Source organism: Amphibalanus amphitrite, unplaced genomic scaffold, assembly GCF_019059575.1.
Source record: "Amphibalanus amphitrite isolate SeventyFive unplaced genomic scaffold, NRLGWU_Aamphi_draft 000125F_arrow, whole genome shotgun sequence".
Classification (NCBI taxonomy): domain Eukaryota; kingdom Metazoa; phylum Arthropoda; class Thecostraca; order Balanomorpha; family Balanidae; genus Amphibalanus; species Amphibalanus amphitrite.
Genome location: NW_024881620.1, coordinates 554,670 through 805,354, shown reverse-complemented (window position 1 = coordinate 805,354; position 250,685 = coordinate 554,670). Strand labels below are relative to the sequence as shown.

Sequence of the window (250,685 nt, the reverse complement as noted above, 5' to 3'; positions counted from 1 at the left end):
ATCCTACGTTCACTGAAGGAGACCCTGGCTTGACTTTGGATTACTTTCACCTGCGTTACTCGCGCCAACCGGTCAGCGACATCTTTGAGCAACGAGGACACAATGTTCAGTGATGCTGAGCAGCTGACTTGAGTAGGAGTAGGTCAAGAGGCGCTGGTTATTGTGAAGTGGAAGAGAAAAAGAGAGCCGTGTTACGCTGCCAACCAGACATTTGAGTGAGCCCAGTCTCAGAGGCAATATAGTGACAAAACGGCCATTAACTATATTTAACCCACGCCATGTTGGGGAAGGGGTGAGCACCCCACACCCACCGCCCCCTGCGGTTTTACGCAAATATCTCAAAAACTGCGGGGCGGAGCGCCACCATTTTTGACAACGCTTATCATACATCTTTTTAACACATGTTGTTAAAATTTCAGGCAAAGCTCTCTCAAGGTCAGCTCACTAGGTCAGGTCAAGTAACCTCACCTCAAACAAGATCCAATGCATGTCATAGCTCTACAGCAGGAGGCGGATCGCTTTAAAACAATCAGCAGTTCATAAGGGCAACAGTAGGTATGTACAAAATTTTATCACAGCATTTTGAAATCGGTGACTTAAGGTCGGGTCAGTTTTGCGAACCTCTTCATTAGGTATATAAGTCAATTGAAGAAAATTGAAAGGCGCCTTTTTAACGAGCGCCATTCTAAACACTCACTCTCAAATACCGATTTCCAAGTACAAATGACATACTTAACCGGAAAGAAGCACACGTGTCCCCTCCTTAAGTCCCTGAGGTCATCTCAGGTCACGAAAGGTATGCAACAGTTTTCGCTAATAGCTTTTGATAGAGGCATATTAGAGCGGTGAAAACACCTTAGATGTGTTCAGCTCGACGATACGGGTCGATTAATGTGCAACACGACCTTTTCCAGTCAGGTCATGACTTTGACCTGATATAACATTTACAAGTTGACCTTTCAATGTCAATTTAGAGTTCATTCTATGCGTCTCGACGAGAGGAGCACGATGCTGGTAAGAGTAAGCTCATTCTACTTTTGAGTCAAAAGTTATTGCAGAAACAACTTCTATTTTGCCGTTTTTTGCCCCCACCTGCACCCGGCCTTCGTGGTGCCGTCTGCGTGGCGCCGGGCGACCATCAGAGGTAAACTTCGATTGTGAATACGGCCACAAAAATAACCCCGTTACTCCTACCCCTATACCCATAACGGCCGTGATTGTGAATACGGCCACTGCAGGCTAAACCGTTAACCAATATAGGTCAAATCTGACGACACGATAGCGAACGGACGTTAAGAGAGCTATCGAATGCGCTTTTCCGCGGCGCTGTAGCTCTATCCGTTTGGGCTATGCGGCGCGCGGTTTGTCGAGTATGACCTGAAAATTGGCGAAATTTTTCCTTCGATGACCTCTGGTAGCCCGGCGTTTGATCTGACCTAAAGTGCTCAAAGTAATTGCTTCGTTATTTTTTTTAGCTCTTTCGAGCGCTGCCTAAAAGATGGCCTGCCTAAGTGGCCCAGCCCCAGGAGCCAAGTTAGAAGCGTGGATGTTCAATCCCCCCCCCCCCCCCAGCAGGGCGTGGAAGTCCAGGAGCCCCAGTGGGGTACGGGCTCATAAGCAATTTACCGAATGCTCTTGTGATTAAGAATATGTAAGTACGTTGCCTATAAGCTATTTGACGGCACGTTTAGCGGTACTGTTGACCTAAAGAGGTCAACAAAGGTCACTGCATATCAGATTGTGGCCCACCCAGTGGAGCCATATATGGCTCCTCTGAGTGCACTAGAGCGCACTACAGCACACTACACTGAAAACAATTTTACCCGGAGCTGGCGAATTTAGCCTTGCACTGCGGGTGGTATATGCGTATTAACTATCCATGTCCAGATAGAGGGTAAGAGGGTAAGCAGACTACCCCGCGTTATTACTCAAAAATATGCAACGTACCTGCAGTCCGAAGATAGGTAAGGTAGCTACCCAGCACCGGATATTGTCCCCGCGGGTGTCGAGTCATTGGCATAGCCCTCACCGAAAGAGTTGGAACTACTCGAGCCTATCGCATACGCGTATCCGTGGATGGCGAACCTTAGCATAACCTTTTCTGAAGGAGTTGGCTCAACCACCACAACTAGATGGCGCTGTCTTATTACAGTTTTGAATTACAACAATTCTTTAACTTTTTTTGCACCAATGATATATTGGCACATTGTTTGGCGGTTTCCAAGTGGGGGCGAAAGTGCAATTGTTCGGGTGCATCTTTAAAACCTCTGCAATATTCATCACGGGACGATTGGCAGCGCTTTTTCTTCCGAAACTATCAATAAAGACCATTTTAATTCTTATAAAGGTCACGAAAGCGGTGGCGTCAAGTCTTCATGTTTTCGGGCGGTCCGCATGACTGATGGTGATAGGGTCATGTCGAATTTCCTATGGGAATTCGATTTGATCTTTCCCACCGATGTGAAACTTTCTCACCGATGTTTTCTGGGTGTGAGATTGTCATTTTATAGATATCTTCTCTAAAAAATGGACAAGCGTGGGAGTTTTTTGGGCCCTCGTGACTTGGTCGGCGAAGGGTAGGCATGGAGGGTAATCCCTCTCTTGGGGGTTTGTGGGGCGCGTCTGCCAGGTAGGCGTCAATGAATACCTTTCCATGGAGGGGTCGCGAGCCACTGGTGCGCGAATAGTCGTGGAGGGTTACTACTTTCCAGGGTGAATTGCGAAGTGTAATGCCCTAAATTGACTCCTGGGAGGGTGGTTAAAAATGGTTGCGGATAGGGGTACTTACCCGCGAAACACCGGTTTACTCGCCGGCCTTGGGTTAAATTGTTTTCAGTGTAGGGCGCTGAAAATGGCACCAAACCACTTGCCAATGCCCCTAAAGTTTCTTTCCCACGATCCTCAAAAGGCCACGCGATGATCTAAGGTCATTTGCGGGCCAAGTCAGAAAAACGTCTGCACAGAAGCTCTTGAATCTTGAATACCATAGGCTCGAGTAAAAGGAATAATTGCGATCGAAAGCACATCATTCGACATTCGAGCTAGGCAGGGTAACTTTTAAAGGGGGGAAAGGGGGAATTTCCCCCCTTCGAAAATTCCGCTCCCCCTTTCAAATTGTGCGTGAACGGCTAGGGAGGGAAGGGGGAATTTCCACCTTTCAAATTTATTTTTGAGCCCATTTTCAATCAATTCGCTACTCAGATTCTATAATCATCGTTGATCAGACTCTTGTCATCAATCAACGTTGCTGGTGCTAAGATAATTTTCAATTTGAGGTTCCATCCAACCATTTTACGTTCAGTGCAGCGGGAACTCCAGATTTGACCCGATACCGATCGGATGGTCGGTGGGACCGTCTCTTGTTTTGTCTCTTCCGTCTCTTCGCAATCACTGACATATCGCTACAGGCGTAGAAACCGGCGGGGGACGGGGGTCATGACCTCTTCGAACCAAGGGTCTTCCTTCGAACCAGGGTCCTTCAATCGGTCTTGGCCTAGCAAAAATAGTCACGTGCTAACCTCTCTCTATTTAGAAAGGCGCTACTTGATGTTTAGCCAGAGTAATAGGTTGATACTACTGATTGACTTTTGCAAGGGCGCAGTCAAGTTGGGACCTCCCCCGCCCCTTACCGCCAAGGTAGGTACCTACGTATATTTTTTAGCTAATTTATTTTTTTTGGCAACCTAACAATATAAAGTGGCCAGAATCCGGGGAGAGAGTAGGATTTGGGGGTAGGTAAGGTTCTGCACGCGCCATCCTAACAAAAACCTAATGGCATTGGGCCCCCTTTCAGATGCCCCTGGATCCGCCCTTGCCCCGAGCTTTATTCCCCCTCTCGACTTTTCCTGTAAAAGTAACCCGGGAGCTAGGTACCTAGTCCGTAGCCATTTGATGCCCGACTCTCAGCACTCTATAGCTCTGGCCTCTGCTGGGTGGATTCCAATCTTCTGTGCAAAATTGGGGATCGTTTGACGATCTTTGTTGATCTCAATAGGCCTGAAACCGCTTCATTTTTCAACTGTCGATCCCAAGCGTCACGAATCTGGACTGGGTAAGGTTTGTTTGTTCCCAGGGGCTTCACCGACCACCACCAAGGGGTCGGGGGAGGGGAGGGGGGGGGGGGGGTCTGGACTCTAGACCCCAATAATTTTACTTTCATGATGCAACCTTGTATAAGAGTGTGCACTTTTTGGTCGGACCATCCAATCCTGAAACCGTTGTGAAGCCCCTGTTTGTTCCTCATCTCTTTTGTTTGAGGTCCAACTGCACGCCGTGCACCCTTTCTTCCTCCACACAATTTACAATATTTGTTGACGAGAGTTTTAATTTTCTCGTTTCTCAGGACATTCGTCTCGAAGGCTAAGAGTGGTTGCAGAATACAGTGCCTGCAACCTGCATAATGTGGATAGGATAGGCGCTGCCACGCTTACCACGGTTCAAAGGCAATGATCCGCCTTCAAAGACACCGGAAAAACTTGATCTGGTAGCGCAGTGCTACCATATAATCATTGAGTGAAAGCAGCGCGAAGCATTCAGTTACTGCGCAGACACGTGCTGTTCTGTCGACATCATTTACAGGTATTATTTGATGTTGATGACGAAAATCTTTCGCTTACTGGCTTAGAGTTCTGCTAAAAGAAACTAAATGGGTAATGAAAGTATCATTTGAACAGTGTCTCTTATAACCGGTATAATTGCCTACGTGTGCTGTAATTTGATTTCAATTTATCTGTTGATGCATGGTTTTGAATTTTTGGTATCGTCTTGATGTGGTTGGATTTCTATTTTGATTTTTGAACGAGGTATAAAAACGGTTGAAATGTTAATGTCATGCATGTCTGTGCTGTGAGGATAATTAAGGAGTAATCCAATGCTGGCGTTACTCTAGAGTCGCCAACCCAGGCAAGACAAGTCCTAGAGCCGCCGAAAGGACGGTGGCCTCGCAATCTCTTACCTCATTCTCTTACCTCATTGGGTTCCATCAAGTCTGTAAGTAGGCAGGGAAGGATAGGCTAGAGGATAGACAGAACCCTACACATATAAGGCGCGCCAGCCAAAAATTAAAGGGACCCTCCCACCTTCAAAAAAGTTAATGAATTGGCATGAAAGTGATGTCGCTCGGTTCAGAAGGAGCAAAAACGAATATCTACCAAATTTCACCGAAAAATATTCACCGGTTTTCAAGATATTAGACTTTTACTTTTGTTTACTTTTTGGGATCTCCGCTGTTCCTAGCGACTTTATTTGAAAGTGCGGCATTTGTTGCGCGCAAATCAGCATATACCACCGCGTGCTACAAAACGTTTTAGTCAAACTTAATGACGGACGTTCGAAAGCCTGATGACGTCATCAGATTCCCGTAATGGTTAAGAGATAGGGACCACGCTGGTCCCACCCTGCAAGTAAAGGGAAGAAATTTCTTGAACACCATAAAGCTGCGGGGGTTGCGACCAGGATAAATGGTGGTTTCTGAGCCTGGCCGCAAACTTGGCTATCTCAACTCAAAACTAATGTTAAGGTGGGAGGGTCCCTTTAAGCCAGTCATATCGGGTGCAGTTATTTTTTTACATCTTAGTTTTTGTTTACGCGTTTTTAGACGTTTTTCGGCGCACTGTTGTTGAAGTTACACAGGTCTATTTTACAGCTATTTTTTATTCACAAAACTGCTGCAATTTTTAGAACTTTTTTTTGCATATCGACATTTTGATGGAATTGGAATGCATCAAAAGATGTTTATTCTTAAATCTTGAATGCCAATATAATAACAATGTGAATCGAGCCACGCTCGTAGCGAAATATTACGAATCAATGATAATAACAGTAACCGGCAGAAAATATGTAGTTACCGCCATTGTATAGATAATACTATATATTCCGCGTTAAATTGACAGGAGATACCACAATAATAATAGCCTAAACAAATATTGAAATAACTGAAAGCTCATAATACCCGCCTAGCACTGCTAACGCTGACCATTTTCTTCGGACATTAAATGCTTACCATACCATAACATCTGAAGATAATGAACCTGAACCTCGAAAAGCGAGTTGTCCAGTTTCAGTCTCAGTTTGTGCGGTACTGGGATACATTCATTATCAGTGAATCAAATAAAAATGGTCCGGGGCATCATGCTGTGATTATATGAACCAGTTAATATGTATAAAATCTAGTTATTGGCCAAACGTAACGGCCATGGACCGTAGGTTGACGACCCCGAAATTTAGCGAAATGAAGTATAGGTTCAAGCACTTTAAATAATGCTGGTGCGTGGAGTTGAATAGTGATGTAAATGTGGCCACAGTCTACAAACACGATAACAAATATCGATTGCGCTTCCGCTTCGCTCAACGAGAGCCATGCTCGTTCTTGCTCATGAAACAGTGCATCCCCATAAAATGAAAAGTCTGAACGAATGCATTCAGGTTCCTACCTCTGAATCACCTTATATTGAGATCCGTTTCTTAACAGGAACACAAACGCGGCCCATCAATTTGTCAGTACTAAGGCAACAGCGTCTGACAAGTGACAACGCATCAAATGGCCAACTTCTGACACTATCTACCAATACGGTTACGGCAATAAAATTGCATTGCAAAATGCAAATAATATTGCACCATTTCCAAGCACAGCTTGAAACCAAGTGCGACCAGCTAGTGTCATTTTCACAACCAAGTGCGACCAGTTAGTGTCTCGAGAATCGAGATACATTCCAACTGCATAGGTACCGCAGTAACCCATTAGGGGCGAAAGGAAACACATGACTTGTGTACGACCAGCGTTCTGTCAGCGTACGACGCATAAAGCATACTGCTCAAACAACTGCGATCCCGAACAACACAACACAGAGCTCCGAAACGAATGGTTTACAAAAGTCTACGACTGACGACATCGAAACAGTACGTTCATCGGGACTAGTCACATGACACGGTCAACCCAGCTGGGTTATGGGTACTAATTGCGCTTCAAATTGACCTCTGACAGCCATTTACTTACGCTAGTTTGATGCATAAAACTGTACATTGAAACTCAAGCGGCAGCACATAGGTCTCCATCAAGGTGGTTATATACAACAGAGCACCTCGCTAAAACGAGCGCGAGCCGCACTGTCACACTGACAGTTAACACTGAGCCGCGGGTCGTGACAGTCGCACTGCGTCATATGCACGCAGATGTCGCACTCACGGCACCGTTGCTGGCACTGCACTGCGGGTGGACACGCGCGGTGCAGTAGCTCCACGGTGTGCGGCTCACCTGAGGGATTATCAGTCTCCGACCGGACAGTCCAGGCGGGAAATGCGGTGTCTTCAATCATGACCGCCGTCCCCGTCTCCGCGGAGTGCCGCACGGCGGCGACGCGGCGGCGTCGGATCTTGAGCTGGTGGACACTGGACTCCTGCCAGAGCTACCAGCTTCAGCCCTTCAGCATCCTGTCATCAGCAAACTCCAGCAGAGCTCCAATGCAACTGGGAAAATAAAATTTATGCTGTTAAGCTAAATCATGCAAAACATTTCCTTGCACAGGATTCTCTTGCGCAGTTCAGCAAAATCTTCTGTGATATCCATGGCCGTGACAAGAGGACTTGATGCCATTGTAAAAAATATAGGTTCATTGGTTCTCATTTACCCACATCGAGCCTCTATAGGTACCATTCATTTGTATATCATGAAGTATGTTAACTACACCATATTTATGCAACAGACTGACATGAAATATGTAGGAATGGCAAGGGAGATGGGTAAATAAGCTAAATAGGTTGCAGGATTTATTGGCACCAAACAGGTCAGAAAGTAGAAGTTCAAACAATCTTACAAACTACACCAGAGAAAGTCTTTGAATTAGGCACAAAATTATACCACAGAAATAAAAACAATGTAGTTTTGTAGAGCATTTCCCAAAAGATAATTGTCATTCAGCCTTGCTCCCATCTGAGATTGAATAAATACAAATTATGAGGTGAAAGTTACTGAAAAGCAGTTTTTTTTTTAGAAAACAGCTTCAATCCATGTTTGCCTGATTTCAAACTCAAGGCAACATCTCATAACTTTGACAGCATGAAATTTCATTATTGAGGTTACAATTTCCATAATCTTGTCGTTGTCACATTTCACAAACAGTGCACTTAATATGGATAACTAACACCAAATCAGCCAACCTTGTATCTTTATCTGGTGAAACTCAAGAAACCAATAAAGCAAACAATTTCTGAGCAAAACATTTAGGTATTTGACAAGCTCGACTACTGCCATGCAGCCTAATGCTCGTTGTTACAGATTAAATACCTACTTTTCAAATATAAATTTGGTAGTTCAATATATAATGAAACACCCAGCTCAATAGAGGCAATTATGATAATGACAGCAGGTAAGCAAAGCAAAAACAAAATCAAATATTTCTTCTACAGAAAAAAGCACTTGTACCCACTCAACTTAATTTTACTAAATCACTGATTTGAATTATCAGTCATCACCAGACTTGCAAAAAACTTTCTAGATATTATGCCACAAAAAACAAAGTATCTGAAATTGCACAATATAAGCACCAGCCACTGGAGCGGTATGATGGGGTCTCGTAACTTGAATGTTCGGTCTGTAAGAGCATGCCTGACTTGACTTAACGGCTTTGAGACATCACCTTTGCAGCAGCTCCTCCTATTCTTTTTTAACATTAACTTAAACTATCATTACCATGCTATGATGATGAGGTGGCTGGTTTCGGGCGCATGAAAAGTAGCAGTCCTTCTTTCATTCTATTTCCTTGTTTTCACATGCTGCACAAAATGTTTTTTCTTCCACGTTCCTTCTGTCATTATAAAAAATAATAGGTATCATAATTGCTTCACTTCTTTATATTCCAAGTATTGCTGCTGCAATTCATCACATCTCCCGTTAGTAAACCATTGCCCTATGGCCGCTAAAGTAAATAAGTGGAATGCGCCAGAAATTGTCAAAATCGCGCCAAAATAGCAAACTAAGATGAGAAAAAATAACCGCACCCGTCATATCAGTCGGGCGCACTATGGTATCGGCAGTCCATTTATAGAAACGTTTCTATTTTTGGAAGAAAGTTTCAAAAATGGAAATGCTAAAAACCATCTGTTCCAATAATGGAAACGCTCCGTTTCTATTTTCGGAAACGCAAGGAGCACATAAACCTGTTCGGTAGTTTCCGCAACAAACCATAGATCTCCGCATCAAACAAAGGCCACCAATCAAAAGACCTCATTTCGCTTCATAATTCCAACGTTGAACAGAAAAATCGGCTGTTGAACAGGCTTGCACGGTCCACTTCCTTTTGTAAACAATAGAATTTTTCATGATAGGTGAACTTTTATGTGTCATTAATGAAATATACTTCATTTTTTTGTGGAAAAATTTGATTTTCACAAGAATGGCAATTTTTTAATTGACAGACTTGCTGTCTGGTATTCATTAATATCCTACATTGCTGTAAAGCAAGCCCTGAATGGCGTGTTGGTGACCACGTGCGGAGATAGTCTCTCCGGCTTTGGAAGGCGGGAAGTTGGAAAATATTTCGTACAGATGCTTCTAAGTGGGCAAACTGAACTTCTTAGCACCCATTTCAGTCGGGGAAACTATGGTAAAATCTGCTATTTTTAGCAGTCTGCTATTTTTAGCAGAAATCTGCTAAAAATGGGTACGCATGTGACGTCATCGTACCCAAATATAGCAGATTTGGGTACGGCCCCATACAAAAGCAGATCTGCACCCTAATTGAAGCAAATGCGCATCAAATGCCTGGCAGATTCATGATGAGAATAGTGCTGAGAGTGTTCTCTGCTGTTTTTGTTCAGATCCGACTATTTTGAAATTCATTATTTAAAAATAGTCGGATCTGAACAAAAATATCAGAGGACATTCTCAGCACTATGCTAATCATGAATCTGCCCGGCATTTGATGCGCATTTGATTCAATTAGGGTGCAGATCTGCTTTTGTCGGGGGCCGTACCCAAATCTGCTATATTTGGGTACGATGACGTCACATGCGTACCCATTTTTAGCAGATTTCTGCTAAAAATAGCAGACTGCTAAAAATAGCAGATTTTACCATAGTTTCCCCGACTGATTTAACTTACGAATGTGTGAAAGTTGTTAGAATGTATGTAACTAATTGCATTAAAGGTCTGATATGTTACTGCTTGTTTGAAGCGATCCAAACTGTCGTCCAGTTTTTAACGATTCAATTATAAGAAAAAGCGATGACAAGGTGTTATAAACAATGTCTATGGATAGGGAAATGCTCAAACTGCACTAATTGCCCACTTTGCACCATATTAGTTCAGTAGGCCTTCAGTTTGTGCCTGTATAAGGCCCATTGAATAATGCTTTATGAAGCACAGTTTCCATTTTTGGAACAAATGACAAATTTTAACTCAAGCTGTACATACAGCTCACAGATGCAGTAGGTTATATGTATTTCAACTCTTATTTGCATTTAATGTTTTTACAAACACTTTCTGCCTTCCTCATTTCTAATAATCTACGGGAAGGTTGGAAAAGGTGCATGCTCCGACAGCATGAAATGCGAACCGGAGCTTCTGAACCGGCCTGATTAGACCAAAGTTTAACTCCAGCCTTACTTATAAAGCCTTGCTTTTCTTGGGAAGCCAGAGTCTGTTGACTACAATTCAGGGCACATCGCGACGCTTACTGCAGTCACGCATGTATGCTTGCAACAGTTAAAATATGTTATAATGTGGGTTTCGTAAGCAGTTGCAGCTTAGTAGGCAAGACGGTTGGACAGTTCTGGGGTTTATGTAGGTGCCTAGAAATTGGGGACTTTCCCCAGAAGACACATTTTCGTAAGCATTATTGTACCAACATCGGCTTTCGGGCCCTATGCCCAAGCAATAGGAGGACCATTCATACGAAATTTAGATGTAAAGGGAAATCACACATATCGGAACATGTACCGGCATCAATAGCTTGGCAATTACTTAGAGGGCGTGGGGTAGACAGGCCCACATATGGTACTTATGCCTTTTCCTGTGTTGGCTCATAGTTTCCATTTTTGGAAACTTCCGTTTCCAAAAATGGAACGTTTACAAGGGTTTGCGTCAGGGAATCAGATTCGCCATTTGCGTACGAAAATATTGTTGGATTTTACTGTTTTGGGAGAAAACATATAGACGAAAAGACACGCCAGCTGAAAAGATGACGATTAACTTTAGAAATACAGAAATATACCTGCTTAAAAATTGGCGTTTCTAATTTTGGAACTAGCGTTTCCATAAATGGAACGAAGTGCCTTCCAAATTTGGAAACGTTTCCTTTAATGGATACGTATCCATAAATGGACTGCCGATACCATAGTGCGCCCGACTGATATGGTAATGTCATGCAAGACTTGACTGGAATCATGCGCCTAACAGGTTACACAGTGCTAACAAGTTTTGCTAGAATCGATAAGAATTTCCGATAAGTATATATAAGATAATACAGTGTACACCTATTTCTATGCTCATAGAGCTCATTCTGTGAAAGTCTACTGCACGTTTGAGCGCTGTGAGATAATACACGGATAATACAGTGATAATCACAGGAACAAGTGTAATTGCATTGCAAAAATAATAGAAATTGCAAAAATTAATAGCCTACAATGTCTCAAACTCAACAAGCTACAAGATTTAAGACTAAAAAGTATCAAAAAGTCCCACAATTTGTGTTCCCAATCCCATCTTCAAATATGCGCCCTCAGGCTACCTCTCTCGTCTCACTAACAACCATCAAAAGGCCGAAAGTCTGGTGCAAGGCAGTATACTGTATACCATATACTGTCTGGTGGTTGTGAGGTGATGTGATGAAGGTACCTACCTATTGCTTGGAATTCGGCACCTCCTAATTTCATTATATTTTTTTTTTTTACTTTTGCTTAACTTAACTTTGGGTTGCATTTTATTCGACGGCTTTTTGAAGTGATGGTCGCTTTATGATGTGTGGTCTAGTGCAAATTTTGACATTGCTTTGGGGTGTGTCCTGCCACTGCTGCCTGCATCAATATCAATATCAATTATCAACTACTGAGATGCTTTTCAAGTCTGGTTAGACTTGAGACCTGTATGACCCCACACTCAAAAGGAATGTATATTGCAGCACAAAATTTTAAAGATCACACTTTGTGCTGAAATGAGGTGAAGCTGTTTTCAGAGAAGATGTGAGACTGCAGTCTGTGTTTTGATTTGCTAGATTGTAAAGCATTAAAACATGGTTGACAAGATGCACCAGCTAGGGTGATGAATTTGCATTAGTTCTTACCATCTAGGTAGGAAATCTGCACCAGTCAAAACAAAGAAGACCTATAATTTTTTCAGCAAAATTTATAAACCTGTACTCACCCTTTATTATGTAGGGGCAGTTTTGCATTATAATTAGGGATTGTGTTGTTCAGCATGTTATTACTTATTCCTGCACTGTTATGTGCAAACTTTGCACTGCACAGTGCACCATGGGCACCATTTCTGGATGTCTACACTGTGCTGCAGGAAATCTTCAGACTTCAATAGTTGCTTTTCCAAAGTGTGATTGCTGAGTTTTGTGATGGTTGACTTAAATGAATATAAGAATTGTAGCCAGTGCATCTTTTCCTACTGATATGTGTATTTCTGCTCTTTAGTGCAGGTGAATTCTGAGAGAAAAAGTCATTGGAATCAGCCAACAAGAAGAAAATACTGTCATGAATATTCCACTGATCATTTTCCTGGTGATGCTGGGATGCTGCTCCAATGTTGTATTTTTGGAGTGTTTGACCAAGTGAGTACTACCTATTCATTTAAGTGTTAATAGTTATCCATTAGTGGTTTGAATGTAAGAAATGCCTATTAGCCTGTTATCTTCCCATCATTTTCTGATTTTTTAGCAAATATTTGTTATATTTATAGATTAACATCAAATAGCTCATAATCTACAATAGAACTTGCATAAGGGCTGCATAAATGCTTTCGCATAATGCCCTGTTTAGAAGCAAATACGAAGTTAGAATTAAGCTTTCTTTGACATGATGTATGCCTTTAATGTGTTGTGTTGTCTTCATTTGCAGGGTTCATCCAGGCTGTGGAAATTTGGTCACATTTTCTCAGTTTCTTTTTATTGCCTTGCATGGTTTTATCTTCACCATGAGGTGTGGCAAAGAGCAGTCCAAAATCCCTTTAAGGTGAGTTTTTTTTCTTTGTTCAAAATAATATTACACCAAATTTAGACTCAGCACCATATGGCCTAATATGTGTATTTGAATTCAACATTTGTCTGATATAATGCATGCTAACATTGTAGACTTTATGGTGAATATCCAAAGTCAAAAGTGTCTAAAAGTATTTTACACTCATTACTCAACTATATTCATATGATCCTGTAAATCCTCATTCTACTAAGTTATGAATACCCACAAGGTAAATTATCACAATCATTATTGTATGAATGATTTTTTTTCAGAGAGTACATCATTATGGTCTGCTTGTTCTTTGGCTCCAGCGTTCTCAACAACTATGCATTGAACTTTGGGATTCCAATGCCTCTGCACATGATCTTCAAATCGGTAAGCATTTTTTTTTTAAATCATTTTCTACCTTATTTGTTTAGATGCTCTGTCTGTGTGACGAGACTGTTTATTGTACGTGTTCGGCTCCTACTCGTTTATTGTTTTCGTTTCGCATTGTCGGCCTTCTCATCGGGGACTGTCTGCCTGTTTCAGGGCTCGCTGGTGGCCAACCTGTTCATGGGAATGGTGGTGCTACGCCGCTTCTACCCGCGTCACAAGTACGCCGCCGTGGCGCTGGTCACCGTCGGAATCATACTGAGCACCATAGCCTCCCAGGTGGGTGATGGGCACCACGATAGCCTCTAAGGTGGGTGATGAGTGACCAATGACCATAGCCTCGCAGATCGGTGATTGACTGGACCACCCACCTTGACCTGACCATGACGAACCAGCTGCGCCTCACAGGGCGCTTAAAGTAGGTACTTTAAAATAGTCCATGTATTTACATGAAAACAAATTCATCACGTCAGTATTTATGACACCCTGTCTGGATATATCCAGTCTGACCTACCGTGTTTGTGCCCCACAGTCGGTGAAATCTGCCGAGAAGCCGGCGGCGGAGGGTCCGACCAAAGCGCCCCCTTCCGGTCTGGACCGGAGCAGCCCGGCCACCCTGGCGCTCGGCGTGGCCATCCTGACGGCAGCGCTACTGCTCGCCGCCCGGCTGGGTATCTTTCAGGAGGTGCTGTACCGCGACTACGGCCGACACTCGCAGCAGGCTCTCTTCATCACGGTCAGTGAAGCGAGGGTGTGCACTGTTCTGTATGTGTGGGTGGAAGGGTGGAAGCTCTACCAGCGCTCTGTGTAACTTATGGCTAACACGTTCACATGCTCGCGAACGCGTTTCATGCGTGTTTCGAACTTTTATCGGCAAATCTGATATACCAATCTGATGGCTACTGCATTCGCTAGTACCGTTTGTCTCTTTGCAACACGTTAGGTTTTAGTTTCGTAGCCTCTCATCTTAGAAGTCAACTCATCTTGATCTTAAAGGCCTCTGTGTTTTTTTTTCTGCTAGACTGGTGAAAACAGTGCGATGTTCAGGTGCTGTTAATTGAAAACCCTCAACCGTTGCTTTCTCGAGAGCACCCGCTGCCACTAATACCGCGGTTTCCCGTATTTTCTCTGGAACACAATTGTCTGCTAACACCTTCCTTCGTCATAATTTGTCCGTAGCTCACGCTGCCATTAACTCCGTGCTTAATCCATAGCTTACGCTACGTTTGATAACGTTCGTCCCTCTTCTCCCCGCAGCTGACACTCCCCTGCCGCTGTTAATGCCGCTGTTACCTGCAGTATACGCCGCCTATAGTAACGTTATTCTCTCCGCAGCACACTCTCCCCTTGCCGCTGTTCGTGCCGCTGCTGCCGGACATCTACCACCACGCCCAGCTGTTCAGCCAGTCGGAGCCCGTCCTGCTCGCACCGTTCGGGGCCGTCCCCAAGCTGTGGCTGCTGCTCGGATGCAACGTCGTCACTCAGTATCCTTTCATGGTGACAGCAGGACATGTGTGTTGCGCACTGAACAATGGTCGAGTGAAAAAAATGCGTTACGTCATCCGTGATATCGCTGATTGAAAGTCCTGCTTCTATCATCTGCTATCAGCTTGTGGATTGTCATTTGTGATATCCTTTTTGTCTGTTGTCGTGATCAGTAGTCTGCTGTTGCTTTTTCGCACATCTGTTTGTCTGTTGTGTGCGTCAATAATTCTGTGTATGTGTCTATTATGGTCTGCTTGTGTCTGTCTTTGTTTTTCTGTATTTGCTCTTATGTCTGTGGCCTGTGTCAATTTGAGTTTTTACGAGCGAGCGAGCGCAGCGAGCGAAGCGAAGTCTTTTCAATATAACGGAAAAATCTCAGTATGAGCGGCCCGGCCCGGCCCGGCCTGTAACGCTTTTGAGAGGCTTATATCTCAGCAACCGCTGGACCGATTGGCCTGCGGTCTTTTTTGCTGGGTAGCCCCATCCCTTCTACCCCGTAATTGACTACTTTTGACACATCTCAGTGACCGGCGTGGCACGTGCCACGTGAAAAGTCAAGGGTGTTCAGGCTGTTTTGCAAAAGTAGTGATTTTGAGAGGCTCATATCTCAGCAGCCGCTTGGGTGATTGTCTTGCGGTAATTTTTGTAGGGTAGCTGCATCCCTTCTACCAAAGGTCGGATACTCTTGATCTATGTGAGTGACCCCCAATGCACGTGCAAAATAAAAAAAAAAGAAGAGGTGCCAAATGTGTTCCCATTTCAATAACTCGGTAATTACTGGGGCGATTTCGCTGAAACTTGGCATACAGGTCGGCACCCACCAGGCAATGCATTCCCATGTGTTGCGGTTAGGGTGCTACTGCACGTGCGCACGTGCAGGGGGCGCTTCCAGATCTCGAGAACGGCTGGGCCGATTGCGCTCAAATTTGGTACACGGTTGGGGACCGGTTAGTAGCGTGCCGTGCAAAAGTCAGTTTGGACCCCGTTTGCACGTGCGCACGTGCAGAATGCCGCTTCCAGATCTCAGGAGCGGCTGGGCCGATTGTGTTCAAATTTGGCACACCGCTAGCGACCGTTTAGAAGGGTGCTTTGCACAAGCCCCGTTGGAAGTACCCTCTCGCCCTTCCGCACGTGCAGGGCTCACTATCTCGCTCGCTCGTTCTTCGCCGAAAAGGCGTTTTACTGGTGTCTATGAATGCGTGAGTGGATGGGTTCATTTCTGTTTTACGTGCGTACCACGTACCATAAGTTATTAAATCGTTCATCTGTATTTTACCATGCGCACCTGCATTCAGTCTCGTTTCTTTCTTTGACCTGCCTTTCGCCCAGATACCTCTGCATCAGCATGGTGTTTCGGCTGACGGAGCAGTGCACCTCTCTTGTCGTCACGCTGGTCGTCACACTCCGTAAGTTTGCCAGTCTGCTCTTCTCCATCTGGTACTTTTCGAACCCGTTCGTGGCGCAGCACTGGCTGGGCGCTGCGCTCGTACTCGCCGGGACACTGCTGTTCACTGATCCGTGTGGGATGTTCGCCGTACAGACAATTATCTAGACGACAACGCGACAACTAGCTAGATAGCTACCCCGTAAACTAGCTATACTGCCACACCAGTAAGTAGTTAGATGGCTGCCGTGGTAACTAAATAGAAGGTTACCCCGACAACTAGCTATATAGCCATCCTGCCATCTAGCTAGCCGCGATACGACCCCTAGCTAGCCACAATGTGGCTTTTAGCTACCCACCGCGGCCCCAGCTAGCCACGGTAAGGTCTCCAGCTAGCCAAAGCAGCTCCCAGCTAGCCAACGCCTTAAAAACGAAGCTAAAAACGAAACGGTCTCAAACTAGCCACCATGGTCCCCAGTTAGCTGCGCTGCAGCCAGGCGACGGCCCTCGACCAGTGCAGTGTGTATACGAGACTTGTTGGTGACGGTGTGTTTGTCTCGAGACGGGTGTATTTATGTTAATATTTGCGCGTATTTTGCGGCATTTTTTACATGTTGTTTATACTCTGTGCCATGCGCCAGTTTGTGTGCCAGTGTGCTTTCTAAATGTAGTGTGTGGTGTTGGCATGGGCATTGCAAGCGCAAAAGTGCATGTATGCGTTTTTTCAGCTAAGGGCTTTATCTTGTATGATCAGCCAGTGGGATGGTTTCTAGCGGCTCCTGCTGGCTAGTTCTGAACGGGGAGAGGTTTTCTGTGTGAGACCATTCCGTGGGTAGGCGCGTTCGACCAGGTCCGGTTGTGATGGCTAGGAGGTCCAGGCTGTTGTTCCGTCCGGTTTGGGTTGTCATACGCTGTGTGCTCGTGGGATGTGAAGGTGGACACTCCGCCTTGCTCCGCCATCTGTGCGGTGCGGCGGAACGGGTTACCGTTGACTGGCCAGTGTAACGCCGGGTATGTGGCCGTGGGATCGGTCCCCGCTCAGTCCCGCAGCGACTCTGACGACCCAATGCCACGCCGTCGGTTGTCGGTAATCGTTCCCGGTGCCGGTTATCATACAGGGTGCTCAATCGCGAGCTTGTTGCGGGTGCGACCGTGTCACCGTGGTCTATTTTTCTGTACAGGGTGACGCCATAACTGCTTTCATAATGCTGTGCTGTTTTTGTAACATAGGGTTAGTCTAGCTGCCATTCAGTAGGATGATTAACAGCCACAGAACATTTTAACTAGGCTAGTGTGCATGTATTCATGCACTGATTTCCGTGTATCATGCCAGTTTAGTTCAAATACTTCCAAGTGTACAAATGCTTCCTTTTTTAGCCTTTGTAGATATACTGCAAGTTATACCAGCGGGAACACTTGTATCTTGGTACATTTGCTGTGCGTGGTTTTTCTCTATTTATGATTTTATCATGATCTTAATACACGATTTCCCCTCAGACCTTATATATAAGAATAACGAGTGCTTGACTTAAAAGAGGTTTAGATTCAGCTTAGCCTGCGAGTTGTTTCGCTCGCGAGCTGCAGGATAGTTTTAAGGGTCATGTCTAAAAGTGTTCAAGCTTTAAGCTCGTCGTTAAGCGTCGTGTGACTGGCTTGTGCCAGCCTTTCGTCCCTCAAACAATATGAACATTAGCTCTCGGTGTCCTACCTAGTTGGTATCTAATAACACGTTATTTTGTATAGGACTAGAGCTAGACCTCACAGTTACAAACCACGAGTGTTCATCACCAAGGCTATAGCATGAACTCCTTTCCGGTACTGAAATAACTATCGATCCCGGCCTGACCGGTTTTCTTGCCGCTGTCACACAAAATATTGCTTTTTACCTCGAAAGCCTGGAGCCCGCATTTCCATACTGAAGATATTCTTCAACAATGTCATCTGGCATAACAATTAACGTGCATCTTTGCTGTGCATGTGTTTGTGTGCTTTATCTGCGAATGTTATATACAAGTGTTATAGCTGCAAGATATGTGCCTGTGGTCAGTGGTGATGTACTGCCGTCAGTCTACATACTGAGCAGCAGGACCTCGCCCCTCTCAGTGGGAACCGCTGTCTCCACGGGCGGGGTCGGTGGCGGCGGCGAGACGCGTCCGGCCCCCACCTTCCTCGCACCGAACTCAGCCAGAAACGACAGCAGACTGAGCACCCAGCCGAGCAGCAGCAGCAGGAACACACCCTGCATATGCTCCAGACTCAGACTGCGCCGGAGAGAGTCGGAGCTCGAGCCGCGCGCGATGTCCACCAGCTCCGTCTTGACGGCGTCCAGCGACCAGCTGAACCAGATTGGAATCAGACCGGCCTCTCGCACCCTGAGAATCGTCCGGCTGAATAGATCTGTCAGCATCGAGTACTTGGGGAGCATGACGCTGATCATGAAGTTCTGGAAGCACTCGTCCATGATATGCAGCTGCTTTTGGCCAGTCTTGGTGGTGTAGTACTTCTGGATGTAGTAGATGAGCGTGTTTCGGTTCTCGATGTAGCCGTACTCCTGTGCGAACACTCGGCGCAGCGCGTTGTCGAAGTCGTAGTTGGGGATGTAGCGGGTGGCCAGCTGACGGTCCCAGGGGTTGGTCGAGGCGGCCATCAGCTCTCCGAGGGTGCCGCCCCAGCTGCCGACCTCGACGCCGGTCTCTGCCAGCTCGCGGTGCGAGTCGATCGGCTCCGGCACCGTGGGGAACGTCAGGAACGAGATCAGCTTGGCGCAGTAGGCGAACCCCAGCACCATGGCCGCCAGCCGCCAGCCGATATCGAAGCTGCGACTGGGCGCGCGGCGCGGCTCTATGAGGTGGGTGCGCGCCAGCAGCACGCCGAAGTTGTACATGGCGGCGCGCGGCAGAGAGGTGAATGCGGCCCGCTCGCCGCCGGCCAGTCGCGCCAGCACCACCATCACGGCCACACTTAGCGTTAGGCTGGTCAGGATCGTCAGCCAGGCCGGCCACGAGAACGGCCGCACCACGGCCAGCCAGTGCGGCAGCGGCGGCTTGTTCCACACCGCGAAACAGGCGTGCTCGTGGTCGTACGGCCGCGTGTAGTCGACGTGCTTCCACCGGCTGAGCGTCAGGAAAATGTTGGCGATGCCGAAGTGCGCCCGCCGCTCCTTGACGTCGCCCACGAGGCCGATCCAGGTGCCGTTTGGTAGCGCCTCGCCCCACTTGCCGCCGTCGGTCGGCTCCCGCATGTCCAAGGTGAAGTTATACACGTCGGCCAACGCGCGTGCCAACCAGTAATCCATCCCCACGTGGTCGCCGCCCAACTTGTGATCCAGGTAGATGTTGCTCGGTTCGTGCTCAAAGCTGACGAATTTCAATCGTCTGCCTACAAAGTTAGCTGGAGGTGGAGACAGGCTAGGCGCTTTTCGGTTTGGTTTCCACCCTTGAACGTATCTCATGGAGAGGTCGAAGCCTGAGTAGAGCCATAGCGCCACTCGTCGCACAGGGTCTCCAATCGGGTGTGCCACGTGAAAGTAGGGGAGGTTTTCCAGCACGCCGCTAGAGGCGGTGGCGGCTGCGTCTCCGGGTGACGCTGGGGTCAGTAGGATGTAGTGGCCGCGGTGGTCCCATACGCTGCCCACTAGGTAGGTGACTGTGTGAAGGCGGTCCAGGGAGGAGAGGGACGACAGCAGCAGCACGAACAGTCGACACGCGCCGGCCTGCACTGCCGCCGTGTGGTGGGTGTTGTTCACGTAGCTGTCCACCGAAGAGTACTGAAACATAACGAAGGTGTACAGGGTGTCCCATAAGTTCGTTCTCACATTATGTTTGCATGTGAAACAGAGTACATTGCGTTTTGGTATATTTATGACCCCTCAATGTGCTCCCCATTCAATAGGCAAACACATGAATGCATGCTGCGGCATGCCAACCGGCATGTTTGGCTGCATAGCAGGCTTAAAGTTAACCCAGACTGACTTGACATGCGCCGTGAGCTCCTCGAGGCTGGAACAGCGCTGCGCTTCGACGAGCCTCAACTTCAGCATAACCAACAAATTTTTTATGAAATTTTGATCCGATGAGGTGCCTGGCATGTGATCTTGCCACAAACGCCTGTCACAGTCTCCTTGCACCGCTTTTAAGCTTTGCTTGACCTGTGCACTGATGCACTGTCTTGCCTGAAGATGGGCCTACGACCTCCCGGATGCCATTTTCTCCTCTATAAATGTGTTCATACTCGCGGTTCGAGTTCAGCTTGAGGGCTGAAATTCCTCCTAGATGTTCTTGGAAAAGCATTCTGCTTCCCAAAACTGTTTCTGGGTTGCCACTTGTAACTTGATCAACTCCAGAACGCCTATAACCCCACAACACAGTGACCCTGGCCTTTTGCATAGGAACATAACGGGACGAAATGAAGGCCTCCTCCTTCGCCCTTATGGGGTTGTTTTCGGGTTTGGACGGGTGTTTCATCTCGAACGTGGACTAGTTAGTCCAGATGACCTGGTTGATGTCATCAGCCCTCTAGTTTTGTTTAGCCTCAGGCATAACGAAACTCATGTTTGGCCATTTTAAGACGTTTTTGACTGTTTTGTGCCCTCCGGTAAGCAAAGCTTAAGTCACCTTGAGTTATGTACCCCGAAAGAACACTCTTAGACAGCTGGTAATCCATCCTGAAAAGTCTGTTTACCAACTTTCTAACCCTTTGACCTTTTTGATGGCCACTTTGGCGCCACACAGTTTTGGCCACTTGGCTCATTCCTGAGGGCTGGCTAGAAAGAGGATAAACTTGCAGTGATTAACTCCCAACAAATCATCGGCGTCACTTGCTGACTGTGCGTCCAGTTAGCGATGGATATTGGCTACAGACTGGTAGGCCTCAATCACCCTCAATCGTCGCGAATTGTCACGTGCTGACTAAATACTGAGACGTACCCGTATCGGAGACCTCTATGTTGCGGCGTTAGCCGTGTCTGTAGGAAGCGGGCTCTCTAGCAAAAACTATTTTGTCTACAGAAATTAGCTACTGTGGAGCATATTTCTACCACCCATGGCAACCATGTAAGCTCAGTTACGAACCAATTTCAGCGTGCCTTTAAGCAAGAAAGCCTAAAAACGTAAAATTTAGGTGAGAACGAACTTATGGGACACCCTGTAAGTGTGATTGAGATATCGCCCGTCCCGTCGAATTCTCATGACTAGCTCATTCGCAGTAGTTTTTTTAAGATCCTAGTCCTTTGATCAATTACTTTCGCCGGGCTGGTAAACTTACCGAGACAACAAGTAATACAGTTACATCCCTCCGGCCTCCAAGTTGGCTTTTTGAGGTGGCTACTTCTCCCACCCTTAGAATCGCTACCCAATGCCCAACGGATTTGGACACCGAGTTTCTACTCCGAGTGCCCGGAGGGACGGATATGTTCTCGCTACCACCTCACCGATTTGACCTTCAGTGCGATACCTTTGTTTCTAGCTACGACTACTTACCTGCACACTATAGCCTCTTCTTTCAGCCGAGACGTGTTGGGGCATTCCACGACAGATCGACCAAAAAAATCTCGAAATAACACCCTACCTCTCAGATTTTGATTTAACTTTGTCTAAGGGGTTATCTTGGGCGGCGATTCGTGCTGTGACATTTTCAGCCTTGTCCGACTAATACTTTTGGAGATACAGCCCCAAACAAGTAAAAGACGGCCTCAAAAACTTTAATATTCATCAACCAATGTTTCGTTGATTTCTTGTTCAAACTATATAAAATTGCATGTCTTCGAAATCACAATAAACTGAAGGTTGTGGTGGTACCATTTATTTTTGGAAAATATAATTTCTAACTTTTTAAAATTCAAAATTATTTCTAAAATTCAAATTTTGAAAGTGTGGCCACCTTTTTTTGAAAGTTTTTTTTGAAGCAAAAGTTACCTTCCTGCATTCAATTTCACTTGTGAAAATATTGAACACATGTTTTTTCGAAAAAGACCATTATAGCGCTTTGAAATATATCGTACAGTGAAAAAAATAGCAATATCTCTCATCCGATTTGAATGAAGTTCGGCTAAATGCAAGCCACAGCTATCTGCAAATGTGATGTGCATCTTTCAAAACGCCTTTAAGGCAGCTACGCCATAAATTTACAACCACCAGACATGATGACGTCACAATGACGTAGCATTATTGTGACGAAGCTTTCACTATTGTCCAATACGGTTTTTTGTGCAGGTGATCACGTTAATAAATGAAAAGTGGGTAAGCTAGCACGTGGTATACACAAACTTGCGACCACTTTCCAAGTTAGGGTCAGGTCAGGTTACCTAGATACGCATTAATTCATGCCTGAAACTCACGTCATTGCAAGAAAAGCGATTATCCGAAACGCCATGACGATGTTTGCTCTCCGGAGAAATGTTCATATGTAAAACGAAATAGGTACACGTTTCAAACACAAAAAGAGATACGATCCATGTATTTCTGTATGATACAAATAACTGACACAACTCGAAGTTGATGCAGGCGTATGAACTTTTATCTGCTAACCCGTGCATATGTGCCCACGCGGGATGACGACATTTCAAAAGCCATGAGAGAGACTTCATCTACGGGTACGAACTTGTGAAGTCCCAGTGTTCCCCTCACAGTCACCGCCTTTGAAAATCGGTCTGTCAGCGACTCTGACACGCTTGCTACCGTCTCACTACTGACAAACACAAATTCAATGCCCGAGACGAATTTTTGTGACAGGAAATCGTACATGTCCCGGGCTGTCAATATTTGTTGCTGGTGTGTGCGAGTGAGACTCTCGCGTGCCGTGGCCCTCTTCACAGTTCCACCTATTCCGTCACACGAGTTCTTTCCATGAGACGTACCAAAAAAGTGCCATTCGCACGCCACTTGAAAGTCTTGCTGATGGCGACATACGTTCACGAAGTTGAATCGGTTTTTGTATTGCGCGGCACATCCGTCTGAAAAATACAGAATTTTTCTCAAACCGGGGATGCGCGTCTTCAGCGCAACGACGAGCTCCTGCAAAAAGCTGTATACCATCGCGGCATTGTGCTTCAGGCCGTCAGAAATGAAACAAAAGCTTTGATGTCTGACCTCATTTTCTTCCCTGAAGTAAGCGACAAATGGATGCACAGTCGCCTGGCGAGTATCCCAGTGCCATCCTTGAACAGCGTCTTGTATCACGAACGAATAATTTTCTGAAAAGTCCCCTACCACCACCGCCTCTCCCTCACGGACATTGTTCTTCATGTCATTAAAAGAGCGACTTTGAGACTTGGATATCATGTGGTGGGTTGCTAGTCTAACAATGCAGTCGCTCAGCTTCATCATGAACACGTCCCGCTGATCAATGTGGTCGAGCAGGTTGCAGCGATCTGTGTTGACCCATTGCTTGTATGAAATGGTTTCTTCCATGTTTATTTCATCCTGGAACTCTTCTTCAAGGACCTCCAAGAAGGAAAGCACGCCGTCAGCTCCCGGACATTTGGAGCACTTTCCTAGCATGCAATCCTCGTTATCAGTGTCACAGACAGCGAAGTCTAGCAGATCGTAATACTGCAATCCTGTCACGCCCAACGCCTCCACCATAAGCTTGGCGTTTTGGTGGCGCACGCAAACGCACACCGTGTGCGTTCCACTTGCACCGGGCAAAATGCAGTGTTTGGGTCGCAGAGCCGCAAAAGTGGAAAATCCCAAAGCTCGCTCCTTCATAGAATCCTTGTATGCGGCATATATCTCCTTCAGATTTCCTAGAATCAACCGCTTCTGTCTTTTCTCCTTCACACCGTCCTCATTTCTTACAACGACAAAGTCTTTTGCTCCCGGGCAAATCCTGCTTATCTCATCAGACTCATAAAAATCAATTACCAGACGGCGCTGTTCGTCACTGACATGCTTTCCCTTGCTGAGTGTAGGTAGATCCGGGAGTAAGCCTCTCTCATCTCTCAATTTCCGGCTCTTCTTAACCATATACTTGCTTGTTTCAAATATCTTTGCCGTTCTATTGATCCCAAAGGGTGATAATGTGAGAATTTGGAGACGTCGCCGATAGTTCTTTGTTGATTGAAACTCTTTTTTCAGCTTCTCCATGAGTGCAGAATATCTGAAAAATGAGGCCCCATATAAGCAACTTCGTTAACACATGAAACATCTATTTGCTTATAATCTATCGTAATAATGTCCAGAAAACACATGATATCAGACGCAAAATTATAAAACAGTTCTGGTGTGTCAACAAATTCAAAATGTAAATGTTAAAAAATCGTGCATAGGCATTGGCATTGCACTGGAAATATGGATGAAAACATATGTGAAAAGGTCATGAATTGAACTGTTATCTACTAGTAGGATGGAAAATTGTTGTTAATCGTACAACATTAAGCTTGTCCACTGGGAATCTGGGTGATAACTGCAGTGATCTTGGATAGTTTGTGATAAACCACGGAACATCTAATCACCGGAAGTGACACCGGAATGGACCTAGACTTTGATCATTTATTGAAAATACAAGACATATCAGTTATAGCCACTGACGGCAGCATTATTTTCAGTGATAATATATCTTCTACTTTGCATGCTCTGGAAAGCTTATTAATACGAATACATGTAGGTATTCGCCTCAACGTCCGTGTGCGGGTTAACAGCATTGAAATGTAACACACTATAAATAGCCGTTTTCACGACGGGTTATCTGGTTAATGCACCAAACTTGACCAACTTTGCACTTAATCTACACCAAGTCATTTTTTACAACACATACCTATCTTTATATCGTGAACTTATTTCAGTGTTTTACTAAAAAAATATTGTCCGATAATTTAAAAATTCAAGTATATAAGCAACTAGTGCAACCTTAGCTTAACTACAAACATAACCTGTTTTCACAACGGTTATCTGGTACACATTTGGTACACATTTGGTGCAGATTTGGTGGAGATTATTATGTTCATTACGTTTCTTAGAAGTTATGAGTTTGGGTTGCAAAGCTGCTTAAATGCCTGATTTTTTAAAGTTATCAGATATTATTTTCGATTAAAATGCCGAAATAAACTCATGATAAAAAGACATTTGTTGTAAAAGGGTTACGGTGCAGATTTGGTCAAGTTTGGGGCATTCGTCGGATTACTCGTCATAAAACGACTATAATAAACCTAATTTGACCAGATTCGTACCAACTCTGCACCAAATATGAACCAAATGTGTTTCAGATAGCCGTCGTGAAAACGGCTACTATCTTGCTTTAAGATCTCAGATCTGTAGCGATCTTGATATTCAATTTTACTTACTTCACTAAGTCGTCATCCTTGGTGTTCCTTTGGGTTTCCGGTGAGTTTTCACTTTCAGGTGCTGAAATATCAACCAGAAGCGACTGCGACATCTTCTTCTTAAGTTCATTTGAGGCTCTCTTCAGTTTGCTCTTGCCCAGTTTCCGCCGTTGAGATGCAGACATGCCCTCTGGAAAAGTAGATAAGTGTCAGGGCTTTATAAAAAATAAATGTAGCAATGACTTCAGGTCTGCGTCAACAGAGATTGATGCGTCTCGTATTTTGTCATCCGTCATCAATTACTTTATTTGAATGATATGTTTCTTCCTGGGGGGAGGGGGCACCCGCCCCTGTGCCCCAGTGATGGTCAAAATATCATTTGGTGCAGTAAGTTAGAAATAATCACGATATAATTTGATCTCATGTAATTATCCACTTACTTGTCCGCATCGGTGATTGTTGAAGCGTTGTAAGAACATCGTCGACCTTTTCTGCGGCTTCAGCTCCGAGGACGTCCTCATCCAGGCTAGTACTGACACTCGTCGGACTCGACGCTATTTCTGATGAGTTTGGCTCAGTTTGACCCAAGTTCGTTTCTCCAATATCCTCAATGTCAGTGGGTGTAGTCATATGGGATAGTAGGCTTGGATCCCTCATTAATGTCTTGCGACAATTCAAGCACAGGAGGGTTTCCTCCGTAATGATAGGGCTGTTCACAAGATTCACTAATATTTTAGGAACCCGTTGTACTAACTTTAATTCACTTCGTTTGTGCTTCTTCAATGGGTCTGCACAAAGCAAGCGTTCTTTCCTCGGCATTTTCAACAGACGTTTAGTGATCAACCTCAATCACAGCGGGACGTTTAAACCCCCCGCCTACTGAGAGCACAATGCACCCGCCCCCCCGCAGCCGACACATCGCCCGAGGCGCTTAGCAACAGCACTGACGGTCATGTCTTGCTCGACGCTGATTGGCTAATCGATAACCATACCAATGACTATGGAGAGTAATTCGATTACGCAGCTCATGGCTAGGTAAGCGGTGCCTTTCTTTAGCTAACTCGCTGTTTTTAACCTGGAGCTGTTAACTAAAGAAGTTAATGACCTAAAATAACTACGACTGGCCATAACTCCGAAAAAGACGTTTCGACGGCGCATGTCTAAATGGCGCATTTCTAAATGGCTCTGAATACGGAAATGAAATCTTTCTAAAATGATGCTTCGTTCAGATCCCACAACAGCAAATGCGGAGCAAAGAATACTGAATGGGGCATTATGTCAGTTTAGTCATAAGTTCATTTTTGAATAGTAGATTTCATTTCATACATTTATGCTTCATAAAAATGATCAGCTGGTTCGACAACATTATCGAAACAAAAAACACAGTAGAAAAAAACGGCATCCCACCAACCGCCGCTGCCTTCCTTCCCTTTGGGCCCTGGCACCACCCATGATATGAAAGTGCAGGCAACAACATTCTAGTGAAATTTCTTTAAAAGCAGTGAGATTTATAGTTCAACTAAAACGATTCCAGAGATACCACGGCAAATCTTTGGGTCGCACAAAACGAATGTGAGCTTGACGCAGAGCTTCCGGCCGACATTGCGAAAATGTCCGGAACTTAAGTGAAAGCAAAAGGAAAATGATCTGAAAAGAAGCACGTCAGTGGAAGCAGCATAAATATGATACTTATATGTATAAACGTTTTTACCAGACGGTTCCTTCATATGTCGGGTTGTGGAGTGATTCGATTGGGGAGCTTTATCAAATGGACCTAATTCTTACAAAGACCATTGTGGATATAAATTCATATAAAATATTTAAGGCAAAACATGTCTCCCAATTTTTGGTCGCTACATCTTCATACCCTGAGGAAACTTTTGACATATTTTTTTGGTCAAATTTTAAATGGCCACATTTTCAAAATTTGAAATAAAAAAATCAAGTCACTAAAAAAATATTTAAAATTCAAAATTTTCACAATTTTGGGTCACAATATTTTCCTACGGTACATGGCGATTCCAATGGTATGCATATGTATGCATGTTGTATGACCGACAATGATATATTTCGAGTTGAAAAGAGGGCTTCTCTTCGTATTTTGAAAAATGCCTGAGGCTTTAACTCGAAAACCATTTGTAACACACCGCTGAAAATCGGAGATTGTGAATCTAAGGCACAGATAACCCCTTAGACGCAATTTCATCGAAATCTGAGGGGTAGGGTGTTATGGCTTGGTCGATCTGTCGTGGAATGCCCCAAATTAGCTACTGTGGAGCATATTTCTACCACCCATGGCAACCATGTAAGCTCAGTTACGAACCAATTTCAGCGTGCCTTTAAGCAAGAAAGCCTAAAAACGTAAAATTTAGGTGAGAACGAACTTATGGGACACCCTGTAAGTGTGATTGAGATATCGCCCGTCCCGTCGAATTCTCATGACTAGCTCATTCGCAGTAGTTTTTTTAAGATCCTAGTCCTTTGATCAATTACTTTCGCCGGGCTGGTAAACTTACCGAGACAACAAGTAATACAGTTACATCCCTCCGGCCTCCAAGTTGGCTTTTTGAGGTGGCTACTTCTCCCACCCTTAGAATCGCTACCCAATGCCCAACGGATTTGGACACCGAGTTTCTACTCCGAGTGCCCGGAGGGACGGATATGTTCTCGCTACCACCTCACCGATTTGACCTTCAGTGCGATACCTTTGTTTCTAGCTACGACTACTTACCTGCACACTATAGCCTCTTCTTTCAGCCGAGACGTGTTGCGCTATCTTCTCCACCATGGTCGCATATCCCTCGTCAAAGATGATGCTGGCAGCGCAGTTATCCTCGACCTCCAATGCGGCCGCCACAAATCCAACCGTTATATGATCGTCCAGCGTATTGTTCCGTAACGTCTGGTATGTTTGGAATGGATCAATATTCATTGAAGCTTCGGTGTCCATTTTTGGATGGCTAATCTCGACTGAAATAGACCCATTGGTTGCTCCTTTTGTTTCCGAGTCCAGTCGTCGGATAACATTATCCTCTGCCCGAGTTGAGTTCACGAGTGAATCGGCCGGGGTGGCAATCTCTTGTGGCAAGTCTTCGAGTCCCACTCCGGGCTGGGGGAGCAGCGGGGTCGTCTGTAGGCCGCCCTCCGAGATCAGGTCAGGTGTTGTCACCTGCTGGAGACTGAGATGTGCTCCATTCAGCACTAGGACGCTGACCAGAATGGTGGCCATCCTGTGGCTAAACCTGTGGAACACGACGGGACACAGACAGGTGTCAGAACATGTTTTTGAAGTAATCTGGTCTGAGTCAACTTTCAGACCACGACATGGATGTCACGGGGCATCATAATTCATATGTAGCGAAGAGAAGATCACAATTCTGACGCAATGCAGATACGATGGAGCAACGTTATGATAAAAAATGGGTATGATATGCTACCCGGCGCGTTTAATCGTACACTGGGGATGGAAAGGGAGAGGAGGTGTCACCCCTGACCATTTTCTTGTGATTGCTAGGGAAGCGTTACCGATAGAAAGCAGAAAAAGCATGCTCAACTTTTGATTCGAGCTTGATCTTTTGACACCAACCGCATTTTAAGGCCAGGGTTTGACCTGACCTCAGAGATCACCGGCTGACTTGAGACTTTGTAGTTCGAGCCAGTGCTGTCTCGTGACGGTGCATGCACACGCTCGTATTTTTGCGAGTTTCTAGCTCGGTTGGGGGTTAAAGGGCGAAACGGTTGTTCCCCCACTTCCCTTGGGCGATACTTGTGTAGAAAACCGATAGGAATGACCGTCGGCGAGGGTTTATCTGATTTTAAAAAGGTTACACAGCTGATTCAGAGCCGAGCAACATAGCTAAGTAGGTCGTGTACAAGGTAAAAAGTGCGTGATTCTTTTATTTTTTTTACGGTTGATTGCACAATGCACATCATACTTACCGACTGAAGTGTTCCGGTTGCCGACGGTATCCTCCCGTGTGTTGATGCCGCTCGCCGATTGTCGACTCCCCTGGGACCGGGCTCTCTCGTCCCCACGCCAGCGATCCGCCGTCTGCACGGAGAATGTGCACGCCGCGCAACCGTACCCTTGTTTGGACAAAGAATCCATACATATCAGTGGGGAAATCTCCTATCACTACTGACCAACTCCGCCCCCACTAATTGGTATGCTAATCGAATGCAAATGTCAGACGTTTCTTCTAATTAGGGTAATCAGGTGGAAGCCTTTTGCCTATACCAAGGGTGATAAGCCAGGCTATCAAATGAAACATTAGGCAGTGATTTGGCATGGAGTCACAAAGTCCAAAGTAGCATGCATAAAACGGCAATGAGCTTGCGGAGCTGCCTATAGCAGTGGTACTGAACCTGGATACTATATGTAGTTACCTGGTGAGCCGGCGAAGTGCTCTAACTCCGAGCTGAGCACCCGACGGTCGGAATCTGTGACCGTAACCGGTAGCGCACCAGCCTTTATCGAGATCGTTTTAATTAACTGCTGAGCTGCGGCGGCCAATCAAGCAAGCTTCCACCGTTTTTCGGATGTCACCTATTGAACTCTTGTCGACCTTTTCAAATCGAGCACTGGAATTTTTATGACACCTCTGTTCGCCCGAACAGTGGAGTGGAAATGTGTGGTCGATTTCTCCTTCTGAAGGCTCCACATTGGTGTCTGAAGGTCTCACAGGCTCCCGATAGCCTACGAGGTTTACTTAGAGCCCACGCTGGCTTTAGAGATCCGATCGTTCCTAAAAATTTTGTAGATACCTATCACTGGCTTCATGAATAAAGTAGGTACAGAAAAAGCGCAGTGGACACTGCGTGTGTCACTGGTTATGTTTTTTTTTGTGATGAGAATATGTATGATAGAACTCAATAATTACCCGACTGTTTGCAAGAATGACGTGAAACTTAACCTTCGCCCCAGTAGGGGGGGGGGGGGAATATGTTACCACCCTGTCGCGTTTTTTGCGTGTGAATAAAAAACCGCGGCGCGTAGCGCCGCGCCGCTTGGGGTAGCTTTTGGTACATCAATTTTGGACAATGTGTGAAATTTTTTACCCCAGGTCATGTCAGGTCAGGTCACCAGGTCAAGTTAAGTGACCAAGCCTAAAAAAGTTTGCAATCATGTCCAGCCTGCAGTGTTTGTCACAGAGGTTTTAAACTTGGTGGATTTCATGATGTTATGGGCGCCTATAATTTGTATATCTCGGATTTTTTTATATCCGTGACCTAAGGTCAGGCCAGCGGCGTGACGTTTCCATTACAAGTCAATGGAGAAAAATGAAAATGCCTCTAGATCCGTGTAAAAGGAACAGAAAAAATCGAGGAACAGTCCAAATATTTCAGAATCACAATGATTTGGACCACCCGTGATGACCAAAGTGTCATTTTTGCTGATAGCCTCTAGAAAGGTCATCCGAGGTCATTTGAGGCTACAAACAGTTTTTTGCCAATAACTCGCGATTGGAAAGAGATAGAACGCTGGGGATGGCATCATTGTGCTTATCTTGTTGAGACGCATCGACTGATATGCAACATGACCTTTTCCGATCTGTTCATGACCTTGACCTGAGGTCAAATTTTCAAGTTGACCTTTCAAGGTCAAATTTTCAAGTTGACCTTTCAAGGTCAAATTATAGTTCATTCGACGCGTCTCGGCGAGAGGAACACGATTCTGGCAATAGAAATGTCGTGGTTTTTTTAGTCGAAAGTTATTGTCGAAAAACACTTTTCATAAAAACAGCTATTTTTGGAGTTTTTGCTCGTTCAAAAGCTATCGATTGCTTTTCCACGCGTTTTCCTAGCTATCATAGTTCCTGAGATAACGGTATGTTTTCTGAAAAATATAATGACAATTGGCAAATTTTGACCTTTGATGACCTCTGGTGACCCCAATATTGCTCTAAGATAAAAAATGACTGAAACACTTTCAAACGTACGCATTACGAGCTATCGACTGCTTTTTACCGCGTCTTTCTAGCCCTCTTAGTTTTTGAGTTAGAGGTGGGTGGTAACATATGCCCCCCCCCCCACTAGGGCGAAGTTGGCTGAGACCGCCACTAGGGCGCGGGTTAATTGTCAAACAGCCAACAGGACTATTTTAACTGCCGTTTTTATTTTCGTGAATGCCATGCCATACATTTGGTTTGTATTCGTTCACGCAGTGATAAGATCACTGACGAATAGGTAGTAGCCGCTAGCTCAGTGGCTAATGTTCAGCACTGAGACACCTCACGCCGTCTGTGAGGGGTGGCCACCAACGCTCCACTGCCCTGCTGGCCTTTACTGCTGCTGCTGCTGGTGCTGCTGCCGCTGCTTCCGCTGCTGCTGATAGTCGCGACTCCACCGTCGAGACCCAGCCCGTGAGTGCCGACTCTGCTGTCCCTCCACAATCCACCCAGCTGAACTCTGGACGGTCAAACAGTGATTCCCGTCTAAAAGTAGGTAGGGCAAACCGTTTGCGTTCACTCTCTGCCATTTGCACTAACCCTCAAGGCTCAATTGACGGGGGAGGTGTACGATACGATATATAGGTAGATAGTTTCCGCAACTTACTGGATTTTGTTCGGGCTAATATGACTGAAATTTTATTTCTGCTCGGGGCTCGTGAATGAGTCGGGCTGAAATCGGTATGGGGTTTAGGTACCTATCTTATCCAATTCATATGAAGAGGGCAGTAGGTACTTATTTCACCGCCCATAGCTTACTTCTTACCTTACTTTTGGCGCCCTGGACCGTTTTGCTATGCCGAAAGAAAACATCAAGCGTCTAGTCGAAAAGCTCAAATTTTGAAATAGAAAGTGGGCGAAAAATGCATCTGTCAGGTGCACTTTGGGCTCAGGAAACCTGGCGCCAGTCGTCTCAGCACAGAAAATCGGCTGAAGACGGTACGGTTGACACGGAGACGGTCATTTAAAAGGCAGGCCCCGGGCTACAACCATAGGCGGCAGAACGGGGGGGGGGCACCGTGCCCCCCTTTGATTTTGGCATTTTAACATTAGCCTACGGGCGTTGCATGGAAAAAATGGGACCAAAAGTCGCAGTAAGCATAAGCACTAAGCAGTAAGCACGCAGTATAGCGACCGAAGATGGTTGCTACTGTGGCGCGTGCAGCTGCCGTCTCCGTGCGGACAAGTTCTTTGCCACGGCCCACGGGCATCCCCGTCGTAAAGTAATCTTGTCTCCGTCCACGCACCGGCCCATGACAATGTCGTCGGAGTCGACACTCGCCATGCGCAGGAAGGCAAGCGCCAGGCTGATGCCACTGCCACTATTTGGGAAGATTTATTTCTATTATATCCGTGGAAACTGGATGCCGATGCACGGCTGATGTCTATGTCCGTCATCCTTTATTATGCTTTCCCCGAAATAATTAATCTCGCTTTCGATGTATATAATTTGGCAGCATTTCTCCCTTTACACTGCCTCTAGCCATATCGTGCTGCCATATTCAAAAATCGGCGCAACGTAGACGTGCATAAAGTTGCATTATATTCACATTCAGATTCGCGTGCACATTCGCGGACCCCTCAGATTTTGCTCAAAATTACACAGCTTATAGATTTTGAGCTCCTGATTGCGAAAATCATGTTTTTATTTCACGCCGTCAAGTGGTTCTCGAAATATTCACATTTGTTTTACTGCTAACATATTCAGGACCGTAACCCTTATTGGAAAAATGGACCCCACCAAACTTCTCAAAAACTCCTGAGATGATGTAAACATAAGCACTGATCCCAAAAACTAAGTTGTACTTAACGCCGTCCCATAGTTTTCTCAGGATGAGCATCTAAAGTTCAAGGTCGTTCAAGGTCATGTACTTTTTCTCACCTTTTGGCGCTATTTCACACGTGACAGCTTTATATTTATGATGGACATTCGCACTACCTCCTACAAAAACAATATACTGAAATCCAAGGGGCGTTGCTGTACCAAAATGTAAAAAAAGCGTCAAAACCTCTTTCATACAGCTAACAGTTAAATACAAGGGATATTCGAATTTGCCACACATAAAGCAAATTTGTCGGACCTGGTCGGACCCCTCCGATATCGTTCAAAATCTCAGGAATGATGCTCCTTGACCTCCTGAACATGAAAATGGTACTCCCTTTGAACGCCGTCAAGAACTTTTCCAGATATACGCATCCATGCACATTCAAATTGCCTAGGTGTTGCATATGCACGTTCGGCGGACCCCTCCGATTTCGTTCAAAATCTCAGGAATGATGCTGCTTGACCTCCTGAACATGAAAATGGTACTCCCTTTGAACGCCGTCAAGAACTTTTCCAGATATACGCATCCATTCACATTCAAATTGCCTAGGTGTTGCATATGCTTGTTCGGCGGACCCCTCCGATTTCGTTCAAAATCTCAGGAATGATGCTCCTTGACCTCCTGAACATGAAAATGGTACTCCCTTTGAACGCCGTCAAGAACTTTTCCAGATATACGCATCAATGCACATTCAAATTGCCTAGGTGTTGCATATGCACGTTCGGCGGACCCCTCCGATTTCGTTTAAAATCTCAGGAATGATGCTCCTTGACCTCCTGAACATGAAAATGGTACTCCCTTTGAACGCCGTCAAGAACTTTTCCAGATATACGCATCCATGCACATTCAAATTGCCTAGGTGTTGCATATGCTTGTTCGGCGGACCCCTCTGATTTCGTTCAAAATCTCAGGAATGATGCTCCTTGACCTCCTGAACATGAAAATGGTACTCCCTTTGAACGCCGTCAATAACTTTTCCAGATATACGCATCCATGCACATTCAAATTGCCTAGGTGTTGCATATGCACGTTCGGCGGACCCCTCCGATTTCGTTCAAAATCTCAGGAATGATGCTCCTTGACCTCCTGAACATGAAAATGGTACTCCCTTTGAACGCCATCAAGAACTTTTCCAGATATACGCATCCATGCACATTCAAATTGCCTAGGTGTTGCATATGCACGTTCGGCGGACCCCTCCGATTTCGTTCAAAATCTCAGGAATGATGCTCCTTGACCTCCTGAACATGAAAATGGTACTCCCTTTGAACGCCGTCAAGAACTTTTCCAGATATAAGCATCCATGCACATTTAAATTGCCTAGGTGTTGCATATGCACGTTCGGCGGACCCCTCTGATTTCGTTCAAAATCTCAGGAATGATGCTCCTTGACCTCCTGAACATGAAAATGGTACTCCCTTTGAACGCCGTCAAGAACTTTTCCAGATATACGCATCCATGCACATTCAAATAGCCTAGGTGTTGCATATGCACGTTCGGCGGACCCCTCCGATTTCGTTAAAAATCTCAGGAATGATGCTCCTTGACCTCCTGAACATAAAAATGGTACTCTCTTTGAACGCCGTCAAGAACTTTTCCAGATATACGCATCCATGCACATTCAAATTGCCTAGGTGTTGCATATGCACGTTCGGCGGACCCCTCCGATTTCGTTCAAAATCTCAGGAATGATGCTCCTTGACCTCATGAACATGAAAATGGTACTCCCTTTGAACGCCGTCAAGAACTTTTCCAGATATACGCATCCATGCACATTCAAATTGCCTAGGTGTTGCATATGCACGTTCGGCGGACCCCTCCGATTTCGTTCAAAATCTCAGGAATGATGCTCCTTGACCTCCTGAACATGAAAATGGTACTCCCTTTGAACGCCGTCAAGAACTTTTCCAGATATACGCATCCATGCACATTCAAATTGCCTAGGTGTTGCATATGCTTGTTCGGCGGACCCCTCTGATTTCGTTCAAAATCTCAGGAATGATGCTCCTTGACCTCCTGAACATGAAAATGGTACTCCCTTTGAACGCCATCAAGAACTTTTCCAGATATACGCATCCATGCACATTCAAATTGCCTAGGTGTTGCATATGCACGTTCGGCGGACCCCTCCGATTTCGTTCAAAATCTCAGGAATGATGCTCCTTGACCTCCTGAACATGAAAATGGTACTCCCTTTGAACGCCGTCAAGAACTTTTCCAGATATAAGCATCCATGCACATTTAAATTGCCTAGGTGTTGCATATGCACGTTCGGCGGACCCCTCTGATTTCGTTCAAAATCTCAGGAATGATGCTCCTTGACCTCCTGAACATGAAAATGGTACTCCCTTTGAACGCCGTCAAGAACTTTTCCAGATATACGCATCCATGCACATTCAAATAGCCTAGGTGTTGCATATGCACGTTCGGCGGACCCCTCCGATTTCGTTCAAAATCTCAGGAATGATGCTCCTTGACCTCCTGAACATGAAAATGGTACTCTCTTTGAACGCCGTCAAGAACTTTTCCAGATATACGCATCCATGCACATTCAAATTGCCTAGGTGTTGCATATGCACGTTCGGCGGACCCCTCCGATTTCGTTCAAAATCTCTGGAATGATGCTCCTTGACCTCATGAACATGAAAATGGTACTCCCTTTGAACGCCGTCAAGAACTTTTCCAGATATACGCATCCATGCACATTCAAATTGCCTAGGTGTTGCATATGCACGTTCGGCGGACCCCTCCGATTTCGTTCAAAATCTCAGGAATGATGCTCCTTGACCTCCTGAACATGAAAATGGTACTCCGTTTGAACGCCGTCAAGAACTTTTCCAGATATACGCATCCATGCACATTCAAATTGCCTAGGTGTTGCATATGCACGTTCGGCGGACCCCTCCGATTTCGTTCAAAATCTCAGGAATGATGCTCCTTGACCTCCTGAACATGAAAATGGTACTCCCTTTGAACGCCGTCAAGAACTTTTCCAGATATACGCATCCATGCACCTTCAAATTGCCTAGTTGTTGCATATGCACGTTCGGCGGACCCCTCCGATTTCGTTCAAAATCTCAGGAATGATGCTCCTTGACCTCCTGAACATGAAAATGGTACTCCCTTTGAACGCCGTCAAGAACTTTTCCAGATATACGCATCCATGCACATTCAAATTGCATAGGTGTTGCATATGCACGTTCGGCGGACCCCTCCGATTTCGTTCAAAATCACAGGAATGCATCCGCCGAACGTGCATATGCAACACCTAGGCAATATAAATGTGCATGGATGCGTATATCTGGAAAAGTTCTTGACGGCGTTCAAAGGGAGTACCATTTTCATGTTCAGGAGGTCAAGGAGCATCATTCCTGAGATTTTGAACGAAATCGGAGGGGTCCGCCGAACGTGCATATGCAACACCTAGGCAATTTGAATGTGCATGGATGCGTATATCTGGAAAAGTTCTTGACGGCGTTCAAAGAGAGTACCATTTTCATGTTCAGGAGGTCAAGGAACATCATTCCTGAGATTTTGAACGAAATCGGAGGGGTCCGCCGAACGTGCATATGCAACAACTAGGCAATTTGAATGTGCATGGATGCGTATATCTGGAAAAGTTCTTGACGGCGTTCAAAGGGAGTACCATTTTCATGTTCAGGGGGTCAAGGAGCATCATTCCTGAGATTTTGAACAAATCGGAGGGGTCCGCCGAACGTGCATATGCAACACCTAGGCAATTTGAATGTGCATGGATGCGTATATCTGGAAAAGTTCTTGACGGCGTTCAAAGGGAGTACCATTTTCATGTTCAGGAGGTCAAGGAGCATCATTCCTGAGATTTTGAACGAAATCGGAGGGGTCCGCCGAACGTGCATATGCAACACCTAGGCAATTTTAATGTGCATGGATGCGTATATCTGGAAAAGTTCTTGACGGCGTTCAAAGGGATTACCATTTTCATGTTCAGGAGGTCAGGGAGCATAATTCCTGAGATTTTGAACGAAATCGGAGGGGTCCGCCGAACGTGCATATGCAACACCTAGGCAATTTGAATGTGCATGGATGCGTATATCTGGAAAAGTTCTTGACGGCGTTCAAAGGGAGTACCATTTTCATGTTCAGGAGGTCAAGGAGCATCATTCCTGAGATTTTGAACGAAATCGGAGGGGTCCACCGAACGTGCATATGCAACACCTAGGCAATTTGAATGTGCATGGATGCGTATATCTGGAAAAGTTCTTGACGGCGTTCAAAGAGAGTACCATTTTCATGTTCAGGAGGTAGAGGAACATCATTCCTGAGATTTTGAACGAAATCGGAGGGGTCCGCCGAACGTGCATATGCAACAACTAGGCAATTTGAATGTGCATGGATGCGTATATCTGGAAAAGTTCTTGACGGCGTTCAAAGGGAGTACCATTTTCATGTTCAGGAGGTCAAGGAGCATCATTCCTGAGATTTTGAACGAAATCGGAGGGGTCCGCCGAACGTGCATATGCAACACCTAGGCAATTTGAATGTGCATGGATGCGTATATCTGGAAAAGTTCTTGACGGCGTTCAAAGGGAGTACCATTTTCATGTTCAGGAGGTCAAGGAGCATCATTCCTGAGATTTTGAACGAAATCGGAGGGGTCCGCCGAACGTGCATATGCAACACCTAGGCTATTTGAATGTGCATGGATGCGTATATCTGGAAAAGTTCTTGACGGCGTTCAAAGAGAGTACCATTTTCATGTTCAGGTCAAGGAACATCATTCCTGAGATTTTGAACGAAATCGGAGGGGTCCGCCGAACGTGCATATGCAACAAGTAGGCAATTTGAATGTGCATGGATGCGTATATCTGGAAAAGTTCTTGACGGCGTTCAAAGGGAGTACCATTTTCATGTTCAGGAGGTCAAGGAGCATCATTCCTGAGATTTTGAAACAAATCGGAGGGGTCCGCCGAACGTGCATATGCAACACCTAGGCAATTTGAATGTGCATGGATGCGTATATCTGGAAAAGTTCTTGACGGCGTTCAAAGGGAGTACCATTTTCATGTTCAGGAGGTCAAGGAGCATCATTCCTGAGATTTTGAACGAAATCGGAGGGGTCCGCCGAACGTGCATATGCAACACCTAGGCAATTTGAATGTGCATGGATGCGTATATCTGGAAAAGTTCTTGACGGCGTTCAAAGGGAGTACCATTTTCATGTTCAGGAGGTCAGGGAGCATCATTCCTGAGATTTTGAACGAAATCGGTGGGGTCCGCCGAACGTGCATATGTAACACCTAGGCAATTTGAATGTGCATGGATGCGTATATCTGGAAAAGTTCTTGACGGCGTTCAAAGGGAGTACCATTTTCATGTTCAGGAGGTCAAGGAGCATCATTCCTGAGATTTTGAACGAAATCGGAGGGGTCCGCCGAACGTGCATATGCAACACCTAGGCAATTTGAATGTGCATGGATGCGTATATCTGGAAAAGTTCTTGACGGCGTTCAAAGGGAGTACCATTTTCATGTTCAGGAGGTCAAGGAGCATCATTCCTGAGATTTTGAACGAAATCGGAGGGGTCCGCCGAACGTGCATATGCAACACCTAGGCAATTTGAATGTGCATGGATGCGTATATCTGGAAAAGTTCTTGACGGCGTTCAAAGGGAATACCATTTTCATGTTCAGGAGGTCAAGGAGCATCATTCCTGAGATTTTGAACGAAATCGGAGGGGTCCGCCGAACGTGCATATGCAACACCTAGGCAATTTGAATGTGCATGGATGCGTATATCTGGAAAAGTTCTTGACGGCGTTCAAAGGGAGTACCATTTTCATGTTCAGGAGGTCAAGGAGCATCATTCCTGAGATTTTGAACGAAATCGGAGGGGTCCGCCGAACGTGCATATGCAACACCTAGGCAATTTGAATGTGCATGGATGCGTATATCTGGAAAAGTTCTTGACGGCGTTCAAAGGGAGTACCATTTTCATGTTCAGGAGGTCAGGGAGCATCATTCCTGAGATTTTGAACGAAATCGGTGGGGTCCGCCGAACGTGCATATGTAACACCTAGGCAATTTGAATGTGCATGGATGCGTATATCTGGAAAAGTTCTTGACGGCGTTCAAAGGGAGTACCATTTTCATGTTCAGGAGGTCAAGGAGCATCATTCCTGAGATTTTGAACGAAATCGGAGGGGTCCGCCGAACGTGCATATGCAACACCTAGGCAATTTGAATGTGCATGGATGCGTATATCTGGAAAAGTTCTTGACGGCGTTCAAAGGGAGTACCATTTTCATGTTCAGGAGGTCAAGGAGCATCATTCCTGAGATTTTGAACGAAATCGGAGGGGTCCGCCGAACGTGCATATGCAACACCTAGGCAATTTGAATGTGCATGGATGCGTATATCTGGAAAAGTTCTTGACGGCGTTCAAAGGGAATACCATTTTCATGTTCAGGAGGTCAAGGAGCATCATTCCTGAGATTTTGAACGAAATCGGAGGGGTCCGCCGAACGTGCATATGCAACACCTAGGCAATTTGAATGTGCATGGATGCGTATATCTGGAAAAGTTCTTGACGGCGTTCAAAGGGAGTACCATTTTCATGTTCAGGAGGTCAAGGAGCATCATTCCTGAGATTTTGAACGAAATCGGAGGGGTCCGCCGAACGTGCATATGCAACACCTAGGCTATTTGAATGTGCATGGATGCGTATATCTGGAAAAGTTCTTGACGGCGTTCAAAGAGAGTACCATTTTCATGTTCAGGAGGTCAAGGAACATCATTCCTGAGATTTTGAACGAAATCGGAGGGGTCCGCCGAACGTGCATATGCAACAAGTAGGCAATTTGAATGTGCATGGATGCGTATATCTGGAAAAGTTCTTGACGGCGTTCAAAGGGAGTACCATTTTCATGTTCAGGAGGTCAAGGAGCATCATTCCTGAGATTTTGAACGAAATCGGAGGGGTCCGCCGAACGTGCATATGCAACACCTAGGCAATTTGAATGTGCATGGATGCGTATATCTGGAAAAGTTCTTGACGGCGTTCAAAGGGAGTACCATTTTCATGTTCAGGAGGTCAAGGAGCATCATTCCTGAGATTTTGAACGAAATCGGAGGGGTCCGCCGAACGTGCATATGCAACACCTAGGCAATTTGAATGTGCATGGATGCGTTTATCTGGAAAAGTTCTTGACGGCGTTCAAAGGGAGTACCATTTTCATGTTCAGGAGGTCAGGGAGCATCATTCCTGAGATTTTGAACGAAATCGGAGGGGTCCGCCGAACGTGCATATGTAACACCTAGGCAATTTGAATGTGCATGGATGCGTATATCTGGAAAAGTTCTTGACGGCGTTCAAAGGGAGTACCATTTTCATGTTCAGGAGGTCAAGGAGCATCATTCCTGAGATTTTGAACGAAATCGGAGGGGTCCGCCGAACGTGCATATGCAACACCTAGGCAATTTGAATGTGCATGGATGCGTATATCTGGAAAAGTTCTTGACGGCGTTCAAAGGGAGTACCATTTTCATGTTCAGGAGGTCAAGGAGCATCATTCCTGAGATTTTGAACGAAATCGGAGGGGTCCGCCGAACGTGCATATGCAACACCTAGGCAATTTGAATGTGCATGGATGCGTATATCTGGAAAAGTTCTTGACGGCGTTCAAAGGGAGTACCATTTTCATGTTCAGGAGGTCAAGGAGCATCATTCCTGAGATTTTGAACGAAATCGGAGGGGTCCGCCGAACGTGCATATGCAACACCTAGGCTATTTGAATGTGCATGGATGCGTATATCTGGAAAAGTTCTTGACGGCGTTCAAAGAGAGTAACATTTTCATGTTCAGGAGGTCAAGGAACATCATTCCTGAGATTTTGAACGAAATCGGAGGGGTCCGCCGAACGTGCATATGCAACAAGTAGGCAATTTGAATGTGCATGGATGCGTATATCTGGAAAAGTTCTTGACGGCGTTCAAAGGGAGTACCATTTTCATGTTCAGGAGGTCAAGGAGCATCATTCCTGAGATTTTGAACGAAATCGGAGGGGTCCGCCGAACGTGCATATGCAACACCTAGGCAATTTGAATGTGCATGGATGCGTATATCTGGAAAAGTTCTTGACGGCGTTCAAAGGGAGTACCATTTTCATGTTCAGGAGGTCAAGGAGCATCATTCCTGAGATTTTGAACGAAATCGGAGGGGTCCGCCGAACGTGCATATGCAACACCTAGGCAATTTGAATGTGCATGGATGCGTATATCTGGAAAAGTTCTTGACGGCGTTCAAAGGGAGTACCATTTTCATGTTCAGGAGGTCAGGGAGCATCATTCCTGAGATTTTGAACGAAATCGGAGGGGTCCGCCGAACGTGCATATGCAACACCTAGGCAATTTGAATGTGCATGGATGCGTATATCTGGAAAAGTTCTTGACGGCGTTCAAAGGGAGTACCATTTTCATGTTCAGGAGGTCAAGGAGCATCATTCCTGAGATTTTGAACGAAATCGGAGGGGTCCGCCGAACGTGCATATGCAACACCTAGGCAATTTGAATGTGCATGGATGCGTATATCTGGAAAAGTTCTTGACGGCGTTCAAAGGGAGTACCATTTTCATGTTCAGGAGGTCAAGGAGCATCATTCCTGAGATTTTGAACGAAATCGGAGGGGTCCGACCAGGTCCGACAAATTTGCTTTATGTGCGGCAAATTCGAATATCCCTTGTATTTAACTGTTAGCTGTATGAAAGAGGTTTTGACGCTTTTTTTACATTTTGGTACAGCAACGCCCCTTGGATTTCAGTATATTGTTTTTGTAGGAGGTAGTGCGAATGTCCATCATAAATATAAAGCTGTCACGTGTCAAATAGCGCCAAAAGGTGAGAAAAGGTACATGACCTTGAACGACCTTGAACTTTAGATGCTCATCCTGAGAAAACTATGGGACGGCGTTAAGTACAAATTAGTTTTTGGGATCAGTGCTTATGTTTACATCATCTCAGGAGTTTTTGAGAAGTTTGGTGGGGTCCGATTTTTCCAATAAGGGTTACGGTCCTGAATATGTTAGCAGTAAAACAAATGTGAATATTTCGAGAACCACTTGACGGCGTGAAATAAAAACATGATTTTCGCAATCAGGAGCTCAAAATCTATAAGCTGTGCAATTTTGAGCCAAATCTGAGGGGTCCGCGAATGTGCACGCGAATCTGAATGTGAATATAATGCAACTTTATGCACGTGCAACGTAGACGAAACGCGACCCCCACCAAACACGATTTGGCAGCACTGTAATGACGTCTGCTGGGCGTGAAGTTTTCCCTTCACCATAGGGTTTACACACAAACTGGTCAAAGTTTGAGCCAGGATATGCTAGTCTAAAGATGCAAAAAACGAACAAATTTTGGCATCAATAGATTCAGCATTTCATCGTGTGCCTCAAACCGTCCATCATTTGGCCTCAAAGGAGGTAAAAATTGTTCAAAATCGAAGTTGAAAAGATGCTTTCTGAGCACATAATCTGGTAGCAATCACGTGACCTGCTATGAGCAGCTTATCGATAATTTACAAACATAATTATTAATATGCTGCTTTAAACAACATTAATCATACATTTTGAGCTTTCAGTACTTTAAATAAGGTCAAAACATCGCAAAACACCAAAGTTAATACAATAGTCACGTGGGTGACAGGAAATGTCACAGGTGCGTCAAATTTGTGACTGGGGCTTTACTTTCAAACATCGGATCTACCTGTTTCTTATAGGTATCTTGGACGAAACCAAACATCCAGGCCCATGTCGTCCCCTATCTCCGCGTGTGTCCACTAACACGAATGACGTCACGCATGTGGGCGGAGCTATGGGCGGAGCCTAACGCACGCGGCAGTCCAAGCCGCCATATTTGAATTTATATTTTAATAGAATCTTGCCGATATTTTGGGTGAAGTCAATTTATATGGATAGCTTGGTGACAGTTTAGCTATACGAATAATAATTTATTATGGATGTGCGTATATTCAGCTTGGAATTGCAATTAAAGTTCCGCACCGCGTAGATTCGAACTCGGGACCTTTGGAATACTGCGCGGGCACGCTAACCACTACACTACCGCGACCGCGCGGCGGCCGGCGGCAGGGAGGCTGCGGAGACATGGGGGGACATTTTACGCTTTTGTGAAAAAAGCAAAAGATTTAGCGAAAAACACGCAATAGATAACTTGCAGAAAATTGTCTACTCTTTCAGATAAGATACTTAGGTTTGATATATCTTGTGCAGACTTCATTCTACAGTGCTTCGAAAATCGCTCATTTACATGGGGATTGAACGGGGCTTCAATACTTGACTCCAAATGACGTCACGAGCTGACGTCACGAAAAGGTAGAATCGCCGGACGACCCTACCTGGTATATAGGGCCTTGCAAACATCGAGAAAAATTTCGGTTGACGGGTACGTTAAAGGGACCCTCCCACCTTCAAAAAAGTTAATGAATTGGCACGAAAGTGATGTCGCTCGGTTCAGAAAGAGCGAAAACGAATATCTACCAAATTTCATCGAAAAATATTCACCGGTTTTCAAGATATTAGACTTTTACTTTTGTTTACTTTTTGGGATCTCCGCTGTTCCTAGCGACTTTATTTGAAAGTGCGGCATTTGTTGCGCGCAAAGCAGCATATACCACCGCGTGCTACCAAACGTTTTAGTAAAAGATTTAAAAATCGTTAGATCTCCGCTGACGTCACAAATTCTAAGGGGGCATACCAATGCACTAGCCCCTTAGAATCCGAAAACTGCAAGTTTGAAATTTCATATCTCCGAATTAAAGCATTTGTCGATGTTGTGAGTGCCCAAACCGGTATTTTCAGGCCATGGCCACCAATTTGGCTATCTCAACTCAAAACTAATGTTAAGGTGGGAGTGTCCCTTTAATGCGAGAAAACCAAAATTTTGTAAATTTTGAGGACGTTGACGATTATGAAAGTGTGAAAATCCCTCAAATATATCCTTTGAACTTGTCAGTGGCTATGAACCGAATTGGAATCGCATCTGTCATTACTTTTTACAAAAGACAAGGCCAAGGCTGCACCAAAGTCCAAAAGTAGGAAGATTGGTATCTGGTAATTTATTTTTCCTTGCACACTGGCTTAATTTAGTTTTGAGAAAATATTATGTAGCTCAAATTCTACAAAATTTGAATGGTAACAGTTGAATGATGCAGAATGATATCCATGCCAGATGAGAGTCGAGAGATATGGTTTTAAAAGTCAAAGTATATACCTACGAAGTTTGATTTGAGCTATGATTTATGTTTCAGTTTGTTTCTTATTTGAATTATAATGCCTGGCTATGTTAAATGTCACCTGTTAAATATGTTTAGGCTCATAATGTGTCAATCACTTGGTCATCAAAAAACTTATTGGAGTGATGTAATTTGTTCCTTCTGTTCCTTTGTCATTGAAATTCCATCCTTGGTGAATGCTTAACCCTCGCCCATGTAGGGGCCGGGGGGGGGGGGGTTGGTGCAACCCCCCCGCCCTGAGGTTTTTCTTAGCTACACGCCGAACCGTTTCAGATAGCCTGCTCAAATTTTCAGTACCCTTTGGGGTATCCTTTGCGCAACTTTTGGTTTTTTTTTTTGTCAAGGTCATGTCAGGTCACGGAGTTATGACGTCATAAAGGGAACAACCTCCGGCCAGATTTACGCTAAATTGGAGATTGCTTCACATTGGTATAAATGCCGACTGACCTGACACACTGATGGATTGTTTTAGAATCACAACTGGCTGATTTGACATTGGCACAATGTCTGTTGACATTTTGAAGGTTACTAAAGGTCAAGGTAAGGTCAGTGACCTCGGTTGACCTGTAATGACTTTTTGCACTTGTATGCCTTTTCGGGGTATTTTGATGCCCTGAATTCGAATTTGCTATCCATTTCAGGCATCGTCGGTTGTTTCTTGTAGTTCATTTTGGGTCAGGGTCAGGTCAGTGACGTCACACGCCTGACGTTACCCAATGCACAAATGACCTTGCAGACTTCCGATGCTCCCAACGCATCATTTTTAGAGTTATGACATCGAAATACACACCAAACGATAGAGCATTGATCAAGGATCACGATAGTGAAGGTTTCAAGTCGATATCTCTTACCGTTTTGCCGCAATCGGCGCGGAAATCTGAAAAAGTTACATTTTTCCGAAAATTTGACCTTTGACCGGTCATAAGTAGGTCAAATGTTGACCTAGGACCAAAAAATATACCACCAATCGCGAGATCTCGTTGAGAGCAATCCGTTGGTCTTTTCCGCTAAGCTCTACGACGCTCCGTTTTCAAACGCCAGGGGGGGGGGTCGCACCAACCCCCCCCCCCTGCATGGGCGAAGGTGGCAAAACACCGTTTACGGGCGAGGGTTAATTCAGTGCTGAAACAGAAAGGATGGAATTTTTCACCCCTCTTCCATCCTTGACCTTCCACCTGGATTTCAGCTGTGTTCTTATGTCTGATTTTGACCTGTGACAGTACACAGCTTTGAATTCCTGTTTTCTGCACAGCAGTTTGAACCTAAATCAAAGCGGCTGAGCCTTGGCCTAGTGTCACTAGGCACTAGGCAGGGCTGCCTCAGCAGACAGCCATGGGCCAGCTGTCAGCTGCATGGGGCACTGCCATCGCGGCTGTGCTGATACACACCATTGGCCTGTGGAACCTGCTCACTCTGCTGCTCTGTCTAGTCACAGTTGCTGTCAGGTATGCTATATTTTACTTGGTTGTGAGGTCTGATAAATTTTACTATGTTTCCAGTCTAACAATTTAAGCATAATTGCTTTTAAACCAGTGGTTAGCTCCTCTGTAAGGTGATAGGGCTTCATCTCTATGCTGCTTTGGGACTTATGAATTATTATTGTGTACTTTGAACCAAAACTGTGAGCTGTTGTCTTGCTAGTGTTCATCTGAACTGGATTCCATTGCTTGCAGTTTTTGTCTGACGCTGTACTGGCAAAACGTGCGGGCGGCGGACGAGTACAGTGTGGAGATATGTCGTTCCCGTCTGCCACTGCCACAGCCGGGTCTGCCATCTGTGAGTTCCAGGGTCATACGCGTCGCCACGGGGGGGCAAGCGGGGCAGCTTGCCCCCCCAACCTCGGACCGGGCACCCCCTGAGATCGATACAAATCCGATGAGATTTAGGGGTCGGGAAAAAATGGGGGTACCTTTCTGAGAATGCCTGTGAGGTCAGACTCCGTTGGAGCGTGCAATTCAAACCAGAGTCGGAGTCGCAGTCGCCAAAATTTTCTAGACTCCGACTCCAGACTCGGAAACGTCAATGCTGTGATTCATTCCCTGTTCCTAGTTGGTTCTTCATTACATTTTATAGCTGATTTTCATAAGTTTTGGAGTGCTGACACATAATTTTCGTTCAAAAAATGACACAAAATCTTCGGGACCTTTCTCAATGCTCGTCAAATGTCTGCGACAGGCTCAAGTACTGTTCAAGTGTCGCAGGGCTCATGAGCTTGCTTTTCACACAGACTCCTAAGGAGCTCTACTGAGCTCTAAGAAGCTTTCAGAGGAGAGGGTCCAAACCGGCCTCTGAGAGTCCCACTGGTGGCCATGTTCTCTGAGGGCCCATACAGGGATATTTGAGGATCTTATACATATGTACGTAGACCTCTGAAGGGACACACGGATCTTTGAGGATGCCTTCGAAAATTTCTGAGAACCTTAACTGGCCTCTGATAGCTCAACCGAGCTTTTGAGGCGACAGGCTTGGCTAACCTCAAGCCGGCATCTGAGGGGTCACAACTCATGTGTCCCTCTGAGGGCCGCAACACATGTTTCTTATGTCCCTACGTAGCGTCCTTAAGGATTCGACACAGACCCCGATGGTTCACACTGTTATCTGAGGGCTCCAAGCTCACCCTGGGCCTAGTCGCTTAGCGCTCGTCACCCACACTGACTTCTGAGGGCCCCACCTTGGGCTCAGAAAGCCCTTAAGCACCACATGCACGTAAATATTTGGGGTGACCCACGCCGATCTCCGGGATCCTAAGCAGGCTTCTGAGAGTCCAAACTGACCGTGAGTGGCCTGAAATGGCTTGGAAGTACCAAGCCTATCTTTAAGGGATCCCTTGCCGCTATGCCGTGCGTAACTTTTGGTTCCGTTAAACATTTTTTGTTCGCGTTTGCAGCGCTTCCCTTCACACGAAAAACGAGAAACTTTTTGCTCACACTCGAGTGAACAAAACACTTCCCCGTCACGGGAGCAAAGAAATTACTTCCGATTCACACTTCCGACATTCACTCTCCGCCGAATGCCCAACTTAGCTACAATCGGCGGCTGGGATAAGCTCTATGCATTTCATGTAAAACCTCTGCATGCATGCATGAATGGAGTTTTAGCAGGGTGATCCGTTCAAATGGACCGTTTTTTCACCATTTTGCTGGGTGATGATCATGAGTGACGAGCGTCTGCACAGGGGCAGTGCGTCGGCAATTGCAGCTACTGTAATTCTACCGGTCGTTTTTGTCCGGATTTTTCAAACTTTCGAATTTTTCTGTAAAAAAATTACATGCCATAGCTAGAAGGAAAAATTTGTCACCATCGAATTCCTCGCACCATTGCGCGTCGAATGATATGTAAAACGAGTGTGTAGCGACTGGGGAAAGGCAAGATTTAACACAAAAGTTGATTTTGCCCCCCCCCCCCAACCGAAAATCTCTGGCGACGCCTATGTCCAGGGTGTTGGGATGTTGAGTTGAAATGTCCAGATTTTTTAACGAACGAATTGTCAAAGCCAATGCTCACAATAAACCAGGAGCTTGACTCACAGCCTCTGATCGCTTTCTGTTCCTGCCAGTCGCAATTCTTTTCCAGAAAATTAGAAGTAAAATCAGATAACAGACTATCCCCGCTAGGTTTCTCAATTTGAGCGCTGGAGGATCACGAACCAGGGCTCTCGCTACGGATAGATAGTCGATGTATTTAACGACCTGCGGAGTGCGGGACGTCTTTCAGTTGTGCACCTGACTGATGCTCCACTTATTTTGTCGTGCAAACAATTGAATGCCTGATTTAGCCTTCTGCGTGCAAGCTCGGCTGTGCCAATTTGTTGATGACGATGCCCCCGTTCCCAGATCCTGGCACAGCTGAGGTCACCGGCGCGGGAGCTGCGGCTGGACCAGCGCTACACCGGCTCCAGTCCCATCGACGAGCAGATCAAGCAGGTTCTGCAGTACGCCTTCAGGGACTTCGTCAAACCCTGGTCAGTCAGCACATCGGCACAGCACATCAGCGTCGGTCTTATCGATATCAGGGCTGTGGAGTCGATCGATTTTTGGTGACTCCGATTTCGACTCCGGCTCCGGTTTCCAAAATCGACTCCGACCCCGCTCAGAACTGTTGATTCTGATCTACTCCAACTCCAACTCTGACTCCGACTCCGCAACCCTGACCAATATCACTGTCAACGTTAGGATCCAGTGAGATAGCTTTAAGTCGTACAGTTTTTGAACGTTTACTATGTGTGACTGTTTTAGGTTCAGGTGTACGATGTTATCGTGTCATTAGCTGACGACCCGGTGTTGCCTTTCAGGTACTCCACGATCTCGGATGACCCGGAGTTTCTGTACGAACTACATCAGCTGGTACAGCATCTCATCGTCGGACTGGCTTCCAGGTGAAGCGGCCGCCCGTGAATAATTCGATGAGGGTTGACTGAGGGTGCGGTGGTGTGGTCTGCGCGTGGATTGATTAGAGTGTGGCCTGCGCATTACCCCGCAGCTAGATTCAGAGATCATGCAGATCGCATATGATGTGCAGTGCACCATTAAACTACACTATAGGCAATTCACGAATGCATATCACAGCGACGGATAGTTAAGCCTGCGCTCATGGTTCATCTGTGCCCGATTGCACCGAACTGGATGATTCCAGTCACTGAGTTTTGCCCCGTCTCGCTGCATTTCTCAGGGCGAAGGAGGTGGACTGGGTGCCCTATCTGACGCGGAAGCTGGTCGAAGACGTGCTGCTGCACTTGCGGATGTTCCGGCAGGCTCGCATTAAGTTCCGGGTACGTACAGATTTGTGGGGCAGTGGCATGCCTTACGATAATTTCTGAACGACTTATCAAAGCTGGTTGTCTAATTATTCTCACGCGCTTACCGGTGTCGGAATTACTTGTGACTTGTGAGGTTAACTTCAAGTATCGAAATGCCCCGAGTCTGTTCTGTTTAGTTTACGCTGATGGCGTGTAACTATCGCTGATACAGTGTCTCCGTCTGTTTAGGACCAGCTAGATACCAACAAGCCGCAGGACCTCGAGTCGATCTTTTTCGACCTTGAGGCCGAGTTGGAGAAGAAGCGACTCTGCCGTGACCTGGTGTGCACGGTCGATACGTACGAAAAAGGTAACGGGCGGCGTACTTACATCGGTGATTGATTGCTCACTCGCACTGCATGGCTAGACGCATCGCTTTACCAATGAACTCCCTACAACTGGGTAGAGATAGCGATGCATATGCCTATTGACATTGTCGATGTGGAGCTATTTACGGACTCATGGCCCACTTGACTACTCCACAGTTTATTTATCCCTAGACGGGCTGAACCCGCTCTTCCCCCAAATCACCTACGACCCTCGTCTCGTTGATCTCAGAAGTACCCTTTCTCTTCACAGGCTACCTGTTTGACTGACTGACTGACTGTCTCCTCTCCCCTCTCCCTCCGGCAGATTACCTGCGGGACGTCTCCCGCGTGCTGCTCCACCAGCTGTTACCGGACACCGAGTTCTCGTGCCGCGTCCAACAGGCCGCCGCCGTCGAGCTACTCTCCCAGCTCGCCCTACTACCGCTCGCTCAGATGCTCAGCGAACCGGACTTTGTCAACCGCACCATCGTCTGGCTGGTGAGGCTGCTGGCGGCAGTGCCGCCGACACTGTCTGATGTGGTGTAGATAAATATTGCATATCACTATAGCAGTTTGGATGTCTTGGAACGTTTTGACCCAGTGCGAGGCCTGTGTGTAATAACTCGTCGAAAGTACCATTCATTTTGTGCTACTTATTGACAGATAGCGTTGATAGTCTCGGTGTATCTGTGATCGAGATATGGTCCTCAATGCGGGTTCATTATCGTTTCCCCTTGTGCGTCTTCAGTCCGCCTCAGCAGCTGTTATTTAAACCCCGTGTACCTGCCCGAATTAGCCATCCACAGCTTATCCTCTGACCGTTTACGCCCACTTACAGTGTAGTGACGTCACCATAGCCAGTGACGTGTTTCTGACGGCACTGCGGCTGTCGGACGACATCGGCGAGCTACACGCCACCCGAGACGCCGTCAACAAGGAGATAGCCCTGCTGGTCAGTCAGTTACCCAAAGCTGCTATATTAGCCTGGTAATTTTAGCCCGTCAGCCTGTAATTTTGTTTCATGACGTACCTAATAGCATTCAAATTTAGCTGTGATTTTTCTTTATTTCACTTGCACATGAGCTGAAAGATTGATGCAGTGACGAGCTGGATTGTGCTTTGCCAGCGGTCCCGTGATATCGGCGGAGATGAGACTGACGAGGTCAAGGATCAGATGTCCAGCATGTTGTACGTCAGGAAGACCATCGACCACCGGATACACCGGCTTCAGGAGGGCTCCGACACCGACTCAGCCGGTAAACATACACCCGATACGTGTGTTTACAATTACAGTTACACTGAATTCAGGAGGAATCCGACACGGAGTCGGGGTACCCCCGACGTTCCACTAGATATACCGGCTTCATGAAGGTTGCGACAGAGACTTAGCTGGTACATACTTATTACTTATACACCCGGTTTGAATTTAGTTTCGTTAGTTATGGTACAATTTTGCGTCCCGTTACAAATACCAACGGCGAAAAAGACGGCCGGCAAGTGCCCTCCTCAGCAGATCTGCCTAACTGTCCCCGCTCCGCAGGTCTGCCGTCTCAGATCGACTGGAACCGTCTGCAGGCGCCGGGCTGCAAGCTCTTCAACCTGCCGCTGGACGTGATGCTGAAGAACAACGTGGCGCTCTCCTACTTCCTCGAGTACATGGCCACCATCGGCGAGCAGCACCAGCTCATCTTCTACCTGAACGTCGAGGGTGAGCGTATAGAGCCGGCTGACGGACGACGGCCGGGCGGCTGTTTGACGTGCAGTTACTGACTTTGTTATTGGAGTAACGAGGCTAGCGTTACCTAAGCAGCTTCTGAATTTCGGTGGCGACTGGGTAATGTGGTCCGTGAACGAATTTTCAGACAATGACGGGTCGTCCTGACTTGACTGTTTATCAATTTATCGTAGTTTGACATAGATAACCGTTACCATCTGACGCAGGCTGGCGGATAGCGGCCGAGCAGCAGCTGAGCTCCCTCCGGCCCACCCAGCGGCGTGGCCGCAGCGCCGACATGGACAGACTCAGAGAGGCCGCTCAGAGCATCTACGAACAGTGCCTCTCGGAAAAGGTAAGTAGCAATATTCGACCGAAATCAGAATTGATGCGTCGCACCGATGACATTCAAGCTCCGTGGTTCTACGGGTGTTTTGTTTATGCTGAGCAGTGGGAATGCGACTGCTCTGATCGGTAACAGATTCTTCTTTGTTGTGATGCGAATGTGTTTCAGCGTTTGATGCATGAAAATGACGCATTTAGTACTGTCCAATATTCCTTATCTTTCGCTTAGTTTCCTTCCGAGTTCCAACTTAGTTTATTGTTAGTCGCAGGCTGTCCGTCTGAGGCAATGTTGAAACTCCGCTTCACTTTTGATTACCACAACCACCCTGTTTTACAGGCGCAACCGCGGGTCCGGCTGGACGAGGCGATGCAGAAGCGTCTGATCTTCAGCATCAGGAGCGAGCCGACCGTCTGCGAGTCGTGGTTCGACGAGGCACAGCAGGCCATCTATGGACGGTTCTTGGTGAGTTTGGACACCGCTGAGTTGAGTTGGAACACAGATGAGTCGACTTAGAGATTTGAGAAGGGGTTGAGTGAAAAAAGAAACGGCTAAGTTAGACTGATATTAGCGACCGATGAATGGCTGCTGGCTAATAACAAATGCTTCTTGGTCAACTGACTGTGGATGTCTGACTAGTGCGTTTTGCTTTATTGGTAAGTGTCGGAACTCGGGAGTTGATTTTACTGTATTCCTCACTCTGCTTATGTCAACAGGAGGAACGCATATATCCGGCCTTCAAGAAGACCCCCTCCTACCTCAAACTACTAGCCGAGCTGGACCTGCTCAAAGACCCGACCGGCGACGACGACGACTCCCAGTCGACGGGCAGCGGCGGCGACACGGCGTCAATCGGCTCGGGCGACCTGGCCGCCGACGAGCCGGGCGAGCCGCCGCCGCCGGCGCGCGACCTCGCCAAGGTGTGGCGAATCGAGACCGACGTGGCGGTGTCGGTGGCGCCGCGCGACACGGCTCGGTCCTACACGGTCTACTCGGTGACGGTAACGGTAATGGGCCGGGACAAACACCAGGAGACGTGGACCGTGCCCAGGAGGTACTCTGACTTCCACGACTTCCATGAGAAGGTTGTTGAAAGGGTGAGTCGCTTAAACCTATATAATCCAACGTGCTGCTCGGTATTTATGGTGTGTTTTGTTTATCAGATGCTTTAGTTTGTGATTTTGTAGTGATCTAAGGCGCTGGTCCCTTAAATTTCCATTCAGCCAACTGTCTTTAGGTTTGTCGTTGTCTGTCTGGTAACTCTACCTTCTCTTCGTACCCACAGTACCCAAGTCTGGCTGCTCTCCCGTTCCCCGGCAAGAAGACATTTAACAACCAAACACAGGCGTTCCTGGAGCGCCGCCGGGCGGGCCTGAACACCTTCCTGAACATGATGCTGCGGCCGGACCGACTGGAAGACAATGAGGGCCTGTTGGCCATGGCCGTGGCGTTCCTGGAGATCCCCCAGTACGCACGGGATCGGGGGAACCTCGAGAAAACGGTGAGACGCGGCGGGGTGGAGGGGTAGGGATGGAAGGGGAAGGGCGGTTAATAACAGATTGTGATGGCACCGAGGCTACGAGGGAGAAGTCATTGGCTTTGGAGTTTTTCGTGTCATAGCAGGTCGGTGAGTTTTTAGGGAGATGCTGTCACAAGTCGGGTTTTTAAGGGATCTTACAGATCAGGAAGTTCGTCCAACTGCCGCCTCTCTGCTGCCTTCCCAACCGTCCCGATTCGCTTCTCACGTCCGTCCCCCTTTCAGGTGGACAGTATCGTCACTCCCCTCCGCTCCTCAATGCGCTCGGTGGGAGACGCCGTGAAGTCTGCACCCGACAGCCTGCTACAGACCGTGGATGGCGTGGTGGGCGGGCTGAGCCGAGCCATCCGCGGTCCGGCCGGGTCGCTGAGGCAGCAGGCCGACACACAGCTGCTGAGGGACCCGGCGCTGCTGGATACAGAGGTGAGACGACTTACTGTGCATAGCTCTGAGCTGTGAGAGGACTCGGTGAAACAGGTTACAGTCGTGAGAAGAGCTAGATGGAGAGGAGAGATGACGAAAGTAAGTCACATTGCTGAATACGGAAGTAAGAGGGCCTGATTCTTTGACTAAATAGATGACCTAGTGCAGCCGTTTATTTACTATTGCGATCTGCTTTGTTGCTCGTTCTGTCTTGTCTGACGGACTGCTGTGTCTGCCGACAGGGAGACGACTCACCGCTGCGGATCGTCCTGCTGCTCCTGGAAGAAGTCTTTGACCTGAGGTCCCGTAACCAATGGCTGCGACGGCGAATGGTCACTATCCTCAGACAGATCATCAAGGCCATGTTCGGCGACCGGATGAGCCGGCGTATCGTCGACTACGTGGCCGAGCTGACGGCGCCCGACCAGGCGGCCGAGTACATCAAACACTTCAAGTAAGCGCCGCAGCTATGTCAGGAGAGGGGAAGAGGACCGTGCGCAGGGTGTGGTGCCGTACCTTGTCACTGACACTGTAGACTGGTCAAGTGATTTTGGCTTATCTTTGCTGATGGCATACAAGATATGCCTTCAAGTGGACGTCTGGGTCTCACGATGATCTCCTTGCCTGTTCATCCATCTAACCTTAGCGTGGTGTTATATTTTCATACGCACACTATCGACTGCATTCTCCATAATCTCAAATCAGGTTCCCATCTCGCGCTATCGCCATCTCCTCCCCGGCGGCTAACCGCTCCTCCCTATTCGCACCATCAGGAACACGCTGTGGCCCAACGGAGCAGCGGCGCAGCACCAGCCGCCGCGTGACGACGCCACGCGTATGCGCACCCGGATCGTCGCCAAGACGGCCATGCTGTCCAGCGTGACCGGTGAGAGTTCGTTCCAGATGCTTAGGACGTTACTTAGTACAAGACAGTGTTGCAACTTCAGTACATTCGGATAAATTCTGGCGACATTTAGCTTGGAATAACACCGTCCTCCAAACAGCTCAGCATGTTCCGTACTATTTATTCTCTAACTTCGTTCCGTTTCTCCTCAGACGAGATGAAGCACATCCTGGGCTCTGAGACGGCTCGTCGCGGCGTGTTCCTGGTGTTCGACCTGGTGCAGAGCCCGGTGCTGAACCGGCGACTACTCTACGTTCTGCTAGAGGGCGTGCTGGAGCTGCTGCTGCCCGACTGCGACGTCACAGGTCTGATGGCGCGCCTGCACGCCCGCTCGCCTCGCGTCTCGGCAGATATCCCCGGCTGCCAGCGACGCCAGCCGGTCAGGAAGTGAGCGGGCGGCATGGGGAGAGGGCGGACGGGATGGGGGAGGTCACGGGGGAGGGTGTATGGTCGATACCGTGGTCCTGTGGGGATGGATTGGCGAGAGAAGGGGCCTCGGTGGCTGAGTCATCGATAGCTGGTTCTGATGTCCTGAGTCTGCGCTGTGAGGTCCAATCTCTGAACTGTGATGGTTTATTCTCTGACCTGGGCTGGCACCGAGTAAGGTTCGAAGGACCGGACTGAAACTCCCAGACACAGCACCTAAAAACGTATAGCCAGCTGGAACCAGTGATACGGAACTGTGAAGCGTATATCATGATGGGCAACAGCTCCACGATTCCTATATTGCTAGCCAACTTGCCAGTAGAGTAGCTACAACAATCGACGTTCTGTTAGCACAAACAATTTAATATGCGTCATCGTTTCAACACGATTGGACCCAGGCACACCCAGGCCGAAGTGGACCGACCTTCAGTTAGCGACATAATGTTGGAATTGAACAATGACTCGAGATATTACGCTCCCGTGTGTACGTGTTTTATTCCATGCTTAGTGTGTAGCCACAGTTGCAGCGAAGCGACTTGTCGCCTACTCAGCGATCAATCTCTACATAAGGATACAAACTAATCAGTTACAGTCCGTGGTCACAACTCCTCCTGGTACCAAGATCCGCGCCGACTAGCTTCGTAATCTCGGCCCAGGTGCTTATCCGAACGTGCACAGGTGGTAACTAGCTTCTGAGTAGTTTCTTGTATTTAGTTTTAGGTAATAATCGATGAGTTTAAGTGAGTTGCACGTTCTGGTGTGGAATGAGAACGTAAAATGAGATGTGTTTTGCTTTCACGTGACAAAGACTTATGTTACGGTTGACCAAAGATGTAAGCGAAAACTCATCCCGATGTCGCTAGATAATGGAATCCGGTGCACTTACATATGTGATGTTAGTCTTATGCCGGGCGTCGTGTCAGTACCTGAGTATTTGAGTAGCCTATTTTGTGTTATATTCTATCCAAGTCTAAATGCGTCAACAGCTGCGAGCCTGCTTGACACTAATATTTTGTCTGCAATCCATTTTTACTCGTGATAAATACAAGTGGTAGGGGTTTATGAATGTGTTTTATAGAACAACACTGGATCCAAGCATGCGTGCTTTTTTGCACAATCACAACATCGACTCGTTGAACTTATAGTGACACATTCAGGAATTCTGTAGCAGATGCTTGTAACATGATTCATCCAGTCGATGGCTAAGAGAATAACGATTTAATTGTGATTCACTCAACATTTCCCGAGTTGAGAAAGACTCGTCCGACTAAGTGGCTTTATTTTATCATGACTCAGGAGTGTGGCAACGAACGCGAAGAAGGGTTGGTTAGTTTGAATTAGTAGCTTTGGCTGAACAAGTCGCTATTGGTTGAAACGAGAACGCAACCCGCAGCACGATGGTAAAACACGCTGACTCCGTAAAAAACCGCGATGTAGTGGGCGATACTAAACCAGTATTAATTCATTGTGCTGTTATAACTGGTTTGGGGATTCTCCGAACCTCGCTACAAAAGACGCAGTACATAAAATCTGCCGACCGGACAGTCGTCTGTTGTGGTTATTCCATTATACCACGCGGTCGGTAGCCCAGCTATCAATATAAACCGGTCTTTTCCGCCGGGACCGGGCAGTGTGCGCTGAGACACCGTGCGGACACGGCGTGCATAATTACACTGCCGTGGAGTGTGGTGGGTCAGCGTCCAGCACGAGTTGGCTGAGTGACGTCTTGTTCTACCTCTGGTTGGCCAATACAGGAGCGGTGCCATGCTGCTACTCTGCCTGATAGCTGTCTTCGCAGGACGCCTTGCCTATGGTAATGTATGATAGGTTGATGAATGAGGGGCACGGGGTAAGTGAGAGGTATTTGTATGTGCCGAGTTACAAAGTTTCTTTCAGTCCTTGAAAGTGTGTTAATTCGCGTTTTGAATGTGATGGGTTGGGAGATATGCGATATGAGAGTAAAGGTGAATGAACAATATCGAATATGTTGTTCTTTGAAATAACCCACATTTCTTCCTTGTTTTCAGGTCTGCCCGGCCTGGAGTGCACTCTGCCCAGCGCCGTTCCCGGCGCCTGTGTCCTCCCATCTGCCTGTGATCGTCCCCAGTCGGAGTCACCCCTCTGCCCTGAGGGGTACGTCTGCTGCGGCTCCGGCGTCGATATCCCACCACAAGAAGCTGGGACAGGACGCCGGCAGCGCAGGCAGGCACAGTTCCCCGGCTTTGGAGGCTTTGGAGGGCAGCAACAGTTCGGGCAGCAGCAGTTTGGGCCTCAGCAGTTCCAAAGAGGCGGAGGCGTAGGAGGAGGAAACGATGTAGTGCATGAAACCAAATTCGTCGGAGGAAAACCGGTGAACCCTCGACTGGGGCAGGGCAATGGTATCATTGGCAGCTCGCCGTACAGACAACTGGACTTCAACAGCGTCCTCCGGTTTCTACGGAGAGGATGACGTGGAAACGGTTCATAGACATGAATTACGGGATCCTATATTGTCTGTCTCAGATGAAGGTCGATGAGGGCATTTGAAATGCTTACCAACCTGCCAATATGTCTTCGCTGGCGAAAATTACATGCATATTACTGGTGCAATAAACGATATACGCCGATAAATAGTTGTACGCCGTTTCTGACAGTGCAGCACACCTAAGTTAATTTAAGAGCTTATCCATGTTCCATGCGTCCACACATGCGGCGACTAAATCCCTAGTCCCCAAGAGAGTTACATTTCGTTCCGTTATCAAGGATATCAATCTTTAAAAAAATTCAACAGGCTCTTTCTTTACGATAGGTGGTCGTTGCGAATGACCTTCCCACGAAAGAGGCGCAGTTTCATCCTGTCCCGACTCCCATCGACTTATGGAAAGGTTGCCAGACTCGCGGTGATCTCATCCATAGAGATCTCCACGAAACCTGACCTAACTCATGGCCATGATAAAAAGTAAGATATACAGAGATGTACGTTTTTCACAAATCTTGTCACTCATCAATCGCTAACAGCTTTAACGAAGAAATGCGTGTGCAGGAAAAACACGCATACTACGATATGGCGCAGTCAGCGGCGCGGGGGTTTAAATAAGTCTTTCTTGAACTTCCTGCTTCGTTTCGTCCACCGAAATGGTGGCTCAGGCCTCAGATTAGACCGTATTACCTCATCCCCTCGTCTTTATCACATTCTTACCATGTGTTTGCTGCTTGTGACCTGCCTTGTGGCTTGATCAGTGCAGTCAGAGGGTACCTTAGAAGGCTAGTAGATTATCCGGAGCCGGCTATTGCGGTGTTGTCGCTATTTCTGTTATTCGCCGAAGCTGGACAAAGGAAGGGATCTGGAACAGGAGGATCATATTGCGGTGAAGTGCTGCGGTTGTTGACACCACAGTCGGATGACGGGATATCCATATAAACCCGTGTCACCGGTCGCAACCAGTGCAGTTCACGCTGGGCGGACCGGGCAGCACAGCATTTACTACCGGAGAGTGTGGTGGGACTGGACGTTCGGCACAGCAGGGTCAAGACCGGCATCCCAGTGACGCCAACAGCGTCACCATGCTTCACGTCTGGGTGCTGGCTGTCCTAGCAGGACATCTCGTCCAGGGTAATACTCATTCTTAGCTACTAACTACGATGATTGATCATTCATGTCATATCAGGTTTTGTCATTCGTGGATAATGGATATCAGTACTATGCACTATGATTTTTCATGTTTCGCTGCTAATTACCAACCAAAGTGGATTTATGTATCGATGCATGTCTGCCCTTTTCTTTTTGTCTTATGTCGTTTGATCAGACTTTTTGAGTGAACCCCCGTCAGGTGGGTCGGTTCCATGACACAGCCCCGCCTCCCTTTCCAGGTCTGTCCGGTCTGGGGTGCCCTCTGCCCGGCGCCTGTGTGCGTCTCTCTGCGTGTGACCAGCTCCTGTCTGAGTCCCCCGTCTGTGCCGGTGGGCTCGTCTGCTGCGTCTCCGGCGCCGGTACCCCGTCACAGGGGGCTAGAGGACTCCGCCAGCGCAGGCAGGCACAGTTCCCCGCGTTGGATCTCTCTTCATTGGGCCCAGGGGGTTCACCAGAGCCACCTCCGTCAATTGCCGGAGGGTTGCCAATTGACAGGAGCCATGGTCAGGGTATAATCGGAACGCGGCCTACCGGTGGGCTAAACTTGGATAGAGTCCTTGGATTTCTTCAAAGGAATCAAGGCTAGAAACAGACTTTGTTGCTGAACTTGAACTGTGGTGCGCACCAGGCGGGTTCACATCTATCGACGAACATTGAACATGCACCACTGTTGTTAGACCTTAGAAGTTCGGGGATGATGGGATGCCCTTTATGAAGTGGTTTATTTAGAACAATGCTGATGCGCGCATGGCTGTATCGAACTGCCTACCTGGAGGCTGAACTAATAATACATGTTTAGCGCTAGCTGTACCTACTATACACGACTGTTCTTGTTGAAAGCAAAGAGACTTTTTGCAAGGATTACATTTTCTAGAATAGTGGAAACGAGCTGCCCTCCCCGTGCCCTGCTTGCCAGTTCATGCGAATACTTCATGTTCTAATGTGGCCATAGGTTACACGATGCGTTGCTGTGAAGTTGTATAGCTGCAAAGTAAAATTACAAGTTCTTAAGACTTTTGCGAACATGAATGAGACCGTTATGCATGCACCCGTGAGTAACCTCCTTTGTGACTGAACCGCTGAACAATAAGATAATGGCTATGTACAAGCCCATCAGGCTGGAAACTGCGGTCATGTAGTCAGCCACTGCGAGATGTTAGCACAATAGTAAAAACACGCCACACCCGGGATTCACGCTGGCAGTTCTGCTAAAACCGACAAAAGGTTGGTGTTGTTACGCTGTGCAGGGAAAATCGGTGAATTGTCCACCGCAGACCTGCTCATTAGACAGTTGGCTAGACTGTTCGACAAATTGCGGAGAATCGTGTCAAAACATACCGGGACAATTAGGTGACAAATGCACAAATGAATGTATAATGTATATTTGTCCGACTTAGTGAATTTCAGCAGGAGACAAGTCATGCCTGAGTAAAGTTCGAGCCCAAGGCAAGGTTTCTTCCTTTGTGGAAAAAAGTGGGTTATATTTGTGACCAAATGGCAAATATATTTGACGCTAGTTTTAAGTAGAACGATGACAACATTATTTAGCTCCAATCGTTTAGCGCTGTAGCCCATACTATTTATCACCGAATCACTGACTAGAATATTGGTGTGACACAGGAGGTTATATCGGAACGTCCAGCCGTGTCCCGACTCGACTGAAATCAGAGCAGCTGGGGGCGAGCACAAATCATACGAAGGTGTTTTACTCATACGGTACCGCACAGGTACAGATAACCGTGAGAGTGAGCGTTCGCTACAAAGCAGCGGACCAAGTGAGATCAGCCAATAGTGGACATCCATAACACACAGCGAGCTGAAACTTAGCACAAACCGAGCTCAGTTGATTGAATAGCCATACGAATACGCGGATGGACGTGAATAACTCAACGATAACACAGTGGTGGGATACATTGAGTTGCTAAGCCATGTGACAACACAACACACAAACAGATCACATGCGGACTGGACGGAGATCGTTGGTATTCCACCGTATCACCTGGTGGAGAATCACATTCACCGACTAAAGATAACACGCTCGGTACTCCAAGAAGCACCTCACTCCATGCGTGCCTCCCATCCTCTCTCTTCCTCTCCCACCCCTCAGAGAGCTCAGAACACACCTCTCTCTTCCCTCCCACCTCTCTCTCTCTCAGAAGACGTCACTCTCGTCCTCGATGTTAACGTTGGCGCCGCTGGCGACTGGCCAGTTGATGCCGTACGTGTTGGAGACGGACTGGCCGACCGAGGCGGCGTCCACCCGCTCCTTCTGCATCTCCACCTGCACCTTCAGGATGATCTTGTTCCAGTCGGCGTCCATCTGAAGGGAGGTTAATCGGCGTGAATGCGCTTATGGGCGCAGCCGCTCGACCGAGAGGGTCAGAGAGAATACAATGGTTGAAGAGGGTGACCTAAAGCCTTGCAGATTCTTCACACTTGTGAAAGTTGTGAATGTGATGGGGGGCCAGCGGCAAACTGCAAACCTGATCCATGAACGGTATCATATTTATCTATAATTAAATCCTCAAACGGGTACGGGATAATGATATGATTTATCATGAAATCTAATTCCTCCAGTCGTTTATGGGAGCCTTCTACAGATAGCCTGTTGGTTGGACGATCAATACTGAAGGGTCATAAATCAAACATCAGTTATGTAACCGGCTGATTAAAATGTCCTTTCGTAAGAACAGTTGATATTCGATCCATTCATTACAGGGAACGTGTTCTACGTAGACTTCTACGTTGTTATAAATTCTAGAAATCGCAAACATTACTTAAGAAGAAATTAGTAATCCAACTTATATATCGCATGCATACGTCGCATAACAGTGGTCTCGGTGCCCGAATGACGAACGCAAAAAATGGAGAAAAAGACGTCGTGCTGAAAGGATAAAGTGCTCATAAGCATAAATCCAGTGCAGTGTGCTGTGAATGTGGCAATTTCGTTGCAGTTGTTGCAGTAATAAACCGTGCAACAACCATAGAAACATCTCACAAAACAACATCAGAGTGGAGACAAGTAAACAGTAAAAACATCATAAGCCAGTGTGGTGCAGGCTGCATAAGTGTGGGATGGAGCATGTCAGGGCCACCTAGCCAAGAACCACCGGCTGCTGTCTCGGGAGTACCGCTGCAGCAGCCAACGACCGTCGAATACCGCCATAATGCTGACACCCAGCAGACCAAACACCATGCAAATATGTGCTGAGAATCATCGAGGAAGAGCGTCGTGCAGTGAAGACTCCGTTGTTTCTTGAACAGGGACAGACACAGCCATGCATGGAAAAGCGACAAACAGACACACACAGCCACATACAGACTGCTAGAGCGACTGGCGGCTGGCAGCTACTGTTCCGTCATGTCCTGAATCTCCTCGTTCTCGTCGGACTCGCGCTCACGCTTCTTCCGCTTGGACTCCTTCACCATCTGATGTCACCGTAGAGCTGGGTCAGCTAGAGGTTCGTGGAAGGGGACCCGAACGCTCCGGGGAGGGCGAAGGGTGTCCGATACGGCCTTCGTCCTATCTAATGTTTACTAGGTCCAGCGAATATTTGCGACTGGCACACGACGACCTGGAACTGAATGCATAGTTGATGAATATGGTCTAAGATTAATCGTTTCTAGCATTCAGATCTGCGGTGCCTAGGAGAATAGAGGTTCACACATGTCATCAGAATACCGCTGAAAAAAAATCAGAATCAAGTTCACGTACTATAATAACCGAACACTCGAAAAATCTAACCCCCATGACTCATGATGCGCTAGGAGTCAGACACGAACAGAATTCGGTCTACGAAACTCCGTTGTCTCTGTTTCACCTACCGACTTGTACTGCAGGAACAGCTGGTTAGTCTCCTCCTTCTCAAAACGCTCCAGGTACTTCTTACGGAATGCGATCACCGTGTCAATGTGCGTCTTGTACTTGACGGCCATGGCCAACGCCCTGACAAAGCAAAGGGGTAAAGCAAGGAATGACTGAGCTGTAGTGAGCGTTTAGGTCAACAGTAATAAGCGATAAAGGCATGAGGCCGGACAGATTAAGGTCCGCTCGGCGTTCAACAACAGCGATTGTATACATAAAACAGGAGTCTTTTGAGAACGGGAAGTTATAATATATTGCCCTAAAAGGAGTACACGAATTAGATGAGCGAACTGAAAGTTGATGGGGCCGGCGAAAGCTGCTACGCATTAGTTACGTTTGTCAAACGTCTTAACGGGAACCTTATGAGCCGGGGACTGATGCGCGACTCACTTGTCCCACTGGTAGAGCTGTATGTTGAGCATGATGGCCCGGAACACCTGGTTGGTGTGGATCAGGATGGCCTCGGCGTCCAGTGGCGACCCCGCCAGCAGCGTCAGCTCGGCCGCCTGCGCCTCGGCCGACGACAGGTCCTGGAGCCAAACATGCCGTCAGTTAACATAACACATGTGCAAAAAGCATGATTGCGTCCTCACTTAAAAGCAAATACTGCGGTTCTGTGATAATAGATGACATACTTTTATTGCTCGGTTGTCACACAAGTGGATGTGAGCTTACGACCTTCTTGAGCTTTCAAAGTTCAATTTGGCGAGATGACCAGACGGCTGGCTGCCTGTTCACAAGAAAATTAAATTATCGCGCCGGTACGAGCTACGTCAGAACATCCCGTTCCTGCCATCCACACTGCGAACCAGTGAGGCCGACCGAACCCACCTTGATGTATCGCAGGTACTCGACTTTGTCGGCCTGGTCGATACACGAGTAGGCGATCTCCGCCGTCTCCAGCTCCCGGGCCACGGTGGCCATGCCGGCCAGGCAGCCCCACAGCGAGTCTGACTGACGGAGAAAGCAAAAGAGCAAGTCAGTCGGACCCACAGCGAGGACATAACGTCATAGATAATCCGACTGAGACAGAGACTGAGGCGGATCGCGTTAGATTCGCGTTAAACAGACCTTCAGTGTGTCAGACAGCTCCATGTCAAGTTAGACAAGCAGATAACGAGTCAGAAAGATCCAGGAGGGAACGCCACGATCACTTCCCTCCAACCCCCTGTCCCATTCCCAAAGCAAGCCACCAGCCAGCCCGTGGCCGACCCTCAGCCCACACCACAGTACTCGTACCTTGATGAAGCGACAGAGCCGCACGGCGTCGTCCCACTTCTCCTGGGCGACGTAGTTGTGCAGCACGGCCGGGTAGGGGGAGATGCTGGTGGCCACCTGGCAGCCGTCAGAGCGGCGCAGTGACACCTGCGAGCCGCCGAACGCCGAGATCGACGGGTTCTTGCCGAAATCACTGCGAGAGAGAAAATAGGGAGAGGGCGGTTGTTTCTCAAAATAAATAGTTGCAGCCCGGACTCTCCGACGTCGTCTCTGGCCTCTGGGCGAGACATTGTATTCTGCTGAGCACTTCCCAATTTAATAAACGAGCTACCTTAATTCCAACCCGTCAGCCGTTTTCCGGCCGCATCGTCCGTTCCTGTTTCCTTTCGTCCTATCCCAACTAAAGTCCCAACGTCTTTTGAGCTCATCCTTCCGAGTCCAATCCCTTCTCTGCCTGCTAATTCAGTTTCTGTCTCGCCTGCATTTTCCATCCCATCTGTCTAATCCCGTTCCGTTCCCCGCATCGCCCTATTTCCCCTTCCCCATCCCACTCACGGCGACTCCTTCTGCAGGATGGTCTTGGTGAGGAGCTCCTTGTCCACGAAGATGACGGCAGGATAGTACCACACGGAGAGCCGCGATTCCTGCAGGCCGGCCAGCATGTTGGCCTGCGCGCTCCAGCACAGAGAGTGCACCATCATACCTGACGTGCAGAGGGACGCACGTTGCCAAGACGACAAAAACACAAGCAGTTTTCTTACATAAGCTTTAATTGGAACGTCAGGCACAATCTCAATTTCAATAATTCAATAACCAATTCAATAATCCTCAGGGATTTTGCGCTTTTGGTTAGCTCCAACCGTTGCAAACCTTCAGGGATTAAACCGACGACCGCAATTACCTCACTGCCCAAACGAAATAATATATAAACGCCCACTTATTACACCGAGGAGAAGCAGACAGCAGACAATCTATCACATTTCTACGAATCTCTTTCCATGTAACAGCATAAACCTGAGCTACAACACGGAATTACTGACGACCGAAACTGAATATCGCCACATACCGAGTCTGAGCACCTTGCGCGAGCCCCCGACGCGCCGTGTGGTGAGCAGGAACAGGTCCTTGTTGGCGTCGACAAAGGCCAGCTTCCGCTGCGAGGCCGGCAGGTGTTGATCGAGGGCCAGTTCCAGGACGTCACATTTGTGCGTGAACGGTTTGTCGGTGACCGCCTTCCCCGTGGTGGCGTCCATTAGTTGGATCACTGACGGTGGACGGAGGGAGGTAGTTATAATGTGGTTTAGGGGAGATGACAGGGGAAGACGTCAGCGGTGCGGAATAGGAGTCGTCAAAGGTGATCTTGAGCGACACTGCAGTGGTGATACCAGCTCATAGCGTAAAAACCGTCATGGGCGGAGGGAGATATTATAATGTGGTTTAGGGGAGACGTCAGGGTAAGACGTCAGCGGTGTGGGATAGGAGTCGTCAAAGGTGATCTTGAGCGACACTGCAGCGGTGATACCACCTCACAGCATAAAAACCGTCAACGGTTATATGTGGGGGAGCGTCTGATCGGTGAGACTGAGTGAGCGTCAGCAGTATGATACGGGGAACGTCTGTGTGAGCGAGAAGATCTGTGAACACTATGAACATTCGTGGCGTATAATTGCCGTCTGCCGAGAACGGTGGTGATGCCCGTCCCGTCGGTACGTACCCTTCTCGTTGTCACTGTCCCGGCAGGCGAGCGTATCGTTAGCGAGGGACATGGTCTGTTCTGAGACCGAGTCCAGGCGCATTCCCGACCAGCGTGGGGAGCTCTGTAGACGCGCCTCGTACGTGTAAATGTACACGCCGTTTCCGTCCACCAGCGCGAACACCCTGGGAAAGGGTAAAACGGGGCGGGAAGGAGAGGGGTCAAGAATTCTGCTGCTGCCTGCTGGTGATGGTCATCAACTGCGGAATTCCATGAAACCAGTGATCTTGTTTACCGAGTGGCCAGTAGGATATGACATCAGCTACCGTTTCTTATAAACTGATGTGAAGAAGATTAAAGAAGAAAGAGCTGAAAATACCGGTTTAGTTTGAAGATTATCAGATTGTCTTTGAAGCCTAGCACTTACCAGCAACATGGAATTGGAAGCATTTATGCTATAGTATTTTATCCCTATATACTTTGTCTGTTTGCAGACTAATGATACATTTTTAAACCAACGATCACAAGGACGACAGGCAGCCGCGTCACTCACTGGGATGACTGCAGGATCAGGTGGACGTTGCCCTCCTTCAGCTCGAAGATCAGCGGCGTGTTCCAGTTGCGAGACGAGTAGATGAAACACTGGCCCGTCGTCGCCACGATCAGGAACCTGCGTACAGTATTCGCGGCGATAATCGATGTATGTAAAACCCGGAACATGGAATGACAACTACAATCGGTATAATTAGTGTTGGATATAGCGTTATCGAGCATCCTGACCGTCACAGAAATGTGCAGTATTTTCGCTGTTGTATGCGCACAACTTTCGCTTCACAGTTTGCATTCATTACAATCGACGGACGCCCCGGTAAACGAGAGTTACCGACCAGAACGCCGTTCCTTTCGCGAGCAGACAATTTCTGCGGGTTTCGGTAAGTCGCCTGACTGTAAAACTTGTACTTACCTAGTTAGTCGTAATGACCACCCATCACGACAACAGTTGACCACAACAACCGGGCTTCGTTCGAAACGGGGTTACGACGGTGTTTCCCTGGGTGTACAGAGCTGTCTCTTAGGAAACCAATCGGTTATTATGACTTGCATGATCATAAACATGGGATAGGACGGCGGGACACGAAAGTCGCTGACGTAAACAGTGGACTATCCGCCCTCAGACATGACATATTGACAAGCGGCTTACTGTGAACAACAACGTGAGGGTCACGTTGGTATCCTTTCAGAACTACTTACGCATTCGGGCGTTGGACGTCGAACCTTGGTTTGTCATGCGATCCAGGGTACTTCCCTCTCGCCTATCCCAGCCCCAGTAATCGCCTGTATCTATCTCCTGTAGAGTTCTCATGAGTCAGGGGAGTCAGACTGATTGTCTGGTGATCAGGGGAGACCCAAGATTGTACCTAGGTACGTACATAGTGGATAGGTGCATCCCCGACTGACGGTTCATTATGATCATATCTTACAGGAACCAAAGGTAAAATAAGCGATAAGCAGTTCCACGGTTAAACTGGGACAGTGAACTCAGATATTCTTTCAGGCAAATTGACCTTTAGTTAGTGGTTAGCCTCTGACGAGACTTGTCCCTAAAATAGGTACTTAAAGGGACTATCCCACCTTCTAAAATGTTGTTAAAACCAGTTAAATTGTGCCCGACTTTATAGATTGGATGACCAGGAACACGGTTCTGGCATTTATTTTTCATTAAACATCTTAGGCTTCCCATATTCCAAACACAAACTTTCAAATATGTGACGTCACAGCCCAAAATTACCTCCTTCCCCAGGCCACATTACTGTCATAAAGCTGATTCTTTTTACTCTATAGGCACCACAACAAAGTTCAGACCGAGTTTTAAGCGATTTTTCAACGAACAAACCCATTTAAATCAGAATGACTAAACGAGGTGACGTCACACTAACGGTCGCTCCATGTTGAAGATAGGGCCTTGCGCAAGGCCCATTTTCAAATGAAGGGAACGAATTTCTTCAACACCAAGAGGCCGCGGGGGTTGCAACCTAGATAGATAGTGGTTTCTGAACCTCGCCGCAAACTTAGCTATCTCAACTCAAACCCCATGTCCCTAGTAGCACACAACATTGATACAACATCGAGATATGTTGAAATCAGGTTGATTGTCAATATTGGTGCTTCAACACGAATTCAACATTGATTCAACGTTGATATCACGTTGAAATTTGGTTGTGCTTTGTCGAATCTTGGTTGAAGTTCAACATTGTATAGTCCGTTTTTCTTAAGTTTGCCCCTCACTGTAAACGTCTCTTTGAACACAGCACGAGAATTGCTAGCTGAATTACTGAGAAAAATGGTTAGCGCACATTGTATTGTATATATGAATAATATTTTCAAAAATAAGTTTTGAACATCGACGATTTAACGTTATGTTAAGCGCCGTGCAATTTATTTATTAGTTCAGACATAATTCCTGAGAAGTCGTCTATCCCTGTGGGGCTGTAGGTATTGGCAGATACGATTTACGAGTCTGTGAAATAGTAAATAAATTTGATGAAATTGATCGACTGTGAAATCTGGTTAAATCAGTGTGCGCCAACCAGTTTTCTCAGTAATTCAGCTAGCAATTCTCGTGCTATGTTCAAAAAGACGTTTACAGTGAGGGGCAAACTTAAAAAAAACGAACTATAGTTCAACATCGATACAACATTGTCCCAATATTGAGTTCACAATATCGACAGATGTAGAATTTCAACATTGTGATTCAACATTGATACAACATTGTCATGATGTTGATTTCACAATATTGATAAAAGTAATTTCCAACATTGTGATTTAATTACTATATTGCCCCGCAGTTGTGTTGACACTTGACAACATTAAAGGGAGAATGCCCCCTCGGGTGTAAGGGGTCCCATGAGCTCGACAGGTCCTAAGGCGTCAATCGGACTAGTAAGGGTGGGATCACTGAGGTTCCAACAAAACAAATATGGTCTTATAGAAATAGTACCTATCAGGGCCTATTTTAACATGTTAACTGGGGTGGCAAAACCCACCCCAGTGGTGCGGTTTTCCACCCCAGTCGTCTTACTTTGCCACCCCAGTGAAAAAAAAAACACCCCAAAAGTCTGCCCACAGATATTAGCTGCCGACAATCACGGAGGCGACACATTCTTGGGGCGCAACTCAGCTTGACAGGGGGAAAAGGCCGGCTCACTGAGGTGCCACCACCACCAATGGGGTGCCCTTTTACTACTGGGGGCGCCCTACTTTGATTGGGACACACTACCGGCAATGGGGCGCCCTACCAGCATTTGGGCGCCTACCACGACTGAAGAGCCCTATCAACATTGGGGCGCCCAGACACGATTGGGGAGCCACACCACTATCTGGGGAGTGGGGCGCCAACCACCTTTGGGCGCCCTATCAGAAATGGGACGCCGCACTGTGACGTTCCGCTGGTGCTGGGGCGCCCTAAGTTTCTGGTGCGCCCTACCGGCACGAGGCGCCCTACCACCACTGGGGTGGTGGTATCATATCACCCATCAACATGGGGCGCCCCACTACTCCTAGGACACCATCCAACTCCTTGGGCGCCCTTTCACAATTTGGTTCCGTACCACTCCTGGGGCGCCCTGCCGATATTAGAGCGCACTTAACTACTAGGACACCCTACTATCACTGCGCGCGCCCACCACTATTGGGGCGCTTCCCACTATCGGGGCGCCCTGTCACAACTGGGGCGCCCTATCACAACGGGTGCACCTTACCACAACTGAGGTGCCGTACCACTACTGGGGCGCATTTACTCTAACAGTAAGAGCGCCCTACCGAGACTGAGGCGCCCTGTCACTAGGGCCGTTTCGCTCCTAAGGGAGCTTTACTGGGGCGCCACTCAGGGACGCTATACCGCTACTGGATCGTCCTACTATTATTGAGGCGCCTCACCACAAATGGGGCGATATGTCAGTAGGTATCATTATCATTTATCAACGGCGCATCAATGACAAATAGCAACATACAAATTACATTCACAACACTAGTCACCAATGCATCTTTCTTGGCATTAAAGAGCCACAAGCCCTCAAAATCTGGAGAGCGTCTCAGGGCAGTGGCGTGGCGAGACATTTAGATTTATCTACAATCAACAATGGGGTGAAGTCAGTGGCGTAGCGAAAGGGGTCCCTATGGCCCCTAGGGACCCTCCTTGGGCCTTCCATGGGCCCCTGTCCCCGAAGCTGACGGCAGGGCCCTTCGAAATTTCAAAAGTTCCGGGATGGGCTGTTTCAAATCGGGGACCCCACATGTTATGGGGACTTTATCTACGTATATATACCCTACCCAATTTTTAGGGCGGACATCACCCACCTTATTTTTGATTGGCCTCTTTTAATTTTTATTTAATATTTATTTCTTATAGTTTGGTTAAAGTCCGAGGGGCCCTCTTCAGAGCTAGTGAAGGGCCCTCTGATAGCTTGACGGGGGCCTTCTGAAAGCATGAAGGACCCACCTGATCGCTTGACAGGGGCCCTATGAACTAAAGAAAGGCCCTCTGAATACACGAGAGGTCCCTCTGAACGCATGAAGGGACCCTGATCGCTTGACGAGGGGTCTCTGAGCTACAAAAAACCTCTGAGCGCATAAAGGGCCCTGATTGCTTGCCAGGGGCCCTCTGAACTACATAAAGGCCCTCTGAACTAAAGAAAGGCCCTCTGGGTACACGAGAGGGTCCTCTAGCTGAAAGCATGAAAGGCCGCCTGATCGCTTGACGGGGGGCGTCTGAGCTACAGAAAATTCCTCTGAGCGCGTAAAGGGGTCCTGATTGCTTGCCAGGGGCCCTCTGAACTGCATAAAGGCCCTCTGAATACACAACAGGGCCCTCTGAACGCATGAAGGTGCCCCTGATTGCTTGACGTGGGCCTTCAGAGCTACAGTAAAACTCTCTGAGCGCATGGAATGGCCCCTGATCGCTTGACGGAGCCCCTCTTACTTACCGAGGGGCCCTCTGAACGAGTGGAGTTGCCCTTTGAGGCGAGCTCATGATGGGGCTCTTTGACTAACATCTGAAGGGTCCTCTGTTAGTGTAAAGGAATCGCAATTTGCGTGGAGGGCCCTTCTTGGACCGAGAGTGCCTTCTGTCGGTCTGAGGGCCCCCGATCGGCCTTAGGGGCCCTTTGTTCGTCTGAAGGGGCCTATATCAACTGGAGGGGCCTTTCCCCCACCTGAGGAGGTCCTCTGTCGACATGAGGGGCCTCTGTCAGTCTCAGTGTCCCTCTCCCGACCTAGGAGAGGCCCTCCGCTGTTCTGAGGGGCCCTTGTTCTATGGGGCCCTCGATCGACCTGAGAGGCCATCTGTTGATCTGTTGGTTTCCGACTGTTGGTCTGATCCTATGTCGGTTTGAAGGATCTCAGATAAGATCCACTGTCGATCTGAGGGGCCCCTATCGGTTTGGGGAGGCCCTCAAATAACCTGATGGGCCCTAAGTTTGCCTTACAGGGCCATCCGTCGATCCGACAGGGCGCTCTGCAAGTGCAAGGGGTCTTTTGTCGGCCTGAGTGGCCCTTAGACGGCTTACATGACCCTCAGACGGCTTAAGAGGCTCTCATGGGCTGTAGGGGCCTTTGACGGTCGGAAGGACCCTCATCCGACTTACGGGGCCCTCAGTCCGCCTTCAGAACCGGCTGAGCGACTCTATGAAGCTATTTGTGGGCCTATCTAGCAGGGGCCCATGGACTGCTTACCCCTTCAGTTTTAGCGTTTTTTTTTCATTTTTTAAATTTTTAATTTTTGCCCCCCCCCCCCCTCCAAAGAATAGTGGATGAAATCCGGTGACTTTTTGGATTTTGAGGGGGTTATTTTGGGCCTCTGTAAGTTTGGAACTTCAGGAAATCCTTGCTACGCCCCTGGGTGAAGTTGTTCGGAAGTGAAGTTGGAAGTTGGGGGGGGGGGGGGGGGTGCCCACACAAGAGTCAGGGGCGCCACCACTGCCTGGCCACCCCAGTCCAATTATCTTAAAATAGGCCCTGGTACCTATTGGTATCTTATATAGGCATATTACGTCTTGAATATGACATAGGTATAGAGAGTTATAAAGTGAATCGATCCTTAAATAAAGATAGCTCTACTTCATAAATCCTTTTATAACATCCTCAACCTACGTTTAATTAAGCAGTATTATTGTAATAGGCATTATTTTATTCGGGTGCCACCGGTGCCATTCAGTATCACGGTAGGTCCTAACTCCTACCAGTCATGCGTTGAGCTCTTTCAGAGACCGTACCGACTGGAATCTAGCGACCGTTGGGCGCTGACCGTTTTGAAGACTGTACGCGGCCGGCAGCGGGCGGTCCCATCCTCGCCTCCGGCTAGAGAGGGGGAGACCGCGACAGGGGACCGCGCGTCCCCGTCCCGTTGTGCCGGCTCGCAGAGTGCGGACGGGTGTGTTGAGTGTGTGGTGTCCAGTGTCGTCTTGCGTCTCCTCTTCCGACCATGTAGGTTTCCGCCAGTTTCTGCTGTGTGACAATCAGTGCATTTATCCTAGTTATTGCAGTGCTAAGTTAAAAAAAAAACTGGCGCTGAAACGTTCTCTTCAAAATGGTGGCGATCACCGTCGTCACTCACTTGCCTGCGGCAAAGGGAAAAAGTGCTGCCGGTGGCGTCATGTAGCACCATGCCTTGAACCAGAGCCCTGTTCAAGTGCTCTGCGGCCGCCGCGGCTCCCGCGGCCGGGAGGCGGAGCCTAATATCGGTTAGGTTGAACACCCTCGCGGCTGCGGCCGCTGCGGCCGGGGACGAGAATGGCACGGTTGTTTTGAAAGGAGATGCTGATCAAAATTTTGTGCGTAATTGCTTTATAATGGCTTTATTACTTCAATTAGTATCTTTTTAAAGCAATTATTCCTTAACAACATAATAAAATCAACCGAAACAAAGAGCGAAATCCGCAATGTTTTGTCTCACGCGCGCAGTTTATGTCGAAGTTTCCCTGCGGTCGCTCCCGAGCGACCGCGGGAGCCGCAGGAAGAGCTACGCATTACCCAGAATGCTGCTCTCGCCTGATTGGCCGCCTGCTAAGCTCCGCCTTTTTGGCCGCGGGAGCCGCGGCGGCCGCAGACACTTGAACAGGGCCCAGGGCCCGGTAAGTATAAAAGAATAGATGCAGGGTAGTGGGACGTATTAAGGGTACATGCGTCATACTAAATGCACTTACATAAGTATCTATTATCTGAGCTGAAAATGACTGAACGGAATTTACTCAGAGGCCCAATTTATCACCGTTGTTACATAGGAATCTCCGCTTTGTTACAGGAGTGCGAGGCTCGACGGGCGACTCAACCCCCACGGCCCTGACTCAACCGCTCAAGATGTGAAAATGGCGGAGACTGAGCGGCGGCCGAGGTTGTGTGACGTGACGTGATGTGTGAAGTGTAGCTGACTCAAAAAAAGTGAAGAGCTGTCATACTGCATATATCATAGAAATACATTTTTCCCCCGAATATTGACTGTGACGGGGACACTGGAATATTTTAGGTAATTACAGGATATGTGATTTCGTACACGTATAGGTCTGTCGACAACAACATCGAGCCAATGCTGTATCAACATGGAAACAATGTTGAATCAACCAAGAATCAACATCGAGACAATGTTGTATCAACACCGAGACAATGTTGAATCAACCAGAAATCAATATCGAGATAATGTTGAATCAACCAAAAATCAACATCGAGACAATGTTGTATCAACATCGAAACAATGTTGTACAATGTTGTCCTGTCAATATTGATACGATGTCGAAATTCAACATCGTATCAATGTTGAAAGTGGCTAACAGATTGACATCGATACAACATTGTTGTCAATACATATTGATACAACATCGATACAATGTTGATGTGCTACTAGGGGTTAAAGGTGGGATAGTCCCTTTAAGACAATGCCACGATAATGCTTTGCAAGGTTCTGTTGGAATCGACACTCCTATGGCTGGCATTTTTGCTATGAGTAAATTTTAACCAATCCCCAGCCGGCGGCATTGAAACCCAAGATAACCCCAAACGATCCAAGAAATATGTGATACCTATTGTGAAACGAAACTAAGCGTCGGATATTTTTTCGGCTGATGGCGCCACTGGCGGATCCAGAAAGACGGTCTTGGACGCTGCGAGGGAATACCTCAAAAACATTTCTCCAAATCCACCAAATTCATCAGATTTCGATTCCTTCCGCGCCATAGATATACAGACTTCCGCGCTGTTGTGCCGTACTTTTTTCCTCATAAGTCATAAAAGTTGTAAAGTTTTCGTTTTATTCTAAAAAAAAACGCAAATTTTCGTCGAGTTCGGGCGCTGCGGGGGGGGGGGGGGCAACTGCCCCAAATACCCCCCCCCCCCCATATCCGCCAGTGGGTGACCCCCGACTCAGTGCCCCCGACCGACCGGGGCACGATGACGATACACACCGGACAGCAATCCTCTAGCGTGGCGGTCCCGAGAAGCGAACACTCGACCCGACAGCGCGCACTCCCTGGCGGACACACTCCGAACTAAGCTTGTGTTATGTGTAGCTAGTGGATACCGCAGCACAAAGGCTTCACGGGCGTTTCCAAAAATGGATGCTCGATCCGCCAACATCAAGGGCGGCGCCACCGTGGGGGCAGTCTGCCCCCACTGGCAGGAGGCCGTGGGGGCAAGACTATGTTTTTGCCCCCACAAAATTTGGCTGATGTTGAAATGGGAACAGAAGACCGGTGCAACATTCATGATAGGTGGTTATAATAAATAGTACGCCTGTTTTTGACGATCCCCGTATCAAGTGCATCAGCAGAACGTTCGTTCTCAGACCGTCTGTCGCATATCTCCTACTCCCACTCATTCTCCTACTCATTTTCATTCACCAGAAGGCTGCCCTCGAGCTTGACCTCGAGGAGGTTGAGAGGCAGCTTGTCAAAATCGGCCAGAGAAGAGTTCACCCTCTTTTGGGAACCCTTAGACTGAGACTGAGCTCAGGGAGGTATGATAAAATGTGATAGGTAGGTATGTATATCCGGGTTATCTGGAAATGTATGTGGATCGCCCTAATAGAGCTTATTCTGGTATCAATCGTGTGTGAGAGAATCGCATATATTCGCACTACGGTAAAAAAGAGAACTAGGTACTGATTACTGTTTTGAGGAATACACCATTCTACATCTCAACATAACGTTTTCACAGGTTTCTGTCTCGTAATTTAGTTTTATAGTTTTATTTGCTCGCGACCTTAACCTGCCCGGGCCCGGGGGTATTCCCAACCACCGCAGCCCGGGGGTACCCATCACACCTGTCTAACTCCGTACCTAAATAAGGCAGCTACGGAAACAAAAATGGTACCAAACGAAAGGTATTTACGATAAGATTCTATAACACCTAAAGTTTTTGACCTCAGGTCAATTTTCAAGGTCAAAAGTCAAGGTCCAAGGCAAAAACCGGCACTTTTGTAGTGGTCTCAAAGTACGTGTTCCAGAGGACGACATGGTGTATAAAACCGGCTAAAATGGATGTTAAACGAAAGAAGAGAGTCTGGGGATTCCGATGACGTGCAGTGCATAACATTCAAATTCAAGGTCACGGTCGTGATCAAAATTGACCACAAACTTTGCACTTTTTCTTATATCTTGTATACTAAATTCAGAGATGTTTTGAAATGTTTTGAAGCTTAGCGGGCCCCTATTTGTGCTTAAGCTTACGATACAAGGCTGCTACAAGGTCAAAGTCACAAGAGAGTATCCTTGCTAGAGGCTATTTCACTTATTTAAGTCAGGCATAATAATTAAGACATGTTTGCCATCCTGAGGCTCTAAATTAATGCTTAGAGCAAAATGGATGCCAGAATCGTGATCCGCGGCTACGAAATCATCACTAACAACCTTTCATGTGTCAAAGTCAACCAGACGTCATTCGAGGTCACATGAGGTCAACATAAAACTTGACCTTTTCCAAACAATATATATGTCATTCGACGCGTCTCGACAAGACGAATGCGAAGGTGCCGCTGCCGTAGCTCTAGGACTATTTTTGTTGACGTTATTTGCGAAAAAAAACTAAAGCCTCAGCTCGGGGTCGTTGACCTGACCTCTGACCTCAGGTCACCAAAGTTACTTAAGTATTTTTTCTAGGTCAAATGCTACACAACGGTGCTCGTTATTTGTCTTTATCTCTAAAACTCTATTTTTGGCAGCTGGTTGAAGTTCACGTCTGTGACGCCGAAGTTTGCCGTGCAGGAGTCTAGAAAAAATCGGCCTTGAGACGTTATCAAGAAGGCTAGGTCCAATTTGTTTTGCTTCAAAAGATTTCAAATTATTGGGGGATAAGGTACAGCAAGTTTCGTATTTCTACTACTAAGCGTTCATGTGGTATCGCAAATATTCGCCAGGGGAGGCGAAAAACGCCCCCCCCCCCCCCGCCCCGTTCCGGGCCCGGGAGGGTTAATTCTTAAGCTCAATACGTATGCATGAAACCTGAAACCATGATAATTTTTAATTGGCAACATCTGGGGGCAAGGAGCTCATGGATTTTGCAGATTGGGGTATCAGATAACAGTCGGGTCACCTGAAGCTTGCCCCCACTGGCGAAAATTCGTGGCGCCGCCACTGGCCAACATGGGCGAGCAGCGGCGACCGGGCGCTGGGGGAGGGAGCGAGCGCGGGAGGGGGGATGGAGCGAGCGAGGGAGGGGGGGGGAGGTTCTCACTGAGAACGGGCAGAGGCGGGCGGCGACGCGCGACTGACAGTTTGTTTAGGCCTTCGGGGACGTTGGTGGATGATTTTATAAAGGAAATTGACAAACCAGCAGGGGATCGATCTCGTCGTGAATGATTTATGTTGTTTCTCGAGCAGTGAGTGATTTGAGCCCGCCTACGTAGTGCTAAAAACATTTTGTTTTCGGAAGAACTCTGATAACATGCATATTGCATATTCTTGTGATAAAAAGCTGTACTTTGAGCACATTTCACAGCCGGACGACATGGAGGAATTGAGGAAGATAAGTGTGAAAGATAAGATTGGGCTCACTCGTCACCGGCTGGTGCGCCGCAGTAGCTGTGTAAATAAAGCACGTCCTCAATGACGAACTCGATGGAATAGGACAGACAACCAGTCTACCAAACGGTCACCTCTGAGGAACATGCTAAAATTGCAACTGCACTTCTCATCGCGTCCGGTCGTCTGGTAGGGACGAGTATAGCCCGGAATAGGGAGGTGTGGCCAGGGATGAGGACAGATTAGTTATGAGGATTTCAGATGATATATATGTTTCTGTACTCACCCATATGCGAACGAGGTCATGATGATGCGATCCTGGAACTCGAGTTTCTCCCAGACATCGGACATGACGTCCCGCACGCAGATGGTCTTCCGGCCGGTCAGGGTCGCCTCGAAATGGTTCCACTCCATCCGCCTGAGGGCAGCAGGACCCAAGCACTAAACGAGTGGGGTCAAATCACTCACCGAACCGTCTGCAACGGCACGCGAGGCATAGACAATTAGGCCTGTGTCTTTGCAACAAACATATCACTCAAATATTCAATGAAGTAAGAAGTGTGTTAGGACTTAGGTGTGAGCTACCTACGTACTTTTCATTTTTCTCAATGTGATTAGAAGAACGAGCCTTCTCATAATCAGCTGAACATGTTTGGAAATTATGAATTTTAGAAACTCGCCTTCTAAGCCTGACAGTATGCATACAACTACTTATCCCTCGCATCACACAAACGAGCCTATCGTGTCTGCGCCTCCAGGATCCCCTCCCTCCTCATCCCTACTGGGCACTCCTTCCCTGCTGCACCACCCATTCTCACTTTTCGATGACGTGCGCGAAGATGACGTGTCCGTTGGAGCACGCGCCAGCCACCTGGGTACCGTCGTTAGACCAGGCGATCCTCAGGATGCTGCCCGTGTTGGGCTTCTCCAGCGAGTGTGACCAGCCCTTCTTGTCGCAGAGGCGCAGCGTGTTGAACGAGCCGACCGCGAACTTGTCGCCGCTGGGACTCCAGGAGATGGCCGTGACCGGGTAGTCGTGGGCGGTAGAGTTGTACAGCATGCGCCCGTACCGGTCCCAGATGCGGTACCTGTGTGTACGGGGCAAGTACGGGGGTCGATGCGCGGGTGGGTAGCAATGGGTGGGCATCGGGGGGGAATGGGAATGGAACGATGGGCAATGGAGGCAACTTCCGTTGAATATAACGAGTAAAGGAATTATATATGCGAATGATGGTGCTAAGAATAATACCACTAAATTCGATTATTTTAATAAAGTTACGCGAATAACTGCAACAGCACTGTTAATTATCTTGTAAAATAAATAACAACCTATTGCAGCATAAATGGACTGTGTGTAGAACGAGCATTTATCCGGATCCCTTTTACTCCCAAAAGAACATCTCGCTGAACCACCAGTCAACCGGCTAAACAGGCGCGTAATTATAGCTCACACACGTGTGCCCTTATCAATGTCACCGATGCAGTTTGAACTTTCAATGACGCACTACAAATATCTGTACGGAAGGCTCAAATTACCGCGGCGCAACACCGCACCTTGCAGCCGATTCCCATTCAGCCGCCTGACGGATCAGGATTGTTCGGCCGGTTTGCGTCCGTGTTGCAAGTCCGTGATCAGCCGGCGGTACAAACGGCGCCCAGAAACAGCACCAGCCCGCCCAAGCCGACACGTGGATATCAGGATAGCAGCCACCACGTGTAGTTCGGAGACGGAAGCCGACATACGCGCTGCAGTATTCGCCCGGTCGCTCCGGTTCTAACGGCGTACCGTCCCGGTCGGACCAGGTCAGACAATGCGAAAACGGCCGGCGCAACCAGTTCCCCAGCCAGGTCACACGTGCGGCGAAGACCGACGTGTGCCGGCTTTGTCTGCGTTCGAGTATATAGTCCGCGGTCTGGACTGCAGACAACATTCACTGCTAGTCCGACCTGCCTCGCAGGACCTCCCCGTCTTCCGGACGTCTTTCGTCTCTCTCGTCAGCACACCGTTCGAAGACCGTCGGGATGGCCGCCGCACGAGTCTGGGTGTGGGTCGCCGTGCTGCTCTGCGCCGCTCTGCTGCTGGCAGCCACCAGCGAGGCGGCAGCAGCCCGCTGGACGCCGCGCTCCGCCGCTGCCGCCGCCGCCCCGTGCGACAAGTCCCATCCCTGCTATAACTGCGGCATCTATTTCGACACTTACGTCTGTCTCTGCAACTGCAACTAGTCAACTAGGTGACGGTCTCCACCGGAAGGGGAGGATCTCTATTCTCTACCAACCGCAGCCGTGGACGCAGTGGTGTATTGACACCAGGCTACCCACGGGGCCGGTCTACCTCAACTCGCATCGGAGGAAGCGGAACTCTTCAGTCTTCAGTTGTCTGGTTCAACCACCGAGACAACAACTACGGTCTCTACCGGGAGGAGAGGATCTCTACCAACCGCAGCCGTGGACGCAGTGGTGTATTGACACTAGGCTACCCACGGGGCCGGTCTACCTCAGCTCGCATCGGAGGGGGCGATACTCTTCAGTCTTCAGTTGTCTGGTTCAACCACCGAGACAACAACTACGGTCTCTACCGGGAGGAGAGGATCTCTACCGACCGCAGCCGTGGACGCAGTGGTGTATTGACACTAGGCTACCCAAGGGGCCGGTCTACCTCAGCTCGCATCGGAGGGGGCGATACTCTTCAGTCTTCAGTTGTCTGGTTCAACCACCGAGACAACAACTACGGTCTCTACCGGGAGGAGAGGATCTCTACCGACTGCAGCCGTGGACGCAGTGGTGTATTGACACTAGGCTACCCACGGGGCCGGTCTACCTCAGCTAGCATCGGTGGAGGCGAAATCATCCAGTCTTCAGTTGTTTGGTTCAACATACATTTGGACTGGATCTCGAGTGTCCTGCTCCTGGCTATGGGAGACTGGCAATGATCGCGAGCTATACCTTGTTTACAGCTCGACATGTTCATTGAAAGCGTTATTTATTCACATCGATGTCTTTCAGTGGTTTTCCATCGTCGTATTCCACATCGTCATGCAATACTACAGCCATCGTTACTTAATAAAGAATGATTGACGGACGGACATGATATTTGATATTCATCTGAATACGGTTGTGGGAGTGTACTTGAAATTGAATGCTAGGAGATCGAAATCCCAGTTTCAAAGCGGCACAAAGGTCTCTCAAGGAAAATAATGGGTGTTTGATCCTTGCAACTAAGTATGGTATAATAATATTTATAATTTCCCCAAACTTACTTCCCTCCCAAAGCCGACCAAATCAGCTGTCCACCAAGGCCCTAAATAGGTATATACACTGTCCACAGCAACCCTCCTCTCTCTAGCTTATCGCACATTATCAATCACACTCAATAGGAACCAAGCCTCCTGCGTCAAACTGACCTGCAGTCCTCTGCGCCAGACGCGATGAACCGGTTGTTGGAGTTCCACGCCAGTGTGAGAATGGGTCCGTCGTGGCCCTTCCACTGAAACATAGCGTCAATTAGTTTAATAGCACATGCAAGCTGTGAGGCGGCAGCTCAGTTGAAGTTTATATTCGAACAAAGTATACGGGTCATCAAACACGGAATCAGTCGTTGGGCTGAGATGCCTCATTTCATCATAAGAATACAAATAATGTAAAACGGGATGTTGAATTCGATTCATGATAAGCTGCTGGAAATGTCAAAAAATACAAATTTTGTATTGATCAGTGTTGTTTGTTCACAAAATTCAGCCCATACCGATTGAGGTAAGTAATCACCACGCACTTTGTATGTGGATCGCTCTTAAATGTAAATACAATACAACGATCCACAAACCGGTGGCTAAAGAAAACGGGACACCGATATCCAGTATCCAATCACAGTGCCTGTCTTGCTCTCAGAACTCTATAGCGGAATGCCGTTCATTTATTTCATCCGCTCACCCGAGCCCGATCCTGAACGCACTGGACAGTGGACGACCAGCCTGTCGATCTGGGCTGCCCACATCGGGCCCACATGGGGCCCATATGGTAAAATGGATGGGTCATTAGCTGAACATAACCATTGAATAAGATCTAAACGGGCTGCCCACATCGAACCCATGTGGGACCGACCCATTTGGTGGAACGGACAGGCCATTAGCTGAACGTAAATAATTGTTCAAGGTTCATTAAAATATTTGGGGGCCCGCCAGCCTATCACGGCCGGCACTGCGGCCTGGCGAACAGGCCTGGTGAAATATTCTGCGAAGTTTTTTTTTATTCTAGACAATATTTGATGGTTTTGATTTTTTCGTATGTTTTTGCAATTTAAGCTGATGTAGGATTAAGAGAATGATATCGTTAAAACAGGCCCGCCAGGTTCGCTTTGCGACTTGTGCGCTTGAGCCAGAAACCGTTGAAGACCAACTTGACGGATCTTCTTTCTTTCTATCTTATCTATCTGGGCTTGCCCACGTCGAGCCCAAGTCGAGCCCAGTACGACACACTACATGCTACTGGGTCGAGCCCAGTAGCATGTAGTGTGCGAGCTGAGTCATTAGCTGAACATAACCATTGAATTCCGGTAGTGTGGAATGCCAAGAAGGCAGAGTTGGCCTTGTCACAGTAGTCCCCACTCGAAGACTATGCGAGGGGAGGGTCACCCCAGCGTCGCCTGCCGAGCTGAGCCGTGCCTGAGCCGGCGCCCCCGCGACAGGGCTCTGGGACCATGGGACGGCGCAGCGATACAACACGGAGGAGAGGGGAGGAGAGGGAGGGACTGGCCAGTGGGGGCCCTGGGGTTGTGGGTAACAGCTGGCGCACGTTTTCTATTTTAATATTCGTGTCAAAAAAGCAGACGAATGAAGCAGCGCGCACAATTATTATGATATTCTAAGAGTTTGTTTATGCATGATGGAGCGTGTTCGTAAATTAGGGTAGACCGGGGCAAGTCGCCCCGCCGAGGTAAAACTCCTCACCGATGTTTCTCGGAACTGGCAAGGTTCTGGGGAAACATCCTCTCTTCTATAAAACGTGCACTATATGATCATTATATGAGCAAACTGGAAAAAAATTGTGATAACTCTTTAGGGAGATATAGCCAAAAAATTGTTTTTGGAGTGATTTTTATGTTTTGCAGTCAGATTATGCATCATGGCGTTCTTTTATTGTCGACATCAGGTTAACGACTTTTATGTATTTTAAAATACATAAAATAATAAAAATACATTAAAATACATACATCTTGTCGCCGTTCGCCGACCAAGTGGCCCGCGCGCGCGCCGCCCAGTCCCACGCCGGCCGGGCGGCCTTTGCCCTGGCTTCTGATTGGCTGAGCGGTCCGTGTGACCAGGCGAGACCGTTCGGCTGGGGTCGCGCCATCACGTGACCAGGGGATCCACGGGACCGGCTCCGAGGGCGCCCAGAGTCGCAGGTTGGCGGAAAAACCGGCTAACACCAGGTTTTAACCGTGCATTTATGTATTTTGAACAACTAGTGTCTAACGCTTATAATAATGGGTTGGTCCGTTTTAAATTATCTCTTGCTGGAGTGCAAGGCGTTGTTCTCTGACCGAACTACGTGATGGGGTAAAACGCCCCAGTAGGTCGCGGGGCAAAAAGCCCCATGGGGCGTTTTACCTCGTGTGTTGTTCCGAATACCCACTTCCTAATGTTCGGTAACTGGCGAACAGTAAGTTTCTATGCAATTTTATGTGCTTTTCTCAGCAAATTAATGGCAAAGGAAGTATTTTGTTAACATTTGCATTGCAATAATTTATTATTTGGCCTTATGAGCCAGGTGAAAAACCTGTACATACAATAGTGTCATAGCTGAACACCTGACAGGATGGAAGGTGCTAACTTCAGTTCCGTGCCTCCCAAGGTCTAACGGGCCTCTCATATAAGATTTAGTCAACTAGCATGTTTAATCTTTAATCTAGAGTATGGGGCTTCTTGCTCCAGGCCGTGGGGCGTTTTGCCCTGGGGTTGGGGCAAAATGCCCCATTTGCAGTTGCTTCACAAATCACTTCCTAGCTGGGAGTTCGATCATAAGTGAATGAATTTGACGGGTGGAATTTAAAGTAAAATGTCCAAAGAACGCATTGAGCACAAATTTGGCCTTCCAGGTGATGTGGGACAAAAGTTATGTAGCAAAATAAATTATCTGAGGCGTCTTGCCCCAGGCTACCCTATTAATGCTGTAAAAATCACCTCACAAGTTTGGAATATGAATAACAAATTGACAGGTAAAGCATAATAATTCATTTGCCTATTGGTGGGCAGAATGGTAAAAAGGCATTTTTAAAAATGCAAAAGGCATCAGGCGACATACGTTACATACGTTAACGCGCCTGATATTTGATGCTAAAAGAAAGGCACCAATCGGTAAGTCAAACAATCGTTGAAATAACGTCGGTGAAAACAAGGAGAAAAACGCAGTGACCATTGACCGCTGACGAGTCATTGTCTATTTATATACACTGTGTCATTGTCCACGCCACGACGGATTCGGCACCAGCCGTAAGGCCCTCTTTCCCCGGTGGCCGGTCCTATGCCCATAACCAGGCCCGTTTCAGACCTCACGGAACCATTCGGGGCTGGACAGTGGACGTGACATCACTGACTCCGCCGCGTCGGGGGCTCGGTCGGACGGAAACAGGCTGGGGACGGCGCCGACGGACGGCCCTCTTGTTATGGGCAGCTACTGGGACAGCACTCGCGATTTGAAGAAAATGAGCGGAAGGACCGCAAGTGCACCGTGGCGCCATCTGTGTCACAGTGTGATCGGTAAAACGCTGCCAAAAATCATACGACGGGACGCTCATGTTTCATACCAAATAGTAAAGATGAAAGCTAGTAAAATGGATCTAAATTTAATAAATCTTGACTAAGCAGCATTCCACGGTTCATCGACGAAGGACGGAGCAGTGCTGACTTATCAAATGATATAACAAGCATTCGCAATGCTCTATTTACTAAACAGGTGTACATTGAACAAAGTGCAGCAGTTTAGTGTGACCATCAGCTGATTATTTCACATGATGCATCCTGGCTGCGGTGTCTTGGTACGATTCCGCCCTTCTTCCCAGTAGCTGCACATAACAGTTGGGAACCGGTAGTTAGAAGAGTTCCCGCCAGAGCAGAGGTCCGATTTCGAGGGCGAGCCCGGCACGAGCCTGCTTACAGGGCTTACAGGTGCGTCTGCCAAACGTGGGCGTAGGAACCTCACGAAAAGTGGGGGGCCAGCGAAACTTCAATGTTACTTTGTGGGAGCCTCAAACCCTATGAAGAAACTATTGTAATTTTGTGCTCATTTCACCTTGTTGAACCATTTCCTGCTCTTCGTTTTGTATTAAGATTAAAAATAATGCTTTAGTTTAAAAATGGCTGAAAATGGCGGGCCATGCCCCCCCCCCCTGTTCCTACGGCTATGCTCCCATATATAAGAATCATCCACTGCACCATAATTATAACATAGAGCGGGAAGCGCACTATTTACCCTAAGCGCACTATGCTACGCGTGAGCTTGTCGCCAGACGGTATCATGGTGAACAACGCGAACACCGAGCGGTCACAGGTCACATACCTACAGCTAACTAGTGCATGTGAATCGCACTGCTGTCCGCCATGAACGCTACAAAATAGAGGTGGCAAAATGTGAACCCGGGGACCCGGTCTATGGAACCGGTCTGGACCCGGATGGGTCCAGACCGGGTCCCCCAAAATATTTGGCCGGGTCCAACCGGGTCCTATCATTTCCCTATACTTTATGGTAAATATTAACATCTTTTATGCTTTGGCAAACATAGTCATAGTTGATGCAGTTTCCAGTTCATAAGTCCCAATTCCACTTTTGAATTTTAATATTCCTGCAGATTGGGCTACCTATTTTAAAGCATACTGGTCAGTCTTGCTTCAATTTCTTATCTTGTCACCTACAACAGAATAAACAAGTTATGAGTGCTAGCAATCCAGAAAACATTTCACCAAATGTTTGTACGGATCACTTCCATTCAGTTTGCTGTACAACATCAGGGCTCAGCGCTCGGACCGCTTTTATTTTCGATTTATGCCAACGATTTACCTTTGTACACGGAGGGCGCTCACGTCGTGCAATACGCTGACGACACCCAGGTGGCAGTCAGCGGTGGGATCGGCGACATCGGCACCCTGGTGCAGCACATGGAGCACAACCTGGCCCTTCTTTCTCGATGGTTCGGCAAAAAACGGCATCAAAATTAACGCACAAAAGACCCAGTTCATCATTCTTGGCTCGCGACAAAACATTCAACGTCTCCCCACAGTCAACATCAAGTTAATGGATGCCGAGGTCGCCGCTTCCGCCGCCGTCCTAAACCTGGGTGTCACTTTCGACCAGCATATGACTTTTACCCCGCATGTAGACAGCGTTGTGCAAAAATGCACTGGCATCCTGTGCGGATTGAGCCACAGCAGGCACAGTCTGCCTCAGTCAACCCTGTTGACGCTCATTCAGGGACTTGTCATTTCGCGCATTTTATACTGCTTGGTCGTATACGGCGTGTGTAACAAGACCCAGATGAGGCGCATTCAGAAGGAGTTGAACTTTGCCGCCCGTGTCTTATCCGGTCGAAGGAGGTACGATCACATCAGCGACGTTTTGGACCGTCTTGACTGGCTTACTGCAGAGCACCTGTATCTATACCGCGGTCTTATCCTACTGAAGCGCATGTTAATGACATCGGAGCCCGAGTCGATCGCCGGCGACCTAGTCACTCGTGGTGATGTTCACCATCGTACCACACGGAACGCCGACCATTTAGTCATGCCGGCGAGTCGATCGGAGTCAGGCAGGCGTCGTTTTAAGCACTCAATCGTTACCGCCTATAATGCTTTGCCACGTGAGTTGCGAAACTTTACTGGAGGCTTTAAGAAAGAACTCAGGCAACACCTGCTTATGAAGCAGCGGGGCGGCGTCGGCTAGGTGTACTTTAAAGAGCAAGCGTGTGTGGGTTAGTGCGTGTGCATGTGTGCATGTTGACCTAAATGACCGTTTTTATCTTTGCGACTGCAGGGTGCGGAATAGCCACTGAACTATGTGGATGTGCCCCATGACGTAAATACATACATACATACATACAAACACCTAGCAATATTTTGAGCTGTAGAAATTAAATACAAATAACATATGTACGTAAGTAGGTATGACTGAAATCCATTTGTAAATGGTCACAAATCCAATTGAAGCAAGGCTGACCAGTGACATTCTCACCTGCCTTTTCAAAGACATTGACATACCAAAGTCACTATGCCCACCGGAAATCAGAGTTCATGTTTGATATTCAAATGCATTTCATAACTCAAACAGCTTTGAAATTATTTCTATCACGGCCAGAAGACAACTCATAAAACCAATATGCCCTTGCATAAATCCATAAAGCTAAAAATGAATCCAAGGCATTCTCCAGAACCCGTAGTATTGACCAGATTTTTAGCCAACTGGCGCCGCATGGTGGCGCTAGCAGAGCATCTTATACATATAGCGCTCTACTAGCGCCATCATACGGCAGCAGCTGGCAAAAAACTGAGTCAATACCAATACCATCCAATACCCTTCTCCAAGGCCAATGATTCCGTGTTGATGTGAAAATGGCGCATTTGAGCGTCATACAGGGGCGTAGGATCCTATACAGTTGGGGGGGCTTCAGCCCCCCCAACCTGCTGGTCAGCCCCCCCAACTTGCCAGGCAGCCCCCCAACATTATAAAATATGGACAAATTAAAGAAAGCTCAACTTCGCAAAGTTACAATTTTGGGTAGTAGTCAAGCAGGCGTCACACTTCTTTTTGCAACCAAGGAGATGCGCTGTAGGTTAGGCTGTAAGGTGTAGGTTTTAGGTTTTAGGTGGTAGATTTTAGGTTGTAGGCTGCAGGTTTTTGGTTGTAGGTTGTAGGTGAGTTTAGGTCAGGTTTGGTTAGGTTTGGTTTGGTTTGGTCCGATTAGAAAGCATCTCTGGAGTCTGGGTAAAGCGCCTCTCTGCTTTACGACTAACTACCCAATTTTGGCTTTAAACCTAACTTGGGCTTTGAAAATGTGCATTGCAATGGAGGGAGTAAATTTAATTTATAAAATGACTTTCGAGTCATTAGAAAGAACATACTAGCAAAACAAAACCAGGAAGGTACACATAAAAATCAACTGTGGTTTTAGCAAGCCTGAAATAATCAATTGGTCAACATGTTAGGACGCCAGTACAGCAGGCGTCACCAAGCAACTTCGGTTGCGGTATTTTACAAGAACGGTTATCTCACCTCCCGAACGTTGTCACACCGTTTTTGTAACAAGACTACATAGTAAAGTTTGAGTAAAATAGAGGTGAAATCAAGGCCGGTGAAATATCGTCAGCTGATTATGTTTACGATTATGTCAAATCTTTAAAATGATAACGTCATAATGAATAAAAATAAACTGGCATTATCTTAAATGGATTAGGTGAAAGAAATTTGCACATTCACTAACTTTTAACTGTTTTTTCATCTTTTTTTTCTAAGATATCTCTTATGTCTCGCCTTCAGAAGAAGGCCAAATCCTTTTTACGGAATTTGACACCATCGCAGGCATAATCAGCTGACGATACAGCACAAAACCTTTGGATGTTACTATGCGTGCGTTCGGCATCCGGATAATCAGGGAAAATTAACCGGGATCAGCGATAATTATCGGGGATTACGTTCGGTATCGCGATAATAAGACATGTTGAAGATAGGCACCCACCAATAATTTTCCGGCCGAGAATATCCAAACGATATTTTCCGGATGCCGAACGCACGCTAAAGCGGCGCAGAAAGCAGAAAAAACAACAAAACAAAGGCGCGACACTTGACAGCTTCGTTTCGTTTGTTTAGGGGTGGGTGCAAGGCCATGTGGGTGGAACTCGGACGGTAGGACGAACGATGAGGACAATTGTTCAGGGACGTACCCAAGATGGACGGGGTGCCCCCCCCCCCCCTCGGGGTTTTCAGGAGGCCCCCGTGGGCCGAAGGCCACCGGGGCCAAAATCACGTCGGAGGCGAAAGAAATTCAAGGGAATCCCAAAAATCACGTCAGGATATTCAGGGCCTCTGACCAGCCTGACAGCTAGGGTCCTTCTTACTTCCTGGGGCCTCCTGTGAATAACTGCTAGTGTCTGTGTCTGACCGCTAGGGCCCCTCTGACTCCTCAGTAGAGAGGAGGCCCTCTGTAAGAGGAGGCCCCTCTGTAGAGAGGAGGCCCCTTTAGAGAGGAGGCCCTCTGTAGAAAAAAGGCCCTCTGTAGAGAAGAGACCATCTGTAGAAAGAAGGCCCTGTGTAGAGAGGAGGCCCGCTGTAGAAAGGAGACCGCCTGAAAGCAGAAGGCCCTCTGAAGAGAGGAGGCCCTCTGAAGAGAGGATACCGTCTGTAGAGAGGACTTTCTCAGTAGAGAGGAGGCCGGAGGCCCTTTGCAGAGATGAGGTCCTCTGTAGAGAGGAGGTCCCCTGTAACTGTTAGAGACTAGAGAGGAGGTTCCCTGTAACTGTTAGAGACTAGAGAGGAGGTCCCCTGTAACTGTTAGAGACTAGAGAGGAGGTCCTCTGAAGAAAGAGTGCCCTCTGAAAGAGATAGACCCTCCGTAGAAAGGAAGTCCTCTGTAGAGAGGAGGTCTTCTGTAGTTGAGAGGCCCTGTGAAAAGAGGAGGCCCACAGTTATAGAGAGGTGGTCCTCTCTAGAGAGGAGGCCCCTCTGTGTTTTGATTTTTTTTTTTTGCAAATTTGTGTACGTACAGGTCAATACGAGATCGTGACTGTAATTACACCAACCAACCGTGTCAAATTGAATCGGAATTCATATGTGTACTGTGGAGTGTGAAGGAACTCCGGCTTGTACTACCATACTAAAAGAGCTGCAAAATTTGTGATTTGGAGCAGTGTTTTGACATATGCTTTTGCAAATTTTCTCGGCGCTCCGCGCCTCCGATTCATACACCAATCAATAAAAAAGGTGGTGACTATAATAACACCAACCCTGTCAAATTGAATCAAAATTCCCTAAGTGTATAATCGACTACAGAATGATGTTCCACTCCTCAGAAGCTATCAGTTGACTGGAGCGCTAGTTGTGCCGTTTATCACGCAATTAAGCGCCTGTCGATTGTGAGCATTAGGACAAAGTTATAATTTGTGAACTCAGCCCGTGTGATGCGGCACAGCCTACCACTCCAGGCAAATATTTGCCTGTGAAAAGTGGAACATCATTCTGTAGTCGACTACCTATACTGTTAAGGAACTCCGGCTTGTACTAGTATGCTAAAAGGGTCGTAAAATTTGTGTTTTGGAGCTGTGTTTTGACAAACGTTTTTTTTTTGCAAATTTTCGGCTTTCGCAGCGCTTCGCGCCGCCGGTTCGTTAACAGGTCAATAGAGAGATCGCTACTGTATGCTACTAATGCATTAGGCTAAAAGTGCGGTAACAATATCAACTTCTCGGGGTTTTTAAGTCGGTCGATACACCCCCCCCCCCCCCCCCCCAAGTAAGAAATCCGTGGCGACGCACTTGTATAGGTGGATTTAACTAAAACTACTGAGCCGAGTGACTTATAACGATAAAGCTTCATCTTAGAAACGACGAAGACGAAATGCCTTTTGATCTCGACATACTCGCTCCCCCTCCCCCGGTCGTCAGAATTCATCCATCAGACCCGGCATGTCGGCCGACCTGTAACCCCCCCCCCCCCACAAAACGTTCGCCTAGATCCTCCCTTGCCCTCTGTAGAGAGGAGGCGCCCTGTAGAGAGGAGGCCCCCCGGGATCCTCCGCCCCCCCCCCCCTTGGCCAAATCCTAGGTATGTGCCTGCAATTGTTTCGTGCATTTTGGGAGTATTCGTGTGGCTACACGACCTACAATTTTAAAAACAAAATTTTGCTTCCAATGATATGCAGAATGCGGGGGTTTTGCGAAATACTACAACAGAAATTGTTCTGTGACTGTCCTGTTTTACCGATCACGATCCGCCTACTTTGTCGATACCGCTATCGTGGCCCTAGAAGTAATGGAGGAGGTCCCTGAAATAGCCAAAAGGGAGCCATTAAACAGTCTACAATCTTTACACAAAAACTTGACCCTTCCGAAATGAAGTGGGTGATTGGTGAAAAATGAGTACCTAGATTTTAGGAAAGTGCAGGGGTATCTCCAAGGAACCCCTGAAACAGTTTGCCAAACAAGGGGATAGGAATCTAAATACTGAATCAATCAAGAAATTGAATCTCTCATCAGCCTTAAGTATAAGAAGAGCATACATATACCGTTTTAGTGGCATCACTTTGCATTTGAAAAGAGCGGGAACATACACTGCATAAATGTGGTTGCAAAACGTTGAGCCGGAATATAAATACCTACGCCAATTATTTTATAAGCCTGGATCCAGGGGGGAGATAAGTCATATCCCTCAAGTCATAGACCCGCTTTTTACCACCATGGTCAACGCTCCCTCCCCCCCCCCCGGTCAACACCTTTTCCACTGCTGGTTTTTTCCTCCCCCCCCCCCCGCTCAGCACCTTTCGTCGCCGCCCCACCGGCGTCCGGGGTTCAGCCCCCCCAACCTATTTTGCGATCCTACACCCCTGGGCGTCATATATGCTATGCCTTACGCACGCTAATCTACTGCATAAAGGTTACAATTTTGGAACGCGTTCGGGAAGAAATCAGGTAAGTCTCAGAATCCTTGGCATTTATTCTATATCTAGGTACTAACAACAAAATGTAGTTTGTTTTCTACGTTAATAAATTGGCACTTAAGTCATGATCGCAACCTTGCAGTACTTAAAATTTTATTGTCATTACGATTTTGCAGTACTTTAACCCCAACAAAATTTTGCAGTGATTTAACGCCTGTTTTGTCCTTGCATTGCTATCGTGTCGACATTTCTGGTGGACCTCAAGACGTTTTGATGTTTCTATTTTGATTTTGAATGTTTTCTCGTTTGGGGCCTTGGTCCTTGGATAGTTGATAATATTTGTAAGGACTAATGAATTTTATTCTAAAAACGAATATCTTTTACCAAGAATATTAGAAAAGGTATGTATCAGTATGGTTATCTTGTTCTATGTTGATGTTAGATTCTGACTCTGGTGAAGGCACTGCTCCATGGATCCCCAGTTCACATCATTTTTAGCAGCTGTAGTAAAAGTGGCTTAGGTTAGCATGAAATTCATTGGTCTACTTACTTCTTATATTCTTAAATATGACCTGAATTTGGTTATAAAATACAAACTGTGAAGCAAAGTGAAATGACCATGGCATGAGTTTTTTACTTTGCAACACAAGTATGCCCAATTGGAAAGAAACTATTTTCTTCTTGCTATACCTACAACTGTACACAATTTTCATAATGAATTTCGGGAACGGGTCCATCTGGTTCCAACGCTGACTTAGCCCGGGTCTGACCGGTTCCGGAAATGTGCCAGTCAGACCGGGTCCGGGTCCGGGTCCCAAAAATTTTCAGTTTTGCCACCTCTACTACAAAATCAAATACATTGCTTATGACTTGAGCGCTACACAGCGCTACAAAACACGCAAACAACCCCATTCCAAATGTACCCATACCCCATCCATAGATTGCTGTTAGAGGCAAGCCCCATCATGTCCGATTTGGTCCGATTCGTTGGCCGCTGCTCCTCACGTAACCACGACTCCTCCGTCTGGCTCCGGCCGGAATGTTATCACAGGGCTCCCCAGCGGAGCCAAGGCCGGCGGTTCGGACTCGCGCGCCGCCGAAACTCAGGGCTCTAGCGGAGAGATTGGAACTATTATCCCGGACAGTTATGTTTAGCTACTGAAAAGGAGTCGGAACTGTACTAAACTCCACAGCGTGCAGCCAGCGGAAGAAGTCAGCTTTTATTGTACGACTAAATTGTACGACTAAATTGCAGCACTTTCCTGTTCAAGAGAGTTATTTATGATGATTTACACGCCTTTACGACGGGCATGCCACAGTTTTCTCGTCTTTCTTTGTCTTTGTCACAATAAATCGTTGCCAAGGCAAGTAGGGCTCAAAACGGATAGTTATTGCATTCATGTTCGCGATGAAACAACAAAATAGTGGAGACAGTCATTATCCACATATCATGACTCATGAGCCGTTAGTAGCATAAACGTCGTGACTTTTAAGTTTTTGCTGGTATTCTTAACAAATCAAACAGAGTCGGTGCTCTTACACACTGCATCACTTTCGTACGAAAGGAAAATGAAATAGAAGCGTAACGTAAGGACGCCTCCACTATTTCCTAACTGCAGCATTTTAGCCTTACGTAGATGGCGCCACAGAACAATGTGGACATCCACCCGGTTTCACCACACATGGGTGTGAATTAGCCGGCCCGCGCAGTGGCTGCCCATAACACGCTCAAGAGCTGGGCGCCATCTAAATAAAGCAACTACCGTACCTAAAATCTACCAGAATCTTGGCCATCGAGTAACGAAGGAATCAATGGCTGAAACTATTACGAAATAAACCGACCGTCTTTTCAACCAGGGCTGCGGAGTCGGAGTCGGAGTCGGAGTCGGCAGTTTTGCCCGGAGTCGTAGTCGGAGCTGGAGTCGCTACAATCTTACCGACTCCGACTCCAAGTCCAGAGTCGGAGTTAACACTGCATGGCTCAAATACATGCCCTTCACTTGGTTGTTTGGCGATATTTCGCTCGTTGACCTTTCAAAATAAGAGTTTGGAGTCTGTTTTGGACTTAAAAAAAGCTGAAGACGGCTGCTGCGTCTTCAGCTTCTTTGACAAGTACTTATTTGCAATGCAATGCCTTAGAACATGCAAAGGGGTCGCTTCGCTTCAGGCAAAATAAAAAGATCTCCGACATGAAGTTGATTTCATTATATGGAACAGGGCTGCGGAGTCGATGGATTTTCGGCGACTCCGACTCCGACTCCGGCTTTCAAAAACCAGCTCCGACTCCGACTCCGACTCCGGGCAGAATTGTCGACTCCGACCGACTCCAACTCCCGACTCCGACTCCGCAGACCTAGCAGGGCTGCGGAGTCGACGGATTTTCGGTGACTCCGACTCCGACTCCGGCTCGGGTTTCTAAAATCGACTCCGACTCCGACTCCGACTCCGGTCACAACTGTCGACTCCGACCGACTCCGACTCCGACTCCGACTCCGACTCCGCAGCCCTGATATGGAAAGCCCGGAGTCGGGGCTGGAGTCCGCGTCGGAGCCGGAATCGATTTTTGAAGCTGGAGTCGGAGTCCGAGCCGGAGTCACCTTAAAATCCATCGACTCCATCCAGTAGCGGCGGAACACCTTCAATTAAGGGGGGGAGGCATTGCCGACTTTTGGTCCCATTCTTTCCATGCAACGCCCATAGGGCTAATGTTAACCCTCGCCCATGTAGGGGGGGGGGGTTGGTGCAACCCCCCCCCCTGAGGTTTTTCGGAAATAGTGCAAAAACGGCGGCGCGCAGCGCCGCCAAATTTTGGGTACCTTATGGGGCAAACCTTGCGCATCTTTTGATAAAAAAAATTTGACCAAGTCATGTCAGGTCACGGAGTTATGACGTCACAAAGGGAACAGCCTCCAGCCGGATTTTCACAAACTGAGTGCCAACGCCCGAGGTTTCCTGCCGGTGGTACGGACATCGGTTGATGGATCGTGATGAAACTTCCCATGCATGTTGGGGCAAGTATTGGCTATCATATGGTATAAGAAACTTGACCGGGTCAGGTCAGGTCACGGAGCTATGACGTCACAAGAGGAACAGCGTCCGGTACTATTTTTGAAAAGCGCCCGAACCACTATTTTGCTAATTCTTGTCACCTCAATGAGAATATGCAGCAATATTAGCTTCTATAGGGAGCAAATAGACCTCCCAAATCCAAAAATACAATCAGATTTCAAAAATTTAATTTTTGATTTTTCGAATTTCTTCCGCCGACTGTGACCTTGCCGACTTCCGGCGCTCCCAACGCGCCATTTTTAGAGCTAGGGAAACGAAATACATACCAAACGATAGAGAATTGATCAAGGAACACGATAGTGAAGTTTTCAAGTCGATATCTCCCACCGTTTTTGCCGCAATCGCCGCGGAAAGTTGAAAAAAGTCTATTTTTCCGAAAATTTGACCTTTGACCGGTCAAAAGTAGGTCAAATGTTGACCTAGGACCAAAAAATATACCACCAATCGCGAGATCTCGGCGAGAGCAATCCGTTGGTCTTTTCCGCTAAGCTCTACGACGCTCCGTTTTCAAACGCCAAGGGGGGGGTCGCACCAACCCCCCCCCCCCTGCATGGGCGAAGGTGGCAGATCGCCGTTTACGGGCGAGGGTTAAAATGCCGAAATCAAAGGGGGGCACGGTGCCCCGGTGCCCTCCCAGTTCCGCCGCCTATGATCGACTCCGCAGCCCTGTTTTCAACATCTGAAGAATATAGGTAAACGTACATATAAAACGATCAGAATGAAGAATCATTGACAAAAATAGTTACAATGTATGTACGGTATGTACTTGGGTAAGCGTTTTGTTCCACACTTCACCGCCCCTCGAAATGCATTGCCTGATTTTCGAAGCAGAAAGCGTGACAGGACAGTGTGTGGTGAATGGTGATTTGAGTACCTATGGCAAGCCGTACTTTGCTCCACGCCACGACAGATCGGATTGTCGCACGGGGTGTGGTGCGTCCCTTCTCCCGCAAATCCCCCCCCCCCCCCCTCCGGTCGGACCACCCCTGGGGAGTCACCGGGGTCGAATGTGGCGTCGAACGGTCACAGGACCCGGGCGGGCTCCAGTGGACAACAACAGGCTGGGGAGTGGGGACGGCACCGACGGGTGGCCCTCTTGTTATGGGCAGCTACTGGGACAGCACCGCTATGTGAGGAAAATGAGCGGATGGACCACAAATGCACCGTGGCGCCATCTGTGTCACAGTGAGATCGGTAAAACGCTGCCAAAAACCATCCGACGGGACGCTCATGTTTGATGTTTCATAGCAACTAGGATGTAAAAATTTACTGAGCCTTCGCACTAAGCCACATTACACGGTTACTCGAGGAACGACGGAGCGGTGCTGACTGATCAAATGATATAACAAGCATTCGCAATGCTCTATTTACTAAACAGGTGTATATTGAACAAAGTGCAGCAGTTTAGTCGTAGCCTTGGTGTATGATGATTTCACATGCTGCATCCTCGATGCGCTGTTTAGTACGATTCTGCCCTTCTTCCCAGTAGCTGACCATAACCATTGGGAACCAGTAGTTGGAAGACTTCCCGCCAGAGCAGAGGTCCGATTTTGGGTGCGGGCACGGCGCGGGCCCGGCTTACGGGTGCGTCTGCCGATGGATATCCACTGAACCAACACTGAACCATGATAATAACAAAGTGTCGAGCGCACTATGTACAGTGGATCTAGTAAGGATCTCCAGACGAAACTAGATGGCGTTGAGCCTCAGTCGAGTCCATGTGAGATTCAAGGAGAGGTCACTACCGAGCTGAGCCCGGTGGGGAGGTGGGGAGGGGGGGGGGGGCGGGGCGGGTGGCGAGGTCACGGTACGGGTCACCTGTCAAACAGCCCCGGCGCGGTGGGGCACTGCCGCAGGCAAATGGCGCAGTCCAGCGTTGTTCCATATCGCGGTGGTGGGCCGGGCGGCCGGTTAGCTTGGCAGTTGGCTGCTTGGAAGGAAAGGATAATGAGGCATGGGTTTGCTGTGGCCGGTTCATTTACTGTCAACTATGATGAACCCAAAGTAATGCAACTGTGATGTTGGTAATGCAATGCTAGCGAATGCTCCGGGCGCCCAGTAGCTATAAGGATTAATATTATTTATGTCTCCTGCAATTTTCATTGAACATAATTCAAGCAATAGAAAGATCGTATCGTTCGCCAGTTTTTTTGACCGGCTGGCGTTTCTTGCGTAGAGCGCCATTTGGCAAATAAGTATCACGCAGGTGATTTTTTTTACTGGTAAGATGGGCCTTTAACCCTCGCCGGCACAGGCAATTTTGAGTCCTTCGACGGCACAAGGGGGGTTGGTACGACCCCCCTCTCGTTTGGCCCCTGATGAAGCTAGAGCTTCGCGGAAAAAACGAGCGTGTTGCTCGTCACGAGAGGAAGCCAATGATGCCCAATTTTAAGGTCCTAGGTCATCGGTTGACCTTCCAGGTCAGGTCAATGACCCAAAAATCGGGAATATCGGGACCTGTTAGAAAGTCGTAAAGCGTGGCTGCTTAGGGGGTTTCCGGGGTGCTGATCACGAATATCGTGTTAGTTTTGATCACATATGTCGTTAAGCGTTTAGACCAGGTTGGGTCAGGTCAGGTCAGGTCAGGTCAACCGGCAGGGGTCGTGACAGGTATTCGTAATACGTGTCAACCGCCTCTGACAGCTTCATAACATCTTACGAAGGCACCAAAACTACTTCGTAAATGTTCAAATGGATGCCAAATTCAAATTCAGCTCCAAAAACTAGCCTAGAAACATGTAAAACTCGAAAAAGTGAATCGAGGTCAACAAAGGACAGGTCAATGATCTGACCTGACCTTCAGGTGACCTTGACACCCACCCTAATGCATGGGAGCAACATCAAATCACATGTTTGAACGTTTGAAACGACGAAAAGCTTGCAAACGCGCGGCTAATGCGAGCCGACATACGCCGAATCGCGATTTCGGCCAAACATGGTCACGGAAAAGAGGTCACAGGTCAAAGGTCATTAGGGTCAGGGTCATGAAATTTTCAGGGTGAGTGTAAAATTGATCAATGCGAGGGTGCTGAAAGTTTCGTCGCGATCGGCTGCTTTTTACGCGAGTTATTCGCGAAAAACCTTGGGGGGGGGTAAAGTCAAAATTATCGCTTATAAATGTTTAGCCAAGTGTCATTTTTAAGAAAATATTTTTGGACATTTTTCTGGAGCCATTTCAAATCTTTTTTTCTTTTCTGATTCTTTTCGTCCCGATAAAACCCACCAAAACTGAACGTGTCAAATGAAAAATATCTAACTCAAATAACAGTTTAGAAAAGCCTCATCATGCATCATGAAAAGCATCATGCAACTATCGACTGAATAGTTGCATGCTATGAATGCGTCCTAGATTTCAATTACCTATCATTGTTCAACATTTTGGCTAGAACTGACGCTGCCTCTGGCTTTCCCGTTTGTTTGAGATAATGATTCCCTTCAGTTGCATTCTTGCTGGTTCCATTTGAACAGGATACCACCATACCGGAGTGAACGCACCCGCAACCATCATCCCCTCCCCTCAGCCTCGGCGCAGTGGCGGGCGGCCCACTCCCGGCGCTACGCGCGCCCCATGCGCCGTGATACCGCGTCACTCCTCCTCCCTCCTTCCCCCACAATGACCGGTGACCTCACTTCCCTCGGGATTTGGACTCGCCCTACCCCGACCGTAGCGCCACGTGGTGGCTCTGGAGATCTTAAATAGACCCACTGTATGTACATATATACCCTGAGCGCACTAAGCTATGCGTGAGCTTGTCGCCAGCCGGTCACGGTGTCCAGTAAATGGTGAACAACTGAACGGTGAACACCGAGCCACAGCCACCACAGGTCATATATGCGCTAGTGCATGTGAATCGCATCGATATGAACGCTACGAAATCATCTAACTTACTACTGAACGCTATTAAACACGCAAATAACTCCTTTCCAAATAAACCCATACCCATTCCCCATCATTAAACTGCTGTCAGATGCATGGAGGAGGTCTATCTATGCCCCATCATGTCCGTTCCCCGACTGGACAGTCGGCCGGGCAGCTCACGCTCCTCCCGTGACCACGACCCTCTGCCTGGCTCCGGCCGGAGATCGGAATGTTATCGCAGGGCTCCCCAGCGGAGCCGAGGCCGGCGGGGGCTCTAGCGGAGAGATTGGAAACTATTATCCCGGACAGTTATGTTCAGCTACTGAAAAGGAGTCAAAACTGTACTAAACTCCACAGCGAGCAGCCAGCGAAGAATCAGCTGATTGTACGACTAAATTGCAGCATTTTCCTGTTCAAGAGCGTTATGATGATTTACACCTTTTAGGACGGAAATGCCGCAGTGTTTTCCGTCTTTCTTTGTCTTGTTAAAAGAAATCGTTGTGAAGGCAAGCAGGTTCAAAAATGATAATTGGATTCATATGCTGGCGATAAATGAGGAGTCATTAGCAACATAAATGGCGTGATTTTATCCGTAGTTTTATTTAAAGTTTTTGCCGGCATCCTTATCAAACAGAGCTGGTGTTTGCATCATGCATCACTCTTGTACTATGGATTCGCCGCAAGGAAAATGAAAAACAAGCGTTAAGTAAGAAGGGCTCCTTCACCATATTTTCTAACTGCAGCATTTTAGCCTTACGTAGATGGCGCCACAGAACAATGTGGACATCCACCCGCTGTTTCACCATACATTGGTGTGAATTAGCCGGCCGGCGCAGTAGCTGCCCATGACACGCTCAAGAGCTGGGCGCCAGGCATTTATGGTATTTATAGTCACCGTGGGCGCCACCATCCCGACTGACTGTCTTTTCAACTGAACTAGGGATGCAGAGTGGGAGTCGCAGCCGGAGTCGGCAGTTTTGCCCGGAGTCGTAGTCGGAGCTGGAGTCGCTACAATCTTACCGACTCAGACTCCAGAGTCGGAGTTAATACTGCATGGCTCAAAGTCATGCCCTTCACTTGGTTGCTTGGCGATTTCACTCGTTGACCTTTCAAAACAAGAGTTTGGAACCCTGTCTTGGACGAGAATTGTCATTAAAAAAGGCTAAAGACGGCTGTTGCTTCTTCAGCTTTTTTTACCTGTTTTACTTTTTAAACCTGTTTTTATTTTTCATGCTATTTAAAAAGTACTTAGTTGCAATGCAATGCAATGCCTTAGAATGCGCAAAGGGGTCGCTTCAGGCAAAATAAAAAGATCTTCGACATGAAGTTGATTTAATTATATGGACTTTATGAGCAATGCCCGGAGTCGGGGCTGGAGTCCGCGTCGGAGCCGGAGTCGATTTTTGAAGCTGGAGTCGGAGTCGGAGCCGGAGTCACCTTAAAATCCATCGACTCCGCAGTCCGCAGCCCTGTTTTCAACATAATATAAACGTACAGTCTGTCTTAAAAGTACCGCGAAAAGTGATGGTGGATCCACCAAGCCTGACCGAGGAAGGGACTGCTATAATTTGAAAGTCACCGAACCAATTGACCTTAGGGAATGGACGAGGATGTCATTTGCTTCGGTGACTCAAATCTAGCAGGCTCTTACTCGGTCAGGCTTGATGGATCCACCGTTACTTTGCGCGGTACTTTTAAGACAGACTGTACATCAAGAAACCGATCAGAATGAAGAATCCTTGACATAAATACAATGTATGTACTTGGGTAAGCGTTTTGTTCCACACTTCACCGCCCCTTGAAATGCATTGCCTGAGTTTCGAATCAGAAAGCGTGACAGGTCACCCGTCACTGTGTGGTGATTTCAGTATGGTAAACTCACGGTCGTGGTAAACCGTACTTAACGACGCGACAGATTGGAATGTCGAACGGTGGGGTGAGTCCCTCCTCCCGCAAAACCCCCTCTCGCCCGGACCGCCCCCTGGGGAACCACCGGGGTCGGTACTCGGTTGTGGTGGCCCAGGACCCGAGCCGACTCCAGTGGACGATAACAGGCCTAGGGACGGCGCCGACGGGTAGCCCTCTTGTTATGGGCAGCTATTGAAATAGCACTGCAGTTTGGCTTATTACCCATTTGAACCAGAATGGCAAGCAAACCTCAAAACTTCGTCATCTTACGTTAGTTACATCATCAAGGTGGTGGCCCTCTTGTAATGTCTTGCGTTATCCTTCATATATTTGGGCACGTTTGTGCACTGTCCTTACTTGCACGTTATGTATTGCTAGCATTAGCGCCCCATCGATGCAGATACGATGAGATTTTAGGGTCCGCAAAAATAGGGAGTTTTCGAGAATGGCTGTGAAGTTAAACTCGGTTGGAGTCGACAGTTTCAGCCCGGGGTAATCGCCATAATCTTGAAGAATTCGACTCCAGACTCGGACATGTGACGTCCATTTTCACCAGTTTAGTACGCTGACACGAAATTTTAGTGTCAAGACCTACATCGAATATTTCGGGGTTTGGTCAGGGCATTTTCTAGCTGTGGATAAATTTCTGCGACATGTTCAAGTACCGGTAAAGAGTCATAGAGTCTTGAAGGCCGCGCGTAGCTCCTAAAGACCCCACTAAACTCTAAGAGCGGATCAGACGCTGGCTTCCTAGGGACTCAAACCGACCGCTGAGGGCAGTTTTGAACACCACTGCTTCGCCGGTATACTTGTGAATACCACTCCGGTCTCTCACTGTTGATTTGAAGGCTCAGGCGCAGATCTTTGAGGGCAGCTTGGGTAGACCTGCGGGCCTCCACCGGCCTAAACGGCCCCATACTGGCCTCTAAGAGCCCCATCGGTGTCCAGGGGCCCATCGCCATTTCTGAGGGCCCATTTCGACTTTGAGAACCATCCTTACGACAGGTCTACGAGGGCCTACAAGAATCTTTGGACACTGATCTTTGAAGATTTCTGAAAACCTTTGCTGACCAGTGACCTCCAATAGCCCAGCCGAGCTCTTGGGGCAACACAGGGCTTTTGCAGACCCAAAACCGGCATCTGAGGGGCCATGTGTGACTCTGGGTAGGGCTGCAGGATCCGGAATCAGAGTCTGGAAATTGGGAGTCGAGAGCTTTGACCGGAGTTGGAGTCGATTTTGGCTTTGGAATCCGGGGTCGTAGTCGAGTCGAACTTAAATACACAAAATATTGCATGCAAGAATTTTTAGGGAGGGCGAACCGATTGCTTCGATTAATTTCAACTTCTTCTCAATGAGTATCGGTAGCATCTGCACAGTGCACAGGGGCCCGTTTAGGGGAGAGGGAGGGGGTACTTCAGACCCATTGTGCACTCCCCATTACCCCATTAGTGGCAGGGGGGGGGGTTGTTTTTATCCACCCCTCAGGTTTTTCGGGAATATCTCCGAAACCGCTGAAGCTACGATGCTGAAATTTTCTGACTTTTCCTAAAACTAAATTGGGCACATTCCCTGAAAATTTCAAGTTCATAACTTTACCAGGGGCGGCTCCAGAGCACTGGGAATTGGGGGGTCCTATTCGTGAAGCGAGTCATTTGGGCGAAGATCACGATGCTGCACCAGTTTTACGAACAGTGAATGAAAGGTATCATGTGATAACATACACAAAGTTATTGTGCATCCTCTTTGACACGTTTTTGCTATAATAGGCGGATCCAGGCGTCCAAAAAGGGGGGTTATTTTTTACCTCCCAACATAGGTGCCCTGACACCGCCTATGCATGACCAATACAATTTTAGTCGTTCTCTCATAAGAAAATTGCAACATAACAAGACCATTGCCACCCTTTTTAGAAACAGTACCAACAAAAACCTTATTTACTATACTTTTTGTGTACCCCCAATCTCAATGATCTGTATCCGCCTATGATTTTTGAAAATGCATATTTTTAGGATCCATGTGAATTCCTGGTTCATTCTCTATCGATCGGCAAAAGTTGCGTTAAGATTGGTTCAGAAACCTGGCCGTGATAAACAGTCTAAAATGTATCTGCAATTTGCCCTTTTTTTACCCCCCTCTACCCCCCTATTGACATTTTTTAATTTTATTTTTTTTTTTAGAAATGTAGATCTCGTTGAGCCAAATCGAATGCCGTTTGAATTTTGAAAATCGGCCCGTTAGATCTCGAGATATCAAGGGGGGGTCGTAAACAGCCCCCCCCCTGCCACTAATATGGGGTAGCCAGGAGCCTGCCACTAATAGGGTTAACCCTCGCATGACTGGGGTATTTTCCATAACGCGAGTGACTGAGGGGGGAGGGGGGCTCTCCACTTCCAGAGCCCCCCATCTCCGAAACTACTGGCCGATCGTCAAAATTCAAACGGCGGCCTGGAAAAACTGTCGAGCGAAACCCATTTTCATTGACCTCGAGGTCACCGTGACGTCACAGGTCCGGTCAAAGTAAAAATTATCAGCATTTTTGCTTGTTCACAATTAAGGCTCTGGCCGCCGGCTGACAAGTCCGATCAGGCTCATCTTTGGTTTGCGCACTCCTTGGTATATGCCTTAACCCTTAGATACCCTGAGTGTACCTAACTTTCACTTCGAATTTTCAGGTCAAGGCCAAGTCATCCTTGGTCACGAAAATTGTATATCATGTATCGGTCACGTGACGCATGTTTTATGGTCCATTTTACTCGAAAATTTCGAAAATAATGTCTGTGTCATTTGAGGTCATTTTCACCTGAATTTACCGGATCTCAGGTTACTTTCAGGTCAGAAAAGGTCAAATTTTGAAAATTATTATTTTTTTCAACAAAAAGGTCCCTATCAGATACAGTTTAAGCTCAGGAACACGATGGCTCCATTTATATTGCTGTGCGATGTTAAAAACGTACATAAAAATGGTTTTGAAAAATATATAATTGTAAAATTTTGACAATAATGCAAATAACTTGGCTATTTTTGAAGATATTGGGCTAAAACTTGCTACAGTAATAAGTGTGTGTTAAATCACATATATTCCTGTTCTTGCGAAAAATCGAAAACTTTTTGAAAAAAAAAATAAAAATAAATATTTTCTGTAATTATAAATACACATTTTTTCCAAACTTGTCAAAATTTTGAAAATTTGAGATAGCAGCTTGATAGCTACGTGTATTTGTAGTCCTCTCATGCAAAGAAATTGGATCTAGCTTATTTTGCATCAAAATCGGCCGACATGACGTCACTCTGACGTCATTTCCGGCCAAACTATGATAGCTAAAAAGTTGAAATTTTGACACAAGGTGTCAAATTAATGCCGCTGAAGGTACCGCAAGGTTCGTGTTAATCCGTCAAACGGTTTAAAAGATATTGCCGAAAAACGAGAGGAAAGCTCTGTGGAGCCCCCCCCCCCCCCCCCCCGTCATCCACGGGTTAAAATACTGTGCCCTGCTAAAACTGACGTCACGGGAAATGGGTAAGCACTAGGGTGACCCACGTGCTCCGCAACGCGAAAAGGGGGTATTTACGATCGGCGGGTGTTTGGTTGTTCTTGTGTCGGTTGGGTTATCTATCCATTTCGGTCGATTGCTTTTTGATGGCTAAATGGTTTGGTTTGGAAAGAATACCCATCACATCGAGGTGCCCGTGTCTGATAAGCATGCTTTCTTCTTCAGAACCTGTAAAATGTGTTTTATAATTTAGGTGCGTAGTTTTATGACAAATGAGAGGCGTAGATAATTTTCGCTAAAAATGGTTTTGCAGAGGTTTGAAACATTAACATTTTAAAGAATACTGTTGCTTGTCATGCAAACGTGATGATTGGATCTTGGAGAGAATTGAATGCTCTTTCTAATGATAGCATTTTCAATTGTCAAACGTATCAGGTTAAGCAGCAAACCCCGTGTAATTATTTAGTGGCACGTTATTGGCAAATGCCATTTTCTCCAGCGATTTGATCCACCTTGTTTTTGATCAATTAACTTTTCACAATTTTTCCATGAAACGGTACATTTCTCTTGCCAATAGGCGTTGTTTTGACTCACTCATTCTGACGGTCACGTGAAAACAAAATAAAATCCAAAATCTAATTAGATAAATAAAAGAAGTTGACCTTTTCCTCGACATCAAAAATGTAAAAAGCCGAATAATATATTTAAAAAAAAAACGGTGAGCTTTCGGCCACTGGCCTTTATCAAACCAACGTGATAACAATGTTAAAAGACGATCCTGTGAATAATCTGTCTGCCATTTTTCAAAAACCGAAGATCGTGATATTTTAGGAAAGGCGCTACTCATAAGGGCAAACTATTTGATAGACCGATTGTCTACATAGTGTCCGGTGTACGTAACATACATAATATACAATTGTACACGTATAGTTCGTTTTTTTTTCAAAAGGACGCTGGCTCCAAGTATGTTTTTCGAACAAGCACGTGTTTTAGCGAGCAAAACGAGCAAAAACTGAACCTGAGAAAATCGAACGTAGACTAATTTTAACATGTGATTTCTTCCCGATAATTTACATGTGTGCGTTTTGGAACCAGATATGAGAACAGTGGTGACGTCATGCTGTCGAACATGCATTGAAATGTAACGTATAACTATCATGGACGGAACCGCTTACTCGATTATAAGCTCGGCAACAGTGAAAAACTAGTTTCACCCAAATTCGTTGACACTTGTCCCATTGCACGGACATTTGGGTGCCTGCTGCCACCAGTGACGTAATCATAGTGTGTACTTTTTTAAGAAACAATTTCCAGCTACTTACCGTGCACAATTTGAAATCGATTATTTTTTCGGTAAGAAATTCTTGGCCAGACACTGAAGCTGCCAAAACTCACGTGAGAGCTTCGATATTGAACTTTGAGCCAGCGTCCTTTTGAAAAAAAAACGAACTATAGCTGTCAAACACACATCGTATGGAAGGTATGTACACTAACGCCGATGTACATCACACACATAACAAAATAATATACACATACACATATTAATCGATTGAGTTGAAAAGGCTACAGAAAAGTAGCGCCTTTCCTAAAATATCACGATCTTCGGTTTTTGAAAAATGGCAGACAGATTATTCACAGGATCGTCTTTTAACATTGTTATCACGTTGGTTTGATAAAGGCCAGTGGCCGAAAGCTCACCGTTTTTTTTTTTTAAATATATTATTCGGCTTTTTACATTTTTGATGTCGAGGAAAAGAACAATTTCTTTTATTTATCTAATTATATTCAACATGTTCCTCGCTCGAGCACTTAGTAATATTACCAAAATCCAAAATCCATTTAAAACGGCACTTAAACATGTTTGTTCCGGTAGTCGGAACCGGGCATAAACGTTTTGGTTTGGAAAAAAATATCCATCGGATCGAGGTGCCCGTGTCTGATAAGCAATAAATGCTTTCTACTTCAGAACCTGTCAATAGTTCAGTGAACCTGTCAAATGTGTTTTATAATTCAGGTGCGTAGTTTTTTGACAAATGAAAGGCGTAGATAATTTTCGCTAAAAATGGATTTGCAGAGGTTTGAAACATTTATATTTTTAAGAATACTGTTGCTTGTCATGCAAACGTGATGATTGGATCTTGGAGAGAATTGAATGCTCTTTCCAATGATAGCATTTTCAATTATCAAACGTATTAAGCAGCAAACCCCGTGTAATTATTTAGTGGCACATTATGGACAAATACCATTTTCTTCAGCGATTTTTTTCACCTTGTTTTTGATCAATTAGCTTTTCACAATTTTATTATGAGAGGCGGTACATTTCTCCTGCGAATAGGCGTTGTTTTGACTCACTCATTCTGACGGTCACGTGAAAATAAAATAAAATCCAAAATCCATTTAAAACGGCACTTTCTGAAATAAAATTGCCCTCACACTTGCACGTGGCGCGTGCCACCCCTGCACCGCACACTATTCGATTGCCCGTTCGATTCTCTACACGATGCTGTTTTCCCCGTGCCGATCGGGCGCACGGCTACCGAGATATTGCACGGGGAACGGACCCGTGTCGGGCAAATTTAGCCATTTTCGCCCGTTTTTGCCAGCCGATTTATACATGTAAAGTCTATGACGCGAATTTGCACTTTTTGGGCACGCGCCACGCGCTCGCTATCGATCCGATCGAGCCGAGACCGCTCAAAGGCACGTTGTCCATCCTTGTTCTATAACTTGCGCAAATTTCAGCGCGGTAGGTGCAACGGTGTGATCTGTAACCCGCGCTACGTAGCACCATGTCGCGACCTTCGTAATAGACAGAAACTACGCCCTCCTCAAATAGTAATATAGACAAGCGGCTGCGCCACTTGCTTTGCTGCGTGGTAGGAAAAAATTGCGGCACCAGCCAATTTGCTTTCGAATGGTGTTCGTTTCAAATCGATGTGTCGTCTAGAAGCATAGATATGGACGGAAATGTGAAGAGAATTAAAAAAGAACTGTTCTGAGGGTTTTGTTGGATGAAATTTGGCTGATACGGGGTCTAGAAAGGCCAAGGGAGTCAGCCCCGGTCACTTCGGGTCAGGCCAGGTCACATAGGTCACCTCTCGTCCGATGGGATCAGCCCGGGCCACAATTCTACTTTTGCCTCCACACCCCTTCCCCTACCACTACCCCTACCCCTACCTCTACCCCTACCACTACCCCTACCACTACCCCTACCACTACCCCTACCACTACCACTACCCCTACCCCTACCCCTACCACCACATCTACCCCTACCCCTACCAATACTACTACCACTACTAATACCCATACTCCTACCCCTACCACTACCCCTACCACTACCCCTACTCCTACCACTACCCCTACCACTACTACTACTCCTACCACTACCCCTAGCCCTACCCCTACCACTACCCCTACCAACACCGCCGGGTCATGTCAGGTCACAGAATAATTGGATCCAATCAGTACTAAAATATCAGACTTAAAGTGTTCCCAGCCCTGCCCCTATTCATGCCATTCCATTGCGCTTAATCGTATTTGTCGGAAATGGCGCTTTGTGGCATATGTGGCGCATTGCGACAAACGCGGCGCATTTTCACCCAGCGATTGAGCATGCATCCTGGCACCAAATTGCACCCATATCGGACTATATTTGACAAAACTGTGCGATTTGCGGCAAAAATGACGCCCTGTGACCAATGTGACGCCTTGCGGCAAACGCGGTGCATTTGCAAACTCGTATCACAAACTGTTCCCATTGAATGAAAATCTATACATTCTATCGCCACTTTTTATTCAAATTAAAACTTGCCTATCCGCCAATGCGAGGCACCCGCTGCCGATCGGCATGCATTTAGTCCACAAAGTTTGTCGACCCCGGCTCTCAATGAAGATCTACGAACCGATTAAAATTTCATTGGCGTTCTTCCGGCGCGCCCCACGCGCGAACCGTGCACCCCAGCGAGTCGGAACCTAGAAAAGGCGCTGACCCGCTCTGTCACCTAGAAGGTGTGCAAATTTCAACCCCCTGCGCCGTGCCGTCTGCCCTGTAGGCCGGCTAAATTGAACCCACTACACGGCGTGGCGGACAGACAAACAAACAAACAAACAGATGGATCCTGTTTAAATAGTAATATAGAATGATTGCCAGAGTTTCCGAGCAGAAAGCGTGACAGGTCACTGTGGTGATTTGAGTAGGTATGCCAAACATAGAGTTCAGTGGCCAAACCGTACTTGGCTCCACGCCGCGACAGATCCGATTGTCGCACGGGGGGTGGGGTGCGTCCCTCCTCCCGCAAATCCCCCTTCCGGTCGGACCACCCCTGGGGAGTCACCGGGGTCGGATGTGGCATCACAGGACCCGGGCGGGCTCCAGTGGACAACACGCTGGGGAGTGGGGACGGCGCCGACGGGCGGCCCTCTTGTTATGGGCAGCTACTGGGACAGCACCGCTATGTGAGGAAAATGAGCGGATGGACCACAAATGCACCGTGGCGCCATCTGTGTCACAGTGAGATCGGTAAAACGCTGCCAAAAACCATCCGACGGGACGCTCATGTTTGATGTTTCATAGCAACTAGGATGTAAAAGCCTCACTAAGCCTCACTAAGCCACAGTACACGGTTCATCGACGAGCGAGGGAGCAGTATCATTGACTTATCAAATGATATAACAAGCTTTCGCAGTGCTCTATTTACTAAACAGGTGTATATTGAACAAAGTGCAGCAGTTTAGTGTAGCCATCAGCTGATTGATGATTTCACATGCCGCACCTCGATGCGCTGTTTAGTACGATTCTGCCCTTCTTCCCAGTAGCTGAACATAACCATTGGGAACCAGTAGTTAGAAGACTTCCCGCCAGAGCAGAGGTCCGATTTTGAGTGCGGGCACGGCGCGGGCCCGGCTTACGGGTGCGTCTGCCGATGGATATCCACTGAACCAACACTGAACCATGATAATAACAAAGTGTCGAGCGCACTTTGTACATATATACCCTGAGTGCACTAAGCTATGCGTGAGCTTGTCGCCAGCCGGTCACGGTGTCCAGTAAATGGTGAACAACTGAACGGTGAACACCGAGCCACAGCCACCGCAGGTCATAAATGCGCTAGTGCATGTGAATCGCATCGATATGAACGCTACGAAATCATCTAACTTACTACTGAACGCTATTAAACACGCAAATAACTCATTTCCAAATAAACCCATACCCATTCCCCATCATTAAACTGCTGTCAGATGCATGGAGGAGGTCTATCTATGCCCCATCATGTCCGTTCCCCGACTGGACAGTCGGCCGGGCAGCTCACGCTCCTCCCGTGACCACGACCCTCTGCCTGGCTCCGGCCGGAGATCGGAATGTTATCGCAGGGCTCCCCAGCGGAGCCGAGGCCGGCGGGGGCTCTAGCGGAGAGATTGGAAACTATTATCCCGGACAGTTATGTTCAGCTACTGAAAAGGAGTCAGAACTGTACTAAACTCCACAGCGCGCAGCCAGCGGAAGAATCAGCTGATTGTACGAGTAAATTGCAGCACTTTCCTGTTCAAGAGCGTTATGATCATTTACACGCTGCCGCAGTGTTTTCCGTCTTTCTTTGTCTTGTTAAAAATCGTTGTCAAGGAAAGCAGGTTCAAAAATGATAATTGGATTTATAGTTACGCTGGCGATGAAACAACAAAAAAGTTGGAGACAGTATCATCCATTTATCAGGAGTGATTAGCAACATAAATGGCGTGATTTTATCCGTAGTTTTATTTTAAGCTTTTGCCGGCATCTTTATCAAACAGAGCTGCTTACTTACATCATGCATCACTCTTGTGCTATAGATTCGCCGCAAGGAAAATGAAAAACAAGCGTTAAGTAAGGGCTCCTTCACCATATTTTCTAACTGCAGCATTTTAGCCTCACGTAGATGGCGCCACAGAACAATGTGGACATCCACCCGCTGTTTCACCACACATTGGTGTGAATTAGCCGGCCGGCGCAGTAGCTGCCCATAAAACGCTCAAGAGCTGGGCGCCAGGTAATTTGTAGTCACCGTGGGCGCCACCATCCCGACTGACTGTCTTTTCAACCAGGGATGCAGAGTCGGAGTCGCAGCCGGAGTCGGCAGTTTTGCCCAGAGTCGTAGTCGAAGCTGGTCGCTACAATCTTACTAGAGGTGGCAAAAGGTGATAATTTTGGGGACCAGACTCGAACCAGGCCCGACTGGACATTTCTGGAACCAGTCGGACCCGGCCTTAGTTGGAATCGGAACCAGTTGGACCCGTTCCCCAACAGCCAATTAATACAAACTACTTGAAGGTATCATTCGTTGCATCAGGTAAAACAGCCTTTTTACACTGGGAATACTTATGAGCTACAATGTGCAAAGGCCAAAGAAACATACATGAGCAAATGTTTTCTTTCCATCCACTTCATATTTTGCAATCATATGTAGTGTGCATTTGCAAGATGCATGTTTTATCCCTCGCCCGTAAACGGTGTTTTGCCACCTTCGCCCATGCAAGGGGGGGGGGTTGGTGCGACCCCCCCCCCCCTGGCGTTTGAAAACGGAGCGTCGTAGAGCTTAGCGGAAAAGACCAACGGATTGCTCTCAACGAGATCTCGCGATTGGTGGTATATTTTTTGGTCCTAGGTCAACATTTGACCTACTTATGACCGGTCAAAGGTCAAATTTTCGAATAAAAAAATCAACTTTTTCAGATTTCCGCGCCGATGGCGGCAAAACGGTAAGAGATATCGACTTGAAACCTTCACTATCGTGATCCTTGATCAATTCTCTATCGTTTGGTGTGTATTTCGATGTCATAACTCTAAAAATGATGCGTTGGGAGCATCGGAAGTCTGCAAGGTCATTTGTGCATTGGGCCACGTCAGGCGTGTGACGTCACTGACCTGACCCTGACCCAAAATGAACTACAAGAAACAACCGACGATGCCTGAAATGGATAGCAAATTCGAATTCAGGGCATCAAAATACCCCGAAAAGGCATACAAGTGCAAGAAGTCATTACAGGTCAACCGAGGTCACTGACCTTACCTTGACCTTTAGTAACCTTCAAAATGTCAACGGACATTGTGCCAATGTCAAATCAGCCAGTTGTGATTCTAAAACAATCCATCAGTGTGTCAGGTCAGTCGGCATTTATACCAATGTGAAGCAATCTCCAATTTAGCGTAAATCTGGCCGGAGGTTGTTCCCTTTATGACGTCATAACTCCGTGATCTGACATGAATTTGACAAAAAAAAAACAAAAGTTGCGCAAAGGACGCCCCAGAGGGTACTGAAAATTTGAGCAGGCTACTCTGAAACGGTTCGGCGTGTAGCTAAGAAAAACCTCAGGGGGGGGGGGGGTTGCACCAACCCCCCAGCGGCTCTCGAGATATATCGAAAAAACTAAACGGGGGCAAAAAAATGCCCCCACCACCGCCTGGAAGGTTAACTCCGACTCTGGACTCTGGAGTCGGAGTCGGTAAGATTTAGAGATGGCAAAATGTGGACCCGAGGACCCGGTCCAAAGAACCAGTCTGGACCGGGTCGGCGGGGTCCAGACCGGTTCCTGGAAATTTTCTTACGGGTCCAACCGGGTCCTATCATAACCCTCGCCGAGCCGAGCTGCGCCGATCGTCACCAAACTTTCAGTACCCTCCCGTGAATAGCTATTGCACATTGTGACCAAATTTTTTTTCCAAAGGCTATAATAGGTTGGACGCTAATGACGTCAGAGTGACGTCATTTTTGCCATTTTCGACCCAGAAAAAGGTTTCGCGAGAAGAGCTGTCAGGCCTACAGCTTTAGAGATACAGAAAAATGTTTCAGACATAAAAGGTGTAGAATTCAGAGGGCTACAAAACTGCGATCTCGGATTTTTGAAATTTTTGGATTTTGATCCAAAAAAAAAATAAAAAATAGATTTTTTAATATAATAGCCGAAAAATCCAAAAAGTTTTTTGAATTTCGAAAAACCGGAAGATATGTGATAATCCCTACTGCGTTCTATCTACATACCAAATTTGAGATCGATACCTCGTATTTTGGCCAAGTTATAGCGAAAAAACTGTTCAAAATTGATGACGTCAAATTTTCAAACTCAATTTTTAGCAATTCTAGACCACGTAGCGCAAAACAAAGACCACCATGAGACTCCCCGTGACGAGCTGCATCGAATCAATACCCATTTTATGCAAAAATATCAACTTTGAAATTTGACCTTTTTTGACCTGACCTTGACCTAACCCCCACCAGAAAGTGACCTAAACCGTTCCTGATGGTCTTATAGCCAACACAATTGAGTTGGAAATGAAAAACTGGCCATAAAACATGCATCGCACAACCTTAGTAAAGTTGGGTTCATGTGGTGACCCTTGGTGACCTTTGGTGACCTGACCTGTGACCTGACCTGGTATGACCAGTGACCTCTAATAGCAACATATGTACTAGACAACTGACGCCCTATCGCTGATTTTCGACAAAATGCGTTTACTCGGTGTTATAGCGCTTTCCCTAGAAGCCCCGTGAACGGTGAAACATTTTATCTTTGACCTGACCTGTGACGTCATCGGTGACCCCGAGGTCAATGAAATTTGGTTTTCTTCAACAAATTTGACAGGGCTATCGAACGCCGTTTGAATTTTCCGGATCCGTCCAGTAGTTTCGGAGATACGGGGGGCAAAAAAATGCCCCCCCCCCCCCACCGCGCGGAAGGTGGCCGGGAGGCCCACCGCCTGCCGGGTTAACACTGCATGGCTCAAAGTCATGCCCTTCACTTGGTTGCTTGGCGATTTCGCTCGTTGACCTTTCAAAACAAGAGTTTGGAACCCTGTCTTGGACGAGCATTGTCATTAAAAAAGCTAAAGACGGCTGCTGCTTCTTCGGCTTTTTTACCTGTTTTACTTATTAAATATGTTTTTATTTTTCATGCTATTTAAAAAGTACTTATTTGCAATGCAATACAATGCCTTAGAATGCGCAAAGGGGTCGCTTCAGGCAAAATAAAAAGATCTCCGACATAAAGTTGACTTTAGGTGATCCGTGATTTCATTATATGGACTTTATGAGCAATGCCCGGAGTCGGGGCAGGAGTCCGCGTCGGAGCCGGAGTCGATTTTTGAAGCTGGAGTCGGAGTCGGAGCCGGAGTCACCTTAAAATTCATCGACTCCGCAGTCCGCAGCCCTGTTTTCAACATAATATAAACGTACAGTCTGTCTTAAAAGTACCGCGGAAAGTGATGGTGGATCCATCAAGACTGACCGAGGAAGGGCCTGCGATAATTTGACGAACCAATTGACCTATGTAGGGAATGGACAGGATGTCATTTGCTTCGGTGACTCAAATTTAGCAGGCCCTTTCTCGGTCAGGCTTGATGGATCCACACTCCACAGTTACTTTGCCCGGTACTTTTAAGACAGACTGTACATCAAGAAACCGATCAAAATGAAGAATCCTTGACATAAATACTATGTACATATGTACTTAGGTAAGCGTTTTGTTCCACACTTCACCGCCCCTTGAAATGCATTGCCTGAGTTTCGAATCAGAAAGCGTGACAGGTCACCCGTCACTGTGTGGTGGTTTCAGTATGGTAAACCGTACTTTACGTCGCGACAGATCGGAATGTCGAACGGTGGGGTGCGTTCCTCCTCCCGCAAAACCCCCTCTCGCCCGGACCGCCCCTGGGGAGCCACCGGGGTCGGCTGTGGTGGCCCAGGACCCGAGCCGACTCCAGTGGACGATAACAGGCCTAGGGACGGCGCCGACGGGTAGCCCTCTTGTTATGGGCAGCTATTGAAATAGCACTGCAGTTTGGCTACCCATTTGAACCAGAATGGCAAACCTCCAACTTCGTCATCTTACGTTACATCGTTAAGGTGGTGGCCCTCTTGTAATGTCTTGCGTTATCCTTCATATATTTGGGCATGTTTGTGCACTGTTCTTACTTGCACGTTATGTATTGCTAGCATTAGCGCCCCATCGATGCAGATCCGATGAGATTTTAGGGTCCGCAAAAATAGGGAGTTTTCGAGAATGGCTGTGAAGTTAAAATCGGTTGGAGTCGACAGTTTCAGCCAGAGTTGGGGTAATCGCCATAATCTTGAAGAATTCGACTCCAGACTCGGACATATGTCCATTTTCAGCAGTTTAGTACGCTGACACGAAATTTTAGGGTCAAGACCTACATCGAATATTTCGGGGTTTGGTCACGGCATTTTCTAGCTGTGGATAAATTTTTGCGACATGTTCAAGTACCGGTAAAGAGTCATAGGTCTTAACCCGCGCCCCGTAGGGCTACCGGCGGACCCTACCACCCGTGGGGGGGGGCCGTTTCGGCCCCCCTAAGATCTCGGAAATTTACCCTGCCGATCTTCAAAATTCAAACGGCATTCGATAGCCCCACCCAGGAACTACCTTTTGACCAAATTTCATTGACCTAGGTCAAACCGATGACGTCACAGGTCAGGTCAAAGGTCGGATTTTCACCGTTCACAGGCATTTCAAGAAATGTGTTGTGAAATCGAGTAAATTGGTAATTTATTGAAAACCATCGAAGGTACATTGCTCGTCAAACACATACTTCGCTATCTGAGGTCACTGATACCAGGTCAGATCACAGCGAGGTCAGGTCACCGGGGGTCACAATATGAAAGTGTCGTGTGATACATGTTTTATGGTCCATTTTACACGACAAATGCGATTATGTGGGTCAGGCAGCCTTTGGGGCCAGCCAAGGTCACGTTTTGGTGAAGGTCAGGTCAAGGTCAGGTCAAATTAGGTCAAATTTCAAAGTTGATATTTTTGCATAAAATGGGTATCGATTCGATGCAGCTCGTCACGGGGAGTCCAATGGTGGTCTTTGTTTTGCCCTACGGGGTCTATAATTTACAAAAATTGAGTTTGAAAATTTGACGTCATTGTTTTTGAACAGTTATTTCGCTATAACTTGGCTAAAAAACGAGATATCGATCTGAAATTTGGTGTGTAGATGGAAGACGGTAGGTACTATCACATATATTCCGTTTTTTTCTAAACTCAAAAAACTTTTTGGACTTTTTGGCTAATATATCCAAAAAATTGCTTTTTTGATTTTTGGGGGTGAAAACTCAAAAATTTAAAAAAAAAATCCGAGATAGCAGTTTTGTAGCCCTGTCAATCCTACACCTTTTATGTCTTGATCATTTTTCTGTATCTTCAAAGCTGTAGGCCTGACAGCTCTTCTCGCGAAGGTCTTTTTTCGGTCGAAAATGGCAGAACATGACGTCATTCTGACGTCATTTGTGGCCAACCTATCATAGCCTCTGGAAAAATTTTTGCTCACAATGTGTAAAATTGATGCCCGGAGGGGTCCTGAAAGTTTGGTGGCGATATCTCCAGCCGTTTAGGAGATATCGACGTAAAAGGACAGGGGGGCGTTTCGGCCCCCCCCCCTACGGGGCGCGGGTTCCCGCGCCCCACTGGGGTCTGCGTATAACACGCCCTACTGGGGGGGGGGGGCTATTCATAGCCCCCCCTCCTAACTCCGAAACTACTGGGCCGATCGTCAAAATTCAAACGGCGTCTGATAGCCCCGGAAAAACTGTCGAGCGAAACCTAATTTCATTGACCTCGAGGTCACCGATGACGTCACAGGTCAGATCAAAGTAAAAATTATTAGCATTTTGGCTTGTTCACGTTTTGGGCTCTGGCCGCCGTCTTACAAGTCAGATCAGGCTCATTTTTGGATCACACACTCGGGAACAGATGCTCTAGTTACCCTGAGGGTACCAAACTTGTACTTTGATTTTCAGGTCAAGGTCAGGTCATCACAGGTCACGAAAATATTATATCATGCGTCGGTCACGTGACACATGTTTTATGGTCCATTTAGGTCAGAGATTTCGAATTTGATGTCGTCTGTGTCATTCGAGGTCATTTTGAGTCGAATTTAGCTTAGGTCAGGTCACTTTCAGGTCAAAAAAGGTCAAATTTTGAAGTTAAAATGTTTCAACAAAAAATGTGTCTATTGGATGCAGTTTGAGCTCAGGAACACGATGGTGCTATTTATATTGGCGTACGATGTCAAATACGTGCTGAAAACTTGATTTGAAAAATTAATAATTGTGAATTTTTTGCAATAATGCGTAAAACTTGGCCATTTTTGAACATATTTAGCTAAAACTTGCTAGAGTTAGTCAAAATAATGCGTTCTATCACATATATTCCGGTTTTTTCGAAAAGTCAAAAACTTTTTGAAAAAAATGTAAAAATATAAATTTTGGATTTTATTATATAAAATTTTCCAAATTTTCAAAATTGCGAAAATCCGAGATAGCAGTTTGATAGCGCAACCTATTCTGAGTCCTCTCATGCAAAGAAATTGGATCTAGCTTAAAAACTGAGCTCTTGGGAGCGATTGCCGTGGTTCAATGTTTTGCGTCGAAATCGGCAGAACATGACGTCACTCTGACGCCATTTCCGGCCGACCTATAGTAGTTACGAAATTCAAATTTTGACACAAGGTGTCAAATTGATGCAGCCTAAGGTACTGAAAGTTTGGCGTCGATACGTCAAGCGGTTTGGAAGTTATTGCAGAAAAACGGGAGGGGGGGCTATAAATAGCCCCCCCAGTGGGGCGCGGGAGGCCGCGCGTAGCACCTAAACAACTCACTAAACTCTAAGAGCGGATCAGACGCTAGCTTCCGAGGGACTCAAACCGACCGCTGAGGGCAGTTTTGAACACCACTGCTTCGCCGGTACTTGTGAATACCACTCCGGTCTCTCACTGTTGATTCTGAAGGCTCAGGCGCAGATCTTTAAGGGCAACTTGGGTAGACCTGCGGGCCTCCACCGGCCTAAACGGCCCCATACTGGCCTCTAAGAGCCCCATCGGTGTCCAGGGGCCCATCGCCATTTCTGAGGGCCCATTTCGACTTTGAGGACCATCCTTATAACAGGTCTACGAGGGCGTACAAGGATCTTCTGCGACACCTGAGCGAGCGTCATTTCAGCGAACGACATTTGAGCGAAGCCTTTTCAGCGATTATCAATTTCAGCGATTGACTTTTTCAGCGATTGTCAAGTCGGCGAATTCAATCACAGCGATTATCAACTTAAGCGAGGACCAGAATCAGCGAAACCAGGTTGAGCGAATATATGGAGGTCAATGGGGGACCAATTGAGCGAATACAGTTACAGCGAAACCGAACGCGACGGAAGTCAATCATTTGCTACTTTCGGGAACTCTTGCCCTTGGAATACCCGCTTGGTATGTGTCATGCTTCTAGCTGCGCGCGGCAAATTAAAATTTTGTTTTTAAGATTGGAAACCAGGGTGGATTGGAAACCACAAAAATATCTGGCCTCATTCTGCAACTTTGATCTGGAAATGTGAAACGTGAGAGATAGGACGACGGAAGGAATGCCAAGGACCAATAATAAACTCGAGGGATGGCACAGGGGGATCCAGTCTATGTCTCAGGGACCTCACCCAAATATCTGGAAATTCGTACGTTGCTTGGGGCAAGAACAAATCTTACAACATGGGGAACTGATCAAAATTAAAGCGGGGGAATTCCGCGAAAAACAGCACAAGCAATATGAATCTCTGAACAAACGTTTGGTCACCATTATTGGCAAACAGCAGGGGGGTGAAATCGAATCGCTGGATTTTTTTTAGAAATGTGGCATTAAATTTGGAGCTTAATGTCTGAACTTTGAACGTGACATCCGCCATCCAGTTCCGGATAACCATGAAAAGTTCCGGAAACATTCGTTGTACGTACGCTCGCAAAAGTAGAAAAAAAAACACCGTTGCGGGACGATGAAGTGTTTCGCTGAAATGACAGTCGCTCAAACTGTAGTCGACGAAATAGATGTCGGTGAAACATAGCTTTCGCTTAAATTGATAATCGCTATATTTGATAATCGCTCAATATGATATTCGCTAAGTTGCCAGTCGCTGAAAATGGTTCGCTCAAATGGCGTTCGCTCAAATGACACTCGCTAAAGTCGCTCGCACCGCAATGACCTTCAACAGCCCAGCCGAGCTCTTGGGGCAACACAGGGTTTTTGCAAATGCAGACCCAAAACCGGCATCTGAGGGGCCATGTGTGACTCTGGGCAGGGCTGCAGGATCCGGAATCAGAGTCTGTGGAAATTGGGAGTCGAGAACTTTGACCGGAGTCGGAGTCGATTTTGGCTGTGGAATCCGGGGTCGTAGGCGAGTCGAACATACACAAAAAATTGCTTGCAATGATTTTTAGGGAGGGCGAACCGATTGCCTCGATAATTTTCAACTTCTTCTGGAAGAAGAAGATGGATCCTCCATCCTTCTGGATGACGTCATTTCCGGCCAAACTATGATAGCTAGAAAGTTGAAATTTTGAAGGTGTCAAATTGATGCCGCTGAAGGTACCGCAAGGTTCGTGTTGATCCGTCAAACAGCTTATAAGATATTGCCGAAAAAAAAAAACGAGAGGAAGGCTCTGTAGAGCCCCCCCCCCCCCCTCCAGTCATGCGCGGGAATACTGTGCCCTGCTAAAACTGACGTCACGGGAAATGGGTAAGCATTGATTGCCTGAGTTTCGAAGCAGAAATTGTATGGTATTGAACAATCATGAGCGATCCACATTCTCCAAGTGCGTGGCGATTGCTGCTCACCGCACTTTGAGGTGAGCACAGAAAGTGTGACAGGTCACCACTGTGTGGTGATTTGAGTAGGCATGCCAAACCGTACTTTGCTCTACGCCGCGACAGATCGGATTGTCGCACGGGGTGGGGTGCGTCCCTCCTCCCGCAAATCCCCCCCTCCGGTCGGACCACCCCTGGGGAGTCACCGGGGTCGGATGTGGCGTCACAGGACCCGGGCGGGCTCCAGTGGACAACACGCTGGGGAGTGGGGACGGCGCCGACGGGCGGCCCTCTTGTTATGGGCAGCTACTGGGACAGCACCGCTATGTGAGGAAAATGAGCGGATGGACCACAAATGCACCGTGGCGCCATCTGTGTCACAGTGAGATCGGTAAAACGCTGCCAAAAACCATCCGACGGGACGCTCATGTTTGATGTTTCATAGCAACTAGGATGTAAAAATTTACTGAGCCTTCGCACTAAGCCACATTACACGGTTACTCGAGGAACGACGGAGCGGTGCTGACTGATCAAATGATATAACAAGCATTCGCAATGCTCTATTTACTAAGCAGATGTACATTATATAAAGTGCAGCAGTTTAGTGTAGCCATCAGCTGATGATTTCACATGCTGCATCCTGGGTGCGCTGTTTAGTACGATTCTGCCCTTCTTCTCAGTAGCTGACCATAACCATTGGGAACCAGTAGTTGGAAGACTTCCCGCCAGAGCAGAGGTCCGATTTTGAGTGCGGGCACGGCGCGGGCCAGCTTACGGGTGCGACTGCCGATGGATATCCACTGAACCAACACTGAACCATGATTACGGAGCGAGCGAAGCGAGCGTAGTCTTTCCTTAGATTAACGGAAATTTCTGAGTATGAGCGGCCGGCCGGCCGGCCGGCCGGCCGGCCGTGCGGACGCTTTTGCGAGGCTTATATCTCAGCAACCACTTGACCGATTTACATGCGGTAAATTTTGTAGGGTAGCTTCATTCCTTCTACCAAGTATTGGACTATTCCCGATGCATGTGGGTGACCCCTTATGCACGTGCCACGTGCAAAACGAAGAGGTGTCAGTTTTGTAATTGTTGCAATATCTCGGTAACTACTTGGCCGATTGCGCTGAAAGTTGGCATGTAGGTAGGCACCCACTAGGCCCTGCATATCCATGTGCCAGAGTTGGGGTGCTGCTGCACGTGCGCACGTGCAGGGGTCGTTTCCAGATCTCGAGAACGGCTCGACCGATTGCGCTCAAATTTGGTACACGGTTAGGGACCAGTTAGTAGGGTGCCGTGCACAAGTCAGTTGGGACCCATTTTGCACGTGCGCACGTGCAGAGTGCCGCTTCCAGATCTCGAGAACGGCTGGGCCGATTGTGCTCAAATTTGGCACATCGCTAGAGACCGGTTAGTAGGGTGCCGTGCACAAGTCAGTTGGAGGTACCCCCTCGAAATTTCGCACGTGCAAGGCCCACCCTCTCGCTCGCTCCGTTAGTCGCCCCATAAGGCGTTATACTGGTGCCTAATAACAGAGTGTCGAGCGCACTATATACCCTAAGCGCACTAAGCTATGCGTGAGCTTGTCGCCAGCCGGTCACGGTGTCCAGTAAATGGTGAACAACTGAACAGTGAACACCTTTGTTTTGTTTGTTTTGTTTTGTTGGGTTAGGCCCTTTCGGTCTGACAAGACCATTGCAGAGCCGGAAGGATGATAGGACTTAGGGGGAGACATTGGTCTGGGCAGACACCCTAGAGAGTCGCCGGGGCTGAGCCCGTCCGAATGGACAGGCCGACCAGCCCCCCAAGCACTCTCTGCACCCGGCTACGGGGTGCGCTCCCTCGGGAGCAGCGGAGCCGCTCCAAGGGAGCAGCCCGCATGAGATAAAGGTGCCTGTCCAGCCCGGAGTGGGGTTGAGGCGTGGAGGAGAAGGATATCTGTATCCTGAGGATAGAAGCACGGAACGGTGACAAGTGAACACCGAGCCACCACAGGTCATATATGCGCTAGTGCATGTGAATCGCATCGATATGAACGCTACGAAATCATCTAACTTCTGAACGCTATTAAACACGCAAACAACCCATTTCCAAATATACCCATACCCATACCCATTCCCCATCATTGCTGATTGCTGTCATTGCTGATTGCAGCATTGCTGATTGCTGTCAGAGGCAAAGAAGTCTATGCCCACGTTCCTGCTCCCGCACCACGACCCTCTGGCTGACTCCGGCCGGAATGTTATCACAGGGGCTCCCGAGCGGAGCCAAGGCCGGCGGTCCGGACTCGCGCACCTGGCACCGCCGTATTCTAGCGGAGAGATTGGAAACCATTATCCCGGAGAGTTATGTTCAGCTACTGAAAAGGAGTCGAAACTGTACTAAACTCCACAGCGCGCAGCCAGCGGAAGAATCAGCTGATTGTACGACTAAATTACAGCACTTTACTGTTCAAGAGCGTTATAATGATTTACACGACTTTACGACGGACATGCCACAGTTTTTCGTCTTTCTTTGTCTCTGTCACCAGAAATCGTTGCCAAGGCAAGTAGGGCTCAAAACGGATAGTTATTGAATGCATGTTCGCGATGAAATAACAAAATAGTGGAGAAAGTCATCATCCACTTATCATGAGTCGTTAGTAGCATAAACGGCGTGATTTTACCACGGTTTTATTGAATAAGTTCGTTTGCTGGCATTATTACCAAGCCAAGCAGAGTTGGTGCTTACAGCTTGCATCACTCTTGTACTATGTTTCGCAAGGCAAAGGAAATGCAAACTCAACATGATGACACCCTTCTCTAAATTTCCAAACTGCAGCATTTTAGCCTTACGTAGATGGCGCCACAGAACATATCTATGGTGGACATCCACCCGCTGTTTCACCACACATGGGTGTGAATTAGCCGGCCGGCGCAGTAGCTGCCCATAACGCACTGAAGGGCTGGGCGCTGCTTACAGTGACACTGCGAGCACCTGAGAGTATCAGGAAGACACACAACACTGCTAAATAAAATGTCTGCCATTAATGAAAGTATCTAAAGCATATATTCGCCTATATCTACGATGGGTAGCGAATTCAACGATATAGGCACTATAATGGGAACTAAGCTCGTTTGTCAATCAGCCTCCTACAGGGCAAGACGATGACATTCACTTTTTTATTTCATGTCACGCGAGGTCTGTCTGTTTCTTGGTTTCGTGTAATATGATTTCGAACCGTAAAAAGCACATACATTCTATCTGAATGCATTCGAATAAATTGTTTCGACGGAGGGAAAGAAGCCACGAAGGTACAGATGTAAGGTATCTCGCTCAGCTGTGACCTTTTCTTAGTTTGCCCATTCTAGCCGAGCAAAACTTTATACGACTCTGTTATGTTATGTGACTTATATTGAATCAAACAAATAGATGACATCAATTAAAATACAATGTCCGAGCGAAATGGATGAAAATGAAATCCTCAAGGAAATAATTAGATTAACGAAACACGTTATTCCGAAGAATGACTCCTCGCAGATGGAAATCAATTCAGGAATATGCATACAATGCCTCTGACATTAGGATTATTTACTTGCGAAAGAAGGCTATTTTACCGTGCTCTCTTCCACTCCTTTAAAAGCGTATTGTAATAAAAGTTTACCATGCTGCCCTGACTAATCGGAGGGTCAACTCGTTGACTTCATCCCAGATCCCTCGGACAAAGACTAATAAGACGCCGGTGATGGTCACCCGCATCAAACCAATCCCTCGGCCGAACTCACCGAGTTGGGTTTCGAGTTGGGTTGCAGCGGCTTGACGATGATGTTTTTACGCTGCGAGTAGACGACCTCTGCCGAGGTGGGTCCCCAGTCGGCCGAGTAGATGGAGCTGTTACCCTGCACCAGCGTGGAGCGCAGCATGCCGGAGCGGGACCACATCTTTAGGGCGCCGTCCTCGCCCGCTGAACAGAGCCGGGGGTGAGGTTAGGTCAGTGGTAAGAGGGGAAGGGAGATCGATTGACCGGTCAAAGGTAAGATGATTCCTAAGGTCAAATAATCTGTCAAATAATGGCGGAGCGGTGTTAATCAATCAACATTTATCATCGTGTGAACTGTGAAGGCAAGCTAAGAGGGAAGGCATATACTTCATCGATCGACGATCAGTGATCTAATGATACTCGCACCGATAGGGAAGACGTTCATCCCTACACTGGTTGGCGAGACACGCAGTGGCGTGAGTCGTGAGATGGCGACTGAAATATTATATTTCTCATTAGCCGAGATAAATTGTCAAACAGAAAACGAGGGTCCAACAGCGGATCGGATAGAAGACGGTACCTGTGAGAAGAGCCGAGCCGTCGCTGCTCCACCGTGCCGACAGAACGGCTCCCTTGTGCGCCTCCACCGTCTTCTCAACGCGGCCCACCTTGTTCATCATGTAAAACTTGCCTGGGAAAGAGGAGACCATATATTGTCTCAATGACATGTCACATGAAAATTCGCCCCGTAGTTCAAATATAAAACCCTTCTGGTACACATAGGTCGACAACATCGCACTACGACGCTACAGCCGTCCGAAAATCACGTTTATCGCAACAACAAAAAAAGGAACGAAATGCTACATTGCTATACTAAAAGCGCATTTAAGCAGCAACATGAACACATTCAGCACCGGTTTCTCAGGACTCAGCAGACAAGGCAGCTGGGCAAAGGTGTGACGTCCAGCGTCGCAGAGCTCCTATGCTGAACCGTTCCCGTGCGGCAATTGACGTTCCTCACCGTCGGCGGCGGCCACCACGAATATTTCGCCTCCCATGGTGCCGCCCTTCTTCTGGGCGGCGGGGGCGGACGATAGGTCGCGCGGCACCCAGTGCAGGTCCACAGGAAACACGTCGGGACCCAGATCGACCACCTTCTCCTGCTCCTGACTCATCAGGTTCCAGCGCAGGATCGTGTGGTCATCGCTGAAACAACCGCAATCGGTGGACATGCTAAAAGTGCTCTTATGAATTCTAATGTTTACATGAAACACATAATTAATGATGGGATGATTCAACCAAGTTTGGTCCCTGAAGGCTGAGTAGATGACACAGCTCGATTTCACAAGCTGAAGCATTAGGTATAGTTATCAATATCAGTTCAAGTTTCACGTAAAATATAACTTTACCTATTTACAGCTTGAGTGGGAAGTCAAATCACGGATGTGATTCGTGGTGAAAAGTACATTCAAAACAGTTCGTAACACGTTTAAACTTACCTCATGGATGAAGTAGTCCCTGGATCGGCAACTCCTCGATGTTTCTTACCACCGCTAGGTGGCAGCACGATCTACCGCTAAGGACGCTGGGGAGCCAGTGCTATTCAAAACAGTGGTCGGAGCGATACTGCGGGAACTGTAACCCTGTTTTTTGACAAGTTGAGCCCCTTTGGAGCAGGTTGGAAGGTTTCAGACGATGGAGGAAGATGGCAAGGTAAGATTGGCAAGGTTTTTTAATGGTTGAAGGATCTGAATTACCTAAAATTTGACTGTAAAGAGCGGCCGTCGACGATACTGGCGCACATAACTCCTCGCTAACCGTCGTCAAAAAACGTATAATTTAGGCCATAACTGGTGACGTACTCATTTTATATGCTCGGTGCAGCATTTTTCAAGCTTGGAAATAGTTGTTTATATAACAATGGTCTTCTTTGTGACCCAACTTTGGTCTTGGTAGCATATGCAAAGTGGTGAATGATGTATTGTTAGTACTGAATTGGTAAACTTTTATTTTTGCAAAATTAGTAGGTATGCAATTGCTATTTGATTCAATATTAGCAATAATAATGAATTTGTTCTTAATTATCTTGTGTTGTGCCAATACCTTAAACAGTTTAACATGTTCCACTGCTCACCCATATCAGCTTCCTGCGTATTTATCTGAATGGCTGACTTAAATGCAACACACAAAAGTAGCAGTTGATACTTGATTGTCATGCCATTTCAATTACTTTATATAGTTCCTTGCCAGTGCCCTGAGTTTAGAACTAGAGTTGTATGATAATGAAATAAATTCCATGTTCAAATCGTGTTCTCAGGCTGAAAAACCGAACCGTCCGACTGCAAAAAGGAAGCACAATGGCAGCCAGTGGTGTGGTGCATTGAACTGCACAGCCAACAAGAGTGCCAACCCTGACGTCAGCTTCCATCGTTTCCCAAAGGATCCAGAGAGGTACGAAGTAGCTCTTGAGTTTCTTTGAATTGAATAAAGTATAGCAATAAGTTGTTTATTAGCAGATGAGGTGTTAAACTTAAACTTTTGTTTAGTACTTACCTAGTATCTTAAAAAGGTATGATTTTTTTTACTCAACATCATTGTACAGTAAGATACAGAGACTATTCCATGCATGTATGTATAAAGGCATGCTTTTTTGCTCAACATCATTTTAAGTAAGATATAATTATTTTTGCTAAAATGGGGAAAAGTTTCCCTTCAGAGGCCCTCACTGTCTCCTTTTCATTACCTATGGTATGCTCAGACATCTAATTTTCCCATTTTCTCCTTGTTTCAGATCAAAGAGATGGGTTCAGCTTTCACGTCGTGCCGACTTGATTGGCATCTCATCTGACTACCTAAATGCAAACGTCAAGATCTGCTCGAGACACTTCGAGGCATCACAGTTTGTGGGTGACGGTATGCCCAGGCAGCTGAAGAGGACTGCCGTCCCCACTCTGTTTGACATACCCAACCCACCAGCACCAGTGACCATCACACGGCCACTAGCAACGAGGAATCAGGCTTCCACCTCTATTCCTTCGCAAGGTAAGCTGACAGGGTGAATATTTATATCTAACAGGTTCTTTATGCTCATATTTTTGTTTGTTTTACAGGTTTCCAGGTTTTCCAGGTTTAGCTTTAACATCTCATATTTTTGTTTAAATGGCCTCTTGATAAGTTTCATAATCTCCATCTTTTTAAAACGTTGCAACAACATTCAAGACACAGAGCAGTAAAAGTTGGGCACTTGTATTTGTCATTGTATTTAAAAATAATTCGGAGTAATGCTTACTTTTTCTTCTATTTATGAATGCTCTTATTTAGCTCTCTTTGGAATTGAGTTGGGTATTAAGGCTATAATTGAATAATGGTCATGTTTGCAGTTTGCTGTTCATATTTTGCACAGTTCTCAAGTTCAACGTTTATTTCAAAATGTGTCCAACTCAAGTCCCATTCATAAGCTATATCATATTGTATCATGAGCTATACTGTGCTGCGCGCTTTCACAGTGCTGCGCGCTTTCGCAGTGCTGCACGCTTTCCTTGCCAAAGACTGGCAGGTGTGGCCAATAATGCCCCCGCCCTTCCACCCAGGCCAGGCAAAAGTTAAAGCTCATCTTTGCTCTTCTCTGACAGATTCTTTGGTGACATTTTGTTTTTGTTTTATTTCACAGATCAACTGGAGCGCCCTGTCATCGAATGGGGAGGCGTTGAGACGATCCTGGGAGAAGAAGCTCCAACTGATGGACTTCCCGAAAAAGAAAACCAGTCACCAGCTGGAGATACATCATCCAGCCCTGTGACTGTGCCACGCAAGGGCAGGCAAGCAGCAGCATCACTGGCCAACAAGTACCGGTGTCGTGCAAGATGGCAGGCTAAGGTGATTGAAAAGCTGAAGCGGAAGCACACTATGACAACTGAAGATGCTCTGGCTCACCTGAAGAACGTGCTGCCACCAAAGATCTTCAGCTTCGTCCGTTTCCAAGTGAAGGCCTCAGCGACTGCGCCTCACGGTCGGCGGTACAGTGACGACGAACTTATGTACTGCCTGGCTCTTTATTACCAAGGTGCCAGGGCATACCGGCAGCTGAGGACAAGGTTCGTCTTACCAAGTCCACGAGTGCTGCGCAACAGGATGATGCACATCCAGACGCTACCTGGGTTCCAAGACACGCTGCTGGAAGTGATCAGCGAACAGCTGAAGGGTGCACCAGATCAGGACAGGATGGTCGTCCTATCGTTCGATGAGATTCATCTAAGGAAAAAGCTGACCTATGTCCGGTGGATGGACCGTGTTGAGGGAACTGAGGACTTTGGCGCTCTGGGGACAACGCCAAGGCTGGCTGACAGTGCCCTGACGTTCATGGTGCGTGGGCTTACCAAACGCTGGAAGCAGCCTGTGGGCTACTTTTTCAGTGCCGGGCCAGCAAAAGCGGAAGTGCTGTGGAAGCTCCTTGAGCAAATGATCCGAAAACTGCAACAGGCAGGTCTGATCGTAGCAGCTACAGTGTGTGACATGGGAAAGCCAAACCAGAAACTGTATGAGGGCCTGGGGATCACTCCGGAAAACCCCCAGTTTGTTGTCAATGGCAGCCCAGTCATTGCCATGTTCGATGTGCCGCATCTTTTTAAGTGCCTGAGAAACTGCTTATTCAAGCAGGATGTTGAAGTAGATGGCCAGAAGATGAGCTGGGACCATGTAAAGCAGTTTTACCAGCTAGACAGCCAGAGGACGATAAGGGCGGCGCCAAAACTCAAACGGAACCACGTGCTCCTGGGCCCCTTCAAGAAAATGAAGGTCAAGCTGGCCACTCAGGTCTTCAGTCGTTCAGTTGCATGCGGCATGCAGCTCTATGCAGATCCGGTTGTTGGTGAGTGCCACTACTGCGTTCATAGATTAGGCGACTGTGATGCATGGATATTTTAGTTTTGTATTTGCACCTTTATTTACCTTTCTTATAAGAACTGTGATCAGATAGTATTGTTGTGTATTTGAATACTGCTGTTTTTATACGTGCCGCAATTTTACGCATCATTTCTTTTCCTTTTTGAAATTGGGACTTACGCTAAATGGGTACCTAAATTCAAAACTGTTACCTGCCGTCTCATATAACATAGGCATTGTCTAAAAGGTAAGAAGTGGGAGTGCTCCCGTGTCATTTCAACTTAGTCCGATTTTCTCCACAGGACTTCTGGGACCAGAGATCCTGGCAACTGCAGAGGGCCTGCTGCGACTGAACGACTGCTTCGACATCTTGAACAGCAGCCGTTTTGTAGATGCCTGCCGCAACAAGAGGGCGTTCTGCACTCGGACCGAAGAGGAGCACAGAAGGATCCTTCTGGAAACGTGCAACTGGCTGGGCCGGTGGGAGAACGTGGCCGCGACGGACAGCGTAAGAGGGCTGCAGCTCACCATCAACGCGACCCTTCAGCTGTGGGATATAGTGAAGGGTAAGCTGAAGTTCCTGCTTACCAGGAGGCTGAGCCAAGATGGTCTAGAGAACTTTTTCGGCGTGATTCGCCAGGTGGGCCATCAGAATGACAACCCCAACCCAACTCAGTTCCGAGAGGGTTATCGAAAAACCGCCCTGAACAGCGTGATGTCCGCTTCCGAGCACACCAACTGTGAGCCGGACGCCGACAAACTGCTGACCGCGCTGACGTCAGTGGCTGCTCGAAGCAGCCAACCCCATCCTGGTTCCTCAGTGGAATTCAAAAGGGGCCTGCAGCCCCCAGTGATGAGCGTGCCTATAGACAAGGTAACGGACAATGTACTAAGCTATGTGGCCGGATACCTCATTTTCAAGGGTGAGGCCGAGCACAGTTGTGGTGAGTGTAAAACTGCGCTATGTGCCAGCACAAGGACTGTTCAAAAAGAAAGGGAGACTCTGATCGGCTTCAAAAGTTACACTGGCCTTCGAACCATCGATGTGGGCTCCTTGCGCGTGCCGTCAGAGAAGTTTTTTCTTTTGGTGAAGGTGGCGTATGAGGTCACAGAGTCGCAGATGGCCAGTGTGCTGTTCGGGCAAGGTGTGGTTCGTTGCCTGTCGGACTGTGTGGCTAGCAGTCCTGAGTACTGCTCCCTGAGTAGTGAGATGTGCAGGAGTGGCCGACTCCGACGCACCCTCGAAACCTTCGTCAGGATGCAGGTTCACGCACACTGCAGACACGCGACGGCAGCAGGCGGACCGGGTGTCAACCGGCTCAACCGCAAGCTGTTAAAGGTGACACAGCGTGTGTAACTATGACTATCGTGTACAGTCAGTCTTGAAAGTACCGCGCATCGATCGGTGCGGTGGATCCATCATGCCCGACTGAGGAAGGGCTGCTAAATTTGAGTCGTCGAACCAATTGACATCCGATGTCAGTTGGTACGACGACTCTCAAACTTAGCAGCCCTTCCTCGGTCGGGCTTGATGGATCCACCGCACCGATGTTCGGTACTTTAGAGACTGACGTACATACATGCCTATGGATGTGCATTAGCGTTCGTGTAAATATTCGTGTATGTATTATCGTATGTGTGTATGTACCTCGTGTGTGTCTTCCTTTATTGTGTGTATGTAAGCCAGCGAACTGGCAATGATGTGCGTGTTAAACGGCGGACGGCAGTGTGCTGTGTCCGGCGTTGTGTGTCCGCGTAGTGTGCCGATGGCTGTGTCGGAATGTTCAAATGGATGTGCCAGGGTTCCGTTTAAAGCCAACCAGAGTGAAAGAAAAGGTCGTTTTATCGAAGGTATTTGCTAGAAGGCGCCAAGCAAGGGCGAACAATATGACGTCCTGCGGTCAAGTCGGCCAGCCGCGATCGGCCAACGACCCGCTACACCATTCTTCCCAAGACCGATTCGTGGTCAATGGAACCGCCCTGGACCGCTCTACCGGTACCGGACGCTATTGGCCGATGCCCAACATAGGTACGGCTGGTTCAGGTCATGTAACTTGCCGATCATTTTCCGACTTCACTGGTATCGGCCGCTGTATAACTGAGCGGCGGCGGCGGGCTGTCCTTAGCAGGGACCAGTTTGCTCGATAGGTGGCAGCACTTTCGGGCGGTGACTCAACACAATGGGAATTCCGCGGAGTTGCCGATCCAGGTAGTTGGTAATCCATGCTTACCTGATGGAGAATATTTCATCGGTGTTGCACCAACCAACAGCCGTGACTGTATCGTGATGCCTCGGCTCCGCAAGCATGGACGTTTTAAATCTCATTTTTACTTGTTAGTGAGCACAGAAGTTATCTAGAAACAGCACCAAAACCATATTAGTTTGACCACCGTATCACTACACTCCAACTCCGGCCGTTAGCTTTCTGCTTGTAGTCTTGTTTACAAGAAGAGGAATTCCGGAAGCATAGAATATGTTCAACGATTGTCATTTTCCTGCCAACAGCCAATGACTTACCAGCATCGACCGAAAGTGGTGAACGTCGACCAATGAACGGCAAGCATTTCGCTACCGAACTGCGCTACGGACGCTTGTGCTCGCAGTAAAGAAAAGGCATTTATGGCGCATCTCTTTCAAATATGAATTTCATTACCAAAATTGGCAAAATTATAATAGGAGCATGATGTGTAATCTTCCTTACTTTTTGTGGTCTAATAGTAACATCGCGGTGTGAAATAAGAACAGGTGGGGTTTTTTTCTAAAGTGCTATGTCCTATGAACTTGTCCTGTGTTTAGCTTTCCTTCTTTCACAAACCTTGCACTGCATCTTGATCTTGCACTGCATTTTTTGTGAAGCTTTTCCAGTTCAAGTTCAAGTAAGCAAGCAATGAATTTGACTTATTTTTCATTCAGCATCCTCTCTTGAATCTTATCAGTTAGCACACAACTTATACAGTTAATTGTAGATGGAATCCCACATTACTTTCCCCATGTGAACACGTAGTTCACAAGTTGATGAGTCAGCATTCATGTCACCAGTACCTAGCCTTCTGTATAATAGGTATCACTTTTTGGTACTTATTATTACTTATTGGCACAAAAATTGATGTGCTCACTGCTCTTGGTGTGCTCTTTCCTGCTTGGTTGAGATATGAAAGCAGTGTCAGAAAAGTGGCCGTTTTCTCAATTTTTTTGAACTTGGAAGATTTGTTCCGTGAGATTTTTCACTGCTAATAATCACTTTTTTTATTCCGTCACTGACTAGATATCAACTGCAACTGGGCATCACAGGACTGAAAGGGAAACTTACTAAAGAAACATGTTAATTGAAAATTTGACACTTGTGCTTTGTTCTGTTTTCAGATCTCCAAAGCAGCAAGCAAGCATCCTGCAAATACTATTGAAGCAGACAAGAAGCAGTTGCTCCACAATTTCACCATGCAATCATCATAATTGAATCAGTCAAAATGCCAGTCATGATTACTTTCCAAAGTTGAAGTGCTTACAAGGTAGAACTATTGACAATTACCATGTCAAACTATCCAGCACGTTTTAAAACAAGCATGAAGGAATGAATCCAGTATACGTGCCTTAAATGTATGCTATTGAGTGTGTTTGTGAAATAAATAAATGTTTCCATCACATTTCTGACCCGTTTGTCTACGAATGAGAATCAGTTTACGAAAGAGAATCAGCCCGTGACAGAATGATGCCTACCTACCATCCAATTCAACCATGATCACCTGCATGTCACGTGCACGGAATGAGATCAGATGCTTCTTACGATAAATCAATATTATCACGAACAACCACCCATACCTGCGACTTGAATGGAAAGTCCTCACCACCAGGGCCTATTTTAAGATAATTGGACTGGGGTGGCCAGGCAGTGGTGGCGCCCCTGACTCTTGTGTGGGCACCCCCCCCCCCCCCCAACTTCCAACTTCACTTCCGAACAACTTCACCCAGGGGCGTAGCAAGGATTTCCTGAAGTTCCAAACTTACAGAGGCCCAAAATAACCCCCTCAAAATCCAAAAAGTCACCGGATTTCATCCACTATTCTTTGGAGGGGGGGGGGGGGGCAAAAATTAAAAATTTAAAAAATGAAAAAAAACGCTAAAACTGAAGGGGTAAGCAGTCCATGGGCCCCTGCTAGATAGGCCCACAAATAGCTTCATAGAGTCGCTCAGCCGGTTCTGAAGGCGGACTGAGGGCCCCGTAAGTCGGATGAGGGTCCTTCCGACCGTCAAAGGCCCCTACAGCCCATGAGAGCCTCTTAAGCCGTCTGAGGGTCATGTAAGCCGTCTAAGGGCCACTCAGGCCGACAAAAGACCCCTTGCACTTGCAGAGCGCCCTGTCGGATCGACGGATGGCCCTGTAAGGCAAACTTAGGGCCCATCAGGTTATTTGAGGGCCTCCCCAAACCGATAGGGGCCCCTCAGATCGACAGTGGATCTTATCTGAGATCCTTCAAACCGACATAGGATCAGACCAACAGTCGGAAACCAACAGATCAACAGATGGCCTCTCAGGTCGATCGAGGGCCCCATAGAACAAGGGCCCCTCAGAACAGCGGAGGGCCTCTCCTAGGTCGGGAGAGGGACACTGAGACTGACAGAGGCCCCTCATGTCGACAGAGGACCTCCTCAGGTGGGGGAAAGGCCCCTCCAGTTGATATAGGCCCCTTCAGACGAACAAAGGGCCCCTAAGGCCGATCGGGGGCCCTCAGACCGACAGAAGGCACTCTCGGTCCAAGAAGGGCCCTCCACGCAAATTGCGATTCCTTTACACTAACAGAGGACCCTTCAGATGTTAGTCAAAGAGCCCCATCATGAGCTCGCCTCAAAGGGCAACTCCACTCGTTCAGAGGGCCCCTCGGTAAGTAAGAGGGGCTCCGTCAAGCGATCAGGGGCCATTCCATGCGCTCAGAGAGTTTTACTGTAGCTCTGAAGGCCCACGTCAAGCAATCAGGGGCACCTTCATGCGTTCAGAGGGCCCTGTTGTGTATTCAGAGGGCCTTTATGCAGTTCAGAGGGCCCCTGGCAAGCAATCAGGACCCCTTTACGCGCTCAGAGGAATTTTCTGTAGCTCAGACGCCCCCCGTCAAGCGATCAGGCGGCCTTTCATGCTTTCAGCTAGAGGACCCTCTCGTGTACCCAGAGGGCCTTTCTTTAGTTCAGAGGGCCTTTATGTAGTTCAGAGGGCCCCTGGCAAGCAATCAGGGCCCTTTATGCGCTCAGAGGTTTTTTGTAGCTCAGAGACCCCTCGTCAAGCGATCAGGGTCCCTTCATGCGTTCAGAGGGACCTCTCGTGTATTCAGAGGGCCTTTCTTTAGTTCATAGGGCCCCTGTCAAGCGATCAGGTGGGTCCTTCATGCTTTCAGAAGGCCCCCGTCAAGCTATCAGAGGGCCCTTCACTAGCTCTGAAGAGGGCCCCTCGGACTTTAACCAAACTATAAGAAATAAATATTAAATAAAAATTAAAAGAGGCCAATCAAAAATAAGGTGGGTGATGTCCGCCCTAAAAATTGGGTAGGGTATATATACGTAGATAAAGTCCCCATAACATGTGGGGTCCCCGATTTGAAACAGCCCATCCCGGAACTTTTGAAATTTCGAAGGGCCCTGCCGTCAGCTTCGGGGACAGGGGCCCATGGAAGGCCCAAGGAGGGTCCCTAGGGGCCATAGGGACCCCTTTCGCTACGCCACTGACTTCACCCCATTGTTGATTGTAGATAAATCTAAATGTCTCGCCACGCCACTGCCCTGAGACGCTCTCCAGATTTTGAGGGCTTGTGGCTCTTTAATGCCAAGAAAGATGCATTGGTGACTAGTGTTGTGAATGTAATTTGTATGTTGCTATTTGTCATTGATGCGCCGTTGATAAATGATAATGATACCTACTGACATATCGCCCCATTTGTGGTGAGGCGCCTCAATAATAGTAGGACGATCCAGTAGCGGTATAGCGTCCCTGAGTGGCGCCCCAGTAAAGCTCCCTTAGGAGCGAAACGGCCCTAGTGACAGGGCGCCTCAGTCTCGGTAGGGCGCTCTTACTGTTAGAGTAAATGCGCCCCAGTAGTGGTACGGCACCTCAGTTGTGGTAAGGTGCACCCGTTGTGATAGGGCGCCCCAGTTGTGACAGGGCGCCCCGATAGTGGGAAGCGCCCCAATAGTGGTGGGCGCGCGCAGTGATAGTAGGGTGTCCTAGTAGTTAAGTGCGCTCTAATATCGGCAGGGCGCCCCAGGAGTGGTACGGAACCAAATTGTGAAAGGGCGCCCAAGGAGTTGGATGGTGTCCTAGGAGTAGTGGGGCGCCCCATGTTGATGGGTGATATGATACCACCACCCCAGTGGTGGTAGGGCGCCTCGTGCCGGTAGGGCGCACCAGAAACTTAGGGCGCCCCAGCACCAGCGGAACGTCACAGTGCGGCGTCCCATTTCTGATAGGGCGCCCAAAGGTGGTTGGCGCCCCACTCCCCAGATAGTGGTGTGGCTCCCCAATCGTGTCTGGGCGCCCCAATGTTGATAGGGCTCTTCAGTCGTGGTAGGCGCCCAAATGCTGGTAGGGCGCCCCATTGCCGGTAGTGTGTCCCAATCAAAGTAGGGCGCCCCCAGTAGTAAAAGGGCACCCCATTGGTGGTGGTGGCACCTCAGTGAGCCGGCCTTTTCCCCCTGTCAAGCTGAGTTGCGCCCCAAGAATGTGTCGCCTCCGTGATTGTCGGCAGCTAATATCTGTGGGCAGACTTTTGGGGTGTTTTTTTTTTTTCACTGGGGTGGCAAAGTAAGACGACTGGGGTGGAAAACCGCACCACTGGGGTGGGTTTTGCCACCCCAGTTAACATGTTAAAATAGGCCCTGCCACAATGTCTTTGCACCATGCACAATCCACACCACGTTTATGGGTACACTGCCCCGGGGTAGACACTGCCATTTCTTTTGCGTATTCTTTCATCAAATCAGTAACCATCGATTTCCTGCTTTCACGTCCACTATTGGGCAGAAAATGATCTTTATATGCAGGAAAAGCAGATATCAAGAACAATTAAACACTGCTTTTGACCGTGATGCGTATTATTTGTCGAATTTCCCAAAAGACGCTCTTTCGACCTTTCAGTGAGGCTGCCATATCCTCATAACGGCATTTCAATGGCAGTGCATTTCTCAATTTATGATAATCTTGTTCCGCGACACGGAACAAAAGTAAGGGTAGAATAAAGGTTGAAATAGGCTTGCAAGCGGTTCCAATTTGGTATGGAATCGTAGATTGTTCAATTCTGATTGTTTCTATGCCAATTTTTTATGTTTTTATAGACGTTTTCATATAGTTTTATCGAAACGCCGTGACCATGTTTCGTCACGGAACAACTCACTAAATTTGGAACGTTTAAGCATTTCCGACTATATTTTATAAAAAATTGGATACCGTTAGAATCGTTGAGAGACGGCGCTTTTCATAGCATAAAATTCTTGCCCAGTTGATGCCGATTACAGGTATAATACCGACATATGCTGATATCACTTTTACATGAAGTAATGTTTGTCTAGGGCATACAATCCCTTTGCTTTTTAACATATTATTTGGAATGAAGCAGCCAGCTTGAGGTCAAATGTAGTTGCCGCTGTGCGGAGGCGCGTCCGGTGCAGGGCGCGCGTGCGAGTTATCGCGTGCGGCTGGTATTTGTTGTGGAAAATGTATGAGCGGCGAGTTGTCCTGAGTGAGAGCGGGTGGGAGCGGCGTGGGGCGGCCGCCGAGCGTTGTTTTTGCAAAGTCGGTTTATTTTCTGTGCGAGTTTAAATACAAGCTATTTCGGCATTATGGCGACGAACGTGACAGTGTCATTGGACCAGGTTCCGGTGATGGCAAGTGCAGTGGCGCCGACAATCGTCCCGCGACCGGTGACAGCGCCGGTGCCGGTTGGTGATGGTGGTGTGCCAGACTCGGCACCCGTCTCACAGCCTGTGGTCGCGGTACCTTCGGCACCTTTTGATGCGCGGCTGATACCGGAGTTTGACGGGACCGAAGATGTGGTCAGCTGGCTGGCGCGTGCTGAGATGCTGTGCCAGCTGAGGGGAGTGGCCGCCGAGACTGTGATTCCTCTGCGCCTCGCTGGCGGTGCTTTCCACGTATGGTCCCAGCTGCCGGCGGCCAGTCGCTGCTCGCTGACGGCCGTGAGAGACGCCCTCCAGGCGGCGTTTGCTCTCGATGAGTACGCCGCCTATGAAGCGTTCGCCGCTCGGCGACTGATGCCAGGAGAGTCGGCGGACGTATTCCTCGCTGACCTCCGCCGGCTGGCGGCGCTGTTCGGAGGAGTGCCGGAGCGAGCGCTGGCATGCGCATTCGTGGCAGGCCTGCCGGACAGCGTCCGGCAGATGATCCGTGCTGGTTGCCGGGCAGATGGACTGGACCTGTCGTCGGTGCTGGCGCGCGCTCGCGCTGTACTGACCGACGGGCGGCTCTCCGCAGCAGCAGCAGCGGCGCGTCGGACTGTGCCGCCGCCGGCTAGCCACCCACCTGCGGCGCCTGGTCCCGGCCAGCCGCCGGTGCCGATGCGTGGACGGCCTCCGCGCGTGCCGCGTCCGCTGAGATGTTGGACCTGCGGAGAGCCCGGGCATATCGCTGCGAGATGTCCGCGTCGGTCGGAAAACGGGGCCGGAGGGGACGGGTCAGCACCGCCGTTCTCTCCTGCGCGACAGTGAGCGGTGCGCTGCCGATTACACGCCTGCACGTGGACGGACGAGAGTGCACGGTCCTCATCGACACCGGGAGCACCGACACCATCATCTACGCGCCATTCTGTGCGCAGTGGAGACGACGGGTGGTGCGCGTCACCACGATCAGCGGCGACGACCTGAAATGCAGCGGCATTGGCAGTGTAACGGTCGAGGCGCCGACGGGCCATCGTGCCGCGCTTGAAACGCTGGTGGTGGAGGAGCGGCCGCTCGGCGTGGATATGGTGCTCGGGGTCAGCGGTATCTCGGCTCTCGGGGGCGTGACGGTGCTGTCCCCCTCTGTGGTGCGGTTCTGTGGAGCAGTGTGCCGTGCGCCGCCAGACATTGAGACGCCGGACTTCCGGGTGCAGTTCAACGCGGCTGACCGGAAGTGGTCGGTTGCATGGAAATGGTCTGATGGGATAGGACCCCAGTGCCTCACGAACGCTGTGCCGCAGTATGCTGTGCCGCCCGCCGCTCGTCACGAGTTCGAGACAGAACTTGACGACTGGATAGAGCGGGAGTGGCTCGTGCCGTATGACGAGCGGCGACAGGGGCCGCCGAAAGGGTTGGTGCCGCTAATGGCTGTGGAGCAGCGCAATCGGGGGAAAGTTCGACCGGTGCTGGACTACCGGGAACTGAATGACTTTGTGCAGGCTCACACAGCTGACAGCGACGTGTGCGCGGAACAGCTCCGCAAGTGGCGCCGGCACGGCGCAAATGTGGCGGTCGTGGACCTGAAGCGTGCCTACCTCCAGCTGCACCTGGAGGAGCGACTCTGGCCGTTTCAGACGGTGATGGTGCGGGGGCAGCGATTCTGCTTGACCCGCCTAGGTTTTGGTTTGAATATCGCGCCCCTCGTGATGAAGGCTGTCGTGCGTGCTGTGCTCGATCAGGACCCCGACATCGGGCGTGCCGTCCTCCCATATGTGGACGATCTCCTTGTAAATGAGGACATTGCCAGTGCCGAGCGCGTGGTGGCGCATTTCGCGCAGTTTGGGCTGGACTGTAAGCCGCCGGAGCGGGCGGCCAGTGGAGCGCGGCTCCTGGGCCTGCGGGTGCACGAGGAGAACGGACAGCTGCGGTGGAAGCGGGACAATGCCGTGAGCGCGCCGCCAGAACGTGTGACTCGCCGATCTGTGTTCGCGTGGTGCGGACAGCTAGTGGCCCACGTACCAGTGTGTGGGTGGCTTCGACCCGCGGTTGCATGGCTTAAGCGGCGTGTAAATGAGCTGACGCGCGGATGGGACGACATCACTGATGACTCCGCGCTGCGCGTGCAGATGGACTGTATCGCGAGTCGCCTCGCCAGTGACGACCCGGCCCGTGGCGTGTGGTGTGTCGACGGGGACGAGGTGGTCGCCTGGACAGACGCCAGCTCGCTGGCCACCGGAGTGGTCCTGGAAAACACAGACGGTGAGGTGATCGAGGACGCATGCTGGCTCAGGCGAGACGACGCTGTACACATAAATATGGCCGAACTCGATGCCGCTATTCGAGGCATCAACTTGGCTGTTGCGTGGGGCGCACGGAGAATCGACCTCCGAACCGACTCGGTGACGGTGAAGCGGTGGATCGACGACGCGATCAGTGGCCGCGCGCGCCTCCGTACTAAAGCCAGCGGTGAGCTGCTCATCCGACGGCGTGTGGCGATTATCCGTCAGCTGGTCATCGAGTTGGAGCTCCGTCTGACCGTGGCGCTCGTTCGATCGGCGGATAATCGCGCTGACGCACTGACTCGAGTGCCCAGGGAGTGGCTCCGAGACGATCTGACGTCGACAGTGAGCGCGGCAGCCGTGAGCGCGGCTGGCGAGCCGTCGGCAGTGAGCGCAGCTGCTGTGAGCGCGGCTGCAGCGGGCGAGCCGTCGGCAGTGAGTGCGGCCGCTGTGAGCGCCGCTGCATCGGACGAGCCGTCGGCAGTGAGCACGGCGGCTGTGAGCGCGGCTGCATCGGGCGAGCCGTCGGCAGTGAGCGCGGCGGCAGTGAGCGCGGCCGCAGCGGGCGGGCCGTCGGCAGTGGGAGTAGCTGCCGCGGGCGAGCCGGCAGTGAGCGCAGCCGCGGTGGGTGAACCGTCGGCAGTAAGCGCGGCCACAGCGGACGAGCCGAACGCTGTAAACGCGAGCCTCGATGGTGCAGAGAGCGTGGCTGAAGTGCACGAGCGAGCTGGTCATCCGGGCGTCCGACGGACATTGTATTTTGCTCGCCGATGTATCGGCCGCGTCTCGAGAGACCAGGTACGCGCTGTGGTGACAAATTGTGATGTCTGTCGAGCGATCGACCCGGCTCCAGTAAAGTGGCGACACGGGTCGTTGGGTGTACCACAGACGTGGCACAGACTGGCCATTGATATAACTCATTATGGGGGCCATCCGTACCTCAGTGTAATCGACTGCGGGCCGTCGCGGTTCACTGTGTGGCGGCCGCTGCGACGGCAGGACAGTGTGTGCGTTATTCAGCGGCTGGAGGAGATATTTTTTGATCGAGGAGCTCCGGCGGAGCTGTTGTGTGATAACGATCCTGTGTTCCGCGGCCGACCGTTTGCCGTGCTCGCCGCGCGCTGGGGAGTGGCGGTGAGGTTTCGGGCGGCCCATGCACCGAGCGGGAACGGTGTCATCGAGCGCTGCCACCGGACAGTGAAAGTGATCGCCGCCCGGAAACGGTGCGATATCGCCGAGGCGGTGCACTTGTATAATGTGACGCCGCGTGACGGCGAGGCGGTGGCCAGCGCCCCGTTTTGTGGCGTGTACAGGTACGAGCCGAGTGACTGTGTGCGGTTGCCGGCTGCTCCGCCAGGGACGGCCGCGGACGGTGGTGCCGGGGCGCGGGAGCTCCCTGCGGTGGAGACGGGCCCATACACAGTCGGAGACGCGGTGTGGGTGCGCCGACGGGGGACGCGCTGCACGGAGCCGTCCCGCCGGGGTACCGTCACGGCGGTGGTCTCTCCGCAGGTTGTCGATGTGGACGGTATGCCACGACACGTCAGGGATTTGCGGCGGCGCAGAAATAGTGAGCCACCCCCATGTGCTGAAATTGACGCGGACGACCCCATCTACGTGATGGATCCCCCGTCTCTCCCAGTCCTCCAGCCGGCTCCAGTCGAGCAGGGGCCGGAGTTATGCGACGCTCCAGCGCCGGAGCCTCCTGCCGTGGCTCCTCGGCGAAGTCAGCGCACCCGCCGTCCTCCGCAAGGATGTTTCTGTGAGAGATGTAAATGATCCTCAGGATCAGGGGGAGGTGTAGTTGCCGCTGTGCGGAGGCGCGTCCGGTGCAGGGCGCGCGTGCGAGTTATCGCGTGCGGCTGGTATTTGTTGTGGAAAATGTATGAGCGGCGAGTCGTCCTGAGTGAGAGCGGGTGGGAGCGGCGTGGGGCGGCCGCCGAGCGTTGTTTTTGCAAAGTCGGTTTATTTTCTGTGCGAGTTTAAATACATCAAATATACATTTATTTTATATTATTTTTGCATTTTATATCCTATTTTGAAGTATTCATTAATTTGAATCAATTTTATCAAATTGAAAACCAGTAAAGAGGAAATCCCTTTCCTCTAATTTCCCTCGCCAGCGGGCCTCCGCGCCATTTCTCAAGGCTCGAGGTGCGAGGTCTCCGTTTGGGCAAGCGCGTGGACAATTATCTATTATTGATTATATAATCAATAATCATATGTGGCATGTTTTTTGGGGGGGGGGGTTGTCTTGCACAAGACCTTTGCTGGCATGTTTTTGTGTCTTTGTGGTTCGTTATTTGTTTCAAGCTGGATTGCGTCAAATTTGTCAAACTTGTATTAGATAGGATAGGTAGGTACAAGGCCATTTATACTGATACCATATAGGTAGGTAGGTACCAGTCCACTTGGTTATGTTTTGATGTTGCTTTAATGTATTTCAAATAGTATTTCAATATACTCAGCAGTTTTTGTTTCATGTTAAGATGTGGCATGAAAAGCATATTCTGGATGTTGTGTATATTTTATACCCCATTCATATTTCTCACTTCATTCACAATTTTAATAATAATTTGTATATTTTCCATCATGAATAATTTTTAGCATCAGTGGTCATCCATTACCTACATGTCCAGATTTCCTAACTAGTTATAAATAAGTCTAACACTTGGGCTGTAAGACCACAACCTGCTGCGCTCCTTGAACCCTTATTTTATATGTAGAAGCTGCTGTTTTTGACTGAGACTCTGGCAAATATCTTTATACTTAAAGCGTACCTATAACAATACGCATGGCCCTATAGTGCCTTACTTCAGGATTTTTGTTCCGTGAGCAGCCAAAAATTTTGTTCCGTGAACTTAGATCCCCAAACCACTTTTCTGACACTGTATGAAAGAGCTATGAAACATTTCTTTAGATTTTTGGTTGTCTGCAATGCAAACTTAATTTGCTGGCATACAATTGCTCAATCTACAAATCAGCATTTTAATTTGTTTTTCTTCTCTTAGGTAAATAAGTAGATTGAGATGGTTTTGTCGGGAAGCATTCTTAAAATCATGGAAATTTGTTCAGTATAGTATGCCTATTGCCTTCAAATAATAATTATTTAACCTTATGAGCAGCTGACAAGGTACCAGTTTTATTGAGAAGAAAAGAGGCATTTTCATATTTTTATTGAAATGTTGATTTATATGAGCAGAAGTGTTCAACTTTACAACACAATCTTAGAAGTATCATTAGTAGTAATTGCATTATTTGCCCTTTCAGAAGTCTCCTAGCACCCAGGTAGATGACTCCTGCAATACTGCGGCCCTGCCTCAAGAGGCGGCTGCTGGTACTGCTGTTTTGCCTAACTGCCACAGCATGTTTCATTCTGGGAGTATGCATCAGTGTGGTCATCCTTGAGCCTGAGCGTTCAGGTCTCAGGTGTTCAGAGTCCAAGCAATCGGAACCAGATGGACCAGAGTACAAGGTGAGAGCCAGGTTCGCTTTGATTGCTAATCAGTATATCAACTAAGTGTGTGCTAGAGCCTAGATATTCTGCAATTTTGTTGTTTTGTTGGCTGATAAGGAGTGGCATTAGCTTAAAAAGTTTAAAGTAGCTGACAGGTTTGCTTTTATCAGTCCCTAAAATAGTTTGAAGCATGATAGGTGGTAGCTCAGTCATTGCATTCATATTCACTAAGTTTGTACTTTGCCGCTCTGCTTATAATTCTGCATTGTACATTATCATATCCAGTTAGCAGCAGCTCTCCTGCAGTGTCGGTAATGCCCCCGCTCTTTCCCTTTCATCCAGCTGGTGGTGCTCGTGCTGACCGCCCCCGACAATGTGGAGCGGCGCGACACGCTGCGCGCCACCTGGCTGCGGCCGCGCGGCGGCTCACCGCCCCCGGCGCGCCACTGGTTCGTCCTGGGCGGCGCCGCGCTGCCAGCCGAGCAGCACTCGCGCCTGCTGGCCGAACAGAGCCGTCACGGAGACCTGCTGATACTACCGCACGTCACCGACGCCTACACCCAGCTCACCGAGAAGGTGCTGGCCGCGTTCGTCTGGCTCGCCGCGCACTCACGCCACCAGTATGTGATGAAGTGTGATGATGACACCTTTGCCCGGCTCGGCCCGTTGTTGACTGAACTGGAGTCGGCGCCCAGGAGTCGATTTTATATGGGTTTCTTCGATGGCCGCGCGAGACCCCGTCGGACGGGAAAGTGGGCAGAGCCCTCGTGGGACATCTGCGACCTGTACCTGCCGTACGCGCTGGGTGGGGGTTACATCCTCTCCAGTGACCTGGTATCATACCTCGCCACGGCCGCGCCCCACCTGCGCCGCTTTAACAGTGAGGACGTATCAGTGGGTGCGTGGCTGGCACCTCTGGCCATCGATAGGCGCCACGATCCGCGCTTCGACACTGAGTGGGAGTCGCGGGGCTGCGACAACCGTCATCTGGTGACGCACAAGCACAGTGTGGCCCAGATGACCGAGATGCATCGTACTCTGGAGCGACGCGGCGTGCTCTGCGACAAAGAGAAGAGGATCCGGGGATCGTACGTGTATAACGCGTCCGTGCCGCCGTCACAGTGCTGCAAACGGGTCACGGATACGTCACTGCCGTGAGTGAATGGGTTTAGTGGGAGGTCGGGGATGGGTCTTCATTTCATCGTGTGTGCGGCTCAAGGAAGTGTATTTCTCTTGTCTGAAAGTGACAGTGATAGGTATGTATCACCTAATGGAGCTCACTTTTTAGTGATGAATTGGTAACGATCGTGAAAGTGACGTAGTTGTTTTTATACTTAGGCTTTATTCGTGCCACCGTATGTCTGATAAGGTGACTCCTGCCAGACTTGTACGAAATGTTTTTAAAAGTTGACGCTTTACCGAAATAGCCACGAGCTGAGGAAGGCGTTCGTAATCAGCATTTTAAGCCAGATCTTACCCGTCGTTAGCTACGAGTTCCTCCGATCACGACACATTGGAGGTAAGACTATCTAAGACGTTTTTAGTGGTGAGGTGTGGTGAGTGACGGACACTTTGGTTTGTGTTGTCTGACGGTAGATGGCAGCAATCGACCGTGAGGGCCGAGGCTCTGTGTAGCGACTGGTAGGCTGCCGAGTTATCAATGACTTTCTAGATTGATGTGAGTAGCATGTATTGCTGACATTATTTTGATAGTTCCTGTAGTGACATTGACTTTGTGACATATTACTTATTTATTATGAGAGCTGTAGGTAATGGTGCCCTGTATGTATGCAGTATAATCGCTAGCATTACGATAGATGTAAGATTGAGGTTATAGTACGGTTGTGACAGTAGAAGTGCTCGTTGCCACCGGCATCCAGCTTAGAATGGATCAATGACTGCATTTCGGGATTGGTATAGGTACTGCATTTTTCATGAACATCGTCATCGCACCCATCTCGTAACTTATATTGTGATCGCGTGAAGGTGCCAAAAACACCGCGATTTGATAGCGCTAGGACTGTACCTACACTTTTGTAGTTAGCGTTGCTTATAGGATTGCCCTTTAACCCACCAGTGCTACCTTCAATGTTGTGTCAGACCGTTACTAATGTATTGGTTGTGCAGAATGTAAGCGTTGTTTTAACATTTGAATGTCTCTCTCAGTTTCCGGTTCGCGGTCGTTTCTAGTCGTCCATTCTGCTCCAATTTGTGATTCGTGTTTCCAGAACAGTTTTTCGAAGGTCTGGCTGCTTCTTAGATATTTTATTTCATTGGATCTTTAACGTAAGCTTGTAAATGAAGGGTATTATTTGTGATAGCCGAAATTATGTGAATAAATCACATTGATTTTTATCCATGCGTTATTCCCTGGTCGATCGGTTGAATTCTCTGTGATGAGGGACACTGCGAAATTAGTCGAGTTTGCTCTTATCACGTCACTGTTGGTTGAAGCTGCAATATTTGCTCTGAACCGATGGGCCATGAGCTCAAAATTTTGGCCTATCTTCCGTGTTTGCCATATACTGATATGTTTATTCGCCGCAATATGCCGGTGTGTGTGTGTCAATTGCGTCATTTTGCGTGCGTCTTTCCATTAATTCTGGCTCATCTGTCGCATGGTCCGGGTGGCGTTAATTAAGGATTCTTCAGGAAGATTAATGATAACGGAACACCTGTTTTACTGTTTCCAACGTATCCGCGCCTGCTTCGTTAGATTTCTAACCCTCGGAGCAACCATGAGACTTGTGACGCTTTGTAAATCCACTGTCAAACATAAGGCAGAGTTTGGCCCTTTGACAGGTGCACGAACCCGGCCCTCAGCTGGCACGTGCTGTGACGTCACCCGTGGAAGCGGTTCGCCCCCGCGCCGGTGGATCAGGGCGGGTCGGCAGGATGTCCTTGGTATGTCGGTCCGCTCTGCAGGCTGGGCCCAGCTCTCTGACCTCAACTTGCTGCCATCTGTGAGCTGCCACAGCCACAGGAAGCTTACAGGAGGTGCCACTTCTATCCTCCACTGAGGAATCACTCCGGTGTAAGGCTGTCGGCCGCGGCACGTCTATATAAGGCAATCCCCTGGTGGCCTCCAACCCAGCGGCCGATGTCATAATAGGACCTCAGCTGCCGACGCCACATTCTACAGCAGAGGGCGCACCTGGTAATCGAGCAGCACTCTCATAGCAAAAGGCGTGTTTGTTTATCGCACCTCCACCATCGACAGTCTCAACTGCCTTCAAGCAACGTGCCCACTTGCGTCCGACTCGATCATACCATACCTAGCGGGCTTTTCGCCCGTTTTTCGCCCATCCCGTCGAGTGCCGTCGACGCCAGAGCCTCTAGCGGAGACGGCTGAAAGTGAAAGTCGCTTGCTCAGTGCTGAGCGAACCGTCACGAAGGGTGGAAGTACGCGCCGCGAGCGCAGAGGGTGTGTTCGTGAGTGAGCGGGCGCCGCCTGCCAGCAGTGCCATGGCGGACGAAGACCAGTATGGAATCAGCCAGAGTGGCCTGGTGGCCCGCAGTCCGGAGGGACATGCAGCGCGTGGCATGCAGATCAAGGGCAACGAGGATGTCTGGATCGAGATCCAGGCGCACACCTTCAAGAACTGGGTCAACGAGAAGCTGGCGCCTTCGGGGCTGCTGGTTGAGGACCTGGTGGAGGACCTGCGAGACGGAGTCTGCCTCGTCACCCTCGTCGAGATCCTGCAGCAGAAGAAGCTGCGGAAGATCGCGCGCCCGATGAACCAGCACCAGTGGCTGGAGAATGTCACCACCGCGCTCAGAGCCATCGAGCAGGACGGCATCAAACTAGTCAACATCGGTGAGTGCTCCTCTTCCCCTGAATATAGACCCACCTGCCGATTCTGTAGTGTCAGTGCTCTAACTATACTGATACGGTGTGCCCCTCGCTGGGGGCCTTCCAGGGGAGTTGCATCGCCGGCGACAATGCACGATGATGTCATCATTGCGACCCCTGCACACGTTTCACCACAAGATGTACTGGCCCTCAGCACACGACCCTCCCTCTGAGATCAGTCCCTACCTCTCTGGTGAGAGCCAGCCAGTCATCGCCTTCCGAGTTCCACCTCGCGTGAACTTGGTCCGCCCGTCTGAAGGTGGGGAGGGGCGGTTGCCGCTCCCCTCCCCTCCCCCTCACGGTCTCGCTCGGTTGGTGAGGCGCCATGGCGGAAAACCGGCGCAGCCCAGACAGTGGGGGGGGGGGGGAGGCTGCGCACGGAGGGGGCATTGAACGGCATACCTGGATACCTTGCAATGCACGAGCTCCAGGCCGTCACATAGAGATTGGATGGAATCAAAGGATAGTGTTCCACATGCATGGTTGGAGGAGCACCTGTCATTCGGGAGCACACGGCAGCCACTAAGTAATAATCTTGATTGATTGAAAGCTGTATCGAAATGCTAAAGTAATAAGAAATGCTAGAACAGGTCTGGCTCCAGGAATAGCGTTGGTTGACAAGTGACAGAGCTGACACGACTCAGCTGCAACAAAACCGCTTCATGCAATGGTAGCGAAGGTCAGTCAGCAGGCAGGCAACAAGGCTATTTCCATCAGATCCTCTGGATTAGATCGCACGCACCTGTTACTGCCCCAGAGTAATGTGCTTGCCACAGCCGCCTCCATCCGCCCTCACTCTCTTCCAGAGGCCCTGTCGCGACCTTGAGCCAGTTCTGCAGGGCCTCACTGGAAGAATGCTCGTGTAGGAGGCACTGTAGTCCTTGCAGAGATGTGCAATGGCATACATAATTATGCACCTGTAGGTATTGCTATGCAAGTGCCGTCCATTGTGAAGGAGAGAAGAGAAAGAGAATCCATACCATCCGCCGTTGATTCTGAACGGAACTTCAGGCTGTATGAAAAAGGGAGACGTCTATATAATTGAGTTGTAGAAGGTATAATTGAGTTCTTTCTTGTCGTTTACACGCATGGGAATTGTTTGTCATGTTGCAGCTGTGCTTTGTGTCGGGAAGAGCCGACTCGTGTGAGTGTAAGGGTTATGTTCAATCACGTGGATCATGTGAGGTGGGAGACACTTGTTGCGTCTGTGGAAGGCGTGTGCTTTGTCGTCGCTGGAAGTTTTTTTTTTAGTCCGTGGGAAATATTTATTGATATGTCGTTGAGAGTCGTTTATTGTGTCGGTGGGATACGTTTATTTTATGTCACTGGGTGACGTCTGTGGAAGATGTCAGTGGGAGATGTTTATTATGTCGGTGGAAGATGTTTCTTGTGTCGGTGGGAGCCGTTTATTGTGTCATTAGGAAACATTTATTGTCTATTGGAAACGTTTCTTATGTCGGTGGAAGACGTTTGATGTGTCGGTGGGAAACGTTTGCTGTGTCGATGGGACGGAGACGTTTACTGTTCGGTGTGTCGGTGGGACATATCTGCTGTGTCGTTGGGAGAGGGAGACGTTTGTCCATTGTTGTATCGGTGGGAGACGTTTCTTGTGTCGGTGGGAGGCGTTTATTGTGTCGTGGGGAGATGTCTACTGTGCCGGAAGATTTGTCATGTGTCCGTGGGGTCTATTTTGAGAGAGAGAGAGAGAGAGAGAGAGAGAGAGAGAGAGAGAGAGAGAGAGAGAGAGAGAGAGAGAGAGAGAGGAAGAGAGAGGGAGAGAGAAAGAGAGGAAGAGAGCGAGAGCGAGAGCGAGAGCGAGAGAAAGAGAGAGGGAGAGAGAGAGAGATAGAGCATGTGAGATGCTAAAACTATGTAACCTGAAATGAAATCATAACGTTATATCGGCATGAGGTAGACTTGCTGGAATTAGAATTACTCATTAATTAAAGATGTGGGCGTGGCTGTTTCGATCAAATGTAAATCACTCACCAGACATGTGGTGTAAATCCGAATCAATCATGGTTTATTTAAATGACTCGAGATCGCTGCGGGTCAGATGACTTGGATGAAGTGACGTCACAGCTGAGGTGAGTAATCCGAGCCTATCCCCACCGGGGAGTGACGTCATTATTCTCCTCGAGGAATGAGGTGATTGGTCACCTGATGAGAATGGAGTCATTCAGGGAACCGATAGAAAGGGTCGAGAGATAATAAACAAGTCAACGGTGGACCGTCGGCTCCTCGTCATCTGGTGCTAGGAATTCGGCTCCTTAAAAAGTGATAAGCAAACATATTTAGCACGATGACGAGATGCCAAAAATTATGTTTAAAAAACGCCATGGCCACACACCATCACTTCATTGCTAGACAAAGCACATGGCCCCGCTGACACGTCTAACCGCCGCGCGCGCACGACTGCAGACATTTATTCCTGCTAACAGGGAGCGCCGGCTGCCTGCTGTCGAGGAAAATTGGCCCACCAGGTAGAAGCCGTGAGCCGGCAAGGGAAACACACAGTCATGCTGCATTCATCAGGAAGGGAAACGAATGAGGTGAACGGCATGGCGACAGCGGCGAGTGCCAAATTACAGCTGTTTTCTATTGGAGGGCGTGAGGTGACATGGATGTCACAATGGTGTTAAGTTGCGCTGATGTATCTTCATGAAAAATGAGGCGTAGCAGAGCTTTGCCCGGTGTGGGCCCTGCCATCCAGCTTGAGACATTGCTGCCTGCATCGCTCACTACCAATTCACGTTTTCTTCATATGCCTAAAACCCCTTCGAATCGCAGCACTAATCACAGTCACGGCTCTGTTAGACCAGCTACCGCATTTTTGCGTCCACCCCACCGTATTCACAATGTGCACCCATCCGAACTGAAAACAGTCGCTACGCTCGTGCTGTGAACCCTGAAATCGGCCGAAACCCACGGTTCGCCACACACCCCGACGGGGGTTGCCCTGGCCGCTAGTCATCCTATTTCGGCTGAGAGGGGGGAGGGCGATTGGTAAATAGGGAGGGAGGGGCACCATGCGGGTAAGGTCACTGGAGCAGAATGCGGGTCACGCCCGGCGCTCCGGGGCACAGCCAGCGATGCTGAGTGATGGACTGAGCCCAGGGGATTGGCTGGCATACGGTAGTGGAAGGTCGTCGCATGATTATTGCTGTATCTTTTGTGGAAAGTAACGTGCACTGCATACATACTAACTGCAATCAGCGGAATCATGGGCAGAATAGGGAAAGCTGTTTAAGTAGCTAACTTACGTTTCATATATTTTTAGTTGCAACATTGTCTGAATGTAAATATGACGAGATACTTAAACGCTTCAGTGAAACGAATGCCTATAATATGATACACAAGCGGTATTAAAACGGATAGTTCGGCGTATAACTACAGTCAGAAACGCCCATTAGTGGTTTGTGGCCATGCTCATCCAATTCGAGCTGACTGACTGAACCTAATTAATCATCCTCTGGAAGTCAGTTAGACGGCTTCTGGCATAAAATTACGCTAATTACGTCCTTGCCGAGCTGTTTCACTCGAGCTTCAGCTTCAGCGGCATTGATGACTTGGTCGAATTGGGTTCAATAAAACGTTAAGCGTTTTATTGAATGTTAACTAAAACGTCAAAACGTTTCACATTTAACTCATGATAATTCACCGACTTTGAATTGATTGCAAAGTGACATCGCAACTTGCTATAGGAGTTGATCTTTGTCAGCCCTATGTTCGACCTGCCTTTTGACTAACTCTCATTGCAGTTTGGCGCCAAATAACACACAAGTTCGTGGAACGATGGTATAGCATGTTATTTATTAGTTTATTAGTTGCTGTAAAATTGTTTTATTTTGGTAATTTAATTAGGCCTAGCATCATTGTGCTGCAAGGCGTACACGTGTTTTCTGAGCTGCTGACATGACCCATCAAGCCACATAGAGGAACAGCATTCCATCCTTCGGTTTTTATTCCATTCCGGCGTGACATTGCACTCATACTGGGTCACTCAGCCTTGAAGTTGATTGAGACATACATATATTCACATGGGGTGCTACTGCTTATGTAGGTATACGCATGATATAGGTAATTGTTTCCACCTATGAGCGGTTAAAAAGCGCGACGGACCATTCAGCGAACGTCTGAAATGGGCAAAAGTTTGTTCTTTAAGCCCACTCGAAAGAATAAACCGTTAACATTTCCCAATATATTGCAACAATTTAATCACTGCATCTTCAAAGACTGATGAAATAGTCAGTAAACTATGCTTGGTAAATCACCCTAGTGAATGCTATCCTCCTTGATCACTGACACACATCTAACGAACGGGCCATGTGAATCGACGTCTCTGTGATTCCATGCGGATGAAGATCTGCTGCCTGCGGTATACCGGTGCCAGCTCGCAGCTCCCACGCGGATGGGCCCCCTCCCCACCCGCCATGATACAGTGGGAACTGGGACGGATCTCGGTGATGTGAGCGGTGCTCCCAGGTCAGCCGGGGTCACACGAGGTCAGTCTGAACAAGGTCACCGCTCGGCCGGCCGATGCCGGGCGCATCCACACGGGCAAGGCCAGCACGATGTGTTGCGGTAGCGCCAAGAACAAAGGTGAAGGCGGGCTCTGACAGCGCAATAACAGCGCGGCAGTGGCAGGCTGAGGCGTTCAAGTGAACGCAGGTTGATATAGGGACTAAGTAACAACTCATCCATCAGATACTGGAAACGTTGAATCATTATTCAGGACCGCGATCAAAATGTTATTGGGCGCTGCGCGCAGGCACAGAAAGATGTTCCCTTTTGTAAGATCGCAGGTCTTGGGTGGCATACATTAGCATGCAAAGCAGTTTCGCACCTATGCTATGAATAGAACTATGGTGAGACAAAGTGTGACAAAGTCAAAGCCTAAAAGCTGAAACGGCATGACAACCGCACGCATATGTTCTAGCTACCTGTAATGGGGTGCATTTTTGTCAATATTAGGTACGCAACCTATTCTGGTTATCAATGTGTCCCAGGTGTTATTTTACACCCAGGTGCGCTCACTCACCCTCTCTTCTAATCTGCCGACTGGGGTTATAACTTCTACCACCGCTTTACGCAGAGACAGGGGCGTTCACCCACACCCGCCCGAGTGCAGTCCCGGTCCGCCCTGCCCGGGCAGACCGCTCGCTGCGGCCGTTTAACCTCCCCCGCTCCCCGCTGGCGGCCGGCGGCGGTCCTCAGAAGTCTGGCTCAGGACCCGCCCCCTGACGGCCAGCCGTTCCGCCCACGCGATGTGGGCGTGGTGTAGACGTGACGTCACTATAGCAGGCGGACCGTCCGTGACGAGGGACCAGGTAGATCGCGACGAGGTTCATCCATACGAGCAAGGCCGTATATGCCGATACGGGGAGGTATAGCGTGGAACTGGGTGGAGGGGACACGGCTCGACACAATTCCAGCTCGTATTGGAAGAAGGGAAATCGGGCGCGGTGCCCGTTACCCAGACAGGATATTGGTGCTGCATTAGACGGACGAGAACTTGACAGTCCGAAGCAATATTAACCTGATGTGGTGGAAACCAATGTCGAGGTAATGTTTTCTTCTGAATCCGCTATCCACTTGATCCACTTGAATATTCGTGTGGACCATCAGGGCTTAGATTTGACAAATATAGACTATCCCAAGCCCAGGTGTCTGTCCTTTGGCCTAGGCTCAGGTGTATGTAAGCGGTCCGTTTTCAGGGCCTTCAGCCACACCGTGCTATGCAGTACTCAGATGTATGTAGACAAATCTCCAAAGTCCCTGCTGTGTAAGCCCACGCATTCTTCGAAATCCTGTTAAGCAAATTTGTCTTAGTGCTTATACAACCAGGTCCGATAGATTCCCCAATGTAGGTAGCTTGTGACCCAACTTCCAACATCAAGATGAAACTCCTGGGAGTAGCGAGATGGTGCTTCGCTTCATCATTACAGGCGCAGATTATACGGGTAGGGAATATACTCTCTTCTCGAGACACTTCGACGGCCGCGGGCCGCGTCAGCCTAATTTGCATCTTGACCTTTCAAAGATTCACCCAACTCACCGGAAACGCACGATTCGTCATCACATTCCAGCTCACCCAGCGCCGATTCAACCAGTGACGTCACCACCCATCGACCTATGACGTCGCTCGTGACGTCACCGTGTAGCGGCGCGGCACTTTCGTTTTCCGAGCGCGCGGGCGGGCGGCGCCGACGGCCGTCACTGCGGCGCGGCGGCGCGGGCGGCGCCCGGTGCTACTTTCTAGCGCGGCCGCTGCAGTCTCCTAGTGAGATCGACGCCGCACAGGAGAGTAGCCGCGCGCCCGCCCGGCCGGCCGGCCCGGCTGGGGCGTCCGGTGACGCAACAGCCGCCGCCAAACACAACAATGGAAAGCGGCGGCGAACGCTTTACGGGAGGCGCGAGGAGCGGTGGGCGTGGGGTGCAGGGGGGACTGTGTCAACGTGGGGGGGGGGGCGAGGGGGCACAGGCACGTGCGGCAGACACACGCACGCTACTGGGCGGATGGCGCTAGCAGTGAATGAATGTGACGATGGTTGAAGTGCGTGAGGGTCGTTTGCGTTTGATGACGCCTGTTTACGCTGAATTGACGGTGTATGCAGCGACAGAGGCCGGTGGAACAAGGGCCACGGATCAATCACATATTACCAGATTTGATTGAGTAGATGCTTCGTTCTGGGAACAATTACCCAAATCAAGGAAATTGTGCGGCACTTCGTCGCCTTTTTTCTGCTGTCAAAGATGCAAATTCGTTATACGTGCCTGCTATGGTAGTTGTTACTTTCTTTATTCAACTTGGTCAGCTATCAAGTATCAGCAGGGGTACGACATCATGCCAAGCGTTGCGCTATAGACCGGATGGTGCATGTTTGGTTATAAAACCGTCATATCCTGCTTGAAGGCATATGGCTGTTGCACGCTGTTATCGGCGGTCACGTTCGCGAGTCTCCGACAAGAGCCGTGACTTCCAGCTGTGAATTAGACCGCTATCGTTGAGGAAAGAATAGTCTTGTTACATCATGCCCGTGAATGTTCTCTCCGCAACGCCGAAATATAGAATAAAGCATGCCGTAAGGCGCTAATGCCAGTTGGCATATCTGTCTTTATGGTACTGTCAGCCATTTTGCAGCTGATAAGCTTCAAAATTGTGTTATGCAAGAGCTAACTGTTGCAAGTGCAGTTGTGTTTTGTTCAGCCATGCCAAGAACAAGTTAACTTATAAAATAATCGAATCGCAATGTAAATGTTTCAGAGAGAGTTCAGTGTCTGCTTCTCCTGATAAACATATAATCCAATGTAAATATTCCACCAAGAAGGGCAAGGCCGTTCGCAAAGACGTGCCCACAAGCTGCTAGAAAGTCAACACGCAGCAGATCTTGCACAACTACTCTCTCATTCAACCTCTGGCGTGCCATGCTCTGTAGGTACTGCGAACCACTTCTGGCGCCAAGTGCCCTTTTCACTTTGGCACGTGAGTGGCCGCCAAATAAGGAGCGGGCGGCACGGGGCGGCCGGTGGCGGCGGCGGCGGCAGCGGTGGTTCCGCCATTTCTGACCGGGACAGGAACGGCGGCTGCAGCGCCGTGGTGGCGAACCTGGCGCGCTCACTGCAGCTTAGCGGCGAATGTGTCGCGCTCGCTGCAGCCGCGGCGGCCAGGTGCCGTCGGGCTGGGTGCGTGCGTGAGTGTGCGAAGGAAGGTCATTCGGCAGAGGCGGCAAGGACCAGCCTTGGACCCGCCTTCGAGCTACCGCCGGCCGCTGCCGACGCCAACGCACAGATTGTGGATCTGTTCCTGTACAGACGATTACGGACGGCCAGCTGTGGCAGCTGTCTGGTCCAGGAATGTGGCGGAATCAGCTGGTGCACGGATATGAGCAAACTCTAGGTGGCTGCTGTGAATATCATGAAGTCATATCACCAGCTGCACCCGTGACACTTCAGACCAGTAAAGCTGTAGTCTGAGTTCTGACTGTGACAGATGTCAGACAGATGTCCTCATCTGTGTTTGGAACGTGACATTTCATCCGATCCGGCTGTTGAACTGTTAACTTCGGGCATGACACATCGGCAAAGGTCAATAAGGTTCTTTCAAATGTGTCATAAATTTGGACAGACTTTTCCTATATAGCATGGTCATCGTTGGTGTTTATGTAGGTGTATTGAACATATGGATATTACAGTCGAGGACTCTCACACTATGTTGAACGTCTATATATAAGTATGTATTGCCAACTTAAGCAATCATTTTAAGTTTCTTTAATCTTTTATGTAGTAAACCAGTTACCTATACTTTTCGAGTAGGCTCTGCTAGTGAATGATGACCAGTTGCATAGCAATGTGTAACTCATTAAAGAACAGTTAGCTTAACGTGCAGCATTAGCATAACGACTTTGTCACTTTTCGCTTTGAAGACAGTTGTCTCCGCTGAGGGAAGAATCCGAGCGACGATGCCCATGACTGGTGATGCGTGTCACACTTCCTGTGCAGTTTCGTCACAGGGCCGCGCCACTTCCATTTCCCATAGAGTCTTCTGCGAACCGCAGCGGTGCCGCAGAGCCGCCCCTGGTGACTCGTGACTCGTGAGTTGTGTCTCGTGACCGTGACTGGGCGTTCAGCAGCGCCCAGTGACCGCGCGATGACAGGCCGCTACGGTTGGGTGACATTATGGAAAAGCTGTCGACGTGCGAAGGGTAAACGCGTGGTCGGTATTCAGGTTGGACATTCAGCTCTTCTGCTTGCGTATCGCGGGTGATAAGGTATTGGTAATGGTGCGTATTGGGACGTGCAGGTCGTGAAAGGCCTTCTGGCGAATTTGATGAAAACATCTGGGGTTTATGTCCTAGACCATTCATGCCCTTCGCTAATCAAGATATTGTTAGCTGATTTCATTGTTCATTTTATTTGCTCGCAACGGTAGCTAACACATATCACTGTATCTGCTCAAAAAACATTCCGCTGTAGTCAATCATCAAATATCGCATTATCAATCACCGTTCGCCCTATAGACTGCCAATTTTCTACGGCCCCGAGTCACCACACTGCAACGGTCTGCCGTCGGCCAGTAAACCGTCCAACGTGACGGTCAGCACACACGCCTTTCGGTGCTCAGCTAACGTGACGGTAGCATGGCCCGTGTCTCACGGGAGGTCACCTACCATCTTGTCTGCAGACCCGACTGTCGGGTTGAACTGGATCACTCAGCGTGACAGCAACTGTGGCTATTTTCGTTGAGAAGTTATTTTTGCTTGGTAAGCACAGCTGGTTCCTCGTTTGACCCCGTAAGATGTTCTCCACAGGCATTGATTTAGTTTAATTGCTCGGTTTTGTTTCGTATTTCTGTTCGTACAGCAATCCTGAGTATTTAGGTATTGGTGTTAGTTGTGTGATATTTGTCATTGAACGGTCTCATACGCCTCAGTTTGAACATGTGACTGAAGCATGACAAGTGTTCCTTCCTGTAGGTTTCGCGTTATTTCAACTTTGAATCAGATAAAGGTCGTGACTGCGCACTGCGCAGGGTGAACCGCATCTGACCACCATTGTTGCATGTATCGGTCCCATTTCCGGGGATTGGCATAAATGCCGCCACTCCCGATCGGAAATCATCACGCCATGCAATGTCAGGTCACGTGACTTGCGAGCACATGGTGCGAGGTGAACCTCACTTTTCTCGGCTCGTATGTCTGTAGAAGAGCGCAGTCATTGGCGTTCCGACACCGTATCGTGAGCACAATGGCCACACTGGTTTAGTTTAAACGTATGATGATGACTGCGATTCTTGAGTCGTGTTGGCTCGTCCATTCCCAATGATGTATTGCCTCACCTCTAGTTGTAGGTTCGGTTCTAATGTGCTATTTGGAGGAAATAATAGCACCTTATTAACTTTGACGTGTTCCCCGTCTGCTTGGCCTGACCTTTAAGCCACAAATTGAGTAATCTGCCCAACGAATGCATCTGTCTAATTAACCACTAATGGCTGTTTATTCGGATGACGCAACTGCTGTATATCCGCTTGTTATCAAATGATTTCGTAGTTCGAATTGGTAACAATAAACATCCAAAGGAAGTGTTTTTCTTACCAAATTTTCCGAAGATGCGTGACATTTGAATTATACGCAACATTCTGCGTCTAGCTGAAGGTATCAAGCGCAATTGACATATCATACCTCGGCTGATTGACATGGGGCAGATGTTTGGTGACTCGTAACCACACTTCGTACTCTGCCGCCCTCGGATCTTTCCAGCGTTCCATGTCTTCACCGTCATATAATGGACATGTTGAGCAAGAGCGACGACCAGTCTTTAGCTGGACGATTCATTAAACGTGTTTCATCACCCGTAATTACGGCCGGCTCCTTCACTCGGTCGTGCATTCGATAACAAATGGGCTAGTGCGTGCAGCATAGGTCCAATCTGCAGACATTCTATGCGTTCGAGGTGTCTGTCATACGCGAGAAGTCAGAATCCTGACGTCTTGCAATTGGTATATGAGGTAGTTTACATATAAAATAACGTTTCTTTATTTAGCGCTAATTGCATAACCTGTTAAGAGTGCTTTATTAATGGGCAAAAAGAAAGAATTACAAGGATGTAGAAATGGACAAAATTATTCGTTGACACAGTTCTATAAACTGCAAACAGCCCGTCCTTCGGGGCTGTTTGGTCGTCAGTAGTGATGACCTCACCCCGGCTGAAGAGGCTATGTCGCCATCGCGGGGACGTGCGGGGAATGTCCAACGGCCGCTACCTCGTGACAGGGCCACCTCTGCCGCCGGCGCGGCGGGCGGAGGAATGCAGGGAATGGGGGCTGGCCGCTGATCCAACGCTCGTCCGGAATGGGAATGGGGCTCACGGTATGGTGGGGTAATCATTACCCTGTGGTTCACGTGTTGGTATTTCTGTGATTTAGGCGGTGTGCTGTTCCATGCACGATATTGGATAAGATTCTTCTGCATCATGCTCACTTTTGCTGTGCTGCTTTCCAGGAAACGTGGACATAGTAAACGGAAACCAGAAGCTGATCCTGGGCCTCATCTGGAGTCTCATCATGAAGTACCAGATCGGCCAGTCCAAGTTCCCGCCCAAGAAGCTCATGCTCTCCTGGCTGCAGGTGAGCCACTGCATCGGCAATCTTCTTTGCAGTTCAAAGCCGGAGGATCGAACAAATAAAGGACGGTATCATTCAAAAATGAAATGATAATATCAGACTTAAAATCAGTAATCACATATTCCAATAAACTATTATCTCCTGGACCCATTTTCGACTATCTGAGCCAGAATACGCAAGCCTTGTGTACGTTATTCTGGGACGGCGGTTTCACCTTCGCGCGGCTATAGAATACGTAGCAGCAGCTCTGAGGTAAACACTGGCCGAACGTATATACGGCGGCTGGGCGGACGCTGCGTGCTGGGACGATAACTTTGAGCCCCCATCACTCACCAGCGCTCACCTTCCTTCGCCTCTCTCTCTCTCTCTCTCTCTCTCTCTCTCTCTCTCTCTCTCTCTCTCTCTCTCTCTCTCTCTGTCCTCCTCTCTCCCTCTTTCCACGCTCTATCCTGCTCGGTATCTGCCCAGACCATCTCCCGACGGCCTGATCCGTCTGGTGGCCATCTCACATTTCATCTCGACCCGACACCCTCGGGACATTCGCCGTCGGCGGTAATTAATGGTTTCACATGACACGATCAGTTTTCCGACTAATCGGATACTGAGACGGTGTCATGCTGGCCAATAAACAACACGGCTCTGTTCATACACTGCATCTCCTCTGCTGTCTTGATAAAAAAGACACTGACCAACTTGTTATATAAACCGTATAGGCAGCGTTGCCTCAGCAACATTGTTCCGAAAATTATTCAGTGAAGTTTAATAAGCAGACGATCAATACACGGAATAGCACAGCTCAGGCTTCAGTTTCACCGCGGTGTCAGTTCCGTTGCTGTTACCGAAGCTATAGTCAACTTATCAATCACTTATTTATGCCTTCTGCGTCCGGGTGCAGCTCCAGGCACATCCGTCTCCCCCCAGGATTTCTGCAGCGGTGCTGGCTGTGACCTCTCTGTGCCGGCTGTGACCCCGTGTCGGCGGCGCCGGCCGACCGGCTGCATACCTGCGCAAGCCGGTCGTTAGAGAAGAGTGCACTGCTGCTATCCCCGACCGGCAAAACAGGCCCGTGAGGCGGCTGATGGCGGACCGGAGCCGGAGCCTCAGCCGGAGCCGGAGCTGGAGCCGGAGCCCGGTCACGGCTGGAAAAAGGTCGGACAACACTCCCCGCCGGCGCAAGAAGCGGCCACACTGAGGCGCTAGTGGGTAGCTTGGTTAGCCTGGCTGTTTGGTTAGCTTGCCAGGCACGTAGTGGGTAGGCACTTCTCCATAGTTAATGGCGTCGATACAACACTGTCGTGCCAGCCGTCAGGGACTCTTCGTCAAAAGAGGGCCGTGGGACTTATGCTTCCACGGGGAGATCGCTCTTAATCCCATGCACCCATCTTTTGCAAGCAATATTAAAGCGGGAAGATTTGTGGGCTAATACAAGCTACCGCCTCGCCAACCACCGCAGGTTTCTCATTTGGGCGGGATGTCGTAGGTTTATGATTAAAATTGCGCCTGCTACATTCAATTCTTTTCACCCTTTTACCCCAAGCACAAATCACTGGCACTTAATTTACCATGCAATTTGGGCGGGATGTCGTAGGTTTATGATTAAAATTGCGCCTGCTACATTCAATTCTATTCATCTTTTTATCCCAAGCACAAATCACTAGCACTTAACTCACCATGCAACGAGCACCCGTAAACAGTTTTATTTACCGACGTGGCTTCGTCGCTTATTTACCGTGTCAAAAAGGTGCGCATCCTCCGACCAAAAACAAGTGACTAGGCATGGAACATTATTTGAATGCCAATTATGCTAGCTTTTTACCTCTTTTCTTGCTTCTACAATCTACAGACCATTCATTTCGAAATATTGTCATTAGCCATCCATCTGTTATGTTGCGAGGGACGAAACCGACGCAAAATGTTGAACGATTTGACACTAAGAAGAGTTGGTGACGATCAATGAGTTGTCCCCGGATCTGCCAGGCCTATCAGGTGCCAGGTGTTGGGTGCCAGTTCAAATATAGCTGCGCGGATGCCGGTTTTACCAGCTTTACAGTGGCTTACGACACGCCACGCGAACTCGCATTCAGAGGCGTTTATAATTTGTCACGGCGCCATAACGCGCGCACACACACACGCACGCACGAAGCGCCGTGTCCTCCAGCGGAAAACATCGTAAAATGAGCAACCAGAGGTGAATAAAACTCAAAAGCTGTCACCTACGCGATGTCTAGCTGTCACGAATTTTTTACAAGTCATCTTGAAACAGTAGGTACCTTTTTTTTCGTTTTCTCATCACCTTTGAAGGCCAAATTTCGGCCTCTGGGCATTACAACGCATCACCACATTTCAGTGACACAACAACAAAAAATCAATCACTTTCTTCCAACTTACCTAAAGGTCTGATCGACTTTCTAGCTCCTCCTGGCTCCTGGCTTCCAGATCCAGTTCAATCAGAACTCACGAAAGGATTGTCAGTTTTGTCACTGATTCACTTGCCTTTGCTTCAGTAGTCAGAACCAATTATCAACGCTCCTACAAAGTTTCTGGGGCCGATGGTCATGGACCTCACCCCAGTTGTGGCCCAGATGTGACGTCCCCCGTCCCAGTCGTCCGGTCCTCCCCTACTCCAGCGGTGGCCAAGGCCGCGCCGGTCCCCGCCACCGCTCAACCGGCGACGAGCGGGGACGAGCTGTCGCGCTGTCGCCGTTTTTCCTGCGTTGTCTATGGCGATTCACAACGCACCGGCTGTCGCACCGGCGGGATTTTTCAGCCCCAGCTGTCTACAAAGAGATGACGCTGTTAAATTTTTGTGCCGTGGTTCATAGTGGCTCTCTATGGGAAGACAGCTCTGATTTTAGCGGAAACGGCCTAGTTATCAATTTTAGGTGCATTAACTAAGATGCTCGAATCTGTCTCCTTATTCCTATGGCTGTCACCTACGCACGCAGGCGAGTAGCCGGTTTTTTTCACCTCTGTGAGCAACTCTGCGGCATGTTATGTCGCACACAGATGTAAAGTGAATAACGTTTATCAGGATCGGTCAAGCTGAGCTATTTTCAACATGTCTTAGCCTTCCTATCGCTTCATTATCATTGTAGGTATCGGTTTTTCATTATCTCTCCCGGTCATATCTCATCGGCACACGACGGCGTTAATGACCCAACAGTTATTGCCGATAATCCAGCTGTGATTAATGACATCATCACGATGTGGACCTTTGTGTTCCCAGTCCCTCTTCCCATCTCCTCATCTTCTCTACCTAGTTAGTTAGAACTTTGAACAGTCGAACGAGTAAGCTCACAGCCGTAAGCACTGAGCAGCCCTCTGAAGCTCAGCTGCAGGCTGCAGCTACCGGCACTGAGCTCAGCCGAGCTCGGCAGCTCGCCGGGCCGAGCGGACCGATTCGCCCGACAGACAGCCGGCCGGTCGGTCGGCGGCCGCCCACCGCCCGTGACGTCACCGGAGCGGGGTCGGAGCCGGCCGGCCGGCCGCGGCGGCCCTCAAGGTCACGCGGGTCACTGGGCCTGTTGGGCAATGCGCCGCCGCTCGGCGGACCCCATTGTAGCTGGACGTCGCAGAGGAGGGGGCTCGTGCCGGTGACACGACGGCCAGGGGTCAACGGCGATGGGCCGACCGCCGACATCGCGAGGCCACTCGCTGGCTTCGTGCGAGGGGAGGTTGGTAGGCGCGGCGAAATCAAACACAGTCGATGAACATGGCGTTGCAGTGGGGGAGGGAGGGAGGAAAGGAACCGGTTTAGCGCTGCAGCATACTTCCCCGGGCTGCCTGCTGACGAGCATTCAGAATTCCTTCACGGGGGGGGGGGGGGGGACGATTGCAGAGAGCCGGGAGCGTGGGAGAGACACCTCGGCAGAGAACGGGAGGTGGAAGCTGGAGAGAGTGTGGGAAATTGATAGACAGGGAGGATACCTACCAGGAATGTGCGATTGAACGCTGATTTCCGGGCGCTTGAAAAGTGTTAGAAAAGAGGTTTAAGTGCTGCGGCCATTCATTTCGTTGACAACTTGGTCTATCATGATCTTCAAGTGCGTCGTTACTTGCAACTGTCCATTACCGACTTTACTCGCCATAGACTACAGCCGTCGATTGGCATGTGGACAGTACGATGTAATATTATTGGAAGTTGCGATGCCCGACCATCTATCAAAAGTGGCAGAGCCCACGTAAACTATCTTTGTAGTTTGTTTTATTTAGCCCCAGCTATAGTTCAACGGTCAATATCATATACATGTATTTACGGAAGTGGGCTATTGTCTTTCATGCTTGATAGCGCATCCAGAGCGAAGAAGATATTTGGAACAGACTTCCGGTAGTGTCTGTTTGGTGGAAAACCATTCACCATCCTAAAAAATGTGAATCGTTTCATGCGCCGTCTATAACGTTTCAATTTTCGATGAATTATCTAGATTCTAGATTAAGATATGCCTATCTAACGCAAATCGATTTTCAGTCAATGCCTATGCCTAGGGATAGCTAATTTTCATTCTTTCCCCTATTCCCTGGCGCTTGAGGTCGAACATTTCTCCATGGTTCTCTCTCCCACCTTCGATCCGGTGTAGCCCCAAGAGACCACCACAACGCACCCTGCAGTAGCTGAACGGACCCCTCGCATTCCTTGTGGTGTGGCGGAACATTGGCTATACAGAACGCCGCGGAACTGAGTCATAGTGGTCATATCGCGCTAACGGCGAGTGAGTCACATACGTGGCTCTTTGTTGTTGTAAAGAGGGGAAAGAGAGGAGAGGGAAGGAAAGATAGAGAGAGGGAGAAAGAGAGAGAGCGAGACAGAACGAGAGAGAGAGCGAGAGAGAGCGAGAGAGAGAGCGAGAGAGAGAGAGCGAGAGAGAGAGAGAGCGAGAGAGAGAGCGAGAGAGAGAGCGAGAGAGAGAGCGAGAGAGAGAGCGAGAGAGAGAGCGAGAGAGAGAGCGAGAGAGAGAGCGAGAGAGAGAGCGAGAGAGAGAGCGAGAGAGAGAGCGAGAGAGAGAGAGCGAGAGAGAGAGCGAGAGAGAGAGCGAGAGAGAGCGAGAGAGAGAGCGAGAGAGAGAGCGAGAGAGAGAGAGCGAGAGAGAGAGCGAGAGAGAGAGCGAGAGAGAGAGCGAGAGAGAGAGAGAGAGAGAGAGAGAGAGAGAGAGAGAGAGAGAGAGAGAGAGAGAGAGAGAGAGAGAGAGAGAGAGAGAGAGAGAGAGAGAGAGAGAGAGAGAGAGAGAGAGAGCTGGAGTGGGGGATAATGGAAAGGGATGTAGGTAAGAGTTTTTTATAGTATTAAATCGAAGAAAGATGCTATACCTGCAGGCATGAAACGTGACGCTCACATTCAAAACGCATTTGCATGTGTCCTTGCATTTGTACGAGAGGATTTGTCATGCCTATATGAAAACATTTACATTTTTCTCTCGTTTCCAGGGTGTGCTGCCCGACTGCAAAGTCAGTAATTTCACCACCGACTGGAATAACGGTGTGAATCTGAACGCCCTGGTCGACTACTGCAAGCCGGGCCTGGCACCTAACTGGCAGAACCTCGATCCTACCAAGGGGTACGTATCTAACAATTTAATAAAGGACACGAGCAAAATGCATGACTGTTTAGTTCAGAGGCCTGTTTCACTAAAAGCTTGCGATTGCAAGTGTTTGAACTTTACAATTCATAAGTATTTTTGCAAACTATGTAAAATCGGATTTCACTAAACTTCATCACCAGCGGCACCTCCGATAAAAAGAGTTGGTAAATAAACTTGTAAACAGTAAAATTATTTGTAATCAAGAACTATAACATGTTACAGATATTGCTTCTTTTTATGCAACTATGTCTAGTATTCAGGTCAGAAATTGCAGGAATAAATTAGAAATAATGATGCTGTTTCTGAATGGTATAAATGATAGTTAACAATATCTTATTATTGAAAGAAAATAACACGCAAAACATTTGACAGCAGAAGACTGTTGAATGCAATTATGGCGCGCGAATGACAAAACATGACGATATTTATTTATTGCTCGTAGCTGGTTCGTAGGGATTGTGCTAAGTAAAAAAGAGCATATAATGACTCAGCATATCATATTTGTTTTGAATAATTGATTGCTTTGCATCATTGTACAAAAAGTAATAAAATTCCAAACGTAAGGGCCACTGGAATTTCGGGTTTGTAAGTACAACGTTTTCTTTCAAGTTTTTGGTCTTCGTGAAACAGAAAGTTTGCGATTTCGATGTTTCTTACAAACTTTTTTCTTGTAAAAAAGTTGGTAAATTTTAAACTCAAAATTCATGCCCGAAGGCTTCGTGAAATCCAAATTTCAAATGTTGGTAATTATTTCTTTTAAACTCAAGTTTTTTCTTTGTAATTACACACTTTATTTGTTAGTGAAACAGGCCTACGTCACTTTTTCAACAAATCTAGTAAAATGACACAACTAATCGTCATGATGACATTACCGAAAAAGCTCTGTCCGATCAACGAATGCACGCTCCGACTACATGTACAGTGCTTTTCCTGTGTCAAATACTGCATAGGTGAGCCTGGTGCCGGATGCGTCTTATTTGTTCCACCTGACTTACCATGCATCCGTCATTGCAGCGTGGAAAATAACCGTACTGCGATGACCCTCGCCAAGAAGCACTTCGGCATCCCGACGGTGCTGGATCCAGAGTACCTGTCGTCCCCGTATATCGACGAACTGTCAGGTTAGCACAGAATCCAAGATGCACTCTGATTTTGCAAATTTCGTGCATATGTTACATAATCATGTCGTACGTATGATGCGTTTTTGATCTGCCACATTTCACAAAATAATAAACATTTCAATTCGCAATGCGAGTGAAAGATGTTACATTACATAGCAAACCAAGAGTAACATTGGTAACCGGTGCAGTTAATAAGCCGATACAATATGTTTGCAACATCATGATAGCCATGCCATCATGCCATAAGAGCATATCACAGCCAAAATGTGGGAAGCCCCGGCGGCCGGTGATTGCGCCCTCATCAAAACGGAGTACAAGATGTGGACTTTGCATATTCGCAGAGGAATCGGTGATAAGATTCGCGCCGGTGCTGCTGTTATGCTCCGATCGCATGCTGGCAAAGGGCTAGGAACTTTTGAGTGGGGTCATTGGTGCAGTTTAAACGGGCAGATTACCTCATAGTTTCTGCTCTGATGGGGAGTTTGCCGTTGAGTTCCGGTCGGAGCGGACCGTGTGTCTGATCCTATACGCTATAGGCACTGCGTGTACTCGTATGGTAAGGTTTGTCATGGTCCGACTTCAAGTCCACGTATGACCACGAATTCTGGCCATTTCTGGCCTGCAGTGCTTTCGTTATGCCTATGCTTTTTATTTGTCATTCCTGCTATTCAAATTTCAAACGTTCCGACCAGGAGATTCATTCAGATATCCTCACATAGTTCAATGTCAGTTATTGTCAATATACTACAGATATGAACACAGAGAAGATCAGAATGTTGACTGTCGAACTCATGGCTGTACCCGAAGCCCTTATCCGACTCAATCGGTATAATTGCAATTTATATTCCTTAGCAATAATGCACGCGCCATGAGAACAAAACAATAGTTATCTGCCGACCTGGAAATGCTCAGTCGTCACATGTTCTTGAAGTTGTTTCTAAGCAACCGTATTTTATGGAAACTTATTGCATTATTTGCATTGTCTTCTGAATATCCGGCCTCTCCAAACACGACAACATTTTAATCTTCCAGACCTCCCCTCCAATAAAGAAACATCCGTCATGTGCTCCCACGCACCTCCCCAACCATAGCAACAACAATGATAATCCCGGTCATTATGCTAACCATACCCAGCGCGGACGGCACGAGACCGAATTTATCGAGGTCGGCTCGGAACGCACAGGAGCCTGTGGGCCCACCGGGACGATTTATGAGAGCTGGGTCACCGGGTTAAGGGCCACTGTGTTCAGCGCCCGTCAAGGTCACGTCGCTCCTGCCAACGACACGTTATTCATGGAGCTGCCAGACGTGAGAGGCTTCAGTCATAGGCAATGATGTGAACTGTGAGAGGTACCGCAAAGTGAGGGAAATTACAGGCGTTTTGATGGGTATGCTGATTAATTTATGCGTCACTTACTGACGTTTAGCGGTCTAAGAATCTCATGGGTTAAGCAAAACGGTACCGTTTTCCACGAGATATGTGAGGCTCAACTGCATTACTTGCAATCTTTTGCTGAAAATCAACGGTTTTCGGGTCGTTGCTTTTCGATGTAAAACAATCCATGTATCATTTTCATGCCGATGTGATTTTTACTTGCATGATTGCAGTCTCCAAAATGATACACCGATATCTATTGATCAGACACCTATTTTTACTTCTCGCTTCTTTTCATGTTTTCTGCTGTAGCTAAGGTCTTCTGTAGTTTAATCACTTAAAGTGACCATCCCACCTTAACATTAGTTTTGAGTTGAGATAGCCAAATTGGTGGCCATGGCCTGAAAATACCGGTTTGGGCACTCACAACATCGAAAAATGCTTTAATTCGGAGATATGGAATTTCAAACTTGCAGTTTTCGGATTCTAAGGGGCTAATGCATTGGCATGCCCCCTTAGAATTTGTGACGTCAGCGGAGGTCTAACAGTTTTTAAATCTTTTACTAAAACGTTTGGTAGCACGCGGTGGTATATGCTGCTTTGCGCGCAACAAATGCCGCACTTTCAAATAAAGTCGCTAGGAACAGCGGAGATCCCAAAAAGTAAACAAAAGTAAAAGTCTAATATCTTGAAAACCGGTGAATATTTTTCGATGAAATTTGGTACATATTCGTTTTCGCTCTTTCTGAACCGAGCGACATCACTTTCATGCCAATTCATTAACTTTTTTGAAGGTGGGAGGGTCCCTTTAACACGCGCAGTGGAAGGGGGGGGGGGGTGGATTTCGCCCACCCCTCCTGTTTTTCGCCAATAACTCGCGCCGCGAGCATAATATCAATGTGAAATTTCGGCTACCTGTCCAGAATTGAATTGCGGATCTTCTCGTGCAAAAAGTAAGGAAATCGGTTCACAACTTTTCTAGTAATAGCGGTGTAAAGTCAAACATCCTGCCGCCGCCGCGGCGCGGCGGCGCGGCGGCCGGCGCTAGCCGTTACGCGCCGCCTGAATTGTAGACTGTGCCGGGGCGGGACGGTTCCGTCTTTACATCGCGCTCCTTACCGCTGACTATATTAGATTCGCGTCAAATTCGGTAAGAAGACTGAGAAATGTACAGGCAATCATATGGTCAAATAATTTTGAAAATCGGCCGGTAACAACTTGAGTTATGAGTGTGTAAACACAAAATTGTGATTGCCGCGTTTCCCGCGTCGGCCGATGCCGCTTCAGCCGTCGACATCTTACCCTTAGCAGGCTTCTAACTGCCATATTTATTGTTGGATTATCTAGAGATTCACCATACATACTCAAAAATGTTTGTTCTTTCGTATAGCGAAAGATTAAAAAAATTCGGCCGGTAACTTTTTGAGTTATCGGCGTGTAAACGCAAAAAAGTCGCTCATATGGCAGATTTGACCACATTTGACCTCATTTGACCTTGAAGCTATTGACCTAGGGTCATGAAATTCACACACAACAGAGTTCCCCATGGCCCCCACCTACCCTCCAAATTTCGTCTTTCTAGCTCCAGTGGGAGCTGAGATCTTAGGGGGGGGGGGGGGCGACATCCGCCCCCCCCTTCCACTGGGCGTAGTACTCGCAACCCTTCCACTGCGCGTGTTAAATAGGCGTTATGATGCACAGCACCCGTAACTGACCAGTTTCTCTGACTCCGTGGATCCTGTATCACCATTCACACCATGACTGACCTCGCCTCTGTGCCCCGCAGGTATGACGTACCTGTCCTACTTCATGAACAAGGACGGACCCGGCTACAAGTCGACACTGGACTGGGTGCGGCGAGAGCTTCCTGATGAGCGCATCAACAACTTCACGGTACGTACTGCAACATCTCGCACGGCGTCAGCCAAGTCCAAACGCGTCCCAGTTTCACAAAGTCTGCTCTATATGGTTTGGGCAGACGTTTCTCAGAAGTAACTGATCCCACTGTTGAATGACCTGTTTGATATTGCTGTACCCGTTCATTGGTAACGTGCTGGGATACAGTCATATGGTTTTACGCTGGCTAGTGCGTTGTATCAATGATTTTACGACACGGCTGCATTGTAATTAAAACGTAAGTACGTGGAATCACATTAACGCATCACTTTATTGCGACTATCTCGAAGGAATCGTGTACCCTCAGACTGAGCGAACCTCGCACGATCACATCGCCACTCGTGGAGCACAGTTCCTATCGATTATATTAAGTACACAACATATGAGTTACAATGATAGGCAGAATACTTCTGGCTAATCAGCTAGGTTTTCATCGCTGCATGCGCTCACAGGGCTTATGAATCATCCGTACGCTTGTCCCTCTGAGTGTTCACTCGCCTCTTATCGCTTCCACAGTCCGACTGGAACGACGGTGTCAAGCTGAACAAGCTGGTGAAGAACCACGGAGGTCGTCTTCCGCCGCCTGAGAACCTCAGCCGTCGTCCTGACAACTGGGAGGACAACATCCAAAAAGGTGAGAGGGCTAGGAGTAGGTATGGCATTCCGAAGGGTGAGAGTCTATGTATGAGGACGGATTCTAGAAAAGTAAGAAAAGAATTGTATCTTTTTTTGTTATGCTTCTTACGATATCAATGTGTCCCTCCTCGTGTCAGTCAATAAAATGAAATCATTTTTATTGTTACGACTATTTATAACACATATTCGCCGCTGGTTTCATCTTCTCTTTTTAGTGTCCCCCACCGCTATTCTGCAAACCCTCCCGCCGATACATTCTCATAAAACGGTACCCTTTTTGTTACACTAACGGTGCATGCCTCAGCAACCTTTGTCAACCGTTGCATTTCGCCGTTCAGAGGGTAGTTCACCGTTCATCTGTATCGTTCACAACCGGTCCGGGGCGGCTGCCGAGTGTCGAGTCTCAGACGGCCGACGCCCTAGTGATAGCAGTTCGGCTAACGGTTCCTGATTTATCTGTTTGCTACCTCTGCTCCATTGCTACTTTCTCCTGCACACCAGACGGACTCCAGACCCGCGTCCGGCTTCCATTATAGCCTTGATCCGATCAGAAACGTTGCTAAAAATTCCTTCCCAGATCCCATTAAACACCACACCTTTCTTCCTTGTTCGGGCAATCTACAATGGAAGCTATCGCATTGCATCTTTTATTAGATTCTGCTTTGAAATAGGCGTATTAGCAGCATGAAATCGATAGCTTGCCCTATAGTTCACAGATAGTGTTCCGCTCATTTTAAGCCATCGTCCGTTAGTACCTACTTTGCTATCACATGGTGTATGACAAGGTACAATGCTTTCATCAAATGACATATCCCCACATCAGTGCCTCCACATTCCAACCGCTCGGCCTTAACACTACCCCCTCCCTCGCCCCTCCCCACAGCGGTGGACGCCGGTAAGCGGCTGGGCGTCCCACCCCCTCCGCTGACGGCCCGTGACCTGGCTGACCCCGAGGTGGACTACATCGCGCCCATGTCGTACGTGGCGCGCTACATGTGGCTGCCGCGGAAGGAGGTGTCACAGAACCAGCTGCGCGCCTCCTGTACCACCAAGGCCATCCGGGTTGGCGATCAGGTGTGTGTGTGTGAGGGCTGGCCGCAGTGGGAGGGCTCGACAAGTGGGTCTGTGAGCTTGAGTGGATAACCGCAAGTTGTTGTTTCATTAGACAAACACTATTCGTTAGAATTGTGTTTTTCTATATTTGAAGGGGAAGATGCTATGCTTGGGTGTGTGCCTGAATGCTAGATACTAGATAGCTAGGCAGTTTCTCATCAAATTCTGGTTGATGATCGAGATTGAGAACATGTTGCTTGAAGCTATAGTTCGTTTTTTTTCAAAAGGGCGCTGGCTCAAAGTTCAATATCGAAGCTCTCACGTGAGTTTTGGCAGCTTCAGTGTCTGGCGAAGAATTTCTTGCCGAAAAAATAACCGATTTCAAATTGTGCACGGTAAGTAGCTGGAAATTGTTTCTTAAAAATGAACATACTATGATGACGTCACTGGTGGCAGCAGGCACCCAAATGTCCGTGCAATGGGACAAGTGTCAACGAATTTGGGTGAAACTTAGTTTTTCACTGTTGCCGAGCTTATAATCGAGTAAGCAGTTCCGTCCATGATAGTTATAAGTTACATTGCAATACATGTTCGACAGTATGACGTCACCACTGTTCTCATCTATAGTTCCAAAACGCACATATGGAAACTATCGGGAAGAAATCACATGTTAAAATTAGTCGACGTTCGATTTTCTCAGGTTCAGTTTTTAGATTGGTAATATTACTAAGTGCTCGAGCGAGGAACATATTGAATATAATTAGATAAATAAAAGAAGTTGACCTTTTCCTCGACATCAAAAATGTAAAAAGCCGAATAACATATTTAAAAAAACGGTGAGCTTTCGGCCACTGGCCTTTATCAAACCAACGTGATAACAATGTATTTTTTATTTATCTAATTAGGTTCAGTTTTTGCTCGTTTTGCTCGCTAAAACACGTGCTTGTTCGAAAAACATACTTGGAGCCAGCGTCCTTTCGAAAAAAAACGAACTATAGTTCGATGTTAACTTAGCTTACGATCTTCCAATACTGTAAAGAGGAAACATTTACTCTTGGAGCGTAGCGAATGTGTCTTTAATGAGCGAGTGTATGTAGGTCTAACTCTGACCCAACGTGTGCGCTTTCTTGACCTCCGTCTCTAGGTGAACTTCCGTCTGGAGTTTGACGGTGCTCCGGTGGACCCCTCGGAGCTGCGGCTGGACGTGCTTGGGCCCGGCTCCAGGACCTCTCGTGTACAGACGCGGCCGGACGACACGGGTATCACGTGCAGCTTCACACCGGATGTTATGGGACAACACCAGGTGAGACAGGGGATGCATTAGGTGAAATAACGGGGCGGTAAGGTGAAATAGGAGACTCTAAGACAGTATCTGTTCTTAGTGTGAGGCGAGAGATGAAAACATAGAACAATGCCAAGTGAGGTGTAAGAGAGGCTAGGGAACGTAGGTAGGTAAATTATCGCTGAAAGACACCATAAAGGAATCAGTGTCATTCTTGAGCTGGAAGACAGAAGTTATGAATTAGCTCTTAATCCTCCCATAGTGCACGACAATGCATACCGGGAGCGCTGCATGTCGCAGACTGTACGTTATATGGGCGTGCTAACAGAGCAGGCAAGGAGCTTCTATAAACACGCATCAAGTAGCACGAAGTGAGCCACCATCTTTGCTTGCGAATGCACCGTGAACCACAGATCATCGTCCGACCACGGAACATCCTGCTGATACTGATGGTCTGATACTGAGGTCTGACGTGAGGATGATATGCCATCTCCTGATGGGAAGACTAGCTACATACCAGTGGAACAATGCCAGCCCACCCATGACCAGCCCGGTCAGTCGGCGGCGGGGAGCCTCCTCTAACGGGCTTAGCCCGATGTACCGTGAGACCTGAGACCACCGCCAGCAGCGCTCCGTCCGTGGTGGCTTTGTTCTGTGCTCCGATTACGTCATGTGTGTTTTGTGCGGAGTGCCGTTATGAGTTGCCCAAGCATCTGATGATTGTGATTAGGGACCGGTTCTGGTCTGTGCAAAACTCGATAACAAGTTTCCTGTTCGGCCATTTTTGTGTTGACTTGCTTCACACAATCAACTCACCGTTCCGTGCTTCTATCCTCAGGATACTGAAATCCTTCTCCTCCACGCCGCAACCCCCTTCCGGGCTGGACAGGCAACTTTATCTCATGCGGGCTGCTCCCTTGGAGCGGCACCGCTGCTCCCGAGGGAGCGCACCCCGTAGCCGGGTGCAGTGAGTGCCTTGGGGCTGGGTGGCCTGTCCTCTGGACGGGCTCAGCCCCGGCGACTCACTAGGGTGCCTGCCCAGACCAATGTCTCCCCCTAATTCCTATCATCCTTCCGGCTCTGCAATGGTCTTGACGACCGAAAGGGCCTAACCCAACAAAAAGAGAAAAAAAAGAGAAAGAGAAACACAATCAACGAAGAGGGTCGCTCGCCAGAAATGCCGAGCTATGATAGATAGATATGACATTTTCATGACATGAAATCCACCACAATAATCGTCTGCTATATCACCGATCTAACAAAAACTTGTCCAATGCCTGTGTCGCTGTGTAATCGTACTTACGCCCAACCTTTTGACGAGTCTACCAAGTTCCGTTCCAAACGCGCTGGTCTACACACAGTGTATGTCTAATTCACGCTGTCTGTGACGTCTCAAAGGTACGGGTTTACCACGAGAAGGAGCTGGTGGAGGGGTGTCCGTTCAGCGTGCGTGCCGTACCGCTCATCAGCCTCCAGCCCCGGCCGTCCGGGATCGACCCCTGCGCGCTTGGCTCCACCGTCGAGGTGCTGGTAAGTAGCGGCCAAAATTCATATCAGGTAGGGCAAAGAATGGGCGTGTATCCGTAACAGGGCGGCTTTGAACTTAGAATGCTTCCCTATCGCCGTGATAAAAATATAATCTTTTCAAACGCACATTTAAAGTAGCCAACAGGCGGCAGCGTGCGTCTTTCTTTCGTCTGGAGATGAATTTCGTCATGGTATTAATTTGTGCGTACAGCATAATTAAATTTGTGCTGCATCCTCTCGCTCTATTTGACCTATATCATGGCCTGTCTCCCTTCTCTCAGATAAACCCGTCGGAGGCGAGTGACGGCCGGATCATCGTGACGGCCTACTCGCCGCTGCACCGGCCCCTCGACTGTCCCGTTTCGTGCACGGACGGCGTCTACTCGGCCAAGTTTCAGCCGGACGAGGTCGGCGAGTGGAAGATCCACGTCACCTACGAGGGACAACACATCCAGGGATCGCCCTTCAACTGCTTCGTCTACGACCCGCACGCCGTTCGGGTGGGTGGCTGGAGAACGAGATGGGTTTGGACTGGAGTTTCATGTGTGGATCGGCTGTAACCTTTGGCAAAAAGAGTGTGAGATTGATGTTTGTTTCTCGCATGACCTTTTACAACGCTTTGCTATATTTTTACGATAAAAAATGATCAACGTCATTCGTCCTTCACCGAAACGGCCCATCTCGAAAGTCTTGAGCATCAAAGTTTCACCGATGATGTATCATTAAGCTGCCTTGAAGTCCCCATCAACGCATATTTCTGCCGCTCGCGGTAACCGCTTTGTTCGACCCCTGCTGATCGTACCACTGACCAATGACCATCGATGCTTAGTACTCTTGACAGCGGAACTGACCGAAACTGACCACTGCTGACGACTGACCACCCCGACCTCCCCGGCTAGGTGGGAGAGCTGGAGGGTACCGAGCCGGGACGGCCGTTCACATTTATCGTGGACGCCCGAGACGCCGGCTGGGGTGAGGTGAAGACTGACATCGTCTGGGAGCAGCGCTCGCTCCACCACACGGTCACAGAGATTGAGAAGGAGATGTACCGAGTCACGGTCACGCCACCCGAGTACGGAAAATACCGCGTCTATATCTACTTCAACGGTGTGGAGATCAAAGGTTCGTATGTGATAAAAAAGTTAAAGTGGTGGAAGGATTGAATTTGGGTCATAGGATGGGTAAGCTGAAATAAAATGCGTGTGTATTCAACATGTAGTCGTTCTGAAACTACATGAGCTTTTCCCAATGCAGTCTTTCGCGTCTAGACAGGCTTTTTAAGATGGTGTGATTAAAACACATTGTCAATGTCATCACCCGTTCTCCTACCGACAGGATGTCCATTCAAACTCCGTGTCGACAAGAACGGCAAGCACTCCATCACCAAGCGGTCTGCCAACACGGCAGTCAACGCCAGCCGACTGAACGAGCTGAACAGCCGGCTAAAGGCCTCGCCGCCGCCGCGCGTCAAAAACCCCGAGGAGGATGTCCAGTTCATGAGGTCCACCCTGGAGGAGATGAAGAGTAAGTGACACTGCATGCTGGAGGTGGTTGGTGCTGGGGATAAACTGATGCTAACCGGTGTATTGATAAAAGTTATCCGACATTTGTGTGTGGATGAATGCAGCAAGCCAAAACGCACAAAATGCTTAGATGTCCTCAATGGCGATAATCTTGCAGGCTGGCGGAATTTGAAACGACCCCTTTTGTAATGATGACGTGTTCATTTTACATCATGCTGGTTAATTCAAGAAGGCACTTACTTTTATCTCAATTTAAATTGCTAAAAATAATAAATCTGATGTTTAGTCCCGTTTGCGTCCAAAAAATATGAAACAGCCCACACGGCTAAAACATTAGATATATTGGATGGGCCTATGGCGTTATATATATGATAACGCTGCGCTATTTTTCTACCTTTGTAGAACTGAAAATATTGAATTATATCTATAAATGATCAAATTAAACTCTCAGTAACATGACAACCAAACGACTACTCTAGCCTCATATAGCCGATAACTCTGTTTAACCCTGTTAACTCGTTCCGATGGAGCGTTAACCGTTACCACTCCGTCTCTGAGGGGGCGTGTCTGTCTCTCTAACCGGGCCACTAACGCGCCTCTCCGTCTGTAGGTGGGTTGCACCTTCAGACCACTCCGAAACACGCGGACCCGTACCGCTATCGGGCCGACGCGCAGCTCTCGCCACCAGAGGGCGCGCGCCACCTGAGCGAGTGGTACCGCCAGCAGCGGGACGGCAGCGTCGGCCGCCGCTCGCCGCAACCGCACTTCACGTCCCGCGCCGACCACTACGTCAGCGCGCCGCCGCCAGGACGGTCACGGTCCCGGTCCGGGTCAAGGTCACGGTCTCCGTCGCCGGCCGGAGTGAACTACACCTCGAGGACAGATCGGTACATCAGCAGTGAGGTGCGGCCGACCAGCCCCCGGCCGAGGTCGCCCAATAACTACACCTCCAGCTACTCGACCAAGACGGAGAGGTTTTCGTCTCTCCCACGCGGCAGGAGTCCTCCACTGACCACTACACACACCACGAGGTACTCCAGTCTACCACGAGCGACGAGTCCACCCCCGTCAAGCACCAGCTACACCACGAGGACAGAGCGGTACCTGTCCTCCGAGCGGAGGGGTCCCAGTCCTCCGCCGGGAGGAACTCCCTCCAAACTGGAGCGCTCGATCGGGGCCGGTCCTCGCCATCACTCGCCTTACACCAGCCGGCTAGACCACGAACCGGCACGGCCGTCCAGCCCGCCGGCAGTCCGGACTCTGACCACACGCACTGAGCACTACTCTTCTAGCCAGCGCAGTGTGTCGCCGCGGCCGGAGGCGCCTAACTACACCACCTCCCGGGAGCGATACCTGAGCCCGCGCCGGAGGTCACCCTCGCCACCAGCCACGTCCACGTACACGCGCCACGTGGAGCGCCACGAGCGGCACGTGCAGAGGCGGAGCGACAGCCCAGAGAGTGGCGATTCGCCTCCGCGCCGCGCCGCCTCGCCGCCTCTCTACTCAAATACGGTACAGTACCGACCGGAGAGACACGAGCTCTCGCAGACACTGCTCAGTACGAGACATGTGAGCTCGACAGAAAGGAGGAGCACGAGTCCGATGCCGCCGAGGGGGAGGGATGAGGTAGACTCGCCTCGGCCTCTGCCGGGCCGGCCCAGGGTGACGCGACGACTGGTGGAGGAGACGGAGATCGATTACGTCCTGCCGAGACGGTCGTCACCGTCGACGGACTCGAGTCCGGACCGACGAGGCACTCCCGGCCGGCTTCCGTCGAGACCATATAACGATCACCCAGAAAGGGAGACGCCAGAAAGGTTTATCTCGACGAAGACACATCGAGTGCCTGGTCGGGAGAGCCCAGAACCGAGATACACACCAGACAAATACACAACGACAAAGACGTACAGAAGTCGTCCCCGAGACAGTCCAGAGCCTCGGAGTACCTCGGATACATACACGTCAACCACAACCAAAACTCATCGAACGCACCAGTGGGAGAGCCCAGACGACAGGTCACCGCCCGATCGACACACCACAGTCAAAACATACCGGCCAAAGGAGAGGGACAGTCGCGAGCCGACGCCCGACTATTACACCACGAGCTCTGTGACTCGCGAGTACCGCTCGGAGGACCGACACACTCTGGACCGCAGGACGTACCCGGAGACGTTCCCGGAAACATTCCCTCCTCCCCGGGTGCCCAGGTCGGACGAACGTTCCACCCCAGAACGGAGACCAGACGTGCTGGAGAAGTACACAGCCCCCAAACCGTACCGGCCTGATGAGCGAGACACTGTAGACCGGCGCTCCGCGCCAGAGACCTACACCAGCTCGATGACACGAACGTCGCGGAGGACTACAGAGGAGCGTACTGGTACCGAGAGACTGGCTGTGCCGGGAAAGACGACCCAACTGCGATCGCTATCGCCTCGCTCTGAGCCGCTGCGGCGAGTTGACCGGCCCGAACCGGAAGCACCCATCAAGAAAACTTCCAAAGTCGTGCGGAATGGTATCGCTCGCCCTGCGGACGACCCCAACGCGCTGCTGGATGATCAAATCCAGAACGTAACAGAGCGTTACTTCGCTCCCGGTGAGGCGCTGCCTAGGAGCGACCAGCTGCTGCGGCGTAGCTCGCCTCCTCCCTCACCCCCAGACGCCTCTCAGGCGCTGGACGTGCGCCGTCCACCGCCTGGGGGTAACTACGACGACCTCAAACAGCTGTTCGAGCGCTGCCCGAGCGCCGTGCGGCGCGAGTCCACCGAACCCGAGCCGGGTCTGCGGCTCGTGCGCGAGACGAAACGCCTCGAGGACGGCCGAGAGGTGACCCGAGAGGTGGAGGAGTACACGGACGAGAGGCGGCACTCGCACTCGCGCGTCGAGCGCTACAGGATCTCACAGCCGGGCTACGAGGCCACTAGCTTCCACTCGCTGAAACGGACGATCGTCAAAGGTACGACCAAGCGGTGGCGGCGAACTGGAGCTTGCAAGGCTTCTAATCCAGAGTGGCGTACTGTGGCTCTCGGTTCTTTCTCGCTTCCCAGCCTGTTTCTGCGGTCTCATGCTCGGCATTCTCGGTGTGGAGGCGGTTCGTCGATTGCTCGAAGCTGAAATGGTTCTGTACTGTGCACTTCTGCAATGACATTTTGGTGGCAAATAATGGCTTGGGCTAACTCTTCCTACTAACATACCTCCTTTACCCCCAGTACGAGCTCTAGTGTCTTTGCAAAGCAGAGAGTAGACAAGATACATGTATGGCTTTGCTTCGTAGCTAGTAGTACATAGATGTGCTGAGTTTGTGCCAAGCTTCCTAGGGGATAGTTCAGTGCCTGATCTGGTTGCTGATGGCATTGCATTGTGGTTAATGCTGTCGCCTGCCTCGAACTATTCAGGAGTTGTCTTCTGTGTGTTTTCAGATCACCAGGTGATTCGTGCCGCTGATTACGACGAGAAGAGGAAGGCGATCGACCAAGTCACCAGCAACACGCTCAACTTCAACCAGATGAACCTGGACGGTCGGTCATTGACGATTACATCCGAGGGCTGTGATGTCGTATTAGACTCATATTCACAGAAAAACCCAGATAGCTATGTAAAAACAAAGGACGCATAAATATTCGTATTTTACTACGATAGATGGCTTTTGCGTTGAATAATTGAAGTCTATGAACCTAAAGCAAGTTGCATACCAGATGAATGCCCGTTACCTTTGTGATGGATCGACCCTTGTGTGATGGTCTTTGTGAAGGATGTAAAATGTAAAATTTACCGTTTATTGTTATGTCTTTTCATGATTACTCAGGCACTATCTGCCTGCCTTGGCAGCCTATATGCCGTCCCATACAAGCACAAGCCCTAATTAAATTTTGTCTTTACCAACTCGCAGAATGGAACGTGCGAGATCGCTCCAGAAGCCATTCCTCGTTCGAATACGACTACGACCCGGCTGCGCACATCAAGCACATCATCAAATCAGGTCAGTCTGGAGTGGGTGCCGTTTTACTTGATAAAGTTTGCTAGCTTTTCAAATGACAATAAGGACATATGATCATTTGTATACCCAGTAATCAAATTTTAGGGTTGAAAGACCCAGCAAGCATGCAGGCATGCAATTAACGGTTCATTCTTTTCATTTAAGTACACTGTTGAGTCTTAGACTAACAGCTTACGCCACTCTCCCTCGTTTTACAGCGCGACCCGACTTCGACCCATCATCAGCCGAGAAGATCCATGTGCCGCGGGCAGACAGGGACAAGAGCGGGACACTGGACCGCTCTGGGACGTTGGACCGCTCTGGAACGCTGGATCGGTCTGGGACGCTGGACAGATCCACTCTGGATAGATCCACGCTCGACAGATCCACACTGGATCGCTCAACCCATGACCGCTCCACGTATGACCGTTCTACCATCGATCGATCCACCACTGACCGTTCTACCATTGACCGTTCTACTATTGACCGTTCTACCATTGATCGGTCTACAATCGACCGGTCCACCATCGAGAGGACGGAGAAGTTTGAGCGCCACTCGGACTCCGTGAGGGGACACTCGGAGTCGCTCCGAGGACTCGAGGAACAGGTGAGGAGGCGAGGATAAGATGGAACTTGGAAGCTCAATAAGAATGAGTGGCAACAAGCCGAAGTATATGTATACAATTTTCAAAGTTTTTTTCCCTACGTAATCATGTGCAATGCCGCAAGTGATCTAATAGGTGACATTTTTTTTTTCATTTGCTCACAAGCTATAAAGCTACATCCTGTTTGCAACTTGCAGCTAGCATTCCGTTCAGTCACAATCAATGACTGAAGTTAAATGATCTCAAATGTCTCCTGTTTACAGGTGATGCAGTCGTCGTCGCGTCTGCTGCAGTCAGCTGTCCACTCTGACGTCACTACCACCCATGGTGACGTCACGGTGCGCGGAGCCGGTCTGCGCACAGTGCCCGTGTCACGGCCCGCCGAGTTCTTCATTACGGGCCCGCCGGGCACTGCCAAACATGACATACGGGTCACTATCAGAGGTCAGTAAAACTGAACCCAGTCGTCTCGATCCCTGTAAATCTGTATCAGTCTATAATTCTATATCCAGGATAATGGATTACAATAAACGGTCAGTCATGCCATTAGATATATCGCAAATGACACTGGATGACAATGTTGCCATTATTCAGATCATACACTTTTCGCATTTATGCAATGTCTCCGATTATATAGCGCGTCTAGCGGAAAGCCATAGCCATTCGTTGTTCCCGATTGTATCTCACATACCGTTTCTTCCCTCAGATCCGTCAGACCGACGCGTACCTTGCACTGTTACAAAGTCTGGAGACGAATTCGCCTTGAAATATCTGCCACAGGTACCTAAGCGAAGAAGCACTCTTGTCTGATTTTCCAAGTCATGCTAAATCACCCCTCTTTACTGTTCCTGGCTTACACCTAACCGTTCATACTCGTACTGTAATGTTTGTCTTTTGGTTGAAGGGATTTTCTCATTTTACGTTGACATTTTATTGAAATTGAATTCACCTGCTTTCGTTTGATCATATATAAGCAAGTTAAGTGGAGCCGTAAGGGCCATCCACCCTATACCGGCACCCAGCCAACCCTCTCACCCCCCCCCCCCCCTCCCTCCCCCCATTTCAGACGGTCGGCGACCACGAGGTGGACATTGAGCTGCGCGGTGACCCGGTGCCCGGCTCTCCACTGGTCAGTAGCGTCTACGACACGTCCCAGATCAGCGTGGCCACCATCCCCGACGGCACCGTCGGGCGGCCAGTGCAGTTCGAGAGTGAGTCGCTGGAGTGACTGGGATAAGATAGGGGTTAGATGAAGATGTGGTCGGTGAGTGGTCACTTTGAAATAGGTGGCTGAAAGAGCTGAAGGATAGTGTGTTAAATGTCGAGCGCTTCATTGCTACACATGTGATACCAGGTAAATTTAATAAATTAATGCGGCATGTTATACGATACCTGCAAAACTAAGGCTCTCAAAAAGTATGCAATGGCTCATTTACAGCTAACCTCGTTCTCAGCGTGTCTGATCCTTTCCTCGCATTTTTATCTCGTCTCCTCGATACATTATCCTGCACCGACAGGGAAGGTTCACAGCTGACCCGTAACCCCTCTGCTCCCCCCTCAGTTGATGGCTCCCGCGCCGGCGCCGGCAACCTGGAGATTCTGGTGAACGGCGGTCACGTGACCTCGTACGTCAAGGACCTAGGCCAGCAGCGGTTCATGGCCTCGTTCGTGCCACACTATGCCATGAAACACGTGATCGAGATGAAGTTCAACGACGAGGACGTGCCAGGTCAGTCCCGGGTGCTACTGTATTGTGCCTTCGAGTCCCGGATAGTGTGCATCTCCGAGGTTACCATGAGAACCCAACGTTATCCGGATAAACCACTAGAGTATGAGTCAACTACGTAGGAATGTGTCATATATTTTCAGTAACCTTTCCCAGTGGTGGATAGTGCTTTTTTCATTGAGCGACAAAACATATGCATCCATTGTAAGCATGATACCTGTTTCAACGCTTCTGCCTATTTGTGTTAGTGCATGTCTGTCCATTTTAAAAGCCGTCTCTACAAGAAGACTCAGACGGGGCTTCTGAATAATGGTTTTCCTAAGCGGGGGAAATTGCCTTATGCGTGAGAATATTTCGATAAAGTTCTACAACCGCTACAAATTGTGGGCATCTCCCACTATTTCCTCATATTGTAGATTGTAATTCAGATATTTTGCGTGTACTTCATGTGCGTTATGGAACATTCTCATGGTATAAGGATGCAAGTACTGTCCTGAGAACATGCTCCACACCGTTATTGAATATGAATTAAAACGAATCATCCATGCCACGAATAAGCTGTTTCACCATTTGTATTCATTGCTACCGATAGCTCCCTGATAACTAAGTTGCCGCGAGTTGAAGTGGTTCAGTTCTGTATAGTCTCCAGTGACTCAAGGGCTATGTGCTCGGCGGCACGCAACTCGGCAGGATAGATGTCGCTCGTGAGAGTAGGTATGTGCTGTTCTGGTTTGCGAGATGTATTTCATGTGTTTCATTCTCCACGCTCATGATATGTTAAAAAAGATAACTTCTCTATGTCTGTGCTAAGCATTAATTAACATCAAGACATTTAAGTTTTTCTCAGTGCTTACAGGAAATTTGAAATTTAATTACTTTGACAAAAAACAGAGAAATTAAACGAGCGGCGTAAATGACCTATCAGAACAGGTCCGTGGAGTCCGACCGCTTTGGTGTTATGGATGGGGATTGGGATAAGACGTCGGTTCGTTCACAGCTTTGAAGGCGATAAACTTAGATTATTTACTTTATAAAAGCAAAACTGCATTATTAGAGCTTCGCATTGTTTTCCCATATAAGAAGCTCGCAGTGCAGTCGAATACTTCTATGTAGCATCGGCTATTTTTATGCCACATACAATTAGCTACTCTCAAATAAACATGGTCGAGTGTATCATTAAATATTTCTTGGCTTAATACAGTGCAGGAAAGAAGGCGGTTGAACCACAAAAAATGTCGACCAGTCGAGCGTCCAAATTGCACCTGTGCGTAGTGAACTTTTCCGTGCCTATCGCCGACTTTCCAATTCCCATGACCAGATTTTGGAGGGAATTGCCATACAAACAGAGAAATCCCTTCGCTGCGCGTCGTGCCCGATTAGCTGGTATTTGGAGCGTGGCGACTCTAAGACGGTTCGCTGCACACACCAATAAAAGTCGCAGCTTTAGTTAACACATTAGCGAACGAAATCCAATAACAGAAGTTTTGTTGGCATCTTTTGTCTTATTTCGCCGTTTAACACGCATCAAGGAACGTGTGATCCCATAAAAAGAAACAGACCTGTAAATGCGTAACTACTCGCAGACAGTTTCGCTCAAGGCCCCAAAGCAAAGTTCCGCTTGATAAGCTTCTGTTTCACGTGTAAAGGGGCTCCTTAGAGCATTTCTTCAATATTCCACCCTTGGAACCACAGACATACGTATCATTGGTCATTACAAATTCCAAGAAGGCGCTGAAGTGACTGACCTGACGGAACCGAATCCCTATCCCTTTCCAGCGCATTGCTTCAGCTCTTCATTTTTGTTGATTTAGGTATGCGCATTGGCCATTGCACACATTTCCATAGCAGTATGTGATTTACCTATACGTAGAATGTATCACACATATCTAAAGAAATCGCCATCCCATCGACCCGCATACCTTACTTACCGTTTATTCGGTGCAAGGGCACTCTGGTATGCATTCCGATCATGTGGTCGATGTCTCTCATGTGTGACAGACTCCAAGGGCACCACGCCCTGCCTTCAGAGGGCACCACCACTACCCCAGCCGTCTACGCCCACGCCTACCACCGACCCTACCGCCTCCGCCGCCCCACCCCGCCGCCATGGCCGCGGTCGGGGCGGCAGACTAGCCCGCAACTTTCACTGGCGGCATCGGCATGCATTGGGCCGGGTCACGCACAGCGCCAAACGTGGCGGGGGTGACTGAGCGAGGCGGATCGAGAGCGCCATGAGTTGTGGTGGGGCCGTAGGAAGGCGTATTGGGGAGAATGATGTCCTGACGTTAGGCAGATATGTGCATTTTTAAACGGTAGGGTAAGCTTAAGTTTCCTTCAGTGATGGTGACTCTGCAACTGCTGTTTCTGTGTAATAACTATTCGTCATCTTACCATCTTCTTGCGGAACTTATTTATTTACGGGATATTTATTTTGTATTTGACAGTAACGTTTGTTTGCCATTTAGGTACTCATTTATTTCGCATTATCATTCAATCAGGAGCAGTACCAGCTTTAGAAAACCCTCATCTGTCACATTGCAGTCATATTTAACCTTGACATACAATGCTGACTACATATTGTAAGCTTTCCCTCTCTCCAACTTCCATTGTGCGCTATCGTCAATTAGCCAAAAATAATCCACAACTTTAAGTTCTCTCTGACCCTTTGTCATCTGCCTTTAACCACCGTCAGCCCCCATCACCCCTTTCCAAGGGCAGGTGAAATCCCGCTCTGAATTGACCCGCAGCTGATCTGATCCCGTCCCCCCCCCCCCCCCGCCCCGGATAATTACGTGTGACTGCACCGCCAGGCCGGACCGTCGCCCGCCCAATGCTAATGCGGCCTTGTTTGGTAACGGGGCCGACCAGCCCGGCGTCACAGCCAGGGGTGCTCGACCAGCCGGGATGTCGGCTGCAGGGCTGCTCGACCAGGAGAGGTGTGGAGAGTCCAAAAAGTGGTGGGCGTGGTGGGGCCAGGGACTTGACACTGGCGTACCAGGTACGACAAGTCCTTGTTGAAGGTATCATTGGAAACGCAGCGAAATCAATTCAATAGGCCGAGGCGTGGCCCATCTATTATAACCATCGGGACTAAATTTGTCCTGTCACAGTACGAGACAGGACAAACAGCAGCTGCGATAATTTTCTTATGGGCATGTCTTATCGAGGATTATCAAATAATACTTGGATAGACGTACTTTGTTTGAAACTGACAGAAATGCATGTCTCTTGTATCGAATGTTTGCCTCATGTGATTCATGAATTTGTTTTTGTCACGATGTCTGCACAATGCAGTCTGTGCAGTGTTCATGTAGGCCCCACAGGCGGGAACTGGTTTAGTAAGCCGTCGGGGGCGGAGCGCTACTCAGCCCTCCCTAGGGCGTGTCAGGGGCGGCGGTGGTGAATGACGGGCGGACCTCCAAGTCGGCGCCGTCTGGGGCGATTGTCGGGCTCCTCAGAGCTGTTCGATGAAGGTCTGGGCGGACAATCACGTCTGTTTTACACCGCCCATGCCGCGAGACTTGGGATGGCCGCCAGTCAGGGCGCGGAGCCGATTGTCACTCACTCGTTAGTGGGGACAAAGGGTGGCATGCAGCCTTGTGATCCAAAGAAGCACTACTCGCGTGTGCATTCAACAGGCGTGTTCCACACGAATGGTTTCTTGATTTGACCCAGAGGTGAATAAAACTCAAAAGCTGTCACCTACGCGATGTCTAGCTGTCACGAATTTTTTACAAGTCATCTTGAAACAGTAGGTACCTTTTTTTCGTTTTCTCATCACCTTTGAAGGCCAAATTTCGGCCTCTGGGCATTACAACGCATCACCACATTTCAGTGACACAACAACAAAAAATCAATCACTTTCTTCCAACTTACCTAAAGGTCTGATCGACTTTCTAGCTCCTCCTGGCTCCTGGCTTCCAGATCCAGTTCAATCAGAACTCACGAAAGGATTGTCAGTTTTGTCACTGATTCACTTGCCTTTGCTTCAGTAGTCAGAACCAATTATCAACGCTCCTACAAAGTTTCTGGGGCCGATGGTCATGGACCTCACCCCAGTTGTGGCCCAGATGTGACGTCCCCCGTCCCAGTCGTCCGGTCCTCCCCCTACTCCAGCGGTGGCCAAGGCCGCGCCGGTCCCCGCCACCGCTCAACCGGCGACGAGCGGGGACGAGCTGTCGCGCTGTCGCCGTTTTTCCTGCGTTGTCTATGGCGATTCACAACGCACCGGCTGTCGCACCGGCGGGATTTTTCAGCCCCAGCTGTCTACAAAGAGATGACGCTGTTAAATTTTTGTGCCGTGGTTCATAGTGGCTCTCTATGGGAAGACAGCTCTGATTTTAGCGGAAACGGCCTAGTTATCAATTTTAGGTGCATTAACTAAGATGCTCGAATCTGTCTCCTTATTCCTATGGCTGTCACCTACGCACGCAGGCGAGTAGCCGGTTTTTTTCACCTCTGATTTGACCTTTATGAAGTAGACAATGGTTTGACCCGACGCGACGGTGTGGTTGGGCGTCTGCTTTAAACCGGCACGACGAGGCTAGCGGAGTGTGCCGACCCGTTTCCACAAACACACCCCGCGATACCTGTTTGGTGTCGTGACTTCCCGCCGAGTCTTGTTGGCCGAGACCGGCCCCATGCAGCCACGACCGGGTCGCGCGCCGGCTGCTTGCTATGCTGAGCCGTACGCCGCCGTTCGTCGCTGCCAGGCCCAGCGAGTCTGACGTCAGTGCCGCACCCGGGACAGACAGTTCGAAGGGTGGGAGAGACTGCACACCGCAGAGGGGTGTGGTCTCCGGGTGAAATTCCGGGAATCGGAGTTCATCACTGAGGTGGCCGATTTGTAGCGAAGCTCCGCACCTATAGTGGAGCTTGTAGTGAAGTTCGGGTGATCATTGTTTACTGTTCAGCTGCGACAGGCGAATTTCCGTCTTATTCCGCTATGCTAATACGCTTAGCCGTATTGTGCTGTGTAAGCATGATTAAACTGCTCGGTGGGTGTCTTCCAAATCACTTCTATGGAAAGTCTGACGCTTTCTTCAAAACTAGATTCACAGCTGCCACGCTCCTGATCCTTCCCTTCCCATGCCGTCCTTCATGTGAACCGACCTTTCACTGGGGCATGTCGGAGGTGACATCCGGCACCCGTTTGGCCCTGATATCGAACGGCGCCGTCTGATGCGGGTTCTGACTCATACCGCCTGGCGTCACAGTCACCCGGAGCGGTTCTATGAAGTCCTAGCCCGGCGGACCTCTAGCCTGCCCAGCTGTAGTCTCAGCGGTGCACTGACATATCGGCGTCAAATTCAAGCTTCGTGGGAATGGTGATGTAACGCTGGTTTGATAAAAATGGGAATTCGAGAAGCTACCATGCACCAGTGACACAATTAATGTCTGATTTGATGGCAGATTTTTGTGGAAAGTCAATGTGGGCGCCGTTAAATCGTCACGGAGATCTCTTTTGTTACCTGCGGCGTCGCCTGCAGCGGATCTCCGATCAGATCGGTCTGGAGATGGCTCCTTTCCGGCGGAGCGGAGGGGCGACTCGGCAGAGCGGGTCCACGCGGGGTCAGAGTAGCGGCGTCGGCCGGCGGAATGCCACAGGAAATGGGGTCACCGGAACGGAATAGCTGAGCCAGCAGAGCGGCTTACTCGAGAGACGTGTTGTAAATGCAGAGGAGCCACCGGTGCGGCCACGCCGAGCGGTGTGCGATCAGCCGTGTCCGGCTGGACGACAGGCCTCCGTGACACATGTGATAACCAATCAAGTGAGACCGCCTCCGGCCTTCGCAGGCGCAGCTACGAGAGCGGGGCAATCGTACGAGAATGACTTCGTTTTGGGTCAGTCCCACGTATTTTTTGACAGTCTCGTATGGTCGGAAATGGGACGCGGCGCTCATGATGACGGTTTCCCAGCGCTGGCCTATAGCCGCGGGTTAGCGCCAGCAGGCTGTTTCAGTCCCGTCTTTAATGACGTCGAGATCGGACCGGTTTCTGACCGGTGCACACCCGGCGCAGAGACAAGCGACGGGCCCGCCCTGGCACTCCCCACCTGTTGGCCTCACACCCCTCCGACCAAACCATCACGCCTGCCCATGATTCGCGGCGGCGCGGGGCTGTTTTGCGGACCGGCCAGCGGACGGAGGGTCGTCCCACGGCTAGCCCGCGGCCGATGCCCGGCTCCTCGGCGGCGTCAGCGCCGCGCCGGCCGCCGCCGAAGAGCTGGAATTTCTCCTGCGGCGGCCGGCGGCTCCACCGGCCCGCCGACCGGTGGCGGCCGGCGCGGGCTGTGATTGGTCGCCGCCGCCGGTGGAGGCCGGTGGAGCGGCGGCCCGGCCCCGGCCGACGTAGCGCACCGCCCGGCCACGTAGTTGGTGAGGGAGTGCAGCAGCGACGACGACGGGCGGGCCGGATCGACGGCGCCGCCGACTGAGCGTTTCCGGAGACGTTGCCGGCTTTCCGACCGAGGAAAGCCGCGTGAAATAGCGAGAGAGAGACGCGTGAAGAGACACGGTGTGGGGATCGGACGTAGTGCGTGATTGGATCGGACGACAGCGGGTGTGTGTGGAGATCGGACGGACGGAGGCACGCCGCCGGGCAGCCGCGAAGGTGAGTCAATGCCCTACATTAGCGCGGCGTGGAAAGTCGCCGCGAGCCGCCCAGTGCGAGGGCGGACGGATAGCAAACGCTGGAGAAACCTCCCTCGCCCATGTTATTAAAGCCAGACGCTCAATCGTGCCCACCCGGGCTGTCATGGAGGGGGAGAGGGGGAGAGGGACCCCCAGCTCGTGCCGGGAGGCCGATGCTCCTGCATGGTAACCTTGAACGGGCGTCAGCCGGCTGCGTGATGGCTCCACCGCCCCCATACGGAAGCTGCAGCCATGTGTGCGCTGTGGCCGGGCTGCGGTGTGGTTAACCACCCGGTGAGGGCAGCAACCCATGCGCCGCCGTCGTGCCTACTCAACCGCTTCGGCCGCTGTCGGCACGGCTAGCCTGCCTCAGCTGGCTCCATCGCCACCTGCCTTTGTGTCGATCTGAACACTCAGTCAGCAGTCGTGCTAACTTGGAAAACACGGCGGCCGCGCGGTTCGCCACCCCATGAACCCCTCCCCCGTTACCCCGGAACCTGCCAGACCTGGCCAGCCATGCATCGCCGGCAGTGTTCAGCAGACCGGCGAGTCTGTACTGAGACGTGAGTTATCGCACTACCCTTTCGACCGCTGTCAGAAGCGTGCAGTTGCGCACGTTCCAACCAGCGCTACACTAAGCAAGGTGACCCCCGGTACAAATCAAACCCGTTGTCACGGGGCTGTAATAGCGGTGCCTCGATAGCCGTCTCTCGCCGCCGCCGGCAGCGGAGGCGGTGAAGGCGGCGAGACGGCGGTGACTGCAAGGCAGCACATAACGGTAACACCAGACACGGCGAGTCGCCGCGGAGACTGCAGAACTGCATAGGTAGACATCACCAAGGATGTTTGATAGCCGAGCTGCTTCAGAGAGACTGCAACGGTGTACAGAAGGGTAACACCAAAGATGGCTGTTGAAAACGGCAGTATCAAAGCAGTTGATTTTAAGCAATGGAGATCTTCGATGAAGGTCATAAGTGTGAAGATGTGCGACGAACATGCCTGAGGCAGCTCTATAATGAAATGAATACTCATGAGCCCTATGCTGAGTCATGATAATAGCCAACGCCCAGTCGGCGCTTACTTAACCTCCCAAGTCCCAACCGTCCAATTCAAACATATGACAGCACACTGAATACTCTTTATCGTGTCAGTCAGTGCGCATGATGATCCAGTATGGTCACTGGGTCGTTATAATCGGGTCATCTCGCCGACATTTGCGCGGTATTGAAGGATGAGTGAGGCGCGGGGCTTGTTTAGCTGTATAACATTGTCGTACATAGTAATGGATAACAAGTTGTTGTCTCAATATTTTTGTATCACGCTTTCCTTGTCATGCGGGTTTCCTGTGGTTAGTCCATCTACAACGAGGATGCATAAATATACGTGCAAAGGTACTCTTATACCATGCATATTTGAACCTATGTTGGATAAATGTCAACTTTGCATAAATACCTACATACGTTAAAGGGAAATGGCAAAGGAAGTAAGCAACTTATTTTTATTTGTTATTTAGTCATAGGTTTTTAATCCATGTCATTATTTCAAGGCTATGCCGTCTATATAAATTATTAACGAAAGTTTTGCAGACGGCTGAAAGCGACACCATTCCACAAACAACCCGAAACATAAAACGTCTGTGGGCTCACGCCAGCTCCTATCTGATCCAGCGCCACCTACAAAAACCACTCTGAACCCCTTTGAAAGGTCGCTTTTTGAGTGTCCACCGCCTTGGTCGCCAACACGGCGACAGGACATGACGCAACGCCGCCGTCGTCGGCCGCGACGTGGCCGTAACGGCGGCGACTCTCACCCGCGGGGCGTGGGGGCGTCTGTCTGTCGTCTGACACCGTGTGACACGCTCCGTGACGCTCTGTGACACTCTGTGACGCTTCAGTTTCCCAACTGCTCTCCGTCTCACGAACTGTGCGGCCCGCTGCGGTGTTGCACAAGACGGCGGCGACGGCCCGCCACCAGCCCCGTCACGGTGGTCGTCGCCCGTCACGGCTGCCGACTCACGAACCGTGGCGTGACGTGACGTGATCGTGGTCGGTCCGTGACGCTGAAGCACTGATAGCTGGTTGCTGAGGAGCTACTGAGGCTGACGGATTTATTTGTCGGCTTCCGCGCTACATGAAAAGGAACACTGTAGAGACTGACGTCTGAGCTAAATAGATTCAGTTGGAAGTCACTAAATGAGGAGAAAGTCGCTACTGAGCTCTGAGACACACCTAACACGTGTTTGGTTAAAACACAAGACTTCTCGTAAAAACAGTCCCAGCCATTCCCCAACCTGTTTCACGTTCCTCTCTCATTCCTCCTTTCACCTCAACCACATTTCGTCCCATCATCAGCAACATAAACGTATCACTTATCTATCACACCCCTCCTAACACACGCCCACCCAGTGGCGCGGGAACCGGGGGGGGGGGCTAGCGGGGGCTGAGCCCCCCAGCTTTTCGGCTGGGGGGCTCGTAATGTATTTGAGCCCCCCCAGCTGGAGGAATCGAAATCGGAAATCTGCCAACATAATTTCATAGATTCATACATAGGCGCGGGAACTGGGGGAGGGGGCAGTGGGGGAAGCTTGCCCCCACGACTCTGCGGCCGTGGGGGCGGTGCCCCACAACGTTTCATGAGGCCAGGAACCGTTGGGTAGCTTGTCCTCCCCAAATTAGGGGTTGTGGGTCGCAAAGGAAGAAAGCATGTAAGTGAAAAATCCACCTATTTCACTGGCTCGGCAACTCATTTGGCAGATTAAAACCTTTACTCCAGGTTGCCAAAACGGTAGTTTCTTCACTCAGCTGAGACGGAATACCTCACTTTTTGAAAATATTTTCGCGTTTTTTTTTTTGTTGTTGTTGAAAAGGCCAAGGTCTGAAAAATAAGTGGCCTAAAACCGGTGAGAAAACTAGATTTGGGGGTACCCTAGGTTGATTTCTATTATGGTTCAGCCCCCCCCCCCCCCCCCCCAGTCTGGAAGAAGTTCCCGCGCCACTGCGCCCACCACCCACGCTCCTCTCCCACACTGAGCTCCGACCGTAGTTCCCACGCCTGGCGTGTCGGGCCTGGCCCGCCGTGGCCCGTGGTGACCCGTCATACCTCTCCGGTTCTTCGATTACCTCCCGCGGAGCGTGCATCGCCAAGACCCGTTATGCAGTCGACCGGCGCGGCCCGGCACGGGGAAGGAATACGCGGCCGGGCGGCCGGCCGTGCGGGCGGAACATCGGGGAACTCAGCGAGGCGCGGTGCGGACAGCCGGCTCAGGCTGGTCTGTGATTGGACGGGTGGGCGTTAAGAGGTGACAGCGGATAGCGGGCGGCGGACGGTGGATGGTAATCGGATGGTGGGTGAGTCGTTGCCCGTTTAATTTGAATAAGACATACTTGTTATATGCAAAGACAGTGGGCTGCTTCAGGGCGACGATGCCTGGCCATTGGTGCATGGTAAACTACCGCCTGCAAGACGTAAGCCATAGATGTTCAACAGGAATTTCGCTGGCGAATGCTGGACGCTGGTTAACCGTTGGACGTGGGCGGTGGTCGATTATCGGAATGTGAGTATTGTCTCGTTAGTCGCAGAACTGCCTGTATCACGCGTTATCAAGCGTGCGGCGAATGTGGGGCGGCTGGACTGGAATCCGGAGCTGACCGGGCTCTAGGTGAACCTGTCTCGCCGGCTGGACGCGTGACGATATCTCCGGACAGCGCCAGTGGCTCGCTCCGGTCGAGGGTCGCCCGGGTGGCAATGACCTCTGCACGTGGAGGGCGGGGACAGGCGCTGTCACCAGAACGACACAGCGCCGGAATAATGGGTGACTGATGAAGGACAACTGATGATGATTGTGGAAGCGGACGCCGTAATTTGGAATGATTATATTAAAAAGAGTATTCATTTTATATCATACGTTGTGTAGGCACGTTGTTAAAGCTTCCCATATTGGGTAAACATATTATTTTTTGGTAAAAATTCAAAATTATTTTTTTACTGGGTGACTATTTCCTTTATTATATTTGGCACCCTAAGAATATGTGCCACCTTCTAACCTCTTTTACCAGTCAAGTGCTCTGCAGCAGTATCGCTGTGGCTGGAACTCGGTCCTACCGCCGCCAATAATTGCCCGTCATCGCCCCGATGGTGTGGGCCGATGACGGCTCTGGAGGCGTAGCTCAGCCAGTCGGCCCTAATGATCCGCGAACGGCGGGCCTGTGAATTGGACGATAATTTGTCCTGGATTGGGATCAACCACAGGTGCTGGAACGGGGTGATTAGGCACGTCTTCGTAGCTTGGTATGTTTTTTTTTGCCTAGCCGTTCATGGTTAGGTTGGGCTAAAGTAAGCGAAAACAAAAGGAGCACAGCTGGTTTAATTAGGCGAATGACAGCACTGAGTCTGATTTTCTCTTTTGTCCATTTGTCTACAGTAAAATAAACGGGTCAGGCTGGGCAATCAAAATGTCTTAAGTTCATGTTTCTACATTAGAGCCGCCAACCGGACATTCCTAGCTAAGAAATATATGTTTATAGTTTGAAACATGTGAAAGGACGCTCGAATCAATCAATCAATCAATCAATCACATTACATCAAGTCATATTAAATATTCAATTTGCCCACATCCCAGGCATCCTCACACATCCTAAACCCGATCATCAGCCACTAATACTGCTGCTACTGCGCTCTGACTGTGGCTGCTGTTGCGGCTGCTGGTCCGCCGGCCGGCCGGCCGGTCTGCAGGCCAGTCCCACCGGCGCAGTGGCCGGCTCCCACGCCTGGGGCAGATGTTCCCACGGAGAGTGCTGCGGCCGGGGTCGGCGTCCCTTCTTTCTGTTAGCCCATCCGTCCCGTCGCCGGCACAGGGCGCAACCGGGGTGGAAGGGCCCAAGGCAAGCTGCGCTGAGAATGCCGTCAGAACATGGGGAAAATGTGAGATTCGATGGATAATTTTTGTCCTGCGAACACCACCGAGCTCTTTTTTCATGATCTCGAAAACAATAATTACCCTTATGATTTATTTACCGATGCCGCAGATGATAGCTTGAGAAAGATCTTACTGCAGGCTTCAGGAACTACAGGATTTTCTAACTGGTTTGTAAAGTCTTGGCGACCTATTGTAAAGACTTCTGCAATGGTATCGGGTGTTAAGGGCTTCAATTACGTGCATTTGTGATACAGTACGGATCGGAAACTCGGTCTGCGAGGATAATATAGTTCGGATGTATCGGTGAAACGTTCCCTTAAATAGCTCCTAATCGCTGTGATAGCCGCTGGGTATCGCTTACGATCGATGCCATCAGTCAAACGTTTCTTCGAGTGACGTTGATTGGTGTGTTTCTGTGTCATATTTTTACCGTTCAGTTCCGCCCCACTGCAGATCCTGACAGGGAGCTACTACCCAATTGGGTTTTCACAAACTGCCTGCGGCGGTATGTGCCTCAAACAGCCCTTCCTCGCCCCGCAGAGAGATTGTAAATGGGTGAATGAGGTCAACTCAGCAGCTCTCTCCCATTTGTTCGTCAACGCGTCTGTATAGCCACCTGCTGTGTGCTTTGACCGCTGTCTGATAGGAGACACTGGCTGTTTGATCCGCGTCCGTTTATTTAATAGCAACTCTATTGTTTTCACACACCTCAATCATGCTTATATGAAACCGCAAGGCCATGTGAGTGAATTGATGGTATTTTCTGGTCTCTCACATGTGTACGACGACTGAATTGGTGGCCAGATTGACTTAATTTGTAGTCCTACATGTGTTGTAAACATCTTACATTTATGCTCCGATGCTGTATTTCCTCGTAACTTCCTTTTTAACTCGATGCATTTAGTAGGTGTTCAGATAGAAGTCGTTATCATATGTGGGTGTGAACTGAGAACCGAAGAAGTCTTCCTCGTCATTTCTGTGTGTAATTAAGTCTAGTAAGATCATTACGCATTCATCTGTGTTTTCCTTATCTTCACGTAGTTTAGTCTTGCCTAAACCTACGAGTACAGTTCTAACTTGCAGCTTTTTCTGATTTTTTCTTCTTCAATGATCGATAACACAGTTGGCATTTGCATGGGCCTGCTTCAGGCTTTTTAGAATGCAGCATTTGTATGCACTTGAATTTAAAAAAAATATTTGTCATACTTACATGGGAACCACAAAACGGATTTGTTCATTATGATGTATACTTTATACCTACGCTAGTAACAATATGCTCCAGTATATGTATAAAATATTTCACTCCCAATTTAGGTAATGCCTGTATGATTTTCTGAGTGATTGAGCATCTGGGGTAATGAGCATGGTGCAATGCATTCCCGTCGGAAATTGTGGCCACCCACTTATTCATGTGTGGTGGCATTGGTGGTCGACTTGCAATTTTAGGGAAAATTTCATCACTTATGTGCAGACTTTGCAACAAACCAGTGCGCAATTCGCTCGCCACCTACCACTTTTCTCATGAACCTGCCGTTTCCACAAAGTTTCGGCTGTTGATAATTGGTTCTGTCTATAATTTTGGTCACTAAACCAAGCATGACTCCACCAATACCGTGGGAATTCTCAATTCATTTCTTACAAGCTGCATTACATGTTGTTGTGTCACCGTGCAGCCGCAAATATTGCATCTTTCCCTCAGCACTCATCGCTTGCTCGGAATGATGGTCCGAAGGTGCAACAATAATCGAGTAATCGAATAATCAAAAGGAGCAACAATAATCCCCTTTGAACGTGCGTTTCTAATTTCTATACCCCCTGGCTCACCTTCTAAGTTCGACCCCTCTGACCTCGTGTTCTCCACCCCCAGGCTCGCCGTGGGAGATAGACGCGTCAGACCCCTCTGACCTCGTGTTCTCCACCCCCAGGCTCGCCGTGGGAGGTGGACGTGGGCGCGATGGACGCGTCCGGAGGTCTACAGGTGATGGGGGAGCACCTCAAACACTTCCCAGCCAACAAGCCGGCCTCGATTGACATCGCGGCGCCGGGCAGGAGCAAGGCCGACCTCTCTGTCGATGTTGTCGGTGAGTAACAGATATTTCTCTGTCAATGTTATCGGTGAGTAACAGACCTCCCTGTCGATGTTGTCGGTGAGTAGCAGGCCTCTGTGGACTGTGGAGGTTGTCGGTGAGTAGCAGACCTCTGTTGAGGTTTTCGGTGAGTAACAGAACTCTGTCGAGGTTGTGGGCCGGAGTAACAGGCCTCTGTTGAGGGTGTTGGTTAGTGCCGCGTTCGGTGTCGTTTTTTTTTTTTTTTTGATTGATGTTTAGTTTGTTGTGGTCGAGACCTGGCCAGCCACGTGAACTTTTTCCGTATTGTCGTAGCTAATGTGGTAATTAAGGCCAATAGTCTTACGAACTACGATCCCGAGAGTAAGTCGAAGAGTTCAGGGTGGGGTCGCCGATTATTATAAAGCAGTTGGCCGAATTGTTTTTATAAATTGGTTGAAAGCTTCAGCCTGCGCTTGCACGGAGTTCAGAAACTTGGTGTACCGTTTCATTTATTGCAAGTGGCTGTGATTAGATATATGTTAACTTTTGTATATAGCGGCACCAGCTTTACGCTAACGAGCAAAAAAAAAAAAAAATCTTACATCATATATGCTATACCTCTTATGCGATCGCCGATCTGTTGAATGTGCCAGCGGGTCCTCGTACGTACAAATGGTCTCAGTCGGTATAATTCCTTTGGGAATGCAAGCAGCCATGTCTGACGCATATCAAAGGGAAAATCCGTTTCAATCTGATACCGTTTCTGTGATGTAGAAACGTAATATCACGCTACTGTGGATGGCGATTGTAGAAGGAATGTTCGAACGTTCAGCTAACGGTATAACAATTATTGTTGAAAAAGATCAATATGCGGGCTATTGGTTCAGCGAGATAACATAATTATCATTGAAGATTGCCATGATTTGGTAAATTAGATCACATTGGCGAGCATGCAGACCAGAAGTCCAAAGACGAAATAGTGGACACCATTTCATTGAAACACATAACTAGATGAAAAATCAATAAATATTGTGTTTTAGGAGGTAAATGGAAAAGGACTTTGACAATGAATTATTTCTCCCACAAGTTTGTCACATGTCCTGACTTGAGCTTACGCATGCTGCAAGTTTCGCTTGTTAAATTTCCAATTAATGATATTCCATGAAGTGAAATGAAACAGCCAAACACCTGCACATCTGGCTAGAGACCGGCCTGCATACGGCAGATGGTAGCCGCCGGCGGACGCGCCGGTAGCGCAGCCGGCTGAGCGGACGGCCTCTCGCCACTTTCACCGACGAGACGGCGCGGCCCGTGGCGAGCGTTACGTGCGTCGGTCACGACACGTGCGGCCGTTTGTGGCCGTACATCCGGCGTGGTGGTGTCACGGAGTCGGCGCCGGGGCAAGGTCGACGCCGCCTCCGCCGCGGCGCCGGGCGGAACGGTCGGCCGGCGTTTTTCTTCCGGTGAACCGCCGCCGCTGCCGCTGCCGCCACCGCTGCCGCTGTCGCTACTGCTGCTTGTATACTGTTATTAGACTTAGTCCAATATCCGGCATCATGAGCGTCTTTCCTTGGTAATGGGTATCAAGATTGCTAGCAATTTCGTGGATATAACAAAGAAGTGAATAGGAGAACGAGAGCGGTGCAAGTCATGTAGAAACCGAGGACATTCCTGCGAAATTCTTTGTCAGGAGCCAAAGTGCTTGACAGAAAAAATCGCAGCAAATGAACAAGGTCTGCACGTGCCCCTTGTAGAAGCGTTGGAATGTCGCTACAACTCTGTAACACACTTTTGTCACCTGTGTCGGCTTTTGACACGGCTGGCCAATCCAGCTTTAGTAATTCTAAACGGGCTCCGCTAGCATACTTTGAATGCTTTCGTTGAGGAAAACTGGCACCCCGCTGGCCGAGTGCGCTCCGTTCGTGAGGCGAGCTGTAAAAGCCGTGACAGTGCCCGGCTGATATGGTCTGGTCAGCAGTCTGATCAGCTGCGGCGCCATGTCGCAGCGGGCGGGGCCCGCGCCCAAATTGGACGGATATGTGCAGTGTGCAGTGCAGCCCACCTGCTGAAATTGGATAGGCATGTGCACTGTGCAGTGTGGCTGCTAATATCGCTTACAACAAAGGTGCACCGCTAATGGAAGGATCGCTTTCAATCTGAGATCGATCACAAGGACACAAACTGCACCAAGAGATACATTGACGAGTGTCGTGTTTTTGTTGTTTGGTAAAAGTATAGGTAACAGATCTCCACTCCCCTGTCAATTACTGTGTCGCGTGATGTACCTAACCCTTTTGCTGTTGGGTCCGATCATCATTTCGCTGTGTGTGACTCAACTCGCTAGCAATGTGAGAGGAAATCTGGGGAGGAAATCCTCCAGAACGGGAGTAAACATGTCGTGTACTGCTCAAATCCAATTGTTGGCTCGTGTTACCCGGTGAACAGCAAATTCCACAGCATTGCGGGGTTAGTTCGCGGAACTATATACTTTAAAACTGCTTCATGTCACGGAAATATCTCTAAATGAACGCAGAATGCCACTTCCTCATTTCTTTTCCAGCACACTCCACATGCCTTTCATGCTGTGTGCTCAGAAACATCTGTGCGTCATGCTAACGCAGCGTTTCTCTCTACTCCGACAGGTCCGTCCAAACGGACGGTTCCGTTCACACTGACAGAGAAGGGCAGCGGAATCTTCAAATGTCAGTTCAACGCCTCAGAAGTGGGCAGTCATGTCATCAATGTCAACGTTGACGGACAACCGGTGAGTGACGTCAGGAGTGACGTAATATGTGACGTCGTGACGTCATGAGTGGTGTGATCATAGACGTGATGCATGACTTCAGATGTGATTAGATGAACGATGTGTTATTAGTGGTTGGAGCGTTCTATAAGTTAGGGTACCACCCTAACTTCTATAAGTTGGGGTGTATGGCATTAGCGACATGTATCCTGTATTTGGCGAGTGACGTTATAAGCAGGAAGTTTGCCCATGACTGATGAAGTCACGTCATGAAAGTGTGACGTCACACATAACAGGGGGAGAGAGGGAGAGAGGGTCCCGTGCCGTCCACGGACCGTTTGTGCTGAATGGAGGAGGTGCCACGGTAGTTCAAACCGTCACAATAGAAACTGGGTTTCCAGTGTTGGGTCGAGGTTAGCCAGTCACTGGGATTCGTGTTCGTAGTTGTACCTACATCTATTCTGTCGAATTTCAGACAGGAAAGTTTTATTTCACTTTTAGCTAACAGCAATTAAGTCGAAACGATACCTTGGTGGTTGGAATCCTTCTAAACCACGCAAAAAAGGCATCATCAATACAGTTATCGTTAAGCTACAATTACTAGAGGTACAGGTTTACGCGATAACTGTATGTTTTGATATGTATGATTAACGGATGCATTAGTTTGGGTGTAGAAACTTGCATTTTTATTGGTATTATTTGTGTAGAACTGGGTAACTGCTTTTAATTGAACTGTAAAGTATGATGGTGATGCATGCGAGTTGTTCGAGCCCTTTGTAAGTCAATTCAACCCTACCCTACCCTACCCTACCCTACCCTACCCTACCCTACCCTACCCTACCCTACCCTACCCCTACCCCTACCCCTACCCCTACCCCTACACTACCCTACCCTACCCTACCCTACCCTACCCTTACACTACCCTACCCTACCCTACCCTACCCTACCCTACCCCTACCCCTACACTACCCTACCCTACCCTACCCTTACACTACCCAGTACCCTACCCTACCCTACCCTACCCTACCCTACCCTACAATCCCCTACCCTACCCTACCATACCCCTACACTACCCTACCCTACCCCTACCCTACCCTACTCTACCCTACCCTACAATCCCCTAACCTACCCTACCCTACCCTACCCTACCCTACAATCCCCTACCCTACCCTACCTTACCCTACCCTACCCTTGCACTACCCTACCCTACCCTACCCTACCCTACCCTACCCTACCCTACCCTACCCCTACACTACCCTACCCTACCCTACCCTACTCTACCCTACCCTACAATCCCCTACCCTACCCTACCCTACCCTACCCTACAATCCCCTACCCTACACCCTACCCTACAATCCCCTACCCTACCCTACCCTACCCTACCCTACAATCCCCTACCCTACCCTACCCTACCCTACCCTACCCTACCCTTACACTACCCTACCCTACCCTACCCTACCCTACCCCTACACTACCCTACCCTACCCTACCTTACCCTACCCTACCCTACCCTACCTTTACACTACCCTACCCTACCCTACCCTACCCTACCCTACCCTACCCTACCCTACCCTACCCTACCCTACCCTACCCTACCCTACCATACCCTATCCTACCATACACTACCCTACCTTACACTACCACCGACAGTCCAAGTTTCAGCTAAATCGGCCCAGAAACGGCTGAGATATTGATATTGCAAAAACAAATTAATTGTATTTACTGGCGAATCCTCTTGGCGAGCGGTGCCCGGCGTCGGTATTCATTGCCAAAGGTCAACGACCTCCCGGCTCTGATTTCGCTCAGTTCTGGCAAGCGAAGAAACTGAGCCTAAAGCACGTGCCCTCTGCTCGGCGCCGGTCGCGGCCCCATCACGTGCACACCGCTGAACCCACCCCCTCGAAAATTTAATACGACAAATGAGTGCACGCGTCCGACTTACAGCGAAAATTTCGCCCCCGTAGCCCTTACCGTTCCCGAGCAATAGCCTGTTGCCGATTCTAGTGTAAACCCTATGGCACACCACGTGAGCGCGCGCCACGGGCGCACCCCCGGCCGCATCGTGCCCAAAATTTAATACGACCTGTTGAATGACGTGACCCACGAGTGGTAAAAATTTCACCCTCCTGCGTCAATCGACGGCGCCGCAATAAGCCTTTTAGGGAGTAACCCCGACGTAGGCGTGGGCGGCGGACTTTTTAGGATTTATAATATAGACTAGAGGTACAGGTTTACGCGATAACTGTATGTTTTGATATGTATGATTAACGGATGCATTAGTTTGGGTGTAGAAACTTGCTGGTATTATTTGTGTAGAACTGGGTAACTGCTTTTAATTGAACTGTAAAGTATGATGGTGATGCATGCGAGTTGTTGCCCTTTGTAAGATTAGGATGTTACTTAATTCAACCCTACCCTACCCTACCCCTACCCCTACACTACCCTAACCTACCCTACCCTACCATACCATACCCTACCCTACCCTACCCTACCCTACCCTACCCTATCCTACCCTACCCTACCCTACCCCTACCCTACCCTACCCTACCCCTACACTACCCTACCCTACCCTACCCTACCCTACCCTACCCTACCCTACCCTACCCTACCCTACAATCCCCTACCCTACCCCACCCTACCCTACCCTACCGTACCCTACCATACCCTACCCTTATACTACCCTACCCTACCCTACCCTACCCTACCCTACCATACCCTACCCTACCCTACCCGACCCTACCCTACCCTACCCTACCCTACCCCTACACTACCCTACACTACCCTACCCCTGCCCTACCCTATCCTACCCTACCCCTACCCTATCCTACCCTACCCCTACCCTATCCTACCCCTACCCCTACCCTACCCTACCCTACCCCTAACTCTACACTACCCTACCCTACCCCTAACCTACCCTACCCTACCCTACCCCTACACTACCCTACCCTAACCTACTCTACCCTACTCTACCCTACCCTACCCTACCCTACTCTACCCTACTCTACCCTACCCTACCCTACAATCCCCTACCCTACCCTACCCTAACCTACCCTACAATCCCCTACCCTAACCTACCCTACGCTACCCTACCCTACCCTACCCTACACTACCCTACCCTACACTACCAACCGACAGTCCAAGTTTCAGCTAAATCGGCCCAGAAACGGCTGAGATATTGCAAACACAAATTTATCGTATTTACTGGCGAATCCCCTTGGCGAGCGGTGCCTTGTGTCGGCCTTCGTTGTCAAAGGTCAATGACCTCCCGGCTCTGATTATTTCCAGTCAGTTTTTAAGCGAACAACTGAGCCTAAAGCACGTGCCTTCTGCTCGGCGCCGGTCGCGGCCCCATCACGTGCACACCGCTGAACCCACACCCTCGAAAATTTAATACGACAAATGAGTGCACGCGTCCGACTTACAGCGAAAATTTCGCCCCCGTAGCCCTTACCGTTCCCGAGCAATAGCCTGTTGCCGATTCTAGTGTAAACCCTATGGCACACCACGTGAGCGCGCGCCACGGGCACACCCCCGGCCGCATCGTGCCCAAAATTTAATACGACCTGTTGAATGACGTGACCCACGAGTCGTCAAAATTTCACCGTCCTGCGTCAATCGACGGCTTTGCAATTGCCGTTTTTGGGAGTAACCCCGACGTAGGCGTGGGCGGCGGACTTTTTAGGATTTATAATATAGACTAGCATTTTGCGTGTAAGCGTGTTTCCTTTTGTGCGTGTTATGTAACACCGAAGTTAGTTATCATGCAACTAGGCATTGCCTAGTTGCAGGATAACTAACTTCGGTGTTCCATAACACACACAGAAGAAAACACGCTTACACGCAAAATGTGAGTAAGCTTCACAAGCTTCTGCCGAGATTTGCACAACGTGCACATGTTATCCAGGCAAATATCATTAGCCAAATGCGTTATAAACTTCGGGATGCAGTGTGTAAATACAAAGTTTACACGCATTTGGTTAGTGAGATTTGCCAGAATGACTCGAAACGTGCAAATATGTTTTACAGTATACTAGAGGTACAGGTTTACGCGATAACTGTATGTTTTGATATGTATGATTATCGGATGCATTAGTTTGGGTGTAGAAACTTGCATTTTTATTGGTATTATTTGTGAAGAACTGGGTGACTGCACTTTTAATTGAACTGTAAAGTATGATGGTGATGCATGCGAGTTGTTCGAGCCCTTTGTAAGTTAGGATGTTACTCAATTCAACCCTACTCTACCCTACCCTACCATACCCTACCCTACCCTACCCTACCCTACCCTACACTACCCTACCCTACCTTACCTTACCCTACCCTACCCCTACCCCTACACTACCCTACCCTACCCTACCCCACCCTATCCTACCCTACCCTACCCTACCCTACCCTACCCTACCCCTACCCTACCCTACCCTACCCCTACCCTACCCTACCATACCCTACCCTACTACCCTACCCTACCCTACCCTACCTAACTCTACCCTACCCTACCCTACCCTGCCCTACCATACCCTACCCTACTACCCTACCCTACCCTACCCTACCCTACCCTACCCTACCCTACCCCTACCTCTACCCCTACTCCTACACTACCCTACCCTACCCCTACCCTACCCTACCCTACTCTACCCTACCCTACCCTTACACTACCCTACCCTACCCTACCTTACCCTACCCTACACTGCCCTATCCTACCCTACCCTACCCTACCCTACCCCTACACTACCCTAACCTACAATACCCCTACCCTACCCCTACCCTACCCCTACCCTACCCTACCCTACCCTACCCTTACACTACCCAACCCTACCCTACCCTACCTCATCCTACCCTTCCCTACCTTACCCTACCCTACCCTACCCCACCCTACCCTACCCTACCCTACCCTACTACTACCCCTACCCTACCCTACCCTACCCTACCCTACCCTACACTACCACTGACAGTCCAAGTTTCAGCGAAATCGGCCCAGAAACGGCTGAGATATTGCAAAAACAAATTTATTGTATTTACTGGTGAATCCCCTTGGCGAGCGGTGCCCGGCGCCGGTATTCGTTGTCAAAGGTCAATGACCTTCCGGCTCTGATTTCGCTCAGTTCTGCAAGCGAAGAAACTGAGCCTAAAGCACGTGCCTTCTGCTCGGCACCGGTCGCGGCCCCATCACGTGCACACCGCTGAACCCACACCGTCGAAAATTTAATACGACAAATGAGTGCACGCGCTCGACTTGGCGTGAAAATTTCACCCCCGTAGCCCTCACCGTTCCCGAGCAATAGCCTGTTTTTGCCGATTCTAATGCTAACCCTATGGCGCACATGAGCACGCGCCACGGGCACACCCCCGGCCGCATCGTGCCCAAAATTTAATACGACCTGTTCATTTACGTGACCCACGAGTGGTAAAAATTTCACCGTCCTGCGTCAATCGACGGCTTTGCAATTGCCGTTTTTGGGAGTAACCCCGACGTAGTGGGCGGCGGACTTTTTAGGATTTATAATATAGATTATTAACACAGCGCGACTTTTTTATATCCTTGTTACAATGAAACACATATCTGCGTTTGACAACAGTGCATTTTGGAGCTAGTCCGCTTGATGTTTGAATGGACTATCAGCCTATCGCGCCGACAACGCCGTTCAAACGTTCCGACTGTGCGCTGTGCGTTACACATGTGTTATGCAGTGTTTACTGTACGTTTGGCGGCACGTTTCTGCGAGTTGCGCCGTCCTAAGACCGACTGTTGCGTTCTGTTTGTCACAGATACCCGGCAGCCCGTTTGTATCCAAGGCATACAACGCGGGACTGATTCGGGTGTCGGACGTTCCTACCGGAGTGGTAGGCCAGACCTGCCAGTTCAGAGGTAAGTGTCAAGGGATACTTTAGGTTTTTTAGGAAGGGCAGGGACACAGCTGATTGTGCCGTAGATGAGAACCTCCAGGCTTTTGAACCGACAAGGACTGCATATTGTTTTGCATATCCCGTGAGGGAAATATGCCGTTTACCTAGTTCTCTAATACCTGAAAGTATAAATGTCACTGGAAGTCGTGTCTTACGTTTTCCGGCTGTGCTAATTAGCATGATTTAATCCCATAAGGAAATTAGCCGTTACACATTGCGGTATCCACTGCTAAGAATAGTTCATACCTGAGGCAGCTGGCGAGACTGGGACAGCTCTGTGACACCTCTGTCTATCCTCCTCTGCAGTGGATGCCAGCCAGGCCGGCGAGGGCCAGCTGGAGATCTCCATCAACGAGGGCGAGGTGCCCAACCACGTGCAGGTGCTGGGCGGCGGCCGGTGCCTGGTCACCTTCACACCAGAGATGCCCAAGACACACACCATCGACATCAAGTTCAACGGCGAGCCGGTGCCCGGCTGTCCGTTCGTGTGCCGTGTGCAGGGCAGCTCGCGGGTCACGGTGAACCTGCGCCACCTGGAGCTGCTGCCGGTGCGCCAGCCGGCCAGCTTCCTCATCCATATCGACGGCGGAGGGAACGCCGAGCTGGCCGTGTCGGTCCGAGGACCGGCGCACTCTACACTCCCCGTCAAGGTGACGGGCAATGTGCGCAGTGGCTTCACGGCCGAGTTCACCCCGCTGGAGGTGGGCGCCCACACGGTGCTGGTCGAGTATAACGGCGCGCCCGTCAGCGGTACGCCGTTCACGTGCAAGGTGTACGACACGGGACGCGTCACCGTCACCAGCATGCCCAAGGGCGCCATCGGCAAGAGCCTCCAGTTCACAGGTGGGTTGCTCGTGAGGAGGAGGTGGGGTGGGGTTGGGGGATAAGCTATAACCGTTGCATGCTCCCTCGATGACGACACACTCGTTGCTGTGTGATATTTTGCGCATTTTCCGTACCTACCTACAAGTTGTTATGGGTGAACCTCATTTCGGCTACTAACCTCATTTCGCATTTCTACTTTTAACAGTGGAACTGTTACAAATTGGTTTAAACTCATGCCATTAGTCCCCTACTACGACGTGGACTAGTCAACTTTATTACGAATGTTATGTAACGCGCTTTGAGTGTCATATGACGTTAGTTAAGAACGTCCAGCATTGTTACATCAGGCTTTCATCATACAGAACCTTCCCAGTACCGATGCCCCTAAGCACACATGGCGCGCAATTTCGGGTCGGCGTTTTTTTCCTATCTACTTTAGCTAGCAGAGGAGGGGCCCTGCCGTCGGCCGGTTCAGACTAGGTGCGCCTCAGCCGTACCAAACAGGCCTCGCGTGCATGTTACCGCTCTGTTAGGCAGTGCTGAGATCAGCGGCGGGCAGTTTTACATTCCATTCACGTGAGCGCAGCAGCGCCAGTGAACTGGGTCTAATCGTCCCCGAGCTGGACGCTCTTAGATCAACGCTCTCACATAAATAACGCGGCCGGTTATTCCCAGGATCCCTTATCCTGGCTATTCTAGTCCCAGTGCGATGCTTATAAACAAATCATGCCGTCGAGAGCCAACAATGAGAAATAATGGTGGTCTACCTAGGTTATGAAATTTATAGGTTTCATGCCATTGACCTATAATACTTATTATAGGTCAATGTTTCATGCATCTCTTTCAAACGTGCTGCATGGTCTTTTTAGTTAGAAATGTTAGCTAAATATACGAAACATCTGGATATTGGCATTTCACACCTACATTTCACGAACTCCAACGTCATTCTCAAGAAGCAACAGTATATACCTTATTATATAATAGGAAACTGACATCCTAGCCCATGCATGAAATAATGACCCAGCGAGGTATCAGTCGCTCGCTGACGGCCTTGGCTGTCTCGCTCCAGACTGACCAGTCTGTTGCGAGTCTATAAACAATGGTTCATTCTGGCCCTCCCGCCCCGCCGGTCCTGCCATAAACCCCGCCCCTTTCCCCTCCATTCCTCGTCTGATGGCTGGGGCTGCCCCATTGGAGGCCCATCAAACACCGCCCGTATGACGCTCGCGAAAATCACCTGCAGTCCGCTGTGGGGAAGGGGATGGGAGAGGAGGAGAGGGATGTGACAGGCGGCTGGTAAAAACTGCGTGGGATACGGGTGGTCGGTGACGTTGAAGTTGAGGTCAGAAAATCCGTCAGTCTGCATCATTTGATTAAATTGGCTGGATTATGAAAATTGATGTCACCCAATCCATAGGTCTCGGTATACAGAGGTCTTTGCCAATCCCACTCACCCCGTCTAATTCAGTCTCCCTTTAGTCCCCAGTCTTTCTCTCGTGGATCAGTCATCAGTCTCTCCTTGGCTCCAGTCCACTCAGTGTCCACTCTCTGAGAAGCCCCACCCAGTCTCCGTCATCCGCCGCCGTCCCTCGACGGCCGTCCGATCCCGTTACCGCCTGGGCGCTCCGCGGGCATGTGCCACCGCCTTCCGGTCCAGCCGGGCTGTTCGGCGCGCCTCGCCTGGCCCGCTCACCACAAAAACAGCTGCCAACCGACCGCCTGCCCAACCGCCTGTCTGCCTTCGAGGCCGGGCTGCCCAACGCCGGCGGCTGTTACAGACGCCTGGGAAAGTGTACGGGTTTTTAGTGACGGGGAGGCTGGGTTATGGACGAGAGCGGCAAGTAGTGATGGGTAAATACCGGGAAAATATAGTGTAATGGAGTTCTTTGTGTTCGGGAAAAAGGGTCGTTATGTGGGGTGTTAGGTGACTGGATATACCAGGCACATAACCTATCGCACATTACAACAGGAAAACGTACATGTCTATCGTTGAAAGTGACATCCGCCACGACATCTAAATCGCAATCGATTTTCCTATATACGCTCCATCCATAATTACGTCCATGACGATGCTACACTTCTGACGTATGCGATATCAAGTGGGTGATATTCGCGCTTCGTGTGAAAGTGCTATGTGCTCTGGGCTCCATCTGACCGCGGTGATCCGACTTTCTGTTCACAGTGGATGCTAGCGAGGCCGGGGAGGGTAACCTGGAGATATCGATCAGCGCAGGAGGGCGCAACATCCCCACCCAGGTGCACCCGCAGGGCTCGGCGCGATTCGGCGTCAGTTTCGTGCCGCTCGAGCCCGTCGATCACAACATCAGCATTTCCTTCAACAAGGAGCCCATCCCCGGTGAGTAACGCTTGGAGAATCGGTGCGTCCGTGGAGTTGGTCGTAGTTCAGAGGTGGTTTGGAAATAAGCGTGTATAAGGAATGATGGAGCGATACACGTTATATGAGAAACATCGTAGCCAGTCGATAGGCATATGTGTGAATGACGAATGACAAATGTAGATAATAAGCGATCTTTTCTTACTGTGATTGAAACTGCTGAACAACCCAATTTAACACAGTTGCACACCCTTCAAACCCAGTAAGATCATTATTTTATGAGCGGCGTCCGTGATTTTGCTTAGCTATGACAGTGTCTAATTAATTTTCACGCTTACAAAATCCATCTTTTAGCCTTTTTTCCTCATTTGGCCAGCTGTCGAACAATAGAGCTCCGGAATGGCACGCCACTGTCGCCATTGTGGTAGGAGACCGCACTCCTTCAGCGATTGTTCTGTGGCAAATGACCGGAACACCGGCACGGGGAGGGGAGGGCGACCGTCAGCGGTACCGTTTCCGTCCAAGGAGGCTGGTTCGGACACGCGACCAACCACCAAAGCGGGCCGAAATATGATAGTGATGACTGGCGCCGCTAGAACGGTCGATAGATGATCCAATGGTCGGCCGATGGTCGTTAACGAAAATGGGGTAATGATGTATTATGTTGGTTACATTGGGGATGTTGAGGGTGATGTTGTTAGCGGGACTGTGACCAAGAAACAGTTACAATGGGTGATTGAAGGAACTTGGTACGACGCTGCTTTGTACACCACTTGTTGATGGTTCGTGGGAAGTCTTAGATTGATTAAATTAATTAAGTCTTAGAATAGATTAAAAGCCATTGGCACAGAACAGTTAACAGGTGGCAAATGCCTACCGATGGGCGGAATGGCTGGCATACCTTTGATCAGGGCTGCGGAGTCGGAGTCGGAGTCGGAGTTGGAGTCGGTCGGAGTCGACAATTCTGCCCGGAGTCGGAGTCGGACTCGGAGTCGCCAAAATCTTACCGACTCCGACTCCGGAGTCGGAGTTAACGCTGCATGGCTTCACGTCATGCACTGCACCTGTTGAATTGACGATACTGCTCTCGAAATTAGATTTCGTCGAAAAAATGACCACTTCGCTGTTTTGGACGAACGTTTTCAGTGAAAGAAGCAGAAGACGGTGAATTCCCCAGAACCTGCTAGTTAATTCTGAATATTGTTTTTATGCATATTTGCAACGCAAAGCCCTGGAACGCACAAAGGATCGTTTCAGGCAAGATAAAACATATCCATTATAATAATAATAATACATTTTTATTTCATACCATAAGTGGTACATATAAGCCATACACTAAAACAAACACACACAGACACACCACCAAACAACCAATGCACAAACCAGGTGCTCTTTCCTCAGAGAGATGCACCATGGTCATAAGACACGGTTGCGTCGTTCCATAACGAATCTTTCTATGTGTGCAACAAAAACATTGAATAGATCTGGCGACGAAGTGGCATATAAGTTGAGATTCAGCAAGTCGTACTTATGGCGATGTTTTGTATGCATACGGGCAGACAAGCCGTTGCTCCCGATGGAACTGGCTAGCAAGGCCACAATCAGTGTGTTAGAGGCCTGTGAGAGTCGAAGCCAAAAGACTAACTGGCGATAGGTGATTTGCATTGGGCAGGTCAGCATGTGAAGATCGTGACACAGATCATGATTCCTACTCCACCGAGGGACTTTGACAAGCTTCTTGAGACAACTGTGGTATGCTATACACAACTCTCGAAACGTTTGCTGGTCACGATACACATTCCAGAGCTCACATCCATACAGGTTGGTGCAGTACGATTTGAAGAGCTTCGTCAGTACACTTTTGTCGGCAAAGCCAATAGCTGCTGATAGCATGTTTACATTGGTATAAAGCGCTCTCTTAACACGGCGCATGTCATCGATGTCGCGCAGATCATCACGAATTACATGACCCAGGTACTTAAAAGACGTCACCCATCTTAACTGCTGGCCAGAAAGTAGCAACGAAGGAGGTCTGGAATTAACCAGATGAGTGGCCGAGTACGGTTTTCGAGGGAGAAATTGCATACACACAGATTTAAGGGGGTTAAATTCAACGTCGAGAAGATGAGCTTGCCTATTGCACTCATTTACAATTGTCTGCAACGCTTCCCTCGTGGGGGCCAGAAGCACAATGTCATCAGCGTATGCCAAAATGTTTGTTGCACATGCACCTACGCGACAACCAACACTCATTTCTCGCACTTTACACAGAATGGCGTCAACGTACACACTAAATAACAACGGAGAGAGGATGCCCCCCTGCCTAACGCCATTGCCAGCATGAAATTTTTCGGAGATAAGACCGTCCCATTTAACACCCAATGTCTGCATCCTGTACCAGTACAGCAACAGTTTGAGGTATTGTGAAGGCACGCCACGGTCGGTCAAAATACCAAACAGCTTTGAGTACGAAACACGGTCAAAAGCTTTTCTCGCATCCAGGAAACATGCATACACTGGACTGCCAAGTACATTATAATAATTGATCACTTCCTTGAGCACAAAAGTAGCATGGGTCGTTGAATGACTATCTTTAAAACCAAACTGTGCGTCGCTCGTGTGGAGGTATGGTGCTAGCCTTTCATGTAGAACTAGTTCCAGTACTTTAGATACACTCGTTGAGAGGGCAATGGCCCGATAGTTCGACTTATCATCCAAAGCACCGCCCTTATTTTTAACTAAGGGTACGATAATCGAATGCATCAAACTTTCTGGAACACAAGCATGGCTGACAAAGCTGCGGAATAATAGCACAAATATTTGCTTAATATCGCCATCCAGATGAAGGAGATGATCAGGGGATAGACCGTCCCAGCCTGGGGACTTGCCATTTTTAAGCTTATTTATAGCAGCACTGATCTCATCATAACTGATTTCGGGGAGATCATCTGATGGTGTACTGTAAAGCTGGTCCAGATACTGCTGGTCACTGCCACAACTGTGGTCGTTAAAGATTTCTGAATAGTGGTCCTTCCACATCCTAACAATGTTAGAGCTCTCGGTCACCTCTCCAAAGCTAGACACCGCGGGGCTGCCACCACCGAGGTGCCTCCTGACAAGAACCCAGAAACGATTATCTGGCTGACAGTAAAGAGCCTCACCCAACTGATTGGCCAGCAAGACCTCACGTTCCCTTTTGCAGCGGCGTAGGGCGTATTTAAACGATGAACGTGCCAGTGACATTCGGGAAAAGAGAGCACCTGTCCTGGGAGAGCCACCGGCACGCCAATTAAGAAAGGCACCGCGAGACGCTACATACTCGGCACGCACAGACCCATTCCAGCCGGGTGTGCTCTTTGGATGTGCCATTGGATGCCTTTTGATGCACCTGTTTCCAGCGCGGACAATTACATGAGTAACGTAATCATACATACCGGCCAAAGCATACGCGTGTTCTGTTACGTTACAGTCAGACTGACAGTTGGGATGGATCTCTGCAACGGCTGCATCGTACGAAGGCAGGCAATTGCGAATTTCAGCGTTGTAACGAGACAAATCCTCGACGGAAACAGATCTCCAGTTGAGAGAAGGCGCACACTGAGCGGACAGACTTGATGGAGTAAGCCGGCAGGGTCTTAAGTTATATGTGACAGCTAAAGGCAAATGGTCACTCATACAAATGTCGAAGCGTATCTCTACAGCATTGATTAAATGATGCAGGGTGGGGCTGCATAAGCAATGGTCCAGCCAGGAAGTTGTGCCATGTGCCGCGCTTAGAAATGTATAGTTGTCCGTGGAGGGTCCTAGAAAGCACATATCGGAAGTGAATAAGCCCTCTTCTGCGCAGAACTCGAGTAGTTCTGTGAAGAACCGAGAGCCACGACTGTTGGCATTAAGATCACCAATAATTCCCAACAAGTTCGAGCGGTGACGCTGTTGATTCAGCGTACAACTGAGTTGACCAAGGAACATACAGAAATCATCTAAGCAATCATGGTTACCGTAATCAGTCGGGAGATATACATTAAAGAGACAAACCAAACCTGCATTTGTTTCAATATCAAGACGCATTATCCGCTTATCAATAACACTAACCTTAATGGAAGGCTGAATGCACTTTTTCCACAATATAGCCAGCCCGCCGTATGGTCTTCCTCTGAGTAAGCTGGCCGAAGAGTCCATGGCCGATACACCTATGCCCAAAAAATTGTCATGCATGATGTTCAGCATTGGAAGCTCAAAAGTAGCTAACCAGGTTTCTTGCAGGAACACAATGTCATAGTCATTGCATAGTGACCTTATGTCAGGTGCAGAGCTTTTCAATGAATGACAGTTTAGACTACATATTTTGAGCATGGAGGCCGAGACTAAACACGACCAGTGGCCACGTCGCTCACGCTCCTGCTTCTCGTCAGTCTTTGCCGACCGAGAGGCTCACGGGGCGGCGCAAGACTAGCACCAGGACCATCCTGGACACGTTTAGGAGGGAAGTACTTTTTCAGAGACACATGGGCGGGCCATTTGTCTCCGGCCAGGACGACATCTCGACACTGCATTGGCACCGACACGACATACCCCTTATACCCGTATGCAGCTAGGCAGTGCGGTATCTCCTTAACCTCCGCAATGCCAGCACCCCCAATGATAAAGTCTACGTGGGTCGCTACACCCTGTTCAGTGGTAGACGGATCTAGACGCCCCACGAAGAGGTCCACCTTTCTCGGCGGAGGAGCTACACCTTTCAGACCAAACTGACCTGATGCTGCGGAGCCTGTAACTATTTGCCGTCTTCTTGGTTTGGCCCTTACCACTTGAGTAAAACCATCAGCGTCCACCAACGGTTGCGGAACCTGGTCACGGATAACCGTGGGCTGATTCTGCTGCTGTTGGTTCTGCTGCTGACGCCGCTGCTGCTGCGACTGCAGCTGTAGCTCCTGGGGCCGCGGCTCCTGAAGCAGTTGGGGTTGGAGCTGTTGTCCCTGAGACGCAGAACACTGACGCGTCTGTCTAGCTGAGCCCTGTTGATGCGCTTGCTGCTGCTGCTGCGGTTGCTGCTGCAGGGGTCGAGTCTCTCCAGCGTGAGAGGCACCGCGCTGCTGCTGTGGCCCGGCTTCAGTTGACATGCCAGCTTCAGCTGATGACGAATCAGTTTGAGATCGCACTACCTGTGCCCATGTTGCTGCTTGCTGAGGCGAGCTATCTTTTAGAGCTTGAACAGCCTCACGTAGTTGACACATCTCACTCTGCATGGCAGTGAGCTGGCTCAAGACCAGAGCCATGCCTGTATCATCGCAAGTAGAGGGAGGAAGGTTTCCCAGGTCGGTGGCGTAGAACTGGGGAACAGGCACCCCCTCTCTATCACAGACTTGCAGAGCTTTAAGGATATCTTCCATGTCTGCTTTCTCTTTCATTCCGCCACTGGAGACCTTTCTTTTAATGTTCCGGAGATCTTTGCGCGATGGAAACGCCTTAGTGATAAGTTCGCCCCAGAGCACATCTTTTGCATCTTGAATTGCTTGTTGTGAATAAAACTTCATACATGTGCTCACAATTACTTCAAATGGCATGGTTCCCAGTTTACTACCTATATTATGAGCTTCAGTATTGCACGATATGGATTTTAATAGAACCGTCCGGAGTCTGAGTCGGAGCTGGAGTCGGAGTCGGAGTAGATTTTTAAAGCCGGAGTCGGAGTCGGATTCGGAGTCACCCTAAAATCCATCGACTCCGCAGCCCTGCCTTTGATTTCCCGAACTGGCTATTGGTGTCTCAGATTTCTATACGTGATTATTCCGTGATAGCTTAGCTGTTACTTTCATCTTTTATAACCCACAATCCGCGCTCTTTAACGACATGTCAACAAACATTGGAGTTATAGAAACTTCGTTTTACAAAAATGAAACAATTCTAAAAACCTTTCATACGGCCTCGGCTACTACCTATTTTAGCACATCTGAGTTAGCTTGTAACATGACCGTCTCTCCCTCTCTGTTCGGCAGGCTCTCCGTTCGTAGCACACGTACAGTCCGATCCGAACCACATCGTGGTCAAAGGCGCGTCTCTCGCCTCGACTGCCGTTGGCAAGTCGTCCTATTTCACGCTGAGCAACGTCTCTGGAAACGTCGAAGAGGTCGAGGTCAACGTCGATGGTGAGTACTGACACGTGCTATAAACGTTTGGGGGACGTGATTTAAGACGTTGATTGGGACGTAACTTGGGACGTGTATCGTGGTGTGAGCTACGTGTTTTGGTAAGGCTTTGTCAGCAGTGTCGTATATCTGTGTTTGAAAGCGGGGTTATGGAACATGCTATATCGTCAGCTTTCTACTGATCTGAATTGTGTCTTTTCTTGGTAACCCTTTCTGCGTTCGTCCAATTCAATGTTTTTTTCTTGTTTTTCTTCATCACCGATATACACTGAACGGGTGCACTCGGGGTAGATCATTATATTACAGAATTATCTATTTTTGTTTCACTAGTTTTGCACCAATTGTTCACTGTGTTGCCTCAGCAGCGTTATCACCTGCACAGAAAAGATATAGTGTGCCGTACTCTTCACGAATCTATTAGCGCCTTGCAGCTGCTAAGTCAGTTCTCCGAATTCGTCTGTTTTGTTTGTTCCGTAGATTTTTTCTAATAGTTTGTTCTCTTTCTCTTTCAGGTCGTTATAGTTCCCCTAAAGTTCACTAACATCTGCTTACTAACGCTTAATGAATGCATGTGATTTAGTGTTAGTGCATGACATATTTACAACTGACATTGCTTATTGGTCATATGATGTTCATTAATATGTTTTGGCTGCATGAAATGAGTGGCATGTGCAAAATACCTGTATGCAATCCGTTCTGCTTTGCTCGATCACGGGAGCGGGAGATCGCTGGAATTAACGGTTCGTGAAAACACTCGACCTTTTCGATGGACCTCCGGCTTCCGTTTTCGCTTCACCGAGCAACGAAACTTAATTTCACTTGCTTTCATTTCACCGCCGTTTTCCATCGAACTCTGACCTCCCGGTCGCACGTGGGGTCAGGGGTCGGGCTCCTTTCGTTTGCTAGCCTTTGTTCCCACCACTCTAAACGTACGCTTCCCATCACTACAGCAGTCCTAAATTCTGAGATAATGGAGCATTTAGTTAACCGGATCGTGTATAGCGTCCCTGATTATCAGTTTCGTGTCAATCCCTGGCTCGTTAGACCCCAGCGATGTAAATCGGACGGGTGGGAGGCTATGATGCTGGTCTGGTCGGGTTTATCATTGGTGCTGGGTTGAAATGAGAGGTGCGCGGTGACCAGAATCGCGCTGGGTCACCGCGCACCAGCGCTAACCGGCGGCTGCTCGGTATCGTACCGCTCGGCGCGGGGCACTAACCACGAGGGAACCCATAACGACCATGGCATGACCCGACCCGACTCGACTCGACGTTCAGGCCCCAATGGGCCGCCGGTGCCGACGCAAATCAAAGACAACGGCGACGGCAGCCTGACGGTGGAGTTCAGTCCCCGGCTGGCCGGCGAGCACCGCATCCATGTGGCGTACGGAGGCACGCCCATCCCGGGCAGCCCGTTCGCCTGCAAGGTCTATGACGTCACCGCCATCAAGGTCAAGGAGGTCACCAAGGGCGTCGTCGGCCGGCCCGTCACATTCATCGGTGAGTTGGGGTTTTGTGACGACAGAATGGGTGTGGCTGAGGGCGTGATGATTGGTTAAAAATAACGTGCACCGGTTTGTGTGGGATGTTGTTTTGCAGGCTGATGCAAAGTCAAGAGAGAACAAAGCGTAGTTTTTAACGTCCTGATTGTGGACGACTTTGCGCTATTCTTTTGGGAAAAGTGGTGAGTGTTTTTTTCTCTCTCTCCCTTTGCTAAATTCGCGTGCTGGAAACCTTTCGAAGCCTGTCATGGTCCTTTGCGATCGAGCCGGGACTAACGAGCTCTGGAGTCACGACTTTTCTCTCTCAGCCGCTCTCCTTTGTCTCGGTCCGGCCGTCCGGCGGACCGTGATCCGTCCTCGTGCCCCGCCTGCCACTCTCCAATTCATCTCACCAGCTTTTATTGTCGAGATTTCTAGACCGGTGTTCCGAAAGCTGTTCAAATGACAGTGACAGGATCTTTGTCTGAAGTGGTCCGAAAGGTCAACTTGTTACGCTTTTGTGGCTCGAGTAGGTCTCCACTTGGCGGTTAAGTTAACGTGAGAAGCAGTTTGTAATTGATGTAGATCATGCTCATTTTAATTGCGCGAAGTTCTTGCGGAAGACATGTTTTTTGTTTGGTAACGTTACGGTACCTTTCATTCACACTGAATGGTGGATTACGTCAGATAAATATTTAAAAGCTATCCATTAAACCCAGAGAAACGTTTTCCATATATTTGTTGATGGCGATTTCACGAAAACTGTGACACTTATTTTTTTAGAGTGAACGAAGCAAATCTATTAGATTTTGAATCAATAAACTAAAAATAAATGTGCTCATTATGCGCAAATTTAAAGGCAATTTAAAAGACATTAGCAAACGTTTTTTTCGGCTCATTATAATTAAGTGACGACAAAATCCTCAGCCTCATAATAAGGTTCGAACATATTTAATTTCTCGCATTTTCCAGTGGAGACGATGAACGCCGGTCCAGGTAACCTCGAGGTGACGGTCAACAACGGTCAGGTGCCGACATCTGCGCAGTCGCAGGGTCAGCACAAGTACGCCATCTCATTCACACCCAAGGAGGCCAAACTCCATCAGGTCGAACTCAAGTTCAACGGCGAAAATGTGCCTGGTGAGTCACCGGTGACAGGGCACGTGCTCTGATGTGTATGTTTATAAGGAAGAGGTTGACATTCAATGATGACAGTGACTGTTATTAAGATATAGAGGATTCTTCATGGCTCCTAGTGGAAGATAAGGATATCTTTTCCAAGCGGGTTACTGAAAAACCGAGCGACGAAGGAGCGAGGTTTTTCTGTTACACGCGAGGAAAAGATATCCGATCTTCCACGAGTGAGCCATGAGGAATCCTATATCTTTCTATGTTGAGGTTTATTCTTAATTATTTAAATATCATATTCAAATGTATTCATCTATGTAAAAATAGATTAAGAGTATTTTGTATTTATTTCATAAGTTTCATACACAAACAACCGTTAAAAATGGTTCGGTTATTGACCCATCATCACTTGAACTCTTGATTTTTAGCTATGAACCCTCGAGACCTTATCTTCGCATCCCAGAGGGATGCAGAGATAACAAATTGTTATCTTTGCATCTCAGAGGAGTGCGAGATAGAAATATCCCTGCATTGTAGACCCAATGGCAAATAAACCTCAACTAGAAAGATATATATGTACAGCGGATTACTTCCACATCCATGGGCTGTATCATTAGCACTTAATCTGCCCATTACAGCTGACCAATATCCGATCTCTATACACCCCTAGTGCTGTCTTAGCTGGTCTCATGTGCATCTGAAACCTGCACCATATCTGGCCCACGTCTGTTCACTGCCACCAGAGTGCAGTCTAACGTCTCCACTCTACATTTGACACCCGTCTGACCCTGTTTCAACAGGCTCCCCGTTCAGCTGCGCGGTGATGGACGCCTCCCAGGTGTCCGTCTCCGGCGCCGGTGTCGGAAAGGTGCCCGTCGGCCGGCAGACCTGCTTCAACATCGACACACAGGGCACACATGTGAGTAGGGCTGGGAATTACTGACTGAGACAGACTCAGCGAACTATGAGTTTACAGATACCGTCTTACCTGTCTGCCCCGATGATAGTTCGGGAAGTAAAATCAATTCATCATGATCAAAACTCAGACTGGAAGGAACAATCCAAAAATCTTAGTGACTTAAGCACTGAGAGACTCATGGGCAGCTGCCTGACCCCATCCGCCCTTTCCTGTCTAGTTGTCCACAACAGCATCTCTCTGTCCGCTGAAACAACTTAACCGTATTGTCTCTATTCACAGGAGCTATCTGACCTGTCAGTGACGATTCTCTCGCCTCTCCGCCGACCCGTCTCGGCCGAGGTCTGGAGTGTCGACGACAACAGGGCCATGGTCGAATACACGCCCACCGAAGTCGGTAAGTCGACGCTGTCAGTATTATATGTGTATGCGGCACACTTTGCCATAGCTATGAGGATTTAATTTATACAAAATACATTATAAACTTAATGTTATTTTTTAGTTATTTTTCACATCAATTCTCTGCTGGCTTATTCATCCTGAACGGGAAAGTACATGTATCTTGTATATGCTACAACTTCAGAGCGCTTACATAAGCGGGCTGTCGCGGCCCTGCAATCACTTTCGCTATCGTAAAATTTTACTCGTCCCGATTTTCCACAGGTGACCACAGCGTTGAGGTGCGACTGGGAGGCATGCTTATCCCAGGAGCCCCTTTTGTCGTCAAGGCCTATGACGTCAACAAGGTCAAGGTCACCGATGTACAAAATGGCGTCGTCGGGAAGCCGGTCTACTTCTGCAGTAAGTAAACCTGCTGGTTAAAGGCCTAGATTATAAGAAGAATGTGTCGGGTTGTCATGTTGTGTGCGTTCTCTCCTGTACTCTGAGTCACCGACTTATTCTTGTGTCGGAAATTTATTGATTTATTTGTGTCTTGCATTGCTCCTCATTCGTGATTACACTTGTCATGTGAGCTGGGAGGTATTCGATATGCAAGCGGCTAGCCCAACAGCGCTCCAGCGCTTCACCTTATAAATTCAACCCAGCTTTGTTGACATGCTCCTGCACCTTGCATTCACTTCGCGCATGACGACATACTATGTATGCTCACAATCAGATTTATTACGTTGTGAAATGTATTTCTCACTGTCAGCAACAGTGCTTATTAGGGGAATCCGCAGAGCGCAATGTTTCCCACACATAGAACAATGTTGCGGTGTTGTGTCGGGTGTATTTTTGCCGACGGCGAGACTCTCAGACAATAGCGCCTTACAGACGTAGTTAGTGATTGGACCTCCCACGGCGGCAATGTCGTTGTGAGAACAGTGTGCAGGATGGTGCAGGATTTCTCAGCGGTATTATCACATCAGGTGATGGCAAAGGCGTCCACCTAATGGCTGATACTCACTTCTTCGTCAGTTATGCGGGTACGAGACGTTCTCGACCGTTGTGTGCAAATTACACATACAGACGATATAGGAAAATATGGGCTGTGTCGATGCTTATATGTAGTTCATGATAGCAAAGCTATTAGTGAATTGTTTCCCCGTTTACCTATTCGATGGCTTGGCTGTAAGTTTTGCTGTTTTTCACCTCGGACATGTATCTCAGAGATCAGTTACCAAACCTTGTACCGTTTTTCCTAGGCATCGTATTCGTGGCCACTGAAATGTGGATGAGTCGTTCATTTCGACGATTGGTCCTGCCGAAACCTGTTCTGCCATGTTTGGTTTCATCTGTAAACTTTCTTCATATCTAGATCCTTTATCGGCGATTCGTTTTATGCAAAGTATGTACAATAAACATATTCTCACACATTCTCACCACCTATCAGATAATCCGTCGTTTATTCTCATCTCTGAACCCACCTCCCCCATTCTCCCCTCGCAGTTGACGCCAGCCAGGCCGGAGCCGGCAATCTGGAAATCATCGTATCCGTGCACGGTCGAAACGTGCCCAACTACGTTCAGTCGGAGGGAAACGCTCGGTTCCGGGTCAACTTCAAACCGCAGGAGTCGGCCAACCACATCCTCAGCGTGCGCTTCAACGGCGAGCCGGTGCCAGGTGAGGAAGAAGAGACAGTGGAAAGGGGAGAGAGGGAGAGGGGTGTAGTGGAAAGATTAGGGGATGGGCGCAAAATGACCTTGTAGTCGGCGCGCCCCTAACCCCAACAAACAAACAAAAAGATGAGGGGAGAGGTTGTGCAAGTTAAGGGGGAGGAGTAGTGGAAATGGGTGGGGTGGCATGGAGAATGTTGCCTCTAAAGCCGTGAAACCGGATACTATTTGAGCCATTTTGTTAGACGAGCCCGGATTTTTTCGCGCATTCCGTCGTTTTGAGGTCTATGAGGTTTGTTATGCAAAATAAGTTGTTATGCATTATTAAGCATCTATTGCCCTGGCATCTGAGCTCTGACCGTCCTCTCCATTCGCAGGCTCTCCGTTCACCTGCAAGATCACCGACTCGTCCCAGGTGGTGGTTTCCGGCCAGTCACTAAAGATGTCGCCGCTGTCGCGTCCGGCCGTGTTCACCGTGGACCCGCGCGGCGTCACCGTTACCGAGTGTGTCGTCACAGGTGAGGCGAGGGCTGCAGCCGAATGTGGGGCCTAGTTGGGGGCTGCCATAGGGTATGGGGCTGAGAGAAAGGTTTTCGTAGCTCGAAGAGCTCGAAGGGTGCTCCTCCTTCGCCTAGGTTGGATAAGTTCTGGCGGCTGATTGGTCGCTGACCTGTGGGTCCGCGGTACTAGAGGGCTCTGATTGGTCAATCCGCTTCACCAATGGTCGGTGATTGGTCGATCCGCGTTGCCAGCGGCCCTGATTGGTGGTTCCACGGCGCCAGTGGCTGACTGAAGTATGGTATGAGGCGGCTCTGATTGGTCAGCTGGTGACTGATTGGCTCTCTGAGTCAGCATAGGCCTGGTCGGAATCGGCTGCTGTGCTGTCGTCAGCTGAGATCCAAACCCCTGATTGGTTGAGATATTGATGACGTATAACACCTTCCCGCGCTATGACGTCATACCTCTGCTGACAGCCGGCTTTTCGGCTGCTGGAAGAGGGCAGCAGCACGTCAGCCGAAATTCAAAGTGGCTCGAAAGTGGCGCATGTAGGTCAAAGCGCAGCTTTAGAGTGCAGGTGGTAAGTTTTTTATGCAATGTTTTTGACGCATTTTGTATTCAATATTTTTCGTGAAAGATAGCAATTTTTTTTTCATAGCGCAATGTGCGAGTCAGCCTGAAAACAGTACCTACAAATCGAAATGCCAGCACCGCCTCAATTATCAATCCTGTAATTTTTTTCTATATAGCTCGGCAAATAACCCTCAGAAATATAATGTAACGGAAGAAAGTCGTTGAAAAAAGCGCGAAAATGTTACCTCTCCTCAAGTCTCAACCCTCTCCGTCGAGCGCCATCTTTGGCTGACGTTTCCTGCCAGCCGATTATGAACAAGCCTCATCACTCTCATCACAAGTATGTACTAAATGATTCGACGGGTTGCTTGAAGGGCAGCGTACGGATTTAGGGGGCGTTTTTCCCCATTAGGGCAGGGGGCATCTTTCCCCAAGGTACCGAATTAACATTTAATCAGTACAATTTGTTAGCCCTAAAACTACATCCTAAAACAAACTGGTTGGGACAAAGTGCACACATATTAATGTATCACGACAATAGCAAGGGACATAAAAATTAGTTACCTTCTTTGATATTTACAATGTTTTGACACCAAAATATTTTTTGAAAGTAGCAAATAAAAAACATGCAATCACCAGCCAACCGTTGTCTGACTGACATTGGTAAATTTTGGTGCAGTTAACAAGGCAGGCTTCCGCTTAACGCCAAGAACGTTAATTTCAAGGTTCGATTCTTTGTTTTGCCGCTAGAGGGGGTGGGGCGTCTTTCCCACCCTGGGCATCTTACCCCACTCTCCCCTACACTCAGTGCAGGCAAGCGGACACAGAGATGTATACCATTGGATTGTAGGGTCATATCAAATGACTATTTAAAGTTTGGCGCACTGGCTGAAGTCAGGGTACCGAGAGCTGTAAAACACATTCCGTAGATGGATATATATATTTTTGCTTAGATCGGTTAGACTTGGTTAGGTCCACACACTTGCGATTTTCGTATAGCCAGGAGTTAATTGATGAGTGCGGTTACACATTCGACAGCATTTGTATTACCAAAGACCTCATCCAATGGCGTTAATATCTAGCTGCTCTGGATAGTGGATAGATATTTAATTGGACGATACGTATGACCCAATCACGTCACGAGCTTAGCCTGGCTCGGTCCTGGGATTGGTACTCATATGCGACCGCAGGGCGTGCTTACAGCACTTATGCGGTCCCGGACCCGAGAAGTCTCCGTTGCATCTAGTATATGTGTACATTGCAGCTTGGTCCAAGCTGGCCACATCTGCGCTTCCATCGCCGCTCCGCTCCACCGCCGCACGGTCTTGCCGAATACCAGATTAGCGCGAATTTAATCAAAAACCCGACTTTCGATAAACTGTTATTTATACCTATCAATGGGTAGGAAATTGTCCGAAGTTATCGGATAGAACCTTATTTTTAAGCCACTTTATCATTTGAGGACTTATATCCCTGCCGAAAGTACACCCACGCTCCGGTTCCTGAAATCGGGCTATGGTACTGAGAAATATGTCCAGTTTTCAATGTAAATTTTACGGAAGCTTCGAGAAGATATATGAGAAAATAGCATATCACCGGATAGCACAATTCACGATGAAGCTGTTTCTGCTATCATGGTAGCTTTTCAATGAATGGTTTCTGAGTTTAATGAGTTAGAACAGGAGCCCTGCATGTGTGTCGTTCTCACGATAGTATTTCATAAAGAAGTTGGAAAATGTCAAAATGGATAAAAATGGATATGACGAATAGGGCATGGCTGAACTCTCCGCACATTTCTGAACATAAGCGAGCAAGTTTCAGCTGCCACTTTTTGCCTATTTGCCGTCAATTCAGCTTTGAACATGTCTAGTCGGTCGCCCGGCGTGACCTGACCAAGGTCGGGGGCGGCGCGGCCGAACAGGCTCCAGCCTAATTAACTATATCAAGCACACGGAATCGTGATTTCATGCACTCCTTGCAAGTCCGATGCTTCACTTTTGCATTATTGGCCTTACGTGACGTCATTTATGACGTCACTAGGGTAATAAGAGTTTTTCGTCAATAACTCCCGATCAAATTGAGCTAGCGAGTCGGGAAAGCCACCAATGGACTCAGGAAGACCTGCCGAATCGAATGATATGCAGCATGACCTCCTTCGACCAACTTCGTGATCTGGGGGGGCTCTAACCTGACCTTGACCCGAGGTCAACACCTTAAGTTGACTTCAGCCGAACAAAAAGTATACCATTCGACGCACCTGAGCGAGGCGAACACGATGATGCCAAAATTGCGGCTCTGTGGCATTTTTTCGCGAAGTTATTAATAAAAAACGAATCCGTGCCTTGGGCCACTTGACCTGACCTCAGAGGTCACAGGTTAACCTGAGACCTTAAAATCGGATACCAGTTGCTACGTCTCGTAACGGCACACACGCTCGTTTTTTTCCGCGAGGCTCTAGCTTCATCAGGGGCGAAACAGCGACGGGGGTCGTACCCCCCCCCCTTCGGCCGGCGCGTATTTTGAAAACCAATAGGTCCGGCGAGGGGTAAATGTCAGTTTTGGAACCAGATAACCGTTTTCAGTGGATCTGAGCGGCGCTGGGATTAAATTCGCGCTAAACTGGTGTTCGGCCACACTGTGCGCCGGGCAGAAGTGTCGGAGTTTGGATCGGGAGCTGGGGCCGCGGAGGAGTCGCGGGCGGAGCCACAATCACGGGCGTAGCCACAGTCGAAGACGGAGATGCAGTCGTAGGCGGCTTGATTGTCAACGGCCGTGCTGTTGTTAATGCAGAATCAGAGTCGGAGGGTCTACCGGATGCCGAAACAGAGGCAGACACATACTCCAACAGGTGCCCCTGCAGCATGTCAGTCCTTTAGGACAGCTATCGACGCGGCCGACGCTGCAGTCTTCAGTCGCCTTTAAATATCGGTTGGCGTGCTGCGGAAGGGGCGTCCCCGCCACCAGCGTCAGACTGAGAAGACAAAGCAGAGGCACCACCGTCGCCATGGCTGCGGGCCAACTGCCCTCCGGCGGGGTGGCCGTACCCAGGCCAATCCGGTGTTACGTAATGTGACCGACCTTTACGGGAGGGGAAGGCAGTGATTGACACCCGGGCTGACCTCTGTATGTGACGTCTCGGGACCATCCTTTGACGGGTAACAAGTCAGGCCTGTCAACTATGTAGAAGGTCAGCATTGCGATAATATTTCAATAACAGGGTCTTGTGAAGAAAGATCCTATTTCAGAAAAAAAATGGTCCTTTGCAAAAAGATCCGCTTAGCAAGCACTCGGGACCGTAGCCACTAGCTATCCATTTAACCTTCAAATTTGAGAAAGGAAGAAACATTGTAACGCCGCCGACGGCAAACACAGTTGTGACAAGACGTGAGCTGCGCGGATCGGTGAAACCGTGAGACAATCATGCACCGTTAGGGATGGAGACCATCCCCGAAGACCTCATTCAATGATTGAAGTCTTATTCAACCAGTATAACGCCTTTTGGGGCGACTAACGGAGCGAGCGAGAGGGTGAGCCTTGCACGTGCGAAATTTCGAGGGGGTACCTCCAGCTGACTTGTGCACGGCACCCTACTAACCGGTCTCTAGCGATGTGCCAAATTTGAGCACAATCGGCCCAGCCGTTCTCGAGATCTGGAAGCGGCACCCTGCACGTGCGCACCGGCACGTGCAAAATGGGTCCCAACTGACTTTTGCACGGCACCCTACTAACCGGTCCCTAACCATGTACCAAATTTGAGCGCCATCGGTCCAGCCGTTCTCGAGATCTGGAATCGACCCCTGCACGTGCGCACGTGCACCAGCACCCCAACTCTGGCACATGGATATGCATTGCCTAGTGGGTGCCTACCTATACATGCCAACTTTCAGCGCAATGGGCCAAGTAGTTACCGAGATATTGCAACAATTACAAAAGTGACACCTCTTCGTTTTGCACGTGGCACGTGCATAAGGGGTCACCCACATGCATCGGGAATAGTCCAATACTTGGTAGAAGGAATGAAGCTACCCTACAAAAATTACCGCGTGTAAATCGGTCAAGTGGTAGCGAGATATAAGCGTCGCAAAATCGTGAGGCCGGCCCCTCATACTCAGAAATTTCCGTTAATCTAAGGAAAGACTCCGCTCGCTTCGCTCGCTCCGTAATGATTAAATACCTTTCAGCCGAGAGAACCCTTAAATAAGAGTTTAAATTGACATTTTTTCCCAATATCATTGGCTGCACTAGTGATTGGGCGGTGTTATGATCTGTCCTAATGCATTAAAACGTAACTTGGCCTGTAAATTGAATTTTGTCTCTTTTATGTCCTTGAACAATTTTGATTATCACAACAAAGCAGCCGCCATAAAAAAGGTATAATTTTTTCCTATTGCCTGCATGAAGTCAAATGTAGTAGGTAACACATTCTCCAGGAAGCGTTTTTTTACAAGGAAGTTGTATGCTTGGGCTACGTAAAAGGTGAACGATGACTAACGCTCCTTGTTCCAACAAACTTTGTTTTACCTGTAGGTACCTATGCCTAAATGTAGCTGTCATCCGTCAACCGACATGCCTAATGCCTAATCTTCTCTGATAGGTACTTGCTTTGAGTTGACTCGGACCTCAACAAGCTCTGGTAGTTGTGCTGGCGTTATTTATCTCGAACAGCTGAGCTGACATATTCACATGAAAAAATAAGCAGAAAATATTAAAGTACGTCCTGCATGCGCAATTCGTCACAACCGCAGCATTTTTGGAAGCTGTATTTGGTAAACACAAGTAGTTTAGTAGATGACAATGCTGTCGAAATATCTTTGCCGTTCCGAACACGATCGTCTGCGTTGCTTCCGTGCACCATGTCACTTATGGTACTGTCGGCAGACATATGCAGGGCGAATATTAGGTATATGTGTGCACTGTGCCAGGGATGCCCGACCTGACGATAGTATCAAGCTGCCAGAACTGTATCGATGTTAGTGCGAGGAAACTTGCCGGCGCCGCAGTCGTCGTTCTTGGAGAGGCAGGGTACAATGTCGGGGACCTTGGGTAGCCGTGGGTTAACACCTGTCACTGGGAGCGGAGCTCTTGAAGGCCTTGGCGGTGGGATGCGGTACGGAGCTTTAACTGGTCGGCAGTCCTTCCTACAAGAGTTAGAACAGCAATCCATCCCCCTTGGACAGCCAATCCAACTACGACATACTGCAGGAATTCTCTTTCCTGGGTTTTGCGGAAGGGGCGTCCCGGCCACGACTGTCAGACCCAGCAGATACAGCAGAGGCACCACCGACGTCATGGCTGCCGACCGACTGCCCTCTGGCGGGGTGGCCGTACCCTGGCGGCTCTCCTGTTATGTAACGTTAGCGACCTTTACTGGGGGGTGTCACTCAAAACAAGTGACGTCCGTGACAGTGCATGGGGCCGTCCTGTGACGTGTGACAAGTCCGATCTGTTGGTACAGAAAATGCGGGACAATTTTGAACCGCTGGCGCCGATATCGACGCCTTACTTTCGTCATTCGCTTCGTTCGATTTCATTCGTCATCTTACAAAAGTTGGGCGGCTAAGCTTTTACTACACGGTAACCATGTCCCATGAAGGCTCAGTGATATGAAGACGTGGTCACAAACGCGTCTCACGGCGCTTACGCCATGTAGATACACCATTTGGACTCTGAGGAAGCCCGGCACGCGACGGAGCGTTGCAGCGTAGCGCCTCTGCCTGACAGACGTGAGAGTGCGCCGATTACCATGGGAACCTGTAATCAAAACCTTTTGCCGAGGATCACTGTAATGTTGGTAATGTGGGTGAGCTTATGAAAACCGCAACAATAATGGTAAGAAAGTACCTAAAAGATAAAAAAATGAAACACCTACTACACAAAAACGGCTCTTCGCTGACACTCTGCGCTTCAACTTCAAACTATCAACCGCTGTTGGCTGTTGCGACATGTGAGTTATTGCACCGTGAGCGTCCGATGTCTTAAAATGACCACTGATTGCCCTCCGTTCCGCTGCCCGCGTCTGGTCAGCCGTGCTGCCATCTGATGTCCCCACTCGGAAGGACGGTGTCCGCGCGGCGCGGTCCGTCCCCTGGGCTGTGCTGCGGTCGGTGTCGGACGGTTCCCACAGATCGTCGGGCCGGAGCCGGCCGGCCGGTCAGCGGCGGGAACTGGGTCTGACAGGCACCATTGTGGGGCTGAGTAAGGCGGACGGTACAATACCAGTGGACTGTCAGTGCCGCACCTGTATCAGCTGGATCCGTCGACCGGTGTTCCCTCGAACCTGAGGCCTCTTGCACCAAAATACCTAGCTAGGTAGAATTGGCAAAATACCTACCTAGTAAAACTACCTACGGCGGTAACTTCTCTTGCACCATCCTACCTACCTACCTAGGTAAATTTGACAGCTCGCGTTTTAAGGATTTGTTTTGATTGGCTGTTTGGCGACGAATTATTTGTGGGTGCAAACAAATAGTAACTAAAGAAAACAATTAAATGGATATCGTTTTTAATAATATATATTTTGATATTATGAAATCATTTTTCATTTACGTAAATACCGATATAAGTTATTTTGATATTAAATTACTTGTACTTCGTTTCCATGGCAACGAGTGAGTATTCAACCTGGCTGTTCTGCTACGGAGGTTTATCGCCTTGGTACGGAGAAGCACCTCTGTGAACCCATGGAGGATTTGGTCAATTATATTATTATTGACTCATAAAGCATTGATTTATCATTGTCTAAACATTTTGTATTGCCTAATTTACATAAAAGTACCTGTGGATTATCACGTATTGTGCCTATTGTTACTAATTGAATAATTTTACATAAGGTTTTGCTAGTTATTTTGGAAGACTGCGTTTACCGTCAAACCGTCAAAAATTCCTCCGCGAGTACTTCTTTCCGGCTTTCGGTGCAAGAGGAAAACAGCCGGTCGGACTTTAACAATTGGTAAGTTCTTATGCCGCTCGGTAGAATTTCTAGGTAAATTTTCACGGTAGCGTTTTTTGGTAGGTAGTTTGGTGCAAGAGAATCTAGGTAAAATCTGCATTTACCTAGGTAGGTAGTTTGGTGCAAGAGGCCTCTGGTCGATAGATGAAATCGGAGCGAAAATTGGCGAAAACGTCTCAATGAATTAATAACGTGAAATCCGATTGTTTCGTTCGGACCGGAGTAGAGTGATAGGAGATCCATGTTAGTATTTCCTTTAGGTGTACTTGTAAATGACGTAACTTAATTTGGTACATGCATGTGATATGATAAGGTACTAAGTGTTGTGTGAAAATGCTATTGAAAAATACTTTTTATAACTTAGAATCAATCGGATTACAACTAAAACAAGAATGCTGAAACTGGTTCAGCCCCTTTCAATAGTCCCTCATTCAATCAATAACACTCGTCCCCTCCACGACGCGGTGGTGTGAAAGTGCTCCAATGACTAGCAGTCGGCTCTGGTCAGCCCGAATACACTCGGACTGCGCCGGCCGCTGAGCGCTGTAGAAAGTGAGGTGGCCGCCGCCACCGCAGGCAGTGGGCAGCCGAGAGGAGGCAGGTGGCCAGACAGCGCCGCGGGAGGGTGTAGTGCGGGCGGTGCTGCGGGGCTGTGAGGTGTGGTGCGCGCGCTGGTAGTGCAGTGGTGAGAGAGGGGATGCGAGGGAGACTGGTGAGTTGGTTTGGCTCATTGCGAGCCCCGTGTGTGGTGGATATTGGTGGCCGTTCGTGGATTGAAAGATGATGGTGGATTACATGAAAAGTGCGTTACTGTGGACGCTTATGACATTTGAGTCAAAACTGCACGGTGGGACATAAAAAAGGCTTACATATAGAATCCGTGTCGGTTGTTTGGAAGTGCCTTGTGCTCCGTTCTTTAATTCGGTAGTTATTTTCATTATGCTAGCGGGATGAAGGAGCTAGTAAAAGTTTAAGCACAGAGTCATGTTCCACTCGCCTTTTAAAAAACTCAGTTCCATTTATTTGGATGACTGCATCGAGTGACTCTCCATTCCTTTGCGATTGAGTAGATTGACTATAACTAATAGAGAGGTCGTTGGTGATTGCTATCGGCCAATCGTTCCCTCTCACTTTTCTCACTGTGAAACAGCAATCTAGCTTGACAACCCGGCATTGACTGGGAATACCGTCAGAGACTGCAGGGGCCGCCAGTCACGCTTCAAAAAATCGGCTTAGCAAGACATTGTCCACGGAACGGAACATATCTTGTCCCGATGTTAGGTATCATCGCTGAATGGCTGCTGTAGACAAAGCGGAGATTGCTTTGCCACTAACTGAATCATCAAATCCGTAATAGAAAATAAAGATTAGCACGAAAGCTGCTAGTTACCTATCTCACTCGCGTATAACCAATTTTGGTATCTGGAAACATGTAGCACGGTGACTTTAATAAAGCACAAAACACTAACCTAACGCTCAACGCGAGATGGAGACTGCAGTTTCACACACAAAAGTAGCACCAAGTTTTGACTGCGTGAGCTCGACGATTGACGAAAGCACACCGGAAAAAAAAACACTTGACCGAGGCATATACAAACTATAAGGAATAACTTTGCCCTTAGATTCTTGTTCGAAATACCTATTATATGTATAATTTCCCATCCATCACCTATTATCCATAATGTCCTAAAGCTGTTTCAATGAGACGGTTGAGAGTTGACGATTCTCGATCTTGCACTAACTATTCAACGCGCTTAAAGCACAACTGCGTCTATTTTTTTTTTTTTTGCTTGACAAGCAGTTTTCACGCATGGTTACCCGATAAGCAATGCGGCTAGCAGTACATAATGAGGCTCGGAACAGGTTGGACGTAAACTCTGTCATCTAGATATCACGGTTCAGTGAGCTGAGCTTTTCATTATTTCGTGTGATGGCGGCCTCCCTCATTAGCCATGCTTTCTTGCCTCGATGTGAGATTCGATACACGTCATTGCACGTCTAAGAAATTTACTAAACGTGTTGCAGGGGTGAATGCATTTTGACTACCTGGAGAAATTGAGCACCTACCCCGCTTGCTCGTATGCCTGTGACAAGTTATTGAAGCTCACCAGCCTTCCGTCATGCGACTCTCTTGTTTGGCGCTGAGAGCTTAAATCGTGTTTGCTGTGGTTGTTCAGTAATCTGCCATGTCTTACTACGTACCTAGATCATTACCTAGGTTCATTTCACCCCCGCCTCACGATCAGTCATTGTATCACTCTCCCTCAATGACATCATCCCTACTTCTCTGGCCCCGACGCATTTTGCACCACTTCCTTGCCCTTGCTACCCTGTTATCTCCGCTGCCTCCTACAACGTCATCCCTTTATTCTGCCCTCAGTGACGTCGCCGCTGTATTATGTTCTATCTCCACCGACGTCACTGCTGTATCTGTTCTATCCTCACTGACGTCACCGCCCTATTCTATCCCCAGTGACGTCACCGCCGTATTTTGTTCTATCCCCACTGAAGTCACCGCCGTATTACGCTCTGTCCCCACTGAAGTCACCGCCGTATTCTGTTCTACCCCAGTGACGTCACCGCCGTATTCTGTTCTATCCCCACTAGTGATGTCAATTACGGAAAATCATAATATCGACACCAAACCAAATACCAACAATACCTACCCATGGAAAAATATCGATACCGAACCGACTTGGGAATATGAAGAAAATACCAACTTTTTACCAAATGCTCAGCCTCTTCTACATTAATAAGGATTCTTAATAACCGTTTTCACGACGGCCATCTGGTACACATTTGGTGCACATCTGGTGCAGATCAGGTGCAGATTTGGTCAAATCAGGTTCAGTGCGTCTCTTAGTAGCTATCAGCTAGAATTGCACTAACTGCTTATATGCCTGCTTTGTCATATTATCAGAGAGCATCATCGATTAAAACACTGAAATAAATTCATAAAATAAAGATATTTGCTGTAAAAGAGATTAGGTGCAGATTTGGTCAAATCAGGTGCACTCGCCGGAAAGCCCGTCGTGAAAACGGCTATTACCAACAAAATACCAAATGCATTGGCCTTAAAATACCAAATACCAAGTTGGTATCGGTTTGGTATCGGTATACCAAAAAGTTTATTTATTTATTTATTGCACCACATCCGATCGTTCCACTATTAAAAGGGCTATTCTACGATCTTCGTCTGTACATGATCACAACACATGGTTAAAAATGTTTAAAAGCCGACAAATTAAAATAAAAACACGCTTAAACACAATACGACATGGCTGTGAAAGTAGGCGCACAGGTACCACCGCGGCTGTCAACTCTCACGACTAGTTGTCACGCTGTCTGCTGTGAAGTAAGGCGCGGGCTCTAGTTTTGAAAAGAGGCATGGCCAGAGAAGAGTGGTTGTTGGCTATCGCCATTCTGTTGTACATATCAGCGGCTCGGTACATGAAGCGCCTTTTTCCATGATTGTTCCTGGCACGTGGGCAGAGTTAGGTAATGTGACTGCCTGGTGTCTCGGCACACGTGCTCGTGGTTATAAGATAGCCAGGAACGCAGCACGTCAGGCTTCTTGAACGTAAGGATGCCGTGAATTAATGTAATGTCAAAGTACGAGATCATATCGGGCGCACGCAGCCATGCAAGGTCATCGATGACATCAGAAATGTGATCATGCCTCCTTCTACCCGAGATCACCCTTGCTGCGAAATTAACCACCTTTTGAAGCTTAGCTATAGTGGTGCGGTTTGCACTACCGTAAACCGATGCACAATACCGCACATGGGAGAAAACCAGAGCATCTACAATCCTCGGCAAGATGTACTTTGGGATTATGTGCCTGATGTGGGTGAGTCCGATGAGGATGCCGAAACAGCGTTTTATGACGTTGTCGATGTGTGGCTCCCATGATAATTCGCCATCCATGATAACACCGAGGTTTTTCACAGTTTTTGATAGGGTGAGTGGTTCGCCCATGAATTCTATTTCAGGCGGCTCTCCAATTTGGATCAGCTGCCGCCGGTCGCCGCACATGAGGAGCTCCGTTTTACTGGCATTGACTTTCATGCCGTTCTGGGAAAACCAGGTACACAACGTGTCAAGCAGGCTCTCCAACGCAAGCTTCAGCTCTGGCAGCCTACTGCGAGGACCCGATATGGCTATCTGTGTGTCATCAGCATAACGAGCCGAGAAGGTGTTAAAGCCGTTGATGCTGTCGGGTATATAGCAGCTGATGCTGTTGCTGACCACGTTGAACAAGAGTGGGCCGAGACAGGTACCCTGGAAAGTGCCAATTTCGATGGGGCGGGGCTCAGAGAGGGTGTCACCTATCCGCACACGCTGCGTATGACCAGCCAGGTAGCTCCTGATCCAGCCTGTAGAAATCTGGAGCTGTTCCAGACTATCCAGAAGTGTCGCGTGGTCCACGACATCAAAACATCGACTGAGGTCAACCAAGGCCAGTAGCGTGATTTGGGAGTGATCCATGCTCTGCAAGATTTGTTCAGTCATCGATAAAAGAGCCGTGGTGGTTGAGTGACGCGCCATAAAACCATGCTGGTCCGGACTAAAAAGGCAGTGGCGATCGAGGTAGGTGGTCAGCTGATGATGTACTAGCTTTTCGACTATCTTGCATATGGCTGGCACGTTAGTGATAGGCCTAAAATTTGATGCCTGTGAAGGATCACCTCTCTTATGGAGAGGAATTACTATGGCGCACTTCCAGCTACTTGGGACTGACTCTGTTACTATGCTGGTGTTGATAATGTGCAGCAAGTGACGACCGATGTACATAAAACAAAGCTTTAAAATTTTAATAGGCACATCACCCGGCACACCAGAATCCTTGTTAGGCAAGCTGATAATGACACGGTGGAGCTAATCAAGTTGGTATCCGATTGACATCTCTAATCCCCACTGACGTCACCGCCGTATTCTGTTCTACCCCACTGACATCACCACCGTATTCTGTTCTTTCCCCTCAGTGACGTCACCGTCGGGTCAGTCTGTGCCGGTGCGCGTGCAGCAGGGCGCCAGCGGCCGGTACAGCGCCGAGTTCCAGCCGACGGAGGTGGGGCCGCACACGGTCAGCGTGGTGATGGACGGAGAACCGGTGGGCGGGTCACCGTTCACCTGTAACATCTACGACGTCGGAAGAGTGGTGGTCACTGGTCTCGAGAACACCAAGGTGAGAGGAGGGAGAGGGAGATGGGAGAGAGAGAGAGAGAGAGAGAGAGAGAGAGAGAGAGAGAGAGGAGGGAGGGAGGGAGGGACGAAGGGAGGGAGGGGGGCAGAGAGAGGGAGGGAGGGAGGGAGGGAGGGAGGGAGGGAGGGAGGGAGGGAGAGAGGGAGAGAGAGAGAGAAAGAGAGAAAGAGAGAGAGATAGGGAGGGAGGGAGGGAGGGAGGGAGGGAGGGAGAGGGAGAGAGAGAGAGAGAGAGAGAGAGAGAGAGAGAGAGGAGAGAGAGAGTGAGAGAGAGAGAGAGAGGGAGAGAGAGGACAAGGGGAGAGCACATGTGTTGGGAGGCGAGGGAGAATATTGCATAATCTTAGGCATCATGAAAGCATTTTAGCTATTCTCGCGGGGAACTTCTTGCAATGTCTGTGATCTCCGGGTTGATTCGGTACGCAACATCTGCATTTTCTTGTCTTGCTAATCACTGCACGGTGGCCTTCACACCCGAGTGGTCAGTGGAGATTGCGCATCATGCATGATGTTGACACGGATGGCGATCCCTTAGATCGGCTCCCTCTGATGCCGGTGACCACTGATGACCGCTCCCCTCCCCTCAGGTCCTCTGTGTCCCTCCCATACCAGCGAGGGTACCTAAAACACAGCTAACCTTCCTGTCATTTTGCAGGTTGGGCGTCCCGTCACATTTACCGTGGACGCCTCCCACGCCGGAGAGGGCACACTCGAGCTGGTGGTCACTACCGGCAAAGCTACAGTGAGAGCCGAGGTAAGCAACGTTGGGTCGCAAAGATGTCGTTGTGGAAAAAAAATTGATGATCGGGCATTTGTTTTACATAAAACAAAACATAACAACGTCTCTTGATATGTAGGTTTCTGAACTTCCAGGAGGCCTCATTGCCTGTCGAATAAACTAATAATTTAAGAACTCTAATGCTGCATTTGATGTGACACAAGTTCGCGCAAGGTATCGACCGATTGAACGGTAGACGCCCTGCGATCGCATCATTAACGGTTGGATTTCTGTTCCAGGTGGCCGCTCGCAGCCGAGGACTGTATGACGTCACCTTCGTGGCCCAGGAGGCCATCCCGCACTTTGTCAACGTCACCTTCAACGAGGAGGATGTGCCGGGTAAGATAAACATGAACATTAAACATTCTCAATTCATAACGTAACTGCGAGTCAAATTCTACGAGAAGTGTCGAAAGGCGAAAGTGTCTCGGTGGATTTCTTAACGACATATGGATGCATCAGTTTCTGATGTCATATTGCGGAAGTAAATGCGACGATGAGGTAAATATGGTTATATAGAGTCATTAGTGTGGGTTTTCCAGTTTTGCCTATTATCGTTCTGTAGCTATGCGCTACGCAACATGCATCGTACTACTGCACCAGCAGTTGATGGTGCGTGATAATGAGATGGCTATGAGGCAACTACCAGGCTTTCTTCACCTCGCTAAAACCTTGACATCAACATCAGATGGTGGTTATAGCGATGGATCGCGATCACATCACCACATCACAATTATTACCACCTCCCCTACTGATATCTGCCATCACCCCTCCCCCCTTCCCCCAGGGAGTCCGTTCAAGTGCGACGTTCGTGAGCTAGACGCCCGCGAGATGCGTCACATTCAGCGTAAGGAGAGTAAGATGGTGACAGCCCGAGGGGACGGCCTCAAACAGGTGGTCAGCGGCAGCTGGGCCACCTTCGACGTCGACGCCAAGGGCATGGAGGGCGAGGTCGAGGTCAAAATCATCGGTACGTTTCTTGGCTGTGCTACGTTATCTGTTTAGCTGTCCCAGGGGCTATAACATAATTATCTTCTCGCTTAATTTTGTGATGAAGTGCTAGAGTTCCTTTTTCCGGAGAGTTCCTTCAATTATTTTGAATGTCTAGCCTCTATCAAGCATGACATTTTTATGAATTGGGATAAATATTTTGAATATGATTATGTATAACTTGAAGCTATTCTTCCAGCGTTCACAGGACTTCTAGGTGATAGAGGATCGATATTATACGACGCTCTTTATCGTCTCTCAGTTAAATACATTAGCTCTCATCTAACACTTACTGCCCCCTCGCCTCCCAGGTCCACACGGCAGCGAGGTACCGTCCCGTCTGACCCGTCTCAAGTCGGGTCTATACCGTGCCGAGTACCGGGCCGCCGAGGTCGGCGGCTACACGGTGTCCGTCTACCACGGCGGTCAGACCATCAGCAAGCAGCCGTTCGTGGTCGAGGTGGCCGACCCGAACCGGGTGCGGCTGAGGCCCGGCGAGCAGCCCGCCGTCGGCAGGGAGGCCGTCCTCAAAGGTACGGGAGTGAAGATGTTCGTGAGATTTTACTGGTTTATTTGTTTTCATTATTACAAAAAAAGCACGTAGCATAAACACGTGCCGCTGTGAAATCGGGCGTACTCTTTTTTATAGCCACAGTAGTCTCATTCGACGGTCGCTTCACGAACCACTGTCAAGAAAAAAGTATACCCGAGTGGTGATTTCATTATACAAATCTACATCCATTCTGCACCCAGACTGCATTCACTTCTACGAGACTACATCATTCCCCGTCCATCACCAATCTAACGCTCTGTTTCTGCCGCCGTTTCAGTGGACGCGTCCCAGGCGGGTCGCGGCACCCTGTCGGTATCGGTGCGGGCCGCAGGTCAAGAGGTCAAACACTCGATCCGTGACATCGGCTCGGGTCAGTACGAGGTCATCTTCACACCAAAGGTGGCCATTCCACACAAGGTCGATGTCAAGTACAACAGCGTGCCTGTTACCGGTGAGTTAAGCGACCCGAACAACTTTAGACATCTTATCAACCAATGTAGATGTCTGAAACGGCTTTATTGTGTACCTACTGTGCATATTACAAAGGCGATTGATCGTACTAGTGTTAGTTCGTAAATTCGATATGAATCACCATTGACCTCTGCTTTGATTGAGGAAATTGAGCCGTTAGTGATCACTGATCTGATGCCCAGGGGAAGTGCACATTTCGGTGTAGATCCGCTTATATCACGTAAAAGAGGGCGAATTCAAGTTACTGAAAGGGGAAATAGCCTGTTCCGATAACACACAATGTGGCCACGACGTTCCTGCTATTCGTTTGACGCGTTTCACCGCCGCTCCTTTCTGTCGTCGGGTTGTGACCAGTGTTCGGTAGGGAGACAGACAGTGCGGATTGTTCTTGTGGGCTGTGATAGCGCTGATGGCTATGGCCGCAGCGAGCTGTGTTCGAAGCAGTGGCAGTGACTGCATATGCGGCTAGACCGAAACACCCAGTGATTTGCGTATGTCTGCGACTATCGCGACTGAGAGTGCTATCGGTGTTACCTGATAGGATGGCATAGAACTCTCTGCCGCTCCCACCATGTCCCTGTTCTGCGGCGACTTTCACTTCTCCCTGCCGTGGCTCTCAGGCTGTCCGGTCGAGATGGACGTCCGGAACCCGGCGCAAGGCAAATCCATCACCGCCTCGGGCCTGGGCCTGCACCAGTCGCGCGCCAACAAGCCCACCTCGTTCGTCCTGGAGACGCTCGGCCACGCCGGCAAGGAGTTTGATGTGGTGGTGACCTCACCCACCGGATCGGCGGTGCCCGTCAAGTGCTACCAGCAGAAGGACGGAAACATGCTCGTCGAGTTCGTCCCCGGAGTGGCTGGTAAGTTTCCGTGGAAATTGGGAATGTTGGAGGGTAACGTGTGCGACATTTTACAAACGATTTATCTATACGAGTTGCAATTAGTTTGTTTACTGTCGTTTACTCATACGTGCAAATCATTTGTCGTCCATTTCTAAAACAATTATATGGGATTGCTATCCTATGGAAGCATTTCTCATTGACTCTATCTTCCCCTGGTGTCGCTGATCGTCACCGCTTGCCCTCGTGCTTTCTGGCCGCTGACCGCGCTCTCTGCTCAGGTCCGTACACGGTGGAGGTCCTGCACGACATGAAGGCCATCCGCGGCTCCCCCTTCACCTGCCAGACCTACGACGCCTCCAAGGTAGTCATTGACGAGCTCAAGATCAAGCAGTTCAGCATCAACGAGAAAATCGCCGTCAATCGTGAGTAATCGCTGAACATGTATCCATTCGGGAACACACGGACTTTTCACTGGGCGTGCAGCATGAGTCTTACATCATCTGTTTGTTCATCGTCCGCCCTCGGACTAAAAAGTATGCTTTGTAGTGTGAGTCAAATATAATCACGCGGAAAGGCATGGATGTGACGCTGATTATTTGCGCCAACAAGTGACTCATAAGCGGAGCACAGTGCATATGTTCTAACATCTGATTCAATACACTAATCTCCTCCCTAAATTGCCGTAAAGTTATGACTGAGCGAGATGTGATCGTACTCCTTGTGTTATCAGAGCGACCTGTTAGCTGCTCTCTCACTCGTAGCCCTCTAAGCAAGCCCTCTTTCCTCTCTCTCTCTAATCCTCCTTGTTACCCTCATCTCCCCCTTCAGTGAGTCGCCAGAACGCCGGTCTGGCCGAGCTATACGACCTATCACACTACTCTCTTATAACGCTCTATCCCTCCCTTCCCCTCACCCCTTCAGTGAGTCGTCTGAACGACCGTTCACACTACTCCCTGTCTTAAAACCCTCATCTCTCCCCTCTAGTGAGTCGCCAGAACGCCGGTCTGGCCGAGCTGGACGTGACGGTGACGTCGCCTCTGGGGAAGAACCTGCCGATCGACGTGACGGCCACCAACGAGGACGGCGAGGTGATCGAGTTCCTGCCCACCGTGCCGGGACGCTACAAACTGGCCATCACCTACGGCGGGGAGGAGGTGCCAGGTAGGGACGATGGAAGGGTCACAGGGGTAGTGATGGTCACATATAGGTGCGAGAGTACGGTCATATGCCTAGACATTGTAGTTTTGATGATGCAAAGAACGTTGTGTGGAATCGGTAATATTGTTTTGAAGATTCAATCATGTGCAACAATGCGTGTTTCCAAAGGCGAATTCATCCTAAAAAAGCCTAATTTTGTCGTTGGTTTAACTTCAAGTCGTCCTGACAGCAAACTATCCACAACGGAGCCAAATGTTTCCTGCTTATTTATGTCATTCATATAAACTGACCGTTTCCATTGGCACGCTTAGCTCACCATACCGCCCCTCTCTCACAGGCTCTCCGCTGACGTTTGTCGTTGAGGAGGAGGGCATGGCACGTGCCACTGGAGACGGTCTGACGGCCGGACAGCTCGGCCAGCCGGTCACATTCAAACTGGACGCAGTGGGGCTCATGGGAGAACCGCAGGTAACTATACCTACTGTTTTGGGTCGGGGAGGACCAAATCCGCCGGGGCGTGGATCATAGCACAATGGGAGCTGTTCGGGAAATTGGTGTTATTGTTTGGTGTTTGTATCCTTGGTGGTTATTTTTCATTCGCCCTTGAAGGGCACTGTGGCTATTCGTTTACTAATTGAGGTAAAATGTGTGCTAAGATCTCATGTGATCACTTGAATGCCGCCAAATGATGTATGAATGTGCATGATCTCGAGTCCTCGACCTTCACTTTACCCACCCTCCTACGACCCTTGCTGACCCCCCCCCCCCTCCCCCCTCCCATCTCCAGGTTCAGGTCGACGGCCCGGACAGCGTGGCCAAGACTAGTGTCGAGGAGGAGTCGCCCGGCCGATACCTGGTCACCTACACACCGCGAGAAGTCGGCCTGTTTGACGTGCGCGTCCTCTGGAACGGCAGGGAGGTGCCCGGCTCGCCATTCCACCCCAAAATCGTCGACCCCAGAAAGGTGAGAGGGAGGATAGAGTAACTGGACGGGAGAGTTTGTCTGTGTGTAAATTTCGACCAGTCTGGGCCCTTTTTAACATGACTTTATGATCAGAGGCCTCTTGCACCAAAATCCTCTTGCACCAATGCTTGGATTATTTTGCATCGTATACCCAATCCAAGACTCTAATGTGACAATTTGCGTGTAAAATTTACCAAGCACCTGTAGAATTATGTATTGGGCTATTGCAAACAAATTTACCACCGTTTGATTAGCTTATTCTGAAACCGGTTTTTCGATTTTACCTAGCTAGGTAGTTTGGTGCAAGAGGCCTCAGATGATTTGTATGCGTGGCTACTAATTTTAGTCTTGGGCTTTTCTTTAGTAATAAAGCTTGCTTTACATTTATACACCGGTAATGTTGAAAAAATATCGTGCTTATTTTTCAAGTACAGCCCGACCGCTAACATGATGGCAATAAACATATACCCACCTATCATTCAACAGCGGAAAAAGCCGTAGGGACTTGAGTGGCCAGTCTGTGACCCATAGTTGTCCCTTAGGTGCGGGTGATCGGTGGATGGGAGAGTCAGCAGGACCGCGAGGGACGACTGGAGCTCTCTGTTGCCGAGGAGAAGAAGCTCGTGTTCGATGTGGCAGAGGCAGGACCCGGTATGTAATCCAGGGTAGCGCAATTATGGATTCTTTTCAGCATCGGTAGCTTTATTAGCCCTGACTGGCATTATTTATTTTATCTTGCTTTTTCAAGTAGCTGTAACTATGTTCATGTGTCAAGTAGGTACTTCTTGGACGGTGGAATTACACAGGTGACTGTAGTTTCAAGGTTCCACGTTACTCAATGCTTCCTTGATTGGCTTTTTGTCCAATCCGTCCCAGTCAGAACCCCTACAGCGCTCTGAGCAGCTCATCATTCGCATTCGCACAGCATTATCACACCGTTCACCCGAATGCCACCCACGCTCTAACCCCTTCCCCCCCCCCCTTCCACCCATAGGGAAGCTGCGTGGCGAGGTGCGCAGCGGCAGTAACGCCACCATCCCGTGTCGCGTGGACCACCCGTCGGCGTCCCGCTCCAGGGTGTCGTTTGTACCCCAGGAGGCCGGCGAGCACTTGCTGTACCTCTACTGGAACGACCTGCCGCTGCCCGGATCACCCTTCCTCGGTACGGAGAGCGATATGATGTTCATTTAGGGAATAAGGAAGTGTGGTGCCTGTTATCAAATTGCCACTTCGCGGAATTTGAAATGATGTCGCGTTTTCATAAGTCGTATTCAATAGGATTCGTTCGCTAATCGCTGGGGTATGGGGCGGTTGTATCTCTCTGTATCCTGTTCTTAAAAGCATTTCCAGCGATGGTATCTTTCTGTACCGTGTTAATTGACTGTGCTCCTGTATTTGCAGCGATTGCGCCTATTGTGCCGTGATCACTGACTCCGTTTCCTTTTTTTGTACAATTTTTTATCGTGTTTATAAATTTCGTCTCTGTTTTCCGTTCTCAGCGTTCGCGGACACGATGAGCTCGTCCTCTGACAGTTCGCGAGTGGTTCTGCGCGGCCACGGCCTGGCCAGCGCCCGCTGTGGCGAGGAGGCCGAGTTCACCATCGACGGGTCGCAGGCCGGACCAGGTTAGGGCACAGTCGGGCCATCATAGGATGCCGTTCCCGGTCACTAACTATAAGCCAGACCACAATCAGTCGTAATTAGAAGACGGGTTGAATATGACAATAAGAAACTTTTGACTGATAGGTTTCTTGAATAAGTGTTTAACAAATATATTTTCGTTTTATATGTTATCATATCAACCGAGTTTTATAGTTTGTCAGATATTGTTCATGTATGCATGTCGATAGAATGATGTCTTGAGTCTTCTAGCAACATATTTTCATGCTAGTTAATCATAAATCTGAAAAGAATGAAGCCCATTTTATTCTGTTCTAACCACCCTCCCCCTTGTTTAGGCTCTCCCGAGGTCACGATGAGCGGTGTAAAGGCCGACATTAACGTTCACCTGCACCCGAGCGGTAACAACGTGTACCGGGCCGCATACACCCCGTCCGTGGCCGGGGCCTACCTGCTGAACGTCGCCTGGTCCGGCAGGTAAGGCGGACATTGTGGTGGCGGGGAGGTGCTTAGTGCGGCAGATAGGAGGCGGGTTGGTCAGTGGGAGGGTCGGCTGGACGAGAATCGGTGGGGTGGTCGTCCTTTAACCCTAGAACGCCTAGGGGGGGGGGGGTTGTATCAACCCCCCCCCCTGAGGTTTTTTCGAAGTGCACGCTAAACGGCTTGTCGTAGCGGGCTGAAATTTTCAATACCCTCTGGGGCAACCTTTGCGCATCTTTTGCCGAAAAAAAATTGATCGGGTCATGTCAGGTCACGGAGTTATGACGTCATAAGAGGTACAGCCTCCGGCCGACAGTTACCAAACGTGTGCGCCGAATCCCTAGGTTTTCTGCCGGTGATACCCACATTGTTTGATGGATCATGATGAAACTTCCCATGCATGTTGGGGCAAGCATTGGCTATTGTGTGGTGCAAGAAAATTGACCGGGTCAGGTCAGGTCACGGAGCTATGACGTCACAAGAGGAACAGCGTCCGGTACTATTTTTGAAAAGCGCCCGAACCACTATTTTGCTAATTCTTGTCACCTCAATGGGAATATGCAGCAATATTAGCTTCTATAGGGAGCAAATGGACCTCCCAAATCCAAAAATGCAATCAGATTTCAAAAATTTAAATTTTGATTTTTCGAATTTCTGCCGCCGACTGTGACCTTGCCGACTTCCGGCGCTCCCAACGCGCCATTTTTAGAGCTAGGGAAACGAAACACAAACCAAACGATAGAGAATTGATCAAGGAACACGATAGTGAAGGTTTCAAGTCGATATCTCCCGCCGTTTTGCCGCAATCGCCGCGGAAAGTTGAAAAAGTTTGATTTTTTCGGAAAATTTGACCTTTGACCGGTCATAAGTAGGTCAAATGTTGACCTAGGACCAAAAAATATACCACCAATCGCGAGATCTCGTTGAGAGCAATCCGTTGGTTTTTTCCGCTAAGCTCTACGACCTTCCGTTTCGAAACGCCAGGGGGGGGGGGGTCGTAACAACCCCCCCCTGGTCGTTCGTGTTATGAGAAATGGCCTGGTCGTGCGAGGGTTAACGAATAGGGTCGACTGAGATGATAGGTTAATTTTCCTTACATCGAAGAGTCGTCTCATGTGCGAACGTTAACCTTGTTGGGCGCTTAGCATCGCTTGTTTAATCCTCAGCCTTTCTCTACGTGGCCGCTAAGCTCCCATTATATCTAGTTAACGTCTTCCTCCCCGGTCTCACAGACAGATCAAGGGCTGTCCTCTGAAGGTGACGGTGGCGGCCGTGGCGGACGCCAGTCGGGTCGTCTGCAAGGGAGACGGTCTGCGGGGCGGTGTGGTCGGTCACGAGATCAAATCCTTCATCGACACGCGCCGCGCCGGTCCCGGCGAGCTGTCCGCTCACTGCGTCGGTCCGCACAAGACGGCCTTCTCGGAGCTGTACGACCACCAGGACGGCACGTTCAGCCTCAACGTGAAGCCACAGGAGCCGGGACGTCATCAGCTCATCATCAAATACGGCGGTAACCGAGCGCGGCCGAGGCGCGGAGCTGGGAAGTGGGGCGTGGTCCTATTCTTGAAAGTGCAATTGATGATGCCCGATCGTTGCTATCGGTAGATAAATGGGTTAGCAATAACTATGGTTAGATTAGCCCCAATACCGTTTAGGATAATTTTCTGGAATGTAGTATGATTGCTTCTTTTTATCCTCGACATAAATGAAGTACCTTGCACTTCTGACATAAAACGGTGGCCACGGCATTGTCTAGTCGTATACGCATATAAAACCAGAACTTGTATTGTTTCTTCAATGCCTCATTTTAACAAAGCCAGAGGTCGCCTTACATCCCCTCTCATCCATCTAACCCCCTCTCCCCCTCAGGGGAGCACGTGCCGGGCAGTCCGTTCTCGCTGCGGATCGCCGGCCCGCCGGACGCCAGTAAGGTGCGGGTGTACGGACCTGGTGTCGAGCCGGGTGTCCTGTCTCTGTACCAGTCACGGTTCATGTGTGACACGCGAGGAGCTGGCGCCGGCCAGCTGACCGTTCGCATCCGGGGACCGAAAGGTGAGAGCTTGGGGGAGGAGAGAGTGGAGAGGGTAATGGAGAAGATAGGTAGAGAGGTGGAAATGAGAAGAAAGAAGAGGTGAAGGTAGCGAAGGATTCGGTGGAATGAAACGAAAGGGCAGAAGACCATATAGGTGACATGAGTGGAAAGGGCAGGTTGGAAATATTTTGACCGAAATCGTTCATACGTGCATTGCGAATTAGGGTCCGACATTCCCGCTGGACATACTGTATTTTTAGCTGTATTATGTGGCGTTTGACCCACGTGCTTGCTCTCCATTATCTATTGCACTAACGCCCCGCTCTCTTCCCCACCAGCGGCGTTCCGTGTGGAGATGCAGCGTGAGTCTCAGAAAGACCGCATCATACTCTGCAAGTACGACCCCACCGAGCCGGGCGACTACAGGATAGAGGTCAAGTGGTCGGGTGACAACGTGCCTGGCAGCCCCTTCAACGTGGCCATCTTCGACACACAGGAGGAGCTCAACCGATACGTGCACGTGAGTCGCCGGGACGAGAGGGTGGCTGTCTTACTTCAGTGGAGGATAGAGATAGATGTGGACCTTATTTCGACTGTAGACATTTTTTTGTTTTGTTTTGTTGGGTTAGGCCCTTTCGGTCTGACAAGACCATTTCAGAGCCGGAAGGATGATAGGAATTAGGGGGAGACATTGGTCTGGGCAGACACCCTAGAGAGTCGCCGGGGCTGAGCCCGTCCGAGTTGACAGGCCGACCAGCCCCCCAAGCACTCTCTGCACCCGGCTACGGGGTGCGCTCCCTCGGGAGCAGCGGTGCCGCTCCAAGGGAGCAGCCCGCATGAGATAAAGTTGCCTGTCCACTGTCCAGCCCGGAGGGGGGTTGCGGCGTGGAGGAGAAGGATTTCAGTATCCTGAGGATAGAAGCACGGAGCGGTGTAGACATTGTAGTATTATTGAATGGGGGCATCGAAGTTCCACGGTTTCGCTCTCGTTCTCGATCAAACTGGACATAGGTATGGAGCCAACGCGTGTCGCTGACTAAACGCTGTCCCTTTTCCCTCACAGTCCGGCTACTCGCCTGGTTCCAACAAGCTCGGCATGGGCTCCGAGTTCTACGGCTCCATCTACGGCGGCTACGGCGGCCAGATGTCGTGGAGAGGCTCCCAGGTCCAGCTCTAACTGCCAGCACCATCTGCCGAACAAATACGGTACTTCAACATCCGCCGCCGGCCAGAAGATGGCTCGGTGGTCTGTGTCTAGCGCGAGCGGTAATGCCGATAGCTAGCCCGTGTCCCGTTTATCGAAGAGAATACCGAGGATATATGTATATTTTGTCGTTCGTGATCACCGTTCCGTGCTTCTATCCTCAGGATACTGAAATCCTTCTCCTCCACGCCGCAACCCCTTTCCGGGCTGGACAGGCAACTTTATCTCATGCGGGCTGCTCCCTTGGAGCGGCACCGCTGCTCCCGAGGGAGAGCACCCCGTAGCCGGGTGCAGTGAGTGCCTTGGGGCTGGGTGGCCTGTCCTCTGGACGGGCTTAGCCCCGGCGACTCACTAGGGTGCCTGCCCAGACCAATGTCTCCCCCTATATCCTATCATCCTCCCGGCTCTGAAATGGTCTAATTGGACCGAAAGGGCCTAACCCAACAAAACAAACAAACAAACAAATCGTTCGTGATGCGGGAGGTGGTGAGCGTGTGTTGTAGATTTGACTCAGTACATACCGTCCTGCGCATTGTCTCCTCTCTTCACTGTTATATTTACCGGCGAGGCCGCAGAGATTGAGCGCCACATTATTGTGCATGCCAGAGAGTGTGTTGTGAGCGTAACTTAATATGCAGCTGTATGGGATTGAACATATGAGAAAGGATGGGAGGTCAGCGGACATGAAGAGTATGCGAACATAGAGAGGGGATGGCAGGGTCGGGCCCGGAGTGGGGGACTGAGGGCGACCCCCGTGTAAAGTGTGAGCCAATTCTGACTAATGTTTGTTGCAATGTTTCGTGATGCGGCCGTGTGTGGTCCGGTCCGGTGGTTGCCGGTCCCCCTCGCTCGTCGGGGTGGGGCGCCGGTGTTGACGTGTGCTAATTAAGGAGAGCAGAGTTGTTCGACCGGTGACAACTAACTGAAGCTATGCGCTAATACGATCGTGTAACAAATACAGAACAACTGCTTAGCTGCCTGTTTCAGCCATTGCGGAAAATTATCATCCTCAGTCGATGCATCTTAACAAATGCCTGCACAAAGAGTCACAAAGAATAACAAATAGGTACAGTAGAATCCGCTTAATAAATCCTCGGATAATAAATTCAGCCGCTTATTGTGGCCGCTTGAGCTGTTCACGGATTTTCTCCATAGAACCCCATAGTTAATAAATCCGCTTAATAAATACATGCACTCCGCTTAATAAAGCCACTTGGAAGTTTCGAAGTCCGTAGTGACGTCTCCCCACTCGAAATGTCGCATCCAGCCCGCTCCCAAAGAACCGCTCTGGAGCAGCGGTCTGCAGCAGTTGGAGTTCTAAAGCAGTTCAGGGCTATAAAGAGCGCAATCAACATGCACCTCAAAGAAATGTTCCCGGCAAAGCAATTATCGTACCGCAACCGCGCATTTTCTTTGCATTTTCTCGAAACTGTTCCCAAATACCTATACGAGACGTGTTTTTTGAAACAACACAAATCAACAATGAAAATGCGCTTTGACCTTTCCTGGTGAGCTCATCGGCATAATTGTTCAGTTGACGTACAAATGTCAACTTAGTAATTGTTAACCGTGTATCGATGACGGATAAATAATGGTGATAAAAAAGTTGTAAGACAAAATCGGAAATTTTGACAATTGGGCAGCCCAGGTAGGTCGCTCCTCAGTGGTTATGTTCAGCTAATGCCTTGTCCCTTTCACCATATGGGCACCACATGGGCCCAACGTGGGCAGCCCAGATAGGTCATCCTGAGTGGTTATGTTCGGCTAATGCCTTGTCCGTTTCACCACATGGGCACCACATGGGCCCGACCCCAGATAAGTCGCTCCTCAGCGGCTATGTTCAGCTAATGCCTTGTCCGTTTCACCATATGGGCACCACATGGGCCCGACCCCAGATAGGTCGCTCCTCAGCGGCTATGTTCAGCTAATGCCTTGTCCGTTTCACCATATGGGCACCACATGAGCCCGACATGGGCAGCCCAGATAGGTCGCTCCTCAGTGCTTATGTTCAACTAATTGCCTGCCCATCTCACCATAGGTGCACCACATGGGCCGGACGTGGGCAGCCCAGAAAGGCCGGTAGGGATTCACCGTTTTTGCTAAGCTAATGGCCTGTGTATTTCACTACATATGTCTTATATGGTCCCGATATTGGCAGCCATGAAGCTAAATCAGGAATAATTTACTGGTTATGTGCAGCTGAAGACTTGCCTATTTCACCATACGGATCCCATATTGGCTCGATGTGGGCAGTCCAGATGAGTTGACCCGGTATGATCAGCTAATGACTTGTCCAGTTGACCATGTGGGCACAATGTGGACCCACCATAGGCATCCCAGATAGGTCGGTTCTTAATGGTTATGTTCAGCTAATGACTTGCCCATTTCACCATATGGGTCCCATATGGGCTCGATGTGGGCATCCCAGCTAGATCGGTCTTCAATAGTTATATTCATCTAATGACTTGTACATTTGACCTTTTTATCTATGAATTTCACCATATGAGTCCCATATAGGCCCAATATGGCTGCCCAGATAGGTCGAACTGCAATAATAATAATAGGACCGAACTGTAGTAGTTCAGCGTTGAATCTTGCAACCAGGATAGGTACTAGCGATGTTAATCGAATACCAACATTTTGGTATACGTACCGATACCATACCGATACCAACTTGGAATTTGGTGTTTCGAGGCTAACACATTTGGTATTTCGTTGGTATTGTGAATCCTCGGTAATGTAAAATAGGCTATAAATTTGGTAAAAAGTTGGTATTTCCCTGATATTCCCAAGTCGCTTCGTTTCAAGTATTTTCCCACGGTTCCTGTTGGTATTTGGTTTGGTATCGGTATCACGACTTTCTATATTTGCCATCGCTTATAGGTACCTCATTAGGTATTATTATTCAAAGTGCCTGAGATGGGATAAGATTACTAGTGGCGCTAGATAAGCAGTTTCCGTGTTTTGCCCATTAAGTCATACCTAATATGCAGGTCACAGGACCGACTTGACTTCAGGTGACCCATATGGAAACTACAAAGATTACCTACCGTCGGGGTGTGGACACCAAGCTCTAATCAATAATCAACATCAGTGAGATAATTAATTGCGAGTCATAGCTAGTGCTACCCATAATAGTTATCCAAGAAAGGTATCCCTTATTGATCCTTAATTTCTAACACGGTCAGATGACATGCAATGTCGACGTCAAATGGAACACCCGATGCACCGAATAGTCCGAATCCAAAGAAATTCAGCTCGTTTCGCTGACTCATCAGCACACTGTGAATAGCATCCCCGTCCCTGACGTCACAGTTCTATCACTACGCGGGGTCTCCCCGAGCCACCTGTGACCGTGTGCGTGCGGAGAGACGGCGGCGCCGAGAGAGGGGCGGGGCGAGTCGGGCAGAGTCGCGGAGAGCTTCAGGGCCGTCCAGTGACGCCGGCGCTGGCTCGGCGGGTCACCTCAGGGTCGGGCCGACCGTCACTGGCGTGCTGGCGTCGGTCCGAGACGGACCGCCCGGCGAGAAACCTGCTCGACCGGTGTGGAGGATACTCAGGATCATAAGCGGGTTTTAAATAGTTGCCCTGCTGCCTTTGGAGCGGTTGTGTTCACTGTTTGCTGGAGTACGGGGCAATTTCAAGAGATGAAGATTTAACGTGTGTGTGAGGCTGTGAGTTTATCTAAAAGTACAAACGGAAGTCGGTGACTTGGCTTGAGACATACTCTGTCCGAATTGTGTGAAGCTGCTTCAAGATGCCGCACGAAGAGGAAGGCAAAAATGGCAGTGCCTCACCGTCGGCTACCCAGGGGTCTAGACGAGGTTCACAAAAGTCCTCCGTTCGGCGACAGAGCGTGAAGAGACAGGCCTCGCGAGAATTCCTTCCGAGAGCTGTGCAGAGTTCGTCGATATCGGAGCCAACGCCGAACGATGTTACTAACGGAGCCGGCGGAGGAGCGCCCGGGACAGGGAGGAGGCTCGAGGGCGACTTTGACGAGATCCTGGAGGAGGTGGGAGGCTACGGCCGCTTCCAGTGGCGCATCTTGGTGCTGATGCAGCCGCCGTTCATGTTTCTCGGCTTCACGCTGCTGAGCCAGCTGTGGCTGCTGCTGGAACCCGACCACTGGTGCAAAGTTCCTGAGCTGGAGGCGCTGGGCTTCAGTCCGCTGGACGCCCGCAACATCAGCATACCGACCGAGGAGCGCGCCGGCCGCCAGCAGTTCTCCCGCTGCCAGAGGTACGACGTCAACTTCAGCCAGATCGCAGACGTGGCCGGCTGGAGGCCGGACGCCGACACGCCGCTCACGGCCTGCAGCAGCGGCTGGCACTACGACTTCAGCGAGCTCTACCCCACGATCGTCTCTGACCTCGACTGGGTCTGCGACGACGCCTGGAAATCGCCGCTGAGCACGGCACTGTTCTTCGTGGGCTCCATCTTCGGCACGCTACTGTTCGGCGCCGTCTCGGACCGCTTCGGCCGACTGCCGGCGCTGGTCGCCGCCAACCTCACAGCCTGCGTCGCCGGCGTCGTGTCCGCCTTCGCGCGCAGCCTGGGCGTGTTCGCTGTGACGCGTTTCACCTTCGGCATGGCCAACAACTTGCAGACTACGCTGGCGATGGTGTTTCTCAGCGAGTTTGTCGGCGTGAGATGGCGCGGTATGGTGGTGAACCTGCCGCTGGCCACCTCGTTCTGCCTGGGCATGACGATCCTGCCGTGGATCGCCTGGGGCGCCGGCCACTGGCAGTACGTCGCGCTGGCCACCAGCATCCCGATGGCGTTTCCTCTCATCTATCTGGTGACCGGAGTACCTGAGTCGTGCCGCTGGCTGCAGCAGACCGGCCAGTTGGACCGCGCTATCGCTGAGATGAGGCGGATCGCCAAGGAGAATGGACGTATCGTCTCGGAGGAGACGTGGCAGCAGTTCACCGAGGCCGCCACGTTCAAATACAAGCAGGAGCAGGAGCGCCCGGCTCCCGGTCTGCGCCAGCTGGCTCGACACCCGCGCCTCCGCACGCGCATGGCGGTGCTCATGTTCAGCACGGCCATCCTCCTGCTGCTGTTCGACCTCACCTCCCGTAACACCGACTTCGACGTGGACATCTTCACTGCACAGACGCTGCTGGCGGTGAGCGAGGCGCCGGCCGACCTGCTCACCTGGCTGCTGGTCGACACGCTGGGCCGCCGCTGGACCATCACGGTCAGCACAGCGCTGACCAGCGGCGCCGGCCTGGCACTGGCCATCCTGCTGCACCTGGGCACCGCGCCGGCGGCCGCCTCCACCGCCGTGGCCGTCTTCTGTCGCTTCTGCACCACCGTCTCCGTCAACGTGCTGATGACGCTCAGCATGGAGTTGATTCCGACCGACGTGCGCTCGCGGGCGTTCTCTCTGACCCAGGTGGCCGGTCACGCCGGCTCGGTGCTCAGTCCATTGATTCTATTCCTGGAGCGGGTGTGGCGCGGCCTGCCGCAGCTCGTGCTGGCCGCCCTGGCGCTGCTCGGGGCCGTCAGTGTCAGCCTGCTTCCCGAGACCCGCGGCCTGCCGCTGCCTGACACACTGGCTGAAGGAGAGGAGTTTGGGAAGGAGCAGCGCTGGCTCCAGTGCTACTGCGGCTCGGAGGAGGACGGAGAAATGCACCCTGGTGTAAGCGACGAACGCCAGGGCGCAGACAACTCGGCGCTCGAGCTCGAACAGGACACTGTGACGCAAATGTGACGTCACAGAAATTGTGACGCATGGGATCGTTTCAAGAACGTGACGTTATGGTAATATCGCTCATGGAATATTTAGTCTGTGCCATGACAAATTTTGTTTTACACTGCCGTAGCTGCACAATTGTATAATTGATGATATTGTTGCAAGCCCAAGATTTCACTTTATCGTACGTTTGTGACCACTGACCATTGAATCATGACTGCGCGCATGTGATTTTATATATTAAGCCGCGAGTTGCTGGGGGGGGGGCGTTAAACGCCCCCACTTTTTTCGCCGGGCCATAGCATAAAAACGGCGCGCCGCAGGCGCGCCAAATTTTGGGTACCTTTAGGGAATTGATTGAAGTTTATTGTGACAAAGTTTCAAAAAAATCGGTCGGAAAATTTTTGAGATATCGGTTTTAGTGACGTCATGATTTCTGAGTTTTCGACCAAAAACGGCATATGTTCAAAAAATCATATAAAATCACAGAATAGACATATAGACATGCCATAAACGCCATTAGACTGCCAATACCATGAACAATCAAATGGCTATCTTCGATTATTGATTATGGATCCGCATTTTCCAAAATCTTGAACTGAATCTTGGCAATTTCTCGTGACTACTTCACGACCATGATACATTAATTTCTTAAATTGAACTTTTTTAGCCAAACACGTACACATATGATAAAATGAATGTCACCATCGTGTTCTACGCCCCAAATTACCCATTAAACATGTGTCACAGGCTGCGTATATCAGTTTTTATTTTCGGGGATATGTGCCTGCCCGGTTGACCTGACCTTGACCCTGACCTATACTTGACTGACCCCTGCATGGAGCTGACACTCTTGTAGGCCTTATATGATGGATTGTGCACCGTTTTGACAGAGTTTATGACGAGAGACGCCCATTGCGAAGTCCTGAAGTCCATGCTACTGAAAGCCCGATTTCAGGTGTTTGACCTGTTCTTGACCTAACCTGTGACCTCGAAATTCAACTTTAAAGTACTCATCTGAAGCGTCTCGTCGCGTTCTTTCGTTTGCCGCCCCGTGCGTTTCGCTGCGCCTATTGGTTCTCGAGTTATCGGCTGGGGGCGTTTAACGCCCCCCCCCCCCCCCCCAGCAAACGGTGGGTGGCGAAATACCCCAGCAACTGCCGGGTTAATCACTGCACCTACTGAATGATGTAACTAACTATGTAGGCATGTATGCATGTCGCATGATGTATATGGGATAATATGTGTATTGTGTATGTATACATGCATAAACATACACGTTCATAAATGCATCCTTTCACCTGTAACAAAATGTTTCAGCTGATGTGTGTTGTTTGCGTAGAAACTAGATTAAATAAATACCTATCCGAAGCTGCGGCCTAGCCATACGACTCAAAAAGTAGGTACCTACAATTAAATGGTAGAACAGGAGCAAATCAATGCACGAATGTGCCGTATTAAATAGCAACCCAATTTTGACGTACGTACAATATATCCACCACCTCTGAACCGTCATCGGCAATGATCATTACATTTTTCCGTCGGCAGTCACAAATTTTGCCCGTTCGGCAGCCAAAGCGCCCACCCACGCGAGCGGCGAGCTGCGCAGACGCCCGGGATCCATTGTAAGGCGACTGGGTCAGGGTCACTCGGCGCTAGGAAGGGCAGCGCCACACGCCGACCCCGGGGCACAGGTGCCTCACTGAACGAGCCACGAAGATGGCACGATATGGTGTCACGTTTCCTGAGTTATCGAACCGTTATTCAACCGGCTGCGTCGTGATCTCTGGTAAACTTTATGCACAGAGTTTGCCGCAACAAGTGCAAAATGTGACTGTTGGGAGGACAGTGCTGAGGGCGCGGTATCGTCATAACTCAGCATGCACATTGGGTCATCATAGTGACGTTAATTGTTGCGAATTCTCAGTCATTTTGAAATATTATTTTTCCACAATCAATCGACCTCAACCTCGTTTGAAGACGGTTCACTTATAAAGTAACGCGGAATTTACAGAATCAACTACGTTCCTTCACTTATCGTTTGAAGGTCGATGCTGATAAAAATGAGCAAAATGTGTTAAGTCAAATTTAAATGCTCTTTTATATGTGCTGTGTGCATACACGTAGCCCAGACGTGCCTACGCATAACGCAGAGCTCTCAGATCCACGAGACGTTCTGTTAAAACGGATAAAACGTAAGTGCAACAGCACCTATAAGAAAAGAACATACAAATCGACTACCTACACTACATACCCGCCAGCGGAGACGTCAACCTGGAAGACCAGTTTTTGCTCGAGGCCGCATAGCGCGATCCTGTCTATCACAACTCCCCAGTGTATATTATTCAGTACCTACTGTGCGAGCGCAGGTGGGTCAGTCGAGCTAACGTCACAATTCGCCGTCTTCACAACTCGTCAGGGTCCTCACAGGCGTGTTCAGCATAACCCTGCTGACGGTTATGAATTTGACTCGGCCTGCCAGTTTCCAAAGAAACTGGTTGTGCTTAAAGGTGAGGAAAACACGTCAATAAAGTTGTTGTGACATCGGTTGAGATAAGTCCACCGAAAGCTAAGAAATCGATACAGTATAGATCGAATAGCCGTATAAAAGTGAACAAAAACTTGCTGACGTTAACTTGCAGGCTGCGCAACTGTGATGTTACGACACCGCTGATAGGTAGCCAGCTGTTCCCAGTGACGTGGTAGGCCTCTTCCCGTGACGTAAGCGTCGCGGAATCGCTTCCTGTCACGGTGCCGCTCGCAAAATACCCGGTGGTTCACAGAGTTCATTCATGGGGTATATCACCTGTATAGTAGGTAATAGGTATATACGTTGTCATAATTACAAAAAATAACGAAGAACATTTTTTAAGTACAGGCTCAAAGACGTTTAAACGCTATTATAGGTACATAGATATTTCGTCGAATGATTAAAACGTTCGAATATATTGATAACCGTTCCGCCTATGTATACCTACCATTGTTCGAAGGCTCATTGGTAAAACGATTGACAGAGGAGCTGTGTTTTAACCGTTGGAGCAGGAGATGCATGACTTTATGCGCGCATTTAATATGCATTGCATACGCATGCGTCTACCTATAACCTAGCTCCGTTACATGTATGTAATGTACCTGCAAATAGACGATGATTCATTGCAGACGATGAAAAAATTTAAGTTAAACAAATACAGTTAAAATACAGTAATACAGTACAAATACAGTAAATACAGTCCTAAAAAACAAACCTACCGACCAGCCAGTAGTTTTATGCATGTACCTTGGACCAGCCTATTCAACATAGCAAGTATGACGCATAGTGTCCCTACGATAAAAGCCGTACTAATATATAAGTAAAGGCTTACATATCTCCACTTCGAGTAGCATTGCCAAATTGTCCGCTTCATTCTACTTGCCGACAGCCGTCCGTTTAATCAATAGATCCGGATTGCTCAGTTTTGATGTAAAAGACACATACTGGGGAAGTGCCATTGATTTGCCAGTCGGGTTGCCATAGCAACGTTGGGCTGTTCGCCAGTGATACGGCTGCATTCTAGGTAGTGTAGCAAATGCCTGTGTGCGCTAGAATTGTGACCAATATTTTGTGATATTTTGTGTCTAGTGCGTTGATATCGGAGTGATCGAGGCCATCAGACGTAAGATCTACCATATAAAGTACTTACCTATTTGTTGCGTCATGCAAGACACTTTGGATCGCATGATCAAGAGTTAGGATGGACTCTTTAGTGCCCTGGATGGACCATTCTCCATCAATCCGTTCTTACCTATAGGACGGATAGGAAGCACGTGAAATGAAGAACCGTGTGCAGTGGCATTACTTCTTCATCAAGTGGAGCTAATAAAATGTGACTTTTATTCAGCTGTTCGTATCACTACCAGCATTGTTTGCTTATGATTTAAATTGAACAGCAATTTTAACCTTTTCCCCGAGGCAATGTCTACTCCAAGATCATCCGTTGCTGCATCGAAGCATGGAGGCTCACAGGCAAGTTCGAAGCAGCATAAGAAAGCGATACCTAGTGCTCGAAGCATATTCGCTCGGAGCAACTACTCCGTGGCTAGTCATCGATCGTCGAAATTTGCCAAATCATCTGGTAGGGTGGCCAGAAGCGTCCTGACCACAACACAGCCAGGACCGACCACTCGAGGTTTACGAATCATAAGTGAACTCGGAGAAGATGTCACTCCTCTGTCACTCCAAGACCAAGACAGTGGTCCGAAGCTGACTCACAGTGTCTTGTTTGGCTTTGGTGAAGGCAGTGAGGACGGGGCGTCAGAATGGAGTCCGATGAACTCCACGTACACCCGCACTGTCACCGACAAACGCGGAGGGACACTTGGCACGGGCTTGAAACGCTCGACGATGCTATCGGGGTTCTCTCAAACTTACATCGTGGAAGAAAAGGAGTCGGAGTTAGCGAGTGGCGTAGCACCAACGCACAGTGCTTATCACTCAATTTTTGATAACTTAGAAGATGAAATCGGCTATGATTTGGAGAGACCCGTCATCTGTCATTGCACCGAAACGGACACCATCAACTTGTTTGAGCTTCCAAGTACCTGTGTACCAGAAGATGACCAGCAAGTTCCAGAGATCGAGGCCAAGAATGCCGCCTATGAAAAGCTATGCAAGTCTCGAGCTGGTAACAGCCGTTACACCGAACGTGCAATGCAAACAATCAACGAGCCTCTGAAGATAAAGGGCACTCAAGCATCGCAAGCTAACAAGGCGGATGAGTGCGACTTTGCAGCCGTATGGGACATGTTCGACGAGTACAAGAAGCTGGAGCCTAAAGAAGAGGACGAAGAGGAAGACGATCCCCTCGGAGAGGATGTCGGCGGCGCGCTGCTGCGGCCGGGAGGAAGCGCCTTCGCCGGTCCAGCTGTTCAGTCTCCAAAACAGGGCGAGGCGGCAGGCGATGACGAGGAAGACTCGTCCCAGCAGGTGCCGCTGGACACGCTGTCGGACATCCAGGAGAAGACGTTCATCATGGAGAAGGCGCTGTGCATGAACACGTACCAGCAGCGGCTGGCGCAGTTCCGCCGCATGCTGCCGGGCCGGACCGAGCCCGACGAGCCGGTCGCCGAGCACTCGCAGTCGGTGGTGATGGTGGCGCCGCACATGTTACACCTCTGGAACTACCGCTGTCCGGAGACGAGCGGCCAGCGCGTCACCTGCGTCCGCTGGAACCCGGCCAACCCCGACCTGCTGGCAGTCACCTACGGCACGCTCCAGTTCGGCGCGCACCCAGGCCTGGTCTGCTGCTGGTCGCCAAAGAACCCCGATCACCCGGCGCTGATCTACCGCACGCCCAGCGGCGCCACCTGCTGCGACTTCGCCACGCAGAACGCTGCCATGCTCGCTGTGGGCTGCTACGACGGATCGCTGGCGCTGTACAGCACCAGTCAGAAGTCGGACCGTCCTGTGAACGACTGCTTCCGGGGAGTCGACAAGCCTATGGGTGTCATCTGGGACGTGCAGTTCGTGCTGAAGGATCAAGGGGTAGGTGAGGCGAAGCGGGAGGTGCTGATGTCCATTTCGGAGGACGGGCGCGTTCTGCAGTGGAACACCCGCCAGGGCCTTCAGACGGTACCCGTCATGTCCATGCGCCGCGACCCCAGCTTCAGCACCAAAAAGGAGAACCGCTCGCGCAAGTCCGATGCGTTCATCTCGCGCTCGGCAGTAGGCCTCCACTTCAGCTTCCGTCCGGGCAACACGGCTCAGTACCTGGTGGCCACGGAGTCGGGCACGGCGCACCTGTGCAGCACGTCTCACTCGGACCAGTACCTGTTCACGTACAGCGGCCACCTGGCGGCTGTGTACCGCGCTCACTGGTCGCCGTTCAGCGCCGACGTACTCGTCACCTGCTCGGCCGACTGGAGCTTCCGCGTCTGGCACGCCGACCAGAAGGTGGCCGTGATCGTGGTGCAGAGTGCCAGTCGCTCGGCCATCAACGACATCCAGTGGAGCCCACTGTGCGCCACCCAGCTGGCGCTCTGCACCGACCACGAGGTGGAGGTGTGGGACCTAGCCGTCAGCACCCTGGACCCGCTTATCGTCCACCCGAACGTCACCCGCGGCGCCACCAACACGACGCTGACGTTCGGCCCCGACGGCGAGTGTCTGATGATCGGAGACTCGGCCGGCAGTGTGGCCGTCTACCAGCTGGAGAACCTGCCGGCCGCCGAGCCCGACCACGTCGAGAAGCTGGAGGAGGTGGTACAGACGCAGCTGTTCAGGGTGCTCAGCACGCTGCGAGAGGAACAGGAGGAGGAGACGGACGCCATCGCCGAATGAGTGAGAGTGTCGACGGGTGGCCGTCCTGTCGTGCTCTTCTTGAGGCTTCGCGCTGATGTGTGAATATATGCTATGCAGTGTGATCGAGTCATCTACATTATAAATTTGTCGTAACCGATATTGCTGACCCCTACCCATGGCTGATTTTCCCTCTCGAGACTCGAAGGCTGAATGCGCTAAAATTGGCTGCACATAGTTACCTACCATAATTATTACATTGGCTGTTAAAAATTCGTAACTAACGTACAAATTAAAAAAGGACCTTTCCGTAAAACACGCATGCAGGCTGCAGCGTGCAGCGGTCCGATAAAAGCAAATCGATAAAATCAGGGGACGATTACCGCCCGCGTTCTTACACGGCTCTATCTTGATCAATGGCGACAAAGCGTTAGCGGTGCTCAAAAGCTTGGCGAGTACCTTAGCTTTAAACTCTACGTTTAATTAATAAGTATTTCGCCCGAGTACGTCTGAGACTTCACCAGAGGTCATCGATAAAGTTATTTTTTTTTTGGTATATATTTTAAAATTCATTACTCGTCACTCTAGTGCTCTAGTACAGTAGACTCATAGTGTAATAAATAACATAGTTA

The 250,685-nt window shown here is 49.0% G+C and overlaps 8 protein-coding genes and 1 long non-coding RNA gene across 17 annotated transcripts; 7 read left to right on the top strand and 2 right to left on the bottom strand.

Moving 5' to 3' along the window:
• Nucleotides 1-4,571: 4,571 nt before the first annotated feature.
• On the top strand, nt 4,572-17,944 carry LOC122381700 (UDP-xylose and UDP-N-acetylglucosamine transporter-like). 3 transcript variants are annotated; one of them, XM_043366189.1, is made up of 8 exons: nt 4,572-4,649; nt 12,634-12,770; nt 13,057-13,170; nt 13,449-13,551; nt 13,708-13,830; nt 14,084-14,287; nt 14,887-15,035; nt 16,366-17,944. In XM_043366189.1, exons 2-8 carry the CDS (start codon nt 12,694-12,696, stop codon nt 16,586-16,588), a joined length of 993 nt encoding a protein of 330 aa, XP_043222124.1. In that variant the 5' UTR covers nt 4,572-4,649; nt 12,634-12,693; the 3' UTR covers nt 16,589-17,944. The 3 variants fall into 3 exon arrangements, with proteins under 3 accessions (XP_043222124.1, XP_043222123.1, XP_043222122.1); XM_043366188.1 differs by lacking the exon at nt 4,572-4,649 and adding an exon at nt 10,086-10,119 and having other exon boundaries at nt 16,366-17,908; XM_043366187.1 differs by lacking the exon at nt 4,572-4,649 and adding an exon at nt 11,811-11,826.
• On the bottom strand, nt 6,415-8,987 carry LOC122381701. Its single transcript, XR_006256575.1, has 2 exons — nt 8,687-8,987; nt 6,415-7,464 (listed from the first exon to the last, which is right to left on the bottom strand). It is a non-coding gene; the product is annotated as an uncharacterized LOC122381701 (long non-coding RNA).
• Nucleotides 17,945-44,140: 26,196 nt separating the features above from the next.
• Nucleotides 44,141-56,250, top strand: LOC122381698 (sorting nexin-13-like). 3 transcript variants are annotated; one of them, XM_043366185.1, is made up of 19 exons: nt 44,141-44,159; nt 45,994-46,183; nt 46,412-46,514; nt 48,572-48,699; nt 49,030-49,113; nt 49,407-49,506; nt 49,723-49,843; nt 50,167-50,339; nt 50,680-50,793; nt 50,968-51,097; nt 51,382-51,549; nt 51,783-51,910; nt 52,238-52,363; nt 52,615-52,995; nt 53,184-53,399; nt 53,661-53,858; nt 54,101-54,312; nt 54,632-54,744; nt 54,915-56,250. In XM_043366185.1, exons 2-19 carry the CDS (start codon nt 46,071-46,073, stop codon nt 55,151-55,153), a joined length of 2,847 nt encoding a protein of 948 aa, XP_043222120.1. In that variant the 5' UTR covers nt 44,141-44,159; nt 45,994-46,070; the 3' UTR covers nt 55,154-56,250. The 3 variants fall into 3 exon arrangements, with proteins under 3 accessions (XP_043222120.1, XP_043222119.1, XP_043222117.1); XM_043366184.1 differs by lacking the exon at nt 44,141-44,159 and adding an exon at nt 44,368-44,388; XM_043366182.1 differs by lacking the exon at nt 44,141-44,159 and having other exon boundaries at nt 45,930-46,183.
• A 3,914-nt stretch (nt 56,251-60,164) lies between these two features.
• On the bottom strand, nt 60,165-128,239 carry LOC122381697 (intraflagellar transport protein 80 homolog). 2 transcript variants are annotated; one of them, XM_043366180.1, is made up of 16 exons: nt 127,990-128,239; nt 121,899-122,083; nt 121,458-121,568; nt 120,903-121,081; nt 79,979-80,061; nt 77,396-77,665; nt 76,864-76,995; nt 66,128-66,244; nt 65,596-65,759; nt 64,948-65,145; nt 64,437-64,584; nt 63,903-64,074; nt 63,495-63,617; nt 63,054-63,193; nt 62,624-62,744; nt 60,165-61,118 (listed from the first exon to the last, which is right to left on the bottom strand). In XM_043366180.1, the coding sequence occupies exons 1-16, from the start codon at nt 128,082-128,084 to the stop codon at nt 60,951-60,953; spliced, it is 2,406 nt and encodes an 801-aa protein (XP_043222115.1). In that variant the 5' UTR covers nt 128,085-128,239; the 3' UTR covers nt 60,165-60,950. The 2 variants fall into 2 exon arrangements, with proteins under 2 accessions (XP_043222115.1, XP_043222116.1); XM_043366181.1 differs by lacking the exon at nt 60,165-61,118 and adding an exon at nt 62,118-62,227 and having other exon boundaries at nt 127,990-128,200.
• Nucleotides 128,240-128,319: 80 nt separating this feature from the next.
• On the top strand, nt 128,320-141,719 carry LOC122381696 (beta-1,3-galactosyltransferase 6-like). 4 transcript variants are annotated; one of them, XM_043366176.1, is made up of 3 exons: nt 128,320-128,504; nt 139,178-139,382; nt 139,707-141,719. In XM_043366176.1, exons 2-3 carry the CDS (start codon nt 139,200-139,202, stop codon nt 140,520-140,522), a joined length of 999 nt encoding a protein of 332 aa, XP_043222111.1. In that variant the 5' UTR covers nt 128,320-128,504; nt 139,178-139,199; the 3' UTR covers nt 140,523-141,719. The 4 variants fall into 4 exon arrangements, with proteins under 4 accessions (XP_043222111.1, XP_043222112.1, XP_043222114.1 ...); XM_043366177.1 differs by lacking the exon at nt 128,320-128,504 and adding an exon at nt 128,520-128,635; XM_043366179.1 differs by lacking the exon at nt 128,320-128,504 and adding an exon at nt 138,051-138,068.
• On the top strand, nt 133,815-136,244 carry LOC122381710. Its single transcript, XM_043366199.1, has 4 exons — nt 133,815-134,198; nt 134,567-135,574; nt 135,755-135,887; nt 136,222-136,244. Exons 1-4 carry the CDS (start codon nt 133,815-133,817, stop codon nt 136,242-136,244), a joined length of 1,548 nt encoding a protein of 515 aa, XP_043222134.1.
• A 959-nt stretch (nt 141,720-142,678) lies between the features above and the next one.
• Nucleotides 142,679-238,333, top strand: LOC122381709 (filamin-B-like). Its single transcript, XM_043366198.1, has 51 exons — nt 142,679-143,181; nt 154,218-154,342; nt 159,761-159,891; nt 160,930-161,036; nt 164,198-164,304; nt 164,824-164,941; nt 165,827-166,017; nt 167,141-167,299; nt 168,677-168,808; nt 169,087-169,305; nt 169,705-169,927; nt 170,141-170,329; nt 173,745-173,843; nt 174,215-174,304; nt 174,520-174,908; nt 175,170-175,350; nt 175,613-175,629; nt 175,973-176,117; nt 176,468-176,635; nt 190,105-190,260; nt 192,870-192,991; nt 198,737-198,836; nt 199,181-199,717; nt 201,882-202,055; nt 208,034-208,183; nt 209,461-209,682; nt 210,636-210,803; nt 211,592-211,710; nt 211,990-212,104; nt 212,371-212,508; nt 213,598-213,771; nt 214,142-214,282; nt 226,770-226,972; nt 227,645-227,743; nt 228,007-228,106; nt 228,555-228,737; nt 229,069-229,290; nt 229,588-229,761; nt 230,402-230,641; nt 230,902-231,045; nt 231,608-231,784; nt 232,119-232,249; nt 232,569-232,745; nt 233,288-233,396; nt 233,740-233,907; nt 234,233-234,370; nt 234,704-234,842; nt 236,078-236,355; nt 236,715-236,897; nt 237,216-237,397; nt 237,941-238,333. The coding sequence occupies exons 1-51, from the start codon at nt 142,830-142,832 to the stop codon at nt 238,052-238,054; spliced, it is 8,619 nt and encodes a 2,872-aa protein (XP_043222133.1). The 5' UTR covers nt 142,679-142,829; the 3' UTR covers nt 238,055-238,333.
• Nucleotides 238,334-241,565: 3,232 nt separating this feature from the next.
• On the top strand, nt 241,566-245,178 carry LOC122381695 (solute carrier family 22 member 3-like). The gene is made up of 2 exons (XM_043366175.1): nt 241,566-244,019; nt 244,945-245,178. The coding sequence occupies exon 1, from the start codon at nt 241,839-241,841 to the stop codon at nt 243,795-243,797; it is 1,959 nt and encodes a 652-aa protein (XP_043222110.1). The 5' UTR covers nt 241,566-241,838; the 3' UTR covers nt 243,798-244,019; nt 244,945-245,178.
• A 3,288-nt stretch (nt 245,179-248,466) lies between these two features.
• On the top strand, nt 248,467-250,095 carry LOC122381708 (dynein axonemal intermediate chain 4-like). The gene has a single exon (XM_043366197.1). The coding sequence runs from the start codon at nt 248,467-248,469 to the stop codon at nt 250,093-250,095; it is 1,629 nt and encodes a 542-aa protein (XP_043222132.1).
• The last annotated feature ends 590 nt before the right edge of the window (nt 250,096-250,685 follow it).

Excerpts from the sequence above, each read along its gene's own strand:
- LOC122381700 (XM_043366189.1), top strand. The coding sequence starts at position 12,694 with ATGAATATTCCACTGATCATTTTCCTGGTGATGCTGGGATGCTGCTCC. Across the intron at positions 13,831-14,083 it reads TGAGCACCATAGCCTCCCAG|TCGGTGAAATCTGCCGAGAA; the intron begins GTGGGTGATGGG and ends TGTGCCCCACAG. Across the intron at positions 15,036-16,365 it reads GGATGCAACGTCGTCACTCA|ATACCTCTGCATCAGCATGG; the intron begins GTATCCTTTCAT and ends CCTTTCGCCCAG.
- LOC122381698 (XM_043366185.1), top strand. The coding sequence starts at position 46,071 with ATGGGCCAGCTGTCAGCTGCATGGGGCACTGCCATCGCGGCTGTGCTG. Across the intron at positions 46,184-46,411 it reads CTAGTCACAGTTGCTGTCAG|TTTTTGTCTGACGCTGTACT; the intron begins GTATGCTATATT and ends CATTGCTTGCAG. Across the intron at positions 48,700-49,029 it reads AGGGACTTCGTCAAACCCTG|GTACTCCACGATCTCGGATG; the intron begins GTCAGTCAGCAC and ends GTTGCCTTTCAG.
- LOC122381697 (XM_043366180.1), bottom strand. The coding sequence starts at position 128,084 with ATGAGATTTAAAACGTCCATGCTTGCGGAGCCGAGGCATCACGATACA. Across the intron at positions 63,194-63,494 it reads AGTACCTGCGATACATCAAG|GACCTGTCGTCGGCCGAGGC; the intron begins GTGGGTTCGGTC and ends GTTTGGCTCCAG. Across the intron at positions 62,745-63,053 it reads CAGCTCTACCAGTGGGACAA|GGCGTTGGCCATGGCCGTCA; the intron begins GTGAGTCGCGCA and ends TTGCTTTGTCAG.
- LOC122381710 (XM_043366199.1), top strand. The coding sequence starts at position 133,815 with ATGCTGTGCCAGCTGAGGGGAGTGGCCGCCGAGACTGTGATTCCTCTG. Across the intron at positions 135,575-135,754 it reads GGTGGAAGCGGGACAATGCC|ATGGACTGTATCGCGAGTCG; the intron begins GTGAGCGCGCCG and ends CTGCGCGTGCAG. Across the intron at positions 135,888-136,221 it reads GGTCCTGGAAAACACAGACG|GGAGTGGCTCCGAGACGATC; the intron begins GTGAGGTGATCG and ends TCGAGTGCCCAG.
- LOC122381696 (XM_043366176.1), top strand. The coding sequence starts at position 139,200 with ATGACTCCTGCAATACTGCGGCCCTGCCTCAAGAGGCGGCTGCTGGTA. Across the intron at positions 139,383-139,706 it reads CAGATGGACCAGAGTACAAG|CTGGTGGTGCTCGTGCTGAC; the intron begins GTGAGAGCCAGG and ends CCTTTCATCCAG.
- LOC122381709 (XM_043366198.1), top strand. The coding sequence starts at position 142,830 with ATGGCGGACGAAGACCAGTATGGAATCAGCCAGAGTGGCCTGGTGGCC. Across the intron at positions 174,305-174,519 it reads CAAGCACATCATCAAATCAG|CGCGACCCGACTTCGACCCA; the intron begins GTCAGTCTGGAG and ends CTCGTTTTACAG. Across the intron at positions 211,711-211,989 it reads TCGACACACAGGGCACACAT|GAGCTATCTGACCTGTCAGT; the intron begins GTGAGTAGGGCT and ends CTCTATTCACAG.
- LOC122381695 (XM_043366175.1), top strand. The coding sequence starts at position 241,839 with ATGCCGCACGAAGAGGAAGGCAAAAATGGCAGTGCCTCACCGTCGGCT.
- LOC122381708 (XM_043366197.1), top strand. The coding sequence starts at position 248,467 with ATGCAAACAATCAACGAGCCTCTGAAGATAAAGGGCACTCAAGCATCG.